The sequence below is a fragment of the Bos mutus genome, chromosome 11 (genome assembly GCF_027580195.1).
Source record: "Bos mutus isolate GX-2022 chromosome 11, NWIPB_WYAK_1.1, whole genome shotgun sequence".
NCBI classification, from domain to species: domain Eukaryota; kingdom Metazoa; phylum Chordata; class Mammalia; order Artiodactyla; family Bovidae; genus Bos; species Bos mutus.
The window spans coordinates 46,150,145-46,438,502 of NC_091627.1; the positions used below are offsets into that span (position 1 = coordinate 46,150,145).

General features: G+C 39.4%; 3 protein-coding genes and 1 pseudogene across 4 annotated transcripts; 3 read left to right on the forward strand and 1 right to left on the reverse strand.

Annotated features, from left to right (window-relative positions):
- Nucleotides 1-4,024: 4,024 nt before the first annotated feature.
- COMMD1 (copper metabolism domain containing 1) lies at nt 4,025-174,907 on the reverse strand. The gene is made up of 3 exons (XM_070379389.1): nt 174,682-174,907; nt 103,310-103,591; nt 4,025-4,248 (listed from the first exon to the last, which is right to left on the reverse strand). The coding sequence occupies exons 1-3, from the start codon at nt 174,856-174,858 to the stop codon at nt 4,141-4,143; spliced, it is 567 nt and encodes a 188-aa protein (XP_070235490.1). The 5' UTR covers nt 174,859-174,907; the 3' UTR covers nt 4,025-4,140.
- A 17,626-nt stretch (nt 174,908-192,533) lies between these two features.
- CCT4 (chaperonin containing TCP1 subunit 4) lies at nt 192,534-205,161 on the forward strand. Its single transcript, XM_005889726.3, has 14 exons — nt 192,534-192,814; nt 195,247-195,299; nt 195,762-195,851; nt 196,776-196,884; nt 197,487-197,629; nt 198,750-198,871; nt 199,216-199,348; nt 200,277-200,416; nt 201,876-201,972; nt 202,053-202,163; nt 202,257-202,387; nt 202,546-202,780; nt 204,618-204,731; nt 204,960-205,161. Exons 1-14 carry the CDS (start codon nt 192,670-192,672, stop codon nt 204,972-204,974), a joined length of 1,638 nt encoding a protein of 545 aa, XP_005889788.1. The 5' UTR covers nt 192,534-192,669; the 3' UTR covers nt 204,975-205,161.
- Nucleotides 205,162-217,269: 12,108 nt separating this feature from the next.
- On the forward strand, nt 217,270-248,842 carry FAM161A (FAM161 centrosomal protein A). 2 transcript variants are annotated; one of them, XM_070379391.1, is made up of 7 exons: nt 217,270-220,343; nt 234,302-234,540; nt 235,776-236,945; nt 237,371-237,538; nt 239,135-239,234; nt 247,679-247,833; nt 248,263-248,842. In XM_070379391.1, the coding sequence occupies exons 1-7, from the start codon at nt 220,149-220,151 to the stop codon at nt 248,399-248,401; spliced, it is 2,166 nt and encodes a 721-aa protein (XP_070235492.1). In that variant the 5' UTR covers nt 217,270-220,148; the 3' UTR covers nt 248,402-248,842. The 2 variants fall into 2 exon arrangements, with proteins under 2 accessions (XP_070235492.1, XP_070235493.1); XM_070379392.1 differs by lacking the exon at nt 237,371-237,538 and having other exon boundaries at nt 217,273-220,343.
- Nucleotides 248,843-263,796: 14,954 nt separating this feature from the next.
- On the forward strand, nt 263,797-265,329 carry LOC102274431 (protein O-linked-mannose beta-1,2-N-acetylglucosaminyltransferase 1 pseudogene; annotated as a pseudogene).
- The last annotated feature ends 23,029 nt before the right edge of the window (nt 265,330-288,358 follow it).

A 288,358-nucleotide genomic window follows, 5' to 3' on the forward strand; every position in this document is an offset into this window, starting at 1 on the left:
AATCTCTTATTCCACTTGTACAATTGAATCTGCATTTTCTCCCTTTCCATTTCTCCCCTGCCTGCATACTGTAAATCAACAGAACTTGAAACACTAACACCAGCAGGAAACAGAAAACTAGCGAAGAGCAGGTAAGACAGAAAAAGTCTACTTATAGTCCTTGGTGAGTAAAACATATAAATACTCATATTTTACTATCTTCTCCTGCACAGATTTAGTATTTTATTCTGATAATATATGTACTAAACTTGTAAGTTATTACACCATTTATCTAACAGGAAGCAGGATGAGGCAGATTCTTTTGCAACAAAGGCTAGTGAGTGCGGTATGCAGTTGTGATGCGGTGAGAGATGATTATAGCTGTCCCAGATAAGGGAGAACTGACTCCACTTATATATAAATTGCTATTTCTCAAATTTTGAGATAAAAAGCTGCACACTTTGCATCTAGTTTTCCCTTCTGCTAGCTAAATCACCATCTAAGATATTTGAAAACCTTGACTGGGAAGTTGGGCAGTTAAGAATTATGAAGTGGGAACTGTCCCACCGATGCCTATCTTTTATAGCATCATGTTTTCAGGAAAATATCCAATCATTTCTGAGCTGACTCTGGAAGCCTTACTTCTTTACAAGGTCCCTTCACTGGTTTAGATATTTATTGTGTATTTCAGAAAACAATATTTTCTAACATCTGTTTAATGTTTATTTTCCTTTAATAGCTATTATATTCTGTTTTCCAAATTTTCACTCAGGTTTAAAAAAATAATTTCAAGAACTACTAGCTTGACACAATGTCAGCAACTTAAGATTTCATATCCTCAATGTCATCCTTGGTTTTTCACCACCTGCTTGCATTTGGGAAAGATTAAATTAAACTAGGGGCTTCCCTGATAGCTCAGTTGGTAAAGAATCCACCTGCAAAGCAGGAGACCCTGGTTTGATTCCTGAGTCGGGACGATCCGCTGGAGAAGGGATAGGCTACCCACTCCAGTATTCATGGGCTTCCCTTTTGGCTCAGCTGGTAAAGAATCTGCTAAACTAAACTTTAAAATGCTGTAATTTATTCTGAATCATCATTAGAATAACACTGGGGGAAGACAGGTTCTATACAGGAAAGAGGAGGCTATAATGGTTGAATTTAAGCCTCCAACGATTAAGCCAATAGCAACCAGAGCTTCCAAGATAAGGCAGTCCTGAGAACAAGGCCAAAGCCTTTGTTCCTTACCAACATGAAACCACTGAAGTCTGAAGCTTCTTTTCAGTGCAGTGTTTGGCCTTTCTGTACTGTTTCTAAACAGACTGAGGTTACAGTGCTTATGATTTACAAATGGACAATTTCTGCAAGGCTCATTTCAGGCTGAGGGTTGTCTTTATTTTGCCCCACACTTCCTGAACTCTAAGGTGGTTTTAATCCAGGATTAAAGAGGTAGGCAACCTAGTGGGGTCTGCTAGGACCTTTCTGAGAGTTTTCTCCTTCTCTGGTCCTTTCTCCATGTTAGCACTATCCCCAGGAAGATGTCCTAGTATAAGAAAGTTCCCCTTACAAAAATTTACAAAAAGAGGTTAGTACCAGAAAACACAGAAATTTCTCTGGTGGCTCAGATGGTAAAGAATCTGCCTGCAACGCAGGAGACCTGGGTTTGATCCCTGGGTTGGGAAGATCCCCTGGAGAAGGAAATGGCAAACCACTCCAGTATTCTTGCCTGGAAAATTCCATGACAGAGGAGCCTGGTGGGCTATAATCCATGGTGTTAGAGAGTTGGACACAGCTGAGCGACTTTCACTCACTCACTCACTCACCAGAAAATACAAAATCCAGATAATATCCAATAGGCAAGAAAGGGAATGATTAAGTCTCATATATTCTTAGAGGTAACACAAACTGATTTTTAACCTGATATTAACTGAAAAGGAATTTGTAATGTTTAGCAAAGTCTTAAAAACTGCACTCTGTACATCAATCATACCTCAGTGAAAACAAAAAAACAAAACCTGGGAAAAAACCTATGTGCTCCACTTTCAGGAATTTATTTCAGGGAAAAATCAACTCTCTTTCTAGTCCTAGCCTTCTTTTTGTTATCTCTGTTTATTAGGTTGATGGATCATTTAACTCTTCTTACTGTGTTCTCTATTTTCACAAGACTATAATAAACATAATACACCTTTGGCAATCAGAAAGTAAAATATCAGCATAAAACACACATAAACACACCCTGTCTAAAACCACTTGCACTCAAAAGTGTTTAGTGTTAAATGTGGGGCCTGCCTTCAGCATCCAGTTTCTTTTATTATTATTCTGAAAAATTCAGTATACATTAACAGTTTTCCCAAAGACTTAGGGTTTGATGATATAATGAACAAGCCTATGTCCACTTCTGTGGCAATTACTTTCACAGGATGACCTAAATAGAGCTTCAAACCATGACAATGATGTCCTCTCCTGTGGACCCATGGACTGTTCCTTCAGGCTTCCAGACTTACTGGACATGTGATCCAAGACTAACATGGTAGGCACAGTTCTCCCTTCCAGTGATATCCGGAATTCCATTATCTGATGAGATATCTTTTCCTTCATTTTACAGCAGGAAACATTATCTAAATTCTCCTGGATCAAATGACAGTAGCCCTGAGAACAGAAAGCAAGTTTTAATAGCTCTTTCACCAAACCACACGACTTTTCTGATTCTGTTTACCATACTGTTTGAAGATGTTTTCTGAAGGGTCCACAGAGGTTACATTCAAAACCTTCTGGTCATTGTTTGCTAACTGCTGGGATGCTCTTAATCAGGGAAGAAATCAAATTTTCTGCTCGGGTTTTGGAAAAGCTCCTAAAATGTCTTTAAGTTGATTTAGGAGAAAATGCTTAACACAAGAAGAATTATTACTGCCTTGGAATAAATTCATTAGAACTGACGTATGTTGTAACCACAGACCAAGAGTACTATATTTGGGGGACACATTATATCCCAAAGACAAGTGAAGTTTCTGAATGCTATCATTATCAGATGATAAAAGCTGTTCAACAAGGACCACAGCCTCAATGTTCTGGTTAACAATTTATCTTAGAATGTTCTTGGTGTTTGGTATAACCTCTCTAACAGGACCTAGTTTTCTCAAAAGAAATTTTCTTCAAGAGGTTTTACGTGATGACTCAAAATTTCTAAGGTAAAAGACCTCCCATCACTTCAGCAGACATTTTCCCTTCCCACAATCCTGACGTGAGCTAAGTGAAGGGAGTCCCTGAAATGATGAGGCAATTTAGTTCTGCTAAGTCGCTTCAGTCGTGTCCAGCTCTGTGCGACCCCATAGACGGCAGCCTACCAGGCTCCCCCGTCCCTGGGATTCTCCAGGCAAGAACACTGGAGTGGGTTGCCATTTCCTTCTCCAATGCATGAAAGTGAAAAGTGAAAGTGAAGTCGCTCAGTCGTGTCCGACTCTATTGACCCCATTGACTGCAGCCTACGAGGCTCCTCCATCCATGGGATTTTCCAGGCAAGAGTACTGGAGTGGGGTGCCATTGCCTTCCCGAATTTAGTTCTAGGTTCCAGAAAAGTCCAAGTTTCCCAGTAGCTCAGATCAAACCAGACCACCCCCCGGCCCTTAGATTTAGGCAGAACTAATACAAATGCCTGAATCGGTTCCAGAAGCATCTCATGTCTTACTAAGGTCAGTAAACCTCTTCTAGGGAAGGCAGGCTCCTCAGGCCTCAGTTCAGGCCACATTTGGTCAGCCTGTATTTGCATGAGTAAAATGTTTTCTCCCTTTTAAAAATTCTTACATGATTGATCATGTATAAATTCCTATAATCCTACCCAGAAATAACCCACCATAACAAAGGTTTCTAAAGTTGATCCCACCCTAGTCTGAGGAGGGATTCAAGTCTCTGAGGATAGGGTCCTTAAGTCCTTTTTAAAAAATGCTCTTATGAGTGCCTCTGTGTGCTGAAGGATAAGGACTTCTGCAGGAGATCAACTGTAAGAGTAAATGAAAGGGAGACAGAGAAATTGCAGCAAGCAGAGGCAGGCAAGATTTGAACTTGAGGATTTAATACTATTGGGGGAATACGATTTTTCTTTTTTAAAAAAAGCAAGCCTTTGGGGAGGGATCATGAACACCTCTGCTTCAACACCTCCATCTTCAGCTAGGCTGGTTGCATCAGTGTGCTGATACTTTCTTCTACCTCTGAGAGCTTCTTCAGGACTTGATTGACCTTGACCTCATCAAATTCCAAACACAGAAATTCAGATTCCTGGAAAACATAAAAGGATATTTTAGACAAGATCCCCAAAACTATCCAAAGCTCTGCATCTGGTATGATCTAGCTCCAAAGGCCAGGGTCTATACCCAGCAAGCCTGACTTAGGTCTCAAAACCTAAATGATATTTTACCCACACAATCCCCTAAATGAAACTACCTCTATGAGATATTTCATAAACGCTAAAGAGAGATACAAAATAATTTTTAAAGTAAGTACTTAAGTATTGGGTTTCCCTGGTGGCTCAGTGGTAAAGAACCTGCCTGTCAATGCAGGATATGTGGGTTCGATCCCTGGGTCAGGAAGATCCCTGGCAACCCACTCCATTTTTGCCTGGGAAATTCCATGGACAGAGGAGCCTGGTGGGCTATAGTCCATGGGGTTGCAGAGTTGGACATGACTGAGCAACCAAACAACTTAAGTATTGCTGTTTTATAGATGAAGACTCTGGGACACAGGAAGGTTAACATGTACCACAAAATCAGAAAAAGGCAGAGTCAGATTGTGAACTCCCTGCTCTGGCTGACTCCAAAGTCCATGCGGTCTCCATAGCACCCTGTAATAAAAACAATGGAAAGAGGATTTGGCTTGACTCTCTGTTTGCCTGGGAATTGCCCTCTTCGATTTAGCAGTTATATTAGAAATTATGACAAGCTTGGAACAAGTTGCTTGGGAAACATCAACCAGATAACTGAAAGATAACCAGATCTTGAAAACAGCCTTAAACATTTCTGAGGCCTTTCCACTTGCTGCAAGCCAAGTCTCCTAAGATTTCCTCAAACACATACCTTTTAATCACTGTTAGGATCAATCTACCCTGAATTAGGTAGAGACTAAAGAAAAGTGTGGTGACACTTTGAAGTGTGTGACAGAAGTTTCATGTACACTGGACAAATTCTAGGTCCACTTTGATTTCAGAGACAAGGGAAAAGTATGATTCTGAGTGAATCTGAGGACCATGTTCAAAGTCCTCAAGATCAATAACCATGTAATTTTATGGCAGTATGAATTTTTAGAGACCAGCTACCTTGTTTTTTAGGTAAACAATTGAGGCCTCAGGCACGTTAAATGACATGTCTATTCTTCTGTTTGTTGATGGCATAGCCACCGGGTCAATGCTCTTTATATTTCCTTTCTCAATAAATGGCATTTCCCAATCCTGTCCAAAGTGGCAGGGATCCCTCCCTTCAAAGACAGGGATTCACTCTGTCATCAGCTAGAAGAACCCTCAGGATTTGATTTTGTAAAAGTGCCTTTGCTGTTGGTGAGCAGCTGTGCTGTGTCCATATTGATGGCACTGAACATCCCCTAGGAGAAGCAAGTACAGAGGGAAGGAAGGATGAGAGTTTTTCAAAGGAAGGAAAGGCAGCTTTCCTTACAAGGAACTTTTCCTCAAATATGTATTTAAATAGGAAAGGGGGATAGTCTCATATGTGAGCTTAGAAACTGCCAGGTTTTCATTTAGTTGAATTTAAAGAACAAGAAAGATGTTCCCTGTGTTTGAGCTACAGGCAGGGTTATCTCCTTTTGGAAATAAATGCAGATGTATGGCAAATTAGGTACTTCATGTGGTTAAATTAAGGACAGGTCTCAGATTTGAAAGCCTCTTATTCTTCATTCAGTTTTATGAGAACTTTATTGTTTTTGTTCAGTCGCTAAGTCATGTCTTACTTTTTGTAACCCCACGGATTGCAGCACGCCAGGCTCCTCTGTCCTCCACTGTCTCCTGGAGTTTGCTCAAACTCACATCCATTGAGTCAGTGATGCTATCTAATCTAACCATTTCATCCTTTGCCGCTCCCTTCTCTTCCTGCCTTCAATTTTTCCCAGCATCAGGGTCTTTTCCAATGAGTTGCTCTACGCATCAGGTGGCCAAAGTATTGGAGCTTCAGCTACACAATCAGTCCTTCCAATGGATGTTCAAGGTTGATTTCCTTTAGGATTGACTGGTTTGATCTTGTTACTGTCCAAAGGACTCTCAAGAGTCTTCTCCAAAACCACAATTCTAAAGCATCAATTTTTGGGTGCTCAGTTTTCTTTATGGTTCAACTCTCACATCTGAACATGACTAATGGTTATAGCTTTGACTATACAGACTTTTGTCAGCAAAGTGATATCTCTGCTTTTTAATAGGCTGTCTAGGTTTTGCCATATCTTTCCTTCCAACGAGCAAGTGTCTTTTAATTTCATGGCCATAGTCACCATCTACAGTGATTTTAGAGCCCAAGCAAAGAAAACTTGTTACTGTTTTCACTTTTTCCCCTTCTACTTTCCATGAAGTGATGGGACCAGATGCCATGATCTTAGTTTTTTGAATGTTGAGTTTCAAGCCAGCCTTTTCACTTTCCTCTTTCACTCTCATCAAGAGGCTCTTTAGTTCCTCTTCACTTTCTGCCATTAGAGGGGTATCATCTGCATATCTGAGGTTGTTGATATTTTTCCTGGCAATCTTGATTTCAGCTTGTCATTCATCCAGCCCAGCATTTCCCATTATGTATTCTGCATAGAAGTTAAATAAGCAGGGTGATAATACACAGCCTTGACAGGCTGCTGCTGCTGCTGCTAAGTCGCTTCAGTTGTGTCCGACTCTGTGTGACCCCATAGACGGCAGCCCACCAGGCTCCCCCGTCCCTGGGATTCTCCAGGCAAGAACACTGGAGTGGGTTGCCATTTCCTCCAATGCATGAAAGTGAAAAAATAAAGTGAAGTTGCTCAGAGCCTTGATATATTCCTTTCCCAATTTTGAACCAGTCCATTGTCCATGTCAGATCTTCAGCCTGATTTTAAAACATTTAAAAATATTTGGTCTTTGAAACAATTGTCTAGGAACTAATAATTACCAGAGTCCAACATATATATTGGAGAAGGCAATGACACCCCACTCCAGTACTCTTGCCTGGAAAATCCCTTGGGTGGAGGAGCCTGGTAGGCTGCAGTCCATGGGGTGGCTAAGAGTCAAACACGACTGAGCGACTTCACTTTCACGCATTGGAGAGGGAAATGGCAACCCACTCCAGTGTTCTTGCCTGGAGAATCCCAGGGATGGTGGAGCCTGGTGGGCTGCTGTCTATGGGGTTGCAGAGTAGGACATGACTGAAGCGACTTAGCAGCAGCAGCAGCAACATATATATTTAGGAACTGGCAGAAGAGATGATGTAACCCATGTTTCACCTCAGTGAGATAAAGCCTGCTACAATAATAAATCACCTGTGTTTCCATTTATATGGGAGGAGCTTATCAAGGACAATGTTCCTAGAGATAGAAAAACCTGAACAAAGTTTAATAAATAGCCAGGATGTTTTCTGACTAAAGATCATTTATTTGTTGTAATTTTCAGTATTCAAATGATCTTTGATTGGACCTCTAAGTATTCATGAAGCTCAGTTCACTTCTAAGGGAAATCAAATACCAGAGAGAAGAAGCAGGCTAAACAGAGTCCAAAGTTAAACAAATATTTTCCATGCACTCTCAAACTTCACCTTTCTCCCCTGGAAACAACACAGACTAACAGTCGTAGAAAGACACCTATAACCATACATGACTCTTCAAGAAACAGTTTACTTGAAACTGCATTATCAAGGCCTGGCTTCATCTAGTTATGCTACCAAAATATTTTATCAGGAAATCAGGAGCCTTTAAACTGGGGCTTATCAAATGGAGCTTTGTCCAAATTTTGCATTTGGCTGGGGTGCCTTGCAGAAAATACATCTAAAGCACTTGAAAAATATCTTTAGAAATGCAAATGATGCTTTTCACCAGATGCAAGAAGTAAAAGAGCAATTGGAAACACTTGATTTTTTCCTCAAAGTCATCCATCTTGATCTGGGCCTAACTTAGTCATAATAATGAAAGATGATAAGACTAAATTCCTGTATTTAAGTATCTGAATCAAAGGTAGAACCTGCTTCTTAGTAGAGTGTAGATACATCATCAGATAGAGTCAGAAAATGGTTCAGTTCAGTTACTAAGTCGTGTCCAAGTCTTTGAGACCCCATGGACTGCAGAACCCCAGGCTTCCCTGTCCATCACCAACTCCCAGAGTTTACTCAAACTCATGTCCATCGAGTCAATGATGCCATCCAACCATCTCATTCTCTGTCGTCCCCTTCTCCTCCTGCCTTCCATCTTTCCCATCATCATCAGGGTCTTTTCCAATGAGTCAGTTCTTTGCAACAAGTGGCCAAAGTATTGAGTTTCAGCTTCAGCATCAGTCCTTCCAATGAATATTCAGGACTGATTTCTAGGATTGACTGGTTTGATCTCCTTGCAGTCCAAGGGTTAATGGTTAGCAGGTGAATAAGCAGATGCATCATTAAGAATTTGTACTCTGATCACGAGTACAGCAATGTATTAAACACAAGGATTCTATTCCAAATTAGAAAAGAAAGCAAAGGTAACCTATTCAAATATTCTTTACAAGTACAAAAGCTAAAAAGTCATAAAATCCTAACAAGAGATCCTTGAGGGGCTACTCTCTCCAAACCAACAACAACAACAAAAAAAACCAAGCTAGCTTTTAATGACATCTAGAAAAGGACATCTTACACGTTCCTAAGGAACTCCTTTCCCAGATAACTATTCTATTTTCAGGAAACTCTTATGTGTCAAGCCTAAATCTTTACTTTTTTAGCTTAAACTCATTTCCCAGCAAGGTCAGAGAATATAACTGATTATTTGTTTATATAATAATTAAAGGCTGTTATTAAGCAAGTGTTTGGTTTCTCCATCTACATACTAAATAATCTTTTTGTTTGTACTATCATTTAGAAGACCTTTTTATCTAGGTCCCAGAGAAGGCAATGGCACCCCACTCCAGTACTCTTGCCTGGAAAATCCCATGGATGGAGGAGCCTGGTAGGCTGCAGTCCATGGGGTCGCTAAGAGTCGGATATGACTGAGCGACTTCACTTTCACTTTTCACTTTCATGCATTGGAGAAGGAAATGGCAACCCACTCCAGTGTTCTTGCCTGGAGAATCCCAGGGACGGGGAAGCCTGATGCGCTGCCGTCTGTGGGGTCACACAGAGTCGGACACGACTGAAGTGACTTAGCAGCAGCAGCAGCAGCATCTAGGTCCAGCAGCATACCCTGACGAATTCTTCGGCAAAACAATACTATAGTGACAAAAAGTGACTTATTAAAAACCTGTGTGCTCATTCGCTTCAGTCGTGTCTGACTCCTTGTGACCCTATGGACTGTAGCCCATCAGGCTCCTCTGTCCATGGGATTCTCCAGGCAAGAATACTGGATTGGGCTGCCATGCCCTATTAAAAATCTAAGTGGAACCATTCAGAATAAATTCAACATAAGACAAAATAGAAATCTTATAGCCTATATCTTCTATATTATTTCCTGTTCAAAGTTTCCACAAAGATCTATCCCAATTTATTGGTCATATTTAACATTATAATACAACTTTGGCAAATTCTAACATGTTCGAAATGTGGACAATGGAGGATGAAAGTGGGAAAGGGCGCTGTAAGATCCCGCTGCTGCGGCTGCTGCTAAGTCGCTTCAGTCGTGTCCGACTCTATGAGACCCCATAGACAGCAGCCCACCAGGCTCCCCCATCCCTGGGATTAACACTGGAGTGGGTTGCCACTTCCTTCTCCAATGCATGAAAGTGAAAAGTGAAAGTGAAGTCGCTCAGTCGTATCCGACTCTTAGTGACCCCATGGACTGCAGCCTACCAGGCTCCTCCATCCATGGGATTTTCCAGGCAAGAGTACTGGAGTGGGGTGCCATTGCCTTCTCCACCAATACTAATTCAGAAGGCCACATTTGGTGACCAGTTTTCATAAAGCAATTCCCCAATTTTTCTTTTGGCTGCATTTACTGACACAAAGAGACTCTTAGCTGAGCACAAAGTTTTAGCCATGAAGCCTATCCCTCTGTTTAGGTTGTCCTTTCCTAAACTGAAATTAATCTTCTGAGCTGCAGCTCTGCCACTCTGAGTCTTCTGGAAAGAGAAAGAACATTTGGCAAAGGTCAAAATTGGCAATGGTGTCTTGAAGAGGAATTAGATAATAAATAAGGTAGCCAGGGCTTTGAATACTGCCCACCAGAGAAGTTTAAAACAGCTTCATAGGTAAATCTGTGTTCACCACTCATTCCCATACTTTCTGCGACTTTCTCAGAATTATACCAATACTGCTCCCAACTCCTGCAGGAGACCTGGAAATAGCTTCTCTGTAGCAAAGAATCCTCCAAGTTACTTCATAAGGAACCACTTGTCCAAAATTAAATTTTATAATTCTCTGAAAACTGTGCTGATTATTCTTCACTTGTCCTTTTGATGTAGGAGATAGATGGGCTCCAAGTTAGACATTTACAACTGGCCTGTTTACATTTCACTGGACACAAAGAAGTGGGCTTCTGGCTGGTTACTTAACAACTGTTACCATTTCTTGAGACAAGAAATAGGTGGGCTTCAGATAAGTAAGTCATTTACAATCAGCCTCCTGTTTGCTCTCTGAAATGTAAACAGCCAGGTAAATAGCCAGGGTTTGTTTCTTGTAAACATCTTAAGGTCATAGTCATGGCAAGGACAAAGAAGGGCAAAACCCTGTTTGAGTAAAGCATTAAGGGATCTCTACTTCCCCCTCTTTTGGGTCAAGGGAGACACTACACATGAACAGAAAGGCTCCTTGTGAGTCAAAAGTCAAGAGATAAAGTCAGGCCATAATTGGTCTTGCTCCTCCCAGAAGCCTTCACTTTGAGATCCATCTTGGCTGAGGGGTGCATGCACAACCCAGGGAAGGATCCCAGGGTAGGTCAAGTGTGGAAAAAGAAACCAGATAACAGGCTCGAAGGAAGACAACAGAAGAACTGACCTGTATGAATAGCTTAATCGCCTCTTTACTGAGCTCCTCCTCACTAAGGGGAACACTCACATACTTTCTCTCCAGGTGTGCATCTCTGTCTGTCTTGTTTCTGTCTTAACTTAAAAAAAAACTATTTCTCTGTATGCTCTCCCACTCGTGCTATGTCTCTAATAATCAACTTTGTACCTACATTTACAGTTTCTGCTTCCGTGATAAATGCATTCTTCACTGGGGGCAAAGATCCAGGGGAAAGTAACTCCTAGCCTCTAGCCCTTGCTAGTCTGGTGGCTAGGATTCCTGGTTCTCATCCAGGCTACCCAGGTTCAATTCCTGGGCAGGGAATTAAGATCTCGTGTCACGCCACGGCTCGCTGCTGCCTCGCCACGATCACTTTCATACCATTCCCCACCTTTCTCTGCCTTGCTCCAAGTTCTCTAAGATTGTGTCACTCTCTTATTCTCTGGTTTACAGTTGGGTTTTGACAAGAGAAGACAGAGGTCAGGATATTTATTTCCCTACTCCCAACTCCTTTTCCTCGGCTATTTCCAGTATCTTCTATGTGTGAGTATCGTTTCTTTATCTCCCACTTTACTTTCTGGCCTTAATCACTACTTCAGTATAGACATTAAGATGATTTTCTTCAGACTGTGAAAGTACATAACCACTAAATACAAACTGCAAAGACGAGCAGGGCAAGAATTTTTATCATGCCTAAGTTGGTAGAAAGGCTGCCCTCTTAAGCGATAAATGACAGTATGAACCAGCATCAGTATTTAATTTTTTTCTATTGTAATTTGATATTAAATTTTATATAATAGCACTTTGATATTAAAAAAGAAGAAAAACAACAACAGTAGTAACAACTGTGCAAGGTGACATTTCATCAAGAATCTGCATCAAAGGTCTTGATACCAGACTAATGCCCTCATCTTTACAACCTGCCCTTATACCCTAAATCTAAAGCAATGGATAGCTTAGGCGGCAGCTTAAAACAATACTTTCCAAAGGAACATTTGTGATTTATAACGTTTTTGAATCTTTCAACACAGATTTTTAGCAATACATCTTATTAATATAACCAATGGCCCTTACTCAGGCCATTTTTAATCGTGAGGAAATCCTCATTTCAAATATAATAGCTGACAAATCCTACATTTACTGTGTAAAAAGCATGCTTTAGCAATTTTCCAAAAGGGAAAAACATTATACTATAAATTATAAAGCAAATTATTCTATTGAAGATCAGAAAAGACTAAAACCCATCTCTTATGGAAGCTAAGACTGAAACTTAATGACAGAGCAACTAAATTAAAATGATTTACCCCAAAACTCAATAGATGTCCCCATGTGCTAAGATCAAATATGGGACTAAGATGATGGTAGTTTCAGAACCAGAGCAGCTCCCATAGGAAGTATTTATCTACACTCCCTCGGTCTCCTAGAAGAGGAGAGAGTATTCTCGGTGTAGTATAAAAGCATTAACCATCACTAGATAACAATTACTGAGTTTTCTGATGACATTATTCAGGCATTTCAAAGGACTTCTGTGAAGACGACTTGAGAACGGGAGTTTAAAGTGCTTAAAAATTAAAAAGTTTGCTCTCTCACAAATTCTTATTACATTAAAAGATAAATTTTATGAGAAAACATGAATTTTTAATCAGTTAACTAGAAACTCAAGAGAGAAGAGAGACATCGGGTATCCAGGGAGTTTCAGATCTACCACTGATGTAAGCTACCGTTAAACAAATCTAAGGGACCTAATTTCAGCTTTTTAAGTAGTGCACGTGGGTTTTACATAAAGTGGCACAATTTTTAAATAAAATAACACCAGATCTTCTTTATTCAGGAACTGATTATCTGGGTCTCTGCTGCTTGACTTCCTCTTTTGGGGGCCATCTTTTAAGTATTTCTACAAAATGGGAAAAAGAAGTGAAACTTAAAAACTGGTTAATACGACCAAATCATAGCAGCTCTGCAGGAGGTTTTTTAGAAATGGATATTAGAGCTATTAGGAGGAACTCTGTGACTTCACATAACTACTTTGGAAAATTATACTCATAAAGTTGTAATTTAAGCCAGAAAGATCTTCTTATCCCAAATATTTCCCTTCCTTTAGTAACCAGGACTACTGTTCCCAGCTTAATGTCTTTAAAACAGAAATATTCCCAGGAGAGGTAATACAAAAAAGTCACTTACACCTTTCTATCACTTAAATTAGGACATTTATTTTCCTCCAGGAAGAATGAACCCAAGTAGCCTGCCTGAAACCACATGGTACCTACCATTAAGAGGAACTGGGGAAAGCGGGACAAATAGGTAGGGCACGAAACATAAAAGTAGGGAAATACCAGAAGCAAATCCTTCTCATATCAGATGCACAGATCCACAGGTGAAGGATCTTAAGCTAGTCTTACCCTAGATATACACTCTCCATGCCTTTCTAATCACCTGATCACCAGGAAAACCTAGTGAATTTTTATAGGGGGCATTAGCAAGATAATCACAATGAAAACCAAAGGCTGAATTTATACACACACACACACACACACACACACACACACACGTGGGGTGCTTTCATTTTCATCTGCAAGCTCAGGGCCTGTGACCCAACAAGGCAATGAGATTCCAAGAACACTGTCCACTCAAAGCTGTTTGAATTTCTAAGAAGAGAGAAAGTAGGAGTATTCCAAGAATAGGACCCTAAAATTCTTTTGGTTATAGATTTCTTAGCTGGAAAAAAATCTAGAGTTATGACCTAGAAGAAAACTGGACTGTCCTGCCAATGTGTGGTCAAATGGAGCACGTATTTTGGCCCAGGCAACCTGACTTGTTTCTGAAAGGGAGAAAATAGTTTTGACCTTAAAAGAATGAGAGCTTCTTTCATTCGCCAAATTCTGTACTGCTAAACCAAGACTATCATTACTTATCTTCCTCCAAGATTTCTGAGCAATTTGACACTTATTTGCTCACCATCAGTGTATGTGCTTGTGCTCAGTCACATCCAACTCCTTTATGACTCTATGGACCACAGCCTGCCAGGCTCCTCTGTCCATGGGATTTTTCCAGGCTAGAGTGGGTTTCCATTTCCTCCTCCAGAGGATCTTCCCGACCCAGGGATCGAGCCTGCATCTCCTGCATTGGCAGGCGGATTCTTTACCACTGAGCCACCTTGGGATGCCTCTGTCAGTGTACAGTGAAAGGTAAAGGTACATCAGTCTTCTTTTTACCACTAAAAACAAAAGAAATCCAAAGACTAGCCCCACTTACATGAAGCCTGAAACTCCCAGCTCTTTGATTCAACCCACTGCCAACTGACACCTACATTTGACCCTCAATTTGGACTCTTTCAAACCTGGTTAGTGTACATTTACAGATTAGACTGGGAACTAATTAGACAGACCCAATTTTGTACTGATCTACATAAATACTAAACAACACTTAGTATTTTAGAAACACCCGACAAAAGAAAATCAATTTGCTGTATGACTCAGAGAACTTAAAAGAGGGCTCTGTAATAACCTAGAGAGGTAGGGATGGATGGGAGGTGGGAGGGAAATTCAAGAGGAGGGGACATATGTATACCTATGGTTGATTCAGGCTGACATATGATAGAAATCAAATGAATATTGTAAACCAATCATAAATAAATATTAAAAATCTATGGAAACAAGTTATATAAACACTAAAAGCTCAACACAATGAGATTATTGGCTGATTTCTACAAAACACTGTGCTCTACTTCATTTTATAACTTCATTTTCAGCAGGATTTAATACTTAGCTGTTAAGATTTTCTGTATTTTGAAATACTGTGGCTGAAATATATTTTGGTAAAAAACTATTATAAGGTGCTCTTGTTTGATCTTCAGGAGATAATACAGAGTTTTGGCTAAGTAGAACTAGTTCTCATGTGACAATGGACAAAGGACCAGAGGATCAACTGTGAAACAGCTGAAAAGGCAAATCACACTCAGGGAAGGAGAAATTTCACTTAAATCTTAGAGAAACCAAATGACAAAACTCTTTAGCACATGAGAAACAGAGTGTTGTTAATTTTACTTTGAAGTTAAAATTGGGGCCTCTCATCATTCCCGATGAGGTACCTTCCAGAGCAAACTCATTTGCAAACAACTTTGACAAACAAACTAAAATATATTTACATGAAAGGAATAAAGAAGATTTAAAAAACACCTCATCAAGAGTAGTTTGTTTAGGCGATACCATTAATTAGGCAGGAACAAAGTAAGCAATGGCATTTGCTTTCTAAGGGGCTCTTGATAACTTAGAGATTATGATGGGAGAAATACCTTAATACAGCCAATAAAAAGACAAGAGTGAAGCAATGAATTACAAACTCCTTGGCAGGAGGAAGACAACTAGATGATGTCCAATTAGAGCCCAGTTCCATTGCTCTGCCAATAGCACCACCCATCTATCCCCAGCTTCCTCAATGTGGTTTAAGTCATTCATGACAGCATGATTAAGCAGAACTAGGCACAGTTAGAAAGCAGCATTTCCCTTCCATTTAGAGGAAGCAAGGGAAGCCATGCAAGGAGGGCAAAGGATGAAATGATGAAGAATAAGGGGACTTTTGAACTCAGAAAGCACTGATTTGGGGAGAAAGAGTTTGGGATTCGGTTTTTTTTTTCCTGGCAAGGCTGTGGAGAGTGGGGACTAATTTTTTTGGGCTTCCAACCAACTCCAAATACAGTAACATTCTGAGGCACTGTAGGCTGGAACTGTCATTCTAACATTTGAATTTGTGGGGGACACAATTCACTCCATAATAATCTCCAATGCTTGGAGTGCACTGCGTTATCAGGCATCACCTAAGTGTTTGCAGTTATGATGATGATGATAAGCTCATACGAGTCTAGGCTTTACAGAAAAGAATTTCTAATAGTCTAGAAACAAGAAAGACACACGCAAACACTCAAAAGCTATCTTCTGACTGCTCAGGTCTGCCAGCCCAGTGTGGCAGAAGCCATATCTGGCCTCATCCTTACTGAACTTGAGTTTGAAATGTCATTTAATCAATAAGGGCTGCCAGGATGAGGGTTGGAAAATGGCACCAAAGAAATCTTTCCTAATCCTCACTCCCTGTCCCTATTTAGTACTTTGCTGCCATTTTGTGTCCCAAAGTCCAGCCCTGAAGACTGACTTGGAATCTGACACAACATTCTGTCAGAGAATATGAGGATGAGGGAAGAAGACAGGACTTGCAGTCACTGAATGAAGTTAGTCACTAGCCTCTCTAGCTCAAAGAGTTTACTGTGAACTTCTGGAGCTAGCATCTTTATTGTCGAGGTTGAATCCTGGCATCATTTAGGTTGCTGGGGCCTTTGTCCATACGTAATAATCACCCCTCCCATCACCACTGTGTTTACAGTTTAGAAAGCCATTTCCCACGCATGACCTACCTCATTTGATCCTTAGAAATGCCGTTACTAGGAAGAAGCCAAGCCAGAGAAAAGGAACTTTGAACTAGAAGGGACAGACCTTGTCCATCTAATCCCAAATCAGATCTTTTCAGCTATATTTGGAAAATTTCATCAGATTATGCAATGGATTTTATGGGTTTTTATATACTTCAGTCCAGTTCAGTTCAGTCGCTCAGTCGTGACCGACTCTTTGAGACCCCATGAATCGCAGCACGCCAGGCCTCCCTGTCCATCACCAACTCCCGGAGTTCACTCAGACTCACGTCCATTGAGTCAGTGATGCCATCCAGCCATCTCATCCTCTGTTGTCCCCTTCTCCTCCTGCCCCCAATCCCTCTCAGCATCAGAGTCTTTTCCAATGCGTCAACTCTTCGCATGAGATGGCCAAAGTACTAGAGTTTCAGCTTTAGCATCATTCCTTCCCAAGAAATCCCAGGGCTGATCTCCTTCAGAATGGACTGGTTGGATCTCCTTGCAGTCCAAGGGACTCTCAAGAGTCTTGATATACTTATGATCCAATTCATGGAGGAAAAGTAAGGCCTCATTTACTTATTACTGCCCACAGTTTTAGAAACGAGGATTATAAATTCAGTCCTTTGCGAAAGACAGAACAGGCAGTCAGGTCCTAACTGGTGAAGAAAAAGAATTTCTTTGTCACCATTCATTCAGCAGGTTTTGGAAGTAATGGAAGGAATAGGAAAGCTTGAGGGGGGTTTGAGGATGATCTCTGAACCCTGGGGGAAAATGAAATGCCTCAATTAAAAAGAAGTCAGCCTGGAAGGCAGAAGTAGGAGAGATTGTCGGAAAAGTATGAGAAATCTGAAGACATAAGCAAATGCAAGAAATGTCATTAGAAATGACACTAATGATAATATTAATAGCAGTAATAACAATAGCTAACATTTGTTGAAGACATGCAAAATGCCAGGTATGACACTAAGTGCTTTACATGTATTATTTCACATCAGCGAGAATTTTACCCCATTTTACAGATGAGGAAAGATGAACAACTTGTTTAAGACCACACAGGTAATAAGTGGTAGAACCAGTTTTTAAAAAACCCAAGTCTGGCTTCAGAGTCCAAGCACTTAAACCATTTCACGATCCTGACTCACATTCATATATAACAACATAAAAACTAAGTACCCACATGTGAAAGTTAGTCTATGACTAACTTTAACAAAGATTCAAAAGGAAGCTGACTGTTGACAGTATGATAACCCAAGGTTAATATGCAGAGATGCATTATAGAGACTAAGTTGTTATTCTGAGGCAAGATGGCCTTTTATTCCCTCTCTCTATCTGTGTGTGTGTGGCTGTGAGGGGAGGCAGAGAGGATTTAGTTTTATATATATAGCTACTTGTCCCCATCACCAGGTGTTGGAGGCAACATTTATTTTTGCTGTTCTACTGACTGATGTATGGAGCTCCCTGAGACTCCTCCCAGATCACAATCAGTTGAACCAAAATACTTAAATCTGGGGTTCTTTCCATCTACAATTAGAAGGAATTCCCAGTTCTGCCTTGTTATCTAACCCATGAATACCAAATTATTCATCTTGAAAAAAATCACATCAGCATTTATAGGCACTTTTAGAATACACAAAGATAAATATGATCATTTTGCAATACATAAAAATATCAAATCATTATGTTATATATCTGAAACTGATACAGTGTTATATGGCAGTTATAATCTCATTTTTTTAAAAAAGGAAAGAGAATGAAAAAGTATTGAAAAAAAAGAAAAATGTGTTAAATCATGAATTTAAACCTTTAACATCCTTCATATTTTGTTGTTAGTCAGTTGCTAAGTTGTGTCTGACTCTTTGCAACTCCATGAACCACAGCACGGCAGGCTTCCCTGTCCTTTACTATTTCTCGGAGTTTGCTTAAACTCATGTCCATTGAGTCAGTGATGCCATCTAACCGTCTCATCCTCTGCCACCCTCTTCTCTTCCTCTCCTCAATCTTTCTTAGAGTCAGGGTCCCCTTCAGTGAGTCAACCCCTGGGAGTCCCTTGGAGAGCAAGGAGATCAAACCAATCAATCCTAAAGGAAATAAACTCTGAATATTCACTGGAAGGACTGATGCTAAAGCTGAAGCTCTAATACTTTGAAAGTAAAAGTTGCTCAGTCATGTCTGACTCTTTGCGACCCCATGGACTGTATAGTCCATGGAATTCTCCAGACCAGAATACCGGAGTGGGTAGCCTTTCCCTTCCCCAGGGGATCTTCCCAACCCAGGATCAAACCAGGGTCTCCTGCATTGTAGGTGGATTCTTTACCAACTGAGCTATCAGGGAGGCCCCCATACTTTGGCTACCTTCATATTTGTCCCACATCTATTCTCTGGCGGCTCAGAGGTTAAAGCGTCTGTCTGCAATGTGGGAGACCTGGGTTTGATCCCTGGGTTGTGAAGATCCCTCGAGAAGGAAATGGCAACCCACTCCAGTATTCTTGCCTGGAGAATCCCATATACGGAGGAGCCTGGTGGGCTACAGTCCACGGGGTTGCAAGGAGTTGGACACGCCTGAGTGACTTCACTCATCCTCTGGCCGAGGCGAGGGTAAACAGGACTGGTGGAGTGAAGAAAAACAGTAACCTTGATAACGCCCAAAGTAGCGTAATTCACTCATATATAATCAAGGTTTGACTGACAACCACCTAAAACAGAGACAGTATATGTGGCATATATACTGTTAAAAAAGAAAATTAACAAAACAGTAGTGAAAGCAATTTTTATTCTACTTTGTAGTTTATTTCGTTAAAAAGAACAAACACATTTACCTCTCCGTCCAAGATTATGTTAGTAAGTCAGAAATATGAAATATCTAAGAGGGGCCAAAGAAATGAGACAAAAATATTAGTGAAAACAACTATTTTGAAGAAAAGAGAGATGTCCCCAAAGGAGGTATAAGAAAAACATCTTGACAGCATGATTTATGTTTCCTCTTTAAAATAAGTCTGTGTTTATCTCCTTAACTTGCTTTGGCAAGTTCTTTGCCAACGGAGGAAGCATGAATGGGCCTCATCTCCTGGCCTAAGTTCTGTTTTGCAGGTTTCTAAAGAATTTTAGCCACATTTATAGAACATAAGGCATTTAAAATTTTTCATTACATAATTTCAAGTATATAAAAAAACATGATAAAAATATGACTCTCCTACACTCTTTCCCCAGATTTACCCTTTATCCAATTATTTACACTTTGCCACATTTGCTTTGTCATTCTCTCTCTTTCATAAACCACTTGAGAGTAAGTAGGGGATGGTCAGGGCCTTTTATCCCTAAAATTTTTAGTATATATTTCCTAAAGAAAAGACATTTTCATATATAGTCATGGTTATATAATACTGATAAACACTATTTAACCCATTCTGTATTCAAATTTTATCAAATACCTCATAATGTCCTCTATGAAGTTTTTTTTTTCCTGTTCCCAAATCAAACCCACAGTCACACATTGATTGCATTTAGATGTCATGCATTTTTAGTCTCCTTTAACCCAGAATAGTTTTTCAGTCAACCCTTTCTGTGTTTCTTGATCTCAATATTTTTGAAGGATATAAGCTAGTTATTTCATGGAATGTCAATTTGTGTTTGTCCGATTTCCTCATCTTTCTTCACGATGAGATTCTGTGTATGTGCAAATACCTATCTATTTCCTAGTTATCTCCATTGATTAGTGAACGTGGGTTCTGAAGTTACAGAAACCTAAATTCAAACCTAAATTAAAACTTCACTACTTTCTAGCTGTGTGGCTAAGTTTTAAATTCCTAAACTGTAAAATGATGATTGTTAACAGATTTAACGGACCAGGTTGCTGTGAAGGTTGAATGAGATAACGCATCCAAAGCAAAGTAACACAGTTTGGAGTGGGGTAAACTGAATCTTACACTTCTCTGATTTTACCACAGTATCTCATACCCCAGGAACATTAAAATAATATTGGTTGATTAAGCAGCATCTCTATCAACTCCAGGTTACAGCTGCCAAAAATGTGAACTTGTTTAGGGGACTGCTAGTGAATACTGCCGGAGTAGGCAATGGCAACCCACTCCACTACTCTTGCCTGGAAAATCCCAGGGACGGAGGAGCCTCGAAGGCTGCAGTCTGTGGGGTCTTGAAGAGTCAGACATGACTGACCGACTTCACTTTCACTTTTCACTTTCATGCATTGGAGAAGGAATGGCAACCCACTCCAGTGTTCTTGCCTGGAGAATCCCAGGGACAGCAGAGCCTGGTAGGCTGCCGTCTATAGGGTCGCACAGAGTCGGACACGACTGAAGCGACTTAGCAGCAGCAGCAGCAGCAGTAAATACTGTGACTAAAAGCAGTGTCAGGAGCTCAGGCTCAAGTCTATCCCTTCCTGTCAATTTGTCTCTGTCAATTCTAAGAAAAAATAGAATACCCAAATCAAGCAATTTTCTTATAGTCAAATTGAGAGATAATTTTAATATTCAACAATAACACTGAAAATCAGGAAGTCCACAGTTAAGATGCCATTCTTACTTCATTTCCATAATTCCCTTGCCCAGAGCGAGATGGTAAGGGAGCTTGAGTACAGAGTATTTCCAATCTGTTGGTTCAGCATGATGATCTCATCCTCCCCACTTTCTCTTAGAATACAATAAAATTATTCTATTTATGTTAAATAACTCCTCTACGTCAAAGATTAAAACCAAACCAAACAAACAACAGAAAGGAGTATAGTAGCTGAACCAGTTCTTCAAAGTATTAAAGATACAGATATACAAATCCACTTTTGAGATTTGGAATCGAATTTAAATGTTACTTTTCTAGGTTATTATCTCAAATATATCTCCATTTTTATGTTTTCCCCTCAATTAGAACTTCAGATGCAAGTTAAATGGTCTCTAGGGGAAAAAATAAAATGAAGCAAACAAGAAAATTCCTGTGTCCTACATTTCAAACTATGAGAAGGGGCCTCCAGCAAAGCAAAAGGAAAATTATGGTCTCATCACCATGCTGAAATGAGGGCTTACATCTGTAGTCTGAAATGACAAGAGGAATTTTATGTGAAGCCTTTATCTTTATCAGTGAAGAGTAAAAATACTATAGTATGAACACAGAACTTCCAATAATTCTGTCATTTATTGGACAGAGACCTTAAGTCTGAGTCTGCCTTCAAGAAATACTCAGATTAAAGTGAACTGTTTTAGAAATGGGAATTCTCAACTGGAGGTTAAGTCTAAATGTAAGACAATGATAATGCTATATACCCTGAGGTCACTATTAACCTCTGTTCTTTAGGACATAATGGCTCATAATTGGACATTTCCAGAAAGTAATAAATACTTTTGTAAACATCTTTAGGGAGAAAAGCACTTCTCAGCCACTCCGCTGGATCACCCATTAAGATCCTACTCCGTATTATGTTTAAAAGTTCAGTATATTTAAGACATTTTGAAGGTTAGGGTCAGAAAGGAGTATGTAAATACATGTAAACTCTGCCATTTCATACTCTGCTTCCGTCTCCCCCTATAGGAAGATCAAGAAATGAGACCTCTCCATGATTACACATGAAACCCAAAGCAATATTATGAAGGGAAAAAACCACTGGTTTGAGAGTTAGACAATTTGCATTTAGACATGGCTCCACTATTAACATCTGGGTAACCCTGGGAAAGTCATCTAATTTTCCCAAGCTTAGGTTTCCAAATCTAGAAAATGGAAAAATAATAGCTATCTTATAAGGACTCTTATAAAGACTAAATTAGATAGCACATATACAAGCACCCAGCACCGTCTAGTGTGAAACAGGCCCTCAGTAAATGTTAGTCTCGGACTTCTCTGGTGGTTCAGCAGTCAAGAATCTGCCTGCCAATGCAGGGATACGGATTCAATCCAAGAGGATTCCACATGTCAAGGGGCAACCGAGTCCATGAGCCAGGACTACTGAAGACTGTGCACCTGGAGCTCTTGCTTTGCAATAAGAGAGGCCATCACAATGAAGAGCCTGAGCATGGCATCTAGAGAGTAGACCCTGCTTGCTGCAACTAGAGAAAAGCCTGCACACAGCAACAAAGATCCAGAGAAGCCAAAAATAAATTTAAATAAATTAAAAATTTTAAAACTGTAAACAAAAAATGTTAGTGTTTCTTTCTATTGTGTTACACACATCCTGCCCTCTGACACTTTTCAAAGGAGTTCTGCTGAACACTTTAGCTACAGCCCTGTTTTCTTCAGAACAGATACTTTGCTCTCAATAGTGACAAACGGTCGTGTGAAAGACTGCTAGGACCTAACCCTGTCCTGGAGAAACAAAAAAGTTCTCACAGTGGGAAACAGCACCAACGGCTTCAGGCTATGACAAGCCCCAAACAGTAAATCAACTTCTGCATGTTTTTACAGTGTTACTTAACATCCTGAGAGCCTTGTGCTCTTTCAACAGTTTTTTCTCCCTGCAAGGATCAGACACATGATTTGTCCTCTTTTGCCTTCTTAATAGAGGTCTTTATTCAACATGACCACCCAAAGGATTCAAATATTACGAATTAGCAAAAGCCAAGCTCAACCATGAAGAAACTGGCAAAGCCTCAGGACTAAACAGTAAGCCCTTCTTAACTTTTCAGAATCTCAACTTTTACACTTTCTGTTTTTGGAAATAGCAGACTTGCTGATGCACTGGTTCAAACATGTCTGTGTATTTCCCTCGCCTGCATTATCACAAAACTCTTACCATGTAGAAGACTTCCTGCTAAAGTTCAGAATCTTAAAATCTGCTTGTAATCCAATAAAGCAACACTTACCAGGCGCTCCCACTTCATAGCAATAGATAGACCTTAACACAGGACACTTGTTTTTTTTGTTTTTTGTTTTCCCACAGGATACTTCTGAACTAAAGGGACTTGAAAGTATTGATGGGCCCAAAGGCCAAATACAATCAGTACTGAGAAAAAAGGTATACAAATATAAACCTGTCTGCCACTTGACTCTTTCCCCTGGAGTAGGAAATGGCAAACCACTCCAGTATTCTTGCCTGGAAAATTCCATGGACAGAGGAGCCTGGTGGGCTGCAGTCCATGGGGTTGCCAAGAGTCAGACATGACTGAGCAACTGAGTGTGCGCGCACACACACACACAAACACACACACAGACTTTTATCACATAAAATTCTTTGTTTTAACTCCAAGCTGCTCTAAATCAATGTCCACACTCCTTCATAAGGCTGACCACCCATGTCAGACGTAAACGATGAAGTCAATGTCCGAAAAACAACCAACATTTGATGCGGGCAGCAGGTTCTGAATAAAGATCATAAAACACTAAGCAAGTGAATCAGACATCAGATACTTATTAACTGTCCCATATCTGCTAGGTATAGTTCTAAACAGAGTCAATGGTAAGCCAGATGGAACCTCTGCCCTTAAAGAGCTAACATTCTAACAGGAAAAAAGGCAATAAATTAAAACAATTTAAAAAGCAATTTCACCAGATCATATAGGTCAATGTTTTTGATGTACAACAGACACGTAGATCAAGACTTCTGACATTCAGAATTCCCTGGAGGTCCAGTGGTTAGGACTCCATGCTTTCACTTCAGAGGGTCCGAGTTCAATCCTGGGTTGGGACATTAAGATCCCCCAAGCCGTGCAGTGCAGGGGGAAAAAAAAACTCTTGACATTCTGAGAAAACTGCTAGCCACTTTCCAGGCAGTTTACTCAAGGAAGAAAGATTGAATAAATTATAAGATGCTGATGCTGTATTGTACTATGCTCAGTCGTGTCTGACTCTTTGCGACCCCATGTACTATAGCTTGCCAGGCTCCTCTGTACATGGAATTTTCCAGGCAAGAATAATGAAACGGGTTGCCATTTCCTTCTCCAGGGGATATTTCTGACCCAGAGATCAAACCAGCGTCTCTTGCGTCTCCTGTATCGGCAGGCAGATTCTTTACCATTGTGCCATCTGGGAAGCCCATAAGACACTGACCCAGTTCTCAAATGCAATTCTCACATTATTGTCTCCTTGCTATGGACTTGGCATCATTGCCCTTGTCCTTTGGTAACACATACAAAAGCAGGATGAGATCATTCATAGGAAGATAATGAAGGCCCAGACAATATAAAATTATAGAGAACAAGACCAGAAATCTCAAGATCAAGGATCTAGTTCCAATTCTATCACTTAACATTCATATTAACTTAGGTAATTCACTCAAACTTCCAGAGTTTGACATTCTTCATTTATTGTATCCCACTGTGTAGGGGTTTCAGGAAATTTACATGAGGTAATATGATAAAAGGACTTATTTAAAACATTGGACAAATATCATTTATTATTGTGTAATCAAAATGTTTATAGGAAGGCAGATGAGAAAAGGAACATTAACTATATTCAAGACCAAATGAATCCCTACTCCTGTATATTAGCTGTTCTGAAATCTTTGCTTCCACTGTTGTCCCAAAGGGCTCACCTTTTGGAGGTAACAGATCCTAAAAAGCAATGTCAAGTCTCAAGACAGCCTTCTTAGTGATTATTCCTTACTCTAAGCTAAAATCAGAACATAACTTTCTGAAGGGTATTTCATTTCTTCATAATTTACCCCATGATTAAATATCCTTACTTTATGAGTTATTTTCACTAATTATTATCAATTAGGAGGTAAAAGAAATGGCAACCCACTCCAGTATTCTTGTCTGGAGAATCCCATGGACGGAGGAGCCTGGTAGGCTACAGTCCACAGGGTCGCAAAGAGTCGGACACGACTGAGCGACTTCACTTTCATTTTTCAGGAGGTAAGAAATAAATATGAAGTCACCTCTCTTAGCTGTTAAGACAAAGACTATCAAAGACCTTGATAATCTCTCTTTTCTTCTTGGAATACTATACTTGGGTATCTCCATAACCATTATCTTAAATTCAGTTGCCTATGGGGCAGAGGGCCAAGTAGAGAGCCAAAGGGGCCTAGGGCAATATGAGGAGAGAATGAGGAGTGGTAGGATCCAAGTGGTAAATACAAGTATCATTTAAAAGGACAATAATTTCTCAGCTTTAACCTATTATTTGTAGAAAAGTGGGCCCACTGTTGACCAATCTTTGTTATTGCAAAAAATTCAAGAAATTACATTTTTGTGTGATGCTCCTGAGATTTTCACTTGCAAACTGCTCAGTCACCTGGGGTAACTACAAATTCATAGTGTATATGCCTTCTGCCAGTAAAAGGATGAGTCATTTATTTTAAAAGTATTTATTGATGCTGATATATAATTTATATTATTTTGATTTGAGGAAGTAAATATTAAGCTGGGCCTTGCCAGTTAGCGATAGGAGAGAGGACATTTCAAGCCAGTCAAACATTATATGCAGAAACACTGAGGGAGAAATATGCCTGGCATGTTGTGGGGAGGAAAGAGAATGGACAGACTTGCTCAGCTAAAAAATTGAATTCCTTTACTGAACGAACAAGATGCAGATGGGAGAAGACTGTGAAAATCTTGAATTCTGGAGTAAAAAGTTAAGATTTTAATAGATAACCTTTAAAAGATAAAGGCCATGACAAGGAGGGGAAATCATTGTACTTCGTATCTTGCTAAGAGTTATATGTTTCTATCCTTACTAACTTTTACAAAATAGAGGATAAGGCTGAATGCTGACCCATACAATTTGGGAGTCCTGAAAAATTCCCAAATGAATGCCAGTTTAACCAACCACACTATAAATCAATTCTGTTGGCACTGAATTGTTGGTCAAAGCTTTCAAAGCAAAAATTAAATGATCTCTGAAGGGTTATTTCTTTCTGATCAATAAAAACATTTAGAATTTAAGATGGAAAGTAAGATTTACTGGACACTTTGGCAACATTGTCAGGTTAATGATCAGACAAAGCTCACATTAGACTTGCCTGTCATCTGGCAAGAAGCTGGATAGGGGAGCCTGGGCTCACAGTTTCCCACCAGGAGCCCTAGACCCTGAATGCACCACTATTCATTTACATTCAACATATAGAGAGACATCGCTGGCAGTCCATGTTTTAGCCTCAAACCCATTTACGTTTTCTTCTGCAACAAATGATTATGGGGCTCCCAGTCCAACTGATATTATCAATAAAGTTCCTGGAGACAAATGGCCAAAAGAATAGAACTATGGACTTTTACCACGATCTGAGATACCAAAATAGCAAACTAATAGGCTTTGTTCTTTTGGAAAAAACATCCTAGAAAACAGTTGAAAAAGATCATATACATATAATTAAGGAAATTAAACTTTATCACAAAGGTAACATGGGAACCATTAATGATTTTTGGTCAAATAAATATCATTATTAGAAAATTTTAAGGAACGCTAACCTGGTGGTCTGATCCGAAGAGAAACCAGAGTATTTTACTTTGTCAACAAAGGTCCATCTAGTCAAGGCTATGGTTTTTCCAGTGGTCATGTATGGATGTGATAGTTGGACTATAAAGAAAGCTGAGTGCTGAAGAATTGATGCTTTTGAACTGTGGTGTTGGAGAAGACTCTTGAGAGTCCTTTGGATGCAAGGAGATCCAATCAGTCCATCCTAAAGGAGATCAGTCCTGGGTCTTCATTGGAAGGACTGATGTTGAAGCTGAAACTCCAATACTTTGGCCACCTGATGCAAAGAGTTGACTCATTGGAAAAGGCTCTGATGCTGGGAGGGATTGAGGGCAGGAGGAGAAGGGGATGACAGAGGATGAGATGGTTAGATGGTATCACCAACTCAATGGATATGGGTTTGGGTGGACTCCACGAGTTGGTGATGGACAGGGAGGCCTGGCGTGCTGCAGTTCATGGGGTCGCAAAGAGTCGGACACGACTGAGTGACTGAACTGAACTGAACTGATGCAAAGAGCCCAGTTCACTGGTAAGACCCTGATGCTAGGAAATATTAAGGGCAGGAGGAGAAGGGGAGACAGAGGATGAGACATTCATATAGTGTCACCAACTCAATGGACATGATTTTGAGCAAACTTCTGAAGATAGTGAAGGACAAGGGGTCACAAAGGGTCCATGGGGTCACAAAGAGTCAGGCATGACTGAGCGACTGGACTGAACTGAACTGAACCTGGTGGTACTATTCAAGATGACCTGAAGTGGGGAGAAAATAGGTAGACTAATGTATCCAAATACACAGAGTTGGGAATGAGCATGGTAGGTCTGTAGGACAGTGAGGAAACCAGATTGGGCCTCTCAACGTTTATGAGACCATCAGGAACAGTTATTATTCTCTCTCACATACACGTAAACTCACACACAGAACCATGCGCACATCACCACCCCTCCCAAATACACATACATCTTAGTTCTATTCTCTTCTTTCCAAAAAACAGTCCTGCAGTATACGTATGACCAATAATTAATACCCTAACACAAGTTCTAGGTGACCTCTCAGCTACAATGCTTATCACCACCTGGCAGCTTCTCTACACCAGTAAGTTGAAAATTCTGAAAAGAGTCTATCTCAACCTAAAACCATTGCTCAGGAACAGCCTGTTACACCAAACCATGTCACAAATACCTGTTTGGGGTTCCCTCTGATCTAATTAACTGAGGGTCAGTGGGTAGGGATGAAAAGCTGGCATGGTTTACTACTCACACAGCAATGACTATAGGAAAAGTAGTTTCTCTTAGGTTAGTTGGCAGGGTAGCACAGACAGTGATAGACGTATTTTGCTATAGCTTAGGAAGAGCGGACAATAAGCTACCCTAGGGAAAGCACAGACAACTTTTAAAGCCAAGTGGATGTGATGGCCATTTAAGATTAGCAAGCATGTAAGATTAACTGGTACCCAATGGAAACAAATTATTCATATGACTAAATATGATGCCTGTGTATGTGTGCACCACGATTCAAGCATACTACCATTCATGTAAAAAAACACTTTCACACAAGTGAAAAATGATTGTTCATTTTCTAAAGTGTTTAAAAGTAGCTTTTAAATATAATCCCCTAATGCTGAAAAATTAATAAAATTTTTAAAATTTGATGTTTATGATTTCCTAAGAACTTATATGATTTATCATGAAAAACATTTATTTCTAAAATTACATCTAAGTTTAATAAATTCTACATACTACTATGTAATCTGGAACGCAAAATACAAACCTAAACAAAATTAGCATGGGCAAGGAATGTGACAGACGAGCAAAGATTTACATATAAATTTAAACTCAAAGCAAGCAATTTAGCCCAGTCAAATAGAAACAGATCTTCTGTATTTCTTAGCATTTCATACAATTCTTAATCTGCTGTAGTGTATATATTTGCTTTCTTTATATGACTTTATGCAACAGGATGAGATGGTTGGATGGCATCACTGACTCAATGGATATGAGTTTGAGCAAGCTCCAGAAGATAGTGAAAGACAGGGAAGCCTGGCATGCTGCAGTCTATGGGGTGGGCAAAGAGTCAGACATGACTGAGTGACTGAACAGGACAACATGAGTACTTCCTGAAATCAGAAAACAGACTATGTTTGGTTTTACAGTTGTATCTCTAGCACCTAGAACTGTGCCTGGCACATAGCAGGCACTTACTTCTAAACTATGAAGAGCAGCTGGCGAGAAGAACAGAGGAATGGAACAAATGAGGGTAAATTTTGAATTCTGTCAGCCTGTATTAATGTCCTACAACAATTTCATAGAAATGAATACAGGTGGAACACATTCTTTAAAATGTTAAATGTTTAGAATAGTTTACTATGGACAAAAGAAGAATCCATTTCTAGCTATTAGGCTGGCTCCACAACATCTTGTGGAAAAACCTGTATGAATTTTTTGCCCAATCCAATATATTGGTGATTTCAAGAAACATGTCCAAAGATAGCAATTTTTTTTTCTGGATTTTTAACACCTGTGAAACAAAATTATTCTTTCTAGTCAATTTTTACGAGTAGTAGGAAGATGAATCAATCTGTGAAATTGATCTACTCAACAAATTACAGCATTTCAGTTAAAGCTGAAAGCTAAGACTACTACATGAAAAGTTATTAAAGTGTGGCTGTGCTCTATGTACAGTCTCCACCAACAGCAGGCTCATGATGCATGAAAGTGATGTACATACACAATGAACTACAATTCAAAATAAAACGTCAAGGACATAATAGAAAAAGGTTTAGCCCAGGTATTACAAATGTACTGGGCTGGCCAAAAAGTTCTTTTGGGTTTCCCATGTTACAGAAAAATCTGAAAGAACCTTTTGGCCAACTCAATATATACAGGAGGGATATTACGTCTCACTGAAAGAATTAAGGAGATTCATGAAGGAAATGACTTGTGTATTTAGATTTCTATGGAAGAAACAGTTATATTTTTAAGTAGCATGTGTGCTTGTATGCATGCATGCTCAGTCGCTTCAGCTGTGTCCGACTCTGTAGCCTGCCAGGCTCCTCTGTCCATGGGATTCTTCAGGTAAGAAGAATCTGATGTGAAGAGCTGACTCATTGGAAAAGATCCTGATGCTGGGAAAGATTGAGGGCAGAAGGAGAAGGGGACGACAGAGGATGAGATGGTTGGATGGCATCACCAACTCAATGGACATGGGTTTGAGTGAACTCTGGGAGTTGGTGATGGGCAAGGAGGCCTGGCATGCTGTGGTTCACGGGGTCGCAAAGAGTTGGACACAACTGAGCGACTGAACTGGAACATTATAATAATCTTTATAGTTCTGCAAAGAACAATTGTGGGCTTAGAGTGCTCTCAAAAGATTAAAAATGTTTTTAAAATTCATCCCGACTTTTGCCTTTAGCTCCACGTGGAGCACCTCTCTAACCTTTCAAAGACCATACAACTATCAATACATCTGTAAGTCAGGGTAATAGTATTTGCCCTCCTACTTCAGAGAACATTTCAGAATTATGAGATAATGTTCCCAAAGCTCTCTGAACTGCTCAGATCAAAGGATTTCATTATCAATGATCAGTGGGGTTATTCTGGTATCATTTTTCCTACCTCAGGTTTACCTAAAGTTTGTGCTTATTTAGGAGAGAAGAGATACTCAATTAAATTTCAAAAGTCGGAATTTCAGTAGCCAATCTAACTGAATACTTTGACTGCAATATGTCCATTAATGAATAATCAACAGATAGGTATGGCTTCATGATAACTAAGAACTTCTTTGTCTCCAGTACCTAGAACTATTCTGTCACTCCCTCCTTTCTGGCCATACTTTCTTAAGATGCTAGATCGTTCCACAGCACTCTATACCCTAAAAAGCATCTCTCCTTCCTCTCTCTGCAAAATTTATTTAAAAACTCACCTATGATCTTGAAAAAATGTCTAATCTAAATCTAATCAAATCTTGAGATTTTAATTATCATTTTACAGGAAAAAGAGGAGTGGTGATAAAGGCTATACACACTCAAAACTGGGGGAAAAGCCTTTGTTCTATTCTTCAGCAAAACAGAGAAATAAAGAAATTCAGAATCACAAATCATACATACAGACAACAGACTTTTGGAATTTGGTCATTTTTGTAGGGAGAGGATTCCTATATCCAATTCTTAATCTTCTACTCAGTGATAAGTTGTATTAAATAATGGATACAAGGTTAATTTTGAGGTCTAATGATAAGTGTCTGTCATACATGATAGATTTAAAATTCCTACAACACATTATGAACTTCTAAGTTCATAAATCATAAGCCATCAAATTAAAAAAAAAAACAGACATAGGATGCATACAAGCAGTTAATAAGAGATCCCAGAAATCTCTATGACATATGACAGACTCAACCTTGCTAGTGGTCATGGAAATACAGAATAAAGCAACAATGGGATATCACTTTTTAAAAATCCAGGATAAGAAAAATTAAAGAATGATAACATTCAAGGATGGTAAAGATGAAGGCAAAAAAGAAATATGTGTTGCTTCAGAACTGTAAATTATTACCTTAAAAAAATTAATAACTATTTAATAGCAATAACTATTAAAAGTTAAGGTACACATGCCTCTTGTAACAAACACTATATTTTTAGTATTCTCTTACAGAAACAAAAGCATCAGTATGTAAGGACATAGAAGCATACATAAGGATATTGTTCTGCTAGATTGTATATAGTGACAGAAACAGCAATTAAAAACAATGAAATGAAAATATATTGAATATCACTAATATCTGACTAGACTGTGGAGTAAATAGTATGCTTATTTTTTAATAGTAAGCTATTAAAAAAAGAGTGATTTGGGACTTCCCTGGTGGCCCCGTGGTTAAGAAGCTACACTTCCACTGCAGGAGGCATGGGTTCAGTCTCTGGTAGGGGAACTAAAGATTCTGCACACCACATGGCAGCAGACCAAAAAAAAAGAGTGACTTATGGCTGTATCTACTGACCTTGAAAACTGTCCATGATCTATTTAGCAATAAAGCAAGTTAGCAGAATAATCTGTATCATACAATATAATCCAATTTTGGTAAAAATATCCAACTACTCCTCAAAACCTTGAAGTATGATTATATTTAACAGGGAAGACAAAGTGAAAGAATACTACTATTGGCAGAATTGAGGGATATGTAAAGTTTTACATATTTCTGTATTTTTAATAAATTTTGTGAATTTTTTGGTAACTTTTGAAATGGTGCTTGATAAATAAAATTTACTGGAGAAGGAAGCTCTTTATTCCATTTAGTGACTGTTTAAAGAGAGGTGAGGGTCTTCCCCAGGGGTCCAATGGCTAAGACACTATCTCCAAGTGCAGGGGGCCCAGGTTTAATGCCTGGTCAGAGACCCAGACCCCACACGCTACAATTAAACATTCTACATGCTGTAACTGAAGACTCTGCATGCTGCAATGAAGATGGAAGACCTGGCACAGTCAAACAAACAAATAAAACAGAGTTGGGACTATAAAGCGATCCTCTTCCGGACGCCAATAGCATACAACCTCCACTAACTGGAATCAAGATTGCCGGGAGAAATATCAATAACCTCAGATATGCAGATGACACCACCCTTATGGCAGAAAGTGAAGAGGAACTCAAAAGCCTCTTGATGAAAGTCAAAGTGGAGAGTGAAAAAGTTGGCTTAAAGCTCAACATTCAGAAAACGAAGATCATGGCATCTGGTCCCATCACTTCATGGGAAATAGATGGGGAAACAGTGGAAACAGTGGCACACTTTATTTTTCTGGGCTCCAAAATCACTACAGATGGTGACTGCAGCCATGAAATTAAAAGACGCTTACTCCTTGGAAGGAAAGTTATGACCAACCTAGATAGCATATTCAAAAGCAGAGACATTACTTTGCCAACAAAGGTTCATCTAGTCAAGGCTATGGTTTTTCCTGTGGTCATGTATGGATGTGAGAGTTGGACTGTGGAGAAGGCTGAGCACTGAAGAATTGATGCTTTTGAACTGTGGTGTTGGAGAAGACTCTTGAGAGTCCCTTGGACTGCAAGGAGGTCCAACCAGTCCATTCTGAAGGAGATCAGCCCTGGGATTTCTTTGGAAGGAGTGATGCTAAAGCTGAAACTCCAGTACTTTGGCCACCTCATGCAAAGAGTTGACTCATTGGAAAAGACTCTGATGCTGGGAGGGATTGGGGGCAGGAGGAGAAGGGACGACAGAGGATGAGATGGCTGGATGGCATCACTGATTCGATGGACGTTGAGTCTGAGCGAACTCCGGGAATTGGTGATGGACAGGGAGGCCTGGCGTGCTGCGATTCATGGGGTCGCAAAGAGTCGGACACGACTGAGTGACTGATCTGATCTGAATACTGCTGTCAAATCTGTATCTGCAACTCTTCCCCGACCACATCCCAGTTTCGTTTTGTTCAACTACAAAATGGGAGTTACAATGCTCACCTGACTTGATTATAACCAGGATGAACTGAGATAGCATAAACAGAGGGCTGTGGGCTTTTTTTCCTTTTAAATGCAGAGATTTCTTAAAGATCAAGTTGCTCACTGTATGCCAATAAAATGGGCAACCTGGAAGAAATGAACAAATTCTTAGAAAGGTACAGTCTCCTAAGACTGAACCAGGAAAAAACAGACAATGTGAACAAACCAATCATCAGCACTGAAATTCAAACTGTGATTTAAAAGCTGCCAACAAACAAAAGTCCAGGACTTGATGGCTTCACAGGTGAATTCTATCAAACATTTAGAGAACAGTTAACACCTATCCTTCTGAAACCGTTCCAAAAAACTGCAGAGGAGGAAAACTTCCAAACCCATTCTATGAGGCCACCATCACCTGAATACCAAAACCAGACAAAGATACCACAAAAAAAGAAACTTACAGGCCAATATCACTGATGAACACAGATGTAAAAATCCTCAACAAAATACTACCAATCCAAATACAACAGTATATTAAAAGATCATACACCATAATCAGGTGGGATTCATCCCAGGGATGCAAGGATTTTTCAATATCCACAAATCAATCAATGTGATACATCATATCAATAAACTGAAGAACAAAAACCATGTGATCATCTCAATAGATGCAGAAAAAGCTTTTGGCAAAATACAGTACAGTTCAGTTCAGTCGCCCAGTCATGTCCAACTCTTTGCGACCCCATGAACCACAGCACGCCAGGCCTCCCTGTCCATCACCAACTCCCGGAGTCCACCCAAACCCATGTTCTTGAGTTGGTGATGCCATCTAACCATCTCATCCTCTGTCGCCCCCTTCTCTTCCTGCCCTCAATCTTTCCCAGCATCAGGGTCTTTTCAAATGAGTTAGCTCTTCATACCAGGTGGCCAAAGTATTGGAATTTCAGCTTCAACATCAGTCCTTCAAATGAACACCCAGGACTGATCTCCTTTAGGATGGACTGGTTGGATCTCCTTGCAGTCCAAGAGACTCTCAAGAGTCTTCTCCAATACCACAGTTCAAAAGCATCAATTCTTATTCATTATCAGAGAAATGCAAATCAAAACCACAATGAGGTACCATTTCACGCCAGTCAGAATGGCTGCGATCCAAAAGTCTACAAGCAATAAATGCTGGAGAGGATGTAGAGAAAAGGGAACCCTCTTACACTGTTGTTGGGAATGCAAACTAGTACAGCCACTATGGAGAACAGTGTGGAGATTCCTTAAAAAACTGGAAATAGAAATGCCATATGACCCAGCAACCCCAATGCTGGGCATACACACGGAGGAAACCAGAACTGAAAGAGACACGTGTACCCCCATGTTCATCGCAGCACTGTTTATAATAGCCAGGACATGGAAGCAACCTAGATGTCCATCAGCAGATGAATGGATAAGAAAGCTGTGGTACATATACACAATGGAGTATTACTCAGTCATTAAAAAGAATACATTTGAATCAGTTCTAATGAGGTGGATGAAACTGGAGCCCATTATACAGAGTGAAGTAAGCCAGAAAGAAAAACACCAATACAGTATACTAACACATATATATGGAATTTAGAAAGATGGTAACGACAACCCTGTATGCGAGAGCAAAAGAGACACAGATGTATAGAACAGTCTTTTGGACTCTGTGGGAGAGGCGGGAGGGGATGAATTGGGAGACTGGCATTAAAACATGTATAATATCATATAAGAAATGAATCGTGAGTCCAGGTTCAATGTAGGATACAGGAAGCTTGGGGCTGGTGTACTGGAATGACCCAGAGGGATGGTATGGGGAGGAAGGTGGGAGGGGGGTTCAGGATGGGGAACATGTGTACACCCGTGGCGGATGCATGTTGATGTATGGCAAAACCAATACAATGTTGTAAAGTAAAAAAAAAAAAAAAAGCATCAATTCTTCAGCACTCAGCTTTCTTTATAGTCCAGCTCTCACATACACATTTATGATAAAAATAAATGCTCCAGAAAGTGGGCATAGAGGGAACATACCTCAACATAATAAAGTCCAAATATGACAAATCTAGAGCTAACATCATACTCAATGGTGAAAAGCTGAAAGCAGTTACTCTAAAATCAGGAACAAGACAAGGATGTCCACTCTGACCACTTTCATTCAACATAGTTTTGGGAGTTCTAGCTACAGCAATTAAAGAAGAAAAAGAAGTAAAGGGAATCCAAACTGGAAAAGAAGTTAAACTGTCACTGTTTGTAGATGACATGATACTCTACATAAAAGATTCTAAAGATGCTACCAGAAAACTACTAGAACTTGGTAAAGCTTCAGGTTACAAAATTAATACTCAGAAACCTGTTGTGTTTCTATATACCAACAACAAAAGATCAGAAAGAGAAATTCAGGAAACACTTTCATTTACCATCACAAACGAACAAACAAAAAAACCTAAGAATAAATCTACCTAAGGAGACAAAAGACCTGTACTCTGCAAACTATAAGACACTGATGAAAGAAATCAAAGAAGACACAAACAAATAAAAAGATATACCATGTTTGTGAATTGGAAGAATCAATACTGTCAAAATGACTATACTACCCAAGGCAATTTACAGATTCAGTGCAATCCCTAGCAAATTACCAATGTCATTTTTCACAGAACTAGAACAAAAAAATCTTAAAATTTGTATGGATACATCAAAGACCCCGAACAGCCAAAGCAATCCTGAGAAAGAAAAATGGAACTGGAAGAATCAGTTTCTCTGACTTCAGACTATAGTACAAAGCTACAGTCATCAAAACAGCATGGTACTGGCACAAAACTAGAAATACAGATCAATGGAACAGGATAGAAAACCCAAAAACAGACTCATGCACCCACAGTTAATTAATCTATGACAAAGGAGGCAAGACTACACAATATTGGAAAGACTATCTCTTCAACAAATGGTGCTGAGAAAACTGGATAGCTACCTATAAGAAAAAAAATGAAATCAGATCATTCTTTAACACCATACACAAAAACAAAGCTCAAAATGGATTAAAGACCTAAAGGTGAATCCCTAGAGGAAAACACAGGCAGGGCACTCTCTAGTATAAATTACAGTAATATTTTTTTGATCTGCCTCCGAGAATGATGGAAGTAAAAACAAAAATAAACAAATGGGACCTAGTTAAGCTCAAAAGCTTTTTCACAGCAAAGGAAACAATAAACAATATGAAAAGACAACACACAGACTGGGAGAAAATATTTGCAAATGATGTGACTGACAATGGATTAGTCTCCAAAATTTACAAACAGCTCATGATGCTTAACAGCATCAAACAAACAACCCAATCAACAAATAGGCAGAGGACCTAAACAGATATTTCTCCAAAGAAGACACACAGATGGCCAAAAGGCACATGAAAAGATGTTCAACATTGCTGATTATTAGAGAACTGCAAATCAAAACTACAATGAGATATCACCTCACACCAGCCGGAATGGCTATTATCAAAATATCCACTAATGATAAATGCTTGAGAGGGTGTGGAGAGAAGGGAACCCTTCTACACTGTTGGCGGGGGGAATGTAAACTGGCACAGCTATTATGAAGAAGATTATGCAGGTTCCTTAAAAAACTAAAAATAGAGCTACCATATGACCCTGCAATCCACTCTGGGGCATATATCCAGAGAAAAACATGATCCGAAGGATATATGCACCCCAGTGTTCATTGCAGCACTGTTTACAATAGCCAAGACATGGAAGAAACCTAAATGTCCACTGACAGAGGAATGGATAAAGAAGATGCGTTACATATACTCAATGAAATATTACCCAGCCATTAAAAAGAATGAAATAATGCCATTTGCAGCAACATGGGTGGACCTACAGATTGTTATACTGAGAGAAATAAGTCAGACAGAGAAGGTATCCCTTAAATGTGGAATCCCTTAAATGATATCCCTTAAATGTGGAATTGAAAAAGAAATGATACAAATGAACTTACAAAACAGAAAGACTGACAGACTTAGAAAATGAACCTATGATTGTCAAGGGGAAGGGCCACTTCGGGAGTTTCTGTACAGCACATGGAACCTCTGCTCAATGTGCCAGCCTGGATGGCAGAGGAGTATGGGGGAGAATGGACACATGTATACCTATGGCTGAGTCCCTTCACTGTTCACCTGAAGCTATCACAACATTGTTAACTGGCTACACTATGATAAAAAATAAAGTTGTGTTTTTTTTTAATCAAGTTGCTCAATGGAAGTAGGAGGATGAGGGAGGTAAGGATTGTGATCAATTGCAGAGATTCCTAAACTGCAGCCAAATATTGCTATGTAGGAACACAGGCCAGTGATACATATATTTTTAAACTTTAAGACAAGTTTGAAAGTTCACATTAATGTGAATTCTCCACATTTTTTTTCTTTTTTAAAAAGAACATTGGCATGTAATTTAAAAACACTTTTTCAAAGGGTGCACCAGTATAACACCTGGTAAAACCTGTGTGTACACACTCAGTCACTTCAGTCGTCCCTGATTCTTTGCAACCCTACGGACTGTAGCCCTCCAGACTCCTCTGTCCTTGGGGATTCTCCAGGCAAGAATATAGGAATGGGCTGCCATGCCCTCCTCCAAGGGATCTTTCCAACCCAGGGACTGAACTCCTGTTTCTTATGTCTCCTACATTGGCAGGTGAGTTCTTTAACACTAGTGCCACCTGGGAAGCCCCTGCTGAAACCTATGTCACCAATTTGCAGTCTACGCCTTAATGGCTCAGAGGGAAGGGAGAAGCTGCCATAGAGTTCCCTTGCTAGAAGCTTCAAAGACTTGGTGAGAGGGGAAGGTAATGGCTTTGGTTTCATCACTTGATTCCTAGTTTTTCCTGTACTGAGAAAATGATAAGAGACAAAATAGAGAAGATAAATTGATACTACTGTTGAAAGACAATACCAGAAATAGAGAGCAAAGGCCCTGAATACCTTTTAACTTTCTGGATCGAGAGTGATGTACAATGCAGATAAGACTGGTCTTTGTGCCTGGTTCCTGGGAGAGAGCAACAAAACCCTTGGGATTTCCCCCTTGATAGGAATGTCTTGTTATTCATGGCGGGCTCTGATAATTTACACTCTAGAGGTGATTCATTGTAAGCCCCTAGATAGCTTATGCTAAAAAGGTGACTCAGAATGGGGTCAAACCAAGCAGGAAAGACTAACTATGTGATCAGAGGGTTGACTTTGAGCCACATAATATCAGCCCAACTCCCAGAGGGCAAGAGGGCTGGAGACTGAGTTCAATTATGTGGCCAATGGTACAGTCAGTCAATGGTTGGGAAATGTGACCCCAACAAAAACTCTGGACATAGAAGCTCAGTTGAGATTCCTGGTTGATGAACGTATCAGTTGCTAGAAGGGAGATGAACTCAGATGCCAAAGGGAGAGGGCATGAAAGTTCTGTGTTTGGAACCCTCTTAGACTTTACCCTGTGTGTCTCTTCATTTGGCTGGTCCTGATTCGTATCCTTCATAATTAAACTGAAATCATAAGTATAGTGTTTTCCTGAGTTCTGTGAGTTGTTCTAGCTAATTATCAAATCTGAGGGGGGCTTTTGCAGGAACCTCCTATATTTGTATCCAGTTGGTCAGAAATGTAGGTGTTCTGAAACCCCCCCCAAAGTTGCAACCAGAGTCAGAAGTGAGGGCAGTCTGTTGGAGGACCATGTCTTTAACTGGGAGATCTGCACTGATTTTGGATGGTTAACATCAGAATTGAACACTGCAGTATTACAAGAGAATGTACTTTAATTTTAAGATTAAACACAACACATTTTGATAGATCTAAATTGTTGGTGCCAGAGAGAATTCTAATCTCAGGAGTAATCAGGAGCCTAAACTCAATTATAGCCTATACTCAAGAGCTTGTATTTCAGCCACAAGTAATAATGTTAGCAAAGCAAGTACCAAATGTTACACTAAGAAGACAAAGTCAAATTAAAAATTATCTCTTTCTTAAAATAGAAAACTAATATTTATTCCCCCTTGAAAACAAACATCTCACAAGTCTGCCAGAAAGAAATACAACCAGTGAGAGTTTGTCTTTCAGGCCCCAGCAATACATATTATTATTTATTTTTATTTAACTTAAATCTTTGCCCTCCCCACTACTCCTACCAGCCCCTTTCCCCTTCATAGGTAAGCTTCCCACTTGAGTTGCTACTTCTAACAAAGACTACCTGAGCTCTAATTATTTTTCTCAAGTAAACACCTTGGCCTTAACAAATGAAGGTTGATGTTCTATCATAGATCATTTACTATCAGGTTGTTAAATTATTTTGGCCTTGCTGAAAACCTTCCAATTTCCCATATCTGCCTCTGTTCTTGTTCTGCAAAGTCCAAAAACACAGAATTAATATCATGCTAGCACCGGAGAAGGAAATGGCACCCCACTCCAGTACTCTTGCCTGGAAAATCCCACGAACGGAGGAGCCTGGTGGGCTGCAGTCCATGGGGTCGCTAAGAGTTGGACATGACTGAGCAACTTCCCTTTCACTTTTCACTTTCATGCATTGGAGAAGGAAATGGCAACCCACTCCAGTGTTCTTGCCTGGAGAATTCCAGGGACGGGGGAATCTGGTGGGCTTCTGTCTATGGGGTCACACAGAGTCGGACACGACTGAAGTGACTTAGCAGCAGCACCACCAAAAAATGTAAAAATAAAACCAGAATATAAAATATCTGTCCTGTGTTATGGAAAGTCATTTTTTCCCTAAATAACAACTAAAACCTCTAGACAAAAACTATTTAATAAAGTAGGACTGACTGATTTTGACAATGGTTTTCCTGTTTTCCAAAAAGGTCTTCAGTATCTTTTCAAAGTTAATTAAACTTTATTTCTTAAGGATTTAGTCATGTAGTCAAGAATTTATACAACATATATGTAAGGCTTTAAGAATAATAAAAACACATAATGCCCAATGAAACACCTGAAGAATTAACACCATATCAATATCTTTGAAGCCACAGTATCCCCCCTCTTCCCAACTGTGTTCTCTAGTAGTCCTGTTGGAGGTAACCACTATATTTGCATTAAATTCTGGGAGTCACTTTTAATTCCAAATGTTCCTTTGCACCTATTTCTTAAAAAGACCATCCTTTCTCCATTAAATCACCTTTGCATTTTTGCTGAAATCAACTGACCATGTATATGGTACCTATCGCTGGACTCTATTCTACGACCAGGAACAAATGACTTGGATGTCTATTTACAGTATGACCAGTGTGCTTCTTCAATAACTGGGGTTTTGAGATAGCAATCAGCATCCTGTAAGTAGAATGTGGGACTAAGAATCAGTAGAAATTAATTCTAATACAAATCCTACCATCAATGAAGACTCCATGTATCCAGAGGATAACACCTACCACATGGGACTGTTGACAGTCAAGAGAGAAAACATATGGGAAAATGCCTTGAATGGGCTACACAATTAAAATATTTTCTCTAATTTTTCATTTAGGAGTCTAATTTTAAGTACTCATGAAATTCCATCCTTTTCTCTACATTTGAATATTGAAACCTGAACCTAGGACTTTAGCAGTAACAAACAGCCTATTAAAACTATATATACACAATGGAGTATTACTCAGCCATTAAAAAGAATACATTTGAATCAGTTCTAATGAGGTGGATGAAACTGGAACCTATTATATAGAGTGAAGTAAGCCAGAAAGAAAAACATCAATACAGTATACTAACGCATATATATGGAATTTAGAAAGATGGTAACAATAACCCTGTATGCGAGACAGCAAAAGAGACACAGATGTATAGAACAGTCTTTTGGACTCTGTGGGAGAGGGCGAGGGTGGGATGATTTGGGAGAGTGGCATTGAAACATGTATAATATCATATAAGAAATGAATCGCCAGTCCAGGTTCGATGCAGGATACAGGATGCTTGGGGCTGGTGCACTGGGATGACCCAGAGGGATGGTACAGGGAGGGAGGAGGGAGGGGGGCTCAGGATGGGGAACATGTGTACACCCATGGCTGATTCATGTTGATGTATGGCAAAACCAATACAATATTGTAAAGTAATTAGCCTCCAATTAAAATAAATAAATTAAAAAAACAAACAAACAAACATATACACTTAGTTCTGATTTGCATCCCTGATCAGTCATTCCAGGAGTGAAGCAGTTGTAATCAAAATTTCCCCTCATTGTCCCCTCATTGTAAATGAGAATTTGGGCATTTTCATACACACATTTTGTCCTCTTCTCCCTCAAAATATAGTATAAGTACTAAAATGCTAAACAAAGATCATCTTAAGAGAGCACAACAGTTAAGAAAAAAGAGAGGGTGGGGAGTTCTTTTCTATTTGTAATTTGCAGGAAACAATTATGAGATTAGAAATGATAATTCAAGAATCCAGCTGTCCTCCCTCCAACTTTATCTTAAAAAAAAAAAAAAAAAGTCAGAATGAAGTAAGCCAGAAAGAAAAACACCAATACAGTATACTAACGCATATATATGGAATTTAGAAAGATGGTAACGATAACCCTGTATGTGAGACAGCAAAAGAGACATAGATGTATAGAACAGTTTTTTGGACTCTGTAGGAGAGGGCGAGGGTGGGATGATTTGGGAGAATGGCATTGAAACATGTATAATATCATATGTGAAATGAATCACCAGTCCAGGTTCAATGCATGATACTGGATGCTCGGGGCTGGTGCACTGGGATGACCCGGAGGAATGGTACGGGGAGGGAGGTGGGAGGGCGGTTCAGGATGGGGAACATGTGTACACCCGTGGCAGGTTCATGTTGATGTATAGCAAAACCAATACAATATTGTAAAGTAATTAGCCTCCAATTAAAATAAATAAATTTATATTTTAAAAAAAGGGAACAAAAGCCTTAGTAAATTCAAATTAAATCTGAATGTCAGTTTCACTGCCTATAACCAGCAAAACTGAGTGGGAAATATCACTATTAATTCTGCTGCTAATAGAGCGGTAATTGGGAGACCTGACCACCACACAAAGACCCAAACACCACTGGGTTTGTCATATACTCCCTCCCTTGTGACTAGCCACTTCTCATTCTTATTTCTCTTATTTCTTTTCACAGATTTTCTAACTCTAATTAAATAATCAAATTGCATGACAGAATTTAAATCATCACAAAGAATTTTCCAGTTAAATAGCTTCTCCTCTTCTGAATTATAAAGAAAGATCCAGGTTAATTTTTCCCTTGAGCTATAGTCTATCACAAGTTTTACTCAGAAGACTTTTACTAAATATTAGTTTAACAATTATAATAAACATGTCCTCAATACCTGAAAAATATTATTCTTAAAAGAGTATTTGAAATAAAAATAACAGTTAAATTCCAGGCTCCCCTTAAAGTAAGTGCATATAAAATGTTACTACTGTAAACTTCTGGGTCATGGTAGCCTGAAGTTACATAATTAGTTTTGATTCATGCACTAAAAAATTTTTTTTAATTTTTATACAAACTTAAAGGTTACTTTCCATTTACAGTTATTACAAAATGTTGGATATATTCCTTGTGTTGTACACAAATCCTTAATACTATCTAACACTCGGTAGTTTGTGCCTCCCATTCCTTCACCTCTATGTTGTCCCTTCCTACCATCTCTCTACTGGTAATCACCAGTTTATTCTCTATACCTGTGAGTCTGCTTCTTTTTTGTAATATTCACTAGTCTATTGTATTGTTTAGATTCCACATATAAGAGATATATAGTATTTGTCTTTTTCTGACTTATTTCTCTTAGCATAATGCCCTCCAAGTCCATCCATGTTACAGCAAATGGCAAAATTTTGTTATTTTATGTCTGAGTAGTCTTCTATTGTCGGAGAAGGCGATGGCACCCCACTCCAGTACTCTTGCCTGGAAAACCCCATGGATGGAGGAGCCTGGTAGGCTGCAGTCCATGGGGTCGCGAAGAGTCGGACACGACTGAGCGACTTCACTTTCACGCACTGGAGAAGGCAATGGCAACCCACTCCAGTGTTCTTGCCTGGAGAATCCCAGGGACGGGGGAGCTTGGTGGGCTGCGGTCTATGGGATCACACAGAGTCAGACACGACTGAAGTGACTTAGCAGCAGTAGCAGCAGCAGTCTTCTGTTGTATATATAGACCACATCTTCTTTATCCATTCATCTGTTGATGGATACTCAGATTGCTTCCATAGCTTGAGTGTTATAAATAACTCTGCTTTGAACATTGGGGTACATGTTTCTTTTTAAAATTTTTTTCCATTTCATTTTTAATTTTTTTAATTAATTGACATTATAGTTGCTTTTCAATGTTGTGTTAGTTTCTGCTGTATAGGAAAGTGAATCAGTTATATATATATTTCACTTTTTTATATTCCTTTCCCATCTAGGTCACCACAGAGCACTGAGTAGAGTTCCCTGTGCTATACTGCAGGTTCTCATTAGTTATCAATTCTACATATAGTAGTGTGTATATGTAAAATCCTAATCTCCCAATTCACCCCACCCTCCCTTTCACCCTCTTGATAACCATAAGTTTTTTTTTTCATCTGTGACTCTACTTCTCTTCTGCAAATAATTTCATCTGTACCATTTTTCTAGATCAAATATTAACAATATTTTAAAAGGAAGAGAAAAACTTGATTCATGTGTTTTGTTTTATATCGGTTCATCCACATAATACTATGCTTTAAAAGAACATACTAAAAGTCACCATTAAGCAACAATTTTCCACAGGTCTCTCACATTTCTGGATATTTTGTGAGCTGAAGCACTGACTGTATTTGTTCCAGACTCTCTTTTCAAAATGTTAGAATAGGGACTTCCCTGGTGATCCAGTGGTTAAGAATTCACCTTCCAATGCAGCGGGGGACGTGAGTTCAATTCCTGGTCCAAGTGAACTAAGAACCCATATGCCATGGGGCAAATAAACCTGCATGCTAGAACTACTGAGTCCACACGCTATGACTAGAGAGCCTGAGTGTCGCAACTACAAAGATCATGCGCTCTGGAGCCTATGCGCCACAACTGGAGAGAAGACTTCATGCCGCAATCAGAGATTGCGCATGCCACAACTAGGACCCAAAGCAGTCAAAATAAATAAATAAATATTTTAAAAAATTGTTAGTGCAAGCAGCTATGGAAGATAAGGTCACCCTCTAGAGTAGAGGGTAGGTGTGTTTATCGTCCACTACGATAATCTCTCCTCCCGGGCAGGGTTCACTTGACCCACTCTGTATCACTCTGGTAAACAGAGTAAATCGAGTGATACGAAGTGGGCAAATAGTACAGTTGCTGGTACTCTGGCTACTACTATTTCTACTACTGCCACCACCACCAGGACTGATGGTGACCTTTGTCTCTGACCCAGGAATCTGCCAGCATTCATAAAACTGTGGCAGATTAATTTGTTAGCTTGTAAGTAGGGTAAAACCTCAGATTCTTCACAGTTCTTGAGAGACAAGAACCATAGCAATTCATCTTTATTCTTTAGTCTGCACAACACTGTGAGTCAATGGAGACACGCTGTTTAGAGTTCACTAACTCTAAAACAACCCAATGTTGTTATCAGAGCAACCAATTTATTCAGACATGAATATACTTCTGCTCCAAAATGGTCTTCAGTGGCCTTCCAACTCAGTATTATAGGCCTATCAGAGCTCTTCAGCAGGGCCAAACCCCACTTTCATTATTTCATTACAAATAGAAAATATTCAAGATTTAAACTCCTCATTCCTGGCTTTCCTTTACCCTTTTGAAGGAAAAAAAAAATTGTAATGTTAAATGCAACGAATGTTAGTATTTGAAACAATCTTTTCATTTCAAAGGATTTGAGTTGTAAGAATAGGAAAAAATACCACAATGAAAAGCAAAGTGTAAACAATCAAATATATGTGAAAACAGACAAGTTCTAAAACATTTTAGTAGGTAGAGACTTTCCCTCATAAACACATGCCACCAGATACAAGAGAATGTAGAGCAAATTTATATAAGTGTGTGCTTTCTACTGGAATGACAACTCAAACGGAGATCTCAATTAAAATAGTTTATTATCCAGGGATGGTTCAGGTGTGATGTGTTTAATAGTTTCGTCTTTACTCAACAAAAGCTGGTTAAACAGGTGTGCCTTTTTTTTTTTACTAGTTGTGCTGTCTTGTAAACTGAGTACAGCTGGTGGGCAATGTACTCTTTAACTACTAGGTGATGATGACAGAACAGTAGAGGTAGCAGATGTGTACTTAGCAGCACCTCACAAGGATAACAGCTGAAGACCTTAACAAGTCTCATAAATTGGTAGGCTCCACATGGCCAGAAAAAGCTAAACATAAACTGCAGTATTTTTTGCTGCTGACTTCTGATGAGCCTCAAGTAATTTAAGTCTGCTGCTACTGCTAAGTCGCTTCAGTCGTGTCCGACTCTGTGCGACCCCATGACGGCAGCCCATCAGGCTCCACCATCCCTGGGATTCTCCAGGCAAGAACACTGGAGCGGGTTGCCATTTCCTTCTCCAATCCATGAAAGTGAAAAGTCAAAGTGAAGTCACTCAATCGTGTCCGACTCTTCTCGACCCCATGGACTGCAGCCTACCAGGCTCCTCCATCCATGGGATTTTCCAGGCAAGAGTACTGGAGTGGGGTGCCATTGCCTTCTCCGAATTTAAGTCTAAGGAGTAGTAACACAGAGATGAATTTTACTGATATAATAGTGTCCAAATTTGGAAAGGTGAGACTGTAAGCAACTAGCATGCTATTCTAGTTTTCTTCTTGTTCAAGGAGTACTATTCTCCATTAAGTACTACTTTTTATTTTTCATTAAGCTATGTTACTTTTCTATTCTCACAATTCAAATTTTATGGACTCAAAAAACATGCTCCAAATACTAACATTAGATACATAAAATATTTAAAAAACACATTTCATAACACTAGAAGATGTAGGCAAAGCCAAATTAGGATACTGATAAAACTTGAAATATTGTATAAATAGAGACATGTGTTTCTCAGTTTTTTGAAGTAAATAAAAAGTTAATTTTGGAATACTAGAAAACCATCTGGTCTATGAAGGAGCTGGACTATAGTTTAGGTCTCCTGACGCCCCACTCACTCTCAGGTTTCCCCCCTATATCATGTTGCTTTCTTACTTCAAATTTTTAATAATGGATATAAAATATTAATAAGACTATGTCCCTGATGTCTAGAATGACCAAGGAGAAGAACCTTAAGACACTGCTTGAAGGCCTCTTTCCCCATGCTCTTTTCTAAAAACAACTTGAGTTAACCTTTTTTTTCCTTCTTCTTGAAACCAAAGAAAAAAGTTCTACTTCCACTAGTGGTGGAGTACCTTGTATTCAACCTACCATCTCTCAGATAAGAATCACAAAAACTGGACAAAACAAAACAAAAACAAAATCTAAAGGCAAAGAAAAAACAAGAGCAGACAGAAATTGCTGGGGAGTCAACATCTAGGAATATTACCGGCTTAGAGAGTTTGTTGCCCCTATGCCCTCTTTTAAATTTAAACAGCTTTTTGCTGAGGACACACTCCACTGCGTGCTGGATGGACAGCTAAAATACCAAAATCTGCAGTCTCTCTGGCTTGAGGAACCAAGAAAACAGAGTTTGAGGCTACCACAACATCCAGAAATTAAGGAAAAATTCTTGAGACAGAGGGAGTATGCTACAGAAAAGAAACTCCACGTTCTTCATATGCCTTTACTGAAATGTAAATTTACTGTACTGTGTAAATGTAAATTTACTGAAATGTAAATTTACTGTACTGTGTACAGTAAATTCTGTACACAAGAGACAGATTATACCCAGCCCAATAAAACTAAAATGTGAACAAAAGTTTCAGCTGCTACCCACTGAAGTTCAGTGATAGATTCAGTCAAGTTAACTGCCTGAAAACCAACCAACCAAACAAAAAATCAACATTCCTCAGAGAATCATAACAGAACCAACAGTATCTTCAATGCACTATTGTATTATGGGTGGCGCAGTGGTAAGGAATCCACCTGCCAATGCAGGAGACATAAGTGATGCAAGTTTAATCCCTGGGTCAGAAAGATCCCCTGGAGTTGGAAATGATAAAATGCACCAGTATTCTTGCCTGAAAAACTCCATGGACACAGAAGAACCTGGCAGGTGACAGTCCAAAGGGTCACAAAGAGTCAGACATGACTGAGCAACTGTGCAACAAGAAATTATTAAACATATGAAGAAACAGGAAAATGTGACACATAATCAAATGGACAGAGACTGAATTTGAAATGACCCAATTGTAGGAATTAGCAGATATAGCTATAATTGTTGTTGCTCAGTTTTTAAGTCATTTCTGACTCTTTCTGACCCCATGGACTGTAGCCCACCAGGCTCCTCTGTCCTTGGGATTTCCCAGGCAAGAATACTGGAGTGGGATGCCATTTCCTTTTCCAATAGCTATGATATCTATATCAAAAGATGTTTGAAATAATGCACAGATAGGAAATCTCAGCAAAGAAAAACTATAAAATAACCAAATGAAAACTCTAACACTAAAAAATATAATGCCTGAAGTAAAAAAATTCAATAAATAGGAAAAACAACATTAGATTGTTTTTGAGTCACTCTAAAAGCAAGATTGGAGATGACAGAAGAGTCACTGAACTTGAAGATACAGAAATAATGCAGTCTGAAGAACAAAGTGGGGAAAAAAAAGACTGAAGGAGATGGTGGGAACAGAGACTGAGGAACAGGTGGGACAATATTAAAACATGCAAGACATGTGTAATTGGATTTCCATAAGAAAAAGTGGGGTATGAAAGGGAGTAAGGCAATAAAAGAGGACTTATGACAACCAAAAGTTTCCCAAATTTGATAGAAGACATAAATGTACAAATTTGAGAATAACAATAAATACCAAGGAGGATACTTACAAAGAAATTCGTACCTATGCATGGCATACTCAACTACTGAAAGGCAAACTTCAATAAACAGGAAATTTTGAAAACAGCTAATTAAAATCAGCACCTTACATACAGAATAACATATGTGATTAGACTGCAAGATCAAACCAGTCAATTCTGAAGGAAATCAGTCCTGAACATTCATTGGAAGGACTGATGCTCCAATACTTTGGCCATCTGATTCGAAGAGCTGACTCATTGGAAAAGACCCTGATGCTGAGAAAGACTGAAGGCAGGAAGCAAAAGGGACGAAAGAGGATGACATGATTGAATGGCATCACCAACTCGATGGACATGAGTTTGAGCAAACTCCAGGAGTTGGTGATGGACAGGGAAGCCTGACTGCTACAGTCCATGGGGTCACAAAGAGTCAGATACAACTGAGTGCCTGAACTGAACTAAACTGAACTGAATGTTAGATTGGAAACAATGGAAACAGTGGAACAATATATATGTAAAGTCCTGAAAGAAAATTACGGAATTCCAAATTCAGCAAAAATATCTATCAAAAGATGAAATAAAGATATTTTCAGATAAATGAAAACAAGGCAAACTCATTGCCAACATACCTGTACAATAAGAAATGCTACAGAAGATTCTTCAAACTAATGAAAAGACCAGATGGAGAAAAAGATCTTCAAAAAGAACTGAACAGTTCAGTTAAATAAATAAACGTAGTAAGAAACTATACATTGAACTGGTACAGATAAAAGAAAATAAATCAATGGAACTTAAAAATGATAAAAATAATTTTAAAAAGAACCAAAAAGCAGTGGAAGTGGTATAAATATGACTAGGTATATAAGACCATGTTTTATTCTGTCTTAATTCCTTTCTTTTAAAAATATTTATTCATTTGGCTTCACTGGGTCTTAGTTGTGGTACTTGGGATCTTCGTTCTTCACTGTGGCATGCAGGATCTTTAGCTCTCAATCGTTACCAGCATCAGGGTCTTTTCCAGTGTGTAGTTGGCTCTTGGCATCAGGTGGCCAATGTATTAGAGCTTCAGCTTCAGCTTCAGCGTCAGTCCTTCCAATGAATATTCAGGGTTGATTTCCTTTAGGATTGACTGGTTTGATCTTCTTGCTGTCCAAGGAACTCTCAAGAGTCTTCTCCAGCACCACAGTTCGAAAGGATCAATTCTTTGGTGCTCAGCCTTCTTTATGGTCCAACTCTCACATCCATACATGACTACTGGAAAAACCACAGCTTTGAATATATGAAATTTTGTCAGCAATGTGATATCTCTGCTTTTTAATATGCTATCTAGGTTTGTCAGAGCTTTTTTTCCATGGAGTGAGCGTCTTTTGATTTCATGGCTGCTGTCACCATCCACAGTGATTTTGGAGCCCAAGAAAATAAAGTCTGTTACTGCTTCCACTTTTTCCCATTCTACTGCCATGAAGTGGTTATTTGTATCACACATATTTGTATATTATATTATAGTTGTTGGCTATTATCTATCTCTTAGCCCAAAACTGCAAACAGTCTAGGTGGTCATCAACAGAAGAATGAATGAATAAGGTACAGTATATTCATACAATGGAATACTAGCCAGCAATAAAAAGGAATGAAATACTGATTAACGCAATAATATGGATAAATCTCAAAAACATGCTGAGTGAAAGAAGCCTTTCACAAAGGAATATATACTATGATTCCATTTAAACAAAGTTTTATAGCAGGCAAACTAAGCCATGATTTTTAAAAATAACAGAAGAGTGATTGCTTCTAGGGCCTTGGACTGACTCAGAAGAGGCAAGAGGGAAATTCTGGGCATGAAAGAAATGTTTTGTATCTTGATGGGGATTTGGTTACACCGGTGTATGCATTTTTCAAAACTCATGAAATCATACACTTAACATTTGAGCACTTTAGGATATACAAATTTTACCTTAAAAATCATAAATAAATCTAGTTAAAGAAATGCATGCAGAAAAATGTAAGGGAGGAGTGTGATGCCTGCAACTTACTTTTGAAGTATATTTTTAAAAATAGGTGGAAAGATAGATGGTAAGATAGTGATAAAACAAAAATAACAAAATGTTAACAACTGTAGAAAATGCATAGAGTTGTACAAGTGTTCCCGGTATAATTATTTCAACTTTTGGTATGCTTGAAATTTTTTGTAATAAAATGTCATGGAGAAATTACTTTAAGAAAAACAAGGTAGATGGGCAGCCAAGAGCAGATACTTGAAAACTCTGTGATACGTAGATCATCACAGGTTTGCATTCTTTTACCCAATTCAAGCTATTAATACACAGAATTACATTTCATAGAATTTGGTTAACATTTACACTAGTTCCACATATCTATTTTAAATTTATAATATGTTTTTCATTTTTTTCTTAGGTATAGTAACACTATACCGTCTTGGGAAAGTTACTTAAGTTCTTTTAAACTTCTGCATTCAAAAATGATTTTTAAAGTACTTTGAAATATCTAAAAAGTGCTCCATGAGTAGGGAATGTACCTTTTGGCTTGTGTTAGAATTATTTCTTGAACATTTGCAATTTAATAAAGGACACGAAAATTCTAAACGGACAAATATAACAAAAAATACAACAACTCTAATACCTCATTCAAAAAAAGCTCTTTTCTATGCGGTAAAGGTGTGACATCATTGTGATGGACATGCTCATTGTTCCTCAGAATCTGGTCAAATGTGTTTCCAGATGTCCTGCTGGACTGCATTATAACCAAGCTAACCATTTCAGTCATCTCTGAAACCTAATTGCTGAGGTCGGTCAAACCCAAAGGAATTCACTGGGCTCATTCAGACAACTGAAAAGAAAGAATGGGACCTGTTTACATTTTTTCTCAGAGACCCAATATTAGACTCTGTTCATCAGTCTCAAAAATGCATTTGAATCTTTAAAAGTTGAGAATACTATTTCTCTCATTCACTGGAAAAGCAAGGTGGAAGTATCTTCCATTTCCTTCCACTATACAAAACCCTATTATAAAATTTGACATTTAAAAAGCAAACCAAGTACCTCCCCAAATATAGAGATAAATTATTTCCCATCAGCTGATTTTGGTCCTGATTTCTTTTCCAGAGATCCCAACTTTTCATGGTTCCATGTTCTGTTACTACGGACAGTATCCTGATTTAAATGCCCTGCATTACTAGGAAAACTTTTCTATTAACACCATTCATGTCATTTCTGACACAAAATGTAATGGCTCCCACACTCATCTTTCTCTCATTAATTTGTGACTCACATTTTAATTCTCTGATGCAGTCAAGAGCTCACCTTAAGAAGGTGATAAAGGCGTCAGAATTACAAGATATTGACAATGACACTTTTTACTCAATCTAGGTTTCAAGCTCAGGACTCTTTGAAGACAAATCCTGTCCCTTTGGACCAAATGGTAAAGAAACTGTAGTGGTTAGTGAGAACATAAACTGTAACAATATTTGAAAATTCAAAAACAGAAGAGCTGTGTGAATACACTAACACATAGTTCATGTTCTATTTTCCCCCTCATCTTAGTCTACTAAGTTCTTATTAACATAAAGATACTATGCTAAAACTGGGATGAAATTATGTTGAAATTTATTTTACTCAATGACAATGGAGGAAACAAATCATGGTGAGTGTGACAGTGCCATTTGTTTCTCAGTATCTGTCATCCCTTCTTCCACAGTAATAAATGAGACACGTAGCTACCTAGAATGAAAATATGTCTTTCCCTTCCTTGCAGCTCAGTATGACCATGTGACTCAGCTCCAATCAATGGTATATAAAAGTAAGAACTGCTGCTGGCAGCTTCAAGGACTCTTCCTTAATAGAAAGGCAATATGTAACTTTTGTTCCTTTCTTTGACCCTTTCCTTCATCCTGCTGCCTGAGATGTAGATATAATAGCTTCTTAGGACAGGAGAACAAGGGTTACACCCAAGGAACAGCAGAGTGATCTGTTGAAAAGTCTGGAACTCTGAAGGCTGAATGGAACAAAACCTAACTTTGGACTTTCACATAAAAGAGAAATAAATTCCTATCTTTTTAAAGTCTTTGTTAATTTGGATCTCTGTAACTGACAGCTGAACTTAATCCTAACTAATACAAAAGTAAAGCAAAATAAGATGGTGAAGAGATTCCTTATCATTCAGTTTAAGAGTCATCCCATTAAAGCAGACTGAACTAGGATCATACATACATTCTTTGAGAAAGATGAGAAACTTTTAATTACTATTCCTCTGATACAATGAGGCAAGGGCTTTCCAGGTGGCACTAGTGGTAAAGACCCGCCTGCCAATGCAGGAGATGCAGGAGACAGGTTCGATCCCTGGGTCAGGAAGATCTCCTAGAGGAGGGCATGGCAACCCACTCCAGTATTCTTCCCTGGAGAAATCCCATGGACAGAGGAACCTGGTAGGCTACAGTCCATAGGGTCTCAAAGAATCAGACAGAACTCAAGTGACTTAGCATGCACAATATAATGAAGAGGTTGGAAGGGTTACCTGTGTAGCACAAATGAGAATCTTCTAAAGAGTGAACTCAGTAGAGTGGATCAGCTAAGTCTTTGGCATATTCACAGACGCTGATCCTTGCTATGAAGCCTAATCATGTTGATGACAAAGTACATGAGCTTACTGAATCATTTACATGCTTCAATGAACATATGGCTTTAAAAACCTTTGGACTATCTACAGCACTGCTTTCAACCAATTCCGGGAGGCCCAAAAAGAACCGATTGTGATATAACTATAGAAGACTTAAAAATCCATTCCAAAAAGTCACATCTGAGAAAATCAATAAAAGAATCACTCTCAACAGCATAACAGGGCTAAATAACCAATGGTTTCAGTTTAGTTGAGTCACTCAGTCGTGTCCAACTCTTTGTGACCCAATGGACTGCAGCACACTAGGCCTCTCTGTCCATCACCAACACCCAGAGTCTACCCAAACTCATATCCATTGAGTCGGTGATGCCATCCAACCACTTCATCCTCTTTCGTCCCCTTCTTCTCCTGCCCTCAATCTTTCCCAGAATCAGGGTCTTTTCAAATGACTCAGCTGTTTGCATCAGGTGGCCAAAGTATTGGAGTTTCAGCTTCAGCATCAGTCCTTCCAGTGAACACCCAGGACTGATCTCCTTTAGGCTGGATTGGTTGGATCTCCTTGCAGTCCAAGGGACTCTCAAGAGTCTTCTCCAACACCACAGTTCAAAACCATCAATTCTTCGGCATTCAGCTTTCTTTACAGTCCAACTCTCACATCCATACATGACCACTGGAAAAACCATAGCCTTGACTAGACAAACATTTGTTGACAAAGTAATGTCTGTGCTTTTTAGTATGCTGTCTTGGTTGGTCATAACTTTCCATCCAAGGAGTAAGCGTCTTTTAATTTCATGGCTGCAATCACCATCTGCAGTGATTTTGGAGCTCTAAAAATTAAAGTCAGCCACTGTTTCCCTATCTATTTGCCATGAAGTGATGGGACTGGATGCCATGATCTTAGTTTTCTGAATGTTGAGATTTAAGCCAAGTTTTTCACACTCCTATTTCACTTTCATCAAGAGGCTCTTTAGTTCTTCTTCACTTTCTGCCATAAGGGTGGTGTCATCTGCATATCTGAGGTTATTGATATTTCTCCTGGCAATCTTGATTCCAGCTTGTGCTTCATCCAGCTCAGCGTTTCTCATGATGTACTCTGCATAGAAGTTAAATAAGCAGGGTGACAATACACAGCCTTGACATACTCCTTTTCCTATTTGGAACCAGTCTGTTGTTCCATGTGCAGTTCTAACTGTTGCTTCCTGACCTGCATACAGGTTTCTCAGGAGGCAGGTCAGGTGGTCTGGCAGTCCCATCTCTTTCAGAATTTTCCACAGTTTATTGTGATCCACACAGTCAAAGGCTTTGGCATAGTCAATCAAGCAGAAATAGATGTTGTTCTGGAAATCTCTTACTTTTTTGATGATCCAGCAGATGTTGGCAATTTGATCTCTGGTTCATCTCCCTTTTCTAAAACCAGCTTGAACATCTGAAAGTTCACAGTTCACGTATTGCTGAAGCCTGGCTTGGAGAATTTTGAGCATTACTTTGCTAGCATGTGCTGCTGCTGCTGCTAAGTCGCTTCAGTTGTGTCCGACTCTGTAGGACCCCATAGACGGCAGCCCACCAGGCTCCCCTGGCCCTGGGATTCTCCAGGTAAGAACACTGGAGTGGGTTGCCATTGCCTTCTCCAAAGCATGAAAGGGAAAAGTGAAAGTGAAGTCGCTCAATCATGTTCGACTCTTCACGACCCCATGGACCGCAGCCTACCAGGCTCCTCTGTCCATGGGATTTTCCAGGCAAGAGTACTGGAGTGGGTTGCCACTGCCTTCTCTTGCTAGCATGTGAGATGAGTACAATTGTGTAGTAGTTTGAGCATTGTCTGGCATTGTCTTTCTTTGGGATTGGAATGAAAACTGACCTTTTCCAGTCATGTGGACGCTACTGAGTTTTCCAAATTTGTTGGCACATTGAGTGTACCACTTTCACAGCATCATCTTTTACGATTTTAAATAACTCAACTGGAATTCCATCACCTCCACTAGCTTTATTTGTAGTGATGCTTCCTAAGGCCCACTTGACTTCACATTCCAGGATGTCTGGCTCTAGGTGACTGACCACACCATCGGGATTATCTGGGTTGTGAAGATCTTTTTGTTACAGTTCTTCTGTGTATTCTTGCCACCTCTTCTTAATATCTTCTGCTTCTGTTAGCTCCATACCATTTCTGTCCTTTATTGAGCCCATCTTTGCATGAACGTTTCCTTGGTATCTTAAGCTTTCTTGAAGAGATCTCTAGTCTTTCCGATTCTATTATTTTCCTCTATTTCTTTGCACTGATCAGTGAGGAAGGCTTTCTTCTCTCTCCGTGCTATTCTTTGGAATTCTGCATTCAAATGCATATATCTTTCCTTTTCTTCTTTGCTTTTCGCTTCTCTTCTTTTCACAGCTATTTGTAAGGCCTCCTCAGACAGCCATTTTGCTTTTTTGAATTTCTTTTTCTTGGGGATGGTCTTGCTCCCTATCTCCTGTACAATGTCATGAACCTTCATCCATAGTTCATGAGGCAGTCTATCAGATCTAGATCCATCAGATGTCTATCAGTCCCTTAAATCTATTTCTCACTGTATAATCGTAAGGGGATTTAGGTCATACCTGAATGTGCTAGTGGTTTTCCCTACATTCTTCAATTTCAGTCTGAATTTGGCAACAAGGAGTTCATGATCCGAGCCACAGTCAGCTCCCAGTCTTGTTTTTGCTGACTGTATAGAGCTTCTCCATCTTTGGCTGCAAAGAATATAATCAATCTGATTTTGGTGTTGGCCATCTGGTGATGTCCATGTTAGAGTCTTCTTTTGTGTTGTTGGAAGAGGGTGTTTGCTATGACCAGCATGTTCTCTTGGCAGAACTCTATTAGCCTTTGCCCTGCTTCATTCCATACTCCAAGGCCAAATTTGCCTGTTACTCCAGGTGTTTCTTGACTTCCTACTTTTGCATTCCAGTCCCCTATAATGAAAAGGACATCTTTTCTGGGTGTTCGTTCTAAAAGGTCTTGTAGGTCTTCACAGAACCGTTCAACTTCAGCTTCTTTAGCGTTACTGGTAGGGGCAGAGACTTGGATTACCGTGATATTAAATGGTTTGCCTTGGAAATGAACAGAGATTATTCTGTCGTTTTTGAGACTGCATCCAAGTACTACATTTTGGACTCTTTTGGTTTACATCACATAATCACTCTCATAAATCTGCCAACTTTAAAAAGGCATCAGGAATTCCCTGGTGATGCAAATGATTGGGACACATTGCTTTCACTGCCATGGCCCTGGGTTCAATCCCTGGTTGGAGAACTAAGATCCCATGTGCCATGAGGCCAAAAACACAAAAATTATCAAGAGATTTGAAAGATCAAAGATGAGCAGAAAAATGTTTGTTATAAATCACTTAGATTGACAGTTATACAATATGAAAATATGGTAAACTTTTTAGCATAGCAATAAAAGTTCTTTCAGCTCTATATAATGATTCTCTATTTTTTTTAAAAAATTGGTTACACTACAAATTATGTGCTGCAGTCATGGGTCACAAAGAGTCAGACATGACTTGGCAACTGAACAAATTATGAGTTGAGTTAAAGAAATAAATAGTTCACTGAAACTTGAGAGACCTAAGACGGCTTAAAAAAGTAGACTTTTATGATAACCAAAAAGTCCAGTGTATAAGTTAATTACTTGTCAATCTAGAATAGAAGCCTTCACAAGACAAATCAAGCCTAACTAAGGCAAGCAGATAATAAGACAAGCTGTATCAAAAGCATAGAGCAAAAGGTAATTTTCTCTAACAACCTGTAAAATTTCCTTACAACCTTCATTAGTGGTGAATGATATAAGACGGTTCCAGAGTTAATAATGTTTCAATTCATGATTTTTCAACCTTACAATGGTGTGAAAGAGATCTTCATTCAAGAGAAACTGTCCTCTGAATTTTGATTTTTCCCTGGACCAGGCAAAGACCCAGTTTCCAGTCAGCCACATAATCACAAGGGTAGACAATCTATACATTCACAATCATTCTGTACCCAGAAAACTATTGTTTTTCACCTTCAGTATAGCGCCAAAGAATTGATGCTTTTGAACTGTGGTGCTGGTGAAGACTCTTGAGAGTCCCTTGGACTGCAAGGAGATCCAACCAGTCCATTCTGAAGGAGATCAGCCCTGGGATTTCTTTGGAAGGAATGATGCTAAAGCTGAAACTCCAGTACTTTGGCCACCTCATGCGAAGAGTTGACTCACTGGAAAAGACTCTGATGCTGGGAGGGACTGGGGGAGGGAGGAGAAGGGGACGAAAGAGGATGAGATGGCTGGATGGCATCACTGACTCGATGGACGTGAGTCTCAGTGAACTCCGGGAGTTGGTGATGGACAGGGAGGCCTGGCGTGCTGTGATTCATGGGTTCGCAAAGAGTCGGACACGACTGAGCGACTGATCTGATCTGATCTGATCTGATAGCATTCAATAAATTACTGATAGTCCACATTTTATTATAAAATAGGTTTTGTGTTAGATGATTTTGCCTACCTGTAGACTAACATGGCTGTTTTGAGCACTTCTAATATAGGCTAGTCTAAGCTATGATGACAGATAAGTTAGGTGCACTAAATGATTTTAATTTATGATATTTTCAACTTAGAATGGGCTGTAAAAGTTATCGGGCCAGAACCCCATTGTAAGTCAGGGAAGATCTGTAAGTGGAAAATAAGATTCACCATCACATATATTCACTCACTCACAGATTTTCAGTACCTGCACATCAATGTACACCTGTGTTTTAATCTTACATTTATCACTGAACTTCCAATTATAAGGAAGAAATGTTAGTTCTTTAAGGAAAAAACTGTTCAATTTCAAATAGTAATGGTATGTTCCTTTTCTATGTAAAGTTTCAGAATATTGATTATGCATTATCCAAGAAAAAAGAAAATCAAATTTAAAGGAACAGACTTTTCTCAGCTTTGTTCTTCCCAATGATGAGAAATATATTTTTAACTGACACATGACATAAGTCAGCTTATGAAATTAAGTCTTTACAGTAAGGCATTTGATTCTTTATCCCTCTCAGCAGATCTCTTCCTAACTGATAAATTCTTTCCTAAACTAAATTATCCAAAGCTGAACAATAAAATGCAGTAGTAGAGAGGACAAAGAAAATGAGAAAAAAAAGGGGGGGGGATTTTTTTTTCTTCTTTTTTTCAACAAAAGCAGATACAGAATTTTATAATGTATACATTATAGTTAAGCATACATATATTAAAGCCCTAAGGATAAAATAATGGAAAGAAAATACACAAAATACTAGTAACCTTATTGGAATGGTAGAGATTAGTACTAGAGATTTCCCACTTTTTTAATGTTTTTCAAATGGTCTCCAATATTAGTTTCATCACTATTATAACCAGAAAGTAAAACTAAAATTGTTAACAGCATAAAAAGCCTTTTAATCTTCTTCTGTTTGGCTGAAGAATGATGACACTTCAGGCATTCTTATTTTGTGCTATGATTTAATGCTTCACCTAGCCTTCCCACCCAGAAGTTTGACAGAAATGCAGATATAATGAGCCTACATGTTAGTAAGATTTCTAGCTGCACATTAAGCTAGTTCTAGACTATTCATCTAGAAATAAACACCTATGTTGGTTCCTTTCTAAGCCCTTCCTATCTGTTAATCTATAATGATCATTTTTGGGGATTTACCTATTATATATAGTCATGGAATTCAATAAATATTGATAGTAAGAGATAATAAAAGGAATATATTAATCATACCACTACAGACTGGGTAATCTTTTAAAAGAAAGCATAGTTCCCAACTTCAAACCCAAGCCACCATCCCCTATCACTTTAACCATATCCACTGAAATGAACTCTTTGCCTACATCAAAGAGTCTTTAAATAAAATCTCAAGAAACACTAGAACCTTCAGGTGATATGATGCTGTAGTACTGAAATGCCTAAGTCCTGACTCTGCCTTATTACGGCAACTTGGTTCAGTCACTTTGAAATGTCCATCTAGGGCAGGGTTTCTCAGTCTTGACACTGTTGACAGTTTGGGCTGAATAACTCTTTGTTGTGGAGACTGCTCTGTGCACTGGAGGATATTTAACAGCATCCCTGGCCTATGTACTAAATATCAGTATTATCTTCCCAGCTGGAACAAGCAAAACTGTTTCCTGACACTGCCAGATGTACTCTGGGGGCAACCTTTCCTCGCAAGCCCCCAGTGAGAAGCACTGGTTGAGGAAGAGAGCAACCCTCAAAAGTCCTGTCAATGTAGGTCAGTGATCTTATCTGGGATTTTCAAAAAAAGACATCAAAGAGTATAATTGGGTTCATAATTATAAGCACATTTGTGAAATTTGTTTTGAAAGCTCAAGGTCAAGGTCTTTTTTTTTTTTTTTCTGGGTATTGTATTTACAGCAGTTTCTGGCCCATGATCATGTGTGACAATGTCTGTTAAATGAACTAAATTATACAGATATTCTACCCATAGTATTGGGAAGTCAATTATTATTCAATTTTCAGGATAAACTATCATGACTTCTATGTGTACTATCAAGCTGGTTTTAGAAAAGGCAGAGGAACCAGAGATCAAATTGCCAACATCCGCTGGATCATGGAAAAAGCAAGAGAGTTCCAGAAAAGCATCTATTTCTGCTTTACTGACTATGCCAAAGCCTTTGACTGTGTGGATCACAATAAACTGTGGAAAATTCTGAAAGAGATGGGAATACCAGACCAGCTGATCTGCCTCTTGAGAAATTTGTAAGCAGGTCAGGAAGCAACAGTTAGAACTGGACATGGAACAACAGACTGGTTCCAAATAGGAAAAGGAGTTTGTCAAGGCTGTATATTATCACTCTGTTTATTTAACTTATATGCAGAGTACATCATGAGAAACGCTGGACTGGAAGAAACATAAGCTGGAATCAAGATTGCCGGGAGAAATATCAATAACCTCAGATATGCAGATGACACCACCCTTATGGCAGAAAGTGAAGAGGAACTCAAAAGCCTCTTGATGAAAGTCAAAGTGGAGAGTGAAAAAGTTGGCTTAAAGATCAACATTCAGAAAACGAAGATCATGGCATCCGGTCCCATCACTTCATGGGAAATAGATGGGGAAACAGTGGAAACGGTGTCAGCCTTTATTTTTGGGGGCTCCAAAATCACTGCAGATGGTGACTGGAGCCACGAAATTAAAAGACGCTTACTCCTTGGAAGGAAAGTTATGACCAACCTAGATAGCATATTCAAAAGCAGAGACACAGCTTTGCCAACAAAGCACCGTCTAGTCAAGGCTACGGTTTTTCCTGTAGTCATGTATGGATGTGAGAGTTGGACTGTGAAGAAGGCTGAGCGCCGAAGAATTGATGCTTTTGAACTGTGGTGTTGGCGAAGACTCTTGAGAGTCCCTTGGACTGCAAGGAGATCCAACCAGTCCATTCTGAAGGAGATCAGCCCTGGGATTTCTTTGGAAGGACTGATGCTAAAGCTGAAACTCCAGTACTTTGGCTACCTCATGCGAAGAGTTGACTCACTGGAAAATACTCTGATGCTAGGAGGGATTGGGGGCAAGAGGAGAAGGGGACGAAAGAGGATGAGATGGCTGGATGGCATCACTGACTCGATGGATGTGAGTCTCAGTGAACTCTGGGAGCTGGTGATGGACAGGGAGGCCTGGCGTGCTGCAATTCATGGGGTTGCAAAGAGTCAGACACGACTGAGCGACTGATCTGATCTGATCTGATCTGATAATTTCTTAAATGTATTTCTCCTCTCCATTTTAACTAAAAAAACTACTAGTTAAATCAGATCTAAAAATTAATTATTAAGACCTTTGATGTAACCATGATATACGAACCAATTACCTGTACATTACAGAACATGGGTGACAGCAAAGGGAAGTAGGAAAATTAGCATAAGAAAGTAAATAAACTTCACCAGGAATCTGTGCTGAAGATATAGCAGTTCAGGGCACTCCTACTAGAGATGATAGAAGAAATTTTAGGTGCTATTACTTTTCTGTCCAGATTGCTATTTCTTCACTTGGCTTATTGTTCAGAATTCAGCTAAGGACTCATTCTCTAAGTATTCTCCAAATAACCTAGACAAGTAGTTTTTAAACTTTTTTTTGGAGCCACAGACTCACTTTCAAAACCTGATGAAATGATAATTATATATCAATTGAAAAGGGGGGGAATCTGATAAAAACTAAGGACCCTCTTCCTAGAAAAATGCACTCACATAACCAACTTTACTATATAATGTGAACGTGTTTGTAAATTGCCTAAAATCTACTGATGACAATGGTTTCTCTCATTCCTACAAGATTATCGCTGCTGCTGCTGCTGCTGCTAAGTCACTTCAGTCGTGTCTGACTCTGTGAGACCCCATAGATGGCAGCCCACCAGGCTCCTCTGTCCCCAGGATTCTCCAGGCAAGAGTACTGGAATGGGTTGCCACTTTCTTCTCCAATGCATGCATGCATACTAAGTTGCTTCAGTCATGTCCGACTCTGTGTGACCCTATGGACAGCAGCCCATCAGGCTCCTCTGTCCATGGGATTCTCCAGGCAAGAATACTGGAGTGGGTTGCCATTTTCTTTTCCCACAAGACTATCAGTATTTAGTAATGTGGCAATTTAAGTAAGTGGTGAAACTTAGTTTCTTATCTAAGTCAACTTAAATCATGTAGCTTCTAGTCTGTCAGTTGGACAGTTGGTATAGTGATTCTGATAATCTAAAACAGAACCTGTGAAAAAAACTGCTTATGAACTAAAAAGTACTAACAACACAGCCTTAACTTATGTTTTTCATTTTTGTCTTTCCAACCAGATTATAAAGAACTTGAGAGTAGTGACTATATATTTTAACTGTCCTGAAGACTTTTTGGTGTCCAGTAAGCCTCATCTAGAGCCAGACATCCTGAAATGTGAAGTCAAGTGGGCCTTTAGAAGCATCACTACGAATAAAGCTAGTGGAGGTGATGGAATTCCAGTGGAGCTATTCCAAATCCTGAAAGACGATGCTGGGAAAGTGCTGCACTCAATATACCAGCAAATTTGGAAAACTCAGCAGTGGCCACAGGATTGGAAAAGGTCAGTTTTCATTCCAGTCCCAAAGAAACGCAATGTCAAAGAATGCTCAAACTACTGCACAATGGCACTCATCTCACACGCTAGTAAAGTAATGCTTAAAATTCTCCAAGCCAGACTTCAGCAATATGTGAACCGTGAACTTCCAGATGTTCAAGCTGGTTTTAGAAAAGGCAGAGGAACCAGAGACCAAATTGCCAACATCCGCTGGATCATCGAAAAACCAAGAGAGTTCCAGAAAAGCATCTATTTCTGCTTTATTGACTATGCCAAAGCCTTTGACTGTGTGGATCACAATAAACTGTGGAAAATTCTGAAAGGGATGGGAATACTAGACCACCTGATCTGCCTCTTGAGAAACCTGTATGCAGGTCAGGAAGCAACAGTTAGAACTGCACATGGAACAACAGACTGGTTCCAAATAGGAAAAGGAGTACATCGAGGCTATATATTGTCACCCTGCTTTATTTAACTTATATGCAGAGTACATCATGAGAAACGCTGAGCTGGATGAAGCACAAGCTGGAATCAAGACTGCCAGGAGAAATACCAATAACCTCATATATGCAGATGACACCACCCTTATGGCAGAAAGTGAAGAAGAACTAAAGAGCCTCTTGATGATTAAAGTGAAAGAGGAGAGTGAAAAAGTCGGCTTAAAGTTCAACATTCAGAAAATGAAGATCATGGCATCTGGTCCCTTCACTTCATGGCAAATAGATGTGCAAACAGTGGAAACAGTGGCTGACTTTATTTTTTAGGGCTCCAAAATCACTGCAGATGGTGACTGCAGCCATGAAATTAAAAGACACTTACTCCTTGGAAGGAAAGTTATGCCCAACCTAGACAGCATATTTAAAAGCAGAGACATTACTTTGCCAACAAAGGTCCGTCTAGTCAAGGCTATGTTTTTTCCAGTAGTCACATATGGATGTGAGAGTTGGACTATAAAGAAAGCTGAACACCGAAGAATTGATGCTTTTGAAGTGTGGTGTTGGAGAAGACTCTTGAGAGTCCCTTGGACTGCAAGGAGATCCAACCAGTCCATTCTAAAGGAGATCAGTCCTGGGTGTTCATTGGAAGGACTGATGTTGAAGCTGAAACTCCAATACTTTGGCCACCTGATGTGAAGAGCTGACTCATTTGAAAAGACCCTGGTGCTGGGAAAGATTGAGGGCAGGAAGAGAAGGGGACGACAGAGGATGAGACGGCTGGATGGCATCACCGACTCAATGGTCATGGGTTTGGGTGGACTTTGGTAGTTGATGATGGACAGGGAGGCCTGGGGTGCTGCGGTTCATGGGGTCGCAAAGAGTCAGGCACGACTGAGCGACTGAACTGAACTGAACTGAAGACTGAATGAATGTTTCTTAATGTCTATCTCAAGCAATAAACTCTGGCTTATTTCCAGAGTTCAGGGTGGTGGTGGGAGTAATCACCTCTAACCTGCACTCAGAGATAATACTGCAAGACCAAACACTTTATTAGCTTCACAAGATTATCACTTGACTAGTCCTATCTTTGTAAGTCATGTATTAGTTCACCTACTTACCTATTCTAGTACTATGGCTACGTAGAGAAGTAAACATTGGAAAAAATGAAGACTTTGTAAATCATGAATTGGAGAGAGAGAGAAAAAAGAATCCATCAAGTTTCTTTCCTCAAAACTGGCATCTGCTACATTCTTTGAATCATGTTGTCAAGACTCAATGCAAAGAAAACGAACTGCTTGGAGGATCAAGCCAATAAGTAGTAGGTCTAAGCTCTTCTCTTTGCTTAACTTCTTCAATTAATGTTTCATGGTGAGTTCTATACTAATTTTATTTTTCCAGCAAAAAATTATAGGATATAATGAATACCATAATGGACAACAAATCCCAGCTCTGTTAAAATCCAAGAGGCTCTGGATAAATCCTATATTTTTTTTTGGAATCCAACTCAAAAGTTACCTTTTCATGAACTCTTTTCCTTTGACTTTAAGTTGTCTAGCATTTTGGTCCACAGTCTTTCAGATCACATTATCATATACTTTACTGGTCAGAACTGCATACATAAGCACCTGTCTTATCTCCTTACCCAGGTCAAATTCTGTATAGCATATCTATATAGAACAGATTTAGCTACACATTTAGCACCTGCTAAAGAAGCACTGAAATAAAATGAAGTTATATGACTTAACCAGGACTCATTTTCTTCTTCCATAAAAACAATACTATGAATTTCAGATCCCCAAATGACTGTATCATCAATCAAATTAATGTGAATATGGTGACAGAAGACTTCTAACTGTTCATACAGGAAGAAAACAGGTCATTCTTCACATGGTTGGAAGCCTATTCCTTGGAGATCCTATACACAAATGAGCAGAAGCCAATTCTCACCAGACTGTTTCTTTGATAGGAGAAGGAGCAGAACCCTGATCCCTAAAGTCCTGTTCTGTTACTTCTTTCTGCTTTTCTTTGACACTGACTGCTAGTCTACAATGCCTGGTTCACCCTTTGAGAAAAAGAATATTAAAAAAAGAATAATTCTATTAAATAATTCTGTTTAATAGTCCTATTAAATCTACTTTGTAAAGATGCCAAGAAGACAAATAAGACACTTATAGAAACAGGAAAGGCACTATACAAATAAACTATAGCAAACAGCTACTTTCACATTTATAAATTCTATGCCTAATTAACAATTTAAATTGGTAAGTTTTAAAAAATGAGGCCAACATAGAAATCACTTAAAAGCATCAAAGTAGGATGAAATCAGTGAAAAACAAAAGCAAGAGATGAACCAGAAAGTAGATTAGAAGGCCATCAGAAATAAGATAAATGTCTCTACCTTCAAAATGACATCCCTCTTCAACCAAATGTTACAAAAACTAACTGGACATATTACAAGTTGTTATATAAGTCACAAATTCAAGAAAATCTGCGAATTAAAATCTAGTCTTGGTTAATCACAATGAAGGAAAAGAACAAAGAAATGGATTACAAATCTGCTGCCAAAATTTGCAAAAATTTTGGAGTATAATTATTGGAATATAATAATATAATTATATAATAATAATAATATAATCCAATTATATAATAATATAATCCAATACTTTGGCCACATGATGTGAAGAACTGACTCATTGGGAAAGACCCTGATGCTGGGAAAGATGGAAGGTGGGAGGAGAAGGGGACCACAGATGATGAGATGGTTGGACGGCATCACCAACTCAATGGACATGAGTTTGAGTAAGCTCTGGGAGTTGGTGATGGACAGGGAAGCCTGGTGTGCTGCAGTCCAAGGAGTTGCAAAGAGTTGGACATGACTGAGTGACTGAACTGAACTGAATAATATAATTGGAATTATATTATAAATTATTTAAAAAAATAGTATAATTATTCCCAAATTAGAGGGAAGCCAGAAAGTGAAAAGAACACCTGGAGGTTAGCAGTAGGAAGGCCATTAAACGGCAAAGAAAAAATCTTTACTCCTTAAGGATCATGGGTTTCCTGTGGAAAATGTTTTGATGTTCCCATGGCCCCTAGAGAAACAAAAACACTTTACAAATGATATAACAAATATTCCTAAATGCCACAATGAGTGATACAAAGCTATCATAAACAATAACACATTATTTAAAGCACAGTTTAAAGGGTTATTTCCCATCCTTCAGGCTTTACCCACACACAATGTGCACTCAAGTAGTTTCTATGATAAAAACCTATAAATCTGTAATCCTTTTTTATAAATCAAACCCATGAATGCTCAGACAAAAATACTACGCTGACATGAATATCCACGAAAAAATTTATATAGAGCCCAATCAGAAAGCAGCAGAAGAATAAAACACATATCTCAAAAGCTCAGCACAATAAATTTAGAAACAAATGGCTAAAAGTATACCTGTAGTTATTAAAAAAAAATTACCATCCACCTGTAAAATTATATAAGACCTCCCTTAAAACAGTTAATTTACTCCACATTCACCCTTAATGTTCTATCAGTCTCTACTTAGATAAGGTAGTGCAAAGATTTTAGAGGAGAGTTCCTAGTTTAGATAACTAAAACACTGGGAATGAGTTAGGCAAGTCCTCACCTAACCTCTCATAACATTCAACTATTCATTTGCTCATTAATGCAACAAGTTTATATTTGGCACCACTATGCCTGGTTGACAACCAAGAAAAAATTTAAAACCTTTCCTTATGGTATTGAAAACTGATTTGGTTCCATATATAGATGGATAGACAGACACACCTTTGTAGTGAGAGAGAGAAAATGGAAAAGAAGCCATCTAACAAAGAACAGTTAACTGAAATAAAGCAGTTAAGTCTGAGAATTTTAAAAAAGACACTTTAGTTCACCTAGCCATTATTAAGCAGACATCCTTAGTGAACATGACTGCTATTTTTGTTTAATCTCCAACTAGCAAAGGTATAAGCTATTCTGTTTCCCTAAAGCTACACCCAGAATCACTGGCTTAGCTCCAAAGGCTACTTCCAAAGGCTCTGACTCGTTGACAAATCTCAAAATGACAAGGGCTTAGCCTCTTTGAATAAAAAAAAAATGGTTGGTGAAATTTAATGGGAGTAAGCCCAGCCTTTGTTTCATATGAAGAAGAATAATATTCCTTTACCTTCCCTCTTATAACAGTTTGCCACCTTTGTTTCAGTTTCATAATGAGCAGGAAGTAGAACACTAATTTCTGCTAACTTTCCAATCATTTGGTAGGTAGACTTAGTTGGACATAACTTCCAAAAGTAAAGTTCAAGTTAACTCAAATTTATAGGTAAGGACACAGCAAATAGAGACATACTTTCTGTATGCGAGATACCACTAAATGACATTGTGTTTATTGGGTGAAAGACGGTAAACTCAGTGTTCCTTAATCCAAAGTTAGAGGATATCTGACAATCTTCTCAAGTGCCTAAATCTGCACAGAAAAATAGGTTTGAAGTATTCTTTGGCCTTAAAAATAAAACGAGGTATTTCAATTTCTTGTAAACACCTTTGGAAGGTAAAAGCATTAACTGGCCTGATATCTTCATCAGAGGATTACTTTTACCAGTGGCACCATTACCTTAGTGCCAGCACATAAAACATGTAAAAATAGGTCAACTGTTACTCAATTTCTTATATTAAGAAAACAGATAGCAGAAAATACAAATGTAATCTATCAAGAAAAACAAAGTATTTTTCATTATGAACAAAAAAGAGATCCAAAGTTTTTGATCCAGAAAGTAGAAATAGAGTTACTTAAAATAACCTAAAGTCATGAATTGAAGAAGTTTCAGGCTGAAGCACATCATGTTGGATGATGGCATCTATGACTAAATGGAATATTTAAAATATTTAAATGGAATACTTAGAATATTTAAAATATTGCATCCCCATATTAGTCATGAGTATCTGGAGGAAGAGCAAAGTGTCTGGTGGTGTGGACCTTAAAGATCCCCACAGTCTCTTAGGAGTGGGGAGTACAGCAGTGTGAAGAGGAAAAGGGTGATCAGTGGTCAGGGGAAAATTCTATATTAAAGAACATAACACAAACAACAAAAAGAGGTGACAAGTGACAAGCCTCAGCAAGGCAAATCAATGTTGGTGATACATACTCCCAAGGATTCCAACCTTAACTTTCTTCCTGAAATATTTTAATTTAGTCTGGGATTTTCATTTTTAGGTATATCTAATTTCACCATGAAAAGTAAAACTAAGGTAGGATTCACTTGACAAAAATTATTGTAAAGGGAAACTATACTCTGTAACTAAAAGATTTCATGAGTAATTCTTCACTGAGAGACAGCATGGATAGGGAAAGAGTTTTACAGCAAGAGAATATTATGCTCAATCCTCTAACCCTCCTACTTGAGTTGTATGACCTTGTGTATATTGTTCAACTAAACCTCTTTCCTCATTTATAATCCTTAAAATATTATTTTAAGAACTGGCACAGAAGAGGCACTCAACAACTGGCTACTGTTATAATTATTATGGAATAGCTAAATTTTTCTCAGGAATATTACATGTTACAAGAACAATAAAACTGCATGTGCAAGGAAATATCTGACCAGTTAAAAATGCTTTAATTCCTATGGAATTCCTGGTTCCAAGGACTTTTTTTATTCAGTAGAAAGTTATAAGAAAGGAAAAAGAATATATCTTTTCAGATATTTTATTTTGTTAACTTCCAGAAGATAGGATATATTACACTTCTGGCATATCTCACATTTAATACCTCATAGACGTATCTCACATTTAATACCCCATAGACAGATTTATTCCTTTGTCAGACAGGACTCTGCTTTCCTCTGCCTCCATATCAGCTGATAGAAACTGGCCAGCTGTGCTCAAAATTGTAACCTGGGCAATCCCACTCTGGTGGTATGATACAAGGAACAGGTTAATTCTGTCAATTTAAAATGCATATGCTGTTCAAGAGCTAAAAATCAGCCAGCACCACCTAACCTCACAATGTTATTCTCATTTCTCTACGAATCAAGTTAGCTACTCAACTCCTTACTGAGAGGCCATTCTGATACTCCATCAGGTAAAAGAGAAGAGGACAGGCTTGTTCTCTTTACAGCTGGAACACAATTGATAAGCTTTTCTGAATAAGATCTATTCTTCATGCATGCCACTGTGATTTCACAAGCTGTGGCATTTAAATAAATTTACAGGTTTGGGATGATTCCCTAAAGAAAACAAGAAGCTTGTACTCTGCTTCAAGGACAGAAGAAAAGAAATGACATCCAACTCAATTAAGCAAAGTAACAACATCAGTGTCAGAAATGTGCTAACCCAATTTAGGCACAATTTTCTGACCCTTCAAAGACTGAAAATTAATGCAAGCATCCTGGACTTGATTTCTCTTGGGAATGCAGGAACAGTTAAAATTTTCTCCAAGTGAAGCTTCATTTATCTACTTACGTTCTTAGAAACAGTGAAGTAAAATTAATACAAATTGTTAAAAACATACACACATTTGTGTGTGTGTTGGTGTTTATGAAATCATTGTCTCCCATCAAAAACCATTTTAGGGACTTCTCTGGTGGTCTAGTGGTTAAGAACACGCCTGCCCATGCATGGAACACGGTTTCAATCCCTGGTCCGGGAAGATCCCACAGGCTGTGGAGCAACTAAGCCCATATACCACAACTACTGAGACTGTGCACTCTAGAGCCTGTACTCCACAAGAGAAGCCACTGCAATGAGAAGCTCGTACACCGCAAGAAAAGTAGCTCCCACTTGCGCAAAAAAAGCACGTGCACAGCAACAAAGACCCAGCACAGCTGGAAAGAAAGAAAGAGATCAAGTTTTAAGGAAGGCAGCCAACATACCTTCAAAAAAAAAAAAAAAAATAGAAGGAGAAGAAATGACAATGCCCTGGATCACAGAAAATTAGGGGAAATTTTTGTTATTATCACGATGAATTCTACAATAAAATTAAAAACCATTTTAGACTTTTCAGTTAGTGGGATTTGTACCCATTAATAATAGTATCTTTATCACACTTTCTGACTCAGTCTTAAAAACCACTATTCGAAAACAACTTTAGACAGGATTAATGCAATTTTATATTAAAAAAAAAACTGAGAAAGACACGTGAAGTGACTTTCCTGACGCTACAAAACTAGTTAATGGGATAGCCAGAACTGGTACCTAGATTTCCTAACTCCTAGGTCTTTCTACTAATCTGGTGGTCTCAAAGTTTAGCTCCGGAATTCTCTTTCAAGCTAAATATTTTGTGGGACTTCACTAATTCAACAGGTAAAACTGCACCTGCTCTGACTGAAGTAGATATTGGGGCCAGAGCTCAGTACACCTATACTCCACTTTTCCTCCTCCATGAGACTCTGAGGAACTTCTGAAGATCAGGATGACTCAGAAAAAATACGGTGTAAAACACCATCATCAGATGGTGACTCATTCCCTTTGGGAAATCCATAAAGTTAATCTAATCTAAATATGAACAAGACTAGTAAAATAACACTTTTCATAGTTACCATATTTTCAAAACTATATATTGATAGGAGTAAAAGTAAAAATTACATCTGTTATGTACTGTTCCAAAGATAATGGATAGGCAGAGCTTACTAATTACTGAACTACTCCCATGGTACCGTGTGATATAACAGGAAGGAAGGAGGAGTACTTCATTCTTTGGCAATACTGTCACCTCATTTAAAACGCTGACATAAAGACACTAGCTTTTTGTTTCCAAAGTTAAATATGGATATCTTTCTTCAAATACAATTTAAATAAAATCTTAAATGGAAGTTATCTTATAAGCTATTCTAGTTAAATGAGGTGGACTGGGGTGGGGCGCTGTCAAGAAGAGGCAGCCAACCTCTCCAAAGCTGCTGAACGCTTTAGGAACACCAAAATGGAGGAACAGCTGGCCAAAGGAAAGGATTATTTCAAGATTTCTAAGCAGCTTCTGAACCGTAAATGGTGAACAGCATGCTGTTCTGAATTGCTGATGGACCGACACCTGAAGCAGAAGCAGAGGCCACAATTGATTTTTAGGCATAAAGAAATGTATTTGAGTGCAAACTACAGCATAAACTTCTTTTCCACACCCACCTGAGTAACCATGCCATGTTTTGCTAACACTGTATACATTTCTGCAAAAGGATTACTGTCAGAAGCACACACAAGGCTCATAAATCAAAGAAATATTATTTTTTCAAAATACCAGCATAAACCTTCCTGGGCTTGAACAATTGCCAACCAGCAGGTCAAGTTTATTAATAGCAAGAGCCAACTGAGAACAAATCTCAAACTTAACTTACCTTTGAAAATAAACCTTAAATTTGGGAAAAAACCAGGATGAAGATGATTGATATTGTACATATAAAACCAGTAAGTGACTGCATATACAAAAAGCATGGAGAAAGTCAGAGCTGATCTCAAAGTTAAAATTACATAAAGTAAGAAAAGAAAATTAACCTTTGTATCAGCTCCAGAGAAGCCATTATCAGCTCTGCTCCTTTCTTACCACCAAAAACATTATACCCAATGAACTAGCTTGTACCTAAAAATATATAGTGAAATTGTAACACATGATCATTTAAAAACTATGTAGTCTTTTTAAGAGGACAGCAAACTAGAATGTGACTTTGTTTCCTTCTTGCCTGTGCTACAGACCACATATGTGAGCTAAAGCAAATAATTTTTCTCTCAGCTTTTTCATTTGTTAAAAAGGAATTCTAACAGCTACACTACCTACTTCACAATAGTGCTGTAATTATTTGATAAAATAATATACATCAAAGCATGATTTAAAGTATTAAATACCATGTAACTTGTATATTATAAAATATACCAATCTTACCAGTTAAATAGAAAGCTTAATATATCTTTGTTAACTATACTTGAAAAGAATCTATATTAATTTACCAGTATTGACTCAAGAAGAAAAATCCCTATACCTATATAGTAGGATACCATCTTACCTTGATAATCAGATTACACACAGGCTCTGGTTCACTCTCAACATTACAGATACAGAACTGAGAATCTTTACCAAACAGATGTCACAGTCAATAAAAACTTATCTCAAGGAGCAATTTTTCAATTGAGCTTTGAGTTTTAACATAAAAATTACGTCTCATAAGAGTGGGGAGATATTTTGTGTAAATGTTTAAAGAAAGTACTAAAGAAGTCTCTCTTTGAAAGAAAATATATCAGTATACAAAAATGATATGATTCACGTAAATATATGGTGAACCCCTACTCCACTCTGTCCAAGGCCCTTTGTTACATAAGTTTGTTCTGTGGAGGCCTGGACATACATGACTTTAACAAAATTTTTATCTAAATCAAATACTGAAATCTTGCTTTAAGCTTCCTGTTTGCTGGAAGAACTGAAAGAATTAAACATGTGAAATAATGCCTTAACAGAAGAGGCACCCGGTGATAGTTTCTGGTTATTTCATCATCAAAGATGCTGATGATAAAGCATGTGATTCATGTGCTAACTGTCAAGTATCACTTGGTTTTCTTATTTAACATGTGATTAAACTGAAGCTCCAACAGTCTAGCATTCAAACACACAGGATCAGGCTTTTTTTTAAAAAAACCATTTCTCAAAGGTCAAAGACACTTCAGATGTTAGGTACATTGAGAAAACTTACCAGTAACCCACTAAACATATGTGTGGTGACTGGCCATTAAATTACAATAGTTATATATAAGGGTTGTGTGATCTGTATATCTGAGGTTATTGATATTTCTCCCGGCAATCTTGATTCCAGCTTGTGCTTCATCCAGCCCAGCATTTCGCATGATGCACTCTGAACATAAGTTAAATAACTGGGGTGACAACATACAGCCTTGACGTACTCCTTTCTCAATTTGCAACCAGTCCATTGTTCCATGTCTGGTTCTAACTGTTGCTTCTTGACCTGCAGACAGGTTTCTGAGGAGACAGGTAAGGTGGTCTGGTATTTACCTCTCTTGAATAAATTTTCCATACTTTATTGTAACCCACACAGTCAAAGGCTTTAGTGTAGTCAATGAAGAAGTAGTAGATGTTTTTCTGGAACTCTCTTGCTTTTTCAATGATCCAATGGATGCTGACAATTTGATCTCTGGCTCCTCTGCCTTTTCTAAATCCAGCTTGTACAACTGGAAGTTCTCAGTTCATATACTGTTAAAGCCTAGCTTCGAGAATTTTGAGCATGGCCTTGCTAGCATGTGAAATGAGTGCAATTGTGCATTAGTTTGAACATTCTTTGGCACTGCCTTTCTTTGGAAGTGGAATGCAAACTGACCTTTTCCAGTCCTGTGGCCATTGCTGAGTTTTCCAAATTTGCTGGCATATTGAGTGCGGCACTTTCACAGCATCATCTTTTAGGATTTGAAATAGCTCAGCTGGAATTCCATCACTCTACTAGCTTTGTTCGTAGTCATGCTTCCTAAGGCCCACTTGACTTCACATTCCAGGATGTCTGGCTCTAGGTAAGTGATCACACCATTGTGATTATCTGGGTCATGAAGATCTTTTTTGTATAGTTCTTCTGGGCATTTTTGCCACCTCTTCTTAATATCTTCTGCTTCTGTTAGTTCCATAGTGTTTCTGTCCTTTATTGTGACCATCTTTGCATGTAATGTCCCCTTGGTATCTGTAATTTTCTTGATGAGATCTCTAGTCTTTCCCATTCTATTATTTTCCTCTATTTCTTTGCATTGTTCACTTAGGAAGGCTTTCTTATCTCTCCTTGTTATTCTTTGGAACTCTGCATTCAGATAGGTATAACTTTCCTTTTCTCCTTTGCCTTTCGCCTCTCCTCTTTTCTCAGCTATGTGTAAGGCCTCCTCAGACAACCATTTCGCCTTTTTGCATTTCTTTTTCTTTGGGATGGTTTTGGTCACTGCCTCCTGTAAAACATTACAAACCTCCATCCATAGTTCTTTAGGCACTCTGTCTATTAAATCTAATCCCCTGAAGCTATTTGTCACTTCCACTGTATGGATTTAATTTAGGTAATACCTAAATGGCCTAGTGGTTTCCTTACTTTTTTCAATTAAAGTCTGAATTTGGCAACAAGGTATTTATGATCTGAGCCACTGTCAGCTCTTGGTCTTGTTTTTGCTGACTGTATAGAACTTCTCCATCTTCGGCTGCAAAGAATATAATCAATCTGATTTCAGTACTAACCATAATATACATTATCTTTAACCTTCAAAATAACCTTTATTAAGTATATGGTACTGTGCCCATTATATGAATGAGAACGCTGAGGATCATAATGGTTAAGTGACTTGCCAATAAGTATCAGAGATAGAATTTAAGTCCAGGAATGGTAGGATCCAGAATTTACCATCTTTCCCCTATACCTTTGATGACAACATGACCTCTCTAGGAAACACATAAGCTCTGGCATCAAGACAGACTAGCTCTAAGTGGGTAACAGTGAGGGATAGCACTGATCACACAGCAAAAGATACCTAGATGGGTTGCTAAGTTATGACATAAGGTCTGACTGAACTCAAACTGGCCTGTGTCTGGTTCTATCTTTTACTAGCTATGTGACCCTGGGCAAGTTACATCAACTCTCCATGACCATGTTTTCCTATATGCAAAGTAGGAATAAGAACAGTACATTCCCACTGAGCTTTTGTTAACCTGTCAGAAAGCAAATGACACCTTTTTTATTATTATGGGCTTAGCACCCTTTCCTGCTATCATGAAAAAAAGTTACTAGCCATCTGGTACTTCAAGAATTAAGTCACTAGCCACTACAGTTGCTGGCCTTTAACACACCCTGAAAGGAGCTGAAGGTGGAGACAAGGAATGAGGCACTCTGTGCTATGGGGAAAACTGGCAGAACAGGCCTCAGATAGTTAGATATTTTCAGGAGAAAATTTTGTGAATTCAATTTTTTACATCTTCTCAAATCTAGAAAGCACTAAAATCATTAACAGAGACATCAACTTATTGAGACTAGCAGCAACCTTCTTGTAACTAGCAGCAACCTTCTACTGAGATATGTGCCCCTACCCCCTTCACCAAAATCATATATACACTGAGCTCCCCTCCCTACCTCTTCAGAGCAGTTCCTCAAAGCTATGTGAGAAGCTGTCTCCTGGGTTACAGTCCTCAGTAAGTCCCTAAATAAAACTAAACCCACAGCTCCCATGTGTGTGTGTGTGTGTTCCATCTGACATTTGGTTCAGAGGAAATTATAAGTCAGAATGGTATTAGGTAAGTTATGGCAGAAAATAATATTATAGTAAATATTCTGAATTTTGCATATACCATGCTGATTAAGGTAACTCATATTAGTTAGATAAGGTAACATCACATTACATACTTACAGGAGACTATAAATGAAGACCATTCTTAAGAGACTAGACAGGCAGGGAAAGGTCTTCTTTAAATTTGGATTTATACAGGTCCTGAAGAAGCAAAGTTCTCTGAAACATTCATAGATAACTTTAAAGTTCTTCCCAACACATTCAATACAAAATTCTGATTTAACCTCCCTGGATTGTAATCATCAACAGAAAAGATACATGTATAATTTACTTATCTATAGAGTACAACCACATACACTATAAAGAAATTCACTAGGTTTATAATTAACACTTTAAAAATCTTGTGTACATTTCCTTTAGTTGAGAAAGATCCTAGATCTAATTTTTCCTTGTGCAAATTGAAGGTAAAATAAAATACTGTCTACAGCAGATTTAAATCCAAATATAGTGCAAAGATTTCTTCTATAACATTATCACCCAAATACTGCTAATTATGGTTTAAAATATATATGAAGAGCATTTTATTACCAGAAAATATAAACACTGGTATTTATTAATTAATTTTAAATTTTCAATGAAATAACTTTTTAGAATGTTGTCCCGTAACAAGAAAGAATCTAAACCGTTATCAAAGAGTTTAACTCTAAACCTCATTCAATTTCTTAATTAACCTTTTTCCTTATTATTAACCTGATGCAGTATAGCATTTTCTTGGACACATGCCAAATACAAATTACGCAACCCCTTTAGCCTTTTGTATGACATTTCAAAATAAGGAGAAAATAAACATTTTATTTAAATGTTTAAAAACAAAAGAAATAAACATTACTAGTTTCACCCTTAGAATGACTCTTTAGGAAAAAGAAAACAGGGCGTGAAAATGTGGAAAACACTAAAACAGATAAGGAACAAGAAATGCAGATATCTCCATCACATAAAAAAATAATTCTCTGAGAACATTTGTTATATATTTTGGAGGGCATTTTTTTCTGTGCAAATAAATATGTATTTCTAAAATTTGGAGTTATGATGGTTGCACATTGTGAATGTACTAAATGTCACTGAAAGTAGATTTTATGTTACATGTACTTTATAAGAATAAACTATTTTAAAATATGGATTATACTACACATACTATATATACAGCTCTGTATTTTGCTTTTTTCCCCCCACAGGGAACACTATTTCATTTTCTAATATTATTAAATAATCTTTAAAAATTTTGATCTAAAAAAAATGATTGTAGAGTATTTCATAGAGTGAATCTAACCATTTTTATGGTTATTCACTCATTCTCCCCCTCTGCCCACCATTCCTTCACCTATTATTGGACATGAAGCTGTTTCTAATTTTCCATCACCTAAACACAATAATAAATATTTAAATAAATAAATTCTACGTAAATATTCAAAATTTTTTAAATATTCAAAATTGGGAAAGGAGTATGTTAGAGCTGTATATTGTCACCCTGCTTATTTAACTTATACACAGAGTACATCATGTGAAATGCTGGGCTGAATGAAGCATAAGCTGGAATCAAGACTGCCGGGAGAAATATAAATGTCAGATATGCAGATGATACCACTTTAATGGCAGAAAGTGAAGAGGAACTAAAGAGTCTCTTGATGAAGGTGAAAGGGGAGAGTAAAAAGATGACTTAAAAACCAACATTCAAAAAACGAAGATCATGGTATCTGGTCCTATCACTTCAGGGTAAACAGATGGGGAAAACATGGCAACAGTGTCAGATTTCATTTTCCTGGGCTCCAAAATCAATGCGGATGATGACTGCAGCTGCAAAATTAAAAGACGTTTGCTCCTTGGAAGAAAAGCTATGACAAACCTAGACAGCATATTAAAAAACAGAGACATCACTTTGCTGACAAATGTCCTTACAGTCAGAGCTATAGTTTTTCCAGTAGTCACATATGGATGTGAGAGTTGGACCACAAAGAAAGCTGAGAGCCGAAGAATTGATGCTTTTGAACTGTAGTGCTGGAGAAGACTCTTGAGAGTCTCTCACACAGCAAGGAGATCAAACCAGTCAATCCTAAAAGAAATCAACACTGAATATTCATTGGAAGGACTGGTGCTGAAGTTGAAGCTCCAACACTTCAGCCACCTGATGGGATGAGCTGACTCACTGGAAAAGACCCTGATGCTGGGGAAGATTGAGGGCAAGAGGAAAAGGGGGCGAAAAAGGATGAGGTGGTTGGATAGCACCACTGACTCAAAGGATATGCGTTTGAGCAAATTCCAGGGGATAGTGAACGACGTTCATGGGGTCACAGAGTCAGACAAGATTTAATGACCGAAAAACAATAACAGAAATAAATATTTGTAGAATCTCAGGTTGTTTCCTTAGACTGAATTTCTATGAGTACTCCTTCTTTCCCACAACACACACACCCAATTTTTCTTTTTGTTTTTGGATATTTTTTAAGTAATAAAAATTTACCCGGTGCCACTGTTTTCTTCCCTTATCTCAATTTCCTCTATCCTTTCCTCAGAGGTACTTAGTATTTACCACTTCACGCATACTTTTTAAGTGATCTGGATATTTTTTAAAAAATTTGTACATGGCCTGTATGTGAAATGCATTTACTTCCTTTGACTACACAGGAATCAAAGTCAGCTACCAACACTTACCATGGAGACTGAAGACCCACAGTTTTAACCCCACTCATCACTTTGCTCTTTGATTCTACTTCAGGTTGACAGACAAGTTACCTTTTCTTAATGTGGCTAATAAGCATTTGAGTTTCTATTTTTTATTAACATTATCATTTCCACTAAAGAGGGTGCAAAATACAAATTTATAGTAACTATGTTATTTAGAAGTACTCCCATACTAGACTGCTGTGCGTGCTAAGTTGCTTCAGTCGTGTCTGACTCTGCAACTTTATGAGCTGTAGCCCACCATGCTCCTCTGTTCACGGGATTTTCCAGGCATAAAGCGGGTTGCCATTCCCTTCTCTAGGGAATCTTCCCAACTCCACGATCAAACCTGCGTTTCTTACATCTACTGATGTACACAGGCAGGCGGGTATTTACCACCAGCACCACCTGGGAAGCCCTAGGTAAATAAAAATGTGAAACTAGAATTAAAACACATTCCAAAAAAACATTTAAACAGACTGCTAAAAATACTTTACTGTCATGATTTGTTCACCAAGTACCTCAATTTACACTGGTCCCCACTTCACGTAAAGGAAAAGAAAGCACTGGCAAATGATATTAGAAGACTGATCTCAGAATATCTAATTTACAGTTTCTACAACTATCCTCCTTCGTTATCAAAATTCAAAAGGTTAAAAATAAAGGAAAAAATAATTTAAAAAACTTTGAGTTAGCAACTTGCTTAGGGTCTCATAGAATTAAAAACTACACTATAGGAAAATTAATAAAATAAACTATAACCTGAACGAGATACTGACTGTCCTCAAGAGCAAACTTACACATTCACATGTTGAGGTTCTTTCACTCTAAAATACAATGTCAAAAAGAAAAGTTCATTCAATCCCTACATTATTCCATATATAAAAATTAACTCAAAATGGACCCATGACTAAATATATAACAATGACCGATTTCTCTTAAGCTAAATAAAGATAAATCTTCATGACCCAGATTTGGCAATGGATTCTTAGAGTTCACATTAGAAGCATGAGCAACAAAAGAAAAAAACAGATAAACTGGACTTCATAAAAATTTTAAATTTCTGTACATCAAAGGACATTACCAAGTAAGTGAAAAGACATCGTAGAGAACAGGAGAAAACATTTGTGAATCATATATCTGAAAGAGTTTAACATCAGGAATATATAAAGAACTCTAAAAACTCAGCAAAAAAGACAACCTACAGTTTTTTAAAGTATTAATGAATGTAAGCATACAGCATTCTTTTCCAATAGGAGTTCCTTTTGCACTCACACTTTATGGACACAGAGGGCAAGCTGTTTAGATGTGTTCTTCAACTTTGCTTCCAAGGCTGTGTTTTTATCCTTCAGCTTAATAGAAAAGCTAACATCATAAATTTAACTATAAAAAGGTACTGATCTCCTTGACTCAAAGAATTTATATGAAGAGGAAACTGGAAAACTTCCCACTAAACTGAGCATGTAAAGTAAGTGAGAAAGTATCATCATCAATACTTCTCCAATCTTGTATGTTTCATTTCTCCAATCTATCACTGACCTCCTCCAACACTGCCTCCCTCACAGTCTTTAATCACTTGCTCATTAAAGGTCCACAATTCTCAAAGTTCCACTCTTGGCCTTCCTTCTGTTCCTCAATAATTTCTCAAATTCAAGGGCTGCTGAATAAATCCTCATGACTTCCAGATCTTTCTTTTTGCCAAGGCTACATCACTGAAACCCCAACCCAAATTTCCAAATTCCTAATAAACATCTCAAACACAGCTCAACGAAAAGGAGCCAGAACTTGGTTTTGAAGATTCTGAGTCTCTCCAGAACAAACAATATTAAAGTAAGACATGGCTTCTAAGAAAAGTTTAAGACATTGCCAAGAAAACCTGGTCTAAAACATGAGGTTAAAAGCAGAGCTACAAAATTCTTTCTTATAGCCTCAGAAAGCTCTAAGACGATGATTCTGAGTACTATTCAGTTAGACAAAACGTCTTCTCAAGATTTTAAAAGTATGACTCACAGATTCTTTTAATCAAATACTATAGTTTCTAACATGCTACAAGCCATCATCTCTTAGTAGAAACCAAAAACAGAAAATGGCTTATATCATACAGAGATCTTTGGGCGTGACTTTCACCTAAGGGAGTGAACTTAAATAAGATTTAACAGGTCAGTGGCTCAGTGATGTCCGACTCTTTGTGACCCCATGGACTGCAACATGCCAGGCCTCCCTGTCAATCACCAACTCCCAGAGCTTGCTCAAACTCATGTCCATTGAGTCAGTGATGCCACCCAACCATTTCATCCTCTGTTGTCCCCTTCTCCTCCTGCCTTCAATCTTTCCCAGCATTAGGGTCCTTTCAACTGAGTCAGCTCTTTGCATCAGGTGGTGAAAGTACTGGAGTTTCAGCATCAACATCAGACCTTCCCATGAATAGTCAAGACTGATTTCCTTTAGGATGGACTGGTTGGAACTCTGCAGTACAAGGAACTCTGAAGAGTCGTCTCCAACACCACTGTTCAAAAGCATCAATTCTTTGGCGCTCAGCTTTCTTTATAGTCCAACTCTCACATCCATACATGACCACTGGAAAAACCATGGCCTTGACTAGATAGACCTTTGTTGGCAAAGTAATGTCTCTGCTTTAAAATATGCTGTCTAGGTTGGTCATAACTTTTCTTTCAGGGAGAAAGTGTCTTTTAATTTCATGGCTGCAGTCACCATCTGCAGTGATTCTGGAGCCCCCCAAAATAAAGTCCGTCACAGAGTCCACTGTTTCCCCATCTATTTTCCATGGAGTAATGGGATGGGATGCCATGATCGTAGTTTTCTGAATGTTGAGCTTTAAGCCAACTTTTTCACACCCCTCTTTCACTTTCATCAAGAGGCTCTTTAGTTCTTGTTCACCTTCTTCCATAAGGGTGGTGTCATCTGCATATCTAAGGTTATTGATATTTCTCCCAGTAATCTTGATTCCAGCTTGTGCTTCATCCAGCCCAGCATTTCTCATGATGTACTCTGCATATAAGTTAAATAAGCAGGGTGATAGAGAAGGAAATGGCAGCCCACTCTAGTACCCTTGCCTGGAAAATTCCATGGTTAGAGAAGCCTTGTAGGCTACAGTCCATTGGGTTGCAAAGAGTTGGACACAACTGAGTGACGTCACTTTCACTTTCACTTTCCTCACCTCCTACTCTTCCCTGTCTATAAAAGAAACTGTGATTCAGACCCAGATAAGATGATAGGCTGGGCAATAGCCTGCCATCTACTAGGATGCCTAGCTTTCCAAATAAAGTTGTATTCCTTTCTTCAAAAAAAAAAAAAAAGCAGGGTGACAATATACAGCCTTGATGTACTCCTTTCCCAATTTGGAACCAGTCTGTTGTTCCATGTCCAGTTCTAACTGTTACTTCTTGACCTGCAAACAGATTTCTCAAGACGCAGGTCAGGTGGTCTGATATTTCCATATCTTAAAGAATTTTCCACACTTTGTGGTGATCCACACAGTCAAAGGCTTTGACATAGTCAATAAAGCAGAAGATGTTTTTCTGGAACTCTCTTGCTTTCTCGATGAGCCATCAGATGTTGGCAAATTGATCTCTGGTTCCTCTGCCTTTTCTAAAACCACCTTGGACATCTGGAAGTTCACGGTTCAAGTACTACTGAAGCCTGGCTTGGAGAACTTTGAGCATTACTTTACTAGCGTTTGAGATGAGTACAACTGTGCAGTAGTTTGAGTATTCTTTGGCATTCCTTTTCTTTGGGATTGGAATGAACACTACCATTTCCAGTCCTGTGGTCACTACTGAGTTTCCCAAATTTGTTGACATATTGAGTGCAGCACTTTCACACCATCATCTTTAAGGATTTGAAATAGTTCAGCTGGAATTCCATCACCTCCAGTAGTTTTGTTCAGTCATGCTTCCTGAAGTCCACTTTACTTCGCATTCCAGGATGTCTGGCTCTAGGTGAGTGATCATACCATTGTGATTATCTGGGTCATGAAGAACTTTTATGTATACTTCTGTGTATTCTTGCCACCTCTTCTTAATATTTTTCCTTCTGTTAGGTATATACCATTTCTGTCCTTTATTGTGCCCATCTTTGCATGAAATGTTCCCTTGGTATCTCTAATTTTCTTGAAGACATCTCTAGTCTTTCCCATTCTGTTGTTTTCCTCTATTCCTTTGCATTGATCACTGAGGAGGGCTTTCTTATCTCTCCTTGCTATGCTTTGGAACTCTGCATTCAAGTGAGTATATCTTTCCCTTTCTCCTTTGCTTTTTGCTTCTCTTCTTTTCACAGCTGTTTGTAAGGCCTCCTCAGACAACCATTTTCCTTCTTTGCATTTATTTTTCTTCTTTTTCTTTCTTTTTCTTCTTCCCTGTCTCCTGTACAATGTCATGAACCTCCGTCCATAGTTCATCAGGCACTCTATCAGATCTAGTCCCTTGAATCTATTTCTCACTTCCACTGTATAATCATAAGGGATTTGATTTAGGTCATACCTGAATGTTCTAGTGGTTTTCCCTACTTTCTTCAAATTCAGTCTGAATTTGGCAATACACAGTTCATGATCTGAGCCACAGTCAGCTCCCAGTCTTGTTTTTGCTGACTGTATAGAGCTTCTCCATCTTTGGCTGCAAAGAATATAATCAATCTGATTTCAGTATTGACCATTTGGTGATGGCCATGTGTAGAATCTTGTGTTTTTGGAAGAGGGTGTTTGCTATGACCAGTGTGTTCTCTTAGCAAAACTCTATTAGCCTATGCCCTGCTTCATTCTGTACTCCAAGGCCAAATTTGCCTGTTACTCCAGGTGTTTCTTGACTTCATACTTTTGCATTTCAGTCCCCTATAATGAAAAGGACATCTTTTTTGGGTATTAGTTCTAAAAGGTCTTGTAGGTCTCCATAATACCGTTCAACTTCAGCTTCTTCAGCATTACTGGTCGGGGTATAGACTTGGATTACCATTGATACTGAATGGTTTGCCTTGGAAATGAACACAGATCATTCTGTTGTTTTTGAGATCACATCCAAGTACTGCATTTCAAACTCTTTGGTTGACTATGATGGCTACTCCATTTCTTCTAAGGGATTCTTGCCCTCTGTGGTAGATATAATGGTCATCTGAGTTAAAGTCACCCATTCCAGTCCATTTTAGTTCACTGATTCCAAAAATGTTGACATAAATCTTCTGTTTGACCACATCCAATTTGCCTTGATTCAGGGACCTAACATTCCAGGTTCCTATGCAATATTGCTCTTTACCACATTGGACTTTGCTTCTATCACCAGTCACATCCCCAACTGGGTGCTGTTTTTGCTTTTGCTCCATCTCTTCCTTCTTTCTGGAGTTATTTCTCCACTGATCTCCAGTAGCCTACTGGGCATCTACTGACCAGGGTAGCTCATCTTTCAGTGTCCTATCATTTTGCCTTTTCATACTGTTCATGGGGTTCTCAAGGCAAGAATAATGAAGTGGTTTGCCACTCCCTTCTCCAGTGGACCACATTTTGTCAGAACTTTGCACCATGACCCGTCCATCTTGGGTGGCCCTACACAGCAAAGCTCATAGTTTCCCTACGTTAGACAGGCTGTGGTCCATGTGATCAGATTGGTTATTTTCCTGTGATTGTGGTTTTCAGTCTGGCAGCTCTCTGATGGAGAAGGATAAGAGGCTTATGGAAGCTTCCTGATGGGAGAGACTGACTGAGGGTGAAACTGGGTCTTGTTCTGATGTGCGGGGCCAAATTTATAAGAGTGCCATAAAAATAGCTGAGGAAAGAAGAGAAGCTAAAGGGAAAGGAGAAAAGGAAAGATATACCCATTTGAATGCAGAGTTCCAAAGAACAGCAAGGAGAGATAAGAAAACCTTCCTCAGCAATCAGTGCAAAGAAACAGAGGAAAACAACAGAATGGGAAAGACTAGAGATCTCTTCAAGAAAATTGGTATGGACCTAACAGAAGCAGAAGACATTAGGAAGAGGTAGCAAGAATACACAGAAGAACTATACAAAAAAGATCTTCCCAACCCAGATAATCACGATGGTGTGATCACTCACCTACAGCCAGACATCATGGAATATGAAGTCAAATGGGCCTTAGGAAGCATGGCTATGAACAAAGCTAGTGGAGGTGATGGAATTCCAGCTGAGCTATTTCAAATCCTAAAAGATGATGCTGTGAAAGTGCTGCACTCTATATGCCAACAAATTTGGAAAACTCAGCAGTGGCCACAGGACTGGAAAAGGATTGCATTCTTATCCCAAAGAAAGGCAATGCGAAAGAATATTTAAACTACTGCACAATTGCACTCATCTCACATGCTAGCAAAGTAATGCTCAAAATTCTCCAAGCCAGGTTTCAAAAGTATGTGAACCATGAACTCCAGATATCCAAGCTGAATTTAGAAAAGGCAGAGGAACCAGAGATCAAATTGCCAACATCTGCTGGATCATCGAGAAAGCCAGAGAGTTCCAGAAAAACATCTCCTTCTGCTTTATTGACTGTGTCAAAGCCTTTGACTGTGTGGATCACAACAAATTGTGGAAAATTCTTCAAGAGACTGGAATACCAGACCACCTAACCTGCCTCCTGAGAAATCTGTATGCAGGTCAAGAAGCAACAGTTAGAACTGGACATGGAACAACAGATTGGTTCCAAATAGGAAAAGGAGTACGTCAAGGCTGTATGTTGTCACCCTGCTTATTTAACTTCTATGCAGAGTACATCATGAGAAACGCTGGGCTAGAGGAAGCACAAGCTGGAATCAAGATTGCCAGGAGAAATATCAATAACCTCAGATATGCAGATGATACCAACCTTATGGCAGAAAGTGAAGAAGAATTAAAGAGCCTCTTGATGAAAGTGAAAGAGGAGAGTGAAAAAGTTGGCTTAAAGCTCAACATTCAGAAAACGAAGATCATGGCATCTGGTCCCATCACTTCATGGCAAATAGATGGGTAAACAGTGGAAACAGTGGCTGGTTTTATTTTTTAGGGTTCCAAAATCACTGCAGATGGTGACTGCAGCCTTGAAATTAAAAGACGCTTATTCCTTGGAAGGAAAGTTATGACCAACCTAGACAGCATATTAAAAAGCAGAGACATTACTTTGTCAATAAAGATCTGTCTAGTCAAGGCTATGGTTTTTCCAGTGGTCATGTATGGATGTGAGAGTTGGACTATAAAGAGGGCTGAGCACTGAAGAAGTGATGCTTTTGAACTGTGGTGTTGGAGAAGACTCTTGAGAGTCCCCTGGTCTGCAAGGAGATCCAACCAGTCCATCCTAAAGGAGATCAGTCCTGGGTGTTCATTGGAAGGACTGATGTTGAAGCGGAAACTCCAATACTTTGGCCACCTGATGTGAAGAGCTGACTCATTGGAAAAGACCCTGATGCTGGGAAAGATTGAGGGCAGGAAGAGAAGGGGACGACAGAGGATGAGATGGTTGGATGGCATCACTGACTCAATGGACATGGGTTTGGGTGGACTCTGGGAGTTGGTGATGGACAGGAAGGCCTGGCGTGCTGCAGTTCATGGGGTCGCAAAGAGTTGGACACGACTAAGCAACTGAACTGAACTGGCCCACCCTCTGTAGTGTGACTTACTTCTAACTACTATAGAAAAGTAGCTTCCAAAGAATAGAATAGAGGAAAGGGAAAATAATAACTCTACAAAAGAGAAACCTGGTAAATGACACTTTAACGTGTAATAAAGGTTAATACCAATGGTGATGCTGTGTAGACTGCATTCATCCCGTAATATGGTGTGACAAGAAAGGCACATCATCTCTGATAAATTCTTTCCCCAAATTCACAAGATCAGTCTAACCATGAGAAAAACAACAAATAAGCTCAGATTGAGGGAAATTATAAAGGATACCTGGTCAGTAGTCTTAAAGATTGTTTGGTAATGGAAAAGGGAAGATGAGAGACTGTCACAGATTAGAGGAAAGTGGGAAGTTATAACAACTAAATGTAATTTAGTTTATTTAGCAATTCAGTGATACCCTGGACTGGATCCTAGAACACAAAGGAAACATAAAATGGAAAAAAAAACTAGTGAAAAACAAATAAAATCTGCAGTTTAGTTAGTAACAATATACCAACTTTAGTTTATTTTTACAAAAGTACCATGGTAATGTAAAATATTAGCAGGGAAAGCTGGATGAGTATAAGGGAGTTCACTCTACTATCTTTGCAACTTCTATATAAACCTAAAGTTATTCAAAAATAAAGTTAAAGCCAAAAAAAAAAAAAAAACACCATATAAAACTATTTCAGAGGGTTGGTAAGAGAACTGAGTGAGTCAATGCATAAAATATGTTTAGAACATGGATCATGGTGAAGATATAATAAATAATAGTTTAATTATTCTGATATTAAACACCTAGTAGATAAATACTAGATGGATGAAAACTAAAATATGTAATAACAAACCAACAAGAGCTAACTTCATTAATTCCAAACTTGTTATTGTTATACTGCTCTATCCCTCATTATTTTCTAGCAAAAGTAAACTGTGACATACACTTTTTTTTAAAAGCAGAAGTAATGGTGTACAAGTCAGAGACTAGATCGTATAAGGCACTGTGGCTCCCTGCTTGCTTTTCCTCTCCTGGATCACCCACTATGGAAGAAACCAGGTGCTATGTTAGCTAGTGGCCATTAACCACAAAGGAGCCTAGGGCTCTTTTCACAGCTGATGGTGAGCCTGGAGGCAGATCCTCCAGCCCCAGTTAAGCCTTGGGATGGTGACACTCTGGCTGACACCTGGTACAACTCACAAGAGACCTTCAGCTAAAATCACTTGTCTAAGCTGCTTCCAAATTCCCATCCCAACTCCTATGTGAGATAATAAATGTTTGTTGTTCTTTTAAACTTCCATGGTGGCTCAGAAGGTAAAGAATCCGCCTGCAATGCGGGAGACCTGGGTTCAACTCCTGAGTTGGGAAGATTCCCTGGAGAAGGGAATAGCAATCCACACCAGTATTCTTGCCTGGAAAATTCTGTGAACAGAGGAGGCTGTCGGGCTAGTACATGGAGTGGCAAAGAGTCAGATGTGACTGAGCGACCAACACACATACATAAAGGATATAAATATTAATGATAAATTGGACGCCTCTTGGGAATTCCCTGGTGGTCCAGTGGTTAGGATTCCGTACTTCTACTGCAGAGGGCACGGGTTCCATCCCTGCTCAGCAAACTAAGATCTTGCATGCCAAGAGGCATAACCACCCACCCCCCCAAAAGAAAGTTGTAGGCTTCTTGAAGGCACACACTAACAAGGCACTATGCTAAGTCACTTCAGTCGTGTTCGACTCTGTGCGACCTCACAGACGGCAGCCCACCAGGCTCCCCCGTCCCTGGGATTCTTCAGGCGAGAACACTGGAGTGGGTTGCCATTTCCTTCTCCAATGCATGAAAGTGAAAAGTGAAGTCGATCAGTAGTGTCCGACTCTCATCGGCCCCATGGACCGCAGCCTAGCAGGCTCCTCCGTCCATGGGATTTTCCAGGCAAGAGTACTGGAGTGGGGTGCCATCGCCTTCTCCGAACAAGGTATAGTGGACATATACTGGTTTTGTTTGTCCAACATGCCTAATTCCTTTGGGAAAGTACTCCCCACCTATTCCCTGTGGTATCAGCAGTCAATCTACACTTTACCCTTGTTGTTTTTGTTATTAGTCGCTCAGTCGTGTCCTATTCTTTGCAATCCCATGGACTGCAGCACGCCAGGCTTCCCTGTCCTTCATTATCTCCCAGAGTTTGCTCAAATTCATGTCCATTGCATCAGTGATGCCATCCAACCATCTCATCCTCTTTCACCCTCTTCTCCTACTGCCTTCAATCTTTCCACATCAGGATCTTTTACAGTTACTCAGTTCTTCACATCAGGTGGCCAAAGTATTGGAGCTTCAGCTTCAGCACTGAATCCTTCCAATGAATATTCAGGGTTGATTTCCTTTAGGGTTGATCTCCTTTTAGTCCAAAGGACTCTCAAGGGTCTTCACCAGCACCACAATTTGAAAGCATCAATTCTTTGATGCTCAGTCTTCTTTATGGAGCTGGAAAGCTCCATTTGTATATGACTACTGGAAAAACCATAGTCTTGACACTACCCTACTCCTGGTTAAAGAGCTGGGCAAATACTGCAAGTTTAAACTATCCTAATTCCTATATATAGTGATTTCTCTGTGGACAGCCATGTGACTTAAGCAGAGAAAATAAAAATTTCAGCCTTTATTCAATATATATATGTTGGGAAGAGAGAAGTACCTCTTTCCATTGGTAATGTTAAGCTGAAAAGATAAACTGGGACTTGAGAGCCATCCTTTTACTGCCAGAGGGAGTAAGCTTGTTTACAGAATGACATGAACAGAGTTGGAGAGACTCAACAGCCACTTCTGGGCTTCTTAAGGACATAACCTGCTAACCTTCTTTTGTGCTTAATTAAGTTAGACACTAATAGTAAGTGCTCTGTTTTTTATTTTAAATAAGTTGTTAGATAGCCAATGGGAATTTGACTCAGGGAACTCAAGCCGGGGCTCTGTAACAACCTAGAGGGGTGGGGTGGTGAGGGAGGCAGGAGGGAGGTTCAAGAGGGAGGGGACATAGATACACCTATGGCTGACATCAATAACCTCAGATATGCAGATGACACCACCCTTATGGCAGAATGTGAAGAAGAACTAAAGAACCTCTTGATGAAAATGAAAGAGGAGAGTGAAAAAGCTGGCTTAAAACTCAACATTCAAAAACGAAGATCATGGCATCTGGTCCCATCACTTCATGGCAAATAGATGGGGAAACAATGGAAACTGTGACAGAATTTATTTTTTAGGGCAGATGGTGACTGCAGCCACAAAATTAAAAGATGCTTGCTCCTTGGAAGAAAAGCTATGACCAACCTAGACAGCATATTTACTTTGCCAACTAAAGTCCATCTAGTGAAAGCTCTGGTTTTTCCAGTAGTCATGTATGGATGTGAGATTTGTACTATAAAGAAAGCTGAGCGCTGAAGAATTGATGCTTTTGAACTGTGGTGTTGGAGAAGACTCTTTATAGAGTCCCTTGGACTGCAAGGAGATCTAACCAGTCCATCCTAAAGGAAATCAGTCCTGAATATGCATTGGAAGAACTGATGCTGAAGCTGAAATTCCAATACTTTGGCCACCTGATGCAAAGAACTGATTCATTTGAAAAGACCCTGATGCTGGGAAAGATTGAAGGAAGGATGAGATGGGGAAGACAGATGATGAGATGGTTGGATGGCATCACTGACTCGATGGACATGAATTTGAGCAAGCTCCGGGAGTTGGTGATGGACAGGGAAGCCTGGCGTGCTGCAGTCCATGGGTTGCAGAGTCGTATACAACTGAGCGACTGAACTGAATTGAACTGATGGCTGATTCGTTTGATGTTTGGCAGAAACCAACACAATACTGTAAAGCAATTATCCTTCGATTAAAAATAAATAAATTCAATTTTTTAAAAGTCTAAGTTGTAAGAAATTTTAAAGAAAGGTTCAAATATCCTGAGAATTCAGATTATCGGATCTAGTTGAGATAACTAGACAGGAATTCATGGCAGAGATAATAAGCAATACGAATGCTAAAGAAGAGAGAGGATTTAACCAAGTGAAAATGGGCATGGATAAGAACATTCCAAGTAGCAACAGAGAAGGATATACATGTATGGAAAATATAGTCCCACATGGTTAGACTGCACAATAGATGACAGAGCATGGAAAACAGGTGCTACAGCATGGAAACCTTAAATTATATTCCTAGAGGGCTAAGCTGTTTTTCCTAGACTAAGGGCATGGGTGAGGGGGTTATTTATCACAGTATAACTGGTCAAACACACTTTGTAACCAATCTTGTTTGGATGTCACTCAGTGAACTATGCACTCATTAGTTTTATCATCATAATTCAGTTCCTGCTTCTGTACTATAACCACAGATAAATAACATTAAAATTCAGATATAGACATACTTCCACTATTATTGACTCTCTCTAATCTACTTAAGTTAATAACCCTGGCAATGAAAAAGATGTTGAACTTATTTGGCAGTTAATCTGAGCTCACTTTTAGTGACTACAACTTATTATTAAGTGCCTCCTGTATCTTGGGTGATACTACTGAGCTCTCTTTAATTAATTACAGAAAGATGAGAAACATGATAAAACTGAAACTTAGCTTGGAAGTTCAAAAGTCCCACTTTTATTTCTCCTCAATTGAGAAATAAATTTTTAAAAATCCATCCCAAAATGTTACAAATGACCTTGTGGAAGTGAAAGTGTTAGTCGCTCAGTCATGTCCAATTCTTTGCAACCCCATGGACAGTAGCCAGCCAGGCTTCTTACACCATAAATAAAAATTAAATCAAAATGGATCAAAGACTTAAACATAGAGCTAAAACTATAAAACCCTTGGAAGAAAATGGGAAAAGTTTCATAACACTGGATTTGGTAATTACTTCTTGGACATGATATTAAAAGCATAGGAAACAAAAGAAAAAATAGATAAACTGGACTACATCAGAATTAAATTTTTTTGTACATACAAGGATATTATCTAGACAGTGAAAAGACAAATCACAGAATGCCGAAGAATATTTGTAAATCATATATCCAATAAGTGATTGATATCCATAACATACAAAGAACTTGTATAACCCAACAGTAACAATAAACAACCAGATTAAAAGTGGGCAAAGGATTTAAGTAAACATTTTTCCAAAGAAGATATACAAATTACCAATAAGTACATGAAAAGATGCTCAACATCACTAATTATTATGGAATGTGACTCAAAACCACAATGAAATACCAATCAAATCTATTAGGATAGCAATTATAAAAAAGAAAAAAAAAAGAAAGAAGGAAAGAAAAGCTGTTGATGAGGATGTGCAGAAATTAGAACCCCTGCACATTGCTGGAAAGGATAAAAAGCGGTTGTAGCCACTGTGGAGAACAGTTTGGCAGTTCCCCAAAAATTTAAATGCAGAATTATCATATGTTCTCACAATTCTACTCCTAGGTATACACCCTAAGCAGGGACTCAAACAGATATTTGTACATCACATCCATAATAATATTACTTACAAAAAACCAAAAATGAAAACAACTCAACTGACCATGAACAGATTCACGGATAAATAAAATGTGTGTGTGTGTGTGTGTGTGTACATATATACACACACAGTGGAGGCATACAGTGGAATATTATTCAGCCTCAGAAAGCAATGAAATTCTGACACAGTGCTACAACATGGATAAATCTTAACACATTATGCAAAGCAAAGTAAGCAAGACACAAGAGGGTAAGCATCTTATGACTCCACTTTCATGAGGTACCTTGTATAACGAGCAAATTCAAAGACACAGAAAGTAGACAGAGATTATCAGGGGCCAGAGAGGTGAGAATGGAGAGATATTGTTTAATGAGTACAGAGTTCCTGTTTGGGATAATGAAGAAGTTCTAGAAACAGAGAGTGGTAATGTACTTAATACCACTTAAAAATGGTTAAATGGTAAATTTTACATCTTGTATATTTTACATACTTTTTAAAAAGTTCTAAGAGTGGGCTTGGGTCAGAGGCCTTCTACATTTATCTTGGCTGTAAAGCAGCAGCATACATGGAATGAAGCCCACAGGCCCTGAGCCAGTACATAAATACTAGACAAACACAAGCAGCTTCAACATTGCTGGGCAGGATACCCAGTCACCCTGAGTTTAGCACAAAAACTGTTTCCAAGTTCTCTTAAAGCTTGGTTTCCTGGCTTCCTCTCAAATACCCAATCTGTCCACAAGAATAGAACCAGAGAGCCTGAATGGCAACAATCTGAAAGAAGTCCACGAGCTGCCTGTTGGCAGGCTATTAGAAGCTGAGGACTTCACCACTGCTAAAGCCCTGTTCTCAAACACGGTCAACAAGTTTGCAAAGACAAACACTGATCACTCTTTCTCTCTTTAAATCTTTACACTGAAACATAATATACAGAAAGAAAAGGGCACATCATAAGAAATAATGATATTTTTTAAAGCTCATTAGGAAGAATTTAAGTTCAAAAATCTCAAATGCATCTCTTCATAAATTGGGGCTTTTTAAAAAATAAAATTACTTCAGCACAAAAGCATTTTCTTAATTGCCAAATGTTAAATAATTTCTTTTGATTTATTTTTTTCCCAAGTGGAAGGGCTAGTGATAACAACTAACAAAAAACTCAAATTGTACATTAGATGGGCAACTTAGTAGTAGGGGCTTCCCTTGTAGCTCAGCTGGCAAAGAATCTGCCTACAATGCAGGAGACCTGGGTTCAATTCCTGGGTCTGGAAGATGCCCTGGAAAAGGAAATGGCAACCCACTCCAGTATTCTTGCCTGGAGAATCCCACGGACAGGGGAGCCTGGTAGGCTATAGTCCATGGGGACACAAGAGTCGGACATGACTTAGCGACTAAACCACCCCACCAAACTTAGGTGTAAGACTGTTAAACAAAGACTAAGGTTACCAATTTATACTAACATATTCATACAAAAAACAAGTTATTCCCAATTCCTCACTTTCTTTCATTTCCTCCATCGCTTCCAACACATCCCAAAGCAACTTATCTACATTAAAACATTTCTTCTATCTGCTCACTTCTCTCCACCTTGGTTGCTAAAATTATCTCCATCTTCCTGGCTAACGTTCTTACCTGGCCCACCACTATAGCACCTGCTAAGTGTTCTCCTGACTATGCTTTCCCTTTTGGCACTGTAATGATTTTTATTAGTTATCCCTGGGCTTGCCAAGTTTTGAAACATGTTACAACAAAATTTGAAAAGGAAGGAGATCGTCCTAATTATGGGAAAGAGGTAGAAATGTGGGATGAAGACTGTCAGAAGTCCAGGTAAACCCACGAAAACCCATTTTGAAACAAAGTACTAATTTTGGCTCTGTTCATTCTAGATACCTAACCTTGCTAATAAAATGAAAGAGGAAGTTTTCAGAATTTTTGTTTTTACCTTGAAATCCCATTTTACCTACTAATATCACACAGATATTTGGAAGCAAAAGAGAATAGCTTTTAATGTGCAAAAAAACAGTTCCAACCTTGGTGATTTTTTCCCCTAACCTCTCAGAACCATGGCTTCACTCTTGACTATAATAAGCCATCCTTCTCACATGAATTCAGGAACTCTGTGAGGACATAAACCACATTACATCAGTCCCTTGTTTTGAAGCCCTCCAGTGGTTTCCTACTATACTTTGAATAAAAATTCAAATTTCCTACCAAGGCCAACTTCCTGCCTTTGCTGTTCCTTCGGCACGTATTTGGTGCTCTCCAATCACCCTGCCTTCTTAGAGAAGCCTTCCCTCTCTCAAACAAAAGCAAAAGTCCTTTACTTTGAGGTGGGGTCTGGGGGTCCATAATTTTTTAAAGCTCCTTAAGTGAGTCTGATTCACAGCGATGCTGAAAATTACTGTAGTAAATGATAAATGAGTCTTGCTTTTGCTTGAGACAATTTTTCTGCCAATTTACTTCCCGGTACTTGTTACTACCTATGGTTTGAGAAACTGGAAAATCAACATGTAGGAAAAGTTTTTTTTTTCCCTAAAAAAAAGGAAAGAAAAAAAAAAGTGGTGGGAGGGAGGGAGGTGGAGAGAGAGAAAGGAAGGAAAAAAGTAAGAAGGAAAGAAAGGGCAACCTGTACTAAACTAGTGCCAAAGGTCACACCTATATGCTAAACAAAAGGGTTATGCTCATAAACTCTAGAGAAGTCATACTATCTGTACCACCTTTTTCATTTTTCTTAGTTCACGACACTCTGAATCAGAGACGAAGTCAGCGAAATCAAATGCAAATGTTACCTCCTTAGAACTACCTTTCTCAACTTCTTGGATAAAGACAGCCATTTCCTTTTCTGAGCTTTGATAAGGCTCTTCAGTCTCTGATACACTTTCTTACACTACTTACTACTATTTTTTGTTTTCCGTCAGCTCCTTAAGATAAGAGTTGTCCACATTGTTCACAGATATATCCTCAGCACCTACATAGTGCCTGATAGTAGATGCTTAGTAAAATAGTGAGTTATATGATTCGTTTATTCATTCAACAACTATTTCCGGAACATTACGTGCCAAGTAGCATCCTAGACTTTGAGAATATAGCAATGAACAAAACAGCAATAATCTTCATCCCTTTGCATGCTAATATGGAGCACAGACAAGTATAGTAGGTACAATAAAATATACAGCATGGTAGATAGCAGTAAGTGCCAAGAAGAAAAAATAAAGCAGAAAAGACTAATTGATGATGATCAAATGTAGATCAGTGGTTGTCTAGGAACTGTGCTGGAGAGAGAGAGATGGATTGTACAGGGGAAGAAGGAAACTTTTAAGGGATGAATAACCTGCTCTGTCACTTGACTGCCATAGTGGTTTCACAAGTATACACATACACCAGCCAAAATTAATCAAATGGGATACTTCCAATAGATACACTGTACTGTATGGAAATTATAGCTCAATAAAGTTTTCAAAAAATAAAACAGAAAGTAAAGACTAAACTTTAGAGAGGTGGTCAGGGAAAGTGCTATTGAGAAGGTAAATTTTTTTAAATGACCTTAGAAAAATAAGTAAATGAAATAAGATTAAAAAGACCTCAGGAAAGTGAAAAGACTAACTCTAGGATACTTGAATGAAGACCAATCAAGACAGAGAGATCAGCAAATGTGTAGACTCTAAAGAGGGAGCATGCTTAGCATGAGCCATGAATCAGCAAGGAGGCCACTGGGTCTTGCTATAGCAGACGGAGCAGGGGAGAGAGTGATTAATCTGATTGTGATATGAAGGCCCTACAGAGAGATGAACACATTAACTGAGTTGGGCTTTAACAGAGTTACTGTTGACACACTGCTGTGTGTAGAGAATTGCCAAAGGCAGATGCAGAGAGTTCAGTTAGGAGGATGTTCCTACAATCTAGGAGAGAAGTTATGGTGATCTGAACAGAGTAGAGGGGAACAGAGAAGAGTAATCAAATTAAACCCAGCAAGATCTGATGATGGACTAGATGTGGGCATGAGAAGAGGATAGGAAGTAGAGGAATGGAGGTAACACTGACTGAGATGATAAAAAATGAAGGAGGAACAAATAAGGGAGGCAACAGAGGAACTTAGTCTGAGGCATATTCAATTTTTTGATAGCCTTTCCACATTTAGAGTTCTCAAGTACGTCATAAGTATATACATGGAATTTAAGGGAGAAATTCAGTTTGGAAATACAAATTTGGGAGTTGTTAGGGTATCAGTTCAGTTCAGTTCAGTTGCTCAGTCGTGTCCGACTCTTTGCAACCCCATGAATCGCAGCACGTCAGACGTCCCTGTCCATCACCAACTCCCAGAGTTCACTCAAACTCACGTCCATCGAGTCAGTGATGCCATCCAGCCATCCCATCCTCTGTCATCCCCTTCTCCTCCTATCCCCAATCCCTCCCAGCATCAGAGTCTTTTCCAATGAGTCAGCTCTTCATGAGGTGGCCAAAGTACTGGAGTTTCAGCTTTAGCATCATTCCTTCCAAAGAATACCCAGGACTGATCTCCTTTAGAATAGACAGTATTTAAATCCATTAAACAAATAAGACCACCTAGGAAGTGTGTGGAGGTGTATGGAGAAGTATGTGGAGAAGTACCCACTCCAGTACTCTTGCCTGGCAAATCCCATGGATGGAGGAGCCTGGAAGGCTGCAGTCCATGGGGTTGCTAAGAGTCAGACACAATTGAGCGACTTCACTTTCACTTTTCATTTTCATGCATTGGAGAAGGAAATGGCAAACCACTCCAGTGTTCTTGCCTGGAAAATCCCAGGGACGAGGGAGCCTAGTGGGCTGCCATCTCTGGGGTCGCACAGAGTCGGACAGGACTGAAGTGACTTAGCAGCAGCAGCAGCAGCAGCAGGAAGTGTGTTGCAGATAGGGAAGAAAACAAGACCAAAACTTAAGCTCAGGGACACTTCAACATTGAGAAGCTGGGGAAATAAGAAAGAGTCAGCAAGAAAAATATGAAAAGGGGGGGAAAAAAAAAACACACTAGAAATTAGAAGGAAAATTAGGCAACTATGGTGTCTTAGAAGACAAGTGTTTCAAAGAATAGAGAATTCAAGTATGTCAAATGTTGTTCATAAGACTTAAGACTAAAATAAATGCAAAAATATTATATAAATTTTTGAACAAAGGCTTAAGAAAATCAACTGTATTAACAGTAGACCAGTCTAATCTTTAACACATTAAAATATTAAATGCCACTTATTACTACATAATTCTTACATTAAAATACCCCAAAATGCCAACTTTTTAACTGGTAAATTATCGACTACTGAAAAGTGCTGATTTTAATTGTTTCAAAACTAGATGATCACTTAAATTTTTTCCCCCACTGGCTATTACATATTCTCTATTCATTCTAATTAGAAATGCTAACAAAAGTTTTCTAGCATCTTTTTTCTTTTGTAAAACATTTCCTTCTGTACAAGGTATTTTTGCAAATAGCTAATTCAGAGTTAGCCAGAATTTAAATATTAAGTTTTCAGTCTCCGTGTTTGTTTAACAAAAATGAACACAATAAAAATCACAACGGCTTTCAACGAGGACCAAATTTTTTACTCTATTTATTTTATTTATTTATTTTCTGTGTTGTTATAGACCTTGGGCACTGTCCTTCTATATCTTGGAACTGTAAGTTTAGGACTACAACTTTAGAAAACAAACTAATATGAAATATATGTTAGAGCTACAAAAAGGGTTGACCTATTTAGAACTAAAGTTTAAATAAACCCAATATTTGAAACTTTATATAAAATATAAAATGGAAAATTCCTTTATTAAAAAAAAAAGTATTCTAAATTGATTTAAAGCATCCTCAAGCTGTTAAATTTCATCAATCCATAATGACAAAGAGTGGTTTGTTAGATTAGTTTGACTAATTTCTCTGGAGGCTTTCCTTTATTACATTGTTAAAAGTGAAAATCCAACTTTAAAAACAAGAATTATCAGAAATAGGCCAAGTATTACAACTTGTATAACTAAATAAGATTATCCAAGCTATTGCAACGTGATCTCAAAATGGTGACTAAGTGCTAATTCTCTATATCCCATCCTTACAAATTTCCCCACATACTGATACATATACAGATAAGTGTATATATATGTATGTAAAAGAGAAAGGCATGAGAAAGAGAGAATGTGTTTTAAACTTTGCTTCTTCTCCTATGACACAAAGCAGGGAGTTGTGGTGGCTGTGCTCAGGCTTAAAAGGCTACAATAGTAAGTAAGAGCGCTCGGCATAAAACTGATAATTACTCAGGTTTTAGCAGGTTCTTGCTCCTTACCAGACAGAATTATACAAGGAGATCAGTGTACATTGTTTTAGAAGGAATTGTGCAAATTAAAAATAAGTGACTACTTTCTTTGAGATTACATATTTACCTATGTTTCAGACAAAATACTGGCCTTTTAATCCAGAGCCAAATCTGTCTTAATCTAAGAAATGAGAGCATGTTTATCATTGTTTGGGCTTCCTGATGGCTCAGATGGTAAAGAATCTGTGCGCAACACAGGAGACCCAAGTTTGATTCCTGAGTTGGGAAGATCTCTTGGACAAGGGAATGGCTACCCAATCCAGTATTCTTGTCTGGAGAATTCCATGGACAGAGGAGCCTGGGGGCTACAGTCCCTGGGGTCTTACATGACTGAGCAACTTTCATTGATACTCACTCACCATTGTATATAATCTCTTGATATCGCATATCTTATCTAACTTATCTAACTGTTTGAAAACGACAGGACTGCATATCTGATGAGATGGGGAGAAAAAAAAAAACAGATTAGTAAAGGTAGACTCTACTTCTTCCTTATGTAGGCTAAAAACATAGCCCAAAACTAGAGTGCTTGATACACTAAAACTTTGTCTAGAAAAGGCAACATTAGCCATTTTTTAAAAATGACAATAAAGAAACAGAGCTTTATACTTCAGGATCTCTACAGGCGGGGAATCTCTAAATACTTAAGAAAAAACAATTTAGCAGAAGAAAGAAGAAATAATTCACTACGAGATGGTTTAGCATGGAAGTTGTGGCAAAATGTTTCCTCACAAAATGTCTTACTGGTCTTGAAAAACAAGAAGTTACAAAAGAAAAACTAGCATGTCTTTATAAAAAGCCAAAATTGAGGCTCAAAAGAGAGAAGTAACTATATATGAGACTCTACTAAGCATATAAACGATCCCCCCCCACCCAAAGAATGTTACTGTTTAAAAAAAGAAAAACATTCTACGAGAAATTCTGTTTCAGTTCCAGGAAAGACAAACACAACAGTGGTTCTGACTAAGTAAGCAAAACAATGAAACTTTTCTAATATACACACCAGTCCTCAAGGCTTAGGTCTCTCTATGATTTATGATAAAACAAGAAGGATATCAATTATACAAGTAAAGCACTGATGTTCTTCCCTTTGGACATGAAATGTTCACCTCAAACTTTTCTGTGTACTTTCACGACTCAATTCATGTTTTATTCCTACAAAAATTTTATTTCTGTTGAAGAAAAGCATTTACTATAAGAAAGGTAATTAGGTTACTAGTGCATAGTCATTTTCTCTAGCTTTGCATACTTACATAAATATTTACTTCCTTAGTAACTTCTCTATTACTTTGGCTTCCTCATACTTCAAAGGTATTATATATTGCAGTTAATAAGAGAGAAAAAAAAAAAGAGGTAATACATGCACTTGGCTGCCAACTGTCAAATGTACTTTTTGGACCAAAGAAAGAAGTAATGCAAACTGGGTAGGAGAGAGAAACTTAAGCAGGGAGGTGGGGGGAAACCCAAAAACCTACCACCATGACATCTAGTACCTGAATAAATAGTCCTCAGTCAGTTCAGCCGCTCAGTCATGTCTAGCTCTTTGCAACTGGAGCACACCAGGATTCCTTTGTCCATCACCAACTCCCAGAGCTTGCTCAAACTCATGTCCATCGAGTCAGTGATGCCATCCAACTATTTCATCCTCTGTCATCCCCTTCTTCTCCTGCCTTCAGTCTTTCCCAACATCAGGGTCTTTTCCGATGAGTCAGTTCTTCGCATCAGGTGGCCAAAGTATTGGAGCTTCAGCTTCAGCATCAGTCCTTCCAATGAATATTCAGGACTGATTTCCTTTAGGATGGACTGGTTGGATCTCCTTGCAGTCCAAGGGACTCTCAAGAGTCTTCTCCAACACCACAGTTTGGAAGAATCAGTTTTTTTGGCGCTCAGCTGTCTCTATGGTCCAACTCTCACATCCATACGTGACTACTAGAAAAACCATAGCTTTGACTAGACAGACTTTTGTTGGCAAATAACATCTCTGCTTTTTAATATGCTATCCAGGTCTGTCATAGCTTTTCTTCCAAGAAGCAAGCATCTTTTAATTTCATGGCTGCAGTCACCATCGGCAGTGATCTTGGAGCCCCCAAAAATAAAGTCTGTCACTGTTTCCATTGTTTCCCCATCTATTTGCCATGAAGTGATGGGACTGGATGCCATGATCTTTGTTTTTCGAATGTTGAGTTTTAAGCCAGCTTTTTTCAGTCTCCTCTTTCACTTTCATCAAGAGGCTCTTCAGCTCCTCTTCACTTTCTGCCGTAAGGGTGGTGTCATCTGCATATCTGAGGTTATTGATATTTCTCCTGGCAATCTTGATTCCAGGTTGTGCTCCATCCAGCCCAGCATTTAGCATGATGTACTCTGTATAGAAGTTAAATAAGCACAGTGACAATATACAGCCTTGATGTACTCCTTTCCCAATTTGGAACCAGTTTGTTGTTCCATGTCCAGTTCTAACTGTTGCTTCTTGACCTACAGATTTCTCAGGAGCCAGGTCAAGTGGTCTGGTATTCCCATCTCTTGAAGAATTTTCCACAGTTTGTTGTGATCCACACTGTCAAAGGCTTTAGTGTAGTCATCAATAAAGCAGTAGTAGATGTTTTTCTGGAACTCTCTTGCTTTTTCTATGATCCAGTGGATGTTTGACCTCTGGTTCCTCTGCCTTTTCTAAATAGTCCTCAAGCACTTCACAAATTATGGCAAGTAGAACTAACAGGCCAACATCATTCTCACTGTAAAAATTTAATGCCAAGCTCTATTAACATTTTAAATCAGAGTATTTTGCTACCTTTAACACAGTAGTTCTCAATCCTGGATGAATACTGAAATCACCAGTTTTAGTTGGCTTTTTTTTTTGTTTGTTTGTATTTTGGCCACACAACAGGGCATGCAGGATTTTAGTTTCCCGACCAAGGATCAAACCTGTAACCCCTGCAGTGGAGTCTTAACCACTGGATGGCCTGGAAAGTCCCCACCCTTTTTTTGAAATCACCAATTTTAAAGAATTCTGATGCCCAGGTCCCATTCCCACAGATTCTTCTCTTTTTTTTTTTTTTTTTTTAAAAAATGTATCATATTTTTGGCTGTGCTGAGTCTCTGTTGCTGTGCGGACTTTTCTCTAGTTGAGACTAGAGAGGCTACTCTCTAGTTGCAATATTCAGGCTTCTCAATGTAGTGGCTTCTCTTGTGGAGCACAGGTTTAGGCATGCAGGCTTCAGCCACTGTGGCATGTGGGCTTGGCAGTTGAGGCCCCTGGGCTCTAGAGCACAGGCTCAGTAATTGTGGCCCATGGGCTTAGGTGCTCCATGGCATGTGCAATATTCCTAGATCAGGGATCAAGCCTGTGTCTTCTGCATTGGCAGGCAGATTCTTTATAACTGAGCCACCGGGGAAGCCTTCCATAAATTCTTATTTAATTAGTGTGAAGTGTGTCCAGAGCATGAAAACTGTTAAAGATCCAAAACTCATTCTTATATGCAGCACTGACCAAGAACCACTGATTTAAAATGACACAAAATGAACAAACAAGGTGATTTAGTTGATTGAGATATATGAACAGACACACACACCAGAGTTCAGAAAAGTTGATCATTCTTCTTAGAAGCAACCTCTTAATACCCTAGCATCATTAATTCTCTAACAAACTCATCCAATGACAGTACTGTGAAAATAACTTAGCCTTTGTTGCCTATGTATGTTCTAAAAATTGACTTAGTAGAGTATGTTATAAATAATATTCACCTAGAAGCTGACAGAAGTACTAACCAAGGATCCAGGTCTCACAAAAACATTTCCGGTAGGATCTGCGTTGTATATTTTACCACCATTCTAGTTGTCTAGTTTCTATTACAGTTTACTTTTTTCTTTACACCTTTTCTTGATTTAAGAATATATTTGCAGTCAAAGAATTTCTGTGGGTTTAAGTACATTTCCAATCATTTGCATAATGATCATTTTCTTTACAACTTTGAAGTATAAATAATGTACAATAAACTGCATATCTAAAGTATGCAATTTCATAAGTTTGATATACATATATGTCCATAAACCTGTTGTCACAATGAACATAAACATTTCTACCACACTTAAAAATTTTCATGCATTTTCTGGGATTTTATATGAGTAGAATCATACATTATGCTAAAAAAACTTTTCCTCTGGCTTATTTCACTCAGCAAATGATTTTGAGATTCAACTGTTTTGTTATATATATCAAAAGTTCTTTCCCTCTTATTGCTCAGTGATATTCCTATCAATGCTCTTGATTACCACATTGTATACCTAACATATTTTCTTGGCACAGACTATTGTGAGAAGCTAAAAAAGCTCCTCGATGTAGGCATCAATGATTTTTGGAAAAACTAGGTCTGGTGATCCCCATTTTAATTCTCCCTTTACCACTTAGCAGCTGTGTCTGAAGCAAGTCACTTATCTGCCTCGTATACCTTCTCTAGAAAATGGGCTTATATGTCACCTCACCTATGTAAGTTACCTTAGACAAGTGCTTAAAGACTCTCTGACTTGGACCTATTGATTCTACTGAAATAGGTAAACCTTCTAGAAAAACAGCAATGCTTGTTTGTTTACATACTGCCTGTGGCTGCTTCTGAGCTGCAGCAAGAAAGATGAGTACTTGTGACAGAAACTATATAGCTGTCAAGTCTAAAATATCTGTCCTCTTAAAAAAAGCTTACCAACTTATTCTAAATAATCATGAAATGTTCCTGAAGCTAGCTAAAAAACATCTGTAGTGATGTTTAGAATTACTGATTGACAAAAAAACATTTCACTATTTTTAAAAAAGTTTTTTTTTTACTTTAGCTAACAAAATGAAAGGAAAATCATATGAACTCAAAAATAGATTTTTAAAATCCCTGTGTCAGTACCCAGTAAGTTTAGATGGCATAAAAAATCAAAAGGCACATTATAAACCCTAGCTCAAAAAATACTAGGAAAATATCCAGTTAAAGGAATACTGTAATAGTTTTCTTCCCAGGTGGCACTTAGTGGTAAAGAACCCGCCTGCCAATCAGAAGAGGTTAAGAGATGCGGTTCGATCCCAGGGTTGCGAAGATCCCCTGGAGGAGGACATGGCTACCCACTCCAGTATTCTTGCCTGGAGAATCTCATGGACAGAGGAGCCTGGTGGACTACCAGGGTGGCAAACAATCGGACACAACTGAAGTGACTTATTAGCACAGCACATGGTTTTCTAGCAAAGTCAAAGCAGATACATATGTTTGCATCTTCTTGCCCAATAACAAATACTAGAAGACAAAATGAAATAATCACTACTGCCAGCATAAAAAACGAATAGCCTACACAAATGGCTGGTGAAACTGAAATATCCAAGAATACTTTCTGCACCTTCTTAAATGTCTGATTTTTGGTCTAGGAATTAATTGGAGTGGTTAAGAAAATGGACTTTAGGATCAGAGAAACCAAAGTCATAAAGGCTTGCAAAATAAAGGAATAAAAGGACCTCAAAATAAATTTTGCAAAAGTACAATTTTTAAAAATTTATTTAAAAATAAAAATTAAATTAAAAAAATTTAATCTTTAAATTAAAATTTAAAAGTCATTAGAGAACTACAAATACTGAACAATCCTAAGAAACTCAAGAAGGGAATATGTGAGGAAATCTGCCAGCTAAAAAATGTTCTCCTTATTAGAAGAAAAGAAATACATTTCTATTATAGCATATAACAGAACCACTTATTTGATTATTTACCTGGGAATAAATCTAATTAGCCAATTCAGTGATCTGGATTTTCTCTTCTTAATTACAAGTTGCTGCTTTTTCCTCCGCAAAAAGACATATACCAGGTCATTAAAAGTCTGATCTGGCAGTCACGTGACTGCCAGTTCAAACTGACTTCAAGAAAAGCCATGCCATAACGACACTGGAAAATGAAAGGAAAGCAGTGAGTGAGTGAGTGAGAGTCGCTCAGTCGTGTCTGACTCTTTGTGATCCCATGGACTAGAGCCCACCAAGCTCCTCTGTCCATGGAATTCTCCAGGCAAGAGTACTGGAGTGAGTTGCCATTTCCTTCTCCATCGCAAGGAAAGCAGTACTGTTTTATAAATAATCAGTATCAATTAAAAATTATTTGTAGGCTCAGGGACAGAAACAGTACATACTCAGGGTCTTTAGGACAATACTGTAATTAAAATACGTGGCCTCTTATACCTGAATGCCTATAAAGATGAGTTTTGTGAGTCAGTTTTGTTCTGTGCTGTTTAATCTTAATTTCTGGTCTTTATTTAGCATTTTTATCATTGCCTTGGAGATTCTGAATGCGGAGATCTAACCAGAAGGGAGCAGTGGACAACTTCTGTGCAGTCACCTCATTGGTCCATTTTGTTCCTCTGAGATAGCTATACCAGAGGCTGGTGGCTTTCAGACTCAATCCACAACTGAGAATATCCACATTTTCAGATGATTTCTATCTCTGAAAAAGGATTCTAAAAAGCAGAATCTTTTCCTATTATCATCTCTGCAAACAAAGACTGTAAAATAAATTGTTCTGAATGTATGGCTAACATGTAATAGAAAATATAGTTTACAAAGGGGAATTGATCAAAGTTTGAACTCACCTGTCCACTTTTCCCTATTTCCAGCTCCATGATGGCAACAGGAGTATGTATTTGAGCTGAGTGTCTTGACTGCGATTTGCCATCAACTCTCCAGCTCAAGCTCCGAAGCCCTCTGTCCCAGCAGCTCTGGTTCATAAGACTCTCTCGGATTTTTGTCTTATGGCTCTTCCAGAACTTGGAAATGACAGCAGCTTGCTCAGATGTGATCCCTCCTTGCTTTTTGGTTTGAGCAGTCAAAAATGCCTCCAGCTGGTTGAAATCCATGTCTGCAGATGCAATAGACTAAAGACAGAAAAAGGAATAAATTTGAATTTGGTAGATAACTAGAAAAAGATAGTTTCTTAACCACAGATCACACTTTTAAATGATTCTTAATCACTGAATAATCTTTCAAAAAGGGTCATCAAGGCCTTCCCTGGTGGTCCAGTGGTTGAGAGTCCACCTGCTAATGCAGGGGACACAGATTCAATCCCTGGTTTGGAAGGATCCCACATGCCATGGAGCAACTAAGCCTGCTGCAGCACAACAACTGAGCCAGCACTCCAGAGTCTGCGAGCCATAAATACTGGTACCATGCCCCACAGCTACTGAAGCCCACAGGCCCTAGAGCCCGTGCTCCACAACAAGAGAAGCCATCACGATGAGAAGTCCATGCACTCCAACTAGAGAGTAGTCCATGCTTGATGCAACTAGACAAAGCCCATGCACAGCAATGAAGACCCAGCACAGCCAAATAAATAAATCTTTTTTAAAAAGGTCATCAAAAGACAGTAATGAGAATAAGCTCTTCATAAGGACAAAAATATTCCCTTTGAAAATACTGAATATCAGAAAAGCTACTGTTAAAAATTTCACATTGGGAATTCCCTGGTGGTCCAGTAGACAGGACTCCATGCTCTCACTGCTGAGGACCCAGGTTCAATCCCTGGTTGGGGAACAAAGATCTCAGAAGCCATAAGGCATGGCCAAAAGAAAAAAAAAAATCCACATCACTCAAATTCTCTATTAATAACTATAATCTATAAATATCCAGTTCCATGATGAGAAAATAATAAATAAAAATATAAAAATAAAATAATAAGATGAGAGTAAAATGAATTAGTGCTCTGATGAAATCTTACGTAATTTCACAGTGCCTTATAGCCAGGCTTGGTTTGATATACTATAAATGTGTGATGCCTTGTCCATAAGAAGTACTAAGTAAATTTTGTTAAATGTATTATTTTAGATTTGTAGCCTATCTTCAACCAAATAGTTCATATTCAATAATACTACTCTAAAGTATACTACATTATGTTTTTCCATAAATTTTCAAACCTTAACTGCCACTGCTGTTCTGAGAAGAATAAGCAGCTAAACTGAAGTGGGAAATCATCAAAGGGCTCAGGCAATGGAGCCTTGGATAGGACAGTGATGTTTAATACTTCATTTCAGAACAAGCTTTCCCCTGCCTGACCAAAAGTTCCAAACCAAAATACAATACCTCCTTTCTCTGGGCACAGTGACTGACCCAAATTAATCTCCCAATTTAGAGTAGGTGGAGAAGTGGTTTTGCCTCTTGGGTGTGATGGTACCAGAAGAATATGAGGCTAGATGGTTGCAAACAGTCATCTTTGATTTTCTGGCAAAATATCTGACTGCAAAAAAAGATGAAAATGTATTCTAATGGAGTGCTATCCCTGTTCTGTGATCCCCAAGGCCCTGGTTCCTACAGACCTCTCTTCGACTCCATGTTATCTCAGCATCTTTTCCACCTGTAGACACCAAAAAATCCCATTTACTATTCAAAATAGTTTAAGCTGTATAGCTATCATTTGGAAGCAAGAGTTCTACCTAAACTTAAGCATTAGAAATGAGAACAGAGGAATGTAAAGGTAGGTAGTGTACACACAGAATATAGGCAGAATGGGTGGAACAGAGGCTGAAAGACAAACATGTTGTCTTTCATTCCTCTATTAATATAAAAATTGTACAATAAATGTTAGAACATAAAGGCATTTCTCATAACAATTCAACATACATTTACTGAATATCTGCCTATTTACCAGGTATAAGGGTCCAAAATTTCTGGCTATGTGACTCAACAGAAACATTAACTTGTATAATATACTATAATTAAATAAAATTATTTCTACTGGCACTTTGCTTCACAATATCACAGCACAACACAGCTGATGTGTATCATTCTTTTCCTCAAAGCATATCAAGAAATCTACTCTGATTTAACTTCACTTGTGACAGAAGTTATTTTGATTGGATTCCAATCAATAATACCTTGAACTAAAATCAGTTCACCTAAAAAAACGTGTTACCATCTCTATAACATAGTTTTCTTTTTTTTTGCCCAGTGTGTCCTGCAGGATGTAGTTTGCCAACCCTGCTCAAGAACATGCTACAAAAAAAACTGACACATGTCCCACATGACTTGGCAGTGTCCCATCTAAGATCATGTGGAAAGAAAACCTGTTTATAATTACTTGGACCTAGAAATTAGTCTTTTACTTTTTACATTAAAAAAGTATTTTTTGCACAGTTTTAATAAGTTCTGAATTTTCCAGGAATGCAACTAACGTAGCTTGTACTTTGGTCAGAACTTTATAAACAGGCTATCAAGTATTTTACAAAATCTCATTACCAGAGGCAATACCATTCGTATTTTTATATCTAAACTACCAAACCATCTATATCTGTCTGTACTTATTGCTGCACATTCACTATATATATACTTATTGCTGCACATTCACCATATATATATATATATATTTCACTAAATATATACCTGCAAGTATTTAATTCATTATATGTTCTAATTCAGTAATGTTTCAACATTTACATTTTTTTTTTTTTTTTTTTGCACCACATGGCATGCAGGACCTTAGTTCCTGACCAAGGATTGAACCTGCTTCCCCTGCAGTGGAAGCACAAAGTCTTAGTGGAAGCAAAAGTTCCTCAACACTCACATTTTTAAATATATATTTTAAATTACTTTACTTTTTTATTTTCCTCATAACTTTACATTATACTCATGTCACCATACTGATTAGAAATTATACATATTAACTTTATTATATGTGAATTATAATTACATATGTATTTCATTTAAGGTTAAAAAGAACTCTATAGTCAGGTCACTCAAGATGGCTGTTCTCTTGTTCTCTGTACATCCCCTGCCTAACAGCGCCTGCTTTACTCACATGACCAACCTTACAAACTTGTTCCAGGCCCCAGCTAGTGGCTCTTTTTATCAAAAGGTTGATGAGGGGTGTGGGCCTCTGATTTCCCTGGTAACTAATAAGCCAATTTGACATAATTCCCCCTATAACTGGCAATCTCCTCTTCCATATGGACACGAATAAGTGACTAAACTATCCCTTCCACCCAGGAGTGAAACCTGCCACGATGTCCGCTCTACCGTCTGCTGCACATGGTGGGGTGCTGCTCCAGGACCTTGTTTCAGATGTGTAAGCTCCCTCATCCATTAAACCAAAAAGCAAGAGTTAGAACCAGATATGGAACAACGGACTAGTTCAAAATACGGAAAGGAGTACATCAAGGCTGTGTAATGTCACCCTGCTTATTTAATCCATATGCAGAGCACATAATTAGAAATGCTGGCTGAATGAAGCTCAAGCTGAAATCAAGATTACCAGGAGAAATATCAATAACCTCAGATATGCAGATGACACCATCCTAATGGCAAAAAGTGAAGAGGAACTAAAGAGCCTCTTGATGAGGCTGAAGGTGAAAAAAGAGAGTGAAAAAGTTGGTTAAAAAAAGCAACCTAAACTAATAATAAAGAAAAAGTAAACTAATGTATGGATGTGAGAGTTGGACCATAAAGAAAGCTGAGCACCAAAGAATTAATGCTTTTGTACTGTGGTATTGGAGAAGATTCTTGAGAGTCCCTTGGATGGCAAGGAGATCAAACCAGTCAATCTGAAAGGAAATCAATCCTAAATATTCACTGGAAGGACTGATGCTGAAGCTGAAGCTCCAATACTTTGGCCACCTGATGCGAAGAACTGACTCATTGGAAAAGACCCTGATGCTGGGAAAGACTGAAGGCAGGAGGAGAAGGGGATGACAGAGGATGAGATGGTTGGATGGCATCACCAACTCAATGGACATGAGCTTGAGCAAGTTTCAGGAGCTGGTTATGGACAGGGAGGCCTGGCGTGCTGCAGTCCATGGGGTCACAAAGAGTCGGACACAAATGAGTGACTGAACTGAACTGAACTGAAACTAATAGCAATTCCCATCCATTAAACTGTCAAAAAGTAAACTATTCCACAACACTAAATGTTGTTTCTTCACTTAACTGAACATTTTTAAAGAGCAATTTTGTATATAGTTCAGTCACTCAGTCCTGTCCGACTCTTTGCAACCCCATGGACTGCAGCACGCCAGGCCTCCCTGTCCATCAGCAACTCCCGGAGCTTACTCAAACTCATGTCCATAGAGTCAAGGATGCCATCCAACCATCTTATTCTCTGTCGTCCCATTCTCCTCCCGCCTTCAATCTTTCCCAGCATCAGGTCTTTTCCAATGAGTTGGTTCTTCGCATCAGGTGGCCAAAGTATTGGAGTTTCAGCTTCAACATCAGTCCTTCCAAAGAATATTCAGGACTGATTTCATTTAGGATTGATTAGTTGGATCTCCTTGCAGTCCAAGGGATTCTCAAGAGTTTTCTCCAACACCACAGTTCAAAAGCATCAATTCCTCGGCACTCAGCTTTCTTCACAGTGCATCCATACATGACCACTGGAAAAACCATAGCTTTGACTAGACGGACATTTGTTTGTAAAGTCATGTCTCTGCTTTTTTCATATGCTATGTAGGTTGGTCATAGCTTTTCTTCCAAGGAGCAAGTGTCTTTTAATTTCATGGCTGTAGTCACCATCTACAGTGATTTTGGAGCCCCCCAAAATAAAGTCTCTCACTGTTTCCATTGTTTCCCCATCTATTTGCCATGAAGAGATGGGACCTGATGCCATGATCTTCGTTTTCTGAATGTTGAGTTTTAAGTCAATTTTTTCACTCTCTTCTTTCACTTTCATCAAGAGACTTTAGTTCTTCTTCACTTTCTGTCATAAAGCTGGTGTCACCTGTTTATCTGAGGTTATTGATATTTCTTCCAGCAATCTTAATTCCAGCTTGTGCTTCATCCATCCAGGCACTTCACATGATGCACTCTGCATATAAGTTAAATAAGCAGGGTGACAATATACAGCCTTGACAAACTCCTTTTCCTATTTGGAACCAGTCTGTTGTTCCATGTCCACTTCCAACTGTTGTTCCTTGACCTGCATACAGATGTCTCAGGACGCAGGTCAGGTGGTCTCGTATTCCCATCTCTTTAAGAATTTTCCACAGTTTGTTGTGATCCACACAAAGGCCTTGGTGTAGTCAATAAAGCAAAAGTAGATGTTTTTGTGGAATTCTCTCGCTTTTTCGACGATCCAGCGGATGCTGGTAATTTGATCTCTTGTTCCTCTGCTGTTTCTAAATACAGCTTGAACATCTGGAAGTTCATGGTTCAGGTACCATTGAAGCCTAACCTGGAGAATTTTGAGCATAACTTTGCTAGCATGTGAGCTGAGTGCAATTGTGTGGTAGTTTGACATTGCCTTTCTTTGGGATTGGAATGAAAACTGACCTTTTCCAGTCCTGTGACCACTGTATTTTGTATTATTTATCAAAATTGAAGATGTACATATTCTAGAACTCAGCAACTCTTCTGCAATGGAAAAACCTTCAAGTAAGTCTTATGTCTGTGCACTGGAAATCCCATACAGGAACAGTTATTTCAACAATGTTAGTAATAGTAATAAATTAGAATCAACCAAATATCCAGGACTACAACAACAAAAATGGTCAGTGACAATCAAACAATGGACTAACACACAGTAAATGAATTAGAATTATATTTATCAATATGAATAAAGCACACACAATGCTGAACAACAAAAAAGTCAACTGCACACAAATATATAAAGGTATGATACTATTTATGTAAAATTTTATCAGATGAAAAACACTATAAATTTAAAACATATATATAGTAAAAGTGTAATATTATGCAAGAGGTTGATAATCAACACCTAATGCAGGTCAGAGGATACTTCAGAGGATAGGGAGAATGCAGTCTGAGAGGCATATAGAAAGCCCTAGTAATATCTACAATTTTTTTTAATGTTTTTAATAAACGTTTAACACAGAATACAGAAAAGCTGTGAAAATAGTACAGAGTTAGTACCACATACTCAATTTCCTTGGCTATGAACACCTTATACCTTACTTGTGACAATTAGTGAATCAATACTGATACATTATTATTAACCACAGTCTATACTTTATTCATATTTCCTTAGTTTTTACCTGGTGTGCTTTTTATGTTTCAGGATCCCATCCAAGTTACATTACATTTAGTCATCATTTTTCCTTAAGTTTCCCTTGGCTATGATAGTTTTTCAAACTTTCCTTGTATTTTGTAACTTTGACAATTTTGAAGAATACTAGTCAGGTACTGTGTAGAATATTCCTCAGTGAGGATTTGCTTCATGCTTTTCTCATGGTTAGACTGGGTTATAGGATTTGGGAGAAAAACTAGAGGTAAACTGTCATTCTCATGATACCATATCAAGAATACATGCTAGCAGCAGAACTTATCACTGTTCATGGGCCTAGCAGAGTGTTTGTCAGGTTTCTTCACTGTAAAATTACTATATTCTCTCACTTTTCTATAACCTACTGTTTGGTAGGAAGTCGCCATGAGCAGCCCACACTTTAGGAACAGGAAGTTCTGTTCCAGCTTCTTGGAGGCAAAGTATCTACATAAATTATTTGAAATTCTTCTGTGCAGGTCAATAATGTTTTCAGTTCAGTTCAGTTCAGTTCAGTTGCTCAGTCGTGTCCGACTCTTTGCGACCCCATGAATTGCAGCATGCCAGGCCTCCCTGTCCACCACCAACTCCCAGAGTTCACGCAAATGCACGTCCATGGAGTCCGTGATGCCATCCAGCCATCTCATCCTCTGTCGTACCCTTCTCCTCCTGCCCCCAATCCCTCCCAGCATCAGAGTCTTTTCCAGTGAGTCAACTCTTCGCATGAGGTGGCCAAAGTACTGGAGTTTCAGCTTTAGCATCATTCCTTCCAAAGAACACCCAGGGCTGACCTCCTTTCGAATGGACTGGTTGGATCACCTTGCAGTCCATGGGATTCTCAAGAGTGTTCTCCAACACCACAGTTCAAAAGCATCAATTCTCTGGCACTCAGCCTTCTTCACAGTCCAACTCTCACATCCATACATGACCACTGGAAAAACTATAACCTTTACTAGACAGACCTTTGTTGGCAAAGTAATATCTCTACTTTTTAATATGCTATGTAGGTTGGTCATAACTTTCCTTCCAAGGAGTAAGCGTCTTTTAATTTCATGGCTGCAGTCACCATCTGCAGTGATTTTGGAGCCCAAAAAAATAAAGTCTGACACTGTTTCCACTGTTGCCCCATCGCTTTCCCATGAAGTGATGGGACCAGATGCCATGACCTTAGTTTTCTGAATGTCATTAGACAAAAAAGAAATAATAAAGACCAGAGCAGAAATAAATGAAAGAGAGACTAAAACAAAATAAAAACAAAAGGATCAATGAAACTAAGAGTTGATTCTTTGAAAAGATACACCAAATTGATAAACCTTAGCCAGACTCATCAGGAGAAAAACCCAGGCCTAAATAAATAAAATGAGAAAGGAAAAAGGAGAATTTACAACTGACAACACAGAAATATAAAGGGTCATAAGAGATTACTACAAACAAGTATGTGCCAATTAAATGGACAACTGAGAAGAAATGGATAAATTCCTAGAAATGTACAATCTCCCAAGACTGAGCCAGGAAAAAAAAAATATATATATATATATATATATATATATGTACAGACTAATTACCAGTAGTGAAACTGAATTAGTAATTGAAAAAACAAACAAACAAACAAAAAACCCAATAAGCAAGTCTAGGACCAGAAGGCTTCACAGGTGAACTCTACTAAACATTTAAAGAAGAGTTAATGGCTATCCTCAAACTATTCCAACAAAAATTGAAGGGAAAGAAACGCTTTTAAACTCATTCTTTGAGGCCAGCATCACCTGACACAAAACCAGACAAAGGCACTACAAAAAATAAAAGAAAATTTCAGGCCCGTATCACTGATGAATGAATATGCAAAAATTCTCAACAAATATTAGTAAACTAAATTCAACAATACATTAAAAGGATCATACACCATGATCAAGTGGGATTTATTCCAGGGATGCAGTTCAGTTCAGTTGCTCAGTCATGTCTGATTCTTTGCTACCCCATGAACCACAGCACACGAGGCATCCCTGTCCATCACCAACTCCCAGAGTTCACCCAAACCCATGTCCATTGAGTCGGTGATGCCATCCAACCATCTTATCCTCTGTTGTCCCCTTCTCCTCCTGGCCTCAATCTTTCCCAGCATCAGGGTCTTTTCAAATGAGTCAGCTCTTCGCATCAGGTGGCCAAAGTATTGGAGTTTCAGCTTCAACATCAGTCCTTCCAATGAACACCCAGGACTGATCTCCTTTAGGATGGACTGGTTGGATCGCCTTTCAGTCCAAGAGACTCTCAAGAGTCTTCTCCAACACCACAGTTCAAAAGCATCAATTCTTCGGCACTCAGCTTTCTTTATGGTCCAACTCTCACATCTGTACATGACTACTGGAAAAACCATAGCCTTGACTAGATGGATCTTTGTTGACAAAGTAATGTCTCTGCTTTTTTGATATGCTGTCTAGGTTGGTCATAATGTTCCTTCCAAGGAGTAAGCGTCTTTTAATTTCATGGCTGCAGTCACCATCTGCAGTGATTTTGGAGCCCAGAAAAATAAAGTCAGCCACTGTTTCCACTGTTTTCCCATCTATTTGCCATGAAGCGATGGGACCAGATGCCATAATCTTAGTTTTCTGAATGTTGAGCTTTAAGCCAACTTTTTCACTTTTCTTTCACTTTCATCAAGAGGCTTTTTAGTTCTTCACTTTCTGCCATAACGGTGGTGTCATCTGCATATCTGAGGTTATTGATATTTCTCCCGACAATCTTGATTCCAGCTTGTGCTTCTTCCAGTCCAGCATTTCTCATGATGTACTCTGCATAGAAGTTAAATAAGCAGGGTGACAATATACAGCCTTGACGTACTCCTTTTCCTATTTGGAACCAGTCTGTTGTTCCATGTCCAATTCTAACTGTTGCTTCCTGACCTGCATACAAATTTCTCAAGAGGCAGGTCAGGTGGTCTGGTATTCCCATCTATCTCTTTCAGAAGTTTCCACAGTTTATTGTGATCCACACAGCCAGGGATGCAAGGATGGTTCAAATCCAAAAATCAAAGAGACATACCACATTAACAAATTGAAGAATAAAATCCTATGATCATCTCAAGAGATGCAGAAAAAGCTTTTGACAAAATTAAACATCGATTTAGGATACCAACTCTCAACAAAGTGGGTACAGAGGAACATACCTCAACATAATAAAAGTCATATGGGACAAACCTACAGCCAACATCATACTCAATGGTGAAAAGTGGAAAGCCTTTCCTCTAAGATCAGGGACAAAATAAGGATGCCCACTCTCGCCACTGTTATTCAACACAGAATTGGAAGTTCCAGCCACAGAAGTTGAACAAGAAAAAATAAATAATAAAAGGAATCTGAACTGAAAGAGAAGTAAAACTGTCACTTCATAGATGATGATACTATATACAGAAAATCCTAAAGATACCACCAAAGAACTATTAGAACTCATAAATGAACCCAGTAAAGTTGCAGGATACAAAATTAGCATACAGAAACCTGTTGCATTTCTGTACACTAACAGAATTGTCAGAAGAAAAATTTTAAAATGTGTGTGTGTGCTCAGTCGCTCAGTTGTGTCCAACTCTTTGCAACCCCGGGACTGTACCCAGCAGCTAGGCTCCTCTGTCCATGGAACTTTCCACGCCAGAATACTAGTGGTAGTTTAGTCGCTAAGTAGTGTCCAACTCTTGCGACCCCATGGACTGTAGCCTGCCAGGTGCTCTGTCCATGGAATTCCCCAGGCAAGAATACTGGAGTGGGTTGCCATTTCCTTTTCCAAGAATACTGGAGTGCATTGTAAATACCATTTATAAAAGAGTAAGATACTAGGAACAAATCTAACAAAGGAGGTAAAAGACCTATACATGAAGAATTTTAAGACCCTAATGAAAGAAACGAAAGATAACGTAGACAAAAAGAAAATACTGTGCTTACAAACTGGAACAATTAATTTTGTTAATATGACCATATTACCTGAGGCATTTACAGATGCAGTGTAATCACTATCAATATACCAACAGCATTATTCACAGAACCAGAACAAACAATTCCAAAATTTGTTCTAAAAGGCCACCTACTGAATGGGAGAAGATGTTTTCAAACAATATATCTGATAAGCAGTTAATATCCAAAGAATTCATACAACTCAATAGCACACACACAAAAAAAGTTTAAATGGGCAGAAGATTTGAATAGACATTTCCCCAAAGAAGACATATGGATGACGAACAGACACAAGACATGGGGCATCACTAATCATCAAGTAAAGGCAAATCAAAATCACAGTAAGACATCAACTCAGAACTGTCAGAATGGCTATCATCAAAAGACAACAAATAAACGCTGGCAAGGACGTGGAGAAAAGGGAACCGTTATGCACTGTTGGGAATATAAATGGGTCCAGCTGCTCTGGAAAACAGTATGGAGACTTCTCAAAAAATCAAAACTAGAATTACCATATAAGAATCATTAATATCTCTAATTTTACTCTGGATGAAAAGAGGAAAGCAAAACCTGCTAGTCTAATATGCTGCTGCTACTGCTAAGTCGCTTCAGTCGTGTCCGACTCTGTGCGACCCCATAGACGGCAGCCCACCAGGCTCCCCCGTCCCTGGGATTCTCCAGGCAAGAACACTGGAGTGGGTTGCCATTTCCTTCTCCAATGCATAAAAATGAAAAGTGAAAGTGAAGTCGCTCAGTCATGTCCAACTCTTAGCGACCCCATGGACTGCAGCCTACCAGGCTCCTCCATCCATGGGATTTTCCAGGCAAGAGTACTGGAGTGGGTTGCCATTGCCTTCTCCTAGTCTAATGTAATAAATACAAATTAATGTGGAAAATCTTGCTTCTTACTACCAAGAAGAAGAATATCGGGGACATAAATTCAATAACCCCAAAGTACTATTTTTTAAGTGTATCAAATGTAAGTGATGAATCAATGCAGTGTAATAGCTTGTAGCTCTTTGTAATGAACTAGATAAAATAATGTCAAAGATAAATAATAAACTTCTAGGATAAGTATCTAATTCACTTAAATATAAATGACCTTGAATTTAGGTAATTCTATTTTTCCAAGAAAGAAACAAAGTTTAATTGAAGATATATTCCTTATCATGGTCAGTACTGCTAGCAACTTATATAAATAATTTTTAAAAAACAAGCAGAAAATTCTCACCCACAAATAATACACTTACCATCAATCTCATCCTACTTGGAAATAACTATCTTTTTCTAGTTATATTGTGTGGGGTTTTTTTTAACATAGTAAGGAAAAAAATATTGCTGGAATGTGCCAAGGCAATTGTTTGAATAAATAGCTACTTCTTTAGTGACTATGTTATATCCAAGAAGAAAGAATGATTAGGAATTAAGCAAGATAATGCACGAGATATAAATATTTGCTTCTCCAAGTACTTAATGGGAACAGTAATTAAGAACTTCAGAAAGTTATGCATTCCCCTAATTTCCATGAAGTAAGTTAACTGGAACACATCAAAGGGATTTAAATTCATCATCATGTCTAAGGAAAACAGATTTAGAAGCACAGAAAACCAACCAAGAACTAACAATAGTTCAACCCCCATAGAAATTACTCATGGTAACCAAAAACAAACATTTACTTGTCAACATTTCTGTCAAGGTTCCAAAAACTTTGCTATGCAAAACGTGCAGACATTTGTTTAGTTAAGCCTATGAACTACAGAATGCTACCGGTTGTTAACACAAAGAACTTAAGACCTCAGGAAAGCAAAAGCAATTTGCCTCTCAGTTCAGTTCAGTCGCTCAGTCGTGTCCGACTCTTTGTGACCCCATGAATAACAGCATGCCAGGCTTCTCTGTCCATCACCAACTCTCAGAGTTTACTCAAACTCACGTCCATCGAGTCAGTGATGCCATCCAGCCATCTCATCTTCTGTCGTCCCCTTCTCCTTCTGCCCCCAATCCCTCCCAGCATCAGGGTCTCTTCCAGTGAGTCAACTCTTCACATGAGGTGGCCAAAGTACTGGAGTTTCAGCTTTAGCATCATTCCTTCCAAAGAAATCCCAGGGCTGATCTCCTTCAGAATGGGCTGGTTCGATCTCCTTGCAGTCCAAGGGACTCTCAAGAGTCTTCTCCAACACCACACTTCAAAAGCATCAATTCTGCGGCGCTCAGCCTTCTTCACAGTCCAACTCTCACATCCATACATGACCACGGGAACAACCATACCCTTGACTAGACGGACCTCTGTTGGCAAAGTAATGTCTCTGCTTTTGAATATGCCATCTAGGTTGGCCATAACTTTCCTTCCAAGGAGTAAGCATCTTTTAATTTCATGGCTGCAGTCACCATCTGCAGTGATTTTGGAGCCCAAAAAAATAAAGTCTGACACTGTTTCCCCATCTATTTCCCATGCAGTGATGGGACTGGATGCCATGATCTTCGTTTTCTAAATGTTGAGCTTTAAGCCAACTTTTTCACTCTCCACTTTCACTATCATCAAGAGGCTTTTAGTTCCTCTTCACTTTCTAGTGACTATTAATATTAGCTTGGTAGTAAAGGGTCATAAAGAGAATGTTTTTTCTCCTGATTTATTTCATAAGAATATTTTCTGTCAAAAATATATTTAGGGACTTCCCTGGCAGTCCAGTGGTTAAGAATCTACCTTCCAATGCATGGGACACCCAGGTTCAATCCTTGGTTGGGAAACTAAGATCCCACATGTCTTGGGGCAACAGAGACCATGTGCTCCAACTAGTGAGCCCAAGTGCCACAACCAGAGAAGCTTGTGTGCTGCAACAAAGACTCAGCACAGTCAAAAAATATTTTCTAATAATAATAATAAAAGAAATACATATTTACACAATTAAAGACCAATACTAGGTCAAAAGACCTTAGTTGCATTTCTATAGCCTCTTGGAATAAAAACTCACATAATAAGCTAAAGCAAGTGAAACAGCCCAAAAAATGGTTTAGGTAAATTAGTGTTTTCAAAAGTCTTCTTGTTTTTAAAAATTAAATATTTCCTTTGAAATTGTTTATGCTATTATTTAAAGTAGAACATTGTCCAAAACATAAGCAGAAATAGTCCAAAAGAAAAATAGTTTTGTCTTTTATTTACTTTCAGTAAAAAGGGCTTCCCAGTGGTAAAGAACCCACCTGCCAATGCAGGAGACACAAGAGATGCAGGTTCAATCCCTGGGTCAGGAAGATTCCCTGGAAGAGGACATGGCAACCTACTCCAGTATTTTTGCCTAGAACCCCATGGACAGAGGAGCCTGGAGGGCTACAGTCCAGAGTAGAAAAGAGGTGGACATATCTGAGCAACTTAGCATACAAATTAGCAAACTCTGATTTATTGCACTTGCAGTTAGAAAATGGTTTTGCTACTTGAAACACTTCTCTGAGCTTTAATTTCCCTAAAATTAAATGAAGGGGATCTCCCAAATGATCTCTATGTACTCTGCCCCCAGCATTAACATTCCATGTTACTACATCTATAGACTGAGCGCCATAAAATTACCAGCATTCAACCATTTTTGACTTACAAAAATGGTAATTTGAAGTGGTTCAATCTTGTTAAATCTAAGTTTTATTCCTTCCTATAAACTATCTTTGGCCTCATGCAGCTTTTGTATATTTTTTTTAGTACAGTTGATTTACAACATTGTGTTATTTTCAGATGTATAGCAAAGCGATTCAGTTACACTATGTATGTATGTATCTATATATATTTTTCACTTCTCCCATTATATAGTTCTGAATATAGTTCCCTGTGCTATACTAAGTCTGTGTTGTTTACTTTATGTACGGTTTTTTTGTATTCTTAAAGTAGAGCAAAATGATGAAAGCTGTCTCTAATTGCCATTAGTATCAAATGCACTTCATTAAAAAAATTTTAAGGCCTATTTTATTCCTGAAGAAAAAGAAGATAATCTGATATGGAAACCCTCCTATGTTGCTGCTGCTAAGTCGCTTCAGTCATGTCTGACTCTGTGCGACCCCATAGACGGCAGCCTACCAGGCCCCACCGTCCCTGGGATTCTCTAGGCAAGAACGCTGGAGTGGGTTGCCATTTCCTTCTCCAATGCATGAAAGTGAAAAATGAAAGTGAAGTCGCTCAGTCATGTCCGACTCTTAACGACCCCATGGACTGCAGCATACCAGGCTCCTCCGTCCATGGGATTTTCCAGGCAAGAGTACTGGAGTGAGTTGCCATTGCCTTCTCCCCCTCCTATGTTACTACTTCCCAATTCAGTTTTAAGTATTTGCAGCATTTGCTGTAGCCCACTCAGTTTTATGACTCCAACTGTTATCACTGTATGATCTTCATCTCCTGGTTTCAACCAACTTCCCAATAGGTCCTGTCCTAAGCTCTCAAAGAGATGAATAACACAAACATGCCTTGAAGAGCACACAAACCAGTGTGTAAACAAAAGCGCAATGCAGCATCCTTGGCTTTCCTTATTTACTCGGAAATCTAGAGCAGTACTACCCAAAGTACAGTCTGTAGACCAATGTCAGTTCACAAACTTCATTACAAGTCCCCAACAAGGTGACTGTCAGATCAGATCAGTCGCTCAGTTGTGTCCAACTCTTTGCGACCCCATGAATCGCAGCATGCCAGGCCTCCCTGTCCATCACCAACTCCTGGAGTTCACTCAGACTCACATCCATCGAGTCAGTGATGCCATCCAGCCATCTCATCCCCTGTTGTCCCCTTCTCCGCTTGCCCCCAATCCCTCCCAGCATCAGAGTCTTTTCCAATGAGTCAACTCTTCACATGAGGTGGCCAAAGTACTGGAGTTTCAGCTTTAGCATCATTCCTTCCAAAGAAATCCCAGGGCTGATCTCCTTCAGAATGGACTGGTTGGATCTCCTTGCAGTCCAAGGGACTCTCAAGAGTCTTCTCCAACACCACAGTTCAAAAGCATCAATTCTTCTGCGCTCAGCCTTCTTCACAGTCCAACTCTCACATCCATACATGACCACAGGAAAAACCATAGCCTTGACTAGATGAACCTTTGTTGGCAAAGTAATGTCTCTGCTTTTGAATATACTATCTAGGTTGGCCATAACTTTCCTTCCAAGGAGTAAGCGTCTTTTAATTTCATGGCTGCAGTCACCATCTGTAGTAATTTTGGAGCCCAGAAAAATAAAGTCTGACACTATTTCCACTGTTTCCCCCTCTATTTCCTATGAAGTGATGGGACGGGATGCCATGATCTTCGTTTTCTGAATGTTGAGCTTTAAGCCAACTTTTTCACTCTCCACTTTCACTTTCATCAAGAGGCTTTTGAGTTCCTCTTCACTTTCTGCCATAAGGGTGGTGTCATCTGCATATCTGAGGTTATTGATATTTCTCCCGACAATCTTGATTCCAGCTTGTGTTTCTTCCAGTCCAGCGTTTCTCATGATGTACTCTGCATAGAAGTTAAATAAGCAGGGTGACAATATACAGCCTTGACGAACTCCTTTTCCTATTTGGAACCAGTCTGTTGTTCCATGTCCAGTTCTAACTGTTGCTTCCTGACCTGCATACAAATTTCTCAAGAGGCAGATCAGATGGTCTGGTATTCCCATCTCTTTCAGAATTTTCCAGTTTATTGTGCTCCACACAGTCAAAGGCTTTGGCATAGTCAATAAAGCAGAAATAGATGTTTTTCTGGAACTCTCTTGCTTTTTCCATGATCCAGCGGATGTTGGCAATTTGATCTCTGGTTCCTCTGCCTTTTCTAAAACCAGCTTGAACATCAGGAAGTTCACAATTCACATATTGCTGAAGCCTGGCTTGGAGAATTTTGAGCATTACTTTACTAGCATGTGAGATGAGTGCAACTGTGCAGTAGTTTGAGCATTCTTTGGCATTGCCTTTCTTTGGGATTGGAATGAAAACTGACCTTTTCCAGTCCTGTGGCCACTGCTGAGTTTTCCAAATTTGCTGGCATATTAACTGCAGCACTTTCACAGCATCATCTTTCAGGATTTGGAATAGCTCAACTGGAATTCCATCACCTCCACTAGCTTTGTTCATAGTGATGCTTTCTAAGGCCCATTTGACTTCACATTCCAGGATGTCTGGCTCTAGGTCAGTGATCACAACATCGTGATTATCTGGGTCGTGAAGATCTTTTTTGTACAGTTCTTCTGTGTATTCCTGCCATTTCTTCTTAATATCTTCTGCTTCTGTTAGGTCCATACCATTTCTGTCCTTTATCGGACCCATCTTTGCATGAAATGTTCCTTTGGTATCTCTGATTTTCTTGAAGAGATCCCTAGTCTTTCCCATTCTGTTGTTTTCCTCTATTTCTTTGCATTGATCGCTGAAGAAGGCTTTCTTATCTCTTCTTGCTATTCTTTGGAACTCTGCATTCAGATGTTTATATCTTTCCTTTTCTCCTTTGCTTTTCGCTTCTCTTCTTTTCACAGCTATTTGTAAGGCGTCCCTAGACAGCCATTTTGCTTTTTTGCATTTCTTTTCCATGAGTATGGTCTTGATCCCTGTCTCCTGTACAGTGTCATGAACCTCATTCCATAGTTCATCAGGCACTCTATCTATCAGATCTAGGCCCTTAAATCTATTTCTCACTTCCACTGTATAATCATAAGGGAGGTGACTGTAGAAAGAGAATAAACATTCAGAAACTTTTTTGACAATGTAATGGGTTTTTTCTTAGATCAATTATTCTAACAAAAAGATTAAACCTTGTGTTTTTATGTATTTTTGGTCATAAATTGAAAATTCTAAAAAACAACACACATACACACACACACAAGAAAACTGGTCCTCAACAGACATCATTTAAAAAGCACTGGTTATTCCAATATAAAATTGAAAATTAAAAAAAATAAAGTTGAAAGAAAAAGAAGCACTGGTGTTGAGTCTATTATTTTTGCAGTTTAGGTCAGCTGTATTTTAAACTAAAAACACTCATCTCATATCTGACTTCATCAACTAATAGCTAATCAGCCCTGTTTCCACTATAATAAAAATCCTGGCTACATTTAAAAGGAGGGAAACAAGGATACCAAGAAGAAAATAAGGTGCTGGCTATGGACAAGTTGGAAAGATTAAAGTCAAAGCTAAAAATAAGAAATGAGAAAATGCTATTAGTCTTCAAAGGGGAGAAAAGAAAATATTTCACGTTGACAGCAAATTTTATAAATCACTGTTGTCTATGCCTGGTTCTTCTTACAGGAAAAAAAGAAAAGCTGCAATCATATGAATTTCTCAATTCACACAATTCAGCAATTGAAAATTACCAATAGAAGGAAACTTCAGCAAAAAGGAGAGATATGGAGTAAGTAGGAGACTTTATTCCTCACACATCTGTGTAACTAGTCCTGTTCCTTGACATCTGTGATAAAATAATAGTCTCTGTTTATCTGATGTCTCCACACCTGGGAAATTACTGGAGCCTTTGTAAACAAAATCCAACCATGTTTCATTTGGCACAGGTAAACACAGAAATGCAATCAAATCATATTTCAAAGGCAATTTCATATTTCCCATTACTAGATTTACTACACAACTGATAAAGAGCCAGTGGGTATTTGCTGTATGACGCAGGGAGTTCAAACCTGTGCTCTGTGATGGGGTTGGTAGTGGGAGGGAGGTTCAAGAGGGAGAAGACATATGTATACCTATGGCTGATTTCATGTTTATGTATGGTAGAAACTAACACGATATTGTAAAATAATCACCCTCCAATTAAAAATAAATAAATTAAAAAATGATATACAATGGACTAGTGTATCTCTTGAGTACTACTGCCATATTCTATTCTAAATTTACACATTAAAAAAGAAACTAATTTTCCTAAGAGAAAAATTTGGCCAATTACGGACTCACCTAGAGTACCTCTGGATACATTCCAAAGTGCAATGACAAGTACAACTACTATGTAACAGTGACTATACCAAGAAATTTCCAGTTTTCTGGCTGCTTTAACATCCAATTAAGGGCAGACAGCCCAGAATCTGGTGATAGAGAGCTAGATGGGAGTGAGAAAAATATAAAAGTACACACTGTAATACATTTAGTGATGAATCTGGCTAAATATATCCATATCAGGTAACAGAACACCTGTGAAAACTGAAGTCTGAACATCAACAATTTAAAAACAGCCTCAAACAACTGGGAAATCTTGGGTACACAGCACTTAGTCACTGTGCTCCGATAATTATGTGTTCCAGAAGGTACGCTTAGCTAGTAAATAAACCTACCCAACCTCCCAGAATTTTCAGGGCAGTTTTTTTTTTCTTTTCTCTTGTATTTATTTATTTGACTACATCAAGTCTTAGCTGTGAAATACAGACTCTAGTTGTGGCATGGGCTCTGGAGCACAAGAGCTCAGTAGTTGTTGCTCGTGGTGCTCCACAGCATGTGGGATCTTAGTTCCCCCACCAGGGGTGAGACCCAGTCTCCTGCATTGCAAGGTGGATTCTTAACCACTGGAACACTAGGGAAGTCCCTCTGAGGGCAGCTTTATAGACCTTCTTTCCTTAAGGAAATCAAACCTTGATACTTCAATAAAAGTAAATACTTATTTATCCTTTTGCATGGCTGAACATTCTCAGACAAGTTTTCTGTAAGGCAAAAAAATAAAATACTGAGAAAAAAAAGGCAATGAAGTCTCCTTGTGAGAAAGGATACTGAACTCTGAAGCTCCAACTCCTGTCCTAGAGATCTACCTTGCCCTTAATGATAACCCCTTGCAGCAGCCACTTTTTTTCCTCACATTTTAGTAACTGCTCTGGTGAATTTTTAAACATCTACCCCTAACTGAGATTACACTTGGTTTTTCAATCTTTCTTAGTCATGTATAAGATTTCACATACAGTCATCAGTTGATCACCAACTATTTATTAAGTGTTCACAAAGCTCAACACTATGTTGAAATACCTGCTCATACAATATTTACAGTTTAGTAGAAAGACTACAGATTATATCTAACAATTTTCTCTGCAGAAGTAGTTTCATTTCTGGTTTTTTAAATAGTCTTACTTGGTAGCTAGGCCTAGCAGATAAATCACACTGTTAAGCCATACAGTCCTCTCCATTAAATAAGATATGTAATTTATCAGAAATTATCAGCTGGAAACTACAGAAATTAAAACTACTTCAGAACATTTTACATGAAATTTTACATCCATGTTTATGCTTTCATATTAATAAAAACTCTATCACAGTAGTTTTAGATTTTTTAATTATATTCATTTACAGCAAAGTAAATATATCTGCTATTCTGAATATTCACAGAACATTTATTTAGATATCAAACACTCAACTAGCTGAAAAAACAAAATTCAGATAATAATAGGTTCAGAAACACTACTCAGTCTCTCAATTCTTTATCACAAATATAAAAATGAAAAATACAATGAAGAAGATGACAAAAAGAAGAGAAAATGGTTAAGAAACAAGTGTTATGACGTCTAGATATACAGATTTCTCTGGGTATACAGCTAAGAAGCATGCATTCCCACTGCAGAACTTCAGAAAGGGTTTCCCTGGTGGCTCAGAGGTAAACAATCTGCCTGCCAATTCAGGAGAAACAGTTTCGATCCCCGATCCTGGAAGATCCCACATGCCACGAAGCAACTGAGCCCATGTGCCACAAGTATTGAGCCTGTCCTCCAGAGTCCAGGAGCCACAACCACTGAAGCCCGAATGCTCTAGAGTTTATTCTCTGCAACAAGAGAAGGCACCACAATGAGAAGTTCTTGCACCGCAATTAGACAGTCACCCCCACTGTCTGAAACTAGAGAAAAAAGCCTATGCAGCAAACAGACACAGCACAGCAGAGTAAGAATTAGTAACAGGATTTAATACATTGATGAGAATGATTTTATGACTTTTGTTTGAAACACTGCTGGTTCTTTAATGCTTTGAGTTAAACAGGCATTTGAAAAAATCTAAATAACTTCATTCTTAAAGTACAAATCAAAGTTTCCTGACCTTATAAAATATATTCAAACAAAAGACTTTTCCCATTTCACTGTAAATAAAATTTTCAGATGCAATTTTTACTTGGGGAAGATTAGAAACATGCATCTTCCTTCAATGAGAAATTGTCAGTTCAGTTCAGTTCAGTCACTCAGTCGTGTCTGACTCCTTGCAACCCCATGAATCGCAGCACACCAGGCCTCCCTGTCCATCACCAACTCCCGGAGTTCACTCAAACTCACATCCATTGAGTCGGTGATGCCATCCAGCCATCTCATCCTCTGTCGTACCCTTCTCCTCCTGCCCCCAATCCCTCCTAGCATCAGAGTCTTGTATCCTGTTTCAAATAAAAATTATAAGGAATTAATTTTAAAGTGCTAATTTTTGAAGCACCTGAAAAGTTATTCTACCAATTACATGCGATCTTAAAGTCATATCTGACATAGATCAGTGGAATAAAATTGAGAGTTCAAAAACAAACCCTTATATTCATGGTCAACTGATTTTTCAACAAAGGTGAAAAGACAATTCATTCAGTGAGGAAAGGATAGGCTTTTCAATAAATAGGGCTGGCATAATTGTGCACCCACTTCCCTGGTGGCTCAGATGGTAAAGAATCCACATGCAATGCAGCAGACCTGGGTTTGATTCCTCAGTTGGGAAGATCCTCTGGAGGAGGTCACAGCAATCCACTCCAATATTCTTGCCTGGAGAATCCCTTGGACAGAGAAGCCTGGCGGGCTACAGTCCATGGGGTCGCAAAGAGCCTGACACGACTTAGTGACTAAGCATAGCATGCATAAAGTTTAATTTAGACGGTGTTCCTCAAGTTTTCATTACACATTCCTAAGAAGTGCCTTGAGATATTTTAAACTTAATTTGCCCTCCCCTCAAAAATTTTTAATGCAACAAATATCCTATTTATCTTTTTTTAATATTTATTTGGTTGCACTGGGTCTTAGCTGGGGCATACAAGACCATCGTGTGGCACAGCAGGCTTAGCTGCCCCAAGCCATGTGGGATCTTAGTTCCTAGACCAGGGATTGAACCCATGTCCTCTGCATTTCAAGGCAGATTCTGAACCACTGGACCACCAGAGAAGTCCCTGTTTATCTGCTCTATCTCTGGTTTACATATAAATACAGATTTTTTTCATTCTTCAAGAACTGATTATCTCCTCCAATGAGAATGCATGAGAATATTGGCTGACACACAAAAATTAACTCAAAATGGATCATATACTAAAATGTAAAACCTAAAACTATAAAACTCCTTGAAAAAAATAAAATAGACTATCTTTGAGAACTTTTCAACATGAAAACTGCTCTTAAATGCAACACCAAAGTACAACCTATAAAGAAACAAATTCATAAGCTGATCTTTATCAAAATCAAATACTTGTTGCAGTTCAAAACAAAATTAAATGACAAGCCACAGACTGGGAGAAAATATTTGCCGGTTATATTTCTGGTAACAAACGTATCCAGAATATATATATTTTTAAGTTGTTATAACTCACTAATAACAAAAATGACTGAATTTTAAAATGGGCAGAAGATTTAAATAGACATGTCACTTCTGTGTACCTTTTGGGGGGATGTCTCTTGAAGCTATGCCTAACCCATAAAAAGGCTTATGGTTTGCATCACATTTTGAATTAGCTTACTTTCTGAAGCTGAGTTAGAGTCCCAGGCTTCTTTTTTCTAAGGTAAACCTTAGGATGGAAGTTATTTCTGACTTTGGTTTTCAGGTCTCTCTGCTGCTTTGAAGGCGCTATGCTTACTCAGGCTGTGAGTTCTTGGATTTCTGTTTGAAGCCTCTCTGTTCTCACTACTTGGTCCTGCTCCTATCATGGGAACTTTAAGTCAACTAACATCATCCTTCTCCAACCCCTGCTGACCATATGCTCTGCCACTACACCACTAACTCTAACTCTCTGCTTTCTCCCTTGTTGGTATGCCTTTACAAGAATAATTTAGAACTTCCAAAGGTTCTTTAGAAAAACTTAAAGATTTCCTAAGCTGGCTTCTCCAAGGCTTTGCCCACTGCATGTGAGCCCCTCAATTCCCTAGAGTCATTGGATCTTCAGCCCCCTGCCCACTCCCTCTAAGGACTCAGAACTCACAAAAGCAACCACTTGGATAAAAAGGTTAATTGTTAGTCCACATTCTCCACAAGATTATATATCAGGACAAAAGAAAACCTTAAAACTCTTCCAAAATAAAGGTAAAAAGCTGTATCCCTTATACTGAGCAGGTAACAACTTCTCCCATTTACCGGACACACTATTCAATAAAAACACAAGGTGGGACAAAGATGAGAATGCTTACATATAAATGAGTGCATTCTGTATTACTGTATTTATGTCTGATGCATAGCTAAAATTTTAGGATGAAAGTCATAAAGCTCTCTACATTCCTGTCTGTCTAAAAATATGATATGCATATGTACTATTTTCCTATCTCCATATTACTAAATTAACAAAGAAGCTCTATTCTAATTGACTTAGGGAAAGGAAGTGCTTATATAAACTACAATAAGTCCCCTACATACAAACCCTCAAGTTGCAAACTCCCAAAGATGTGAACGTGTATTCGTAGGTTGAATCATATAAGTAGCTCACTTGTCCGGTGTACACTGTCACATGCATGCATCCTCTAAAAGTAGCTGTGCTTTTGTGTACTTTAATAAACAGTATTACACAGAATACAGTAGTTCAGTTCAGTTCAGTTGCTCAGTTGTGTCCGACTCTTTGCGACACCATGAAGCACAGCACGCCAGGCCTCCCTGTCCACCACCAATTCCCAGAGTTTACCCAAACTCATGTCCATTGAGTGGGTGATGCCAACCAACCATCTCATCCTCTATCGTCCCCTTCTCCTCCCACCTTAAATCCTTCCCAGCCAACAGGGTCGTTTCCAATGAGTCAGTTCTTCGCATCAGGTGACAAAAGTACTGGAGTTTCAGCTTCAACATCAGTCCTTCTGATGAACACCCAGGACTGATTCCCTTTAGGATGGACTGGTTGGACTTCCTTGCAGTCCAAGGGATTCTCAAGAGTCTTCTCCAACACCACAGTTCAAAAGCACCAATTTCTCAGTGCTCAGCTTTCTTTATGGTCTAACTCTCACATCCACACATGACTTCTGGAAAAACCATAGCCTTGATTAGATGGACCTTTGTTGGCAAAGTAATGTCTCTGTTTTTTAATATGATGTCTAGATTGGTCATAACTTTCCTTCCAAGGAGTAAGCATCTTTTAATTTCATGGCTGCAGTCACCATCTGCAGTGATTTTGGAGCCCAAAAAATAAAGTCTGACATTGTTTCCACTGTTTCTCCATCTATTTCCCTTGAAGTGATGGGACCAGATGCCATGATCTTAGTTTTCTGAATGTTGAGCTTTAAGCCAACTTTTTCACTCTCCTCTTTCACTTTCATCAAGAAGCTCTAGTTCTTCTTCACTTTCTGCCATAAGGGTGGTGTCATCTGCATATCTGAGGTTATTGATATTTCTCCCGGCAATCTTGATTCTAGCTTGTGCTTCACCCAGAACAGCGTTTCTCATGATGTACTCTGCATATAAGTTTAATAAGCAGGGTGACAATACACAGCCTTGACGTACTCCTTTTCCTGTTAGGAACCAGTCTGTTGTTCCATATCCAGCTCTAACTGTTGCTTCTTGACCTGCATACAGGTTTCTCAAGAGGCAGGTCAGGTGGTCTGGTATTACAATCTCTTTCAGAATTTTCCACAGTTTGTTGTGATCCACACAGTCAAAGGCTTTGGCATAGTCAATAAAGAAGAAATAGATGTTTTTCTGGAACTCTCTTGCTTTCTCGATGATCCAGCGGATATTGACAATTTGATCTCTGGTTCCTCTGCCTTTTCAAAATCCATTTTGAACATCTAGAAGTTCATGGTTTACGTATTGTTGAAGCCTGGCTTGGAGAATTTTAAGCATTACTTTACAAGCGTGTGAGACTTGACATCATTGACAACTAAAACCTGACTGCCCAGATCCTTCTTGAGACTCTAGGTAATCCTGTTCCAAAGACTACAAGCTGAAGCTGGACAATTTGCTTTAAACTTAAAACTACTTATAACTTCAAATTTGGGTCACTTGGGAAGGTCACCAAAAACATGATCTTTCATGCTCTGCTCTGGGAAGTAACTTGACATTGATGTCTCTACCATCTAAAGATACTTTGAGCCCAACACCTAAAAATCTGGACCGGATGCCCTCTGAACACAGAAAATGTGTTTAGAGTCTACTCCAACCAGGCAACTTTGGCCTTGGAGTACAAAACAAAGCAGGTCAAAGGTTAACAGACTTTTGCCAAGAGAAGGCACTTCATAGCAAACACCCTCTTCCAAAAACATGAGAGAAGACTCTACACGTGGACAATGCCAGAGGTCAATACTAAAATCAGACTGACTATATTCTTTGCAGCCAAAGATGGACAAGCTCTTTACAGTCAGCAAAAACAAGACGGCAGCAGACTGTGGCTCAGATCATGAACTCCTTACTGCCAAATTCAGACTTAAATTGAAGAAAGTAGGGGAAACCACTAGACCATTCAGGTATGACCTAAATCAAATCCCTTGATATTATACAGTGGAAGTGACAAATAGATTCAGGGGATTAGATCTGATAGACAGAGTGCCTGAAGAACTATGGATGGAGGTTCATGACACTGTACAGGAGGGAGTGATCAAGACCATCCCCCAAAAAAGGAAATGCAAAGAAGGAAAATGGTTGTCTGAGGAGGCCTTATAAATAGCTGAGAAAAGAAGAGAAGCTAAAGGCAAAGGAGAAAAAAAAAAAGATATACCCTTTTGAATGCAGAGTTCCAAAAAATAGCAAGGAGCAGTAAGAAAGCCTTCCTCCATTATCAATGCAAAGAAATAGAGGAAAACAATAGAATGGGAAAGACTAGAGATCTCTTCAAGAAAATCAGAGATACCAAAGGAAATTTTCATGCAAAAGATAGGCAAAATAAAGGAAAGAAATGGTATGGACCTAACCGAAGCAGAAGATATTAAGAAGAGGTGGCAAGAATACACAGAAGAACTGTACAAAAAAGATCTTCATGACCCAGGTAACCACAATGGTGTGATCACTCTCCTAGAGCAAACACCCTGGAATGCAAAGTCAAGTGGCCCTTAGGAAGCATCACTATGAACAAAGCTAGTGGAGGTGATGGAATTCCAGATGACCTATTTCAAATCCTAAAAGACACTGTGAAAGTTCTGCACTCAATATGCCAGCAAATTGGGAAAACTCAGCAGTGGCCACAGGACTGGAAAAAGTCAGTTTGCATTACAATCCCTAAGAAAGGCAATGCCAAAGAATGCTCAATCTACTGTACATTTGCACTCATCTCACACACTAGCAAAGTAATGCTCAAAATTCTCCAAGCCAGGCTTCAACAGTATGTGAACTGTCAACTTTCAGATGTTTAAGCTGGATTTAGAAAAGGCAGAAGAACCAGAGATCAAATTGTCAACATCCTTTGGATCATCGAAAAAGCAAGAGAGTTCCAGAAAAATATCTACTTCTGCTTTACTGACTACGCCAAAGCCTTTGACTGTGTGTATCACAAATAACTGTGGAAAATTCTTCAAGAGGTGGGAATTAGAGACCACCTGATCTGCCTCCTCGGAAACCTGGATGCCGGTCAAGACCCAACAGTTAGAAGTGGACATGGAACAAAAGACTGGTTCCAAATCAGGAAAGGATTTCGTCAAGGCTATATATTGTCACCCTGCTTATTTTACTTATACGCAGAGTACATCATGCTGATGCCAAGTTGGATGAAGCACAAGCTGGAATCAAGATTGTGGGAAGAAATATCAATAACTTCAGATATACAGATGACACCAGCCTTATGGCAGAAAGTGAAGAAGAACTAAAGAGCCTCTTGATGAAAGTGAAAGAGGAGAGTGAAAAAGTTGGCTTAAAGCTCAACATTCAGAAAACTAAGATCAACCCAACCATCATCACCCTTGTTAAGTTTGGTATATAAACCTTTTAACGCTAGCTATTAAATACTCCCTCACGTATACCAGGCAAGCCTAAAGTAAGTTGGTCTTTTCTCCTCTTAATCTATTGCCACAATCTGTAGGCAACAACCACTGGAACCAAACTGTAAAAGTTTTCCTCTTAACAACATCAAGTAGTGAAACAAGAACAAAACAAACAAAAAAAATTTTAAAGCAATGATACAGAAAAGATACTTGTTTTAAATAATCTAGTTAATAATCCAGTTAATAAAAATAACCTCAATACTCTGAAGATAATGAACACCTTAAGAGTAATATTTGGCTCTAGCGGGCTCTTCACTAATTCATAAAGTCTGATAAACCAGTGAATGTTGACCACCCTAGCCCTCTGTCTTCCATTATGTTTACTTCTCAATTTCGTATCTTTGGCCTTCTCCCTTAACTGAAAATTTCAATTCATGAACTTACAAAGCCTTTTTGGGAGAAAAGTAGATTTTATTTATGATTTTATTCCTTCACATTGATACTTTAGAATGGTACAAGGCTGAGGCAAGACTCATTTAGGGTGTGTGATATGGGCATCTCCTGATTCTGTCTTTATAAAGTAGCAACCCCATGGTGACTTCAAGGGAGCTTTCCCAACTGTCCCACCTACTAATCAATATAACTTATTTTTCATTCTCTACTTTTCCTACATGTCACATATACACACTCAACACATCTCAAGCCCAGTTTGTTTTTAAACGTAGCAGCTCATGGTTATACTGGACTTGGGTATTTTAGTATTTAGTATTTTAGCATTAAATGAAAGCTGCTTGTTCCCTTGTTTTTCTTTGCTCCTTAGACTTTGTGCCAATCTCTGCAAAGTCTATGCTGAACTTAGGACTGAAAAGAGGGAGCAGAGAACATAAAGCCAATAGGTTTTGTATTTGCCTGTCTGATTTGTTCTCCCTGCATGGAACATAGCTGTCTGTTTTACTATTGAAAGGTCTATAAAACATGGGTGGTATCTGAATCTCTTGGCAACTCAGACAACTGAAATAACAACAAGGAAATGCCAGGAATGCAAGTACTGTTTTATAGAAATCCACTTGTGGCCTTCATATACATTTTATCCAAAGAACTTTACAGATGTAGACATTACTGTCAGAGAAGAATTAAACATGTCAGCAGAGAAAGAAGGAAAGATTTGTAGCCAATGTGAAAAAGAAGACAAGACCTCCAAAGTTAGTCTCTGGAAGGTTGCCTTGAGTTACTATACATACAATACAATAGACAAAATAAGATTTCAAATCATAAATAGAGAAAGGTGCTTTCTGATTTATTTAGTCGCTAAGAGAGGGCATCAGAGGGCAGACAGACTGAAACCACAATCACAGACAACTAACCAATCTAATGACATGGACCACAGCCTTGTTTAACTCAATGAAACTAAGCCATGCCGTGTGGGGCCACCCAAGATGGACGGGTCATGGTGGAAAGTTCTGACAACAAAATGTGGTCCTGGAGAAGGAAATGGCAAACCACTTCAGTATTCTTGCCTTGAGAACCCCATGAACAGTATGAAAAGGCAAAAAGATAGGGCACTGAAAGATAAACTCCCCAGGTCGGTAGGTGCCCAATATGCTACTGGAGATCAGTGGAGAAATAACTCCAGAGAGAATGAAGGAATGGAGTTAAAGCAAAATCAACACTCAGTTGTGGATGGGACTGGTGATAGAAGCAAGGTCTGATGCTGTAAAGAGCAATATTGCCTAGGAACCTGGAATGTGGGTCCATGAATCAAGGCAAACTGGAAGTGGTCAAATGAGATGGCAAGAGTGAACGTCGACATTCTAGGAATCAGCAAACTAAAATGGACTAGAGTGGGTGACTTCAGATGACCATTGTATCTACTACTGTGGGCAGGAATCCCTTAGAAGAAATGGAGTAGCCATCATAGTCAACAGAAGAGTCTGAAATGCAGTACTTGGATGCAGTATCAAAAACGACAGAATGATCTCTGTTAGTTTCTAAGGCAAACCATTCAATATCATGGTAATCCAAGTTTATGCCCTGACCAGTAATGCTGAAGAAGCTGAAGTTGAACGGTTCTATGAAGACCTACAAGACCTTCTAGAAAGAACACCCAAAAAAGATGTCCTTTTCATTATAGGGGACTGAAATGCAAAAGTAGGAAGTCAAGAAACACCTGGAGTAACAGGCAAATTTGGCCTTGGAGTACAGAATGAAGCAGAACAAAGGCTAATAGAGTTCTGCCAAAAGAACACACTGCTCATAGCAAACACCCTCTTCCAACAACACAAGAGAAGACTCTACATATGGACAACACCAGATGGCCAACACTGAAATCAGATTGATTATATTCTTTGCAGCCAAAGACGTAGAAACTATACAGTCAGCAAAAACAAGACTGGGAGCTGACTGTGGCTCAGATCATGAACCCCTTATTGCCAAATTCAGACTTAAATAGAATAAAGTGGGGAAAACCACTAGACGATTCAGGTATGACCTAAATCAAATCCCTATGACTATACAGTGGAAGAGAGAAATAGATTTAAGGGACTAGATCTGATATACAGAGTGACTGATGAACTATTAACAGAGGTTCATGACATTATACAGGAGACAGGAATTAAGACCATCCCCAAGAAAAAGAAATGCAAAAAAGCAAAATGGCTATCTGAGGAGTCCTTACAAAGAGCTGTGAAAAGAGAAGCAAAAAGCAAAGGAGAAAAGGAAAGATATAAGCTTCTGAGTGCAGAGTTCCAAAGACTAGCAAGCAAAGATAAGAAAGCATTCCTCAGCGATCAATGCAAAGAAATAGAGGAAAACAACAGAATGGGAAAGACTAGGGATCTCTTCAAGAAAATCAGAGATACCAAAGGAAATTTTCATGCAGACATAGGCACAATAAAGGACAGAAATGGTATATACCCAACAGAATCAGAAGATATTAAAAAGAGGTGGCAAGAATACACAGAAGAACTGTACAAAAAAGATCTTCATGACCCAGATAATCACGATGGTGTGATCACTCACACTCACCTAGAGCCAGACATCCTGGAATGTGAAGTCAAGTGGGCCTTAGGAAGCATCATTACGGACAAAGCTAGTGGAGGTGATGGAATTCCAGTTGACCTGTTTCAAATCCTAAAAGATGATGCTGTGAAAGTGCTGCACTCAATATGTCAGCAAATTTAGAAAACTCATCAGGACTGGAAAAGGTCAGTTTTCATTCCAATCCCAAAGAAAGGCAATGCTGAAGAATGCTCAAACTACCACACAATTGCACTCATCTCACACGCTAGTAAAGTTATGCTCAAAATTCTCCAAGCCAGGCTTCAGCAATACGTGAACCGTGAACTTTCAGATGTTCAAGCTGGTTTTAGAAAAGGCAGAGGAACCAGAGATCAAATTGCCAACATCCGCTGGATCATCAAAAAAGGAAGAGAGTTCCAGAAAAACATCTATTTCTGCTTTACTGACTATGCCAAACTTTGACTGTGTGGATCACAATAAAATGTGGAAAATTCTGAAAGAGATAGGAATACCAGACCACCTGACCTGCCTCTTAAGAAAACTGTATGCAGGTCAGGAAGCAACAGTTAGAGCTGGACATGGAACAACAGACTGGTTCCAAATAGGAAAAGGAGTACGTACGTCAAGGCTGTATATTGTCACCCTGCATATTTTACTTATACGCAGCGTACATCATGAGAAACGCTGGGCTGGAAGAAGCATAAGCTGGAATCAAGATTGCAGGGAGAAATATCAATAACCTCAGATATGCAGATGACACCACCCTTACGGCAGAAACTGAAGAGGAACTAAAGAGCCTCTTGATGAAAGTGAAAGAGGAAAGTGAAAAAGTTGGCTTAAAGCTCAACATTCAGAAAACTAAGATTATGGCATCCGGTCCCATCATTTCATGGGAAATAGATGGGGAAACAGTGGAAACAGTGGCTGACTACTTTTTTGGGCTCCAAAATCACTGCAGATGATGACTGCAGCCATGAAATTAAAAGACGTTTACTCCGTGGAAGGAAAGTTATGACCAACCTAGACAGCATATTAAAAAGCAGCGACATTACTTTGTCAACAAAGATCTGTCTAGTCAAGGCTATGTTTTTTCCAGTGGTCATGTATGGATGTGAGAGTTGGACTATGACAAAAGCTGAGCACTGAAGAATTGATGCTTTTGAAATGCGGTGTTGGAGAAGACTCTTGAGAATCCCTTGGACTGCAAGGAGATCCAACCAGTCCATCCTAAAGGAGATTAGTCCTGAATATTCATTGGAAGGACTGATGTTGAAGCTGAAACTCCAATACTTTGGCCACCTGATGCGAAGAGCTGACTCATTTGAAAAGATCCTGATGCTGGGAAAGATTGAGGGCAGGAGAAGAAGGGTACAACAGAGGATGAGATGGTTGGATGGCATCACCGACTCGATGGACATCAGTTTGGGTGGACTCAGGGAGTTGGTGATGGACAGGGAGGCCTGGCGTGCTGAGGTTCATGGGGTTGCAAAGAGTTGGACATGACCGAGTGACTGAACTGAACTGAAAGAGGACTGTCTTGGGAGTTGGCTGGCTTGCTCTACTATGGATAACTCCTATTTTTCTTGAACTCCAAGAGTAGTCACCTAGAATTTTAAAACATGTAGTCATGCTTATATAGATAAGGTGGTACCCCTGCAAAATATAATAGATGACAAGTTCTTTTTTCTAAAACTGAAAATTTTAGTTAGCTCTTTAGGATATTGAAAAAAGATACCAAAAAAACCCCAGCTGCATATGACTCAGCTTCTTAGAAGACTGTCATCACTGTGTCTAAAAGTTAATTCCACTGCAGATGGACACAGCTGTCAGAAAGAAATAACTAAAATCTAACTTTATAATGAGGAAAGTTTTACTTGTACATTACTTATGCAAATGTTTATGTTTTACTTAAAAAAAAAATCTAACTCTACAACTGGTTTCTTCTTTTCACAGTCAGGACCTTTGTAATTTACTCTGTATCCACTGGATCTAAATACAAATTCCTGAAGTAAATGACTTTCTGAAGGATTAAAGAGAATTAACACTTGACCACATGGGAGGATTTTAATATAACAAGAGCAATAATTATTAAATACAAATCATATGCCAAGCACTATTTAGGAGTTTTATATACAGTATCACATATATTATACTACTAGTTCTAGCTGAATTAGAAATTATTTTTCTTATTCTGTATATGAATAAATAAACAGAGGTTCAAAAAGATTAAATAACTCACCCAACGTTACTCAAACAGTAAACTGTAATACTGGGAATTCTAACTAAGGTCTTTCTGCCTCCTAAGTCCTGTTTGTTTCAACAGTAATAAACTGTCTCCTAAAACACACACACTCACTAAAATGGTCCAAATATCATTTTAAGTAACCAGCATTATGATTTCTTCTAAGTAGGAAAGTGGGAGTTGCTGACATTTCTTTGTACTTACTGTTTCCCAAATATCCCACCATCTTTCACATCTGAATGCTGTGGCTCAAGATGTTTCCTCTGGTTGCGATAACCCTCAACAACCCCCATCTTTTCTCCAACTCCTTTAGAACACAGCTCCAGAAACTAATGGTTTCCTCCTCTTTATCTACACAGAACATGTTTATATCTGTTATGAGTGATTAAAACTACAGATTAAGGAGTCAAAATAACCTGTGTTCAGTACTCTTTCCCCTTTACTAAGTAAGATCTTAGGCAAGTTATTTATCTACTCTAAGCCTCAATTTTGTAATTACATGGAGAGAAGATTATCTCCCCTGCTGGAGAGCTGCTGCTGTTCACTCACCAAGTCACGTCCAACTCTGTGCAACCCCAGGCTTTCCTATCCTTCACCGTCTCCTGGAGTTTGCTCAAATTCATGTTCACTGAGTTGGTGATGCATCTAACCATCTCATTCTCTGTCATCCATTTCTCTTCCTGCCATCAATCTTTCCCAGCATCACAGTTGCTGGATTGTAGTGAGGATTAAATGAGGAACTCAGAACAATTTTTTTTTTATTTTATTTTATTTTTAAACTTTACATAATTGTATTAGTTTTGCCAAATATCAAAATGAATCCGCCACAGGTATACATGTGTTCCCCATCCTGAACCCTCCTCCCTCCTCCCTCCCTAATTTTTTTTTTTTTAATCGAGTAACATTTTATTTCCTGGGATAAAAATTCAAAAGGATGAATTATCAGAAGTCTTCCTCCTACATCATTAAAATGCTTTTTGAAGAAAGTTACAAGAATTGTTTAAGGCGCACAGAAAAAAGTTAGACTTGCCTTTCTTCCAGAGCGTTGCCTGCCTTAGACACGAAGCACCAACACTACATCTCAGAAAAAAGATCACACTTTTCCAGGCTATCAGATTCTAGCCCAGTTAAATGCCTTTGAGTTACTTAACAACTCTCCATAAGTGGTACACTACTGATAGATATGTAAATTATGTACTGTCAAATAGTAATTTGACATCCCCCCTCCTTCCTACAGGAGTGGGGAAAAACCTAGTTTTGTCCAATCTCAATTTACAATTTATACCATTCCTTTACAACACAAAAATTTGTGCTGTTTTGACTTTTTCTTTTTTTTGCCACACAATATGTGGGATCTCAGTTCCCCGACCAGGGATGGAACTGGTGCCCTCTGAAGTGGAAGCCTGGAGGCTTAACCACTGGACCGCCAGGGAAGTCCCTTGATTTGTCCTTTGTATGGATTAGATATCCCTGGTTGCCTCACATAATATGAGTAAAGTGAATTCTGTAATGTGTGTGCTTATTTTTGTATCTGTAGGAGGGTAACAAGTTGACTTTTTTGGAAAGTTACATTTTTATCAACATCATTATCCCAACTCCCAATCTTGATCTTTTCTGAACTCCATACTCCTTATATTCAAGCCACTAGAATCTTCACTTAAATGTCCCAATAAATGGTTTCCTTTACTTGGAAAACGTGTTCCTCCTTAGTCTCCAAGATGACATATAATGACCCTGTCTCTCTTGACTTTTTGAAGACTCTACAGTGGCTATTTTGCAAGATAGCTATTACTCATTAGAGATGGTTTATGGTTTGGGGGCACAAATATTATCTATGAAGCAGAGATGTCAATTTGTCTATTGATGATGCTGAGTGTGATCATCTGATTAAGGTGATATCCATTAATGACTCTCAATGCTTCTGTTGCTGGGCATTTTCATCCACCAAAGCTACCTAGCACCTATTTATCTACCTTTGACTTTATTTATTCCAAATTTTTTCTAGCCTCTCCAGACTCCAAATCCTCCTTCCTACCCCTCAATCTCTGCAGAGAATCGATGTCCTACTTTATTACTAAAATCCCAAAACAACTCCCTCAACCTCATCTCCACTAGTTATTTTCCTTCCAGTGTTAACATCCAAATGTAGTGTGTAGTCTATGATCAGATCCTGGTTTGAATAAACCAGCAAGACATTTCTAGGGGCAATCACGGGAACACTATACATTAAGGAATTATTGTTAATTGTACTGGTTGTATAATCATATTGTGTTATGCAGTTTAGAGACACACTGAAGTTAAAGTGAAATATCATGGCATATATTTTATTTTTTTAATATAAATTTATTTATTTTAATTGGAGGCTAATTACTTTACAATATTGTAGTGGTTTTGCCATACATTGACATTGATCCGCCACGGGTATACACTTGTTCCCCATCCTGAACGCCCTCCCACCTCCTTCTCCATCCCATCCCTCTGGGTCATCCCAGTGCACCAGCCCCTAGCACCCTGTCTCATGCATCGAACCTGGACTGGCGATTCGTTTCACATATGAAAATGTACATGTTTCAATGCCATTCTCCCAAATCATCCCACCCTCTCCCACTCCCACAGAGTCCAAAAACTGTTCTATACATCTGTGTCTCTTTTGCTGTCTTGCATATAGGGTTACCATTACCTCTTTCTAGATTTCATATATATGCGTTAGTATACTGTATTGGTGTTCTTTCTTTCTGACTTACTTCACTCTGTATAATAGACTCCAGTTTCATCCACCTCATTAGAACTGATTCAAATGTATTCTTTTTAATGGCTGAGTGTGCTGGAGTAGCTGTAAAGAGATACCTCACACCTAAGGTAAGAGAAACCCAAGTAAGATGGTAGGTGTTGCAAGAGGGCATCAGAGGGCAGACACACTGAAACCATACTCACAGAAAACTAGTCAATCTAATCACACTAGGACCACAGCCTTGTCTAACTCAATGAAACTAAGCCATGCCCCTGGGGCAATCCAAGATGGGCAGGTCATGGTGGAGAGATCTGACAGAATGTGGTCCACTGGAGAAGGGAATGGCAAACCACTTCAGTATTCTTGCCTTGAGAAGCCCATGAACAGTACGAAAAGGCAAAATGATAGGATACTGAAAGAGGAACTCCCCAGGTCAGTAGGTGCCCAATATGCTACTGGAGATAAGTCAAGAAATAACTCCAGAAAGAATGAAGGAATGGAGACAAAGCAAAAACAATACCCAGCTGTGGATGTGACTGGTGATAGAAGAAAGGTCTGATGCTGTAAAGAGCAATATTGCATAGGAACCTGGAATGCCAGGTCCATGAATCAAGGCAAATTGGAAGTGGTCAAACAAGAGATGGCCAGAGTCAATGTCGACATTCTAGGAATCAGCGAACTAAAATGGACTGGAATTGCTGAATTTAACTCAGATGACCATTACATCTACTACTGCAGGCAGGAATCCCTCAGAAGAAATGGAGTAGCCATCATGGTCAACAAAAGAGTCCGAAATGCAGTAGTTGGATGCAATCTCAAAAACGACAGAATAATCTCTGTTCGTTTCCAAGGCAAACCATTCAATATCACAGTAATCCAAGTCTATGCCCCAACCAGTAACGCCAAAGAAGCTGAAGTTGAACGGTTCTATGAAGACCTACACACCTTTTAGAACTAACACCCAAAAAAGATGTCGTTTTCATTATAGGGGACTGGAATGAAAAAGTAGGAAGTCAAGAAACACCTGGAGTAACAGGCAAATTTGCCCTTGGATTACGGATGAAGCAGGGCAAAGACCAATAGAGTTTTGCCAAGAAAATGCACTGATCATAACAAACACCCTCCTCCAACAAATCAAGAGAAGACTCTACACATGGACATCATCAGATGGTCAACACCGAAATCAGATTGATTATATTCTTTGCAGCCAAAGATGGAGAAGCTCTATACAGTCAGCAAAAACAAGACCAGGAGCTGACTGTGGCTCAGATCATGAACTCCTTATTGCGAAATTCGAACTTAAATTGAACAAAGTAGGGGAAACCACTAGACCATTCAGGTATGACCTAAATCAAATCCCTTGTGATTATACAGTGGAAGTGAGAAATAGATTTAAGGGCCTGGATCTGATAGATAAGAGTGCCTGATGAACTATGGAATGAGGTTCATGACATTGTATAGGAGACAGGGATCAAGACCATCCCCATGGAAAAGAAATGCAAAAAAGCAAAATGGCTGTCTGGGGAGGCCTGACAAATAGCTGTGAAAAGAAGCGAAGCGAAAAGCAAAGGAGCAAAGGAAAGATATAAGCATCTGAATGCAGAGTTCCAAAGAATAGCAAGAAGAGATAAGAAAGCCTTCTTCAGCGATCAATGCAAAGAAATAAAGGAAAACAACAGAATGGGAGAGACTAGAGATCTCTTCAGGAAAATTAGAGATACCAAGGGAACATTTCATGCAAAGATGGGCTTGATAAAGGACAGAAATGGTATGGACCTAACAGAAGCAGAAGATATTAAGAAGAGATGGCAAGAATACACAGAAGAACTGTACAAAAAAGATCTTCACGACCCAGATAATCACGAAGGTGTGATCACTAACCTAGAGCCAGACATCCTGGAATGTGAAGTCAGGTGGGCCTTAGAAAGCATCACTATGAACAAAGCTAGTGGAGGTGATGGAATTCCAGTTGAGCTATTCCAAATCCTGAAAGATGATGCTGTGAAAGTGCTGCACTCAATATGCCAGCAAATTTGGAAAACTCAGCAGTGGCCACACGACTAAAGTTTAAAAATAAAATAAAATAAAAAAAAAAAAAAAGAAATAAGAGAATAAATAGAAAAAAAAAAGGGGGGGGGGAAGGTCAGTTTTCATTCCAATCCCGAAGAAAGGCAATGCCAAAGAATGCTCAAACCACCACACAATTGTACTCATCTCACACGCTAGTAAAGTAATGCTCAAAATTCTCCAAGCCAGGCTTCAGCAATATGTGAACCGTGAACTTCCTGATGTTCAAGCTGGTTTTAGAAAAGGCAGAGGAACCAGAGATCAAATTGTCAACATCTGCTGGATCATGGAAAAAGCAAGAGAGTTCCAGAAAAACATCTATTTCTGCTTTACTGACTATGCCAAAGCCTTTGACTGTGTGGAACACAATAAACTGTGGAAAATTCTGAAAGAGATGGGAATACCAGACCCCCTGACCTGCCTCCTGAGAAATCTGTATGCAGGTCAGGAAGCAACAGTTAAAACTGGACATGGCCAGGTTCAATGCACGATACTGGATGCTTGGGGCTAGTGCACTGGGACGACCCAGAGGGATGGTATGGGGAGGGAGGAGGGAGGAGGGTTCAGGATGGGGAACACATGTATACCTGTGGTGGATTCATTTTGATATTTGGCAAAACTACTACAATTTGTAAAGTTTAAAATAAAATAAAAAAAAAAAAAGAAAAGAACTGGACATGGAACAACAGACTGGTTCCAAATAGGAAAAGGAATATGTCAAGGCTGTATATTGTCACCCTGCTTATTTAACTTATATGCAGAGTACATCATGAGAAACACTGGATTGGAAGAAACACAAGCTGGGATCAAGATTGCCGGGAGAAATATCAATAACCTCAGATATGCAGATGACACCACCCTTATGGCAGAAAGTGAAGAGGAACTCAAAAGCCTCTTGATGAAAGTGAAAGTGGAGAGTGAAAAAGTTGGCTTAAAGCTATACATTCAGAAAACGAAGATCATGGCATCTGGTCCCATCACTTCATGGGAAATAGATGGGGAAACAGTGGAAACAGTGTCAGACTTTATTTTTCTGGGCTCCAAAATCACTGCAGATGGTGACTGCAGCCATGAAATTAAAAGACGCTTACTCCTTGGAAGGAAAGTTATGGCCAACCTAGACAGCATATTCAAAAGCAGAGACATTAGTTTGCCAACAAAGGTTCATCTAGTCAAGGCTATGATTTTTCCTGTGGTCATGTATGGATGTGAGAGTTGGACTGTGAAGAAGGCTGAGGGCCGAAGAATTGATGCTTTTGAACTGTGGTGTTAGAGAAGACTCTTGAGAGTCCCTTGGACTGCAAGGAGATCCAACCAGTCCATTCTGAAGGAGATCAGCCCTGGGATTTCTTTGGAAGGAATGATGCTAAAGCTGAAACTCCAGTACTTTGGCCACCTCATGCGAAGAGTTGACTCATTGGAAAAGACTCTGATGCTGGGAGGGATTGGGGGCAGGAGGAGAAGGGGACAACAGAGGATGAGATGGCTGGATGGCATCAGTGACTCGATGGACGTGAGTCCGGGTGAACTCCGGGAGTTGGTGATGGACAGGGAGGCCTGGCGTGCTGCGATTCATGGGGTCGCAAAGAGTCGGACACGACTGAGTGACTGAACTGAACTGAATAGTCCATTGTGTATATGTACCAATTCTTATCCAATTGTCTGCTGATAGACATCTGGGTTCTTCCATCATGGCATATATTTTAAAGTACTCCAGGAAAAAAGAAAAGGAAAGAAGAGAAAGAAAATATAGAAAAATATTAACAATTCATAATTTAGGTGACGTGTATATTAATCTCTACTTTTCTTATAACTGAACATTCTCATAATAACTCAAAGTTTTGTTTCTATCTTTTAAAAAAACTTGAAGCACAGAATAAGTGACTCGCCAAGATCACAAGCTGTATAATGGGATTTAATTAGCTAGGATTCTAACCCAGTCAGGGCTCCAAGTCTGGGCCCTCAGCTTCTGTACTATACTGCCTCTTGTTTAATCGATCAGTTTGTGAGGCACTAGTACTTGGGGTGGGGGGAGAAAGAAGATAGGATGAGCAAAGATTAACAAATTAATATATGTAAAGTCCTTAAAACAGTGCCTGGCATACAGTAAGAACTATTTAAGTGTTAACTATTACAGACCACTGTTCCACTGAAAACTATTATGGTGGCCACAGCTGGGGAAGGAGTTGGGGTGGGGATTGAGATTCCATAGATTAAGTTTGAGAAAACCTAAGTCAAAGAAAGTTAGACATGTTTCTCTGTGCATGATGTCCTTGTGTCTTTAATACATTAATGCTCATTTCCAAAAAAGACATCTAGTATGCAGCATTTTCCAGTTCTAACTGATCACTAAATGCTTCCCCCCACAAAAAAACAACTTGAGGAACTGATACTCTGTGCGACAAGCTGACTCCCTGATTTACATGAAGAAATCAGGTCCTCCACAATAAGGCAACATTTTATTTCAATGGTTAGAGAAAAACAATCAAATGATAAATCCATAATGCTTTACTGGACAAACACAATGTTCACTTTCAAAGGTCTGTTACCAGTATGGCTAACAAATAGTCTTTCTGACGTATGCTAACATGTGTTGCTACTGGCTCCATCCCTGTCCCTTTCCAAGGTTGAATACCATGAGGTCTCATGCCCTCTCGCCCCCTCTACCTGAGATTCAAGTATTCTCTGAGGATCAAGAGAACTCTCCTCCCTTCTGTAAGTCAATTCACTCCCTTGTCTCCCTCTCCACACAAAACATGCCTCTATTTATAAATAAGAAAAATATTAATTTGATGTACTAAGAAAATGAGATGACAGTGCTCACCCTCTATCTGCCTCTCCTTCTTTCCTACAATGTAATTCCTATAAAAGCAAAATCTCTATTTTAAATTCTGAATCTTTTTCTCTTGTAAGATGACTTAGCACATAAGTGATTATAATTTGTTATATGTTTTTTTGCTGTCGATATAATGTATTTTCAAGTCGTATTCTTGTTTTGTTTGAAGAAAAACATAATCCAGGAGAACATTTGTCAAATTTCAAAGGAACCTAAAAGAATACAGGTAACGGTGGAATTTAAAAGTTTTAAGGTGAAAAGTCATCAATAATCTGAATTACAGACCCATAGGTATGGTTTTAAGGTATTTTAAACAACAATGTTTTAAATATACAGTATCATTAAACTCTATGGTAGCTCACATTCTATTTCTTATCAAATTGCCATATTTCTGGAATATAATCAAACAAAGAGAAAAAAAATGACAAAGTTTAAGAGAAGATTTTATAAATATGTATCTAACAAAAATAGATGTCACAAAGATTAATCTCCAAAATATACAAGCAGCTCATGCAGTTCAATACCAGAAAAACAAACAACCCATTCAAAAAGTCGGCAGAAGACCTAAACAGACATTTCTCCAAAGAAGACATATAGATGGCTAATAAATACATGAGAAGATGCTCAATACTGCTCATTATTAGAGAAATGCAAATCAAAACTACAATGAAATATCACTGCATACCAGTCAGAATGGCCATCATCAAAAAATCTACAAACAAATGCTGGAGAGGATGTAGAGAAAACGGAACTCTCTTGCACTGTTGGTGGGAATGTAAATTGATACAGCCACTATGGAAAACACTATGGAGATTCCCTAAAAAACTAGGAATAAATCTACCTATGACCCAGCAATCCCACTACTGGGCATATACCCTGAGGAATCCATAACTGAAAAAGACACAAGTATCACAATGTTCACTGCAGCACTATTTACAACAGCTAGGTCATGGAAGCAACCTAGATGCCCGTCGACAGATGAATGGATAAAGTAGCTGTGGTACAGGGACTTCCCAGGTGGCACCAGTGGTAAAGAATCCACCTGTCAATGCAAGAAAGTGTGGTACATATATACAATGGAATATTACTCAGACATAAAAAGGAATGCATTTGAAGTCAGTCCTAATGAGGAAGATGAACCTAGAGTCTATTACACAGAGTGAAGTAAGTCAGAAAGAGAAAAATAAGCATCATATATAAATGGAATCTAAAAAGATGGTACTAATGAACCTATTTGTAGGACAGCAACGGAGACTTGTGGATACAGCTGGGGAAGAACAGGGTGGGATGAATTGAGACAGTAGCATTGAAACATATACTTTACCATATGTAAAATAGATAGCCAGTGGGAATTTACAAGGCAAATAATACAGGGAGCTCAAACCCAGTGCTCTATGACAATCTAGAGACACAGGATGGGATGGAAGGTGGGAGAGAGGTTCAAGAGGGAGGGGACATAGGTATACCTATGGCTGATTCATGCTGATGTATGACAGAAACCAACGCACTATTATAAAACAACTACACTCCAATTAAAAATAAATAAAATTTTAAAAAATATGCTTCACCATATAATGTATTAAAAAAAAACAGATATCACAAAGAGTTAACAAAAGGCCTGGATTATAACTAAAATCAACTCAAATCTTAAATATTTAAAACACATACTAAAGGTAAACTATTCAAGCTTTCCCTTATTTTATTACAAACATAATTCTTAATAAAAAGAAAAGATAGGCCAACAATCACTTTTTAAAGTTCCCTTCTAGTTCTTCTTTATATGCATATATGATTTGTGATCCTAGTTGGAGGCAGAGTATAAATATCTATTAAAGCAACATAAACATTTAGACACTTAAGACTCTTTGGCAACTGCAATAAGATTCTATTCTGAGTAAATATATTCTCTGTCATGAAAGATATTTAATAACACTTTCACACAATCAAGCAGTCCCTAGGATTTTCAGAAATAAACCACCAAATCAAGAATAGCAATGCATCTATTAGAATGGACAAAATCCAGACCTCTGACACACAAAGACTGGCAAGGATGTGAAACAATGCAAAATTTCAGTGATTGCTGGTGGGAATGCAAAATACTACAGCTTCTTTGAAAGAGAAGCAGTTTCTTACAAAACCAAACATACTCAAAGAAAAACAAACAAGAAAACATACTCAACCATATGATCCAGAAATTGCACTCCTTGGTATTCACCCAAATGAGTTGAAAACTTACATCCACATAGAAAACTGCACACGGGTATTTATAGCAGCTGTATTAATAAATGATAAAACTTAGAAGCAACCAGGATATCCTTCAGCATCAGTGGATAAACTGTGGCAGGTCCAGACAATTCAATGTTATTCAAAAGAAATGAGCTTTCAAGCCATGAAAAGATATGGAGGAATCTTAAATGAATATTACTAAGTGAAAGAAGCCAATCTGAAAAGGCTATATGCTCTATGATTCCAATTATAAGACATTCTAAAAAAGGCAAAACCATGGAGACAAAAAACAAAAACAAACCCTCCAGTGGTTGTCAAGGAGAAGGGGAACAGAGAGATGAACAAGTGAGCCCTAAAGTAAACCATGGTCTCTGGGTGATAATAACGTGTCAGTGTAGGTTCATCTATTGTAACAAATGTACCATTCTGGAGGGGATGTTGAGAATAGATGAGGCTGTGCCTGTGTGGGAGCAGGAAGCATGTGAGAACTCTCTGTACTTTCTGCTGTGAACTTAAAACTGCTCCAAAAAATTAAGCTTATTTACATTTTTAAAAAAGCAACAGTACTGTGTTTCAAGGATCTTAGCTACTATAAAGAACACTAAATGCATGCTTTCATATCAGGAGACATACATGGTCCAAAGAAAAGTCATACTCTTGCTTTGTATTTTAAGGGGAACAGGACACAGAGTTGTTTCCCAGGAGCAGACACTGTTACCTTCTTCTTTAGCAAAGTCAAAAGATAAGATAAGAACAAGTCACTATCGCAGCTTAAACAGATGTCCAGTTCCTACTCTGCTTACTCTCCCCATGCAAAAACAACTTGGATCTGGTTGACTTTAGAATGAGAACATTCCACAGGTTTTCATTAGATGAATCTGAAAATGTCAAACTCATTAGCTAAAAGATTCTGATGCCTGTTAAATTCTAAAGAAGTGGTTTATACACAAACTAAAGAGTAAGCACAAAAATTAATTTCCTCCTCAAACAAGAGTAATACTCTGTGTCTCCACCCCACCCCCAACCCCCAGATTTATATGTTGAAGCCCTAACTTTCAATGTGATTATCTAGAGATGGGGCCTTTGGGAGGAAATTAGAGTTAGATGAGGTGATGAGGGTGGGGCCCTCATAATCAAATTAGTGCCTTTATAAGACCAGATACCAGAGAGTTCATCCTCTCTCTCCCTGCACGCATGCACAAAGAGGTTATGTGAGCACACAGTGAAATGGCAGTTGCCTGTAAGCCAAAAGGGGACTTAGAATGAAACCTACTTTATTGTCACCTTGATCTTAAGATTACCTAGGTTCCAGAATTGTGAGAAATACATTTCTGTTGTTTAAGCTTCCCAGTTCATGATATTTTGTTATGGCAGCCAAAGCACATTAAGAGTTAGTGAAACTAAAAGCAACTCTAATGGCTTGCCCCAATTAAAGCCTGATCCAAACCCATGACTCAGACCCAAGACTTCCAGATTTATATCCATTAATTTTTAAGTGAATTTACTCTCAATGAATACAAATTCACTATAAAACAGAAAATAAAAGTAAATGGTAGCAAACTATGGAAATCAAATTCAGTATTTCAAATTGTGCAAAAATCTTTATAATTCATATCCATACCCATCTTGCGGATCATACAGGTTACTTTGCTTCCTTCTACTGTATTCATGTGACTATTTTGTTGTTTACTTCAAGTCTGAGATACATAAGTAGGAACAGAAGTTGTGAAATTTAAACAGATTAATTTTGATCCTTCTAAGCAATTTTAATGATGAAAATGAAGCCTTATCATTTGGTGGGTCAGGTATTTTAGACTAGTAACTACAAGCTTCTTGTGAAATATACAGTGTCTTCAGTAAAGTCAGTTCAGTCGCTCAGTCGCATCCGACTCTTTGCGACCCCATGAATCACAGCACACCAGGCCTCCCTGTCCATCACAAACTCCCGGAGTTCACTCAGACTCACATCCATCGAGTCAGTGATGCCATCCAGCCATCTCATCCTCTGTCGTCCCCTTCTCCTCCTGCCCCCAATCACTCCCAGCATCAGAGTCTTTTCCAATGAGTCAACTCTTCACATGAGGTGGCCAAAGTACTGGAGTTTCAGCTTTAGCATCATTCCTTCCAAAGAAATCCCAGGGCTGATCTCCTTCAGAATGGACTCGTTCGATCTCCTTGCAGTCCAAGGGACTCTCAAGAGTCTTCTCCAACACCACAGTTCAAAAGCATCAACTCTTCGGCACTCAGCCTTCTTCACAGTCCAACTCTCACATCCATACATGACCAACAGGAAAAATCATAGCCTTGACTAGACGAACCTTTGTTGGCAAAGTAATGTCTCTGCTTTTGAATATGCTACCTAGGTTGGTCATAACTTTCCTTCCAAGGAGTAAGCGTCTTTTAATTTCATGGCTGCAGTCACCATCTGCAGTGATTTTGGAGTCCCAAAAAATAAAGTCTGACACTGTTTCCACTGTTTCCCCATCTATTTCCCATGAAGTGATGGGACCAGATGCCATGATCTTCGTTTTCTGAATGTTGAGCTTTAAGCTAGCTTTTTCACTCTCCTCTTTCACTTTCATCAAGAGGCTTTTTAGTTCCTCTTCACTCTCTGCCATAAGGGTGGTGAAATCTGCATATCTGAGGTTATTGATATTTCTCCCGGCAATCTTGATTCCAGCTTGTGTTTCTTCCAGTCCAGCGTTTCTCATGATGTACTCTGCATAGAAGTTAAATAAGCAGGGTGACAACATACAGCCTTGACATACTCCTTTTCCTATTTGGAACCAGTCTGTTGTTCCATATCCAGCTCTAACTGTTGCTTCCTGACCTGCATACAGACTTCTCAAGAGGCAGGTCAGGTGGTCTGGTATTCCCATCTCTTTCAGAATTTTCCACAGTTTATCGTGCTCCACACAGTCAAAGGCTTTGGCATAGTCAATAAAGCAGAAATAGATGTTTTTCTGGAATTCTCTTGCTTTTTCCATGATCCAGCAGATGTTGACAATTTGATCTCTGGTTCCTCTGCCTTTTCTAAAACCAGCTTGAACATCAGGAAGTTCACGGTTCACATATTGCTGAAGCCTGGCTTGGAGAATTTTGAGCATTACTTTACTAGCGTGTGAGATGAGTGCAATTGTGCGGTAGTTTGAGCATTCTTTGGCATTGCCTTTCTTTGGGATTAGAATGAAAACGGCCCTTTTCCAGTCCTGTGGCCACTGCTGAGTTTTCCAAATTTGCTGGCATATTGAGTGCAGCACTTTCACAGAATCATCTCTCAGGATTTGGAATAGCTCAACTGGAATTACATCACCTCCACTAGCTTTGTTCGTAGTGATGCTTTCTAAGGCCCACTTGACTTCACATTCCAGGATGTCTGGCTCTAGGTCAGTGATCACACCATCGTGATTATCTGGGACGTGAAGATCTTTTTTGTATAGTTCTTCTGTGTATTCTTGGCACCTCTTCTTGATGTCTTCTGCTTCTGTTAGGTCCATACCATTTCTGTCCTTTATTGAGCCCATCCTTGCATGAAATGTTCCCTTGGTATCTCTAATTTTCTTGAAGAGATCTCCAGTCTCTCCCATTCTGTTGTTTTCCTCCATTTCTTTGCATTGATCGCTGAGGAAGTCTTTCTTATCTCTTCTTGCTATTCTTTGGAACTCTGCATTCAGATGCTTATATCTTTCCTTTTCTCCTTTGCCTTTCGCCTCCCTTCTTTTCACAGCTATTTGTAAGGCCTCCCCAGACAGCCATTTTGCTTTTTTGCATTTCTTTTCCATGGGGATTTACATGATTCTTATTTCCCCCAATACTTGGCAGAATACTGTGCACACAGTTTAATGAATATGGAATGAAAGAAAGATTCCTACCCCCACACCTGTTTCATCATCAGATTAGAGTAACCACTTAAATTCTGCATTATCTATCATTCAATGTACCTACCTAGTTAGAAGAAAATTAACCTGGTGGAATGTTAAAAGGGCTTACAATTTAATAAAGAATTGTAACAAAATAATGAAAGAATAACAAAATAATAAAATTCAATTAAAAGATATTCTATGAAAGAGTGTTGTTTTCTATTTCCAAATCTACTAATCATGCCAGCTTTCAAATCTTCATATTCTGAAAGCCTGAAAGAATAGCCTAGTATCTGCTTCAGCAAAGATTTCTTGAGGTTAGATATCTTGAAAGCAATTTGCTGTTTCCATATTACCCTAGTCTAATTACAGAACATTATATTAGGATTATATTAAATTACACTGTTACTCAACAAAAAGATCTACAAGTTTTGTGATTCTGGAACAAATTTAGATGATAAATCAGAAATCATGAAAAGTCAATAGTGATTCTATTGATTTGATTCTAATCATTTTCCTCCAAACAGATGTCTCAGTTCAGTTCAGTTCAGTCACTCAGTCATGTCCAACTCCTTGCGATCCCATGGAATGCAGCATGCCAGGCTTCCCTGTCTATAACCAACTCCTGGAGCTTGTTCAAACTCATGTCCATTGAGCTGGTGATACCATCCAACCATCTCATCCTCTGTCACTCCCTTCTCCTCCTGCCCTCAATCCTTCCCAGCATCAGGGTCTTTTCCAAGGAGTCAATTCTTTGCATCAGGTGGCCAAAGTACTGGAGCTTCAGCTTCAGCATCAGCCCTTCCCATGCATATTCAGGACTGATTTTCTTTACAACTGACTGGTTTGATCTCCTTGCAGGCCACTGGGGTTCAGATGTCTACCCCTGTCTTACGCTTCTGCTACATAGGTAATAAACAGTCTTTGGGCAGGTGTCTACAAGGGATCTTTTTTTTTTTTTTTTTTTAATCTTTACATAATTGTATTAGTTTTGCCAAATATCAAAATGAATCCGCCACAGGTATACATGTGTTCCCCATCCCGAACCCTCCTCCCTCCTCCCTCCCCATACCAACCCTCTGGGCCGTCCAGTGCACCAGCCCAAAGCATCCAGCATCGTGCATCGAACCTGTACTGGCAACTCGTTTCCTACATGATATTTTACATGTTTCAATGCCATTCTCCCAAATCTTCCCACCCTCTCCCTCTCCCACAGAGTCCATAGGACTGTTCTATACATCAGTGTCTCTTTTGCTGTCTCGTATACAGAGTTATTGTTACCATCTTTCTAAATTCCATATATATGCGTTAGTATACTGTATTTATGTTTTTCCTTCTGGCTTACTTCACTCTGTATAATAGGCTCCAGTTTCATCCACCTCATTAGAACTGATTCAAATGTATTCTTTTTAATGGCTGAGTAATACTCCATTGTGTATATGTACCACAGCTTTCTTATCCATTCATCTGCTGATGGACATCTAGGTTGCTTCCATGTCCTGGCTATTATAAACAGTGCTGCGATGAACATTGGGGTACACGTGTCTCTTTCCCTTCTGGTTTCCTCAGTGTGTATGCCCAGCAGTGGGATTGCTGGATCATAAGGCAGTTCTATTTCCAGTTTTTTAAGGAATCTCCACACTGTTCTCCATAGTGGCTGTACTAGGTTGCATTCCCACCAACAGTGTAAGAGGGTTCCCTTTTCTCCACACCCTCTCCAGCATTTATTGCTTGTAGACTTTTGGATCGCAGCCATTCTGACTGGTGTGAAATGGTACCTCATAGTGGTTTTGATTTGCATTTCTCTGATAATGAGTGATGTTGAGCATCTTTTCATGTGTTTGTTAGCCATCTGTATGTCTTCTTTGGAGAAATGTCTATTTAGTTCTTTGGCCCATTTTTTGATTGGGTCGTTTATTTTTCTGGAGTTGAGCTGTAGGAGTTGCTTGTATATTTTTGAGATTATCTTTTAAAGTAATTATAACTAATAGTATCTCTGAAATTACTCCACATTTTAATCAAATTCAAGTTGCATAAAACTGCAAAAGGGGAAAAAATTGAAACTCACAAACTTTTATAAGATAATAAAATAGCCACAAAGCTATTAAAAAAAAAAAAATCAGCAGTGAAACAGAACCTAAAAAAAACAGACCAAGAATTTAAGATTCTGTCTTCATGGCAAATCTTTAGGATACCTCCTGCATTGGACCAGATTCTTCCAAAAAAAATAATCCCATGTCATTGATAAGAACCAAAATTTACCAAGTTTTCTAATGTCATAATATGAAACACTATAAGCCAAGACCCGGTCATTTTCTGGCTATAAACCTAGTGACTATCTCCTATGTTTCTTTTTATGCAGTCTGTTATTAAACTGCTGACAAATGTAATTTAAGTCCAAAACACTCTTCAGAACACATTATAAGAAAAAAATATTCAAGTTAAATAAAGGTTCAAAAATTCTAATTTTTCAGTCTGTACCTACATAATAGCTTCCCAGGTGGCTCAGTAGTAAAGAATCTACCTGCAGTGCAGGAGACCCAGTTCAAACCCTGGTCAGAAAGATAACCCTGGAGAAGGAAATGGCAACTCACTCCAGTATTCTTGACTGAGAAATCCAATGGACAGAGAAAACTAGGTAGCTACAGTTTAAGAAGTTGCAAAAAAAATCGGACACAACTTAGTGACTAAACAACAACAAAGACCATATAATGAAGGAAACTTAGTAAGTTAATAAAAGAAATAAAGAAAGCAATAGCACTGCCAATTTTGGACTGCTTCTTAGAGACTAAGATGAAAAAAATTCATGCAAAACCAGGTAAGTAAATGAATGTTCCTGGCAGCATCATTTATAATTGGCAAGGTATGGAAGCAACCTAGGTACTCATCAACAGATGAATGGATAAAGAAGATGTGGTATATACATACACACACACACACACACACACACGAAGAGACAAAATAGGGTTGCTGTGGGAGAAAGGGGGGTATTATGGGATTACATGATATCATGTGTGAAACTTTTGAAACCTGTAAAGAATTACAGAATTTAAAGAATCTCTCATTCAATAAAAGAAAAAAAAAATGCACACACACACACACACAAACCAGGTAAGTAAAGAAAGGTAAAGCAAACTCATCAATCACTCTTTTCCCCCAAAATAAGGCTGCTGCTGCTGCTGCTGCTAAGTCGCTTCAGTCGTGTCCGACTCTGTGCGACCCCATAGACGGAAGCCCACCAGGCTCCTTCGTCCCTGGGATTCTCCAGGAAAGAACACTGGATCGGGTTGCCATTTCCTTCTCCAATGCATGATAGTGAAAAGTGAAAGTGAAGTCGCTCAGTCGTGTCTGACTCTTAGCGACCCCATGGACTGCAGCCTACCAGGCTCCTCCGTCCATGGGATTTTCCAGGCAAGAGTACTGGAGTGGGGTGCCATTGCCTTCTCCGAAAATAAGGCTGGGTTGGTTTAATTCTCAGAAACAATGACCAACAGAATATATTTACATAACACTTTAATGCTTCTGTAAACGATTAAACTCAAGAATGTAACACGTTTTAAACAATTACAAATGTTTATCTCAAGTATTATAATGAAAGACAGAAAATATATTTCTGAGTAAAAGCCAGGATTTTCTCTAGTAAAAATTCTTTAGGCTAGGATTCCCTCTATTCATTGGAGAACCAAAGACTGACTTGGATCTGTTGTTAAGTGACTATTTATGTCACAACCTAATGTTTAGGATGCTTCTAAATTACACTCTTTAGTAGAAGCTCAGGCAATGGCACCCCACACCAGTACTCTTGCCTGCAAAATCCATGGATGGAGGAGCCTGGTAGGCTGCAGTCCATGGGGTCGCTAAGAGTCGGACATGACTGAGCGACTTCACTTTCACTTTTCACTTTCATGCATTGGAGCAGGAAATGGCAACCCACTCCAGTGTTCTTGCCTGGAGAATCCCAGGGATGGGGGAGCCTGGCGGGCTTCCATCTATGGGGTCACACAGAGTCGGATACGACTGACGCAACTTAGCAGCAGCAGCAGCAGCATGGTTATTAATTGGCTTTCATTCTGCCAAGTTACTTTTACCAAATAACTTACTCATCTTCTATGTTCTTCCAGTTTGGTATAGGACTTCTGTCTCTGTCAGCAAGGGGGAAAAAAAAATCCATGATGAAGAACAGTGAAAGTTTCCTCCTGTTAAATACTCCAAGCAACACATTAGCCTTTAACTTCATGGAAAAAGAATTTAGCCTTTTCTAAAAGAACATTTTGTGGCCAGCTCAGGTATGTTTATGGGAATGTCTCCAGAAGCAATTATAAAGTTAAAAAAAATACCCATTCTTCCCTTTCTCTTGACAGACCATAAAGCCTTCTCCTAGGAAAGAGCACATGATTAGTGTGCTAATCAAGTTCCTAAATTAATATTTATGTAAAAAAATAAAAAAACTTTTCAAGAAACAGATTGCTTAGAGGTCATCTTTCATTATAACCAGAGCCCCACAACCAGCTGAAATTCATAGGTTTGCAACAGAAGACAAAGTCCTGATCCTGCAGAAATAAAAATGTCTTAATAATAAAGGAAAATAAGAATAAGAGAAAAGATAAACACTGCACTAGCTGTACTTATTCATAAGACCATTAAAGAACCATTGGGCAGGCTTTAAAATGTATGAGAGATAACAGAGATACAAAACCTGAAGAAAAGAATATACAAACATATTTAATTATTTGCAGCTTCAAAGCAGAACATATCTCCATTATAAAGGAGTTCAAAAGAAATACACCTGAGGGCACAGGTTCCTACATCCAATCTATCTGTCAGGATAAAATACAGCTCAATTAAATTATATAAAAGCTTATAAAATCAACCTGTATGTGACTTGATCAAAAATGGTCCTCATACAATATTATTATAATATTATTCACCCTTAAAAAAGAATTTGTCAATATGCAACAACATGGATGAACCCTGAGGACATATTATTAAGAGATATAAGCCAGTCAAAGAAAGACAAATACTTGTCTTTGTCCACTTGAATGAGTAACCTAAAACAGTCAAATTAATAGAATCAAAGAGTGGAAAGGTGATGCCAGGGGGGTAATGGGGAGTTATTAATCAATGGACATGAAGTTTGAGTTGAGTAGTTGAATAACCTCTAGAGACCTGAAACACAACACTGTACCTACAGTCAGTGATATTATATTGTATACTTAAAAATTTAAATAAAAAGAAAGGTTTCTCTGCTCAATGGAGGAAACATGAGAAAAAAATGGTTATTTTTTTGGGGGGGAAGTAGTATTCTCTATCCATTATAAGTCAAAAACTGGAAACTTATCAAATCCCCATCAACAGTAGAATGGATAAGCATATTGTGATATATTCAAACATTGGTGTATTCAGTGCTGCTGCTAAGTTGCTTCAGTCGTGTCCAACTGTGCGACCCCATAGACGGTAACCCACCAGGCTCCCCTGTCCCTGGGATTCTCCAGGCAAGAACACTGGAGTGGGTGGTGTATTCAGCAGAAGTTCGTAAATTTTTCCTGTAAAGGGCAGACAATAAATAGTTTAGGCTTTGCCAACGATCCCATCTCTACTGCAACTACTTAACTCTGCCCTTGTAGAGCAAAAGCAACCATACACTTTATTATGGACCCTGAAATCTGAATTTCATGTAATTTTCACGTGTCACAAAAATTTTTTTAACCATTAGAAAACACAGAAACTATTCTCAGCCCACTGGCTGCACAAAAAGAGGCAGGGGGCCAGATTTAGCCTGTGTGGTGTAGTTTACTGACCGCTGCTCTACAGCAATAAGAATGAATGATCTACAACTGTATGCAATGATGCTGAATCTCATAAACATGTTGAGTGAAAGAAGCCAGACACAAGAATACGTACTATAAGATTCGCAAAAAGCAAAACTAAACTATGTCATTAGTACAGATGGCTAACAAACACATGAAAAGACGCTCAACATCACTCATTATCAGAGAAATGCAAATCAAAACCACAAAGAGGTAGCATTTCATGCCATTCAGAATGGCTGCTATCTAAAAGTCTACAAGCAATAAATGCTGGAGAGGGTATGGAGAAAAGGGAACCCTCTTACACTGTTGGTGAGAATGCAAACTAGTACAGCCACTACGGAGAACAGTGTGGAGATTCCTTAATAAACTGGAAATAGAACTGCCATACGACCCAGCAATCCCACTGCTGGGCATACACACCAAGGAAACTAGAATTGAAAGAGACACGTGTACCCCAATGTTCATCACAACACTGTTTATAATAGCCAGGACATGGAAGCAACCTAGATGTCCATCAGGAGATGAATGGATAAGAAAGCTGTGGTACATATACACAATGGAGTATTACTCAGCCATTAAAAAGAATACATTTGAATCAGTTCTAATGAGGTGGATGAAACTGGAGCCTATTATACAGAGTGAAGTAAGCCAGAAAGAAAAACACCAATACAGTATACTAACGCATATATATGGAATTTAGAAAGATGGTAATGATAACCCTGTATATGAGACAGCAAAAGAGACACAGATGTATAGAACAGTCTTTTGGACTCTGTGGGAGAGGGAGAGGCTGGGATGATTTGGGAGAATGGCATTGAAACATGTATAATATCACATGTGAAACTAATCGCCAGTCCAGGTTTGATGCATGATACAGGATGCTCAGGGGTGGTGCACTGGGATGACCCAGAGGGATGGTATGGGGAAGGAGGTGGGAGGGAGGTTCAGGATGAGGAACACATGTACACCTGTGGTGAATTCATGCTGATGTATGGCTAAACCAATAAAATATTGTAAAGTAATTAGCCTCTAATTAAATAAATTTATACTTTAAAAAAATTTTAATAAATTTTAAAAATTAAAAAAAAACAAAAAACTAAACTGTGTCATTAGTAGTTAGGAGAGTGGCTCCCTTGGAGGTGGGTGCCTAGAGAAAGCATAAGATGGGCTCTGGAGTGATGACAGCATTTGCCTTCTTGATCAAGGCACTGGTTATATAGGTATATTCAGTTTGGGAAAATTCATTAAGCTGCACAAGTGATTTATGTACCTTTCTGTATGTATGCAATACTCAACAAGTTTTTTAAAATAAAATTTAAGTGTTCGTTCTAGGAAACTAACTGAAAAGCCAGAAAAGATACAAAGTCCACTGACTTTAGGAACAGATAATTAAAGAGATCTAAACAAGAGTAAATCTCATGTATGATATATACCTCATGTACAGGTGTGGAATCCTTAACAGAAAAATTAAGTCACTTTATATCTCTATACCAAAAAACTGATTATATACCAACCAAATCTGGATGGTAAAAATAACATACTAGGAAATTCTGTTCTAAACATCAAATGTATATAAAGTTAATATCTATCACCTTGATTTTAAGTAAAATCTAGCAGAAGAAAATCAAAGATACTAATGACTTAAGATTCATTATCCTAGGGAGTGTCTGTCATTGACTTTCAAGGATCAAAAAACATTATTAGAGGCAAAAGGGAGGCAGTACATAAAAAATGAATACATTTTCTGCCATCATCCTTTTATGCGCATATTCTTGCTTACTGTATCCAGGATATCCCAGCCTCACCAAATGTGAGGTTTGGGAGGCAGGACAATTGACAGTTTGGTTCATTCATTTTTCCAGTGCAAAGCACAGGACCTGGAACATAGCTGCTGTTGTTGCTGTTCAGTCACTCAAAGTGTCCGACTCTTTGCAACCCCATGGACTGCAGCACGCCAGGCTTCCGAGTCCTTCACCAACTCCTGGAGCTTGCTCAGTCTCATTTCCATTGAATCAATGATGCCATCCAACCATCTAATACTCTGTTGTCCCCTTTTCTTTCTGCCGTCAATCTTTCCTAGCATCAGGGTCTTTTCTAAAGAGTCAGTTGTTGGCATCAGGTGGCCAAAGTACTGGAGTTTCAGCTTCAGCATCAGTCCTTCCAATGGATATTCAGGACTGATTCCCTTTAGGATAGACTGGTTGGATCTCCTTGCAGTCCAAGGGACTCTCAAGAGTCTTCTCCAACAGCATAGTTTAAAAGCATCAGTTCTTCAGCGCTCAGCCTTCTTTACGGTCCAACTCTCACATTTACACATGACTACTGGAGAAACCACAGCTTTGACTAGACGGACCTTTGTTGGCAAAGTAATGTCTCTGCTTTTTGATACACTGTCTAGGTTTGTCATAGCTTTCCTTCCAAAGACCAAGTGTCTTTTAATTTCATGGCTGCAGTCATGATCTGCAGTGATTTTGGAGCCCAAGAAAACAAAGTCTCTCACTATTTCCATTGTTTCCCCATCCATTTGCCATGAAGTGATGGGACCAGAGGCCATAATCTTAGTTTTCTGAATGTTGAGTTTTAAGTTAACTTTTTCTCTCTTGTTTTTCACCCTCATCAAGAGGCTCTTTAATTCCCCTTCACTTCCTGCCATAAGGGTGGTGTCATCTGCATATCTGAGGTTATTGATATTTCTCCTGGCAATCTTGATTCCAAATTATGCTGCATCCAGCCCAGCATTTCACATGATGTACTCTGCATATAAGTTAAATACAGCCTTGACGTAGTCCTTCCCAATTTGGGATCAGTCTGTTGTTCCATGTCCAGTTCTAACTGTTGCTTCTTGAACTGCAAACAGATTTCTCAAGAGGCAGGTAAGGTGGTCTGGTATTCCCATCTCTTGAAGAATCTTCCACACTTTGTTGTGATCCACACAGTCAAAGGCTCTTGCGTAGTCAATGAAGCAGAAGTAGATGTTTTTCTGGAATTATCTTGCTTTTTCTACGATCCAACATATCTTGGCAATTTGATCTCTGGTTCCTCTGCTTTTTCTAAAACTGACTTGTACACCTGGAAGTTCTCAGTTCATGTACTGTTGAAGCCTAGTTTGGAGAATTTTGAGCATTACTTTGCTAACATGTGAAATGAGTGCAACTGTGTGGTAGTTTGAACATTTGTGGACATGGCCCTTCTTTGGGACTGGAATGAAAACTGATCTTTTCCAGTCCTGTGGCCATTGCTGAGTTTTCCAAATTTGCTGGCCTATTGATTGCAGCACTCTCACAGCATCCTGTTTTAGGATTTGAAATAACTCAGAGGGAATTCCATCACCTCCACTAGCTTTGTCCCTAGTGATGCTTCCTAAGACCCACTTGACTTTGTATTCTAGGATGTCTGGCTCTAGGTAGGTAACCACACCATCTTCGTTATCTGGGTCATTATGATCTCTTTTGTATAGTTCTTCTGTGTATTCTTGCCACCTCTTCTTAATATCTTCTGCTTCTGTTAGTTCCATACCATTTCTGTCTTTAACTGTGCCCATCTTTGTGTAAAATATTCCCTTGGTATCTCTAATTTTCTTGACGAGATCTCTAGTCTTTCCCATTCTATTGTTTTCCTCTATTTCTTTGCGTTGGTCAATGAGGAAGGCTTTCTTGTATCTCCTTGCTATTCTTTGGAACTCTGCATCCAGATGGGTTTATCTTTCCTTTTCTCCTTTGCCTTTCACATCTTTTCTCAGCTATTTATAAGGCCTCCTCAGACAACCATTTTGCCTTTTTGCATTTCTTTTTCTTGGGGATGGTTTTGATCACTGCCTCCTGTACAACGTTATGAACCTCCATCCATAGTTCCTCAGGCACTCTATCAAATCTAATCCCTTGAATCTATTTGTCACTTCCACTGTATAATCATAAGGGATTTGATTTAGGTCATACCTGAATGGCCTAGTGTTTTCCCTACTTTCTTCAATTTAAGTCTGAATTTTGCAATAAGGATTTCATGATCTGAGCCACAATCAGCTCCTGGTCTTGTTTTTGCTGACTGTATAGAGCTTCTCCATCTTTGGCTGCAAAGAATATAATCTATCTGATGTCGGTATTGAGCATCTGGTGGTGTCCATGTGTAGAGCTGTCTCTTGTGTTGTTGGAAGAGAGAGTTTGCTATGACCAGTGTGTTCTCTTGGCAAAACTGTTAGCCTTTGCCCTGCTTCATTTTGTACTCCAAGGCCAAACTTTCCTGCTACTCCAGGTATCTCTTGACTTCCTACTTTTGCATTCCAATCCCCTATGATGAAAAGGACATCTTTTTTTGGTTTTAGAAGGTCATGTAGTCTTCATAGAACCATTCAACTTCAGCTTCTTTGGCATCAGTAGTTGGGGCATAGACTTGGATCACTGTGATACTGAATGGTTTGCCTTGGAAACGAACAGAGATCACTGTCATTTTTGAGACTGCATCCAAGTACTGCATTTCGGACTCTTTTGTTGACTATGAGGGCTATTCCATTTCTTCTAAGGGATTCTTGCCCACAGTAGTGGATATAATGGTCATTTGAATTAAGTTCACCCTTTCTAGTCCATTTTAGTTCAATGATTCCTAAAATGACGATGTTCACTCTTGCCATCTCCTGTTTGACCACTTCTAATGTACCTTGATTGATGGACCTAACATTCCAGGTTCCTATGCAGTATTGTTCTTTACAACATTGGACTTTCACCACGAAACACATCCATACTTGGGCACTATTTCTTCTTTAGCTCGGCCTCTTCATTCCTTCTGGAGCTATGTCAGTGCTCTTCTCAAGTAGCATTTTGGGCACCTACCAACCTAGGGAGTTCATGTTTCAGTATCCTATCATTTTGCCTTTTCATACTGTTCATGGGGTTCTCAAGACAAGAATGTTGAAGTGGTTTGCCACGCCTTCCTCCAGGGGACCACGTTTTGCCAGAACTCCCCACCATGACCCTTGGGTGGCCCTACACCACATGGCTCATATTTCATTGAGTTAGACAAGGTTGTGATACATGTGATAAGTTTGATAGTTTTCTGTGATTGTGGTTTTCATTCTGTCTGCCCTCTTGGATAAGGATAAGAGGCTTATAGAAGCTTCCTGATGGGAGGGACTGGCTGTGGGGTAAAACCGGTGTTGCTCTGATGGGTGGGACCATGCTAAGTAAATCTTTCAGATCAGATCAGATCAGATGAGTCGCTTGTGTCTGACTCTTTGCGACCCCATGAATCGCAGCACACCAGGCCTCCCTGTCCATCACCAACTCCTGGAGTTCACTCAGACTCATGTCCATCGAGTCAGTGATGCCATCCAGCCATCTCATCCTCTGTCGTCGCCTTCTCCTCTTGCCCCCAATCCCTCCCAGCATCAGAGTCTTTTCCAGTGAGACAACTCTTCGCATGAGGTGGCCAAAGTACTGGAGTTTCAGCTTTAGCATCATTCCTTCCAAAGAAATCCCAGGGCTGATCTCCTTCAGAATGGACTGGTTGGATTTCCTTGCAGTCCAAGGGACTCTCAAGAGTCTTCTCCAACACCACAGTTCAAAGGCATCAATTCTTTGGCGCTCAGCCTTCTTCACAGTCCAACTCTCACATCCATACATGACCACAGGAAAAACCATAGCCTTGACTAGACGAACCTTTGTTGGCAAAGTAATGTCTCTGCTTTTGAATATGCTATCTAGATTGGTCATAACTTTCCTTCCAAGGAGTAAGCGTCTTTTAATTTCATGGCTGCAGTCACCATCTGCAGTGATTTTGGAGCCCAGAAAAATAAAGTCTGACACTGTTTCCACTGTTTCCCCATCTATTTCCCATGAAGTGATGGGACCGGATGCCCTGATCTTTGTTTTCTGAATGTATAGCTTTAAGCCAACTTTTTCACTCTCCACTTTCACCTTCATCAAGAGGCTTTTGAGTTCCTCTTCACTCTCTGCCATAAGGGTGGTGTCATCTGCATATCTGAGGTTATTGATATTTCTCCTGGCAATCTTGATTCCAGCTTGTGTTTCTTCCAGTCCACCATTTCTCATGATGTACTCTGCATAGAAGTTAAATAAACAGGGTGACAATATACAGCCTTGACGAACTCCTTTTCCTATTTGGAACCAGTCTGTTGTTCCATGTCCAGCTCTAACTGTTGCTTCCTGACCTGCATACAAATTCCTCAAGAGGTAGATCAGGTGGTCTGGTATTCCCATCTCTTTCAGAATTTTCCACAGTTTATTGTGATCCACACAGTCAAAGGCTTTGGCATAGTCAATAAAGCAGAAATAGATGCTTTTCTGGAACTCTCTTTTTTTTTCCATGATCCAGTGGATGTTGACAATTTGATCTCTGGTTCCTCTGCCTTTTCTAAAACCAGCTTGAACATCAGGAAGTTCATGGTTCACATATTGCTGAAGCCTGGCTTGGAGAATTTTGAGCATTACTTTACTAGCGTGTGAGATGAGTGCAATTGTGTGGTGGTTTGAGCATTCTTTGGCATTGCCTTTCTTAGGGATTGGAATGAAAACGGCCCTTTTCCAGTCCTGTGGCCACTGCTGAGTTTTCCAAATTTGCTGGCATATTAACTGCAGCACTTTCACAGCATCATCTTTCAAGATTTGGAATAGCTCAACTGGAATTCCATCACCTCCACTAGCTTTGTTCATAGTGATGCTTTCTAAGGCCCACTTGACTTCACATTCCAGGATGTCTGGCTCTAGGCCAGTGATCACACCATCGTGATTATCTGGGTTGTGAAGATCCTTTTTGTACAGTTCTTCTGTGTATTCTTGCCATCTCTTCTTAATATCTTCTGCTTCTGTTAGGTCCATACCATTTCTGTCCTTTATCGAGCCCATCTTTGCATGAAATAAATGTTCCTTTGGTATCTCTGATTTTCTTGAAGAGATCCCTAGTCTTTCCCATTCTGTTGTTTTCCTCTATTTCTTTGCATTGATCTTTAGATTAAATCTTTAATCTGGAACTCAGTAGGTGTGCAATAAATGTTCACTAGACACAAGGGGCTTCCCTGGTGGCTCAGAGGTTAAAGCGTCTGCCTCCAATGTGGGAGACCTGGGTTCAATCCCTGGGTCGGGAAGATGCCCTGGAGAAGGAAGTGGTAACCCACTCCAGTATTCTTGCCTAGAGAATCCCATGGACAGAGGAGCCCAGCAGGCTACAGTCCACAGGGTCACAAAGAGTCGGACACAACTGAGCGACTTCACTTCACTTCAGACACACAGAAGCAACCTGATGTCCACTGACAGATGAACAGATAAAGAAGTTGTGGTACATATACACAATGGAATACTACTCAGACATAAAAAGGAACACATTTGAGTCAGTTCTAATAAAGTGGATAAACCTAGAGCCTATTATACAGAGTTGAAGTAAGTCAGAAAGAGAACGGTAAATATACACTAACACATATATGTGAACACATATATATGGAATCTAGAAAGATGGTACCAAAGAATTTATTTGCAGGGCAGCAGTAGAGTAATAGACATAGAGAACAGACTTACAGACATGGGGAGAGGGGAGGAGAGAGTGTGGAGAGAGTAACATGGAAACTTACATTCAGTTCAGTTCAGTTCAGTTCAGTCGCTCAGTTGTGTCTGACTCTTTACAACCCCATGAATCGCGGCATGCCAGGCCTCCCTGTCCATCACCAACTCCCGGAGTTCACTCAGACTCACTTCCATCGAGTCAGTGATGCCATCCAGCCATCTCATCCTCTGTCGTCCCCTTCTCCTCCTGCCCCCAATCCCTCCCAGCATCAGAGTTTTTTCCAGTGAGTCAACTCTTCGCATGAGGTGGCCAAAGTACTGGAGTTTCAGCTTTAGTATCATTCTTTCCAAAGAAATCCCCGGGCTGATCTCCTTCAGAATGCACTGGTTGGATCTCCTTGCAGTCTAAGGGACTCTCAAGAGTCTTCTCCAACACCACAGTTCAAGTAAAATCGATAGCTAACAGCAATTTGCTGTATGTTTCAGGAAATTCAATAGGGGCTCTGTATCAACGTAGAGGGGTGGGATGGGGAAGGAAATGAGAGGGAGTTCAAGGAGGGGATATATGTATACCTATGGCTGATTCATGCTGAGGTTTGACAGAAAACAAAGGTCTATAGAAAACTGAGGAAGAGATCAGATGTCATGACAGAGAATAGTATCTTTCAGAGAGAATTTCACACTGGCATATAAAGATATTAATTTAATCATATATACAGCACACATAACACAACCCATACCAAAATTTCTATAATATGGCTTTTTTAAAAAAAACTGAATTAGTTGAAACAAATTTTTCATTAAAGATGAACCATAATGGAGGTTGAAATTTATGAAAACTACATTCTAAGTTAAAGCCAAAAAACATAGGTGCGTTATGACCAAAAAACCCGTGACTTATTGTATGTCTGTAGTTCTCATAGATCAGTTGGTAAAGAATCCACCTGCAATGCAGGAGACCCCAGTAAAAGATTATAAATAAGGATCCATTCTAGCAGAACATATCATTTATGCCTTTCTTATGACATTTACCATGTAATACAGGATTCTTCAAGGCATGGGCTGTGATAATCACTTCTATAAACAGAACAGGGTACACAGCATATTTTTAGTTTAGTTGCTAAGTGATGTCTGACTCTTTTTGTGACCTCATGGATGGTAGCCTCCTCTGTCCATGGAATTTTCCAAGCAAGAATACTGGAGTGGTTGCCATTTCCTTGTCCAGGGGATCTTCCTGATCCAGGGACTGAAACCATGTCTCTTGCATTAACAGGTAGATTCTTTACCACTGAGCCACCAGGGAAGCCCATATAACATATTAGAGACTTGGTAAAAACAGCTATCCCTTGGTGCCCACAGGTCACCGATGCTCAAGTCTCTTAAATGAAATGGCACAGTATAGTTGTCCCTCTGTATCCTCTGATGCAGAAGCCATGAATAAACAAGACTGACTGCACTTGATAGGTAAATCAAAGATAGAAATTCTCTTTAAAAATATTCCTACTGGACTTCCCTAGTGGTAGAGTGGATAAGAATCTGCCTGACAATGCAGGGGACACAGGTTTTTGTTTGGGTTTTTTTTTTAATTAATTTATTTATTTTTTAATTGAAGGATAATTGCTTTACAGAATTTTGTTGTTTTCTGTCAACCCTCAACATGAATCAGCCACAGGGGGACACAGGTTTGATCCCTGGTTAGGGAAGATCCCACATGCCAAGGAGCAACTAAAGCCGACATACCGCAACGACTGAGCCCGCGTGCTGCAACCACTAAAACCTGCATGCCTAGAGCCTGTGCTCCAACAAGAGAAGCCATCACAGTGAAAACCTGCGCTCCCCAACGAGAGAGCAGCCTCCACTCACTCTAACTAGCAAAAGCCCGCATGCAGCAGTGAAGATCCAGCATAACCAAAATTAAAACTAAAAAATTAAAAAATACATATTCTTACCCAGGAACTCCTTCAATCCAAGTCAAGTTTTCAGACCTGGAAACTTGCTTTGAGAAAAGGAGACCTAGAAACTTGCTCTGAGAAAAGAACCAAAAATAGGTCTTCAGTTAATATGGATTTTACTCTAAACTAAGAAAGAAAGAAAAAAGCTTACAGAACACCCCATTACAGGTCACTTGAGTCTACTCACATATTTTGCAAACTCTACTTGGTAATATGCAATTGCTGCTTTATCATATGATGTCCAGTGACATAAAAACCTAACATCAAACAGTTGTTTGCCAGTCCTTCAGAGAGGCAGGAATACATCTCATGAGTTATCATCTGAATTTCCAAAGTCAGGAAAGGGCAAGATGGGGTAGGAGATTAAGAGGTACAAACCATTATGTATAAAAGAAACTAGCTACGAGGATATATTGTACAGCACAGGGAATACAGCCAATATTTTATAGTAACTATAGAAGGAGTATAACCTTTAAAAATTGTGAATTACTATCTTGTACACCTATAACTTATATAATATGGTACATCAACTATACCTCAATTAAAAACATAAAAATAAAATTAAATTTTAAAAAATTCTCAAAATTCATCAATGAAATTAGCAAAATTTATTTACACAAAACCTAGAGAACTGTAGCAAAAGGAATCTGTTTACAGAGCTTTACATTTTCCAGAAAATGATATTTCTAAATTCAAAATATCTAACCAAATATTTAGACCTCTTTTGGATAACAAATTCTTATTATTGAGTAGGCAACTTTGTTTTCTAAACTAAGAACAATTTAAGAAGAACATTTTAAATGTTATGTTGCTTCCAACCTATTTTATCAGTGTATTAGCAAGCCAATATTCTACCGCCACCTAAAGTAGAAAAAGAGAATCACTGCTTATAGTTAAGACAGAAGACAACTGAATCCTGAAAATATGACAGAATAAGTCAAATGCATTCAATCTCTCCTACTCATGTCTCTTGATCTAAACATTTTAAGATCAGATATTTTGCATCCATTTTTCATACTTAATTTATTACCTATTATTTGTTGTTCAAAACATATATGGGTGAAGTTCATTCTTAAAGTGAGTTAAGTATCAAAAAGATACTGCTTTACGTACTTTTCTTTATTTGAAAAGAGAGGCCAGTAACAGATTTTAAAATATCTTACATAGTAAAATCTTTCTACATTATATAATAAATCCAAAAACTGTACTGCAGAGACAACAAAACTCAACATTCAAAAGCATGATGGATTTTCACAATGGGCTTTTTCATAAGAATCCAGTACTGCATATACGCCACAAGATAAATTTCAAAAGTGAAGCTGGTAAAACCATTATTTGACAACAACAAAATCACTAATGAGCAGTAACTTGAGTTGTTTTATAAACTTGATATCAAATTCACTTTTAAGCCTCTGCTTTTACTATAAATACTTTCAACAAAACTAGAATCAAATTGTGCTTTTAAAATAATATATACCAAGGAATTCCCTGGCAGTCCAGTGGTTGGGACTCTGTGCTTTCACTGCTGAAAGGGTCCAGGTTCAATCCCTGGTGAGGGAATTAGGATCCCATAAGTTGCATGGCATGGCCAAAAAAATAAAAAATAAATAAATAATATATACCAAGGAATTCCCTGGCAGTCCAGTGGTTGGGACTCTGTGCTTTCACTGCTGAAAGGGTCCAGGTTCAATCCCTGGTGAGGGAATTAGGATCCCATAAGTTGCATGGCATGGCCAAAAAAATAAAAAATAAATAAAGGAAGCTGCCATACAAACACAAGTTAGCTAAAATGACAGAGGACTAGGATTAAATTTTTTAAAATAAATAATAACAGCAACATATACCAATAATAAAAGTAAACACACACACCACAGTATGCAAAACATCAAACTACTGGAGTATTAAAAAGATTAAACAGGGTATCCCTTTATAGAAATTTAACCTCTTCAATTTACATCATACCCCAAAACAAGACAGCTATATAATGTTCTTCAAAAGCTTCTGCAAAAAAACTCTCTCCACTGCTGAGTACAAATGCACTAAATTCCTAATACTCGAGAATAGTATTAAAAAAAGAAATTTTTTAAAAGTCAAATGCAGAAATTATGTACTGTATGCTCACCGCCTTGTATTTTAAAAAAAGAGAGAGAGAGAGGCTGGTGGTGATGGGGACATGCTACCCCAAATTATGGCACCCTGGCATATTAACTATCATAAAGTTAAGGAATCTAAGAAATAAAGAGCAGGAAGGTCGCCCTGCCCTCCCCACCAATCCTTCTCCTCTAAAACAGGTCATAAAATCCTCATGTGAGAGGTGCCCTCACTATACCTAGAGGAATGAAACATCCATTCTTTGTCTCCAAAAACAAAGGAATGCTAAAAAAAGAGCTTACAAACAAGCATTGCTAAATTTCCCTTGGTTTACTATAATTATTTCATAATCCTACGAACAAAGCTAGTGGAGGTGATGGAATTCCAGTTGAGCTTTTTCAAATCCTAAGAGATGATGCTGTGAAAGTGCTGCACTCAATATGCCAGCAAATTTGGAAAACTCAGCAGTGGCCACAGGACTGGAAAAGCCCAGTTTTCATTCCAATCCCTAAGGACAGCAATAAGAAAGAATGCTCAAACTACTGCACAATTGCACTCATCTCACACACTAGTAAAGTAATGCTCAAAATTCTTCAAGCCAGGCTTCAGCAATACATGAACCATGAACTTCCAGATGTTCAAGCTGGTTTTAGAAAAGGCAGAGGAACCAGAAATCAAATTGCCAACATCTGCTGGATTATCGAAAAAGCAAGAGAGTTCCAGAAAAATATCTGCCGCTGCTGCTGCTGTTGCTAAGTCACTTCAGTTCTGTTAGACTCTGTGCGACCCCATAGACAGCAGCCCACCAGGCTCCGCCGTCACTTCTGCTTTATTGACTATGCCAAAGCCTCTGACTGTGTGGACCACAACAAACTGGAAAATTCTGAAAGAGATGGGAATACCAGACCACCTGTCCTACCTCATGAGAAATCTGTATGCAGGTCAGGAAACAACAGTTAGAACTGGATGTGGAACAACAGACTGGTTCCAAATAGGAAAAGGAGTACGTCAAGGCTGTATATTGTCACCCTGCTTATTTAACTTATATGCAGAGTACATTATGTGAAATGCTGAGCTGGATGAAGCACAAGCTGAAATCAAGACAGCCGGAAGAAAATATCAATAACCTCAGATATGCAGATGACACCACCCTTATGGCACAAAGTGAAGAAGAACTAAAAAGCCTCTTGATGAACATGAAAGAGGAGAGTGAAAAAGTTGGCTTAAAGCTTAACATTCAGAAAACTAAATTCATGGCATCCGGTCCTATCACTTTATGGGAAATAGATGGGGAAACAGTGGAAACAGTGTCAGACTTTATTTTTGGGGGCTCCAAAACCACTGCAGATGGTGACTGCAGCCATAAAATTAAAAGATGCTTACTCCTTGGAAGGAAAGTTATGACCAACCTAGACAGCATATTAAAAAGCAGAGACATTACTTTGCCAACAAAGGTCCGTCTAGTGAAGGCTTTGGTTTTTCCAGGAGTAATGTATGAATGTGAGAGCTGAACTATAAAGAAAGCTGAGCACAGAATTGATGCTTCTGAATTGTGGTATTGGAAAAGACTCTTGAGAGTCCCTTGGACTGCAAGGAGATCCAATCAGTCCATCCTAAAGGAGATCAGTTCTGAGTGTTCATTGGAAGGACTGATGCTGAAGCTGAAACTCCAATACTTTGGCCACCTGATGCAAAGAGGTGACTCATTTGAAAAGACTCTGACGCTGGGAAAGATTGAGGGCAGGAGAAGGGGACGACAGAGGATGAGATGGTCGATGGCATCACTGACCCAATGGACATGAGTTTGGGTAAACTCTGGGAGTTGGTGATGGACAGCGAGGCCTGGTGTGCTGCAGTCTATGGGGTCGCAAAGAGTCGGACACGACTCAGCAACTGAACTGAACTGATGTCAACAGATGATACTTGTGTGTTTTTACACATCTGATTTCTATATTTTCTGTAAAGTTAAATAATATTTACAATAAAAAGTATTAAGGGAAAGCATATAGGTAGCTAAATGTTTGCAAAACTGAAAAGTAACTAAATGCAGCATCCTTCGGAAGACCTATCTCTGTTGTTATAAGACACACGAAAACTATATTACCACAGGTCTTCCTTTCCGGTCAATCTAGTTCTCAAAAAATTACAAATTTTCATAGCTTCAGGAGTGGAGACAAAAGCAGGTTTTTATAGATATAAATATTTCTTCATCTTTTACTACTTTAAATCTTAATACGTTACTGACGTTATTTTCTCATATAAATGTAAACCAGTTTTCATACATTGATGGTATAACTTGACTCTTAAGCTTACAACATTAATTTTATACATTTTATATTAATAAACATAAATTTTACATCCTCTTACTATGAAAAAAATCCAAATTCAAATTATGTCTTACCAAGAACACATGCAGTACTACAGAATTATTAAAGCTTATTTCTCATTTACCACAAGCTTCATGACCTAAAGAAAAGATTAGTGAAATTCCTCAAGAGTTCATAAGACCAAATGATAACTATTTCTTAAATATTTCTATTTTAGATTTCTATCAAGTAACCAATAAATAGGGCTTTCCTGGCAACTCAGTGGTATAAGAATCCACCTGCAAAGCAGGAGACAGAGGTTTGATCCCTGAGTCAGGAAGATCCTCTGGAGAAGGAAATGGTAACCCACTCCAGTATTCTTGCCTGGGAAATCCATGGACAGAGGAGCCCGGTAGGCTACAGTTCACAGGGTCACAAAGAGTCGTACATGATTTAGCAACTAAATCAGCAGCAGCAACCAACATATAATTTATACAAGATTGTTTCCAAGTATTACACATGAATTTAGGAACAAATTCTAAGAAAGGAATCACCAAACTTCTTCTGTAAAGATTCAGGTAGTATATATCTTAGGCTTTGAAGGCCACAAGATCTCTGTTACAACTACTCAACTCTATTATTACAGTGGTGAAAGCTGTTACAGACAAGATGTAAATGAATGAGTACATGGCCATGTTCCAGTAAAAATTTATTTATAAAAATGGGCTGCAGGCCAGATTTGTCCCAGGGGTCATAGTTTGCTGACCCCTGATTATAACCTTCCACAGTGTGATTCCTTCCAGCTCTTCCCATACAGAAATAATATAGGTTTTCTCTCTGTGATTACTTTTTTAATGGCAATCTCCACATTTAAGTAGTATCCATCCATTCACATATTCTACAGATTTTTATTATATGCATACCATGTGCCCAAAACAGTTTCAGGTGTTAGTGATTAAAAAAAAGGGAAAAAGTAATAATAAAGTGCTGCCCTCTTAATGCTTGCATTCCAATAGGGTATACATAATTTCAGTTAGTAACAGGTATGAAAATAAGTAAAGCAGGGCAAAAAGAGTCGGGGAGGGAGGGTGAGGCTGTTTGCATGGATCAGGGAAGACCTCCTAGGAAATCACTTTTAGCTAGAGAATGAATGAAGTAAATAAACAATCCAAATGAACATCTTGGGGGAAAGCACTGCAGGCATATGGACAACTACCTGCAAAGGTCCTGAACAGATTCAGAAAGCACCTAACAGGTTTAAAGACAAGGTTAGTGGGGCTGGAATAAGACAATGAGATCAGAGAAACTGGTAACGGTGAGATCACAGGAAACTATAGGCTATGGTAAAAAGGACGGGATCTTATTTTAAGCTCATGAATATGACAGGGTTGAAAGCAGGGCAGTTAGTAGGTATGATGTATGTTTTAAAAAGATCACTGGTTTATTTGACATATCTCAATAAAGTTGGGGAGAAAACGAGGTTCACTGGTAGCTGTGCTGTAGGAGGTAGGAGGCAGACTGTAGGAGACAAAAGTGGAACAGGAAAGCCAGACCATAAACTGCTGCATGTATTTATAGATTTCTAAACAGAATTTAAACATATTTTTAATACAAATTATAGAGAAGATGAAAAGTGAAAGTGAAGTCACTCAGTCATGTCCGACTCTTGGCAACCCCATGGACTGTAGCCCACCAGGCTCCTCCATCCATGGAGTTTTCCAGGCCAGAGTACTGGAGTGGGGTGCCATTTCCTTCTCCAGGGGATCTTCCTGACCCAGGGATCAAACCCAGGTCTCCCACACTGCAGGCAGTTGCTTTTACCATCTGAGCCACCATAGAGACTGGATCTTATAAGCAATAAATAAAATAAGCAATAGGATAGATTGTACAGCCCAGGAAAATATAGCCATTATTTTCTAATAACTTTAAATGGAGTATAATCTATAAAAATATTCAACCACTATGCTATACACCTGAAACTAATAATTGTAAATCAACTATACTTCAATTAAAAAAAATGATAGCAAAAAAGAGAAATGGCAAAATTAACTTTTGATTGACAATGTGAACAAAGAATTATATCAACAATGTGTGTGTGTGTGTGTGTGCATGCATGTGTGCACGCACGCTCAGCTGCATCCAACTCTTTGCAACCCCACAACTGTAGCCTGAGAAGCTCTTCTGACCATAGGATTTTCCTGGCAAGAATACTAGAATCGGCTGCCATGTCCTCCTCCAGGGGATCTTCCTGACCCAGAGACTGAACCTGTGTCAACTGCACCTCCTGCACCACAGGCAGATTCTTTACCGCTAAACCACTGGGGAAGCCCTATATCAACAACAGACGAAACAAAACTCAATAGAATTTTCATTAAAAATTTTTGTTTAATATGAAGTTTCGGTGAGGAAATATAATATCATCACCAACAGAGGGCAGTAGTGAATACAGAACATAAGCGTACAAACTGTGATCCAGCTTCGTAGTTAAGATCTTTCTTCAGAATTCTAGTAAACTAGAATTGAGGAGCATCCCTGCGAGGTTAACAGCAGAAGCAAGAAACCGAGATTAAGCAAACACATATCTATGAGAAGTTGAAATTATAAATATGAGCAAAAAAAATTAGATAAAAATGGCATCCTATTTATATAGGATGTCATTTCCCTAACTAAATACACCAAACTCAAATCACTGATTTCACTGCTTCTCAGGAGATACCAAAAAATAAAACTAAAGCAAGTGGATAGTCAGCTTCATGTATCCACACACTGATGAAGGGTTTGCCCTTCTGTTATCAACAAACAAAGCTACAGAGGGTTCATGTCCCAGCCAAGTAGGGTAGAAAAGCTCCAGTTCAAGTGGAAAACAGGGACCAGTACAAATGTGAGCAATCAGTACACTACACCTGGGCACAGAATGTGAAGGTTAGAGGGAAAGGCTACAGCTCAGGAAGCAGCTGAACTTGAAACACAGCCTATGAATAAATGAAGGCAGGCAGCTGGCAACAAGGAGACTATTAACATATACCCACTGCCTATTCCCTGCTGGGAGTTACACATCCCTTCCTTCCTTTCCTCCTACCTCTGTTGTCCCTCTTCATTTTCACTCTCTTTATAGAACTTGATGCTCTATAGATCACTGAAAGGTATGACACTACTTCATTTTTATCCTTAGTTTTTTTCCCCTCTGTTTAGATTCCAACATTTTTTTTCTTTAGTATTTTTCCTCACTGCTTTTCTTCTAGCATGCATGTTTCATTCTAGCCTTGAATGTTGAATTCAAGATTGTTGAGACTCCATAGACAGAAGAAAAAACGGTTCTGACTTCTGCAGTCATCATTATGTAAAAACGTATACCCTGCCCACTTCATAGTCATTAGTATGGCTACCGTCAAAATATACATACAGACACACACAGAAAATAACAAGTGCTGATAAGTATGTGAAGAAATTGGAATTCTTGTACACTGTTGGTAGGAATGTAAAATGACACAGCTGCTGTTGAAAACAGGATGGCAGTTTCTCAAAAATTAAAAATAGAATTACCATATGATCCAGCAATTCCACTTCTGGGTATATACCCAGAAGAAATGAAAGCAGGGTCTCAAAGAGGTATTAGCACACCCATATTCATAGCATCACTATTAACAACAGCTAAAGCAAGGAAGCAACCTAAGTGTTCACTGACAGATGAATGGATAAGCAAAATGTGGTGCATCCTGATACATACAATGGACTATTATTTAGTCTTTGAAAGGAAGGAATTTCTGACACACACCATAAAATGGATGAACTTGAAAGAGAGCATGCTGGAATGAAATAATCCAGTCACAAAAAAAGTCAAATACTGTATGACTCCACTTATATGTGACACTTAGAGTAATCAAAATCATAAAGACACAAAGTAAAATGGAGGGCGCTGGTCAGGGAGTGAGATGTGATTTATATGGAGTTACTGTTTAATGGGTAAGGGTTTCAGTTCTACAAGGTGAAGAGTTATAGATACAGATGGTTGTGATGGATGTACAAATTATCAATGTATTTAATACCAATGAACTGTATACTTTGAAATGGTTAAGATGATAAATTTTATGTTTTGTGTATTTTACCAAAATTTTTTTAATTGAAGGGGAAAAAAGTATAAGCTGCTAAAAAGCAGGAAAAAGTTAGTAGGAATAAAGGAATAAAAAGTAGTTTCACTTTTTTCTTGCCTCCTCAACCAGTACTCCAAACTGGGTATGGCCATGCATTGGTCAAATCAGACTGTTCACCATTTCTTGAATCTGCTCTACATTTTCCTGCTCCACCTCTGCTATTTTCTCAGCCTACATGCCCTATATGGCTGCCCTTCATTTTAATCTAAAATACTCTATACTTTCTTCAAGAGCAACAAAAATGGCATCTCCAAGAAATTTGCCAGAAACAGCTAATATCTCTTTTCTGTCCATAGTAGACCACTCAGACCTCTATTTCCAAATACTATGTATCCTTGTATAATGTTTATTTGTGTATGTTCTCTTCTATTGCAGATGGACATTCTATCTCTGCTCGAAACCTTTTTGTTTAAATTCATATTTACTTTTTACATTTTCATAAGAATTAGAGATGTTTATCCCTAAGTGGTGCTTACAAGGTAAATGAAGACTGGAACTTGATGTTACCCTGAGCCCATAGTTTCAGCCCTAAGTCAACCAATCAAAGGCTTTTTCCCTTCCTACCTCAAACCAATTATCTGTGCAGAGCTGTGAAGCACAGGCAAATCTTCAGTTCTACTCCCAATACCAAGAGTCCTGCTACTCAATCCAGCCTCAGGCAGCAGACTGAGAACAGTGAGAGCAAGATCTAGATATTACACGGCAATGTATTTTAAAGAAAATAAAGGACAGTTTCCATAATATTCTTTCTCAGTATACTTCAATTTTTGTCATAACAAAAGATTCAAAATATCCCCCAATATTTAGAGATTCTAAAACATTGTGCTGTTCTTACTTTTCAGCCTTCAGTCCCTTATCCTCATTCCCTTATGGGCCTAGCAAAACACCAGAAATTCAGGTAAGATGTCAAATTCTCTAAGAAATCTTTTCTTATCACTTTAAGAGTAACATTTGATAGAAACAGAAGACTTTCACTAGTGACTCATCATAACTAAAATTACTTAAAATGTCCAGAATCACATACATTACTCCTTACATTTCAATAAGACAATCCATTTACTTTCTTTTCAATAATTGCTTTGGTTTTCTTTTTTCCAGATTCAAATCCTATAAGCAAAAGCAGTTTTTAAAAAAAGAAACACAACTGCCCTTTAAGGTATCATAAGCAGTTCTGAAACACAGCAAGTGCAAAAGGATAACAGATAAAATTTCAACACTGATTTTAATCAGTGTAACCATTAGGCTAAATGCTTAGACTCCCAGAGCCTGTTTCCCAATCTTTAAAATGGGGGTGTACCTACCACATAAGGTTTTTGCAAGAAACAAATTAAACAAAACAGAAAATGTCTAAAAGAATTCCTAACACATAGAAAGCCCCCCCAAAAATATATTTCTACACATTATCTCTTGAGTATACTTCATTACTAGATTCCGTCCTATTGCTAGTTCCTAGTCTAATCCAGTATGGTCCAATAAGGTAGCCATTAGCCACGTATGACTGTTGAGCACTTGCAGTAGTGACTAGTCCAATTTGACATGTGCTTTAAATGCAAAATATACACCAGATTTCAAACACTTAATGAAAAAACTAATATAAAACATTTCATTAATATTTTGTATATTGATTACATGGGAAAAAATACTTTGGATATATTGGGTTAAATATTAAAATAAGTTTCACGTTTTTCTTTTTACTTTTTTTTAGTGCGGCTACTAGAAATTTTAAAGTTGTTACGTTTGGCTCGCATTGCATTTTTACTGGGAAAGGCTGAGCTACGCTTTGACTTCAAGCTGATGAACGTGCTTTCTTAACCGTACAGTATACTGCTTGACAGGGGTTCCCTCGGGCTAATCCACCCCTTATCCCGGCAAACACCTGACCACTAACACTCTTGAACACTTCAACGGCCCAGGAAAACTGCTGGCTTGATCGCTCTTAATATTAAAAAGTATGGAGCGCAGAGATCTGCAGAGGCAACTCGAAATCGTGACCTACACAACAGAGAAGTGCCTGGAGACAAAACCCGAGTCTTCGGTGGGTAACCGTCAGCACTGCTGCCGGGAGCCCTCAGAAAGTGAGAAGAGGCGACAGAGCGAGCGCCGGGGACCTGATGAAGCATAACATGGAGCCCCTGGAGTGGAGGTCTGAGGAGGGAAGCCTTTCGGCTTCGGAGGGGACTAGTCGGAGGACGGCGGGGAAGAGACTCGGCTCCGCACCGAAGGCTGCGGAGAGAAGCGGTACCTTAAGAATCCCCTTCATCTTCGCCAGAAAGGGGCGGAACTCCTCAAGTGACACCTCCGGATACAGCTGGCTTCGCAACAGCTCCTCGGTGATACCCGGGTGCCCGTAGAAAGTATCCTGAGCCAGGCCGCTCAACAGCCCACTCAGGCACTTGGAACCCTCAAGTTCGGCCGCCATGGTTAGCAGAGACCACCGACAGCTGAGCGCGACCGCGCTACGGCAGCCGAGACGGGCCTAAACTGCTGGACGAACGCGCGAGAGGAAAGTGGCGGCGCAGTGCCAGCAGAGGTCGCTGTTGGCAGCTCCCCGCTCTGCACCTGATGCGAAGAGCTGACTCATTGTAAAAGACCCTTTTTATTTAACAAAATATACCCAAGGTATTACCATTTCAAAATGTAATCAATATAAAAATTGTTAATAAAATATTCTACATTCTTAAAAAAAAAAAAAGACCCTAATGCTGGGAAAACTTGAGGGCAAGAGAAGGGGACGACAGAGTATGAGATGGCTGGATGGCATCACTGACTCAATGGACATGAGTTTGAGCAAACTCAAGGAGATAGTGATGGACAGAGAAGCCTGGCGTGCTGCAGTCCATGGGATCACAGCGAGTCGGACAGGTCGTAGCGACTGAACAACAATAACAAGCTCTGCAAAACACAACCCTTACATTTGCCAGTGCGGAGCTATCAATTCATTAGGTTGCAGACCCCTCATTTTGCTTCTGCTGATTTCCCTCTTCAACCCCAGGGCCTACTCAGAGAGGAAATTACTCGGCGAAGATTACTTTAGATGGAGTAGCATGCTATGCCGGTGGCGGTTTAAGTTTTGGGTGGCTGTTTCACCCTCCAGGCTTTGCCAGTCCTTTAACTGAATAGGATCTATCACTCAAATCTGATCTCTGCCTAATCCTTACCTGTGTATCTTTCGTCCCCGAAAATTTGACTCTACCTTGATAATATGTCTGCTTAGGTTGTTAACTACCTTTTTACACACATGGTCTTGTGTTTCCAGCTAGCTTAGTGCCTCTTATTCAATGTTCCTTTCTATAACAAATATTTTGTAAACTCTTTCCTAGCCTGAAATAAAGTTCATAGATAATATAACTTCCTGCCCAAATAATTTCCAAAAATCAATGTATTATTCACCAATAAAAAAGAATGAGTTACAGGACTTCCCTGCTGGTCCAGTGGCTAAGACTCTGGGTTCCCAACGCAGGGACCCTTGGTTCAATCCCTGGTTGGGAAACTAGATCCCACATGCTGCAATTAAGAGTCCATATGTCACCACAAAAGACCCCGCATGCCACAAAGACTGAAGATCCTGTGCAGCAAAATAAATAAAAATAAATGAAGCAATGGAGACTCAGACATAGAGAACGGACTTATGGACCCGGTCACGGGAGAGGAAGGAGAGGGTGGGATGTATATAGAGAGTAACATGGAAGCATACGTTACCATAGGTTAAATAAATAGCCAATAGGAATTTGCTGTATGACTCACAGAACTCAAACCTGGGCTCTGTAATAACCTAGAAGGGTGGGATGGGGAGAGAGGTGGGAGGGAGGTTCAAAAGGGAGGGGATGTATGCATGCTGTGCTGTGCTTAGTCACTCAGTTGTATCCAACTCATTGTGACCCCATGGACTGTAGCCCACCAGTCTGTCTATGGGATTCTCCAGGCAAGAATAATGGAGTGGGTTGCCATGCCCTCCTCCAGGGGATCTTCCCAACCCAGGGATCAAACACAGGTCTCCCGCATTACAGGCAGATTCTTTACCATCTGAGCCATCAGGGAAGCCCCAAACATATGTATACCTATGGCTGATCCAACCAGTCCATTCTGAAGGAGATCAGCCCTGGGATTTCTTTGGAAGGAATGATGCTAAAGCTGAAACTCCAGGACTTTGGCCACCTCATGCGAAGAGTTGACTCATTGGAAAATACTCTGATGCTGGGAGGGATTTGGGGCAGGAGGAGAAGGGGACGACAGAGGATGAGATGGCTCGATGGCATCACTGACTCCATGGACGTGGGTCTCAGTGAACTCCGGGAGTTGGTGATGGACAGGGAGGCCTGGCGTGCTGCAATTCATGGGGTCGCAAAGAGTCGGACACAACTGAGCGACTGATCTGATCTGATCTGATGGCTGATTCATTCAATGTTTGGCAGAAACCAACACAACACTGTAAAGCAATTATCCTTCAATTAAAAATAAATAAATTTAAAAAAAAAGAATGAGTTACCAATACATGCTGCAACATAGATGAGCCTTAAAAGAATGCTAAGTGAAAGAAGACAACCACAAAATGCCAGATATTGCACGATCCTGTTTATATGAAATGTACAAAACAGGTAGAAACATAGAGACAGAAAGTAGATGAACTAGAGGAGTAGGGAATGAGGAATGACTATCAGTGGGTTTCTTTTGGGGATGATGAAAGCATTCTAGAATTAGTGGCTATCATTGTACAACTTTGTGAATATACTAAACCCACTGAATTGTAACTTTAAAAGAATATGAACTTCAATAGTATGTGAATTATATCTCAACTTAAAATCAATGACTTAACCATAATTTAGGACAAAAATAAAAGGAAAATAAGTTATAATACATGCATTTCAATGTATAATTTTTAGATTTCAGGCTCAGACAATAACAAAAAGGTAGGTTTTTCACCTACATGAGTGTCCCTTGCATGGCAAGACATTTTGTATTCCTGGTGCCTGTCTGGCCTGGGCCATTCTTCCTCTTCCATAATTGGGACAATTGAAATACCCCTTTCAAAGTAGTGCCAGCTGGTTGAGAATCACTGGTCTAGACTACTTTAATATCTACCCATCATTTACCTGAAGTCAGGAGGTATTCTTTGTTCTAGAAAAGATGTAAGGTATTTCTTTCCCTAAAGGAATTAATTTTCTAAAAAGCAAATTCAGAGATGCTTTCACAACTCAAAGAAAAGCAAATCTAGAAATAAACTATACATTCTGTTAAGTGTGCCTGCAGAAGTTGCAGAGAATGGTCCGTGTAAGGGAAAAAGTAATATAAGGGTGGTAAGTGGATAAAAAGCACTATTAAGCACATGACTTCCAAATTACCCAACAGAAAAGCTGTAGGCATTTATTTCCATGATACTTTACTAACACTGACTAATACTATTCTTTATAATCTTTGCCATCTGATACATGAGAAATATTATTGTTTTAATATGCATTTCTTAAATTTTGAGAGTGAATGTTTTTTAATCTATATAATTGACAATATAACATTGTTTCAAATATACAACATAATGATTCTATATTTGTATGTACTGTAAATGATCAGTAGAGTAAGTCTATTTAACATCCATCACCACACAGCTGCATTTTTTTTTCCTTGTGATGAGAATTTTTTAAATTAACTCTCTTAGCAATTCTTGGGAATTCCCTAGCAATCCAACTCTTAGGACTCACCTTTGTGGCCAAGGGCCTGTGTTCAATCCCTGGTCAGGGCACTAAGATCCCACAAGCCTTACAGCTCAGCCATAAATAAAAAAACAATGCAGTATTACTAACTATAACTACATGCTGTACATTACATTCCCAGGACTTATTTTATTGATTTTTGACTGCACTGGGTCTTGTTGCTGTGTGCAGGCTTTCTCTAGCTGCGGCGAGTGGAGGCTATGCTTCATTGTGGAGTGCAGGCTTCTCACTGCAGTGGCTTCTCTTGTTGCAGAGCACAGGCTCCAGGCCGGATTCTTCCAGGACCAGGAGTAGAACCCAGTCCCCTCATTGGCAGGCAGATTCTTATCCACTGTACCAACAGGGAAGTCCAGGATTTATTTATTTTAAAAATGGAAGTTTGTACCTTTTGAACTGTTAAAAAAATTCAACTTGGTAAATTTTAAAGATCTTATTACTTTATTTAATAATTCATGAATAGGGGAGCATCCAATCTTAGCTAGAAAGGTGATCAAAGGAGCTGTACAAAAATGAAAGATTTTTATAGGCAAAAGGGAGTGAGAACAAGTTATACCTCAAAACAAAAATCAGGTTGGTTATTAACAGGGTCATCTTCCTTTAGGGGATGTCAAGGATCTATCAGGCAGATTACCTAACTAGTGCTGATTGCTGCTGCTAAGTCGCTTCAGTTGTGTCCGACTCTGTGCGATCCCATAGACATCAGCCCACCAGACTCCCCCGCCCCTGAGATTCTCCAGGCAAGAACACTGGAGTGGGTTGCCATTTCCTTCTCCAATGCATGAAAATGAAAACTGAAAGTGAAGTCGCTCTCTTAGCGACCCCATGGACCACAGCCTACCAAGCTCCTCCATCCATGGGATTTTCCAGGCAAGAGTACTGGAGTCGGGTGCCAATTAGGCGATTCCTAATTGACTGGTTTAAGATACCATTTCTTGAGAGCTGAAACAGTAATTCTCAGTTTGGTGATGTGGAGCTTGTTTAGCATAAGGGACTCCATTTGGGTCCTGCTGTCTTGTTTTAAACAACCACCTTTATGTGAGGACTTTTTATATATACTGATTGACTACTTGTATTTCTTCCCATTTCCTTGTCCATCTTCTATAGAGGTTTGTCACTTCAGTGATTTCTAAATGCTTTTTATACATTAGTAATACTAATGCTTGTTACTTATATTGCAACATGTTCCTTGGGTTTATAGAGTTGAATCTATCAACCTGCCTAGAAAAACCCAGGTTAGTCACCAAAATGGTTATGAAGTATATATCTGAGCAAATGGCTTTTATTTGCTTCTTTCTGCTAACCTGATTTTTCTAAATGTCTACAGTGTGCAAAGAAGAAGACATTAAGAAGAGGAGAAAGAATACACAGAAGAACTATACAAAAAAGATCTTCACGACCCAGATAATCACGATGGTCTGATCAATCACCTAGAGCCAAACATCTCGGAATGTGAAGTCAAGTGGGCCTTAAGAAGCATTACTACGAACAAAGCTAGTGGAGGTGATGGAATTCCAGTTGAGCTATTTCAAATCCTGAAAGATGATGCTGTGAAAGTGCTGCACTCAATATGTCAGCAAATTTGGAAAATTCAGCACTGGCCACAGGACTGGAAAAGGTCATTTTTCATTCCAATCCCAAAGAAAGGCAATGCCAAAGAATGCTCAAACTACTGCACAATTGCACTAATCTCACACGCTAGTAAAGTAATGCTTAAAATTCTCCAAGCCAGGCTTCAGCAATATGTGAACCGTGAACTTCTAGATGTTCAAGCTGGTTTTAGAAAAGGCAGAGGAACCAGAGATCAAATTGCCAACATCTGCTGGATCATCAAAAAAGCAAGAGAGTTCCAGAAAAACATCTATTTCTGCTTTATTGACTACGCCAAAGCCTTTGACTGTGTGGATCACAACAAACTGTGGAAAATTCTTAAAGAGATAGGAATACCAGACCACTTGACCTGCCTCTTGAGAAACTTGTATGAACAGTTAGAACTGGATGTGGAACAACAGACTGGTTCCAAATAGGAAAAGGAGTACATCAAGGCTGTATATTGTCACTCTGCTTATTTAACTTATATGCAGATACATCATGAGAAATGCTGAGCTGGATGAAGCACAAGCTGGAATCAAGATTGCCAGGAGAAATATCAATAACCTCAGATATGCAGATGACACCACCCTTATGGCAGAAAGTGAAGAAGAACTAAAGAGCCTCTTGATGAAAGTGAAAGAGGAGAGTGAAAAAGTTGGCTTAAAGCTCAACATTCAGAAAACTAAAATCATGGCATCCGGTCCCATCACTTCATGGCAAATAGATGGGGAAACAGTGGAAACAGTGGCTGACTTTATTTTTCTGGGCTCCAAAATCACTGCAGATGGTGATTGCAGCCATGAAATTAAAAGAAGCTTACTCCTTGGAAAGAAAGTTATGACCAACCTAGACAGCATATTAAAAAGCAGAGACATTACTTTGTCAACAAAGGTCTGTCTAGTCAAGGCTATGGTTTTTCCAGAAGTCATGTATGGATGTGAGAATTGGACTGTAAAGAAAGCTGAGCACAGGAGAATTGATGCTTTTGAACTGTGGTGTTGGAGAAGACTCTTGAGAGTCCCTTGGACTTCAAGGAGATCCAAACAGTCCATCCTAAAGGAGATCAGTCCTGAGTGTTCACTGGGAGGACTGATGTTGAAGCTGAAACTCCAATACTTTGACCACCTGATGTGAAGAACTGACTCATTTGAAAAGACCCTGATGCTGGGAAAGATTGAGGGGACGAGACAGGCTTCTCAGTATATGGAAGGAGGAGGGGAAGGGGACAACAGAGGATGAGATGGTTGGATGGCATCACTGACTCAGTGGATATGAGTTTGGTAAACTCCCGGAGTTGGTGATGGACAGGGAGGCCTGGCATGCTGCAGTTCATGGGGTCACAAAGAGTCAGACATGGCTGAGCGACTGAACTGAACTGAACTGTACAGTGTACATGTAATACTGTTGTAATAAAAAGTTATTTAATGAAATGATATATTGAAGTGCCCATCGGGAGCTCTTTAGTGCCCTAATGGTTAGATTCAGGCTTTCACTGCTGTGGCCCAGGTTCAATCTCTGCTCAGGGAGCTGAGCTCTCGTAAGCTGCACTGTGTGGTCAATAGAAATAAATAAAGGGCCCATCAAGAGATAACTGGTTTAGGAAGATGTAGTATATACGTTACATTTATATATGTATACATATACATAACACACACACACACAGGCTTCCCTGATAGCTCAGACAGTAAAGAATCCACCTACAATGCAGATGTGGGTTCAATCCCTGAATTTGGAAGATCCCCTAGAGAAGGAAATGGTAGCCCACTCAAGTATTCTTGCCTGGGGAATCCCACGAACAGAGGATCCTGGTGGGCTACAGTCCATGGGGTCACAAGAGTCGGACACAAATTAGTGACTAAACCACTACACACACACACACACACACACACACACACATAGAGGCTTCCCTGGTGGCTCAGACAGTAAAGAATCTGCCTGCAATGGAGGAGACCCAGGCTCAATCCCTGAGTCAGGAAGATCCCCTGGAGAAGGGAATGGCTATCTACTTCAGTATTCTTGCCTGGAGAATTCCATGTACTGAGAAGCCTGATGGGCTACAGTCCATGGCATCACAAAGAGTCAGATACAACTGTAAGAGCTAGACATGACTGAGCAACTAACACTTTCACTTTACTTTGCATACACACACACAAATACTGCTCACCCATAAAAATGAAATATTGCCATTTAGAGCAACATGGTTGGACCTAGAGAATATCATACTAAGTGAAGTAAGTCAGACAAATATATAGTATTGCTTATATGTGAAATCTAAAAAAGAAATGATACAAATGAACTTATATACCAAACAGAAATAGACTCATAGACACAGAAGACAAACTCATGGTTACTAATGGGGAAAGCAGGGGAGGGATAAATTAGGATTACGGGATCAACAGGTACAATTTACTATACCAAATTAGATAAGCAACAGGATTTACTGTATAGCACAGAGAACTTTATTCAATATTCTATAATGGCAAATAGATGAGGAAACAATGGAAACAGTGGCTCACTTTATTTGGGGGGGCTCCCAAATCACTGCAGATGGTGATTGTAGACATGAAATTAAAAGACACTTACTCCTTGGAAGGAAAGTTATGACCAACCTAGACAGCATATTAAAAAGCAGAGACATTACTTTGTCAACAAAGGTCTGTCTAGTCAAGGCTATGGTTTTTCATGTATGAATGTGAGAGCTGACCTATAAAGAAAGCTGAGTGCAGGAAAATGGATGCTTTTGAACTGTGGTGTTGGAGAAGACTCTTGAGAATCCCTTAGACTGCAAGGAGATCAAACCAGTCCATTCTAAAGGAGATCAGTCCTGGGTGTTCATTGGAAGGACTGATGCTGAAGCTGAAACTCCAATACTTTGGCCACCTGATGTGACGAGCTGACTCATTTGAAAAGACCCTGATGCTGGGAAAGATTGTGGGCAGGAGGAGAAGGGGACGACAGAGGATGAGATGGTTGGGTGGCATCACTGACTCAATGGACATGAGTTTGGGTAAACTCTGGGAGTTGGTGATGGACAGGGAGGCCTGGCGTGCTGCGGTTCATGGGGTCACAAAGAGTTGGACACGACTGAGCAACTGAACTGAACTGAACTGAATAACCTATAATGGAAAATAATCTGGAAAAATGTGTATCTGAATCACTTTGCTCTATACTTGAAACTAACACAATACTGTAAATCAACTATTTCAGTTTTTTAAAAAGATAACTATGTCTTAAAATCAGAATTCTTTTAACAAAAAGCTTTAAAGAACACTTGTTCTACATTACTGAGAAAAGCTATACACCTTTCATAGTGTTTCTTAAACATTTTGATAAAGTCAGAATTTTATAGAAGCCTCAGATATTTTCTCCCCCAAATGCAAATACACATCAAATACAGTCTACGATATCTAGGGGTTAATTTACCCCCCTGAAACTTTTATAAACCTGCCAGTTTTCCACTGGCTTTAGGAACTCTCTCTTAGTACTCCCAGTCTAATTAATCCTCACAATAAATAGAAACAGGGGAAATTCTGTATATCATAACCATTATTCAACTCTCATTGCAGTGTATGTAATACCTGGACATATCATTTGTTAAAAATAAGTTAAGGAGGCCCAGGATGGAGTCACATCACCAAAATGAGACTTAATTACCAATCAGGAACTCTCCTAATCAATACTACTTAGGTAAACTGGCAATGGCACCCCACTCCAGTCCTCTTGCCTGGAAAATCCTATGGACAGAGGAGCCTGGTAGGCGGCAGTCCATGGGGTTGCTGAGGGTCAGACACGACTGAGCGACTTCACTTTCACTTTTCATGCATTGGAGAAGGAAATGGCAACCCACTCCAGTGTTCTTGCCTGGAGAATCCCAGGGACAGCGGAGCCTGGTGGGCTGCCGTCTATGGGGTCGCACAGAGTCGGACACGACTGAAGTGACTTAGCAGCAGCAGCAGCAAACTGGTAGATCCCTGCCATCCCCTAAACAAAGGTGATCTTTTAATAAACAGTCTTTTTTGTCTAATACAACACATGTTCCTGCTCCCTTCTGTCTATAAGTCTTTTATTTTGTACAGCTCCTGGGGCTATTGTACTTTCTGTTTGCTTGACTGGATGCTGCCTGATTCATCAATCAATGAAGAAAGCCAATAAGATCTTTAAAACTTACTGAGTTGAATTTTGCTTTTTTAACACAGGGCCTGCCTGAGCCTACAGATTCCAAAACACCAAGGTGACCAATAAAAGAAAATCACCTCTGTGCCACCAGGGGCTGCTATTGCCAATGTAACTATTTTAGGTTGGAAAGGACTGCATTTTTAGAATACCTTTCAAACAAAAGGACCAAAGCACAAAGCTTTGTTAAATCTCAAAACACAACCTGATTTCCAGATGATAAACCTGGGTGCAGGCCTATTAAAAGAACTGCCTAATTGCTATAAGACAACAGCAAGGAAAATACTCCGAGCCCTGTCTCAAAGGAAACTACAAGCATCTAACTAGCAGCCCTTCTGGTCAACGGGTTTGCTTTTCATTGTGGCCAAATAGATGCCCATTCTAAGTCTCATTAAGCAGCTAGTCGCTTGCCCTGTTAAATTACTCCTTTTATGGCTTACAGGCTCTTTGGTCCCAGGCCATCAATATGTGTTTTTATAAAGTTTTCCAACTCTAAAAATATTAAAATTTAAAATGTGAACCGAGATAATGTAGAAATACCCTGGCCCCTAAGTTGTGCAGTAAACTCCTTGCTCCCTGTCTCTCCTCTGCCTTTTCCAGTTGTACTTTAATCACCACTCACTCTCCACTAACAGATACTGATTCAGAGTTTTGTGCCAGTCTTTCTGCTAGGCTCCAGGGGACAGAGAACGAATAAGACACACTGCTCTAAAATCTTACATTCTGGAAAGAGAAAATAATAGGTAAATGCACGGTAGCAGAATATGCCACCCCAAAATATACCACTTTGGCATAAGGATTATGTTGAGCTGAATATATCTGAGAAGCAGATGCAAAGAAAGCTCACAGCCCTCCTCCTATTCACTTAAAAGCAGGACATACATTTTCAAAGAACTTCCCTGGTGGCTCAGTGGTAAAGAAACCCCCTGCAAATGCAGGAGACATGGGTTTGATCCCTGGGTTGGGAAGATTTCTTGGAAAAGGAAATGGCAACCCACTCCAGTATTTTTGCCTGGGAAATCCCATGAACAGAGGAGTTCGGTGGGCTAAGTCCCTCAGGTCACAAAAGACTTAGCGACTAAAACAACATTTTCAAAGGTGTCCCTCCTTCCCTGTCTACCAGGAAGTACAAAAATAAATGCCAGAAGACAATTTTAGACCCTTATTAATGGAGAAGAAACCGACTTAAATCTGTGATTCAAACCTCACTCTTGTTTATCATGCTTTTCCCTGTCATCTCCCCAAAAATGAGCTTCTGGACATGGTCCTTTTTCTTTGTCTTTGGCTGAAGATGGTATATAAACAGGAGTTCTGAGCCACTGCTTTGAGTCACTCATTTTTCCCTGGGTATGTCACATGCATGTACGAGGCACGTACTGTACTCAGTTGCTCAGTCACGTTGACTCTTTGCAACCCTATGGGTTGTAGCCCTCCAAGCTCCTCTGTCCATGGGATTTCACAGGCAAGAATACTGGAATAGGTTGCCATTTCCTCCTCCAGGGGATCTTCTTGACCCAGGGATCAAACCCATGTCTCCTGCATCTCCTGCATTGCAGGTGGATTCCTTACTGCTTAGCCACCAGGGAAATTCCCCATATAAGGGGTGTGTGTGTGTGTCGGTCACTCAGTCACGTCCAACTCTATGAGACTCCATGGACTACAGCCTTCCAGGCTCCTCTGCATGAAATTCTCCAGGCCAGAATACTGGAGTGGGTTGCCATTTACTTCTCCAGGTATATGAGGCGTACTTGTTAGTAAACCTGTTTGTTTTTCTCATTAATCTGTCTTTTGTTACAGGTGTCCCAGCCAGAACAGAAGAGTGGGAGGGAAAACTATTTTTTCCTCCTTTACATCAATAAATTATTAAAATGAAATGAACAACAACAACAAAAAAAGTAATGAACTAAGGGTTGTTACTATCTAGTACCTAGAAGTAGCTATCAGAATTGGTGGTGAGAGAAAGAAAAAAATGACTAACTTGGAATAGGTCAAAGAAATGTGAATAGCCAGGTATGCTGCAGGTGAAACAGCATGTCCTTATATAGGGAAGCATGAAACAGAGTGGTATGCTGAGGAACACTAGGAACCCCAGAGTGTAACAGTAGGATTCAGGACACACTCCCCCAAAATACAGAACCTTGGTGACAGAGTAGATGATGGTTCAGAGCACAAAGGGGCTCGTTTATTTGCAGGCTACCTCTCCATGTATCTGGTGTGTTATTTTACCCCTTAGTGGGCTGTGCTAATCAAGATAACTATCATAGCAAGTATTTGGAATGAAATTGCCATAAAACAAAACTCTCATTCTGCATTTTAAAATATTTTAATTCAAATTCAGGCTCAAAGATTTTAAATGGGATTGATTTTGGAAAGATGGGACATACTTGGAGAAATCTAGTCTTGTTTTCTTTCTGAGTATCCAAACATTTAAAAAAAAAAACATTTCTCATGGAAAATTTCAAACACATACAAAGCAAAAACAATTGTATAATGAGCTCCCACGTTCCCATCACCAACTTGAACAAATAAATCACCTATCTTGTTTCCTTTCTACTCCCATCCACTTGACCCTTCTCTTACATTTGGAAAACCCCAGACATCATAACAGTTTATGTGTAAATATTTCAGTATGCTTCTTAAAAGATATAGGTTCTTAAAAAAATAATACATTATTCCATTTTCCACACTAAAAGAAAAACACTTTCTTAATAATGAAAGAATATCAATCAATCAATTCCCAATTATCTTACAAACTTCATATTTTTTACTGGTTTGTCTAAGTAGTGGATTAGCCAGTCAAATGAAATTAGCTATAGGTTCCCCTTCCAGCTTCATTGGGCTTTATTTTCTTGTAATTTATTTGTAGGTCATTTGTCCTAATGAGTTTCTCATAATCTAGATTTTATTGACTATATCCGCATGGTATCAGTTTTTAAAAATATATTCTCCTGTCCTAGTGTGTCCTACAAATTTGTAAATTTGTAGTTAGATCTAGGAATTTGATTAGGTTCAGATTCAGCTTGTCTCATTTTCTGCCAGGAAGTATCTAGTGTCTGCTGCCTATTAAAGCTCTGTGCCCCACCACCACACTTCCTGCTGCTGCTGCTGCTAAGTCACTTCAGTTGTGTCCGACTCTGTGCGACCCCATAGACGGCAGCCCACCAGGCTCCCCGTCCCTAGGATTCTCCAGGCAAGAATACTGGAGTGGGTTGCCATTTCCTTCTCCAATGCATGAAAGTGAAAAGTGAAAGTAAAGTGGCTCAGTCGTGTCCAACTCTTCTTGACCCCATGGACTGTAGCCTACCAGGTCCTCCAACCATGGGACACTTTCTAGACCTCCAAAATAAGAGTCATCTATTCTGCCCACAAATCTGCAACATTTATGGCTATGGAGAGTGCTATAATAGTTAAACATTAGTTCATCTCAGTTACTAGATAGACTACCTGGTTACTTGTTTACTTACAATAGATCACAGAACTTCTAAGTTTGCTAGCACCCGCCTTTGGTTCTTGGCATGTATTATTGCTTAATCCTAGGAAGAAAATAATTCTGATATCAATTGTTATAGAAAAAAATATGTAATTATAACTTGAAATCTTTCAGATAATTAAGGCAATTATCACACCTATGGAGACTGTCCCCAAAAGCCAACAACAGCATCTTCCAAATTCTGCTTTGTCATTTCTAGCTAACTGGTCTACTCTTCACACTGATAAAAATGGTACAGTTTACCAAGCTTTAGAAGCCATTGAATTCAACCTTCCTACTTCATAGATGAGGAATATAAGACCCAGAGAACTTAAATGACTGCCCCAAGATTACACAGCTAGTCCAGAAAAACATCTACTTCTGCTCTATTGACTCTGCCAAAATCTTGACTGTGTGGATCACAAAAAACTGTGGAAAATTCTTAAAGAGATGGGAATACCAGACCACCTGACCTTCCTCCTGAGAAATCTGTATGCAGGTCAAGAAGCAAGAGTTAGAACTGGACATGGAACTGGTCGACAGAGGAGCCTAGTGGGCTGCCATCTATGGGGTTGCACAGAGTCGGACACGACTGAAGCGACTTAGCAGCAGCAGCAGCAAAATCACTGCAGATGGTGACTGTAGCCATGAAATTAAAAATATGCTTGCTCCTTGGAAGAAAAGCTATGACCAACCTAGATAGCATATTAAAAAGCAGAGACATTATCTTGCCAACAAAGGTCCATCTAATCAAAGCTATGGTTTTTCCAGTAGTCATGTATGGATACGAGAGTCGGAATATAAAGAAAACTGAGTGCCGAAAAATTGATGTTTTTGAACTGTGGTATTGAAGAATACTCTTGAGAGTCACTTGGACTGCAAGGAGATCAAACCAATCTCTCCTAAAGGAAATCAGTCCTGAATATTCATTGGAAGGACTGATGCAGAAGCTGAAACTCCAATACTTTGGCCACCTGATTCGAAGAATGGATTCATTGGAAAAGACCCTGATGCTGTGAAAGATTGAAGGCAGGAGGAGAAGGGGATGACAGAGGATGAGATGGTTGGATGGCATCTCCAACTGGAAGGACATGAGTTTGAGCATGCTCCAGGAGTTGGTGATGGAAAGGGAAGCCTGGCGTGCTGCAGTCCATAGGGTCGTAGAGTCAGACACAACTGAGCAACTGAACTGAACTGATATAGCAGAAACGGAACTCAAGCCAGAATTTTGAGCTCCCAAATTAATGCTATTCCCATCATCCTCATCATACTTTTTTGCATCATACTACACTAGTTGTTTTAACAAATAATTATAGTACATTTGAGGCTGCTGCTGCTGCTAAGTCGCTTCAGTCATGTCCAATTCTGTACAACCCCATAGATGGCAGCCCACCAGGCTCCCCCATCCGTAGGATTCTTCAGGCAAGAACACTGGAGTGGGTTGCCATTTCCTTCTCCAATGCATGAAAGTGTAAAGTGAAAGTGAAGTCACTCAGTCATGTCAGACTCTTAGTGACCCCGTAGACTGCAGCCTACCAGGTTCCTCTGTCCATGGGATTTTCCAGGCAAAAACACTGGAGTGGGTTGCCACTGCCTTCTCCAATGTTTGAGGCTACACAGACATAATCTGATCCTTTGAAGAGAAATCAACCCTAGACTTATAGATCATGGAACACCTAAGAAGCTTCATCTTCTAGGGCTAGTGTCCTGAGTGAGAGTAAAATCTCCTAAGGATTACAGGATTAAGAACTATGAGTGGGTTGCCATTTCCTTCTCCAATGCAGAAAAGTGAAAGTGAAGTCGCTCAGTCGTGTCTGACTCTTAGCGACCCCATGGACTGCAGCCTACCAGGCTCCTCCGTCCATGGGATTTTCCAGGCAAGAGTACTGGAGTAGGATGCCATTCTCTTCTCCAATCATCAGAGAAAGGCACACTAATCATTAGAGATATGCCAACCAAAACCACAACGAGCTATCACCCCTTACCTGTCGGAATGCTAGCAGCAAAAAGAACACAAATTACAAATATTGGCAAAAATATTGGTGAGAAGGTAAACTGGTATAGCCACCGTCGAAAACAGCATAGAAGATTCTCAAAAAATGAAAAAATAGAACTACCGTATGAGCCAGCAATTCCATTCCTCAGTATATATCTGAAAAAACTGAAAACACTAACTCCAAAAGATATATGCACCCCAATGTTTATAGTAGCATTATTTACAACAGTCAAGATATGGAAGCAACCTAAGTGTCCATCAACAGATAAATGGATTAAGAAAAGGTGGTATATATACACAATGGAATCCTACTCAGCCATAGGAAGAATGAAATTCCCTCATTTGCAACAATATGGATGGATCCGGAGACTATCATGCTAAGTGAAATTAGTCAGAGAGAGATAAATACTATATGTTATCACTTATGTGAGGGACTCTAAAAAATAAAACCGGTGAATGAATATAATAAAACAGAAACAGACTCATAAATATAGGAGGGAAAAAAAAACCAAATACTAGTGGTTACCCGTGCAGAGAGGGAAAGGGGCTGGAAAGAGAGGCAAGACAGGGGTGCTGCTGTTCAGTCACTCAGTTTCGTTCGACTCTTTGTAACCCCATGGACTGCAGCAGGACAGGCTTCCCTGTCCATCACCAGCTCCCAGAGCTTGCTCAAATTCAGGTCCATCCAGTCAGTGATGCCATCCAACCATCTTGTCCTTTGTTGTCCTCTTCTCCTGCCTTCAATCTTTAAGGGATTTAAAAAGCTACACGGATTATGTTATACATACACTGAAGAATAGCAAGGAGAGATAAGAAAGCCTTCCTCAGTGATCAATTCAAAGAATTAGAGGAAAACAATAGACTGGGAAAGACTAGAGATCTCTTTAAGAAAATTAGAGATACCAAGGGAACATTTCACGCAAAGATGGCCACAATAAAGGACAGGAACAGTATGGAACTAACAGAAGCAGAAGATATAAAGAAGAGGTGGCAAAAATAGAGAGAAGAACTACACACAAAAAAAGTCTTCATGATCCAGATAACCACTATGGTGTGATCACTCACCTAGAGCTAGACATTCTGGAATTCGACATCAAATGGGCCTTAGGAAGCATCACTACAAAGCTAGTGGAGGTGATGGAATTCCAGTTGAGCTACTTCAAATCCTAAAAGATGATGCTGTGAAAGTGCTGCACTTAATATGCCAGCAAATTTGGAAAACTCAGCAATGGCCACAGGACTGGAAAAGCCCAGTTTTCATTCCAATCCCAAAGAAGGGCAATGCCAAAGAATGTTTAAACTACCGCACAATTTCACTCATCTCACATATTTCACTCATCTCACATGCTAGTAAAGTAATGCTCAAAATTCTCCAAGCCAGGCTTCAACAGTACATGAACCATGAACTTCCAGATGTTCAAGCTGGATTTAGAACAGGCAGAAGAACCAGAGATCAAATTGCCAACATCCGCTGGATCATCGAAAAAGCAAGAGAGGCCCAGAAAAACTTCTGCTTTATTGATTACACCAAAGCCTTTGACTGTGTGGATCACAACAAACTGTGGTAAATTCTGAAAGAGATGGGAATACCAGACCACCTGACCTCCTGAGAAATCTGTATATAGCTCAAGTAGCAACAGTTAGAACCGGACATGGTACAACAGACTGGTTCCAAATCCAGAAAAGAGTACGTCAAGGCTGTGTATCCTCACCCTTATTTTACTTATGTGCAGAGTGCATTATGTGAAATGCTGGACTGGATGAAGCACAAGCTGGAATCAAGATTGCCGGGTGAAATGTCAATAACCTCAGATAGGCAGAGGACACCACACTTATGGCAGAAAGCAAAGAACTAAAGAGCCTCTTGATGAAAGTGAAAGAGCAGAGTGAAAATGTTGGCTTAAAACTCAATCAGAAAACTAAGATCATGGGATCTGGTCCCATCACTTCATGGCAAATAGGGAAACAATGGAAAGAGTGACAAAATTTTATTTTGGGGGCTCCAAAAAATCACTGTAGATGGTGACTGCAGCCATCAAATTAAAAGACGTTTGTTTCTTGGAAGAAAAGAAGAAAGTGAAGTCGTTCAGTAGTGTCCGACTCTTTGCAATCCCATGGACTGTAGTCTACCAGGCCTCTCTGTCCATGGGATTTTCCAGGCAAGAGTACTGGAGTGGGTTGCCATTTCCTTCTCCAGGGGATCTTCCTGACCCAGGGATAGAACCCAGGTCTCCTGCACTACAGGAAGACGCTTTTCCCTCTGAGCCACCAGGGAAGCCAACCTAGACAGCATATTAAAAAGTATAAATATTACTTTGCCAACAAAGGTCCCTCTCTTCAAAGCTATGGTTTTTCCAGTAGTCCTGTATGGATGTGAGAGTTGGACTATAAAGAAAACTGAGCGCCGAAGAACTGATGCTTGTTAAAACTGTGGTGTTGGCAGACTCTCGCGAGTCCCTTCGACTCCCTGATGCTGGGAAAGATTGAAGACGGAAGAAGGGGACGACTTAAGATTAAATGATTGGATGGCATCACCGACTCAATGGGACTGAGTTTGAGTAAACTCCGGGAGTTACTGGTGATGGACAAGGAAGCCTGACGTGCTGCCGTCCATGGGATCCCAAAGTGTCGGACACAACTGAGCGACTGAATTGAACAACCAGATCTCTTTTCCGACTCGCTTTCAAAACGAATAGAACTGAATAAAATACAGGTCTGTTCTCAGTCTTGTCCGACTCTGCGACTCCCTGGACTGTAACCCACCAGGTTCCTCTGCCCATGGATTTTCTCCAGGTAAGAATACTGGATTGGGTCGCCATTTCCTTTTCCAAAAACACAAGTCTACCGCCGGCAAAAACCCCACCCACCAGGGAGTGACTCTTCCAACTACAGTTAACAGAGGGGTCCTCAGGCCCGAGGAGGGGTTAGTGGGGAGATGTGGTGTCCCGACACCAGCCTTTACAATGGCAGGTGGGCCTTTCTGCCTCCCTCGAGCTCACTCAGCGCGCCCCCGGCCCAAAGGACCCCGGCCCAAAGGACCCCGGCCCAAGAGCCCCGGCCAGCCCCCAGGTCCTCGGCGCTGGCCCCCTCACCCGGCGCGCGGCGGGCAGTCTGTGACGTCACGGCCGCGCCGCGCCTCCAGGAAGGACCCCTTCTCCGGCTCCTCCTCCTCCCGGCGCCGGCGCCGCTTTCTGGAAGGTTCGTGAAGGCGGTGGGCGCTTACGGTTGCTCCCTGGTCAGCCTCAATCCGCGTCCATCCGTCCTTCCCAAGCTCACGCAGACCCATCAAAGGTTGCCATGCCCGAGAACGTAGCACCCCGGACCGGGCCGCCCGCCGGGGCTGTCGGGGCTGCCGGGGCTGCCGGCGGCCGCGGGAAGAGCGCCTATCAGGACCGCGATAAGCCGGCCCAAATCCGCTTCAGCAACATCTCCGCAGCCAAAGGTATCGCTCCCCGGCTTGAGCCGCGGCCCGCCGGGCCTGACTGTGCACTCTCACCCCCAGCCTTGGGTGGGCTGTTCGTTCATTGATCCGCTTTGGGCCTCTTATAGAACAAGCTAGTGCAGGGTTCCTCCTTCCTGCCGTTATTCCCGACCCCGAGTATGGAAGCCTTTGGACTGGCCCCATTCTGCGTCTTAGACGCCCATAATTTTCCGTCCCGGAGCGTGCTGCTTTCATCATACTTAAGAAAGCAGCCGGGGCCCTTATGCAGCGGTTTACTCTTATAATGTTTGTATGATACTCTTCAGTCTTTTTGTTTTTATTAAAATAGGGAAATACTTTTCTGGGGGCAGCTATTGAATTGGGGTAAACTCTCCGCGCCTTAAATTGGGGCGGGGTCCATTGTACTCGGGGGGTGGGAAACCGACCGACCCACCTTGTTTGAGAGTAATTACGAGGCTGCGTTGAGCTTTGATATCGTCTCTGCACGTACAGCCAGCAGATGGAGAAGAGTTTGGCTTTTGGTGGAATTCAAGAAGTCCTGGGTTTCGTTCAGTTACGTTACTTCGTGCCTTTGTGACCTTTAACCGAGGTTTTCTTCCCTATAAAATTGAGGATGGAAAAGTTCGCTTAAAAAAAATTTGTGAAGATTAAGAGACGTCGGGTTGAATGTGAAGAGTCTAGAAGCAAAAGTGAGAACAGGGGCTTAGAGTTCTTGCCCGTTATGTGTTTGAGTACAGGGAGTAGTTCATTTGGGTTAGAGCATCAGGTGCCGAAAGAAACGAGAGGGGAGATCGGAAAGGTAGAGTGGGGCCCGATCTTAAAGGCCTGGTGTCCTTTGTTGTTGTTCTGGAAAGGGTTTAACACGACTCTCTCAGCTGCAGATTGTTTTTCAATATAATGAAATAATAGCTACCTTGGAGGGTTGCTGTAAGGCTTAAATAAGAAAGCATATGAGGAGCCAGGTGTATATATATATGTATACATAGAGTACAGCCTTAAAGATATTTGAGGTTATCTGTCCAGGGGACTGAGGGTATGGTGCTGCTGGTGCTGCTACTGCTGGGAAAAACCAGGTACACTGAAGGAAGGATGGTGGAAGACGAGAGAATAGGTTCTGGTTCAGGCTTAAATGAGTTGAGGATGTCAGAATGACTACATGGTAAATTTAGGAGTCGTTTGAAAGTTCAAGAGAGTCTTTACCAGGAAATCAAAGTTGTTTGATAGTTATCTAGAGACCATAATTGAAGCTTAGATTTATTTCATTAGAAACAAGGTGTTAGGTAAATTCTGGTGCCATGTTGGGGGGCTGGAAAAGCTATAGAATATGGTAGATTTTCAACAAACAAGGTAACAGGATGGGATGTTTACTTCGGCAAATTTGGAAACATCTCTGCACAGAGAATTGAAATTGGACAAGAGAGGAATGCATATAGGAAGAAAAGGCCACTTACTTGTAAACCTGACCCTTACATCTGAAGTGAGGAGAGCTCCTGGAACATACTAGACTGTCCAAGTCAAACAGAACCCTACAGACTGGTGGGAAAAAGCTGTTGCCAGATGCATCTTTAGTGTAATTCGTGGAGCCAGTTTTCTCTTTGGTTGACAATGTCAAAACAACACACACACACAAGTAGTTGTGGTAGTTCTAGTACTATTCAGCACAAGTCATTTAACAGATAATACTGTGTACTACATAGTATGTTAAACTTCACTTTTGAGGAGGTGGTCGGCAAAAATTTTATTTTTTGAATAGTGTGCCTTTCTAGAGGCTTCCTGTAGATGACTGTAAAGGTGTTCTTAAAGTGAATTGGTCTGCTTGTAGCATCGTTGCCATGTGGGTCCACTAAAATCACCTAAAAGAGTAATTAATGATGGCTGAATAATTAGGAAATGCAGCCCCCAATTATGAAATAATTAAGTAGAATATTTTTTAAACTATACCAAATATTTTCTTATAATCTTTTTAAGATTATGTATTGTTAACACAACCTACTGAAAGCATTATTCTAGTTGTGGAATATACAAAAGCAAATAGGGCTGTAGAATATACTAGGAGATCTAGCTTGTCCTGTTATTGCTGCTTGTTTTGTTTCAGAAAATGGGGAAGGTAATGCAGTCCTCATTGAGAGCACATGACTTAAGTTATATTGATATTTATAGGAGGATTAGGTGACTTCAAAATGTATTCTACCATATGTGCAGGGTACAAAGGCTACGTATAGTGACGTTAGCAACAAAAAGTGAAGTGTCATACAATTAAAGGAGTAAAATATTTCTGTGTTCAGTAGATTTTTAGGTATAGAATTTTCTTTAGCAAACAGTGAATTGTTACGCACCATATTTTAATAAGGACAAAATGATGATTTGCGGGTAGAAGAAATGCTTTGCTCGTTAAAGAGTCTTGGTTTCTTTTTTCCCCCCCACATTTACAGCTGTTGCTGATGCCATTAGAACAAGCCTCGGACCAAAAGGAATGGATAAAATGGTAAAAGGCTCAATCATCCATTACTTATTGAGTACTACTGTGCCTACTGCAAGCTCTCTAGAGGGTTAAGATGTGCTGTTTAAAAAGTAAAGTGTTAGAAAGTCTTTGAGAGTTCAGAAAGGGGTAGATTACTTTGGGATGAACGGGACCTAGTTATAATTCATATTTTATGATGATTCTTTATAATATCTTTTGTATCCCTTTTTTAGTGTCTTAGTTCCTTCACTTTTAAGTAGGAAAAAACCCAGGTATTTCACTTGTAAACTGGGACTATTACTGCATGTTCTTAATCATGACACCAAGGTAAGGGAAAACAATTTGAAATTAAGCATTATGCAAACATAAGTTAACTTCTGTACAAGAAGTATTAAAATTAGTAGAGCTTTTAGGGTTTCACATTAATACTGGATAAAGAAAAAAAATTTTTTGAAATAACAACCTTTAAAAAACTATACTTTGCAGATTCAAGATGGAAAAGGTGATGTGACCATTACAAATGATGGTGCCACCATTCTGAAACAAATGCAGGTGTTACATCCAGCAGCCAGAATGGTAAGTGTAATTTTTAGGCGAGAGTTTTTTGGTTTTCTTTAAGTATGTTATTTGATATTCGGTAAACAGTTAAATTTGTTTTATTTGATCACATGGTAAGTTTAAACATGGTGAAAGTTTTTCTTTTTTATGCTAATCAGGCATATTTTTAGGATATGTTGTATCCCTAGCATTATGTTCTTTGTTGAAAATCATAATAAAACATAATTCTCCTTTTCCACAGCCACGTGCCTCACATATAAAGAATAGAGAAAAAAATTGTACTGTTGAAAAAAAATTTGTACCAATTATTCAGTGGGTGTTAGCTGAAAGTAGAATTTTAATTGTTTGCAAAATAAATCTTGTGTTTAAACTTCCCATGATATTTATTTTTAAAAATAATTTTTAATTCAACTACAAATCATAATGGTGATTCTAGTGTCAAGTGAGTCAAACTATCAGCAAAAACAAATTCCTTAGAAATTCCTGTTAAAAAATCCCTTTTGATTAGGTGAAGGTGACTGAAAATGAGTCAGGTTCTGCTTCATGCAGGGTCAGTTTAGATAAACTTGGCCAAGGATTTCAAACTAACAATCTCCTCTCATCTGAATCCTGCACTTTATAGCTTCTCAATATACAGAGTGCCCCTAGTTCTTTTAAGTAGTGGCAAGAAAAAACAACCCGTAGTCTGAACTATAAATCATAATATAGCTTCTTATAAAGTGTGTAAGTAGAATTTTGCATGCCACAAATATATAGGTCATCATTTTTAAATCAAACCAAGGTGGACAAAAAATCAGAAGAAAAGTATATTGACTCTTACAGTGCTGATAATCAAGATCTATAAGTGAACATGATGTGAATCTCACTGATGTAAAGTAAGATGTTATTGGGTTCTCATGAACCAGTTCTTACTGAGCGACTTGACATGTTCTGTTCACCCAGCTGGTGGAGCTGTCCAAGGCTCAGGATATAGAAGCAGGAGATGGCACCACATCAGTGGTCATTATTGCTGGCTCTCTTTTGGATTCCTGTACCAAGCTTCTTCAGAAAGGTGGGTAGGACATAAGACATGCTTTATTACTGAAGAAAGGCAAAAGTTATTAAGTAATATGAGATTAACAATTTAATTTGAAACAGCTAATTTTGCTATGTTTATCATGTGAATTAAAAACTTTTTTTTTTGCTTCTGGATCTCCCCCCACCCCACCCCACCCCACCCCTGGCTTTCCTACTTTGTTTTGAATGGAACTTCATAAAATTTTGCTTTTAAGAAATGACTGGTTGGTGGTGGTACTAAACAGGCTATAGATGAGAAACTGTGATTTCGGAGAGAAAGTAAGGATTCTTGTCTTGGTACATACTGCCTAAATGTAGTTGTGATTCCTCAGTCACTTACTATGATGTAGATTTATAGAATCTTTGTAAAGTAAAAAAATGGTTTTAGTCTTAAGTATCACATAGTATGTAATTTATCTATTTCAAATTAAATAGAAATAAATTATTAGACATATTAGCAGTTAAAGTTATTTGAACCATTATTAAGAATAATTTAAAATTTGACTGCATTGATGTTGTAATGAACAAATTTTAAGTCATGTCAAGTATGAAGTTTATCTGTTATTATTAAATTAACTACCCTTTCACAAATGACAGGGATTCATCCCACCATCATTTCTGAGTCATTCCAGAAGGCTTTGGAAAAGGGCATTGAAATCTTGACTGACATGTCTCGACCTGTGGAACTGAGTGACAGAGAAACTTTGTTAAATAGTGCGGCCACTTCATTGAACTCAAAGGTGAGACAAGCACAATGCGATCATTGTAAAAGTACAGTTAAGTTCATCAGGAACTGCAGCTCTTATTCTGTGGTTTTTGATGCTGTGGTTTTTCATGCTGTATAGTTCATAAATATTAACTCTCAAGAGTGGGTAACTAAACTAATTTGCATAACTGAATTAGTTCAAGTAAAATTAACTCACATCAAGGCTTTTAGGTAAGTTGATTTTACAGATGGGAAAAGAAAGTGAAGTTAAATAACTTATCCAAGACCCACTAATGAAAGGTAGAGATGAGACTTGAACCCCAGATAGGGCTGCCCATCATGGTCCATCTCTTAACCATGTTGCTATTTTTTTTTTTTTTTAATCAAATATAAAGCATTAATGTTAGTTTCTTAGAAGCTCATGTCACCTATTCTCTATTATGTTGTGTGTCACATGCCCACTCCATTCTTTTTCCTTTTCATCAGTATTATTTAAATGTTAAGTGGAAATCTAGATCGTATTAGTGACATTAAGTAATAGTGTTGGTAAATGTCCCCAGAACTAATTTAGACAGAATATCATAATGGTTATAAGCATTGGTCATAGAGCCTAGACTGCTTGGGTTCAGTGCCGGCTCCACTTAATTAAGCTGTATGTTTTAGGTTTTTCATTGGAAGATTGAGTATATGAATGTAAAGTGTTAAAGCTACTGCATGACATAGAATTCATGCTCACTATGTTCTAACCATTACCTATTTTTATCAGCCTCTCAGTAATAGGGGTGCACATAAAAAACATCTGATCATAAATTCAGTTTAAGTACAAAACCTCAGCATAAAATTGTTCTTTTGGATTTCCTGTTGAATTACTAGGTAATCTAGTCAGTCCTGACTATTAATAAAAGAGGAATGCAAACATATATTTTTATATGGTGACAGTCAAACTTGAGTGGAAAAGATAGTTTATATGTAATGTTTTCTTACATGTACTCCATGTGTGTGCTAAATCACCTCAGTTGTGTCTGACCCTTGTTCTCCACCCCACTCAAAAAAGTAATTGAGATTACTTCTTTTAATATCTTTATCATTAAAGAACTGGGACTTTCTCTGTTACAACATTTTATGACACTAACTTTTTTTCTTTTTAATACTAGGTTGTGTCTCAGTATTCAAGTCTTCTTTCTCCAATGAGTGTAGATGCAGTGATGAAAGTGATTGACCCAGCCACAGCTACTAGTGTAGATCTTAGAGATATTAAAATAGTTAAGAAGCTTGGGTAAGCATCTCTAATTATAACTTTAATAAAAAATAATTTTCAAAGTAAACATAAGCTGTTTCAAAAATAGTTAAATGAAAAATGTAGATGATAGTCACGTAAGTTTAGTTGTTTTGTTTTCATGACAGCTGATATTAATGTGGAAGTTTGAAGAATTAGTTTTTATTCCCTAGTGATGGCAGAGCAGTAGTGTGATCAGAGAGGTTCAGGAATGGGCCATTAATAAATATGAGTGAGGTTGAAGCACATTTTATCAGGCTGATGATTTTTTATCTGTTTTCAGTCTGTTAAACTTGGAGATTTCCCTCCCCTCTTAACTGTCTCTTCATTTTCTTTTTTCTTAGTGGGACAATTGATGATTGTGAGTTGGTGGAAGGTCTGGTTCTTACTCAAAAGGTAGCAAATTCTGGCATAACCAGAGTTGAAAAGGCCAAGATTGGGCTTATTCAGTTCTGCTTATCTGCTCCCAAAACAGATGTAAGTAAAACCAAATGATTCCTTAGGTGTTTGACTTTCTAATAACAAAGATTTTTGCTGATTATTATAAAAATAGAAAATGCTGATATTAATACTAGTGATAGAAAGCAAGGATTTAAAAATAATTAGTAAAATCAAGACAAATGTATAAAATATTGGATGCCACATGTGATAAATTTAATTTCAGTTGGCTGTTTATTGAAATTGAGCATTGACTTCTCAAATGAAGACAGTCATAAGGATATGTATGAAACAGTAAAACTAGGCTATGTGTAAGAGGGATTTCCAGATCTTTGTCTTTATGTTTGCATAGTAGAACTTTAAACCAGCTTATTGTTTTTATTCCAAAAAGGTGATTTTTTAATTTAACACATTAAATCTCTTAGTGATAAGTACTATTCCCTGAAGGAGTGGCTGATCTTTGTCACCTGATTTCAGGTTTGCTCTCATTTCATATTGTATTAGCATATAGGTTGAGTCGTTTGTTTCCCAAATTTTAACCCATATAAAAATCAGTGTTCTTTTATAGGTCTTAAATACTATAGTACTTGTCTTTAGTAATTGCTTTCAGCATATCAATGTTTTTTAACCATAGAGTAAAAGATGCAATTGAAGTTATTTCAGTAACATGTAAGTTTTCATGAGGAGAATTGACATATCCATGAAATAGGATGATCATTTTTACATTTAATGATTTCCAAAACATTGTAAAAAATACCAGTAAGGTGTATAGCTAAAAATATAAAACCTGAGTTATATTTCATGTATATTCATTTTTCTAGACTTTTTCTGTGTGTGTCCATGTAATATCTAGTTTGATGTGATTTTCGTTAGATTTATATTGTGCATAATATTTTCATTAAAATTCTCATTTTTTGCTTAAGAACTCTTAAAATCCAAATTATTAATATGTTCTTTTTCTGAACAGATGGACAATCAAATAGTGGTTTCTGACTATGTTCAAATGGATCGAGTGCTAAGAGAAGAGAGAGCTTATATTCTAAATTTAGTGAAGCAAATTAAAAAAACAGGATGTAATGTTCTTCTCATACAGAAGTCTATTCTAAGGTATAGGGCATTTTATTTTGTTCATCTCTTAACAATAATTGATTTTGGATCCCTTCTAGCAGTTTTTAAGAAGCATTAGGGGTGTGTTAAACCACTAGAAATCTGGAACAGATTTGCATTTTAGGCCATTGTTGTATTCTGGTAAATGATCTAAAGTGAGTTTCCTTCTTGTTAATGATAATTTAAGTGTGGGATATATGTCCTTCTTGACCAAGATCCTTACTATCAAGTAAAAAGGTACGTAATATAGCTAAAATTTTAGAGGTATTTATTTAAAGTGAGGTTGCTCAGTCGTCTCCAACTCTGCGATCGCATGGACTATAGGCTACCAGATTCCTCCGTCCATGGGATTTTTCCAGGCAAGAATACTGGAGTGGGTTGCCATTTCCTTCTCCAGGAGATCTTCCCAACCCTGAAATTGAAGGCAGATGCTTTACCGTCTGAGCCACCAGGGAAGTTCTTTATTTAAAGGGCCATGCAATAGTTTGTCTTGAAATTTTAGCAAGTTCTTTTGGGGGTAATGTTGGATAGTCCACGGATTGAAAGAATTCTCCAAAGTTTGAACTGATGCCTTTTTGAAGAAACTGATGTTTCAGTGTAGACACATTCTCATGTACTCTATATGTTATGCCAGAAAGTATTGTGGATCTCTTGATATAGACACCTTGTTGAAGAGTTGGAGTACCTGGTTCTAAATTCAAGTTATGTAATAGCTAGTAACTTGTAGTAAATTGCTTTCAAAACTCAGTTTACTTATCTGTAAAACAAGGATACTGATATCTACCCTTCAGTATCAGGGTTGTTGGGGTGCAGGGGTCATTCAGATAGTTTGTGTAAACGTGTAAATTTGTGGGGTCTTAAACATAATTTGATGGAGAAGGCAATGGCACCTGACTCCAGTACTCTTGCCTGGAAAATCCCATGGACAGAGGAGCCTGGTAGGCTGTAGTCCATGGGGTCGATAAGAGTCAGACACAACTGAGCGACTTCACTTTCACTTTTCACTTTCATGCATTGGAGAAGGAAATGGCAACCCACTCCAGTGTTCTTGCTTGGAGAATCCCAGGGACGGGGGAGCCTGTTGGGCTCCGTCTATGGGGTCACACTGAGTCGGACATGACTGAAGTGACTTAGCAGTAGCAGCAAACATAATTTACCATGATACTTAATTCTAAATTCATGAAGTATTAATTGTTAACTATCAGAAGAATGATGACAATTGCTTTTGTGTGTTTTACAAGTGCTATTGGAATACATTTTAAATATTATCCTTTAGAAATCTTATTTAAGAATTTTGAGCTCATAAACTTGGTCAAGCTATTTAAAGCATCTCCTTTCACAAATAACTAAATAATTGGCCATTTAAATGATAGTAAAATTACGGAAAACCCTAAGGAGTTAAATAGCAGAATTTCTGTTCCAAACCAGTATTGACATAATCACTGTTTCTGTATTTTAGAGATGCTCTTAGTGATCTTGCATTACATTTCCTGAACAAAATGAAGATAATGGTGGTAAAGGATATTGAAAGAGAAGACATTGAATTCATTTGTAAGGTAAAATATTCTTTATCTGTATATGTGAAAATGTTCACTAGTCAGACGTCTGAGTTTGTGAATGTGACTGTTATTCCCAGACGATTGGAACCAAACCAGTTGCTCATGTTGACCAGTTCACTGCTGACATGCTGGGATCTGCTGAGTTAGCTGAGGAGGTCAGCTTAAATGGTTCTGGCAAACTGATCAAGGTAACTATTAAAATTAAGTTTCTATTTGCTTGGGATTTGGGTTTTTTTTTTTAATCCTTCAAATAACCTAATTCCAGAGTTTGTTTACTAAAGATTACAGGCTGTGCAAGCCCTGGAAAAACAGTTACAATTGTTGTTCGTGGTTCTAACAAATTGGTGATTGAAGAAGCTGAGCGCTCTATCCATGATGCTCTCTGTGTTATTCGCTGTTTAGTGAAGAAGAGGTAATATTACTAAGTAACGTTTTGCCGTATTTTGATTATTAAGATTTTATATTTTAAAGATTTTTAGTATTATTAAAACTTTAAAGAGTATTAAGCTTTTAAATAAATTATTATTTCTGTCAGATAAAATAAACTAAAAATACACTTGTGAATTTCAGAGCTCTTATTGCAGGAGGTGGTGCTCCAGAAATAGAGTTGGCCCTACGGTTAACTGAATACTCACGAACATTGAGTGGTATGGAATCCTACTGCATTCGTGCTTTTGCAGATGCTATGGAAGTCATTCCATCTACACTAGCTGAAAACGCTGGCCTGAATCCCATTTCTACTGTAACAGAACTAAGAAACCGGCATGCTCAGGGAGAAAAAACTACAGGCATTAATGTCCGAAAGGTAGTAATTTAAACTTTGGTTACTGCAGAAAATGTTGATTAATAAAAAATACTGAAAGCTTCATAATTGTCTGTGGAATGAAAAAGGCTTTGTAATTAAAAATAGAGTAACCTTCAATTTGGATACAAAACCTGCAGGTTAGTTAATGTATGCTAATGAGTGAAAATGAAGATGATGTCTTAAGTGAGAAATAGTATTTTGTTCATTAACCCTGCCATTTTATGATTGTACAACTTTAAATCTGTGCTTCCGTTTTCTTGGTTGTAAAAACAGGGATTATTATAGTTCCCTCATAGGCCTGTGAGGATTAAAGTTTAAAATGAAAGTGAAGTCGCTCAGTCGTGTCCGACTCTTTGCGACCCCATGGACTATAGCCTACCACACTTCTCTGTCCATGGGATTTTCCAGGCAAGCGTACTGGAGTGGGTTGCCATTTCCTTCCCCAGAGGATCTTCCCAACCCAGGAATTGAACTTGGGTCTCCTGCATTGTAGGCAGATGCTTTGCCATTTGAGCCACCAGGGAAGTCACTAAATAGAAAGTTCTTAACAAAGACACCTGGTGTATAGTTAACCATTGCTGCTATTGTGAGCACCAGCCTGGTGTAGTTACATAGGGTAAACACACAGAACAGTAGTGATTTCTCCTGTTGTATTGTTTTATTAACGTCTCCTTTTATTGAGAAGACAGGTAACATGTAATGGGAAAAAATGGACAATACAAGGTGATTTTTTTTTTTTTTTTTTTTTAAGGTAGAAGCAGGTAGAATTCGAGGGCACTACCTGGTTAGGGAAAGTTTTAGGAAGCTGCAACTTTGGTAGGGGATAAAAAAGTGTCAAATGGGGAAGCAGTGATTTATAGGTAAGAGGGACCAAAAAAGTTAATTCATTTTGTCTAGAGCAGAGGTGATGTGTTGATCATATAATGGACTTTAAGATTGGAAAGATTGGATAAAAGCTAGAATGAAGAGTCCCTTGAGTTGTTGATGAATGGGTGGGGTGGCTGGGTGTTTGTTTGTTTTTTAATTCCAGTAGTTGCGAGTTTTTGTGTATTTGTTTAAACCAAGAGACTAAGGTGATGGAAAGAGCATTTTAAGGAGGGAAGAATGGAGACAGGATTGCCTATTAAGACATCAGCAGTAATCCTAGGATAAAGGTGAGGGAATAGTGGCAGGAAGAATCTAAAAGTGGAAAGCGAGAATGATGTGAAGGACCAGGTAGACTAGACTTGGCCAAATTCAGAATTAGGAATCAGATGATTTAAATTTCATTACTTTTTTCTTTAATTGAGATACTTGATTTAGAGTGTTAGTTTTGAGGGCTTCCCTGGTGGCTCAGCGGTAAAAAAATCTGCCTGCCTATGCAGGAGACATGGGTTCGATCCCTGGGTTAGGAAGATCCCCTGATGAAGGAAATGACAACCCACTCCAGTATGCTTGCCTGGAAAAATCCCATGGACAGAGGAACCTGGTAGGCTATAGTCCATGGGGTCTCAAAGAGTCAGACAAGACTGAGCAACTCAACAAGTTCCAGGTATATAGCAAAAAAAATCTTAAAATTTTTAATAACTATATCATCTACTTAATTTTTGCCAGGAATTTTAAAAGATACAAAGAATTGTTTTGGAGTTCAGATTGGGAGAGTCTAGCGTTAATTCAGTTTTTCCAGATTTTAGTTGAAAAACAGCCTATAACTTGGGGAAATGCTTAGTAGAGAGTACCTGACTTTGACTAGACTACAGGAAAACTAAGTTTGAAAGGCTTTGAGGTTTACTGGTAACAGTGTAGTTGGTAATGTGTATCATTACAAATACTAAAAGCAACTTGTACTGGTTTGCAGGGTGGTATTTCCAACATACTGGAGGAACTGGTTGTCCAGCCTCTGTTGGTTTCAGTCAGTGCACTGACTCTAGCAACTGAAACTGTCCGGAGCATTCTGAAGATTGATGATGTGGTAAGTATATACAGGTTGTGAATTTCCTACAAGGGCAGAAAGGCATATTTTTGAGGAGTTGGGGTGGGAGCAGTAAATGTTGTTAGTTTGCTAGTCACGAGGGTGAAAACAGTTCATATGTCTAGTATTTTCTCACCTATAAAAATAGGGAAGTTTGGATAACCACCTTAAACATCTTCCATCCTTAAAATTGTGTCCTTAGAGATTCTGAAATTTTTCTCTTTTCAGGTAAACACTCGGTAATCTGGTTAACATTGTCTGACTGGCACCATCATGACCACTAATGGTGCAGCTGGAGTGGAAGAGCACCTTGGCATTCCTTTGGAAGATTGTTATGAATTTCTGGGCCTGGTCTTCCAGTTGGCATTTGCTTGAAATTGTATTGACACAGTTTAATGAAAATATTAAACACATGGTTTCAAAAAGCAGATTAATTTATTGCTCTATACTCTGCATTATTCCCACTCTCTCCTAAATTCTGTTATTTCTGATTGACTAGAAATCTGTGAGGAGAGAAAAAAGGAGCTAACATTTGCCTGTTAAAGTGAAGGACTTAATGCTGGGTACTCTTAAGTTTTGTGTTAGGTTGTGGTTTTTTGTTGTTTTTCTCTTTTTTGGCTGCATGGCATGTGGGATCTTACTTCCCCGACCAGGGATCAAACCCACACTCCCTGTATGGGCAGCAAAGAATCTTAAACACTGGACTGCCAGGGAAGTCTCCAGTTTTGTGTTTATTGATAGAAGTATTGAGAAGGAAAAATGGCCCAATATGCTCATCACCCTGATAACCCCCCATTTTCAGTAATACATATGCGGTTTGAAAAGTTAACAGTACAGAAAGAGTGAACAATGAAAGTTTTTCTCATTCTTATCCCATTTTCTAAGAACCACTGTTGTGTGTATTGGGATTCCTTCTAAAAATAAAAATATGCATATATGTAGCAAATTTTGTTTGTATAAGTAAGTCTTTTCTCAGTGGTTTAAAACATCTTAGTCTTACACCAAGAGTATTATAAAATTTAACTAGTTCTGTCCTTGTTTTAGTCACCATGTAGTCAACTTGGCACACATTCTATATATAGTTTAGTGGTCTTTTTTTAACTTGTCAAGCACTCCTTTATAAACGCTTTCATGGCTTTTGATTGCCTTTGGATAAAGGCCAGACCTTTAAGGTGGATCACAAATTGAGCCTTAAATCCGTGATTACTCTCATCATCTTTTGTATTATATATAAAGAGTATTATGAAAGCAGTGGATGGAGGGGGGGACTCCTAAAGGTTTTGGAGAACTTCAGCCAATCAGTATGAAGTTCCTTTGTATCTGATAACTCCAGTAGTTAATTAAAATGACTAATCTGATAAGTGGTAAATTCAGATAAGTCTTTGGATAGTCTGGAATTTAATAATTCAGTAATTATTTCTCTTTTTAGTGGGTATTAGGACCTTGCTGTTGGAAAAGAATCATTTTATAGCTGCCATAAAACAATGTTGTATAATGTAAAAACTTTTAAGTCAAAATACTTTAGCCAGAATTTTTCATATTGGAACTTTTAAGAGTTATTCAGCACCCTTATGTGTGTCTGTGTCTTAGGCTATACCTGTATATCTAAATATGTTTAAAAATTTGTAAAAGGAATGCTAACAAGACAAATGTTAGTCATTAAGTTTGATGTAAATTAAGCCACTATTTAGGGTTTGATTGGGTTTTACAAGTTTATAAAATTTATAAAGTTAATGTTTTCCGAAGCAGTGGTGGTGCTTTGTCACTGAAAGGCCAAATGACAAAACTCAAAAATAGTGGTCTGATTCAGTTAGATAATTCTAAAGCAATGAAAGGAAAATTATCCTGTTAAATATTTAAGAGGTATGCTTTGAAATAGGAATGATGACTATCCTAATGAGACAAAGGTTTTGCATACTTTTTTCCTCTTGAGTACTATTTATTTTTTCACTCTCATTTTTATTTTTTTGGCCACACCCCGTGGCTTGTGGGATCTTAATTGCCAGACCAGGGAACTCAGGCCCATAGCAGTGAAATCGCTGAGTCCTAACCACTAGACAGGCAGGGAATTCCCACCCTAGCTTTTCATTAAAAAACAGTTTACAGAACAGTATGAACACCCTATACCCTCGAACTATTGACATTTTACCATAGAAGTCAGTTCTATAATACGATGTATCCTTAAAAATCTTGGTACGCAAAATTTTGCAATAGAAACCACAGGGCTTAGAGAAGAAATGTGGTTGGAGACAACCCCAAGACTTCATCAACAACACAAAAGGAACCTGATCAAATAGTTAACAAACAGTAATTGGTTAAGAATTACATTTACATGCCACTTGAAAAAACACCAGAAAATTGAAGTGGCTGTTGGAGCTAATGTCATTGCAAAGTAGTAGAAGGAGGGTTATATGAAACCTAGGTTGCAACACTGGATGTGTTGAGTTTGGCTTATAAAGGTTAATGTCTTTAACCTTTTAACAGTTTTTTTGAGGTGTGTGTGCAGTTTCGTGTGTCATGGGGCAGTTTGATTCAGATGGATGCATTTTTGTGTATTCACATTTTTCTTGAAATCAAGCAAATGTGAAACGATGTTGCTGAAGTCACTTCCCACTTTAAAATTTCTTGTGTTTTGATGGTTTTGACTATAATGTATCTTAGGTGTAGATCACTTTTTAAGTTTATTGAGCTTTTTAAAGGTACAGATTAATAGTTTTCCATCAGTATTGCTGAATTAAGATAAGGATCAAAGGTTCAGATACACTGAGTGGCTAGAAGTTGTAGAACAGAGTACTAGAAAATGAAGCTCTACAGAAATAGTTCCCAGAGATGTGTAGAGGTGTAGTTGAGTCTTTGGCTGAGTATTTATGTGTCCGGTAAAACTATATAGAATTCACAGGAAAACCAGTGAAAGTAGTAGACTGGATTTACAGTGGCGTTGAAATAGTTTAAATTCTTACTAGGTTGGAGAAAACCTTGTAATAGGGAATGAGTAGAGCCTTCAGAATAGTACAGCCTTAATAGCAAGATTGAATCTGACCAAAGCTTAAAATTCTTAAAGGATATAATAATAACAAAATTCACAGTGCCTGGAATTCAACAAAAAAATCAGTAGTGTGAATGGATACAGAAGATGTATTATATATACAATGGGATACTAGACCATTTGCTAAGTGAAACAAGGGACAAATACTGTATGATACCACTTATATGTGGAATACAACTAGTGAGTATCACAAAAAATTTAAACGAATGATTACCAGTGGCAAGAGAAGGAAGGAAGGCAATATAGGGGTGGGTAAGAGATACAAATTATGAGGTATAAAATAGATACATTGTACAACATGAGGAATATAGCCAATATTTTATAACAACTATGGGGTATAATTTTTAAAAATTGTGAATCACTGTATTGTACACAGGTAACATTGGATAACAACTGCACTTCAGTTTTTAAAAGGACATCAAAATATGAAAAATCAGTCATGCAAGTAAAATCACAGTAGAGAGTAAAGACTGACAGTGAAAGACTGAAGGCTTTTTTACTAAAAAAAAAAAAAAGCCAAGGATGCCCACTCTGCCACCCCTATTCAACATAGTACTGGAAGTTCTAGCCAGGGCAGTTAGGCAAGAAGAATTAGAGGCATGCAAATTGGAAGAGGTAAAATTGCCTCAGCAGATACAATCTTACATGTAAAAAGTCCCAAAGATTCAACACATAAGCTGTTGTGATGAATGAATTCAGCAAAGTAATGATACAAAATCAACACAAAAATCATTTGCATTTATACATTAACTGAACACTATGAAAAAAAATTACAGAATTCCATTCATTATAGCATCAAAAAATACTTAGAAATTAACCAAGAAGGTGAAAGATACGCTCAGTGAAAACTACAAAACACTGTTGAAGACAAATGGAAACATTGTATGTTTATGGATTCAAAAACTTAATATTGTTAAAGTGTCAGTATATCCAAAGTGATCTATATAATCCCTTATCAAAATACCAACGGCATTTTTTTCAAAGAGCTAGAACAAATAATCCTAACATTTGTAAGGAACTACAAAAGATGTCCAAAGCACCGTTTAGGAGAATAAAGCTGGAGGTATTATGCACCCTGATTCCAAGCTATATTATAAGCAACAGTAATCAAAACAGTGTGGCACTGGCATGAAGACACACATTTAGACCAGTGGAATAGAATAGAGAGCCCAGAAATAAACCCTCATCAGTTCAGTAGCTCAGTCGTGTCCAACTCTGCGACCCCATGAATCGCAGCACTCCAGGCCTCCCTGGCCATCACCAACTCCCGGAGTTCACCCACACTCATGGCCATCGAGTCTGTGATGCCATCCAGCCATCTCATCCTCTGTCGTCCCCTTCTCCTCCTGCCCCCAATCCCTCCCAGCATCGGGCTTTTTCAATGAGTCAACTCTTCGCATGAGGTGGCCAAAGTATTGGAGTTTCAGCCTCAGCATCAGTCCTTCCAATGAACACCCAGGACTGGTCTCCTTTAGGATGAACTGGTTGAATCTCCTTGCAGTCCAAAGGATTTGCAAGAGTCTTCTCCAGCACCACAGTTCAAAAGCATATATATTGTCAAATGAGTTTTGACAAGGGAGCCAAGGCCAGTCAATGTGGAAAGTTCAAACTTCAGCAAATAGAGCTGGGAAAACTGGATATCTACATGCAAAAGAATGATATGGGACCCTTACTTAACACCACACACAAAAATTATCTGTAAATGGATCAAAGACCTAAATTAAGACCTAAAACAATAACACTCTTAGAAGAAAACACAGAACAAAAGCTTCACAACATTAGATTTTGCCAATCACTTCTTAGATTTGACATAAAATCACAGATAACAAAAGAGACAAACTGGGCTTCATGATATTTTAAAATTCTGTGCATCAAAGACACTATCAACAGAATAAAAAGCAACCCACAGAAAGGGAGAAAATTTCTACAAATCCCATATCTGATAAGGGATTACTACCTAGAATATAAGTCGGACACCACTGAGCGGCTAACACCTTCACTTTTTCAATTTTTTCACCTAGAATGTCAAGAAAGAACTACCAAAACTCAGCAACACAATTTAAAAATGTGCAAAGAACTTGAATAGACATTTCTCCTAAGAAGATATATAAATGTCCAATAAGCACATGAAAAGATGCTCAACAGCACTAATCATTAGGGAAATGCAGATCAAAACTACAAGATAACACCTCCTTACCCTTTCAGAGTCCCAGGGACGGGGGAGCCTGGTGGGCTGCTGTCTATGGGGTCGCACAGAGTCGGACACGACTGAAGCGACTTAGCAGCAGCAGCAGCTGCTATCAGAAAACAAAACAAGAATAACCCGGCAGTCCAGCAGTTGGTGCTCCACACTTCCACTGCAGGGGTCACAGGTTCAGTCCTTGGTTGGGAAACTAAGATCCTGTGATCCCGCAAGCCACGTGGCATGGCTAAAAAAAATTACTCCAACACAGCTTAAAAACAAAATAAGTTATTAAATACATTAATGTACTATTGTATTAATGTATAATTATATATTAGTATACTTTATGTATTGATATATAAACTTACTAATATATGATTTATATTTGACATACATTTAAGTGGTTTCAAAGTAACTAATATATTTATTTCATGTATAATTTAAATATATATGTATTTTATCATTTCTGTCATGAATTCTGTAACCCATGAATTGTTTTTTAGAAATATTTTAAAGTCTGCAAAATGAAAGTGAAAGCCTCTCAGTCATGTCCAATTCTACCACCCCATGGACTGTGTAGCCTGCCATGCTCCTCTGTCTGTGGAATTCTCTAGGTCAGAATACTGGAGTGGGTAGCCATTTCCTTCTCCAGGGGACCTTCCTGACTCAGGGATGGAACCCAGGTCTCCTGCATTGCAGGTAGATTCTTTACCATCTGACTCACCAGGGAAGCCCAGAGTCAACAAACTGAAAGGTTTTTTCTAGCTTTTTTAAAAAGTTATTGTCTAACTTAATTGCACTAACTGATCAAAGAATGTTGACTGTACAATATTAATCCTTTGATGTCTCTTGTGGCTAGCTTTATGGCTTAATGCTATGGTTTCTTTTTACAAAGTTCCATGTGTTCCTAAAATAATACATACTCTCCAATGGTTTTATATATATATTTATGTAAATTTATTTATATTATTTTATAATATATGTGCTCAGTTGTTCAGTTGTGTCTGAATCTTTGCAGCCCCATGAACTGTAGCTCCCAGGCTCCTCTGTCCATGGGAATTTCCAGGCAAGAATATTGGAGTGGGTTGCCATGCCCTCCTCCAGGGATCTTCCTGATCTAGGGGATTGAACTCACGTCTCCTGCATGCACTGGCAGGAAAATTCTTTACCACTAGCTGCAACTGGGAAGCCCTTTAAAATATATAAAATATATTTATATAAATATTTTCTAAAATATGTATATTACTAAATATGTATGTTCAGTTCAGTTCAGTCGCTCAGTCGTGTCTGACTCTCTGAACCCATGAACTGCAGCACACCAGGCCTCCCTGTCCATTGCCAACTCCCAGAGTTTACTCAAATTCATCTCCATTGAGTTGGTGATGCCATCCAACCATCTATCTCATCCTCTGTCGTCCCCTTCTCCTCCTGCCTTCAATCTTTCCTGGCATCAAGGTCTTTTCAAATGAGTCAGTTCTTCACATCAGGTGACCAAGTATTGGAGTTTCAGCTTCAGCATCAGTCCTCCCAAAGAATATTCAGGACTGATTTCCTTTAGGATGGACTGGTTGGATCTCCTTGCAGTCCAAGGGACTCTCAAGAGTCTTCTCCAACACCACACTTCAAAAGCATCAATTCTTCGGTGCTCAGCTTTCTTTATAGTCCAACTCTCACATCCATACATGACTACTGGAAAAACCATAGCTTTGACTAGATGGACCTTTATTGGTAAAGTCACGTCTCTGCTTTTTGGACTTCCCTGGTGGCTCAGAGGTTAAAGCGTCTGCCTACAATGCAGGAGACCTGGGTTGGGAAGATCCCCTGGAGAAGAAAATGGCAACCCACTCCAGTATTCTTGCCTGGAGAATCCCATGGACTGAGGAGCCTGGTGGGCTACAGTCCACGGGGTCGCAAAGAGTCGGACACGACTGAGCGACTTCATTCACTCACTCACTCTGCTTTTTAATATGCTGTCTAGGTTGGTCATAACTTTCCTTCCAAGGAGCAAGCGTCTTTTAATTTCATGGCTGCAATCACCATCTGCAGTGATTTTGGAGCCCCCCAAAATAGTCTGTTACTGTTTCCAATGTTGCCCCATCTATTTGCCATGAAGTGATGGGACTGGATGCCATGATTTTAGTTTTCTGAATGCTAAGTTTTTGTTTTTTTTTTAAACATTTATTCAGCATCATGATCAGACTACTACATTTAGCAATCAACAGTGTGGGTGCAAAAAAAAAATGTACATTAAAACCCTTTGTTGGAATGCTTTACACTTTACACAGAACAGAAACTAAAATAACCTGTTTTACAATTAGTCACAAGTACAGTCCTTGAGTTTTTTGCCCATACACATGCTGCTGCTGCTGCTAAGTTGCTTCAGTCGTGTCCGACTCTGTGCGACCCCAGAGACGGCAGCCCACCAGGCCATCCCTGGGATCCTCCAGGCAAGAACACTGGAGTGGGGTGCCATAGCCTTCTCCAATGCATGAAAGTGAAAAGTGAAAGTGAAGTCGCTCAGTCACGTCTGACTCCTAGCGACCCCATGGACTGCAGCCTACCAGGCTCCTCCATCCATGGGATTTTCCAGGCAAGAGTACTGGAGTGGGGTGCCATTTCCTTCTCCATGAATGCTAAGTTTTAAGCCAACTTTTTCATTCTCCGTTTTTACTTTCATCAAGAGGCTCTTTAGTTCTTCACTTTCTGCCATAAGGCTGGTGTCATCTACATATCTGAGGTTATTGATATTTCTCCCTGCAATCTCGATTCCAGCTTGTGCTTCATCCAGCTCAGCATTTCTCATGATGTACTCTGCATATAAGTTAAATAAGCAGGGTGACAATTTACAGCCTTGACATACTCCTTTCCTGATTTGGAACCAGTCTGTTTTTCCATGTCCAGTTCTAACCGTTCCTCCTGACCTGTATACAGATTTCTCAGGAGGCAGGTCAGGTGGTCTGGTATTCCCAACTCTTTCAGAATTTTCCACAATGTGTTGTGATTCACACAGTCAAAGACTTTGGCATAGTCAACAAAGCAGAAGTAGATGTTTTTCTTGAACTCTCTTGCTTTTTCAATGATCCAAAGGATGTTGACAATTTGAATTCTGGTTCGTCTGCCTTTTCTAAATCCAGCTTGAACATCTGGAAGTTCATGGTTCATGTACTGTTGAAGACTGGCTTGGAGAATTTTGAGCATTACTTCTAGCATGTGAGATGAGTGCAATTGTGTGGTAGTTTGAGCATTCTTTGGCATTGCCTTTCTTTGGGATTAGAATGAAAAATGACCTTTTCCAGTCCTGTGGCCACTGCTGAGAGTTCCAAATTTGCTGACTTATTGAGTGCAGCACTTTCACAGCATCACCTTTTAGGATTTGAAATAGCTCAACTAGAATTCTATCACTTCCACTAGCTTTATTCATAGTGATGCTTCCTAAGGCCCACTTGACTTCACATTCCAGGATGTCTGGCTCTAGGTTGGTGATCACACCATCTTGATTATCTGGGTCGTGAAGATTTTTTATATATAGTTCTTCTGTGTATTCTTGCCACCTCTTCTTTATATCTTCTGTTTCTGTTAGGTCTATACCATTTCTGTCCTTTATTGTGCCCATCTTTGCATGAAATGTTCCATTGCTATCTCTTAAGTTTCTTGAAGAGATCTCTAGACTTTCCCATTCTACTGTTTTCCTCTATTTCTTTGCATTGATTGCTGAGGAAGACTTTCTAATCTCTCCATGCTATTCTTTGAAACTCTGCATTCAAATGGGTATATTTTTCCTCTTCTCCTTTGTCTTTCGCTTCTCTTTTATTCACAGCTATTTGTAAGGCCTCCTCAGACAACCATTTTGTTTTTTTGCATTTCTTTTCCTTGGGAATGGTCTTGCTCCCTGTCTCCTGTACAATGTAACAAACCTCTGTCTATAGCTCATCAGTACTCTGTCTATAAGATCTAGTCCCTTGAATCTATTTCTCACTTCCACTGTATAATCATAAGGGATTTGATTTAGGTCATACCTGAATGGTCTAGTGGTTTTCCCTACTTTCTTCAATTTCAGTCTGAATTTGGCAAGAAGGAGCTCATGATCTGAGCCACAGTCAGCTTCCAGCCTTGTTTTTGCTGACTGTATAGGGCTTCTTCATCTTTGGCCACAAAGAATATAATCAATCTGATTTCGGTGTCGACCATCTGGTGATTTCCATGTGTAGAGTCTTCTCTTATGTTGTTGGAAGAGGGTGTTTGCTATCACCAGTGCGTCCTCTTGGCAAAACTCTATTAGACTTTGCCTTGCTTCATTTTGTACTCCAAGGCCAAATTTGCCTGTTATTCCAGGTGTTTCTTGACTCCCTACCTTTGCATTCCAGTCCCCTGTAATGAAAAGGACATCTTTTTTGGGTGTTAGTTCCAGAAGGTCTTGTAGGTCTTCATAGAACCATTCAACTTCAGTTTCTTCAGCATTACTAGTTGGGGCATAGACTTGGATTACTTGATATTGAAATGTTTGCCTTGGAAACAAACACAGATCATTCTGTTGTTTCTGAGATTGCATCCAAATACTACATCAGACTCTTTTGTTGACTATGATGGTTCCTCCATTTCTTCTAAGGGAGTCTTGCCCACAGTAGTAGATATAATGGTCATTTGAGCTAAATTCACCCATTCCAGTCCATTTTAGTTCGCTGATTATTAAAATGTTCACTCTTGCCATCTTCTATTTGACCACTTCCAGTTTGCCTTGATTCATGGAAATAACATTCCAGGTTCCTATGCAATATTTCTCTTTACAACATCAGACTTTACTTCCATCACCAGTCACATCCACACCTGGGTTTTGTTTTTGCTTTGGCTCCATCTCTTCATTCTTTCTGGAGTTATTGCTCCACTGATCTCTAGTAGCCAATGGGGCACCTACTGACCTGGGGAGTTTATCTTTCAGTGTCCTATCTTTTTGCCTTTTCATACTGTTCATGGGGTTCTCAAGGCAAGAATACTGAAGTGGTTTGCCATTCCCTTTCCAGTGGACCGCATTTTGTCAGAACTCTCCACCATGACCCATCCGTTTTGGGTGACCCTGCACAACATGGCTCATAGTTTCATTGAGTTAGACAAGGCTGTGGTCCATGTGATCAGATTGCTTAGTTTCCTGTGATTGTGGTTTTCATCTGTCTGCCCTCTCTGATGGAGAAGGGTAAGAGGCTTATGGAAGCTTCCTGATGAGAGAGACTGACTGAGGGGGAAATTGGGTCTTGTTCTGATAGGCAGAGCCCTGCTTGGTAAATCTTTAATCCAATTTTCTATTGATGGTTGGGGCTGTGTTCCCTCCCTGTTATTTACTTGGGCCAAACTATGGTGGAGGTAATGAAGATAATGGCGACCTCCTTCAAAAGGTCCCTTGCATGCACTGCTGCACTCAGTGCCCCCAGCCCTGCAGCAGGCCACCACAAACCCATGCCTCTGCTGGAGACTCCTGGACATTTATGGGCAAGTCTGAGTCAGTCTCTTGTGGGGTCACTGCTCCTTTCTCCTGGGCCCTGGTGCACACAAGATTCTGTTTGTGCCTGCCAAGAGTTTGTTTCCCAGTCCTGTGTAAGTTCTGGCTGCTCTATGGTGGGTTTAATGGCGGCCTCCCCCAAGAGGGCTTATGCCATACCCAAGTCTGCTGCACCCAGAGCCCCTGTCCCTGAGGCAGTCCACTGCTGAGGTATGGGCAGACCCATACCTCTGCAGGAGACAAACACAGTTCTGTCTCAGTCTCTGTGGGTTCTCTGGGTCCTGGTGCGCACAAGGTTTGTGTGAGGCCTCTGAGTGATTCTGGCGGGTATGGGGTTTGATTCTAAATGAGATTTTGCTCCCTGCTACCGTCTCGCTGGAGCTTCTCCTTTGTTCTTGGACATGGGGTATCTCCTCACAGTCACTCAAGCACCGAGCAGCTGCTGCTCCAGTGCCTACTGTGTTACTGGGGCTTCTCTGCCCTTGGACATGGGGTATCTTCTCACAGTTGCTCCCACACCACGCAGCCGCTGCTCCCAAAACATATATGTACATATTACTAAATATGTATACTCTAAATATGTATATTACCAGGGCTTCCCTGGTAGCTCAGCTGGTAAAGAATATGGCTGCAGTGCAGGAGACCCTGGTTCGATTCCTGGGTTGGGAAGGTCTGCTGGAGAAGGGATAGGCTACCCACTCCAATATTCTTGGGCTTCCCTGGTGGCTCAGCTGGTAAAGAATCTGCCCCCAATGTGTGAGACCTGGGTTCCATCCCTGGGTTTGGGAAGATCCCCTGGAGAAGAGAATGGCTACCCACTCCAGTATTCTGGACTGGAGAATTCCATGGACAGTAAGGGGGTCCTTCCATGGGGTCACAAAGAATCAGACAGGGTGGAGCGACTTTCACTTTCACATGGACATGTGTTCTCTGTAACTGTGCTCTTCAAATCGTCTACACCCCTCCATATATACATAACTATGTCAAAGCCACATCCAGGAGTATTCATAGCTGCCTTATTCACAATGGCAAATGTGGCAGCCATCTAACTTAGCTGCTTAGATCTCCCTTAAAGACAGGCTCTGCTGTGAGGACTGCAGGCAGTTGACACTACAGTGTACAGGGGCCTGTCAGTACTGCCTTGAAATAGCTGATTGTAAAAATTTCAGGATATTTTCAAACTGGTTGTTAAACATAGCCATTCTTAAAAATTGTTTTGCTGAACTATAATTAAATAAATTACATTCAAAACAAAGATAATTTCTCAAAACTCTTCACTTCCTCTTCTGTTACTACATTTTCTTATACCTATGCTCTCGAGACCCCAGGGACGGGGGAGCCTGGTGGGCTGCCGTCTATGGGGTCGCACAGAGTCGGACACGACTGAAGCGACTTAGCAGCAGCAGCAGCAGCATGCTCTCGAGACTATTACTCTATCTGTGTGGTGGGAAAACTGTGTAATGGTGTCCTATTGGGCATCTTTCCCCAAGTTCATGTTTGGTGATGTGACACTGGTAACTTGAAATTGGCTCTTGTAGTGGGGGAGACACCATGGAAATCAGCCTGTGCTACAAGTTGGACTTTAAAACTTAAAGCAATAAAGAAAATGTTAGTAATGCAGAAAAAACTTGTGTGTGGTATCTAAAGCTGTCACATTGTGAATAGCACAAAAATTTAGGAAAATTCTTCTAGTGTTAGAAAAGTATTCTAGCAAGGAAGTTGCTCACAACATTGGCAAACAAGTGAAATTCTAATATACATGTTGGTTGTTTTACTTTCATTTTAGTCATTAATACAAACAAAAATATCAACCAGCATTCATCAATCAGTTGCAACCATAGGTTGGCTATAGATATAAGAGTTCAGCAAAAACCAGTGAAAGTATTCTGGAAGAATCAATTGTGGGTGATTTACAGTAAAAAGTATGTATTATTTATAACTTATGTGCTACAATTCTTTTTATTACTAAAATTTATAAGCATAATCACACACACACTTTCTCCCAGAGAGACCGTCATCAACCATTTACCAGCATACCACTGGCTAACAAACAGGCTTCAAGCGCAGCACTTTAGGGTTTTCCCAAGTATACCATCTGAGAACTTGCTTTTCAAAGAGAGTGCTAGCCAATGATGAGATTGCCGGACTGGTAGTGTTTGGCCATGTCTCCTCTATGTGCAATCCTTGTGTTGGAGTTCTCTTTTTAACCAGTCGGAGACTTTTTCAGGCCTTCACTGTAGTTTCAGCCTCCTCCTACACAATTATTTTCCTTTCCCTCTCTCTTATCTAAGGTGTCAGAATATATCTTGTCCTGAAAACATTCCTATTCCTCTCCTTTTATCTTTCACAGAAACTTCCCCCAATAACTCTTTCACTTCTAACTCCTTCTTGGTGTCATCTTCCTGAAGGATCCAAACTGACAGCAAACAAATAGTAAATAAATGGAAACAACAGGTAAGTGAATAAACTTAAGAAAGTGATACAGACAATGTTAACGATGCAGATTGGGATTCCTTTGTGGCTCAGCAGTAAAGAATTCGCCTGCAATGCAGGAGATGCAGGAGTTAAGGGTTCAATCCCTGGGTGGGGAAGATCCCCTGGAGGAGGGCATGGCTACCACTCCAGTATTCTTGCCTGGAGAATTCCATGGACAGAGGAGCCTGGTAGGCTACAGTCCATGAGGTGGCAAAGAGTTGGACACAACTGAAGTGACTGAGTACAGCACAATGGTGCTGATTAAATGTAAGAGTATATCTTGTCTGTAACTGTTACATTATGAATAGCACAAAATAAAGAGGAAAATTCTTCCAGTATTGGAAAACTATTATCTTAGCAAAGAATACTATTCAGCAATTAAAAAGGAACAGACCACCCCTATATACAACATGGACGAATCCCTAAAAACTGGTATGTTGATAAAAAGAAGTGAAGAGAAAAAGGACTATATGCAGTATGATTCCATTTATATGAAGTTCTAGAACAGTCAAGGAAATGTGAAATGGGGACCATTCAGGGAAGGGGCACAAAGGACCTTTCTGGAATGACTGAAATGTTCTGTACCTTAATATGATTTACGAGTGTACACACTTGTCAAAAGGCATCCAACTACACATTTAAGATCTATTCATTGCACTGTATATATTTCAATACAAAGGTGCAAAAATAATTCTTCCTATGATGATTAAGATTTGTCATTTTCTTCTTGTAGATCTGTCCATTTCTGCTCTATATATTTTGAGGCTATATTATTAGATATCTGCAAACTTATGTATATATAACCGAATCACTTTGCTGTACATAAACTAACACAACATTGTAAATCAACTATTTTTCAATAAAAACAATTTAAAAGATAACTGCAAATTTAGAATATTGCTCACGAGTGGAAGCTTTTTTGCTCTTCTACATACACATACAATATGTCCTCCACACTTACTGCTTCTTTTCCACTCTCTTCTAATGTTCTATTATCAGTGTTTCAGCAAGCTGATTTGGGGTTGGGGTCAAATCACAAGAGGGTCACGTGCAGCCACAGAACTCGCTGCATGCAAACGCCTAGAAGTCCCTTCTGTGGTCATTTGCGGCGTCGGTACCTCAGGGGCTTCCAACTCTAGCTTTGGCTAAGAATCCAGCCAGTATCGTTCCAGTGGTCAAAGCAAATCCTCAGCCAAAACAAAGAGCAGCCTGCAGAAAGGTGAGGGAGTGGGGCGTTTCGCAAGTGTTTACATTCCTGACGGAAGAAGTACTTGGTTCAGACCTCAGAGAAGGGGTCTTGATATCGCGCGTTGCATACCCTAACTGCGTGGTGGCGACAGCAGGTTGTAGGGCCAGGAGTGGGAGGTGGCTGCGGCCTCAGCCTCAGGGAGTAGGGGTTTGTCTGACACTGCACCACGAAGCGACTCAGCCGCAGCAGCAGCAGCACCACGCCTGCTATTTTAAGGTTAGGCTTCTCAAACAGGCGCTTGGTGTAGTGGGAAGGCGTCATTTGAAGAGCCCAAATCCCAAGTGGGAGATGTTGGGGGTGAGGTGGAGATGAGGCTTGTTTGTGGCTACTGGTGGGCGTTCACGCCTTCCGATTCCCACCACTGTAAAGCGCAGGAACCAAAGCAGCAAATGTGCGAGTCACACACCTGCACTGTCAATCACTGGTGGGTGGTCCAGGCTCCACCTTCCTCCAAACTGGTCGATTTCCAGCTTTCAAGTCAGGGTAGAAGGTAACCCACGGCTTCCCATTCTCTGGTTCGCTGGAGAGCCATGTTAGGTCGCGGGATGCAAACGTTACCATTGTCCCGAGACCGCAACACAATAACACGCCCTGCTTTCTTCTGCCGCCGCCACCTCCTCCAAACATATTATTTCAATGAATAAAAAGCCCCACCACTACCACCACAAGTCGTTTCATTAGTGTAATGTGAGAAGTTTGCGTTTAGGGGGTGAAATGCGAAGAAGAGGGACCAGGTGCCCTATTCCGCAGACCAATCCTCTAAATCAGCAAAGACTCAATACTGACTTCCACTAAGGGGCCCCGCGCGGGCGCCGGTTTTAAGTGATGTTTGGCCCCTCGCGGCCCCTGTAGCGTCCCTAGTTACCGGGCCCCTAGTAACCACCACCCTAAGCAAAGAGCAATCGGGCGCCTGCGGCCACGCCGGCTTCCCCGCCCCGGGCCAGCGCGGGCGCTCAGGCCTCGGCGGCGCGGTGATGGCCGCTTCGCACCGAGCGGCGAAGTTGGCGGCCAGCAGTCTCCAAACCCCGGTCAATCCCAACACCAGAGCGCGGGTCGCCCAGTACGAACGCAAAGACCCCTTGAATTCCCTGTCGGCGGCGGCGGCGGCCATGGAGGAAGAGGAGGAAGAAGAAGAGAAAGAGGCGGCGGCACGGCTGGCGCGGGCGCCGGTAATGCAGGGGCGGGAAGTGGGGTGGGGCTGGGCGCTGGCTGCAATTGGAGGCTGATCGGCGACCCCCGCTGGTGAGGCGCGGGCTGGGAAATGCGCACCCTGTCCTGACCCTCCGTACAGGTGAGCCTGGCCCACCATGTCCTCTGGGCCCTCACGGAAAATACTCAAAACCGAGGGGTTGAAAAGTCTTTTAATTTTAACCAAAGAGATTGTTGTAGAAATTTCTTGGAGGGCATTTACGTTACGCTATTTCTAATGAAAAGTACAGAACTTTATTCTTATGCTCCAGCAACTGTTGGGAGTAGATATTTTCTTTTCTTTTTTTTTTTTTTTCTGTTTCTTTTCAACTTGAGGAAAACTGCTGTCCTACAGAGAATAATCCAAAAAATGCAAGTGAATCAGCTGTGTTATCAGGTGTGCTTTGTTGTCACTTCAATGTCTTGGTTATTAGTGCATCTTAATACAGTACATGAGAGATGATGTTTAAAACCAGCAGGAGTTCAGTGGGTAGATCAGAAACAGAGTTAAGCCTCCAGAGAAGCAAATCACTGAGGCTGCAGTGTTGCCACACTGCTCTTCAGAGTGGGAAGAAACAGCTTTTTCACGGATCAATTTTCAGTGTCAAGTGTTTTGGAAACACCTGTCTACCAGGTAGGGGGCCAAGTCTGCCATCTGCTCTATTCCCTTAAAAGATGAGAACTTTGAATTTTAACCAGCAATCTGCAGATATAAACCTTCTTAACCCCAGGTAAAAGATTCTTTTGTTATTTTTAATATTTATTTTATTTGGCTGTGCTGAGACTCAGTTGCCTCCATGCGACCTTTGTGTGGATTCTTTAGTTGTGGCGTGCAGAATCTACTTCCCTGACCAGGGACGGAACCCAAGGCCCTTGCATTGGAAGTGCAGAGTCTTAACCAACAGAGAAGTCCCCCCACATTCTTAATACTGTTTGCTCAAAGCATCTTAGATTCAAAACATGTGGTCTAGTGAAAGTCATTCAGTCGTGTCCGACTCTTTGCGACCCCCATGGACTATATAGTCCATGGAATTCTCCAGGCCAGAATACTGGAGTGGGCAGCCTTTCCCTTCTCCAGGGGATCTTGTGGTCTCGGGCTATTAGAAATCACTGGATATTTTGGAATTCTAATCTCTTTAATCTGCACTAGAAGTGTTAATGAGAAAATCTGTAGTAACACCTTTTATGGGCAGTATTTTACCAACAGATAAACTACTTGAGGTTATCCAGAGTAAAGCAGATTAAGACCCTGAACTTGAACCAGAATGAGTGACCTACAACCAAATTCACTTATGATAAAGCTTCAAATTTCAATACCCAATGGAGGAGGTAGACTGATGTTGAACATTGATTTGAATGAAGAGAAGAATTTGGAGTCCTGGGTTAGGATCTGTTCATTTGCTAGTTAACATTAAGACGTAACTTCTTTCAGTTTGTTTCCTTATCTATAAAAGAGCTTTAAAATAACTGTCTTTCTTGTCTCACTGGGCTATTATGAGAACCAAATGAGAGCATATGTGATAGCTAAAAGAGTTTGTATAAATTAGTAGTAATAACAACAGCTGCCAGTGGGGCTGTTATTTAAACACCTATCCGAAAGAGAACAAGACAACAAGAGATTAAGTTCTCTTCTGGCTTGCTGTAGTGGAAAAGTCAGTCATTTCTGTGGTTGCAGGTATACTTCCGGAGTACCCTGTAAAAATGCAAATTTGTATTAGAAACATTACCTTAGGAGAGATCAGTTTATCTAATAAACTAGTTTCTGAGGGACAGTATCTCACTGAAAAAGAAAAAAGGAAGCTAAGTTTAACTCTATTCTGAGACCACAGTACTTGAAGGAACCAAAAGCAAATTTGGATCAGCTGCCACTGTAGTAGTGGTAAAGAACCCCCTGCCTGCCAGTGCAAGAGATGTGAGAGATGTGGATTTGATCCCTGAGTCAGGAAGTCCCTTGACGAAGGGAATGGAACCCATTCCAGTGTTCTCTCTAAGAAAATCCCATGGACAGAGGAGCCTGGCAGGCTACAGTCCATAGGGTCACAAAGAGTCTGACATGACTGAAGTGACTTAGCACGCAGCACATGGTAGTAGACCTGATGGAGACACTGGGGTTGGCAGACGAAGCACTGGAAAGGCAAGAAAGAGAGTGCAGCAGCCAAGCTTTACCTTCCTCACAGTTTGGCTTGATATCTCACCTTGATTTTTAAATGCTAGTTTCTCTCAACTTTGTTGTCTGTAAAATGGAGTTAACTCAGCTTACCATAGCCATCACACAAAATTGATTACGGAGAACTAACTGTCATAGTTCAGTTCAGTTCAGTTGCTCAGTCATGTTCGACTCTTTCCAACCCCATGGACTGCAGCACACCAGGCCTCCCTGTCCATCACCAACTCCCATAGTCTACCCAAACTCATGTCCATTGAGTTTGTGATGCCATCCAACCATCCCATCCTCTGTCGTCCCCTTCTCCTCCAACCTTCAATCTTTCCCAGCATCAGGGTCTTTTCCAATGAGTCAGTTCTTTGCATCAGGTGGCCAAAGTATTGGAATTTCAACATCACTCCTTCCAGTGAACACTCAGGACTGACCTCCTCTAGGATGGACTGGATGGATCTCCTTGCAGTCCAGGGGACTTTCAAAAGTCTTCTCCAACACCACAGTTCAAAAGCATAAATTCTTTGGCACTCAGCTTTCTTTACAGTCCAATTCTCACATCCATACATGACTACTGGAAAAACCATAGCCTTAACTAGATGTATCTTTGTTGGGTAAGTGATGTCTCTGCTTTTTAATATGCTGTCTAGGTTGGTCATAACGGTCCTTCCAAGGAGTAAGCGTCTTTTAATTTCTTGGCTGCAGTCATCATCTGCAGTGATTTTGGAGCCCAAAAAATTCACTGTCATAGTAGGCCCCTTTAAATCCTTTGGCTTGCCAAGCCACTCCCCGCAAGCCCTCATGGCTCCATATACACCCCTTACAGGACTCTGTGCCCATATAAGGGCATTAAGGCATATTCCTTGAATCTAGCCTCAGTTGGAGATATCAGTTCGTAGGTCTTGCTTTGTGGTTGATGATGATATGGGTAAAGGAATATTCTGTAATTCACAGTTAAAATTTCCTGGATTTTCCTAATGGGATGGCCTTCTCTTTTTCAGCACATTTTGAGCATTTATTAAGTGCCAGTAATGGACTATTTAGAAGTGAGTGCCAGCAGACACAGCTCATGTTGTCACAGTGCTTCCAGTCTGATAGGGAAGTTGGACAATAAAATATGAGCAGTCAAATGATTATAAGACAGGAAATGTTGGGAAAGAGGTGAGCAGGCTTCTATAATTAAAAATGTGATAGGCAGGGACCGACTTCAATGAGTTAACATATAAGCCAATGCCTGATAGATGAGAAAGACCAACCATTTTTGGAGACGGGGGTGGGGGTGGGGGTGAGAAAAGCATTCCAGGTAGAGGAAGCAGCATATGCAGAGGCCCAAAGATAGGAAGAGAAAGAGTTTTGTGTCATTAAGAATCTGAAAGACAGCCAACAGGACTGGAAAAGGTCGGAGAGGTAAGGAGGTCCGTACAGACCACGGTAGGGAGTTTAATGTTTATTGCAGGTGCAGTGAGAAGTCTTTGAGGCTTTTAAGAGATCTAGCGTGTTTCTGTTTACATTTTTTAAAGATGACTCTGATGGCTTTGTGGAGAATGATTGGAGGTTTGAGAAAGAAAGGGGATTGGGTAGGAGGCTGTTGCAGTGATTAAGGGGCCAGAGGCAGTGGCTTGGACCTAGAGTCCAGGCCAGAAGTGGACACAGATTGTATAGGACTTATGTGAGGCCAAGGAAGAAGTCAAGAGTGCTCATGCCCAGATTTCTGGTTTGACCAGCTGCATGGAAGATAATGCCATTTACTGGATTGGGAGTAACTTGAAGAGGAGTAGATTCAGAGGCCAGGTGGGAATCAAGGTTTCAGTTTTGAACAGGTAAATTTGAGATATCTGTGAAACTAGGAAGTGGAAAGATGTAGGAAGCAGTTCGGCCTATGAAACTGGAGAACTGCAGGGCATGGGTTGGGAGTTTTCAGCCTTTTTGAAACAGTGAAGTCACTTAGGGACAGAGTGCAGAGAAAGAAGAGAAGGGGCCTAGTATAGAGCTCTTAAAACCCTCAACAACAGTCAGGTCATGAAAATGGGGCAAAAGAGGTTAAGATCAGCTCCCGTGGTAGATTTATTGCTGGAGCATGGAGGTTTCCAATTCATTGGTTTCAGTGATGAGGGGAAGGGTCAGATGCTGCTAAGAGAAGGGACATTTCGTCTCTGAGGCAGGAGGGAAGGCGAAAAGGGGCACAAAAGTGGGCAGTTTTGTAGATGGAAAGATGAGGGAACTCCCTGTGATAGTTTCTTTTTTCCTGAAGAAATAAAGGTGTTATCATTTGCAGTTGGGGGGTGGGGGTGGGAGCAGGTAGAATAGCAAGGAACAGGTAGGCAGGATCGTGGGGGCAGTGTGAGAGCCACTTCCAGGAGCACAGGACGTGCCAGGCTGACCAAGTAGCCATTAGAAATTGTTCAGTTTTTAATTTAGTATTACTATTCACAAAACATTTTCTTTTTTTTGTTGTTACATTTTAATTATAGAAGTAATACATAAACATTCTCCTTTAAAAATTTTAAATGTTATAAATAAGGCTAAGGCCCTTTGATACTTCTCCCTGCAAAAAGAGAGTCTGGCTCCCCCCCCTCCGCATTAGTAGCCACTGGGTTTTATTTTGTTTTGTTTGTAAATGTTTGTTTTATTTGGCTGCACCTGGTCTTAGTTGCAGCATGCAGGATCTTTAGCTGCAGCATGTGGGATCTAGTTCCTTGACCAGGGATTGAACCCAGGCCCTGTGCATCGGGAGCCCAGAGTCCTAGCCACTGGACCACCAGGGAAGTCCTAGTAGTCACTGTTTTGAATCAGATATATACTCTAGGCCTTTTCTTATCTCCTGTGTACATAATATTTTAATATATGGTAGCATTTTGTAGATATATATTGTCCTGCCCCTTGGTTTTTTCCTTTTATCATTTACATGTAGATCTACCTCATTCCTTACAAATCCCTTTAATGCAAAAAAAATTTTTTTAATAAAAATTCCAGAATTATAGATGATAACTTTAACACAGATAATGATGAATGCTGATTACTAATGAAGCAACATGTGTTGGAAGGAGTCATCATCTAAATGGGTCAAGCCAATCTAGGGAAGATTATCCTCTAATCTCATGGCTGTGTGTACAACATTCTACAAAAAGCTCAACAGTTAAAGGGAAAGGGTGCAATCTTAGGCTCTTGGAAAATAATGTCCTTGGCCTAGGTTATCTGAACTACTGTTTCCTTCTGTGTGGAGACAATGATGAATTTAGAGTTGGAAGCCGCTTATTAACCATTTATCTGTTTTGGGTAAAACACTGTGAGATCTGTTTATCTGAAAAGTTTTGTGTTCCCAGCATTAAGCTGAAGTGGAGTGAATACTGTGCAGTCAGTGCTTAAGTATAATTATCAGGCCTGTTGCATCTCTTTAGAAGTTACACATCCTTCTGTATCATTTTCAAACATCTTTTCCAGGTTCAAATAAACTTCATCCTTTTTGTGAAAATGATTGTTATAAGACCTTCTTTTAAGGAAGAGTCTAAAAGAATGAATGGTGGATGCTTTTGCCTAAAAACAATTCTTTGGAATATCCACCCTATTTTAATGATAGCTTTCGGAAGATAACCCCTTTCCTTAACACTCAGTAGAATATAGCTTTTTAGAGCAGCCAGTATTTCTTTGATTTAGCCTTTGGTGAGGGAATACCTGTTCATTCCCCTTGGGAGGACTTAATATTGTTTTAGCTGGACATTTGTTTATCTAGTAAACACTGATTGAGTGTCTTTCAGTGACACTCTTCTAGGCACTGGGGACACAACAGAGCAAATGCTTGCTTTCGTGATGCTTACTCTTTGGTAGGGACAGGGAGGTAATACACAACGACATCAGCAAATAAGAGTAGAATGTCAGTTGGTGGTGAGTACTTATGAGACGAAATAAAGCAGGAAAAAAAAGGGGTGGCAGTGAGTCAGAGGAGAGGTTGTCATTTCAAAAACGGGTAGTCAATGAAGACCTTGTGGAGAGGATGACATTTTGAGTAAAGCTCTGAAGGAGTGAGCAGGTGGGCCGTGCAGATATCTGGAGGCAGAGCATCCGAGGGGGAGGGAACAGTAAGCCCTCAGGGTGATTCTGCTGATTCTGTGAGCACTAGAGAACCTGCAGGCTGGAATCAGCCCCTGCTGCTAGAGTGAGCTGCTGCTGCCCAGAGGAAGAACACTGCTGGGGTGATGTGTGGTTGTGCTTAGTCGCTCAGTCGTGTCCAACTCTTTGCGACCCCATAGACTTTAGTTCGCCAGGCTCCTCTGTCCATGGGGATTCTCCAGGCAAGAATACTGGAGTGGGTTGCCATTTGCTCCTCCAGGGGATCTTCCCAACCCAGGGATTGAACCCAGGTCTCCCACATTGTGGGCGGATTCTTTACTGTCTGAACCACCAGGGAAGCTGGGGTGATACAAGCAGACAAATAGATGGAGAACTAACAGGAAGGAATAGTCCCTTCTTCCTCCTCCAGCCTTGCAGTCTCCCTCTAGCCCCACTTTTGGCAGAATCTAGTGGTAAGTCTCGGAGAAGGCAATGGCAACCCACTCCAGTACTCTTGCCTGGAAAATCCCATGGACAGAGGGGCCTGATGGGCTGCAGTCCATGGGGTCGCTAGGAGTCGGACATGACTGAGCGACTTCACTTTCATGCATTGGAGAAGGAAATGGCAACCCACTCCAGTGTTCTTGCCTGGAGAATCCCAGGGATGGGGGAGCCTGGTGGGCTGCCATCTATGGGGTCGCACAGAGTCGGACACGACTGAAGCAACTTAGCAGCAGCAGCAGCAACAGCAGTGGTAAGTCTCTGGCAAAGCAGAAATGTTGTTTGCAGAGTCCTGTCCCCAGCATCACTTAGCAGGGTATAAAAGGGTGACTTTGGAGCTGTGAGACAATAGTTTAACAACTGGCTCACATACTTTATGTTTCTTAAAGCTGAAGTTCCAAAGTTCTTAGCCTCCCCACATGACTGAGAAGTGCAGAACCTAGGCTTGAATGAGAATTCTGACACCATGTCTGTAATCTTTCCCCCAAGCCATATGAACGTTCCAAACTCCAAAGTGTCCGACCCTTTCAGCTTTGAAGGGTTGTAAGGGGGCTGAAACCAGATGACCAGGGAGGGGTCGGGAGCCATCTATAGATAGAAACTGCATCTTGATTGCCCTAACCTCCCTTTCCAGGCTTTCTGCCCCAAATTGCTTTGTTCATTTTTACTTTCCTTATAGCCTGTAGTTCAGTTCAGTCACTCAGTCATGTCCAACTATTTGCAGCCCCATGAATCACAGCATGCCAGGCCTCCCTGTCCATCACCATCTCCTGGAGTTCACCCAAACTCACGTCCACTGAGTCGGTGATGCCATCCAGCCATCTCATCCTCTGTCATCCCCTTCTCCTCTTGCCCCCAATCCCTCCCAGCATCAGAGTCTTTTCCAATGAGTCAACTCTTTGTATGAGGTGGCCAAAGTACTGGAGTTTCAGCTTTAGCATCATTCCTTCCAAAGAAATCCCAGGGCTGATCTCCTTCAGAATGGACTGGTTGGACCTCCTTGCAGTCCAAGGGACTCTTAAGAGTCTTCTCCAACACCACAGTTCAAAAGCATCAATTCTTCGGCGCTCAGCTTTCTTCACAGTCCAACTGTCACATCCATACATGACTACTGGAAAAACCATAGCCTTGACTAGACGGACCTTTGTTGGCAAAGTAATGTCTCTGCTTTTCAATATGCTGTCTAGGTTGGTCATAACTTTTCCTCCAAGGAGTCAGCGTCTTTTAATTTCATGGCTGCAGTCACCATCTGCAGTGATTTTGGAGCCCCCAAAAATAAAGTCTGACACTGTTTCCTCTGTTTCCCCATCTATTTCCCATGAAGTGATGGGACCAGATGCCATGATCTTCGTTTTCTGAATGTTGAGCTTTAAGCCAACTTTTTCACTCTCTTCTTTCACTTTCATCAAGAGGCTTTTTATTTCCTCTTCACTTTCTGCCATAAGGGTGGTGTCATCTGCATATGAGGTTATTGATATTTCTCCCAGCAATCTTGATTCCAGCTTGTGCTTCTTCCAGCCCAGCGTTTCTCATGATGTACTCTGCATAGAAGTTAAATAAGCAGGGTGACAATATACAGCCTTGACATCCTCCTTTTCCTATTTGGAACCGGTCTGTTGTTCCATGTCCAGTTCTCACTGTTGCTTCCTGACCTGCATACAGGTTTCTCAAGAGGCAGGTCAGGTGCCTACAGCTGTGTGCTTTCCACCATGTCCACCCACCCACCCACAACCCCATCCCCACTGCTTTTACTGTCATTTCCTCTTTCTAGAGTACCTTTTCCCTCTTTCCCCATATACTTTCTCTGATCCTCCAGTTTTTCTATTCTTTGGCTCAGCTCAACTATCACCTCCTCCAGGAAGTCTTTCAGTATCTTCCAAACTCAAAACCAACGCTCCCTTCCTTTAAGTATGGTATCACTTTGTTGCTGAATCCAAGTTCGTTTGCCCAATGTACAGTGAAGCCAAACGAACTGACACATTGGAGCTTAGAGCAGAGAAAGTTTTATTGCAGAGCCAAACAAGGACAGTGGGCAGCTTGTGCTCAAAAAGCCTGACTACTCTGTTGGGGAAGAGGTTTTATAAGCAAAATTTAGGGGGTGGGCTTCAAGCGTGTGTGACCTTTTCTCTGATTGGTTGATGGGAGGTAACAGGGTGGTGGTCAAGGAAGCTCAATCATCATTCTTCCAGTTCCAACCATTCTGGGATCAGTGTGCTTCTCCTTAGCCTGAAGTTACCATCCTCTACCTGGGTGGGTGCCTTAGTTTCTGTATCAGATTGTTTTGTGTTTCGCTTAAGGAGGAACCAGGACCCTGCTCCTTCCCCACACTATTTCTTGACTGCCTTTCTATTTTTTTCCCTGCAGTCCCTAACTCCTCTAATTAGTAACTGTTTGCATCTGCTCTTTGAAACAAGGACATGGAAAGACTCTTGTGTCCTGGAGAGCCTCACAGGATTCTGCTGTTTCAGCCTGATCTTGGTGATCTTTTGTGACAGTGGTCCATTTCATACTTTTTGTACATTATTTTAAAAAATTAGTTATTTATTGTATTTTTGGTTGCACTGGGTCTTTGTTGCTGCTTGCAGGCTTTCTCTAGTTGTGGCGAGCGGGGGCTACTCTTTATTGCAGTGCTTGGGCTTCTCATTGCGGTGGCTTCTCTTATTGTGGAGAACAGGTTCTAGGCTCATGGGTCTTAGTAGTTGCAGCTCGTGGGCTCTAGAGTGCGGGCTCAGTAGTCGTGATGCACGGGCTTAGTTGCTCCATGCCGCGTGGAATCATTCCACACGAAGGACTGAACCCATGTCCCCTGCATTGACAGCTGGATTCTCAACCAGGGGACCACCAGGGAAGTCCTCTCACTGCTTATTTGGATGCTAGTGTTTGCCAACATTTCCATCCTCAAGTTCTCGCCTCTCACTGCTCACAGGAAGCCTTATCTACACGCAGGGCTGCACCTGCATTTCTGTGTGCATTGCTGGCTCCTGTATTTCCATCTCCAGCCCAGCCTTCTTACCAGGTCTCCAGATATATTTACCCCTCTGTTTCCTGGACATTGGGCTGCCCTACTGTCCCCTCACACTTAGTGTGTCTAAGACCTAGATTAATTTCCTTTCCTTAAAAATACTCCTTTTCCCTGTAGCCCCTCTACTGATAAATGGCAGATCGTCATTTACCTAGACATGCAGCACTCCAAACAGAAAACATTTTCAGTTTCTTGCCCACAGTCCAGGCCATTGTCAGGTTAATGATTCAGCCTCTTAAATCTCCCAATAGCCCATTAACTGCCACCAACCTTGCTTTCCGTCCCTCCACTTCACTACCAGAGAGTCCTTCTGGGTGTTACTGACTGTCACTCTCTGCTCACATCCTTCAGGGCTCCTGGTGCCTGTGGCTTGGCCCACTGGGCTTTTGGTTGGGGCCCTTTACTTGCCTTTTTCACCTTGTTTTCCCTCCTCCGTTGTGCTCCATATATGCTCTTCCCCACCCCCTCTCAGACTGTATACCTTCCTCTGAGCACAGCATGCTTGTTACTTCCACTTGCAGAGAAAAAACCCTCCTGCACTTGGGAGGAGTGTGGTGTGTCTTTGGAGTCTAACAGGCATGGTATTGGAGCCCAGCTCTGCTGCTTACTAGCTGTGTGACTGTAGACAGGTCACCTGACTCCTCTGAGCCTCAGTTTCCTCACCAAGGACAGAGACCTGCCAGTTGCATCATCATGAAGCAACAGTGAATGTTCGAGCCCTAGGCCTCAGTTTCTTTGTTTTTCACAAACCTTGTCCTTATCCAGCCTTGTGTCTCCAGTCTTTCTGATCTCTGCAAATTTTGCCTCTTCTTTCCTCTGGTCAGAATTAGACGATCTTTCTGTGAGCTCTCAAGGTCCCTGATATCGTGACATACGTGGTCACTTCTCTGTCTCCCTGCTCAGCTTGGAGCAAATCATGGGCAGGAATCAGGAGTTCTGTCTCATTCAGAGCCTGCTATTGATTATTTATCTGCATGTCCTCTTCTAAACTAGCTGGAAGCTTCTGGAAGGTGGAGTTGTCTTTTTTTTTTTTCTAATGCTACACATTTATTCAAAAGGTCAGAAGTTTAAAAAGACTTAAACATGTTGGCAAGAATATGAAAGAACCAGAAGTCTCAAACTCTTCTTGTAGGAATACAAAAAAGGAAACAACCATTTTAGATCACAGTATGTGCTGATGTGCTCAGTCACTCAGTCGTGTCCAACTCTTTGAGACCCCATGGACTATAGCCCACTAGGCTCCTCTGTCCATAGAATTTTCCAGGCAAGAATACTAAAATGGGTTGCCATTTCTGGAAGATAGAGTTTTTATCTGATTTGTATCTTTCAGCAGCTAGCTAAATACTGAGTGTCTCTAAATATTGAATGAATGAGGAAATTAACAAAGTACTCATTCCCATAGCTAAGAAGGTAATGGTGAAGAGCACATAGGAAAAACAGCAGACGATATCAGAAAATTCTCTTAATTGACTTGAATGACTCAAGTGGGTCTTAAGAAGCACTGCTGTTAATAAAGCTAGTGGATATGATGAAATTCCAGCAGAACTATTCAAATCCCTTAAAGGATGTTGCCATCAAGGTTTTGCATTCATTATGTCAGCAAATCTGGAAGACCCAGCAGTGGCCACAGGACTAGAAAAAGTCCATCCTCATCCCAGTTCCCAAGAAGGGTAGTACCAAAGAATGTGTTAACCATTGGACAATTGCACTCATTTCTTATGCTTGTAAGGTCATTCTTAAAATCTTGCATGCTAGGCTTCAGCATTATCTGAACCAAGAACTTGAGGCTGTCCAAGCTGGGTTTAGAAAAGGAAGGGGAACTAGAGATCAAATTGCCAACATTCACTGGATTATAAAGAAAGCAAGGGAATTTCAGAAAAACCTCTCTGTTTCATCAACTGTGCTAAAGCCTTTGATTGTGTGGCTCATAACAAACTGTGGAAAGCTCTTAAAGAGATGAGAATAGCAGACCATCTTACCTGTCTCCTGAGAAACCTGTATGCGGGTCAAGAAGCAACAGTTAGAACCCTGTATGGAACAACTGATTGGTTCAAGATGGAGAAAGGAGTATGACAGGGCTATCTGCTGTCACCCTGTTTGTTTAACCGATAGGCTGAGCACATCTTGAGAAATGCTGATCTGAATGAGTTACAAGCTGAAATCTAAATAGGCGGGAGAAACATCAACAACCTCAGATATGCGGATGATAACCACTCTAATGGCAGAAAGCGAGGAGGAACTAAAGAACCTCTTGATGAGTGTGAGGAGGCGAGTAAAAGAGCTAGCTTAAGACTAAATATTACAAAAACTAAGACTATGGCACCCAGCCCCATTACTACATGGCAAATAGAAGGGGAAAAAGTGGAAGTAGTGACAGATTTCCTCTTCTTGGGCTCCCAAATCACTGTCGGTGACTATAGCCATGAAGTCAAGACAATTGCTTCTTGGCAGGAAAGCTGTGACAAACCTAGACAGTGTGTTGAAAAGCAGAGACATTACTCTGCTGATAAAGGTCCATATTGTCAAGGCGGTGATCTTCCCAGTTGTCTCATACAGTTGTGAGAGCTGGACTGTAAAGAAGGCAGAACGCCAAAGAATTGATGCTTCCGAACTGTGGTACTGGAGAAGACTCCTGAAAGTCCCTTGGACAGCAAGGAGATCAAACCAGTCAATCTTAAGGGAGATCAACCCTGAATTTCACTGGAAGGACTGATGCTGAAGCTGAAGCTCCAGTATTTTGGTCATTTGATGCGAACAGACAACTCATTTTAAAATCCCTGATGCTGGGAAAGATTGAGGGCAGAAGGAGAAGAGGGCATCAGAGGATGAGATGGCTGGATAGCATCACAGAAGCAATGAACATGAACTTGGGCAAACTCCGGAAGATGGTGAGGGACAGGGAGGCCTGACGTGCTGCAGTCCATGGGGTCACAAAGAGTTGGACACGACTGGGTGACTGAGCAACAGCAGCAACATGACTCATAAAGCAATTCTCCAACTTATTTGGTAATGAATTTCTGCACACTTGTTCTACTGAAGAAAACTTGTTTTCTTTCATTTGTTTTCTCTTAAGTTATCCCAAGTGGTACAACACTGGCCTCGTGTACACTGTTTTTGAGCCCATTAAAGTGTTATATCTATAAGTATTATGGACAACTGAATCTTCTGAATTTTCTGTTGGGAGACACTATTCAGGTTTATTTTCTAGAGTCTTATCAGGTTGGATCTCTATTTTTCTTTGGCAAATATACTTTTTTCATTTTGAGTCTATTTCAGGCAGTAAGCTAAATTTAAAACCATAGTAACATTTTATGCATAGTATCATAGACAATTTCAATTGTTTCTCACCTGAGAAAATATGAAATCTTTATAAACTTGTGGAGGATATGGGGGTTTACCTCTTTAAAGTTCCTTCAGTTAAAAGAAGTTGAAAGGTCTTTGAAGGGAGTGAGGGGGAAAGGATCAGTCATACCCTTGTAGGCATGTATAGAGAATAACCACCCTACGTGTTCTTGTTCCCTTGTCACCCCCACAGTCCTTGTCACCATGGGAGCTGCTGTTCTTGTTGCCCACAGGAGTGGCTATTCTGGAAGTCCCTCCTACCCTCACCTCCTTCTGCTCCTGAGGTTGCCCCCAACCCCCACCCCACGCACACTGAGGAAAGTTTCTCTCTGGCTTCTTGATGCGCCCCCGAGAATTTTGTTCCCTCCATTCCCACATTTCCCAAAATTCTCATTCAGTTTTCCTCCCTGCCGAAACACCCCTGGGGCCCACACTGCAAAGCCCAGCTCAGAGAGGGCACTGGGCTATGGTTGCTTGGTCTGCAGCAGGAGAAATTGTGTTCTTCGTCTCAGATAAACCTGCGCTGAGAAGGAGGCTCTTTATAAAGTGTGGTTTGATCCTGCCGTAGTGTTTCTTAGTACATAATTTGAGAATCTAACCACCCTTTAAAAGATGGATTAAACAGTATTTATTTTCTGGCAACTTGTCTCTCTCCTTCCCTCTCTCTCTCTCTTATTCTTAATAAAATATTTATTAGGAGAAAACGTATATAGCCCACGAGTAACTTATAATATGTTATATGTACATAGTCCACAAGTAAACATATAACCTCATTAAGTGGACTTTTAAAAAAGCAGCATTGGGAATAAATGTCAACTTAATTTGTCTTTAAACTCCAGACATCATATAACAGGTTTTTTTCATCCTACCAGGCTGATTTTAACACCAGCATTTCTAGGGTGAATGAACAAAAACATATAAGCCATGAGGATTTTGTGAACTTTTCTGATATTTACCACTCTAATGAAGAGTATTTCAGGAAACTAGAAGAACTGAAGGCAGCCCACATAGAAACTATGGCAAAGTTAGAGAAATTGTACCAGAGTAAATTAAATTTAAAGGAAGTTCAACCAGCAGTCACCAGGGAAGAAGCTGCTAGTGTCTCTTCTGGGTAAGTTTGTCCATATTGTTATTTGTGGACTGTAAGATAAAATATATACTTAAAAATGCAAAACAAATTATTTCAAAATACTTTCTCTCAAATATCCCTTTGTGCTTTTAATGATATATGGAGGTGGGTTTTTATTCAGATTGTTTGATGGCTTATCAACCTACTAGGTAGCTTCTTGCTTTGAGGGTTATTTGATGGCCATTTAGGTCTTTTCTCTCTGATGCACCACTCTTAGACATGTATCAGAATATTTAGTCTGGGCCATTTTCAAATGTTGAATATTAAAATTCAGTTTTAAATGTCTTTTTAAAAATATAATATGTGGATTAACATGAGCTCATTACAGATATAACACAGATTGTTCAGAACTAAGACATAAATCTGATTTGTTTTCAAAATAGTCATTTTTGCCATAAACCTGCTTCTTTTGAAACTTGAGGCCACTCATCCAGTTAGTCAGCACTGATGGTGCATCTCCTGTGTACCAGATGTTGCCTAGGCACTGAGGACTCAAAATCAAGATGCTCTCAAGGAGATCAAAGACAATCTGAGATTCAAAAATACAACATGGTGTAACAGAGTATCATGGAGAGAGAGGAAGAGCAGTTGAACATGTCAGAGTGTCAGTGGAGGGATACAGGCAAGTGAAGTATCATATCGGAGTTCAGTCTTAGAGGAGAAATAGCTGAAACAGATGTAGGAAGTGAGGAGTGCCCTTCTAGGCACCAGGAACCATGTGTACAAAGCGCCTTGAGAAATCACCAGTGTGGGAGAAACTGCCTATGATTGGATCTGACTTAAGAATGGTGACCTGGGTAGGGAGAGGCAAGAGGTGAAACTGGAAAGGTAGGCAGGAGCTAGTCTTGAGGGGCTTTATAATCTAAGCTTGGTAACAATGGCAAGTCATGGGAAAGTTTCAGGAAAGAAAGTGATGTGATCAGATGTCTATTTTAGGATGGTGACTCTGGAAAACATGTGGAGAATTCAATAGTGGTTAGATATAAGGAAACTCTGTCTCAGGTTCCTCCCCTGTAAAATGAGGAAGTCAACTTAGATCAATTTCAGGCATCTCCCAGGCTCTGTTCTAAAAAAATTTGATAGTTTTCATCAGCCCTGTCCAGTTCCTATTTTCTAACTGATTTTACCTTGATCTTAGAAATTATGTAGTTTTTAATTTTTCTATTTGGTCACATGCAACTGAAAAGGTAACCTGATTATTCTCCTCACTTGCTTAGGTCTTTATCAGAAAAGAACTCCTATCACCCTGTCTCATTAATGACATCAATTTCAGAACCTGATTTAAGTCAGTCTTCCTCCTTGATTGTGTCTTCCTCTGAAGAAGAGTTGCCCAACTTAGAAAAAAAGTATTCTGAGAAAAGCGGTATGATGACCTATGCTAAGGAGCTCATCAACAACATGTGGACAAACTTCAGTGTAGAAGATTATATCCAGCATGAAGATGTCAACCTGCCAGTACTTGAAAAACAAAGAAAGAAACCGAAGGAATGGGTGCCAAGGATTACAGTACCTGAGCCTTTTCAAATGATGGTTAGAGAGCAGAAGAAAAAAGAAGAGAACATGAAATCGAAATCAGATATTGAAATGGTACACAAACTGCTCAAGAAGCAAGAAGAGGAGTCAGAGTGTAAGAAAAAATTCCGAGCCAACCCAGTTCCTGCGTTCGTCTTTCTCCCCCTTTATCATGATATAGTCAAGCAAAATGAGGTACGGAGGAGGGCTATGAAGGAGAGAAACAAAGAAGCTCTTTTAGCCTCTCAAAAGCCCTTTAAGTTTGTTGCAAGGGAGGAACAGAAGCAAGCAGTTAGGGAAAAGCAGCTGAAAGACTTTTTTAAGTCTAAAAAGAAAACAAATCGTTTTAAAGCCAGACCTGTACCTCGATCTACTTACAGTTCAACTATCAATGACAAGTTAACAGAAGAAGAACTCTATAAAAACTTGAGGGCACAGCAGAGAACTCAAGACTTTTTACAGAATCCATCCCCTCGGCCTTACAGTCCAGCTCGCAGGAGTTTTGCTACAAGGAAGTCCAGGGGTCCTGAACAGGCTGAGAAGTCCAAGTATAAACACAGGGTTAGGCGCCAGACTGCTGATTCTGAAGACCTACCTGAGAGGTATCAGAAACACCACTCAGAACAGAAGTATCGCAAATTCCTGACAGTCTGTGAACCATGTGACCTTCAGGCAGCCTCACATTCAGCCACTAAAAGAGAGAAAATTTTGGCAGACATTGAAGCAGATGAAGAGAATTTAAAAGAAACACGTTGGCCTTATCTGTCTCCAAGGCGCAAGTCACCAGTAAGGGCTGCAAACACAAAGCCTGCACCCTGTAGCTGCAACCCTCCAACGCCCACGGTGTCCTCCCGAGGAAGAGAGCAGGCCACAAGGTAAATGACCAATACAATGAGGACTGACTCACGGTCGCGCTAGTGATTTTGTGTTGGGGGATTTGAAAATACTATGCTATGTTATCCAGTAACATATTTTACTATAAAATATAGAACGTTTTGCCAGAAGGTGTGCTAAGAGGTCTTCCCTGGTGGCTCCAATGGTAAAGAATCTGCCTGCAATGCAGGAGACTGGGGTTCAATCCCTGGGTCAGGAAGACCCAAGAACTAAATATATTTTCCATTTTATGAATCTTTGGGGCTAGAAAAGGTTACAGTCAGCCTATCGATTTCTAGTTACAACTCAGATCCTTCTCAAAAGGTTGCCCTTTTTTTCCAGCCATTGAATTATCCTGTGCTAAATCTTTACTAAACAACATTCTCATTGGCTTAAAGTGAATTAAGCCTTAGTTTGTTGCCCTCAGGAGATCACTTGAGGAAAAGAAAATGTTGGAAGAAGAGAGACATCGGATATTAACTAAGCAGAAGCAAAGAATGAAAGAATTGCAGAAACTCCTGACAACCCGGGCTAAGGCTTATGACTCACATGAGAGTTTAGCTCAAATGTCTAAATCCAGAATAAAAGCTCTCAGGTATCACAAGAGAACCCTGACCCTCCAGATCACTGGTTTTCAAACTTTTTTTTTTATCAGTGTACCCCTCAAATATATGAATGAATGAAGAATAGCATAATATTTCAGTTTGTGGATTCAAGTTACTATCAATTACTTACAGTTTACTTACACACACACACTCTAATGCTCACTCACTTCATGGTAAGAACCAACATGCATACTCACCCCACAATGAAGACCATGATGCCGTGTTGATGGACAGAAGCATTTTATACTGTGGCCATGGTTCACAGTTGTAATCCTGTATTAGCATCTAAACTTTTTATTTATATTATTTTTTATTGTACAGTGTGATATTGAGAAAAATCTTGATTCACACAAAGCTCTTTTTTAACAGCTTGCTGTGTAATCTCAAAATATTCTTCAGTAAACAAATATGTCCAAGACCTTTGTTCTAAGGTCTACACAAAATCTGATAACACAGATTAGCACATTGATGTTATGTGATGTGTCAATTAACATGTGTGTTAAGGTTTAGTGGTATGTGACACACTGGAATTCTGCAGTACAAAGTTTGAAAATCAGTGTTCCAGAGGAATATTTTTATGTTGCAACATAAAAATATTCATGTTTAAGTAGTAAAGTATCTTTCTCAAAGCTGGGTAAGTAACATGATTTATTAATTTTTAATCTGATTCATAAGTACCCCCCAAATCTATATTTGCTTTTAATTGTGATCATTCCTTTAAATATGTATATTATATGTAATAATTATTATATTCATTTATAATGTATATTATATATATATATACCTTATGTGTATAAGTGTAACTCATTGATAGAAGGAGCTTGATTTGATGAACTTGAGCAAAATATTCTCTAGAAATATACCATTCATCTTTAGAAAGTAAACTGGATTTTCCATAATGCTAAATTGTGTATATTTAAGCATAATTATCATTTTATGGTATAATTATTTTTTCTAATCCAGGAAGTCATGATCTTGGTAGAATTAGTGTATTTTACATAGAGAAAAAAGCATAGTTTAATTCATTATAGGATCTGGTTCAAACAGTGGGTATACTTACTGTGAGTTTTTGTGTTTTGGTTCCTGTTTCTCTATATGTGCTATTTCCATACTCCTTGTTTCTCCCCTACCCCGCTCCCATTTAATTAACTGTGCCACCAGCCTATAGGAGATCTCACCTAGGGAAAAAAGAAGAGCACTGTCTAATTTTCAGAAGAAATTCCTCAAAGAGAAGATTCTTAATTTGGACCAAATTTTTTGGTTTATAAATGAGATGAGAGGGCATTGATTAATCTCCCGAGGCCAGTTTGAAGCCCCTTAATCCATTCTTGTTTTGAAGATTTCAGGAATCACAGCATACCCAGACTGTTCTGAGATGTAAAATGTTTGCTCTCAAAACCTAGAATTTGTATTCTGCATTCCTTAAAAATTTACCAGTCTAATGGGGAAAAAAATCTACCAGTCCAGAAAAGAAATTGTGATAAACTGTGCTCATGATTTAATTTCTGATTTGTCATCTAAGCTAAATGTTATATGTTCAAGTTCCTGTTTCTTTTAAAAATTCCATTCCTTTTATTTGATTTTAGAAAGAGTGAAAAGGAAAGGATGAGAGAATACCGACGAGAACTAGAAGAAAGAGAAGAAAAATTAAAAAACAGGCCGCTGCTATTTGAAAGAGTTGCTCAGGTTGTGTTTGTTGGAATTTGAGAACTATTGTCAGCCTTTTTTTTTTTTTTAACCTCTCTAGCTCCTAATTTTCATCGTCCATTTTTCTTATGTGTTACGTAATTTACTGAGACATTATTATTTCTGTGACAGCTTCACCACATCAGTAAGTAATTTGCTTAAATTTGAGCACTATATCTTGATGAGGTTCATAAGCTTGATAAAGAACATGCTACTAATCCATTCATTTTCAAAATAATAGTTTCACAACCTGTTTTTAATGGCCAGTCTTTTTTCAGTACCAACTTGGCCAGATATTAAGGTGAGGCTTCATGATATGAATTGGAAGTCTTTGAAGAATTAAAAACTGAAACAAAATGGCTAACTGAATCAGATTTATTTCTGCCAGTTTTTTTTTCCAGTTTTATTGGGATAAAATTGACATTTGGCAGGTATAAGTTTAAGATGTACAGTATAATGACTTGACATTCATATATTAGGAAATGCTTATTATAGTTAGGTAACGCCTGTCAACCTCATTGTTACCAAAAACATTTTTTCCTTGTGATGAGAAGTTATAGGATTTACTCGCTTAGCAACTTCCGTATGTTCCACACTGCAGTGTTAACTGTCATCATCACGTTGTACGTTACACTTCGGTACTTTCGTATCTTATAAGCGGAAGTTTGTACCTTTTGACACCTGCATCTAATTCCTCCAGTCATCACAAATCTGATCTCTTTTTCTGTGAGTTTTGTTTGTGTGTGTCTGTTTGGATTCCACACATAAGTGAGATCATATAGTATTTGTCCTTCTCTCTCTAATTTCTCTTAGCACTATGCCCTCAAGGTCCATCTGTATTGTTACACATGGCAGGATTTCCTTTTTTGTGGCCAAATAGTATTGCATATCTACCACATTTTCTTTATCCATTCTTCTTTTGATGATCATTTGGGTTTTTTCCATGTCTTGACTATTGTAAATAATGCTGCAGTGAATTGACATAATGATTTCACTTCCTTTTAATAAATACACAGGAACTGCTGGATTGTGTAGTGGTTCTATTTTTAATTTTTTGAGGAAACTCCATACTGTTTTCCATAATGGCTGTGCCAATTTACTTTCCCATAAACAGTGCATAAGGGTTCCCTTTTTCTCTACATCCTCATCGGCATTTGTTATGTGTTGGTTTTTTTTTGAGACCAGCCATTGTAACAAGTGTGAGGTGGTATCTCATTGTGGATTTGATTTGTATTTCCCTAATGCTGGTGATCTTTTTTTTTTTGTACAGTTCTTCTGTGTATTCCTGCCACCTCTTCTTAATATCTTCTGCTTCTGTTAGGTCCATACCATTTCTGTCCTTTATCCAGCACATCTTTGCATGAAATGTTCCCTTGGTATCTCTAATTTTCTTGAAGAGATTTCTAGTCTTCCCCATTCTGTTGTTTTCCTCTATTTCTCTGCATTGATCGCTGAGGAAGGCTTTCTTATCTCTCCTTGCTATTCTTTGGAACTCTGCATTCAGATGCTTATATCTTTCCTTTTCCTGTTTGTTTTTTACTTCTCTTCTTTCCACAGCTATTTGTAAGGCCTCCCCAGACCGCCATTTTGCTTTTTTGCATTTCTTTTCTATGGGGATGGCCTTGATCCCTTTCTCCTGTACAGTGTCACAAACCTCATTCCATAGTTCATCAGGCACTCTATCAGATCTAGGCCCTTAAATCTATTTCTCACTTCCACTGTATAATCATAAGGGATTTGATTTAGGTCATACCTGAATGGTCAAGTGGTTTTCCCTTCTTTCTTCAATTTCAGTCTAAATTTGGCAATAAGGAGCTCATGATTTGAGCCACAATCAGGTCCCGGTCTTGTTTTTGCTGACTGTATAAGCTTCTCCATCTTTGGCTGCAAAGAATATAATCAGTCTGATTTCGGTGTCGACCATCTGGTGATGTCCATGTGTAGAGTCTTCTCTTGTGTTGTTGGAAGAGGGTGTTTGCTATGACCAGTGTGTTCTCTTGGCAAAGCTCTGTTTGCCTTTGTCCTGCTTTATTCCGTATTCCAAGGCCAAATTTGCCTGTTACTCCAGGTGTTTCTTGACTTCCTACTTTTGCATTCCAGTCCCCTATAATGAAAAGGACATCTTTTTTGGGTGTTAGCTCCAGAAGGTCTTGTAGGTCTTCATAGAACCGTTCAACTTCAACTTCTTCAGTGTTACTGGTTGGGGCATAGATTTGGATTACCGTGATATTGAATGGTTTGCCTTGGAAATGAACAGAGATCATTCTGTCGTTTTTGAGATTGCATCCCAGTACTGCATTTCGGACTCTTTTGTTGACCATGATGGATACTCCATTTCTTCTAAGGGATTCCTGCCCGCAGTAGTAGATATAATGGTCATCTGAGTTAAATTCACCCATTCCAGTCCATTTTAGTTCACTGATTCCTAGAATGTCTATGTTCACTCTTGCCATCTCCTGTTTGACCACTTCCAATTTGCCTTGATTCATGGACCTGACATTCCAGGTTCCTATGCAATATTGCTCTTTATAGCATTGGACCTTGCATCTATCACCAGTCACATCCACAAGTGGGTATTGTTTTTGCTTTGGCTCTATTCCTTCATTCTTTCTGGAGTTATTTCTCCACTGATCTCCAGTAGCATATTGGGCACCTACCAACCTGGGGAGTTCCTCTTTCAGTATCCTATCATTTTGCCTTTTCATACTGTTCATGGGGTTCTCAAGGCAAGAATGCTGAAGTGGTTTGCCATTCCATTCTCCAGTGGACCACATTCTGTCAGACTTCTCCACCATGACCCGCCCATCTTGGGTTGCCCCACATGGGCATGGCTTAGTTTCATTGAGTTAGACAAGGCTGTGGTCCTAGCGTGATTAGTTTGAGTAGTTTTCTGTGATTATGGTTTCAGTGCGTCTGCCCTCTGATGCCCTCTTGCAACACCTACTGTCTTACTTGGGTTTCTCTTATCTTGGACAGCGGGTATCTCTTCATGGCTGCTTCAGCAAAGTGCAGCCGCTGCTCCTTACCTTGGACGAGGGGTATCTCCTCATGGCCGCCCCTCCTGACCTTGAACATGGAGTAGCTCCTCTACTTGGATATTATTTAGATATTAACCTCTTATCAAATAGATGATTTGCACATATTTTCTCCCATTCAGTAGGTTGCCTTTTTGTTTTGTTGATCAGTTTTTTTTTAAGTGAGTCTATAATTTTTAGTTTTAGCTATAATTAGTGAAATTACTCCTTTTTCTAAAAATTGAAGTATAGCTGATTTACCATGTTGTATTAGTTTCTGGTATACAGCAAAGTGATTCAGAACTGATACATACACATACATATATATATATTCTTTTTCAGATTCTTTTCTATTATAGTCTACTACAAGACATTAAGTGTAGTTCCCTGTGCTGTACAGTAGGACCTTGTTATTTATCTATTTTATGTAAAGTAGTGTATATCTGTTAATCCCACCTCTTCCCTTTCCCCTTTGGTAACCATAAATTTGTTTTCTGTGTCTGTGAGAACGACTTCCTTTTTATTGGGAAAAAAAAAAAAGCTTGGTGCTATGAACAATGAATCATAATTTTACTAGATTTATACTCAGTTTTACAGTCTTTCCCTTAAGAGAAATGTGTTGATGTCAGGTGATCTTTTTTGTATCCATAAGGGAAAAGCTCCTATGGGCTACGTAATTTAAAAATAGACAAAATCACTAGAGGTTACAGGTGCTGTGTTGTGAATTTCAAGCTGTTACATTTGGAGCTTGCTGCCAGCAAGTGTCTGGGAGGGATGAGTGTCCTGTAGGACTGTCCTTGTCAGAGTCTCACTGAAGACAAAGGGCATTCGCTGTGGCATATTACAGTCTCTCAAAGTTATGGGAACCCTTTACTTACTGATTTGGATATAATTTTATGTAACACTTTTCACTTTAAGGGATTTTTTTTCTCACATCCCAGTTTCAGCTTTAGGGGAGAAAAATGATCATAAGTTGTTCTACGTTACTCAGCATGAAGTGATTGACTTTTGCTTCACATAGTTTTTCCCGGCTCTCTACTGCAGGTTTTATGTCCACTGGTCTAGATATATCTACCCAGATTTCTTACAGGCATCTTATATTCATCTTTCCACAAAGTAGACCTTCCTCTCTGGGAAGAATAGACCTTCCTCTCTATTTTTCGTGTTTTTGTTGGGCTGCAATTTAGATGACTGGAAGCCACTTTTCCCCCCACTTTTTCTCAGTTCTCACTGAGACCTGAGAAGTTCCTTTCTAAACAACTTTTGGATCTACCTTTCTCCATTCCTGATGGTGAAATGCTAGGTGAAGCCGCTGTTATTTTCTGAGTTATTATTATGGTTTGACTGGTTTTCTTGCCTTGTTCTTTGCAAAGCCACTCACTCTGTCTTCTCTTTGCCATTCCCATTCCCTTGCCACAGTGTTCACCCCAGTAACGGTGGCAATCATGCACTTCACTGATGCCATTTGTTCTCATTTTCAGTAAATGGTATCAAGGGAGCTTGACATTGGCTTCTCCAAACAGTGCTGCAAGATGGGTATTCTTGTCTTGCAGAGGAAGAAACTGAAGTTGAAAGAAAGTAAATAACTCTTAATGTCTATAGTTAGTAAATAATGGAACTAGGAACCCTAGTTGGCCTGATTCCAAATGCTTAGCAGTAAGCTGTCCTGCTTTCTCCCAGAAGATAAGTCCTCAAGTCTTAACATGGTGTACCGAATCCTCTCTTATCTGATCCCTGTTGACCTCTTTAGTTCATCGACCACTGCATGCCTCCACCCCCTTCTGTGTACACCCTTTACTTGTAGACTGTACCACACCACTAGTTTCAAACTGGAAATCTTTTTTTTTTTTTTTTTAATATTTATTTATATATTTGGCTGTGCCAGGTCTTAGTTGCAGCAGTTGGGATCTTTGATCTTTGTTGTGGCATGTGGGATCTTTTTAGCTGTGGTGTGCAAACTCCTTAGTTATAGCATGTAAACTCTTAAGTTGCAGCCTGTGGGATCTAGTTCCCTGACCAGGATTCGAGCCCGGGCCCCCTGCATTGGGAGTGCAGAGTCTTAGCCGCTGGACCGACCAGGGAAGTCCCTCAAACTTGAAATCTTTATTCAGGTTGTTTCTCAACACCCATGTAACTTCTTTGTATCTTTCCTCTGAGTCTTTCAAGGCTCAGTATAAAATCACTTCTTGCACTGTGTCCCAGGTTGAGTTGCATGCTATTTGTTCTGTGTGCTTTTATTACCCTTTGTGCATTTCTGTCTTTATTCCTATGTATTGTGTGGAAATTATCTGTTTAATGCTCTCTCTTCTCTTTCAGCTAGTTTCTTTGAAAGGTGTTGGTCAAATCTTTGTGTTGCTAGCTCCTAGGACAGCATACGGCACAGAGGACATGTTCATAAACATTTGTTGAACCCAAACTGGACTATTTCTCCCTGGGACTAGCCCAGGCCTAGAGCACTACCCTAGCATAGTAGTGATGGGTCTCAGCAGTGAGAAGCAGCTCTGCAGTGCTGTGCATTCCCAGTCTTTCTAGTCACCAGAGAAAATGTGGCAAAATAGTGGTGTGTGTGAAATTAAACCCGTAAAGAAGTGTTAAATATTGAAAGCATAGGTTAGTTTCATAGCTGATATTTTCTTCAACCAACTTCAGCCAACACATATGCTATCTTCTCCCCATATACCCCTACCTCCCATGAGGGCTTGTCACAAAATAAGTAGTCAGTAATTAATATTAAAGGAAAGAATTGCTATAAACTTCGGCTTTAAAACTAAGTATTTTTTTCCTCTTCAAACTAGAGTCGTGATTGTAGACAAATTGCCTGAAGAAACAAAGATAATTTATTTTTTGCAGTATCTTAGATACAAAAACAAAATAATCATTCAGTTATTTTAACCACTTTTATTTCATAGTCTTTACAGTTCTTTTTGCATGGTGAAGTTTGAGGGGGACATGTTTGTTTTAAAAAAAGAACAGTTACATACTATTCACCTTGATATGAAATATTAAAAGATAATAAATTCTATATACAGAGTGACTGGCAGTGACTCACCATTGTTTTGGTTTTGTTAACATAAATTGGTACTTTTTTTCTTGCAGTTACTATTACTGCTAATTAACAGCTGTTATTTAATAAATTCACTCACAACGGTATGCATTACCCTTTTACAAGTGTTAATTATTTTCTTGCTGCTGTTGAGTTATCCCCCTAGCAGAGTTAGGCTGTGATCTAGGACAGAACAAACCATGTTTTCCTGTTTCTTAAAAATCACAGGATTTATTAACTGAATATGTTAAATCAGATTTTAAACCAAATATTAGGGCTTCCCTGGTGGTTCAGCTGGTAAACAATCTGCCTGCAATATGGGAGACCTAGGTTTGATCCCTGGGTTGGGAAGATACCCTGGAGAAGGGAACGGCTACCCACTCCAGTATTCTGGCCTGGAGAATTCCATGGACTGTATAGTCCATGGGGTCGCAAAGAGTCGGACATGACTGAGCGACTTTCACTTTCAAACCAAATATTAAACAAAGCACTAAATCAAATTTTAAATCAAATTCAGATGAAGGCTTAAGAGCAGTAACATTGAGTAGTATCATTTAAATCTTTTATACCTCATTTACTTAAATCAGAATATATTCTTTTTAGCACATTGAGTTAGGTCTGGGGTTTCTCTATCCTGCTTTACAGTCTTTGGGGCATTGTTCTCAGGTCACGTTCCCGTGCCTTTCAGTTGCCCAAGGCTTGTCTATTGGTACTCATAGCCTCTGGTGGCATTTTTACTTACTTGTCTAAAAGTCATCATCCACAGTGGGTGCATTTTGGCAGCAGTTGAGTGCTTCTTTCTCGGTTTTCTAGAGTGTCAGAAAACACACTAGTGATAGTTTCATCCGCTGTAATCAGCCCTTGCCATTTTGGTTTCTCCCATGGAACACTGGACTCCAGGGTCCGTCCTTATCCTGAGATCTCTGGGTTAGGAAAGTGTCTGACACTGCATTACTGAAGTCAGGCTTCAGGCCACGTTGGATGACCACTGCCACTTAGAGGAAGCAGCATGGTAGAGTGAAGAAGACCCAGGAAAGGATTAGGAGACTTGCTTTTCCCTCAGTATGTTCTGTGAGTTTAAGCAAACCACTTAACCTCAGGAAGGGTGGACCGAGCATCTTGGTTTCCTCTTCTGTGTTGAATTTTGGGGTGAGACCGAGTGCTCTTCCACACCCTTTTCAGGATGGGATGCCGCTGGTGCATTGGGGCTGGGCCATTCCTCATCACTGGCCTGTAGTTCCAGGTTCAGCTAGTGCTTTTTGGCCCTGTGCTGGTCACACCCACGCACAGGAGGTAGAAGGGGACTACAGTCAAGGCATTCGTGTGAACCTGTCAGCTTGTGCATCTGTAAAGCCTGTGGTATCAGGAGCCAAGGCACTCATATGAACCTCAGTTATCTTGTGTCTCTGTAAAGCCTGTGGTCTCAGGAACTGTGATAATTGATTTGCTTTAGGTATGAGAGGGTCATCACTACTCCCACGGGCCCCAAAGCCAGGAAGTAACAGTCCGGAGATTTGAACCCAATTCTAAATTCATGTTTTTCCTGCTGTATCCATTGCTTCCCCCACACAGTAAAGATAACAACATTGATGATTTATACTCTTCAGTGGATTAGAGACATGGCTTGTAAAGAGTAAAATTTTATAGTAGGCACATAAAGAACCCTCTGACAACTACACATGATCTTATTTTCTTACTGATTTTTGTTTCAGATATCCTCGGACAGTCATGAAACAGTACAGTGTAAAGAATAATTATAGTTCAAAACTCATGTGACCATTACCCATGTTAACAAATATAGCATTAGAGCATTGCCAGTACCCCAGAAACGCTGTGTGCCCTGCCCAGATCAAAACTATTTCACCTAGAGGTAACCACCATTTTAACCTTTGAGATGAGCGTTTCCTTGTTTTTCTTTACGGTTTTACCGCCGATGTACCAACCCCTGAGCAACATGGTTTAGTTCTGCCTGTCTCGGGTCTTCTATACCGTGTGCACTCTTTTGTGGCACGCGGCTTTTGTTCAGTGTTAGTAAGGTCCATCCATGTTGTAACATATAGCTAGAGTTCATTTTCTGCTTAATTTTAGTCTGTTATATGAACGCACCAGTATTTATTTATCCATCTAGTGTTGATATAGATATTTAGGTTGTTTCCAGTTTGGGGTTGTTACAAACAGTACTATTCTGAGCATTTTGGTGTGTCTCTCTGGGCACATAGGTTGGAGTTTCTCTAGGCACCTACCTAGGAGTGGAATTGCTGGTCAGAGTATGCATATTTTTCAACCTGCTGTGATTATTGAATTTAATTTTCACTGGAGCTTTTAACATTTTTAATGGAAACTTGAAGTCTTTTGTCCTCCTCTAAAAAGGTTTGTCTTTCCTATAGAAAAATGCAAGAATGGCAGCAGAAAAGCATTATTCTAACACTTTAAAAGCACTAGGAATATCTGATGAGTTTGTTTCAAAGAAAGGCCAAAGTGGAAAAATATTTGAGTACTTCAGCAATCAAGAGATGAAAAATTTCACTGAAGATAAAGAAAGGTAACATATATAAGATGTCTGAATGGTTAACCTTTGAAAAAATTCTTGCTTGCAGGAAAGCATAAAAATCTGTTCTATAAGATTTTAAAAGGTGTTTTATCTAATGGAACACACGTGAAGTGTTGTAAAACATATTGACATTTTAACATGTTTGACACTTCAAAATATTACATGGTGATGAAGTATTTTTTAAAGTCAAATAATGTAAATTTCTGACATAAATAATGAAAACAATAACATGCTTTCAAATGAAGTTTAAAGAGTCAATCTTTACTTTCCCAATTGGTACTTTTATAAACTTTTCTTGATAAATTGGAGCTTATACACTTGAGGAAGACTGGCTGCAGGATGGCATACATTGCAGAGGGTTTGTTTACCTTTAAACCAAATCCATTTTCCTTTGAAAGATTGATAAATTTCTTCCTCTAGCTTTAATGAAGAAGAAAAAATAGAAGAAAGAGAGAATGGGGAAGAAAATTATCTTACTGATACCAACAGCCAAGATTCTTGCAAGGAAACAGATGAAGTCAATGAAGAGAATGGAGAAGAGAAATGTGTTGAAGAATAAAACTGAGTTAATTGGCAGGGTCGCCTCTCTGTGCCCCTGCTGTTGTTGGCAGCATTGAGCATCAGAAGCTGTGCTTGTGGTGTTAAGGACATCTATGAGAACCCATCTGTTATGTGCAGGACTCTTGAGCGAAGTCCTCTTGTGGCCTGAGAAGGTCAAATCCAGCTAGTGGGTCATTTGATCATTTAGAGTCAGGTTTTGCCTTCCAGTTTTTAAAATCACTATATATGATCTGTTTGCAACTTTGATCTATTTTTAAAAAATGTTTGAGAATCACAGCTGTCACAAACTGATTAGATATAAAAGTATACATCACTTCATTATTTTGGGTGGAAAAATCACTTAACATTGAGAGTAGGGAGAAGTATTGGCCTTTGATGATTTGTTTGGAAAAAGTGTTCTGGAAAGCATGAATTGAAAAATAAATATTTTTAAATTATACTATTTTCTCCTTCTTTTTCTCTTCAATACATCTCACAAAATGAATCCTCAAAGTTATTTTACTAGGTATTTTAAGTTTCTTATCTGAGCCATTTTTTAAAAAGTAATAAGATGTAGGAAAAAATAGATAACTTGCACATTTACATTCATTTATGTACTGAGAGTTACTGTTAAATTATCCACACCATCATCACTTTTTCCTTTACCTACTTTCATTCCAGTTTATTTTTAAAACATAAATTATTAGAAAAGTTTTTATACTAGTTTTTTAACTCTGTTTATTATGACAGGTGGAAATAATTGTAGCATCTGAGTTATAATCTTAATTGGAATTAAATATCACCCCTGTTTTATAGATGATGAAATTGTACATAACAACTTGTTCAGGACAAGTCTCCAAAGTAACTCAGATTTAACCCTTTAATACTGAACCTTTGCATGCTGTTGTAGATACTTGTCTTTCTGTGCATAATGTTAGTTTGATTTTATGAATCTTATTTTGCTCTTTGAGCAAACTTTTGCTTCAAAAATTCAAACCAGTCATAAAGATGTGATTGAGTAAGATGTTTTTAGAAGAAATAGATCTACCTCCTTTAAAGATGATGAACTAATAAAGGTATGTATAATAGTACTGTTTACCAACTGGCAATTTATGCCTTAAACTACAAAAATGAGGTGATTTTTCTCAATTAAGGGCAAATGCCTACTCCTAAGTCCTTTCCTACAGTTTGTGTTAAACTCATTATCATTAGATTGAAAACTCTCCTTGAGAGTTGGCACTAGTTAAAAATTCATCTTTCTATTCCTTGAATATTTTGCACAGGATTGTCCATATAGTAGGTACTGAATAAAGGCTTGAATAAATAGATGGATATAGTTTTAAGTTTTACTTATAATTACTTCAAAATGAGTACACACAGATTGAAAACATTTCCCTTTCAATTTATTGAGAACCTGTTGAAACACAATTCACAAATTGTAGCATTTAAAACGTAACTTGCTTCCTAAGGATTTATTCTGCATTCTGTTTCTTCTCAGTTTTTTGGGCAGTGTATAGGACTTGGTTTCAGGACCAAGCTTCAGTTTTCTTTAAAAATGGGAATTGTATAGTCTGTGGGGTCGCAAAGAATCAGACAGGACTGAGCAACTTCCACTTTTCTCCACTTTACGTATCTTGGGTGGCTGTGGGAAAGACTGGCGTAATATACAGAAAAGTTCTTTGTAAGCTAGGGTATTCAAGTGACAGTGTCAGAGGACAGAATAGTCCTCAAGAAACTTTTAACTTTAACTAGACCTTCTTTTATTTAAATGAGATACAAAATTATTTAAATATTATTTTGTTAGAAATTATATTTGAACCGACCCAGATAATCATGATGGTGTGATCACTCACACTTACCTAGAGCCAGATATCCTGGAATGTGAAGTCAAGTAGGCCTTAGGAAGCATCACTACGAACAAAGCTAGTGGAGGTGATGGAATTCCAGTTGAGCTATTTCAAATCCTGAAAGATGATGCTGTGAAAGTGCTGCATTCAATACGTCAGCAAATTTGGAAAACTCAGCAGTGGCCACAGGACTGGAAAAGGTCAGTTTGCATTCCAATCCCAAAGGCAATGAATGCCAAAGAATGCTCAAACTACCGCACAATTGCACTCATCTCACACGCTAGTAAAGTGGTGCTCAAAATTCTCCAAGCCAGGCTTCAGCAGTTGTGAACCGTGAACTTCCAGATTTTCAAGCTGGTTTTAGAAAAGGCAGAGGAACCAAAGATCAAATTGCCAACATCTGCTGGATCATCGAAAAAGCAAGAGACTTGCAGAAGAACATCTATTTCTGCTTTATTGACTATGCCAAAACCTTTGACTGTGTGGATCACAATAAACTGTGGAAAATTCTGAAGGAGATGGGAATACCAGACCACCTGACCTGCCTCTTGAGAAACCTGTATGCAGGTCAGGAAGCAACAGTTAGAACTGGACATGGAACAACAGACTGGTTCCAAATAGGAAAAGGAGTCCGTCAAGGCTGTATATTGTCACCCTGCTTATTTAACTTATACGCAGAGTACATCATGAGAAATGCTGGGCTGGAGGAAGCACAAGCTGGAATCAAGATTGCCGGGAGAAATATCAATAACCTCAGATATGCAGATGACACCACCCTTATGGCAGAAAGTGAAGAGGGACTAAAGAGCCTCTTGATGAAAGTGAAAGAGGAGAGTGAAAAAGTTGGCTTAAAGCTCAACATTCAGAAAACTAAGATCATGGCATCTGGTCCCATCACTTCATGGCAAACAGATGGGGAAACAGTGGAAACAGTGTCAGACTTTATTTTTTGGGGCTCCAAAATCACTGCAGATGGTGATTGTAGCCATGAAATTAAAAGACGCTTATTCCTTGGAAGGAAAGTTATGACCAACCTAGACAGCATATTAAAAAGCAGAGACATTACTTTGCCAACAAAGGTCTATATGGATGTGAGAGTTGGACTATAAAGAAAGCTGAGCACAGGAGAATTGATGCTTTTGAACTGTGGTGTTGGAGAAGACTCTTGAGAGTCCCTTGGACTTCAAGGAGATCCAACCAGTCCATCCTAAAGGAGATCAGTCCCAGGTGTTCATTGGAAGGATTGATGTTGAAGCTGAAACTCCAATACTTTGGCCACATGATGCAAAGAGCTGACTCACTTGAAAAGACCCTGATGCTGGGAAAAATTGAGGGCAGGAGGAGAAGGGGACGACAGAGGATGAGATGGTTAGATGGCATCACTGACTCAATGGACATGGGTTTGGGTAGACTCCAGCAGTTGGTGATGGACAGGGAGGCCTGGCGTGTTGCGGTTCATGGGGTCACAAAGAGTTGGACACGACTGAGCTACTGAACTGAACTGATATTTGAACCACTATTTTTTCTTAATAAATTTAAGTATACTTGATTTACACTATTATATTCATTTCAGTATACAGTATAATGATTCAATATTTTTATAGATTATACTCCATTTGAAGTTATTACAAAATAATGACTATATTTCCCTGTGTTGTACGGTATATCCCTGTTGGTTATTTATTTTATACCTGGTAGTTTGTGTCTCTTAATCAACTCTTTGCCTATCTTCCTCCTCCCCCTTCCCTCTCCCTACTGATAACCACAAGTTCATTCTCTATATCTTTGAGTCTGTTTCTGTTTTGTTATATAAATTCCTTTATTTTATTTAATTACCTTATTTTTGGCTGTTCTGGGTCTTCATTGCTCTGGGTAAGATTAGTCTATAACACTGTCTTGAAAGTAGTTGTTTTTTTTTTTCCCCTTGGCCACATCACACAGCATGTGTGATCTTTGTTCCCTGACCAAGGATTGAACCCTATTGGAAGCACAGAGTCTCAACCACTGGACCACCAGAGAAGTCCCTTAAAAGTAGTTTTTAAAATGCAATAATTATTTTTAAAACTTCTGCCCTATTAGAAGAAGGTGGTTGAATATGGTGTCTTATTTTGGAAATGTTGGTTTAACACTTGATGATAAAGCAGTCTGAAAGATGGTTCTGAGTGTGTCTCAGCAATGGGCTTGAATGCCCGTCATGCTGAGAAAGATACTGCACAAGACTCCATGCTTAGTATTTAGTATCCACGTATGATGAGGTTTGCTATTGATCACAGTGGACATAAATGCTTATTTCAGTCATCTGCTAACTTTGAACTTTTTGGCTCACTCCAAACAAGACTGATTAGACCATCATTGTTTTTGCCTCCTTATGTAGCTGATTAAGAGCTCATACCAGGTACAGGAGGAGCACTCTGATATTTTCCTGTCCCTTGTGCTTGTGTTGAGAGTGTTAGCCTCAGTCAGAGGTGTCTTTGCAGGATTTTCTTTTAAAGCTGCTTGTCTGTTTTGTGAAGATTGGTTTTGGAAAGCTGCTGATACAATTTGTGAAGCTACCTGCCAGGGCACACACAGCCTGGGCTGCATAGCCACAATAGTCACGGGAACAAAAGTAGAGGCCGTGTCCCGGACTGGCACTTGGCTGTCTGAGGACCAGACCATGTGAATAGCCAGGGACAATCCACACAGTCAATTTGGTAAAACTGACTTTTTTCAAACAAAATGAGCAGAAATGTTCTAGTAGTCACTTCTTTCCACACCAGATGGGGCATCTTGCTCCCTTCTGCTCCTGTGTGTGCATCCCGCTTCAGAAATACTGCTCTGGGTCCCTGCTTCCTCTTGCTGAGGTCAGTCAGTGTGGCTCGATCCAAGAGTGATTGTAGGGATGGGGTCACCAAGGCAAGTAGGGCAGAAAATAAAGAGCCGGTTGTTCAAAGTCAAGGAATACACACAACATGTTATCATTGGACTTGCTGATAAATGCACTTTGCAGTGAGTCCGGTGGAGGCAGAGTCAACCAGAACTCTCCGGTCCACCACGGCCCCCATGTCCAGTGATGTATAATCGCAAGGCCCTGTGGAAAACTTTAGAAAACCATGCCAGCTTGCTTCGCGGCACCCCTGGAGAGCTGAAAGGAACCTGCCGATTGAATGAGTCTCAAGGAGGGGACGAGTTATGACTAATGTCCTGGTGGCCCATGGTTCTGCCCCAGGAGAGCGCACACAAAGGGTCAGAAGCCTAGTGTGTGCCGCACCCACCCTCTGAAAGGTGAATGTGTGCAAAGGTGAGGAAACTGCGTCTGCTCAGACACTTGAAGATAAGATCTTACTGCAGAGGGTGACAACCAGGTGGTAACAGCTGAACATTACATAATATGTTTTGTATAGGGAAGGTATTTTAAAAATTGCTTTAAAGATAATGTTATATTCTAATTCTAATCGTATCCTTTAAAGTATCTACTATTACATGCATTTCAATTCATGTTACAGTAAGCATTTCAATTACTCAAAGTTTTCCTTAAAATACACAATGGTTTAATTACCATTTGGAACTGACATCACAACTAACCAGGAGAATCCAAGTCTTACAAAGATGAGTGACAGAGATGATAAATGAGAAGAGAGGAAGGAGAGAAGACAAGACATGGAAGTGAATGCATTGATCAAGGCATTCTGTAAAAAGCAGTTGAAATCTAACAGAACTGATAATAAGTGGCCAAAGAGTTCAAAGTGCAAACTATCAGGAACCTAGGAACTCAGAGAAAATGGGGATAAATTCTGGATGAACCTTAGGTGCTTTCCAGTTGAAAAACCAATGAACAAACCTCTGAATCTCAAACACTGGGTACCACAATTCAATTACATCTCCGAAAGAAACCAGAAAGTTTCCCAGAGAGTTGTGCTACCTCATTACATCTCCTGTAACAGAAATTGTTCGCTTAGACTTACAGCCACCAGTTTCAGTTCAGTAGTCCACATCCTAGCACATCTTTAAAGCAGTCATTTTCTCACTGGCAGGGAACCCTCCAGCCATTCTGAGCCACTTCACGGCCTCAACAAACCTTGCCCCCTCGTCTCTGGCTGCATTCTGCTTACCCCGTCTGGAGCTCTTGCTTTCTCTCCCTGCCTGACTCCCCAGGGGTCTGTGCATCTTTACTCCTGTCACTTTTTCCAGGGGTCTTTCTGGTGCCTTTGACGTTACCTTGACATGTAGCAGCTCTGACTCTCAAGCAGCATACACACCTGCCAACTCAGAACCTCCCCTTGTTCTGTTGTAATTGATAGCGATGGTCAATCCTTGAGGGCCAGGCGTTTCTTTCAACTTTCAATCCCCAGGACTGGCCCATCACCCTTCATACAGGAAGGACTCAGTTTGTGTTTTTGAGTGACTGATTAATGAATAAACCTAAAATATGTTTCAATAAACATTTTGAATAAACATTTCAATAAGCATATAAAGCATGATATGTTTCAATAAACGATTTCAATAGTATGACTCTAAGAATAACTTTTTTTCTAAAATTGTTATACTAATCTTTATTTGAGCATAACACAAGGGTTTTCACTACCAACTTCTTGAAGTATGGGATTTAAGAATTAAAAAAAAATTAATCTATTTAATTTTAGTTGTTTTTTTTTTTTTTTGCTGTGGTGGGTCTTTATTGCTGCATGTAGGCTTTCTCTAGTTGTGGTCAGTGGGGGCTACTCTTCGTTATGGTGCATGGGCTTCTCATTGCAGTGGCTTCTCTTGTTACAGAGCACAGGCTCTAGGCGCTCAGGCTTCATTAGCTGTGGCACACAGGCATAGTTGGCTCTGTGGCATGTGGCATCTTCCCAGACCAAGGATCGAACTGGTGTCCTCTGCTTTGCATGGAAGATTTGTAACCCTGGACCAGCGGGGAAGCCCCTAAGCATCCTTCTTTTAAAGCAGGCTGTTTTACTGAAGGCTTCTGATTCTTTTATTTTAACTGGAGAGCTAGCCTATAAATAATCTATATAAGATAATCAGAATGCTCCATAATACATACTAATTTATTCAGTCAATAAGAGCTTAATCTAGGTACTGAGAACACATCAGTAAACAACAACAAAAAAGAATCCCTGCTTTCATGGAACTTACATTCTAGTTGGGGGTGATGGGGAGGAAGGTTCAAGAGGGAGGAGACATGTATACCTATAGTTGATTCATGTTGATGTTTGGCAGAAAACAACATAATTCTGTAAATCAATTATCCTTCGATGAAAAATTTTAATATATATTAAAACATTATGTCAGCTGATGAATAAAGAAAAATAAAGCAAGGTAAGGGGGTAATAAATGACTGGGGAAAATTAGAGTCGAGGAAGGCTTTTCCAATAAAGCAGCACTTGAGCAAAAACATGAAGAAAGTAAGCACTGTATCAGTTCAGTTCAGTTGCTCAGTCATGTCCAACTCTTTGCGACCCAATGGACTGCAGCACGCCAGGTCTCCCTGTCCATCACCAACTCCCGGAGTCCACCTAAACCCATGTCTATTGAGTCAGTGATGCCATCCAACCATCTCATCCTCTGTTGTCCCCTTCTCCTCCTGCCTTCAATCTTTCCCAGCATCAGGGTCTTTTCAAGTGAGTCAGCTTTTCGCATCAGGCGGCCAGAGTATTGGAGTTTCAGCTTCAACATCAGTCCTTCCAATGAGCACTCAGGACTGATCTCCTTTAGGATGGACTGGTTGGATCTCCTTGCTGTCCAAGGGACTCTCAAGAGTCTTCTCCAACACCACAGTTCAAAAGCATCAATTCTTCGGCGCTCAGCTTTCTTTATAGTCCAACTCTCACATCCATATATGACCACTGGAAAAACCATAGCCTTGACTAGATGGACCTTTGTTGGCAAAGTAACGTCTCTGCTTTTTAATATGCTGTCTAGGTTGGTCATAAAGTGTGTGGATAACTGCAAAGGGCATCTCAGATAAAGGAACAGCAAGTCCAGTGGCCCTGAGGTGGGAGTGAGCCTGGGGTTTTGAAGAACTACAAGGAAACCAGTGAGGCCAGAGCAATGAGGGACAGAGAGTTATAAGATGTGAGGTTAGGAAAATAGTGGGGCCCAGATTCCCTGGAGCCTTCTACACCACAGTAAGAGGCCTTTGTATTTTGTTTTAAATGAGATGGGGTGCTCTGCAAGTGCTGAGAACTGAAGAGGGACTTGAGTTTGAAATGGCCACTCTGGCTGGTGCATAGGAGACCAGGGAGGGTGGTTTCAATGATCCAGTCATCCAAATGAGAGATGATGGTGGCTTGGACCAGTGTAGTAATAGAGGCAATAATGAGAAATATTCAGATTCTGGATCATTTTAAAGGTGACATTAAAAGAAATTTAAGGTGGAATGTGAAAGAAATTGATGAGTCCACAGATGAAGTTTCTAGATTGAGCCACTAGAAGATGGAATTGCCACTTGCTGAAATGGGAAAGACTTGGGATAAAACGGGTTAGGGAGGTTGGCTTCCCAGTTGGCGCTAGTGGTAAAGAATTCACCCGCCAGTGCAGGAGATGCAAGAGATGCATGTTCAATCTCTGGGTCAGGAAGATCCCCTGGAGGAGGGCATGGCAACCCACTCCAGTATTCTTGCCTGGAGAATCCCATGGATAGAGGAGCCCAGCAGGCTACAGTCCATAGGGCCGCAAAGAGTCAGACATGACTGAAGTGACTTAGCACACAAGAATTATTTTACAACTCAACGAGAAAGTGAAGTCGCTCAGTCGTGTCGGACTCTTAGCGACCCCATGGACTACAGCCCACCAGGCCCTCCGTCCATGGGATTTTCCAGGCAAGAGTACTGGAGTGGGGTGCCATTGCCTCAAAGGCAGAGGTAAGTAAACCATTTACTGGTGGTGGGAAGGGGGGTCTGTTAACGTGGAAAATGCTGAGAAGGGAGCCAAGGAGAGGCAGCGGCTCTCAAATTCAGCACACTAACAAGTTTAACCAGTCTCTGCAGCCCTGGGGAACTTTTCATGATTTTTATACATTTTAGGCCAGATATGGAGTTACCATAGTTCTTAAAAAGGAACTAGAGGATCAAACCATTTGAAAATTCTTATTTAAAAGGAAGTCAACATATTATCTATATACAACTACCTTGTGATTAGGCATCATCCATCCCGCCCCACCCCACATACCCATCTATCGTGTTGTGCTTTTCACACCTTACTTTTTTTTTTTTTTGGCTGTGCCTTGTGGCTTGCAGGATCTTAGTACCCTGACCGGGACTTGAACACTGGCCTGGGAATTGAAAGCACCAAGTCCTAACCACTGAATGGCCAGGGAATTCGCTTTCACGTGTCATTTTAATGATGTAGTCCCTTCTCCTCCCCCAGGAGTAACAACTTACCTTTCCCCTCTAAGCCTACCTGAACTTATTCTTATCGTGCATCCCAGATATAGTAATGCTGTAGTTTCCTGGATAGCACATTCTATGCCTAAAAAAAAAGAGCCTACCTTAAATCCTGGGTTCAGCTCATTATTAGAAAATTTTTTCCATTGTCTGTAAACAATTACTAAGAAGCTTTAAATATGTTTACTGTTAACAACTAAAATCTCAAAATACTTCCTTTGAAAACAAGGCAATTTTTGCTCTCTCTCCTTTCAGTGGTTGTCAGATGGCAGCTGCCCCTCTCCACTGAGTATCCTGGGATCACCTTCCAAATAAATACTTGTACCCAAATCTTCATCCCAGGGTCTGCTTTGGGGAAAGCCCAACCAAGACAGTGGTCTTCTGAACATCTGGAATGTCTAGCAGCATTGGGCCTGCACTTCACCTGGCAACAAAGGGCAACGTCAGAGGCAGCTGACTTGCATGGCCATGTGTCCCTCACTCTGGACAGCCCTCCCTGGAGGTGGCCGAGCAGGCATCTCAGTGTGGGGCTCTGCACATGTGAGGTGCAGGCACGTGGAAATTTTTCTGTTTTACATTTTCAAGCAGTGAGAGACACAATGAACAGATATACTTCAAAGCTATAGTATAATCTATGCCATGTGTGTAATTGAAAAACTAAATATGTAGTTAAAAAATACTTCTAATAAGTATTCTGTCATTTTAATACTCTGTCATTTTTTTCTTTTTTCTATAGTTTTTTTTCCTGGTTCTTTATCTTCTCAAGTTGGGGTTTCAAGAGTTTCATTTCAAGAACTAACTTACTTTGCTTAATTTTTGTCTGGGCTTTGGGTTAGCTTGAGTACTTTCAGGAGGATGTTTATTAATAATGCTTCAACTCCAATTAGCAATCTCTCCTGGAAGAGTGAACACTCCACAGTCATTTCTAAAGTAATTCTACAACCTCACAAAATTTGATTTCCATAAAAGAATTTGAAAATCATCTCAGATAATTTAAGCAGCAATTTCATCTGACAAATGTGAGATTTGATTCTTTCAAATAAAGATGTGGAAAGCAAAATTGCTTTCATGTGAAAAATACACGATTTAAATTTTTTCAAATCAATTACTCATAATACTTTCCCTAGAGATTTGCTTCTAAATAAAAACTGAGAACTATTATTAAAATTTCAAGACCATTTATCTTTCCTCTGATTTTAAGACATGGTTCCTGTTGCCATTCCCCAGATGTTTAATGTGAAGATTTCACAATGACACTGACAGAATAATAAGGAGCAACTGCAGTCACTGCCATATCTGAAGCCTGCTCCATGTAAAGTAAGGCCAGATTCTTAAGCAGGGGCTAAAAATAGTAACATGAGTTTTAAAATAGAACCTCAACATGCATTTATTTAAGAAGTGATGGCTCCTTCAGAGGAATAGTTCTCAGTATATTTTGAGCCACTGTGGATAAGCACATACTTAGAACACTCCTTCTGGTTTGAAATTGATTTCTGAGCTTAGGGTGTATTCTTTTGAGTATCTCAGTGGTGCCAAATATTTCTTCTTTGAGAACAAGTTAATTTTTTAAAACACTGACAAAAGTAACTTGACAAGACTAGTGAATAAGATAAGTAGCCAAAGTAGTGGCATTCATTTCAAAAAAAAACTAACAGCAAAATAACCAGACTGGTGTTCTCACCTTGCTCAGAAGTCACTTCTGAGATGGATCTGTAAGTGTTTGGGCTCTGAAGCTCTCCGAGGGCAGGGCTTGTGACCATTTTGCCAGTTACTGTACCTGGTGCATTGTGGGTGCTCAATAAATATTGGTTGAATGACTGAATAAAGGCAAAAATTGACAATGGTGCTAATTCTGTGATACTCATTGAATGCATGTATTTGAAATAGTTGTTTAAAAAAGAAAATAGTTTCTATTATTTGCAAATTTGACAGTACTCTAATGGTTTATAGGAAATGCCCCAAGCTACTCAACTTAATTTTCTTTGTTTTGACATAATACCATCTTCTGGATATAGTCTATTTTGAAAAATAAAAAGAGCACTTTTTCAGTGAGTATATTGAGTAGATAGGGCAAACGGAATCACTCCCGTTTTATAGGTTAGAGCACTTGATGCTGGACTGTTAAGTAATTTTCCCAACATTAGTGTTATTCGTTAGAATATTTTTAGCCAGTAATAATGCAAATCCTAACTTAGATGACTAATGTCCATTTCTGACAGAAACCACTGGGAAAGGGGAGGGGATTGAGTAATGAAAATAATACTATCACATAAATGACCTAGCTACAGAGAAAAGTCCTGTGCATTGTAGTGTTTTCTGTACGAGGGAAGTCATTTTAACCTTTGCAAGTAATCATATGTTCTGTTTGAAATGAATTCTGGAAATAATTTATCCCACAGAGCAAGTCTTTTCTAATTCCTCTCACCAAGCAGGGTCTGAGCAGAATCTTTCATATACTTTTAATGTGTCATAATGAACAACAGTGCTACTCATTCAAAGACAATACTATTAACAGCCTTTGTAAATCCAGTCTCTGCTCCCACTAAAAGAGACAACCTAACTCACCATCCATCCATAAAGCCAAACAACAAACTTAAAACTTAGGGCCTGGAAGGAGAAAAGGATGAGGAGAAAGGTAGATAAGTGAAAACATTTATCTTAACTAGTTAAAGTCAGAAAATCTGTGATCACTTATAAATTCTTGGTGGAGGAAAATTCTTAAAGAGATGGAAATACCAGACCACCTTACCTATCCCTGAGAAAGCTGTATGTGGGTCAAGATGCAACAGAACCCGACATGGAACAATGGGCTTGTTCAAAATTGGGAAAGGAGTACGTCAAGGTTGTATATTGTCACCCTACTTATTTAACTTATATGCAGAGTACATCATGTGAAATGCCAGGGTGGATGAATTCCAACCTGGAATCAAGATTTCTGGGAGAAATAGCAACAACTCAGGTATGCAAATGATACCACTCTAATGGCAGAAAGCGAAAAGCAACTAAAGAGCCTCTTGATGAGGCTGAAAGAGGAGAGTAGAAAGGCTGATTTAAAATTCAACATTCAAAAAATGAAGATCATGGCATCTGGTCTCATCACTTCATGGCAAATAAATGGGGAAAAAGTGTAAACAGTGACAGATTTTATTTTCTTGTATTCCAAATTCACTGTGGACAGTGACTATAGCCATGATATTAAAAGACGTTTGCTCCTTGGAACAAAAGCTATGACAAACTAGTCATTAAACTAGTATTAAAAAACAGACACATCACTTTGCCAACAAAAGTCAAAGCTGTGGTTTTTCCAGTAGTCATGTACAGATGTGAGAGTTGGATCGAAGAATTGATGCTTTTGAATTGTGGTGCTGGAGAACACTCTTGAGAGTCCTTTGGACTGGAAGGAGATCAAACCAGTCAATCCTAAAGGAAATCAACACTGAATATTCATTGGAAGGACTGATGCTGAAGCTAAAGCTCCAATACTTTGGTCACCTGATAAAAAGAGCCAACTCGTTGGAAAAAGACCCTGATGCTAGGGAAGATTGTGAGCAGGAGAAGAAGCAGGTGATGGAGGATGAGATGGTTGGATGATATCATCAACTCAATGGACATGAGTTTGAACAAACTTCAGGAGATAGTGAAGGACAGGGAAGCCTGGCATACTGCAGTCCATGGGGTTGCAAAGAGTCAGACACAACTTAGCAACTGAACAACAAATAAATTCTTGGTAGAGAATTAGATATACCTACCTCAAGTCCTAACCAAAAAAAGGTCCCTTATGATCTAGATCCTGCCGTGCCCACCTCTCTGATCTAATTTCCCGGAGCCCCATTGTTAGACATTCCGCTCCAAAGCCACACTGGCTGTCTTGCTGGTCCTCCTGTTCCTCCAACACACCAAACCTTTAACCACCACAGGACCTTTGCACATGCCTTTCCTTATACCTATAACATTTTCCCCAGATTGTCACCAGACTTGCTCTCTCACCTCATTCAGGCTTCTGTTCAAATGTCACCTCTGATAAGCCTTTTCTAACTTCTATACCTAAAAAGGCACCACTTCACATTCCCAGTCTCTCTTACTCTGCTTTTCCCATAGAGCATTGATCATTACTATAATGTAACATATTTATTTGTGTATTTATTGTCTCTTCTCCACTAACATGTAAGCGTCCCAAATGCAGAGATGTCATCTACATTGTTCACTGCTGTGTCCTTGGGCCTAGAAGAGAGGCAAGCAAATATCATTCCAAAATATTTATGAGCATCTGCTATGTGCCAAGCACTGTTCCAGATGCTGAGCATATAGTGAACTAAACAAAAATCTTTGCCCAGTGGAGCTTATAGTCTAGTCACACATGGTAAGTGATCAGTATTTGTTGAATGAATCCTCAGGATTATAATCAAAATCCACTAAAATAAACATTTATCTCCATGTTGTTGTTTAGTTGCTAAGTCGTGTTTGACTTTTTTGAGCTCCCGCGGACTGTAGCCGGCAAGGTTCCTGTGTCCACGAGATTTTCCAGGCAAGAATAGTGGAGTGGGTTGCCATTGCCTTCTCCAGGGGATCTTCCCGATCCAGAGACTGAACCTGTGTCACCTGCATTGAAGATGGATTCTTTACCACTGAGCCACCAGGGAAGCTCATGTAGCCCCTCGGTAACCCTGGTTGTATCAGTTTCCTGCGGCTGTGTCACATATCACTACAAACAGTCTCTCATGGTTTTGGAGGCCAGAAGTGTGAAATCAGTGTCACTGGGTCAAAAATCAAGGTGTTACAGGGCCTTCTTGCTCTGGTGGTTTTAGGGAAAGATTCGTTCCTTGTCTCTTCCAACTCCTGGTGACATTCCTTGCTTGTGATGACATCACTCCACTCTTTGCCTCCATCTTCACAACACCTTCACTATGTTTCTGTCAAATATCTGTCTCCCTCTCTCTTACAAAAATGTATGTGATGGCATTTAGGACAACCAATAATCCAGGATTATCTCCCCATCTGAAAAGAAATCTGAAAGAAAAAAAAGAAACCCCACATCTGCAAAGTCCCTTTATCCAGATAAAGCAGCATTTACAGGTTCCGGGTGTTTGACCTGATATCTCCAGGGCCATCACCTAGCCTACTACACTGACATTTTTGTATTAATAGCTAAAGGGAAGCTCCCACGAGAATACCAGGAGGTATCTTTTTGCATTTTTCCTTTGCTGTCCTTGGAAAACATATTTATCTCTGGAAAACAAAGAAAGGCAATGACTATTTTCAAATATAACAATAGAATTGCATTTTCCAAAGACTTGTATGATAATATTTGTGAGTCGTTCATATAAGTGTTTGTCTTCTATCCAGAAACTCCACCAAAATTAATGAGCAGTGGAGATGGCAAAGCAATATTTGAGAACAAGTTGTTTTATATCTTGTACCATGAGATTCCCATCATGATTTGCAGACAGAACATAAAGCCCTTACCATTCATCACTTACAGTCATTATCTCCTCATCATGAAACCAGGTTGTGATCTCAGAGTCCTTGCCACGTGCCAGGGCACAGAACTGTGTCAGCTTCACAGCTAGAGCTGGAGTCCTACAGCATTTAGGGGTATTTGGGGGCCCCAACGATAGGAGAAGAATAGGCATGACTAACAATAATGTAATTTTGATGCTGTTAAGTCTTTCCAAAATTTGATTTGGAGGCCAAGAATTTAAACTTGTCCTGCTTTTTGGCCTCTTAAAAACAAGTGTGGGCCAGGGTGGGGCCACCAGGGGCGTGGAGTAGATGGAAGCTGCAGTGTGATGGGCAGAGCTGTGTGGGCCTCAGCGGGGCCTGGGCTCCCTGAGCCATTCCTGCAGGTATGGGTTGGTCAGGACAGTGGTGACGACCCCTGCACCCCCGCCCCCTCCGCCCCTCAATACAGCATGGATAACTGGAAGCCCAGCCCCCTCATCAAGCCCTTTGAGGTGTGGAAAAAGTGGAGTGGTATCTTACCGGGAAGTAGAAACTGACCTGGGCTTCCCTGGTGGCTCAGACGGTGAAGAATCTGCCTGCAATATTGGAGACCTGAGTTCGGTACCTAGGTTGGGAAGATTCCCCTGGAGGAAGGCATGAAAACCCACTCTCTTACCTGGAGAATCCCATGGGCAGGGGAGCCTGGCGGGCTACAGTCCATGGGGTCACAAAGAGTAGGACACGAGTGAAGCAACTTAGCAGGCATGCACGTGCCTCATATAGATGAGGCCATGGTGCTGTTCCTCAACATGATGGCACCTGGCCAAGGGTTCACCTGCATTATTAAGGACACGGGCTCCTTCCATCTCAAGGACACAGCCAAGGCTCTGCTGAGGAGGCGCGACAGCCAGGCTGGCCCTGCCCTGGGCTGGAGAGAGACCCGGGCCTTCGTGGGATGAAAAGGAGATCCTATCCTTGGGGAGAAACATTCTGACTCACCTGCCCTCTCCTCCTGAGGGGGTTCAGTTCTGCTGAAGACAGATGTGCCACTAAGCTCAGCTGAAGAGGCAGAGATGAAGATGTGCCACTGGGCAGACATGGAGCTGAACCGTCACAGCTGCTGCTTCTGCAGCAAAATCAAGGGCGACGGGAACATGTACAGCTGCAAGGACCCCACACCTTCCCAGTTCAGCCCTGACCCACCCCAGACAATAAGGTCCTCAATGTACCTGTGGCTGTCATTGCGGGGAACCGGCCCAGTTACCTGTACAGGATGCTGTGCTCTCTACCCTCAGCCCAGGGGTTGTCTTCCCAAATGATAACAGTTTTCATCGATGGCTACTATGAGGAACCGACTGCTGTGGTGGCTGCTGTTTGGTCCAAGGGGCATCCAGCACACTTCTGTCGGTGTCAAGAATACCCTTGTGTCTCAGCACAACGAGGCCAGCCTCACTGCCACTTTCAACCTGTTTCCGGAAGCCAGGTTTGCTGTGGTTCTGGAAGGAGGACCTGGACACTGCTGTGGATATTTTCAGTTTCCTGAGCCAATCCATCCAGCTGCTAGAGGAGGACGACAGCTTGTACTGGATCTCTCCCTGGAATGACCAGGGCTATGAGCACACAGCTGAGGACCCAGCACTGCTGTACCATATGGAGACCATGCCTAGGCTGGGCTGGGTGCTCAGAAATCCTTGTACAAGGAGAAGCTTGAGCCCCAGGGGTCCACACTGGAAAAGCTCTGGGCTTGGGATATGTGGATGCCAATGCTGGAACAATGCCAAGGTACAGAGTGCAACATCCCTTATGTGTCCTGATCCTACCACTTGGGCATCATTGGCCTCAACATGAACAGCTGCTTCCATGAGGATTACTTCCGGAAGCACAATTCAACACAGTTCCAGGTGTCCAGCTCAGGAACATGGACAGTCTGAAGAAGCACGCTTATGTAGTGGCAGTTCACAGGCTGCTCAATGAAGCCAAGGTTCTCGACCACAGCAAGAACCCTTGTGAAGACTCTTTTCCTGCCAGGCACAGAGGGCCACACCTACACGGCCTTTATCTGAATTGAGAAAGATGATGACTTCATCACCTGGACACAGCTTGTCAAGTGCCTCCATTATCTGGGACCTGGATGTGCGTGGCAACCACCGGGGCCTATGGAGATTGTTTCAGAAAAAGAACCACTTCCTGGTGGTGGGTGTCTCTGCCTCTCCCTACTCAATGAAGAAGCCACCATCAGTCTTCTTGGAGCCACCCCCAAAGAGGCGGGAGCCCCAGGAGCTGCAAAACAGACATAAGAGCCCCTCCACGAGCCTGCAGGGCTGGGTGCTGTATAACCCAGGCAGGCTAGCCCTTCACCCAATCCTTTAGGATTTTGTAGACACTGGCAGGGGCTGGGGATGGTTTGTTTTTAACATGAGTCTTAATTACTAACTCCCAGGGGAGGGTGTCCCTGCTCCAAAACCTCTGTTCCTGAGTTGGAGGTCTATTTATTTGCTCCCTTGTCAGGAAAGGGCAGGAGAGTGCCTGGGAATCACTGGGATCCCTGGGTACTTGATCCTGCCTGCCCTTTGTAAACTCCCTCCTCCCAGGCTGGGCTCAGAATCTAACCAATTTCCTGAGGGCCTTAGAAAGAGGCTGAAGCCTAGAGGGCCTTGATTTTTTTTTTTTTTTGACTGGGGTGCTACCCTGAGGGTGGGACAGGCCCTTACTCAGGAAACTGCTGTGCCCAAACCATGGACAGGCCTAGTTGGGGCCCACTGGCTGATGCAGACTCACTCAGAGACCCTCAGACACGGAACCAGGCCTCTTCTCAGCCTCTTCTTTGTCCAGATTTCCAAAGCTGTATAAGGTGGTCATTGATTAAAAAAGGAGAAAAGCTCAAAAAAAAAAAAAAAACCACTAAAAAACAAAGAAAGAAACAAGTGTTCTACAACTTTATTCAAAGTATTTTGACAGTTTCTTTAGTGGGAAAGAGTATTATGGATTAGATAAATATGGCCAGTTTTAATCAGTGTGTAAAATCACACTTATTTTTCATAATAGTATTTGGTCTTGTGAAAATCTCATTCTTAAGTAATACATTCTGTTGATTAAGTCTTGGGGAAAGAAAGATTTAAATGAGTCTCATGAGTCATTTCATTTATGATGGGCTCAGGGTACATTTTTATTTCTTGCCTCAGTATTTTTAAAGTAATTATGAGAGTAAGTTGTGAATTTCTCTTTAATTAGAAAACCTAGTTTTAAAGAAAGACATTGATTCTGATTTACTCTGTATAATTGACAGCATACATTTTTTTTTTCTTGGAAATTAAAAGTGTCTCAAATATGCTATTTCATGTATTCATGCAACATTTGTTTTTTGAATATCTACTATTGCCAGGCACAGTACTAGGCACTGGGAATACAAACGTAAACAAGACCCATTCCCTGCCCTCCAGAGCTGTGCGGTATAAATGGAGTGGTGACGAGGACATGGTTCCTCACAGACAGTGTGAAAATGGAGCTTTCCTGGTGTGGACTGGGAGCAGAGCCCCACCAGCCTTGGGAGATCAGACACCTCTTGTGAAAGGAATCTGAGGTCTAAAGAGTGAGTACAGGTCAGCCAGTTGGTCAGAGAGTCTGCAGTGTGTGTGAGTATGCGCATGTGAAGGCCTAGAAATGACAGAGAGGCTAGTGCTTGGGAAATGGACGTGGGTTAACATGGCAAGAATTGAAAATGACAGGAAAAGGTTAAAATAAAGAGGGAGACTAAAACAGCCTCTGAGTGGCCCCCAAAGTTTTTTTTTTTTTAATTATTTATTTACTTATTTACTTTAGGCTGTGCTGGGTCTTCACTGCTGATCGGGCTTTTTTTCTGGTTGCGGCGAGTGGGGGCTACTCCCTAGATGTGGTGCGTGAACTTCTCATTGCAGTGGCTTTTGTTGCAGAGCCTGGGCTCTGTGGCATGTGGGCTTCAGTATTTGCTGTTCTCGGGTTCTACAGCATAGGCTTAATAGTTGTGGCACACAGGCTTAGTTGCTCTGAGGCATGTGGGATCTTCCCAGATCAGGGATTGCACCCGTATCTCCTGCATTGGCAGGTGGATTCTTTACCAGTGAGCCACCAGGGACGCGCCCCCACCCCCCACACCAAGCTTATTAAAGTCGTGACTTCAAAAATGGCAATGGTATGCTTACGTCTGCATTTTATAATGATTGTTCTGGTTGCAGCGAGAAAATGGATTGGCGGTGGCTAAGACAGAAGCAGAGACCTGTCAGGCTGGGATGAGAGAGGTCCGGGGGACACACTGTGGTTACCTGAACTGGAGCTCAATAGGAAAGGTGACAGATTTGAACAATAATTTTCAATAGTGAAGGACAAGGAAGACAGTCGTGCTGCAGTTCATGGGATCGCAGACTCTGACATGACCTAGTGACTGAACAACAATATTCTTGAAACAAAAAGTTAAAGGTGTTCATGGAGCCATGAAAACTTTTAGTGGTCTGTGGTGAACAAGTTTTCAAATCTCTTGTTTAAGCCTAATTTTATATCTTAAGAATAGCCTTGAAAATAGCTTTCTCTAATTTTTATTCCTAAGGTCATCTGACATTAGCCTAAATAACCTAACCTGTCGGCACCCCACTCCAGTACTCTTGCCTGGAAAATCCCATGGACGGAGGAGCCTGGTAGGCTGCAGTCCATGGGGTCACTAAGAGTCAGAGACCACTGAGCGACTTCACTTTCAGTTTTCACTTTCATGCATTGGAGGAGGAAATGGCAACCCACTCCAGTGTTCTTGCCAGGAGAATCCCAGGGACAGGGGAGCCTGGTGGGCTGCCGTCTATGGGGTCGCACAGAGTCAGACACAACTGAAGCGACTTAGCAGCAGCAGCAGCAACCTGTCCACAGGGTACAGAAACCTATCAAAGCTGCTCTGATCTCAACAGCGGATGTATGGGAGCAGCCAGTATTATCACCACAGGCACTTCTCTTCGGGAGCAGTCAGTGAACTTACCTGCTGCTATCCCGTTCATCAAGTTACCCACCCCCAACCCCTGGGGTGAAGGGATGAATGCAGGTTGCAGAACACACTCAGGAGTGGAAAGGTCAGAGAACCTCTTTCTTCCTGAGTCCGAACTACATTCCTCTGCCTTCACCTGGGGCAAAAAGGGGCCACTCCTTGGAGGACAGGGTCTGATTTATAAACTGAGAAGGGCTGACAGGTATGTTAAGGAAAAGGCAAATGTTCAGCTGCACTTCTTTTTTTATCCAGCAGGTGGCAATGAGTAAGTGACAAAACTCCAAGGAGAAATATTGAGAGCCAAAGCCAGAAGGGCATTGAAATCTTTAAGAATCTTTAAAATTCGTAATTAAAGGCCAGTTTTTAAAATATTTAAATTTTGTTTAAATTGGCATAAAACAGAAGCCCCTCAAAAGGTTCTCAGGATTACAAACAATTGTGTCAGAAACGAGCATTTTAAATTTTTAATAAAAACAGAATTCTAAACTCTGTGTCTTTTAATGTAAAGAGATGTCTGACCAGTCCCAATGGTGAAACAGAATAGTCTGCAGATGACCTCAGGAGACCACTCTGGGTTGTCTGGACAACGGACCAGCTGTGTCCAGCAGTCTCCCTATTTCTTCTAAATTCCCCTTTCCTTGGCACAGGTGACTTCCTCCCTCCCTGCAGGAGGGGTCACAGCTTCCCATGGACACCCAAGGAGTCCAGACACAAGCAGCTGGCTCTCTCAGATAATTCTTGACAGTTGACATCTACACAGTCTGATAGCAAGTGGTCTGCATGAACCCCACTGACAAGAATGTTTACAGCTTTGGTCTGGAAGAAGAGAGGATGTCCCTTCATCGGAATGCTCACTTATGACATGTCCCACAGAGCACCTTGCCCCTGTGTGACCTCTGTCTATACCTTCTCTTGCAGATTCTTGGTTGGTAAAGTTCCTACTTAAGCCTGTTCCTGTCTATGACGTTGTGAATTTGCCTGAGCTCTGTTGTACAACAACCTATGCTTTAAATTGCTTTCCAGATGATGAGCGTTCCTTATGCCTTCCATGGTCTCACCATTGTGACCTCTCCAGGGAGCAAAATGTATAAGAGAGATAGCAATCTTCCTAGTTAAAATAAGGCAAGTAAAACCATGGTCTGTTTTCTAATGGACTGTCTTTAAAGCACTTACAATGCACTGTTAGGGTTTGGAATGAGACAAGGAATGTATACTTTTCATTTCTCTGTTATTACTTTTGACAGTGTTGGTTTAATTGATTTGTAAAATTTATCCTGACAATTCTGCCCCACATGTCTGTGGAAACATCCAGTGTTCTGAACACCCCTTTTTCCTGTGTTTTTCTGTGATGGAGGTAGTGAGGCAGAGAAAAGGAAATCTTCCAATGTGAAATTAAGGCATGAAAGACTATCACACATACAACAACAAAGTCTCATGATTTCACAGTTCCTTGCAATATGTTTGTATGAACAAAATTTGTTATCTTTGGTCAACCCAATTAATGACTGAAAAACGAAGACAGAGCAGCTCTCTAAGGTTAAATTATGGAACTCCCTTTTGCGCCAATTTGCAAAAATCACTGTTGTCTTGAATGTGATTAAGATATTGTGTTTGTGAGGGCTTGAGGGGTCAACTTATTTTTTGTTACACCATGTCACTAAATTCCATAAGTTGATGTTGATAATCTTCTTAACCTATAGAATTACAAAAACTCTTTAAAGTTATTTTTCTCACTCTCTAAAACCCACAATACTATAAGTTTAATTAATCACTCTTTCATAACAAGAAATTAGACTTTCAGACAGAGCGGTTATGGAAAACCCCAACATGGTTCCAAAGTTGAATAAAGATAATCTTGTATTTGGACCTTCCAGGTGGCACTAGTGGTAAAGAACCTACGTCTCAACACAGGAGACCTAAGAGACACAGGTTCAGATCCCTGGGTTGGGAAGATTCCTTGGAGGAGGGCATGGTAACCCACTCCAGAATTTTTGCCTGGAGAATCCCATGGACAAAGGAGCCTGGTAGGCTACATTCCTAAGGGTCTCAAAGGGTCGGACACAACTGAAGCGACTTAGCACGCATGCACAATCTTGTACTTAAATAAGAAAATATCTTGCCAATGAGAAAGATATGCTGTGCTTAGTTGTTCAGTCGTGCCCAATTCTTTGCGATCCCATAAACTGTAGCCTACAAGGCTCCTCTGTCCATGGGGATTGTCCAGGCAGGAATACTGGAGTGGGTTGCCATGCCCTCCTCCAAGGGGATCTTTCCAACCCAGGTCTCCTGCATTGCAGGCAGATTCTTTATCATCTACATCACCAGGGAAGTCCAAGAATACTGGAGTAGGTAGCCTATCCCTTTTTTCTAGGGGAACTTCCCAACCCAAGACTCGAACCAGGGTCTCCTGCATTGTAGGTGGATTCTTTACCAGTTGAGCTACCCGGGAAGCCCAATGATAAAGATACTAAAATAAGTAAACTTATGATTTTTCAGTAATTTTAAGGAGTAAAGGGAATTCCCTCTGGTGGGCTCTGTACTTCTGTTGCAAATAGACTGGATTTGATTCCTGGTCAGGAAACTAAGATCCCACAAGCCACTGGGCATGGCCAAACAAAAAGAGAGAGAAGTAAGGTAACACCTACCCATTTGCACATGTCAAAGCAATGGTTTTATTTGTTGACATTATTTGACTTACAAATGGAAACATAATGTTTTATAACTTGCTTTTTAGGCTTAATATATCTTGGACATCTTTCCATGTCATTCTTTCAAAAGAATATGTAATATCCCAATACATGAATATCATTATTCCTGTAACCAATTCCATATGTATAAATACTTGCAATTTTTCAACCTTTTGCTATTATGAACAATGCTGCAATAAAAATCCTGTACATATATCTTTTTATCCTTGAATGATTATTTGTATGAAATACATGAAATTAAAACATCCTTGCTCCTTGGAAGGAAAGCTATGACAAACCTAAACAGCATATTAAAAAGCAGAGGCTTCACTCTGCCAACAAAAGTTCATATAGTCAAAGTTTGGTTTTTCCAGTAGTCATGTACAGATGTGAGAGTTGCACGGTAAGAAGGCTGAATGCTGAAGAATTGATGCTTTCAAACTGTGGTGCTGGAGAAGACTCTTGAGAGTTCCTTGGATAGCAAGGAGATCAAACCAGTCAAACCTAAAGGAAATCAACCCTGAATATTCATTGGAAGGACTGATGCTGAAGCTGAAGCTCTAATAATTTGGCAACCTAATATGAATAGCCAACTCATTGGAAAAGACCCTGGTGCTGGGAAAGATTAAGGGCAGGAGGAGAAGGGGGCAACAGAGAATGAGATAGTTGGATGGCATCACCAACTCAATGGACATGGGTTTGGGTGGACTCCGGGAGTTGGTGATGGACAGGGAAGCTGGCATGCTGCAGTACATGGGGTCGCAAAGACTTTGTGACTGAACAACAACAATTGCTAGAGGTAAAATTGCTGAGTCAAACAATGTGATGGCTTAGAAGTTGGACACGACTGAAGTGACTTAGCAGCAGCAGCTACGTAGTCCCTCCAAAAAACTGAACCACTATATGTTCTTGTATAAACACTGTATCAGGATAGGGCCATAATTTTCAGAGTTTTGTTGCACGGAAACTCTTTCTTTGCAAGACATCTTTTTCAGAATCCAGAATGTAAATCAGAAAATGAGCTTCATTTTGGCAGAAGCTAAAACAGAGGTGGGAGGCCTGCAGTTCTGCTTACCTGTCTCTGTGGTCCCTCCAGTGTGACCTCCTGGAACACAGAACAACACAATACAGACAGTTCTTTGTCCACAAATATTATTTGGCTGAAAGTAGGACTAACATGATAGAAGACTTAAAAATTATACAATCCCTAATTATACTTCAATTTCAGACCCAATTTTTAGTAATTTAGTCCCAGCATTTTTTATGTGTTCTTTCATTGGTTTCTTTTTCTTTACAATGAGCCCCTGTTTGTGGCAAAGTTCTGGTCCTTTTAGACAGTCAAATAATTTACACCTTTGTCTAAATTGTACTGAATGTATAAATCCTAAATTTGCTCTCACTGGAATCAACACATTCATTTTTGGTTTGTCCGCATTTTATTTTTTTAATTTTTCCAATTTATTTATTTGGCTGCGCTGGGCCTGCATCGCTGCACACAGGCTTTCCCTAGTTGCAGTGAGTGGGGGCTCCTCCCCACTTGTGGTGCTCAGGCTTCTCATTGTGGTGGAGCATGGGATCTGAGGTGTGCGGGTTTCAGTAGTTGCGGCACTTGGGCTTTGTTGCCCTGCAGCACATGGAATCCTCCTGGACCAGGGATTGAACCCATGTCCTCTGCATTGGCAGGCAGATTCCCAACCACTCGACCACCAGGGAAGTCCAATTTCTCTTCCTTTTAATAAAAATAAATATTCAAATATTTGATTTTAAATATTTAACATTTGAATAAAACCTTCAAATGATTATGTAAACTATCAACAAAGGTAGTGACTTCCAAAACTGAACCTCTTGGTTCTATCATCAAAATGTTCATTCACTAACTGATAGAGAAAAATGTGAACTGAGGGAAAGGTGAGTTGGAGTGTGAGCAGAAAGGCAGGTGGTAAAGATCTGAAGAACCACTTACATACTAATATCATTGCAATCACTGACTCTATTCAGTAATTTAGAAACCTACTTGCATTTTTTTCTTCTTGCCTATTTGCAACAGTTTTATCAGACTTTAACAAGCTTATTGCTTCCAGGAAAACAACTGAAAGAAGAGTGCACCAGGTAAAGAATACAGAAATGTCCCATTCAACTGGGGAGCCACTTCAAGTCCTAGCTTCTGTGAGATTCTTCTACCGGGGGCTTCTGCCTCCCCTGGTTTTCCAGAGAATGCTCATCTATCCGTTTTTCCCCAAACCGTTTCACTTTTATTGTGACTTTTGTCAGAATGAAGAGAAATCATCCAAGATTTATTTCAAGTTAATTCACATAGGCATAATTAGGCTTATTATTTTTAACCAACTAGGTATTGTCCCCCTTTTCATCACTATGTAGTGCTTCTTAAAAACATCCAGAAATACTGGCTCTTAGAGACAAGGCTGGAACACATTCAACTCTCTAAAAGGAGCAGATCTGTAGCCTCAATCAGAGGCTTATTGTGAAGGAAGAAAAAAATTCAGTAGAAAATACACAGAATACTGGAATGATTGTATTCATTGATTCAACAAATGTAGAATGGAGCAATGTGCTAGTTGCTAAGAGAGTACAAAAAGTATAAACCATGATCACTACTCAGAGTTTGTGATATTGTCAGGGCAACTAGGCTCACACCCTAAAAAAAGTTACATGATAATTTCAGTAGTTTATGAATAAAATGTGAAATGTGTGATACAGATTATGGTTGCTGTAGAAGACCCAGTTTCAGAGTCTTAGTTCATTAACCCCCTTATAGTTTCACATGCCCTTTTACCTACTTTAGACTTTATGTCCAGCCACTTTTTTTTGCAATTAAATAAAATTTTAATTTTTCATTGGAGTATAATTGCTTTACAATATTGTGTTAGTTTCTGTTGTACAACAGTGTGAATCACTGTAGTTTTGATTTGCATTTCTGCAACAATTACTGATGTTGGGCATTTTTTCATGTCCCTGTTGGCCATTTGCATGTCTTACTTGGAGAAATGTATATTTAGGTCTTCCGCCCAGTTTTTGATTGAGTTTTTTGTTTTCTTGTTGTTATTAAGTTGTATGAGCTGTTTGTATGTTTTAGAAATGAAGCTCTTGTCAGTTGCATCATTTGCAAATATTTTGTCCCAGTCTGTTGTTTGTCTTTTTGTTTTCTTTATAGTTTACTTTGTTGTGCAAAACTTGTAAGTTTGATAAAGTCCCATTTATCTGTTTTAGTTTTTTATTTCCATTTCCTTGGGAGTGTCCATCTTTAAAAGAAAGGAATTTTGAAAAAAACTTGTGAACATGTTTTAAAGCTACTATATCTCTCAAACCATTTTTTTTCATTTGTTTTGTTTTGTTTTTGGCTGTTCCGCGTGGCATTTGGAATTTCCCTGACCTGAGATCAAATCTGTGCCCCTTGCAGTAGAAACTTGGAGTCTTAAGCACTGGACCACCATGGATGTCCTCTCAAACCATTTTTTAGCCTGCTAGTTCTTCAAGCTACTTTGCTGTTCTTACAAGTACCATGGTTCTCAATATAGTGATCTACTCCGTTTCTTAGTTTCTCATTACCCAATATTCAATTATTGTTGATAGTCCAGATTATTAGCGCCTAAACGAACACTACTGCTATTGAACACAGTATCCAAATTAGCACAGCATTCAAGGCCCTACAAAAGTTACCTGCAACTTTCCTTTTCATTTTACCTCCCTGTTTCATTTACACTTCAGCCAGTTGGATTGATCATTCCCCACTTGTACCCTCTGCTTTCCCACCTTTGTGCCGTTGCTCAGGTGGTTTCCCTCACCAGGAAGACTCTCTCCTTAATTTCTCAATTGGTCAAGACACCCAGTTCAAATGCTGTGTTATCCAAGAAGAGTTCCTTGATCTTCCCAATCAGAAACATTCCCTTCCTCCTCTACACACCAAAGTACATTGTCAACTTTACTGCAGACATCTCATTTTATACCATATTATGCACATCTTTGTATTCCTTTCAGCATCCCAACAATACCTTGCTCATAATAAGTCCATCATCTTTTTCAAATGAATACATTTACCTAAATAAGATTTAATTTTACTCTCATCAGAAGACTAATTAAGGTCCTTGTAGTCTCCAAATCTATTAGACTAATACATTAAAGCTAAGGAAAATTGTAAAATGGTCTATGCTAAAGAAAAAAAGTCTTCTTTTATTTGAACAGTTTTAATGGAGTGACTCAAATTAAATCACAAATATTCTCCAAAAAGGTTTGCTTTTTAGATATGTTTGCATATAGTATTTCTACAATTCCTGGTCAACATGAAATTTCCATGGAAACAGATCACACATACTGGAGAAGAAAGAACTGAATTGTGTTTGATCTGCATTTTGTCATCTCCATGGAGCTATTTGTGCTAAATATTTGAGTGCACAGGGAAAGTATAATTGAAAACCACCTAAGTGAAGACATAATATTTAATGCTTATAAAAATGATAATATCTGCTCTGAGTTTTAAAGATTTTTTTAGTATATGAAGATAATATAAAGTTCAAATATTTCTTGACTCATACATTAGTATCACCATGTAAAATACCCCTTTGCCTCTTTGCTAGTCCATTAGGGAAAGAAATTAAATGCTCATCATGGAAAGGGGGATCATGCTGTTTTGGTCCCCTAGAAAAAAATGATTTCTTCTGGATATCATTCAGCTATTTGTACAAAAAACCTTCTAGACTAGATTCATTGTCTGGCAATTAGATATCTAACAATTTTGATTTGAAATATGACTAATCAAATAAGGACAGTTTGCTTAAAACATATGGAAAGAAACTCAAAGCTTAAAATATTTTTTACTCACTAGTGCTATAAATCTTTCTGATTTATGATTTGAGAAATGTATTTTTTCCTAAGCACTATAAAAAATTACCCTTAGTTAAAACTACTGAAAGTCACTAGAAAGACTATATCTTAAACATTATCTTTTTCTAATCTGGCTTTGTAAAATTAATCTACCTTTGTAAATTAAAATTCTTAAACATTGTTTAATACAACTCAAAATGTTGAACAGGTATCAGAAACACCTTACGATTTTCTTCAAATTCTCATGTACAATGCATCAGCTGTACCTTTATTTCTACATTTCCATAAATGTAACCAGAGCAAATATAACATAGAAAAGATGAAAAGAATTAGAAAAATTGTATATTGTGTTCACTGAAAATGTGCACAAAGGCTATTAATATAAAAAGTTTTTAATAAAAACCAATTAATTGTTATGGTTGTAGAACAAATAATAATAGTGTGATTAACTTCTTTATATTAATAGCCTATGAAAGCATTGCTAAAGGCAATTTTAATGTATTAGAAACATACTTTGTTGTTTAGTTGCTAAGTCCTGTTTGACTCTTTTGTGACCCCATGAACCTGTGTCCACCAGGTTCTTCTGTCCATGGAATTTCACAGGCAAGAATACTGGAGTGGGTTGCCATTTCTTTCTCCAGGGGATCTTCCCAATCCAGGGGCCAAACCTGTGTTTCCTGCATTGCAGGCAGATTCTTTACTGTCTGAGCCACCAGGGAAGCCCAGTACCATACTTAGCTTGTTCTTTACCAAAATTTATACCAAAATTTATCTTACCAAAAAAAGAGTATCGTTTACTCTGCCAGGGTCAAAAAGTGTTAAAATGCAAGAAAGTAAAAGTAAAAACAAACAAAACAATAGCAGAAAGCTGCCAATAGACTATTACTTCCATTTCAATGATTTTAATTATCTTCTGATAGCTATGCTCCAGTTTGAATTTGAATGTAGCCTCTATCTAGTTGGGCAGAATAAGGCTGAGTGCTAACCGCACCCCCCCATCCCCCCACTGCACCCCCCAACCCCTTCCCCACCATGGGTTTGCTGCATGCTAACTTTTTCCACTTGGGGAAGGGCTGCCTCTTAGGTCTATGCTTCTGTTTCCTCACCTGTCTTTGTAGGGCTGCCTATATCTTCAACTAAACTACAGGCAAACATGCTTACAAGCATTGCTCAGTTTATTAATAAACTGGTATAATGTTTGAAGATTTAAAAACCTGAAAACCAAGATCCTGAAAAAGGGAGTAATAATAATTCTTGGACTCCAGAATAAAGACTCTGCTAAGAAACAATCTGAAAAGTCGAAAAATAGGAGAAAGATTAAAATTAAGATATTAATAATGACTACTTTGTTGGGAACCTACCATGTATCAGGTATTTTACACATATCATTGTATTTAACTCCTAATGCTCCTGAAAAGTCGGCATTTTATCATGACTGAGCTGAGAAAGGTCACCTACCTCTAGTCACACTGCTAGTTTTTTAGAAACTAGAATCTGAATTCAGACTTGTTTAAAAAGCTCACATTCTTCTTTTTATATTATACTGCTATAGCAATATGATAAAATATTCAGTCAGTCAGTTCAGTCGCTCAGTTGTGTCCGACTCTTTGTGACCCCATGAATTGCAGCATGCCAGGTTTCCCTGTCCATCACCAACTCCCAGAGTTTACCCAAACCCATGTCCATCGAGTCAGTGATGCCACCCAGCCATCTCATCCTCTGTCGTCCCCTTCTCCTCCTGCCCCTAATCCCTCCCAGCAGTGGGGTCTTTTCCAATGAGTCAACTCTTCGCATGAGGTGGCCAAAGTACTGAAGTTTCAGCTTCAGCATCAGTCCTTCCAGTGAACACCCAGGACTGATCTCCTTTAGGATGGACTGGTTGGATCTCCTTGCAGTCCAAGGGACTCTCAAGAGTCTTCTCCAACACCACAGTTCAAAAGCATCAATTCTTCGGCGCTCAGCTTTCTTCACAGTCCAATTCTCACGTCCATACGTGATTACTGAAAAAACCATATCCTTGACTAGACGGACCTTTGTTGACAAAGTAATGTCTCTGCTTTTGAATATGCTGTCTAGGTTGGTTATAACTTTCCTTCCAAGGAGTAAGCGTCTTTTAATTTCATGGCTGCAATCACCATCTGCAGTGATTTTGGAGCCCAGAAAAATAAAGTCTGACACTGTTTCCACTGTTTTCCCATTTATTTCCCATGAAGTGATGGGACTGGATGCCATGATCTTCTGAATGTTGAGCTTTAAGCCAACTTTTTCAGTCTCCACTTTCACTTTCATTAAGAGGCTTTTTAGTTCCTTTTCACTTTCTGCCATAAAGGTAGTATCATCTGCATATCTGAGGTTATTGATATTTCTCCTGGCAATCTTGATTCCAGCTTGTGCTTCTTCCAGCCAAACGTTTCTCATGATGTACTCTGCATAGAAGTTAAATAAGCAGGGTGACAATATACAGCCTTGACGGACTCCTTTTCCTATTTCGAACCAGTCTGTTGTTCCATGTCCAGTTCTAACTGTTGCTTCCTGACCTGTGTAAAGGTTTCTCAAGAGGCAGATCAGGTGGTCTGGTATTCCCATCTCTTTCAGAATTTTCCACAGTTTATTGTGATCCAACAGTCAAAGGTTTTGGCATAGTCAATAAAGCAGAAATAGATGTTTTTCTGGAACTCTCTTGCTTTTTCGATGATCCAGCGGATGTTGGCAATTTGATCTCTGGTTCCTCTGCCTTTTCTAAAACCATCTTGAACACCAGGAAGTTCATGGTTCACGTACTGCTGAAGCCTGGCTTGGAGAATTTTGAGCATTACCTTACTAGCGTGTGAAATGAGTGCAATTGTGCGGTAGTTTGAGCATTCTTTGGCCTTCAGTTCAGTTCAGTTCAGTCGCTCAGTCGTGTCCGACTCTTTGCGACCCCATGAATTGCATTCAGGCAGCCCTTAAAATAATAAACATGATGACTCTATCCATTTTGAAGAAAATGGATAATGAAGCAAAATGTAAGTGAAAAAGGAAAATGTAAATGAAGCATAATATAAAAACATAAATGTTCAATGATCCTAAAATCATTTATGAGAGGGGATTGAGACAAATTAAAATAGTTGCCACTTTAGAGCATATATATTGATAAACTTATACCTAAATATTTCACTTTGTGGAATTTTTATAAATATTATTTTAAAACTTTTGATTTTTCATTTCATTACAAAAAAATACAACTGATTTTTTTGTGTCTTGACTTTATAACCTTGCTAAACTCACTAGTTCTAGAACATTTGTTGGGGTGGAGGAGATAGATTCTTTGGAATGTTCTTTGTAGATAATCAAATCATCTTCAAATTTCTTCCTTTACCATCCATATACCTTTTATTGATTTTTCTTGTTTCCAATGCCTAGGTCTTCCACAATGATGTTGAATAAGAGCGATGAGAGATAGCCTTGCCTTGATCTTAAGGGGAAGCAGTTAGCCATTCATTGCTGAGTATGTCAGCTGTACATTTTTTTGAGGATGCCCTTCATCATGTTGAGAAAAGTCCCTTCTATCCCTAGGTTCCTGAAAGTTATTTTTTTAATCATGAATTGGAATTTAACTTTCTCAAATTATTTTTCTGCATCAATTAAACGGTCATGTAGTTTTTCTTCTTTAGTCTAGTAAGTTCACAGATTAAATTGTCAATACTGAACAACCCCTCCATTCCCAGAATAAATCTTGTTTGGTCATGATGTATTATTCTTTTTTTATATTACTGAATTCAATTTGTAAATATTTTGTTGATGATTTTTCTATGATCATGAGGGGCAATGAGCTGGTTTCCTTTTCTTGTAATATCTTTGCTTTTAAATCAGGATAACGATAGCCTTATAAAATGAGTTCAAGCTTTTTCTTTCTTCATGCCTCTCTGTTTTATGTTGGATGAGTTTTGGTAATATTTGGTTTTTGAGGAATTGGTACATTCCATCTAAGTTGTTGAGTTTACATGTACAGATTTGTTCATACCATCTCTTATTATCTTTTCAATGTGTGTAGAGTCTAGTAATATCCATTCTTTCAGTCTGGATATTGGTAACTTGTGTCTTCTCTCTTTTTTTGGTCAGTCTTGATAAAGTTTTATCAATTTTATTGATTCTTTCAAAGGAATGGCTTTTTGATTATAGATTTTCTCTACCTGTTTTCAACTTAATTTTTATGCCCCTATCTTTATTTTTTCCTTCTTTCTTCTTGTTTTGGGCTTATTTTTGCTTTTCTTTTTCTAGTTTTCTTAAAATGAAAACTGAGGTCAAAGATTTGAGACGCTCCTTCTTGTCTAATATAAGCATTTTAATGCTGTAAAATTTCCTCTAAGCACTGGTTTAGCTGCATCTCACAAATTTTGTTGGATTGTATTTTCTCTTTTAACTTCAAAACATTTTCTAATTTCTTTTAAGACGTTCTCTTTGTCCCAGGGATTATTTAAAAGTATATTGCTTAATTTCCAAGTGTTTTGAGAGCTTCTTGTTATCTTTCTGCTATTGATTCTATTATGTCAGAGAACATACTTTGCATTATTTCTAATTCTTTTAATTTATTATGACTTATGACCTAGGATATAGTCAATCTTGGTAAATCTTCCCTGGGCACTTGCAAACAATGTATATTGTGTTTTTGGGTGGAATGCTGTATAAATGTAAATTAGATCTAACTGATATTCTTTTAAAAAAAATTCATTAGCACTATTATATTGCATCTTTACTTCTTGGATTCTTGATTACAATGATTATTAGGCAAATCCTTCCAAATTCTATTTGAATTACAGTAGTTTTGGAATGATAAATTTATAAGATCTGGTGTTCTTTTATATCTATATCTTCTATGTTCTTGTTGATTTTGTTCCCTAGTTTATATATTACCAAGAGAGAAGTACTGAAGTCCCCAACTATGATTGTTGATATGTATATTTCTTCTTTTACTTCTGACAGGCTTTGCTTCATGTATTTTGAAGCTTTGTGGTTAGGTGCATAAACAATGTCTGCTTAATTAACTGACTTCTTTATTGCTGTGAAATAATCTTTACCCTGGTCACTTCCTTTGCTCTGAAGTCTACCTTTATGTTTTTGTTGTTGTTTAGTCACTAAGTCATGTCTGACTCTTTGTGACCCCACAGACTGCAGCATGCCAGGCTTCCCTGTTCTTCACTATCATCCAGAGTTTGCTCAAGTTCATGTCCACTGAGTTGGTGATGCTATTTCACCATCTCATCCTCTGCCGCCTTGTCTGATAGCAATATAGCCATTCCAATTTTTTATTAGAATTTTTAAAATATATCTTTTAAAATTCTTTACTATTTAATCTCTAAACCATACTTGAAGTGAGTTTCTCATATACAGCACATGTTGGGTCATGAATTTTTTTGGTCAATTTTGATAATTTCTGTTTTTCAGTTGGTATATGGGCAGAGGAGCCTGGCAGGCTACAGTCCATGAGTTGCAAAGAGTAGGCCATGACTGAAGCAACTTAGCATGATTTAGCACACAAGCACATATAGGTCCTTTACACGTAATGTAATTACTGATGTGTTTAAATTTACACTAACCATTTTATTATTTGCTTTCTGTTTCTTTTTTTGTTCCTTTGTTTTCCTTGTCCTGCCTCTTTTGCTCTTTATTTGTACATGTTTTAGTGTTCCATTTTAATGTTTTGAGATTTTTTTTTTACTATATTTCTTTATCCAGATTTTTAGTGTTTGCTCTAGGGATTATAATATACATACTTAATTTTTCACTGCCTAGATAAAATCAACATATTACTACTCTAAGTAGATTATAAAAAGAATACCATCATATAGCCACACGTTTGTAGAGTATTGTAGTTGTCCTATATATAACACCTCTATACAAAGAAAATCCCATCAGATATTATTATTTTTGCTTTTAACAATGAAACATACTTTATAGAACACAAGAAGAGTAATTTTATATTTAATTTATGTTGCTCTTTCCTCATTCCCAATGTTCTAAGTTTCCCTTTAGTATCATATCTCTTTTGCCTGAAAAACTTCCTTTAGCAATTCTTTTAAAGCAAGTCTGCTAGAAATAAAAATTCTCTTCATTTTCATTTACCCGAGAATGTCTGTTTTTTCCACTTTAGTCCTAAAGGATTTTTCTTGCTGGATATAGAATTCTGAGTTGCATTGTTTTTTTCAGCATTTCAAAATGTTCTGTTTCCTGGCCTTTATGTTTTTTAATGAAAAATTCATCTTCATTTGAATAATTGTTCCCCTATATAACACACATTTCCCTCCCCTTCTCTGGATTTCTGGACAAAAATCTCTTTTGATAACTTTTCTTTGCCTTTAGTTTTAAGCAGTTTGATTATGATGTGTCTGGGTGTTCTTTGGGTTTATCCTTTTTATTTTAGATCATTTTAGATCTTTTAAATCATTAATTTTTATTGATCTACTTTCTTGCCTGGAGAATCCCAGGGACGGGGGAGCCTGGTGGGCTGCCGTCTTTGGGGTCGCACAGAGTCAGACACAACTGAAGCGACTTAGCAGTCAAGATCATTAACTCTTTCTTCTGCTTTCTCCACTATGTCCTTGAAGCTATCTAGTGAACTTTTAAATTTGGTTATTGTATTTTTCAGGTTTTTGGTTATTGTGTTTTTCTCCAATTTCCACAAGTGGAATTCGTCTATTTCATTGTTGAGACTATCTTTCCATTCATTTCAAGAGTGTCTGGAATATTTTTCCAATGTCTACTTTAAAATCTTTGTTGGATAGTTCCAAAATCTGTGTCCTTTTGGCATTGGTGTCTCTTGATTGTCTTTTCTCAATTTAGATTTTCCCGGTTTTTAGAATGCTAGATTTTAGGTCATAGCTTGGATATTTTGAAAACTGTGCTATGAAATACTGAGTCTTATTTAAATCCTATAAAAATGTTGATTTTTTTGTTTGGTTTTAGTAGTCAATTCATCTGGCTGGGATTAGACTGTAAGTTTCACCAAAATTTCTAGGTCTTGATTTCAATATCAGTTGTGTTTGCAAACACATTACAGTGTTATTTGCATCTGCACTGTATGTTGCCACCCAGTGGCCAGTAAAATTCCTGGGCAGTAATCTATCTTGTAAAATTAGTTCCCAAAGCATTTGCTATGATGCGGAAGGTCAGATTCACACATGCACAGCTTACCTCTATAGTTTTTCATGGTGGCTTGGGTGCTAGAGAATTGGGAAAAGAAATGAAAGAAATCACATGTGATTTCCGTACTTTCTCTGCTTACTGGGATGCCCCGGTGGCTCAGGCAGTAAGAATATTGTTTCCTTTGCTGTGCAAAAGCCTTTCAGTTATAGTAGGTTCCGTTTGTTAATTTTTGCTTTTATTTCCACTATTCTGGGAGATGGATTGAAAACGATATTGCTGTGATTTATGTCACAGAGTGGTCTGCCTACGTTTTCCTCTGAGTTTTATTAATATATATGTAATTATATTTAAGCTTTTTTTTTTTTGCAGTTTGATGTAAAATTTTTCATTTACAACAATATTCCAAGAATAAAATAGCAAAAGGCTCTCTGATACCTACAAATTAAGAAAAATTTTAAACGATAATGAATAGTAGCCAATGGGTCACTATAACCTACTACAAAGTTTCCTTCACTTAATTTTGTAATTTAAGATAAACAGGTATTTAAGCCTGAAGAGTTACATAGATGGACATATCTTAATTTTTCCTTTGAACATCATTTACCAAATGGTCAGGAAATCTGGAAGCCTTACTGGGCTTCGAGGTCTCCCATGGAGGTATTACTCTCTCAAAACAGTATGTGATTCTTGTCCACTCTCTGGGACGTAAAACTAGACTTCTATAACAAAGCTACTAATTTATCACCATAAAGTTAGGTACCTAGCCAAAGGGAGCGGTAGTGTTTGGGCTGTCGGTCCTTCCACTCTGGCTTTTCCGCAGGGCTTCCCCGCCCTACGCTACGCAGGCAGTGGCCCGCATGTGATCCCATCTTTTGGCCTGGGCCTCCCCTCTCACTCCTCGGCAGTTCTTCGCCTGCAGTGGGCCAGGCCTCAAAGGAAAGCCTCGCTCATTTATGCGCCCTGCTAATTATGCGTGTGTGAAAGATTAACGGCCCCCATTCCCGCGGCCAGGCCAAAATCAAACCCCTCGCTCCGCCCAGTTCCGCGACTGGAACACCCACAGTGGCACCCGGGAAACTGTCCGGCTCGAGGGGAAGCCTTTGCGCACGCGCGCCACCCCGCCTGGCACGCCGCCCCGCCCCCAGCAGCGGCCTGGGCAGCCGCGGGCCAATCAGTGTGTACCTCGCCTCCACGTCCCACGCTGCGCTGTGCACCGTCCACCTTTCTAGGCAGCAGTAACACACAGTCGTCGGCCAGCGTTGTTGACGCTGGCAGCGTTCTTGTAAATCGTCACCCAGAGAAACGGCCTTCCCCCGCGGCGGCCTCTAAGCGCCTCCAGAATGACGGGAAGAGGCGGGTGGATGGGAGAGGGGGAGCCTTTCATTTTCAGGAAAAACTTTAACTCTGCCGACCTCCCCCGCACCCCTCTCAGGATAGAAACGTCCTTTGACTGCAGTGATAGGTGTTGTGTTAAAGGAAAGAGATAAATAGTTTTCAAACGGTAACACTTTCTTCCTTGAGAGGTAATGCGGGTACGTCCATACCCAGAATCCCCGAGATCTCGCGTGGCGTGTTTCCGGTCGCTGTGCTCTCGCCTGAGCAGTAGGGCGAGGCTCGGCGGTCTGGGAACTTTTCCCTCCGCTCCCGCTGTAGCAGGATCGTCTCACCCGAGGCCCATTTACCTCCGCAAATTAAGTGTCCTTGTATTCTGTGATTGTAAGAAGAATACTGCTTTTTTTAAAAATGCCTGCTCCCTGCAAAACTGTCCAATAGTAAGTACATAAACGTATGTAAAAGAAAAACTCTCAATCTCGTCACCCAGAAATAACGTATTAACTTAGTTCTGTATAAACAGAGTTTTCGTACATACACATAAACTTTTTTTTCTTAATAGGAAAATATGAGCATATTCTGTTTTCCAAATGCCTTATATCTTTCCAGATAAAGTAGGTTACATTCGCGTTTTTAATGGCTGTATGGATTTAATGGCTATATGGATATAGTATTAATATGTTCAATCAGTTTCTAGATTGTTGGACTTTTAAGGTATTTACAGTTTTTCAGTTGTACAAACAATACTAGATGATTATTATACATAAACCTGTACATTTCCCTGATTTTCCTTAACATAAATTCATAGAAATACATTTACTGGGTCAAAGGGAATGCGCATTTAGAAAGTTCTATATGTTGTTACCAGACTCTTCCCTTGAAAAGTAGTAGTTTTCCACCAACATAGTGGGTGAACGATAGCTAGGTGGTCTTCTTGCAGATCTTGAGTATTGTTAATCTTTGTGATCTTTATCACCTTAAAAAATATCTCTTATCACCTTTTCATCTTGTTTTGATTTGCATCTGGTTGACCAAGTGTAAAACTGAGCATCTTACATATATTTATTGGCTCTATTTTTGTGAATTGCCAGTTCATGATTTCTGCCTATCTGGAATATTAACGTTTTTTTTTAAATTATGAGAGCTTTTTGTAAATTAGGAATATTAACTTTTGTCTGAATGTAATCACAAATATTTTTACCTTTTTAAATTTGTCTTTTATAATATAGCTTATGGTGTTTATTTGCTGAAAAGTTTTTCTTGTCTTCTTTTTCTATGTATGGCTTCCACCCCCCAATAAAACTTTTATTGAAGGAAAAAAGGCAGTCTAGGGAAAATAACATATGATGCCAGATGAACTAAAATAGCAAAGAATACAATTCATTTCTAAATTATTTGTACATTATCAATTTCAATTAAAATGCAAAAAAAGATACTTTATAGATAGAGCTCAAGAAAACAATACTAAAATTCACTTAAAAACTACATGTTTATAACTTTAAAAGAAAGTTATTTTAAGAGAGGAGAGAGAAGCAGAGTGAAGAATGGACTATGCCAATGATGTGTGGGCTAAGTAGAAAGACAAGAGGTACAAGAAAAGTACATGATAAGATTATATAAAATATATAACAAAATTTTATGTGTTCAATTTTGTATTATGTAAAAAATTTTATATAGAATTAATCAGAATCAGAATCCATGCTACTGCTAAGTCACTTCAGTCGTGTCCGACTCTGTGCAACCCCAAAGACAGCAGCCCACCAGGGTCCTCCGTCCCTGGGATTCTCCAGGCAAGACCACTGGAGTGGGTTGCCATTTCCTTCTCCAGTGCAGGAAAGTGAAAAGTGAAAGTGAAGTCACTCAGTCATGTCCGACTCTTCCGGACCCCGTGGACTGCAGCCTACCAGGCTTCTCCATCCCTGGGATTTTCCAGGCAAGAGTACTGGAGTGGGTGCCATTGCCTTCTCAGAATCCATAAATAAGTGCAAATGAGTAGAAGTTAAAGCTGATGGGGTTGTTGTGAAGAAAGACATTTTTAGGTAGGTCTTTTTCTGTTTCCAGCTTTAATGTCATGCTTACCTGTGTATTTTCTTTTAACATTTTTAGATATCTTCTTAAAAATAGTTCAATATTTAGTCCTTTTGAAGTTTAGTTAGGAGGAAGAAGGGAAGAATCTAGCATGATTTTTTTTTCCCCCTAAATGACTTGGTTGCCCTACACTATTTATTGAACACCACCCAGTCTTCTCTCTGATTTAAAATTCTAAGTTTATACTGTACTAAATTTCCACATATACTTTATTTTCTATTCCATTGACTTGTTATTGGATAATAATATTGTTTTAATATACTTTTAAATTATTTTTAAACTGCTGGTAGGGTAAATCCATGGTTAATAGTCTTCTTTTTGGAATATATTTTTAAAGAATTGTTTCTTAAAAATATTTTTGATGTATATAAAAGAAAATTTTGTCATATATGTACATTAAAAATATAATGTGAAACAACCATCATAAGATCTATGACATGAGCTTGCATCAGTCTGTATATTCCTCCCATTCTACTTATGCCATCCTCTCCATAGATATTTCTTCCATAGTAACTTTAAAATTGCTTTGTCAGATTTAAAGAGTTGTGATTTTGATTGGACTTGCATTAATTTTATAGATTAATTTAGGGGAGATGGGTATCTTTATAAAAATAATAAATAAGTAGTTTTTAACTGAGTGCTTTCTTTGTGTTCATTCATTCAATCCCCACAGCAACCCTATTATCATCATCCTCATTTTACAGATGAGAAGACTGAAGCATAAAGAGATTGAATAACTTGTTGAAGGTCAAGAAACTTGTTGAAGGTCAAGCAACTAATTTGACTTAAAGTCAAATTCAGGCAGTTTGGTCCCAGAGCCTGTGCTGTTAACCTCTTATGTTGTATTGCCTCTCCACGGTATGCAGTCTGCTCATCTATAAGAGACATGCCATTCAATTTGCCTGCACCACTTCCTCATGTTCCAGTCTTTATCTTTTGTTAGTGAGCAGGTACCCACTTAACCCTCTTCCTTCCCCTACCATAGCTGATTGGACCAGGAGTAGGATTCAAACTGGCCCAATCAGATTCTCTCTTGAAAAATTTGCAATTAGTCTTACCTGGTCTCAACCTAGAAAGTGATGATACTAGCACATAAGGGAGGGAGAGATGTCTGACCCACATGCAAGTGTGTAGACCAAATAGGCCTGCAGAGAGCGACAGATAGAGAGCAGAAGAGTTACAAAGCCCTGGGTTCCTAGAAGTGAGTGGTAGGGAAGTTAGTTGCCTGGGGTTCTGGAACTTTCCGGGTCCTGGTTTGCCCTACTAAACCTATCTACACAAGGTACTACTCTTCAAATAAACTTCTCTTTCAATTTAAAGTCACCTAAATGATTCCTCTTTCTTTTGAAACCAAATATGCTGAATAGAAGTACGTGGCCCTCTGTTTACCCAAGCTTTCTTTTAATGTTTCCCAGTGGCATTTTCTTCATAGATCTATATATTTTTTGTTCAGTTCATTCCTAAATGTATTTAAGGTGTTTTCCTCTTTACAGTGATAAATCTGTTGTTGTTGTCCCCTTTACATTTTAATCTACAAAAATTCTACTTTCATCAGTTGAGTCTGCCAAATGTCAATGACTTGTAAATGTGACATTAGCCTTTGAGGTGGATTTCAAAATGATATGTTTCCCACAAGGCATTTTTTTTTAGTTCTATACTTTCAGTTGTGCTGGTGATGATTCATTTGAGGATGATGATGATTCATCTGATGGTAGTGAGCCACGAGGATCCCAAAGAAGTATAGAGTTTCCTTGATTTAAAAAGAAAGTATCATATATGAATAGAAACATTGAGTTCCCAACAGTATTTAGCTAATGTTAGATAAAATGAAGAAACTTTCTTTTGGCTGTGCCATGCAGTTTGTGGGATCTTAGTTCCCTGACCAGCCATTGAACATAGGCCCTCAGCAGTGAGAGTCAGAGTCGTAACTGCTGGACCACCAGCAATTTCCTGAAAACTATTTTTATTTTTTTCTTTTTTAAAAATTTATTTTAATTGGAGGCTAATTACTTTACAATATTGTGGTGGTTTTTGCCATACATTCACATGAATCAGCCATGGGTGTACATGTGTTCCCCATCCTGAACCCCCATCCCACCTCCCTCCCCATCCCACCCTCAGGGTCATCCCAGTGCACCAGCCCTGAGCACCCTGTCTCATGCATCGAACCTGGACTGGCAATCTATTTCACATATGATAATATACATGTTTCAACGCTATTGTCTCAAATCATCCCACCCTTGCCTTCTCCCACAG

Coding starts and splice junctions, on each gene's coding strand:
- COMMD1 (XM_070379389.1), bottom strand. CDS start 174,858: ATGGCGGCCGAACTTGAGGGTTCCAAGTGCCTGAGTGGGCTGTTGAGC. Junction 103,592..174,681: donor AGATGAAGGGGATTCTTAAG/GTACCGCTTCTC, acceptor TTCTGTCTTTAG/TCTATTGCATCTGCAGACAT. Junction 4,249..103,309: donor AAATAGGGAAAAGTGGACAG/GTGAGTTCAAAC, acceptor TATGTTTTCCAG/GAATCTGAATTTCTGTGTTT.
- CCT4 (XM_005889726.3), top strand. CDS start 192,670: ATGCCCGAGAACGTAGCACCCCGGACCGGGCCGCCCGCCGGGGCTGTC. Junction 195,300..195,761: donor CAAAAGGAATGGATAAAATG/GTAAAAGGCTCA, acceptor TATACTTTGCAG/ATTCAAGATGGAAAAGGTGA. Junction 200,417..201,875: donor ATACAGAAGTCTATTCTAAG/GTATAGGGCATT, acceptor TCTGTATTTTAG/AGATGCTCTTAGTGATCTTG.
- FAM161A (XM_070379391.1), top strand. CDS start 220,149: ATGGCCGCTTCGCACCGAGCGGCGAAGTTGGCGGCCAGCAGTCTCCAA. Junction 236,946..237,370: donor GGAAGAGAGCAGGCCACAAG/GTAAATGACCAA, acceptor TGTTGCCCTCAG/GAGATCACTTGAGGAAAAGA. Junction 239,235..247,678: donor TATTTGAAAGAGTTGCTCAG/GTTGTGTTTGTT, acceptor TCTTTCCTATAG/AAAAATGCAAGAATGGCAGC.